The sequence below is a fragment of the Ochlerotatus camptorhynchus genome, unplaced genomic scaffold, assembly GCF_037179485.1.
Source record: "Ochlerotatus camptorhynchus isolate MF236.1 unplaced genomic scaffold, CSIRO-AGI_Acam_v1.1 ptg000062l, whole genome shotgun sequence".
Taxonomy (NCBI): Eukaryota; Metazoa; Arthropoda; class Insecta; order Diptera; family Culicidae; genus Ochlerotatus; species Ochlerotatus camptorhynchus.
Window position 1 is genome coordinate 4,728,131 of NW_027040552.1, and position 259,841 is coordinate 4,987,971.

At 40.6% G+C, this 259,841-nt stretch overlaps 8 protein-coding genes and 1 pseudogene across 9 annotated transcripts; 3 read left to right on the forward strand and 6 right to left on the reverse strand.

Annotated features, from left to right (window-relative positions):
* Window positions 1-7,563: 7,563 nt before the first annotated feature.
* On the forward strand, window positions 7,564-23,257 carry LOC135696828 (sodium-coupled monocarboxylate transporter 1-like). The gene is made up of 8 exons (XM_065216344.1): window positions 7,564-8,051; window positions 21,300-21,577; window positions 21,651-21,729; window positions 21,804-21,947; window positions 22,001-22,141; window positions 22,199-22,682; window positions 22,739-22,881; window positions 22,955-23,257. Exons 1-8 carry the CDS (start codon window positions 7,837-7,839, stop codon window positions 23,247-23,249), a joined length of 1,779 nt encoding a protein of 592 aa, XP_065072416.1. The 5' UTR covers window positions 7,564-7,836; the 3' UTR covers window positions 23,250-23,257.
* A 58-nt stretch (window positions 23,258-23,315) lies between these two features.
* On the reverse strand, window positions 23,316-30,183 carry LOC135717604 (uncharacterized; annotated as a pseudogene).
* Window positions 30,184-63,401: 33,218 nt separating this feature from the next.
* EMC6 (ER membrane protein complex subunit 6) lies at window positions 63,402-64,045 on the reverse strand. The gene is made up of 2 exons (XM_065239676.1): window positions 63,818-64,045; window positions 63,402-63,728 (listed from the first exon to the last, which is right to left on the reverse strand). The coding sequence occupies exons 1-2, from the start codon at window positions 63,954-63,956 to the stop codon at window positions 63,520-63,522; spliced, it is 348 nt and encodes a 115-aa protein (XP_065095748.1). The 5' UTR covers window positions 63,957-64,045; the 3' UTR covers window positions 63,402-63,519.
* A 6,197-nt stretch (window positions 64,046-70,242) lies between these two features.
* On the forward strand, window positions 70,243-194,010 carry LOC135696860 (WD repeat-containing protein 91). Of its 2 annotated transcripts, XM_065216398.1 has the most exons (4): window positions 70,243-70,634; window positions 70,689-70,829; window positions 70,895-71,529; window positions 194,001-194,010. In XM_065216398.1, the coding sequence occupies exons 1-3, from the start codon at window positions 70,391-70,393 to the stop codon at window positions 71,509-71,511; spliced, it is 1,002 nt and encodes a 333-aa protein (XP_065072470.1). In that variant the 5' UTR covers window positions 70,243-70,390; the 3' UTR covers window positions 71,512-71,529; window positions 194,001-194,010. The 2 variants fall into 2 exon arrangements, with proteins under 2 accessions (XP_065072470.1, XP_065072469.1); XM_065216397.1 differs by lacking the exon at window positions 194,001-194,010 and having other exon boundaries at window positions 70,895-72,089.
* LOC135696862 (annexin B10-like) lies at window positions 71,643-102,101 on the reverse strand. The gene is made up of 4 exons (XM_065216401.1): window positions 101,862-102,101; window positions 101,514-101,690; window positions 85,552-86,265; window positions 71,643-72,223 (listed from the first exon to the last, which is right to left on the reverse strand). The coding sequence occupies exons 1-4, from the start codon at window positions 101,877-101,879 to the stop codon at window positions 72,167-72,169; spliced, it is 966 nt and encodes a 321-aa protein (XP_065072473.1). The 5' UTR covers window positions 101,880-102,101; the 3' UTR covers window positions 71,643-72,166.
* LOC135717544 (annexin B10-like) lies at window positions 118,966-120,658 on the reverse strand. Its single transcript, XM_065239677.1, has 4 exons — window positions 120,550-120,658; window positions 120,287-120,463; window positions 119,499-120,212; window positions 118,966-119,420 (listed from the first exon to the last, which is right to left on the reverse strand). The coding sequence occupies exons 1-4, from the start codon at window positions 120,565-120,567 to the stop codon at window positions 119,364-119,366; spliced, it is 966 nt and encodes a 321-aa protein (XP_065095749.1). The 5' UTR covers window positions 120,568-120,658; the 3' UTR covers window positions 118,966-119,363.
* On the reverse strand, window positions 138,202-139,181 carry LOC135696864 (annexin B10-like). Its single transcript, XM_065216403.1, has 2 exons — window positions 138,345-139,181; window positions 138,202-138,273 (listed from the first exon to the last, which is right to left on the reverse strand). Exons 1-2 carry the CDS (start codon window positions 139,164-139,166, stop codon window positions 138,217-138,219), a joined length of 879 nt encoding a protein of 292 aa, XP_065072475.1. The 5' UTR covers window positions 139,167-139,181; the 3' UTR covers window positions 138,202-138,216.
* Window positions 182,283-191,079, reverse strand: LOC135717545 (annexin B10-like). The gene is made up of 5 exons (XM_065239679.1): window positions 191,003-191,079; window positions 184,916-184,970; window positions 184,335-184,691; window positions 182,503-183,036; window positions 182,283-182,442 (listed from the first exon to the last, which is right to left on the reverse strand). Exons 2-5 carry the CDS (start codon window positions 184,931-184,933, stop codon window positions 182,359-182,361), a joined length of 993 nt encoding a protein of 330 aa, XP_065095751.1. The 5' UTR covers window positions 184,934-184,970; window positions 191,003-191,079; the 3' UTR covers window positions 182,283-182,358.
* Window positions 194,011-230,123: 36,113 nt separating the features above from the next.
* LOC135717630 (annexin B10-like) lies at window positions 230,124-250,337 on the forward strand. Its single transcript, XM_065239760.1, has 3 exons — window positions 230,124-230,368; window positions 248,998-249,888; window positions 249,960-250,337. The coding sequence occupies exons 1-3, from the start codon at window positions 230,351-230,353 to the stop codon at window positions 250,014-250,016; spliced, it is 966 nt and encodes a 321-aa protein (XP_065095832.1). The 5' UTR covers window positions 230,124-230,350; the 3' UTR covers window positions 250,017-250,337.
* Window positions 250,338-259,841: the final 9,504 nt, after the last annotated feature.

The following is a 259,841-nucleotide window of genomic DNA, read 5'->3' on the forward strand; positions in this document are numbered from 1 at the left end:
CACGCGGTTTGGGAAGTGTCCGGTATCAGTACGGCCGTCTAATCATCTCCGGGTACGGGTTATCGGACCGAAAGTTATTCAGCAACTGTGCTTGTCGGGTCGTCACCGAAGCGCCTAGCAAGAATTGGCCTCTCGTTGCCGTGAAAGCGCGGGCTGTTAGTTCCAGGAGCAATTCGACCAGTGTGGCCGCGTCGGCCTCTGCTGGCTCCGGGCGACCCCACAACCAAGGTCACATCGCCGTAGCCAGGCTTCCCGGCGGTTCAAGAACACGCCCTGCTGGTCCGCTATCCACCAGGCTATCATCACTCATGGTACAGCGTCGGCGGTCGACGACGCCGAATAGTGAACAGGCGCAGTTGAGCGCTGGGTCCATAGCCGCCACCATCGTCGCATCCATCACTGCCACCAACGCTGCAAGAATTGATTCTCTTCCTGGCGACCGCCCGATCACCGTCTAGAGCGACACTACCGCCCGTCATCCCGCCCGAGCTGCCAACCTCGGTATTCTTCAGCCACGTTGGGCCGAGATCTAACCATCACCCGATTTCTGCACCGCCCCCACTACCATCACTGGCCGAATAAAGCGTAAGGTAACCAAATTCGCATTTTTCTAGGTCCCCTCATATCCGAAAGGTCTCCCTCGCCCAAACGCCCTGAGACCCGGAACCTTTGTGGCTTTGTGTGCCCACCCTGGAAGCTACCGTCGGCTCTAGACCAGTAGCTTGGGGTCTTGGCTGTTCTCCTTCTGGGACACAGCGGTTCCGGGGCCGAAAAGTGGTCTTATAATACCATGATTTAGAGTTGTAGAATGCTATAAAACCTCAATAAAACTAACAATGTTACTTGGGCGGGGGACCATCGTGCACAGCACTGTGTAGAGTGCCATGCTGGCACCAGGACGTTGATCAGCCGCCCCTAACATGGAGAACAGACGCCGTTTTGAGCCGCACCTCCATGGTGAACAGATCCATAAGCCGATGGGCCCAATCTTAGAGCCGTTTCCCCTATGTGATTCCAAATTTTCTATTCGTTGTTCCCTAGTTTGAAGTGGTAAAGACTACTAGGTGTCATTGTTTAATTTTGTTGCTAAGGAATACAATTTTAACTGACAAAGAGGCGTACGGGAATCGATTCCTTGCGATGAAGGCAAGAATGACAACTGCATCAAAACCGAATGCTTCATCATTTCTCAATAGTGATGGAGTAATACGACATCAGCTAAACTTAAGACACGGGCTAAACTAAAATAGATCAAATTATTTGTCACAGTGGTTTTATGTCCCTAATAAAGGAGATAACAATTTTTGGTATAATTACGCATATTCAAAAGAAATAATTTAATTTTTAATCAATTGATTATTTTTTTCCCTTTGATTTGTTCATCGGTGACGGGGGCACGGTGACTATAGATCAACCGTTTTTTCATATTGAGTAAAAGATCATTTGTTAAATCCCCAGCCTCGTTACATTACTGAGTTGATCTATCCAGGCCTCTATTGTAGCAAATCATTAATAATAGAAAACGGTGGAACGATTCGAAAAAGAAAAACGTATATTTAGTCAATGTTGCAAATTTTCGCATCAATGAAAACTCAGTACCAGTATTTGAGAGATACAACTCACAATGTTCATTTTCCAACCAGGCTCTCACTATGAATAGGACAGAGGCAATAACAAAAATATTCCGACTCAACTCAGCGGGAGAACAGACAAATGCTGAGAATGTGTTCATCTAACCAGACTTTCTCTCTCTCTCAGTCATTGAGCTTAGTCGTTCTGATTCACCATGCATCTAACTCGAGGTCTGAGTCAGAGTCAGTGATGCCACATATACAGATTTATCTGTAATCATACAGATTTTTGTCAATATTTTGATACAGATATATGTATATACAGATTACAGATTTTTCAAAAATATACAGATTTTTCAGATTTTTCAAATAAAGGGAAAATATGTTTTACTATTTTTTATATTTTTTAATTCCGAATAATAATCTTTTCTTACTTTTGAACAGCTTGAATTCAATCCGAGCATCAAACCCAAATCGTCTTTTTCACTAAATAAATAATCATTGTTTTAGCTTCGAATGGACTTGGAATCTTTTGAGTGGACCTCTGATGTTTAGATGCTCTGATTTCTCGTTGGAAGAAATAGTAGTTTCCCTTTCTATTTGTCGAAGAGTCAACTGGGTATAGACGCATTTCGCGCCAAATCGAATCGAAGCTGGCAGCACCCTATCAGATTTCAATAAAATTTTCTGTATGTGTAGATTTTGACTAAATAAGCACTTTTGCATACTCAGTTTTTCCAAAATTTATCTAGACTAACATTTGAGAAGGGCCAAACTTTTTCTACCGATTTTTTTCAAAAAAATATTATGGAAAAATGACAACTCCTACAAAAATGTGTTGTATGGATGACTTTTAGGAAATTGTCCAAGTTATCGAAAAAAAAAATTTCTTTTGAGACCTACACTGGAAAAAAATCGATTTTTAAAATTAAAAGTCGATTTAAAAAATGGCCATGTTTGATTTGAATGAAACTTTGCCTCAAGATAGGTAATTATGTTTACTACCATCCGTTGATTCATCGCAAGATGGGCACTTTTAAGGAAAAAAAAGTTTTTCTTGCAAAAACTTTTTCATGTCTGAACTGATTTTTTTAACGTACCATTTTTACACAAAACTAAACCAGTGAAGCTCAAAATCATCTCAGAACCCAATGAAGCTCCATTTGTGATTCAATTTTGTCTAATCAGCAACTAATCACTTGGATTAATCGAGAATTCTATATGAAAAGGGCTTATATCATTAGAAAATAATATAATTGATTATATTGTCTACTACTGAGGCAAAATCCGATACTCCTATAGCAACTTAGAATTCTTAGCTCAAATTATCCATAAAGAATTAGGTATGAATAAAATTTAATTTGAGATCTTCTTTCGAATCAACATCGATTTGGGAAGTCAACGTATCGCATCATAATTCCTATATGCCCTTCTGTTATTTATACCTAAACCATTTAGATTATATACCTACCACTTCATTCTACCTATGAGCACTATAAAACTAAGGTTGATTTCGTACAAGCAGCAGTCAATCTGATAACGAAAGTTGTGAAGACAAGTTGTAGTAAAATTATTATCATGGACTGAAGTAGTAAATTAAGGCTCAAAGGATTGAAAAGTTGTGCAAATATAAATAATCCGAGATGCAACCAAAATAAGTTACGGGCCATATCGTCAACGATGGTAGAAAAAATACACTCTATGGGATATAATCACGAAATTGATAAAAAACGATGAGAATTTGTGAGTCATGCCGTAGCGTGATATCTCATAATAGAAGTCCAGTTATGAAAAAACGTCGGAAATGAAGTAAATATCCAACCGTCAACTAGTGGGCAGCAGCATAGAAATGATCCAGGTCCATCAATGAGTGGCCATCAATCCGTAGATGAGCTAGGTAAGAACAGTCATCCTGATGATTCTATCAACTTTTAACTGCAACCTCCTAATTGCACTTATTAATTATTTTTTCTTCTTCTTTCCTTCAGATACGGTACCATCGGTTCCATCATTGGAGTCAGTTCTATCAGCAGATGATCAACGCCCATACCATGTTGAGAAGTTTAATGGCTTTGTGGAAACGTTGAATTTATCTCCAATGTCATCGAGGAACATGACGAGCATGGATTATCGTTCAATAAAATCTCTAGAAATTACACAAGCAGTGCGAAAAAATATATTTGGCCTAGATACAGCAGACATTAGCAAAGTAGAGGCATACGAAGAAATGATTGTGCAGCTAAAGGAGAAGTTCAATTCAAGACAGAAAAGATCAGATAACAGTATTATCAGTATTTCCAAAGTCTTGGTCCGTGGTTAAAGTTGTAGCAGAATTCAATGCACCAACGTGCATGGTGAGGCAGGTGAAGAGCCTTGTTAATGAGCAGGGTATTCTAAGCACACCCAACAAAAGAAGTGGGCATGGGATCAACGATGATACAAAAAAACTAGTTAGGGATTTTTTTGATGACAATGATATTAGTACACCTATGCCCGGATGAAATGATTTTGTTTCCGAGTTTAGAAATGGACGAAAAGAACACGTTCAAAAGCGCCTGTTAATGATGTCCCTCAAAGAAGCGTACATGATTTTTGTTGATAAATATAAAGATATTAATACTGGTTTCACTGTATTTACACAATTGCGACCAAAACATTGCACTTTGCTTGATTCTACTGGTATACATAATGTATGTATTTGTACAATTCATGAAAATGTAAAATTAATGATCAACAGTTTAAGAATTATGTCACAAGATGAAATAATAGAAAAAATGCTTTGTAATTTTTCTATTAGAACAACTGATTGCTTTTTCCGTGCTTGCCAAAAGTGTGCTTCCAATGAACATATTGAAGAGGAACTTATTTTGCTATTAGAATCAAATCCTGATGAATGTGGGCGTCTTAGTGAAATACCTGTATAATGAGAGAGAGAGAGAGAAGGATTAGTATTTTCCATTTAATTCCACTAGTTTATTTGCTTATCCTTGACACATAAGCGTATTTCGTCTACAATGTGCAGACTTCTTCAGTGTCTTGTACGCAGTCGAGTATTAGTACAAGACACTGAAGAAGTCTGCACATTGTAGACGAAATACGCGTATCTGTCAAGGATAAGCAAAAAAAAGTAGTGGAATTAAATGGAAAATACTAATCCTTCTCTCTCTCATTATAGAATCAAATGACAAACAAGATGTTGTGTTTCAACAGTGGCTGAATACTGATCGTTGTAATTTGGAAACGATTATCAAGCCTGTTGATGAATTTGTTCCGTATCTCATTGATAAAATTAACAAACTTATAACTCATGACTTTATTTTCAAACAACAGTCATCTTTTCTAAGAAATAAAAAAGAATCATTAAAAGAAGGCGAAATTCTAGCAATTTGTGATTTTTCTGAAAATTATTCATTCATTATCCAAAACGCTGCTCAAGGATATCACTGGAACAATTCTCAAACAACAATACATCCATTTGAAGTTTATTATAAGAAAGACAATAAACTTGAAAATGTTAGCTTCATTATCATATCAGAAGTAATGACTCACGATACAGTTGCAGTTCAGTTGTTCATCTAAAAAATGATAGATTTTATTAACAATCGATAGATTTTTCTAAAATTACTTTTATGTCAGATGGGGCAGCACCACAATACAAAAATAAAAAAAAATAAAACTTTGCTAGTCTGTGTAGATTTTAGTCAAAGCATGGATTTGAAGCAGAATGGCATTTTTTTGCAACGTCTCATGGAAAAGGTCCCTGTGATGCCATTGGTGGCACTCTCAAGCGAATGGCAAAGAGAGCTAGTCTTGTTCGAGATTATGGAAACACCATAACAACTCCACGAGAATTTTATAACTGGGCAGTTGAACAAACAGATAAAAATATCACAAAACTACGTTTCGAGTACATATCCACTGAACAGTACATCGAAATGTCAGAAGATCTCGAAGAACTATATAACAGCACAAAGACAATATCTGCCACACAGAAATTCCACAGTTTTGTACCTATAACTGGTGACAAAGTAGCGGCAAAAAGGTATTCTAATTCAGAAGTTGAACCAAAAATATTTAACTTGATTAGAAAAAGGAAAAAATAGCATGTATGAGAATAGGTTTAAAACATTGAAAATATATAAATATATGATATATGAAAAATCTTGTCTTTTTTCTCTCACATATTATCAAATTTTGCATCAGTTGTAGACAACAGAATAAGGGAATAATATGTTTTATGACAAGGTCTACATGTCCAAATAGTTTTATTGAACTGTGAGAGGGTGCTGCCAATTCCAAATACGATTTGGCGAGAAATGCATCATGAGCCCTATGTGAACTTAAGTGCTGATTAGACAAAATTGAATCGCAAATTGAGCTTCATTGGATTCTGAGATGATTTTGAGCTTCACTGGTTTAGTTTTGTGTGAAAATGGCAAATAAAAAAAAATCAGTTCAGACATGAAAAAGTTTTTGTAAGAAAAGTGGCATATTTAGTCAAGGTCCACACATTCAGAAAGTTTCATTGAAATTTGAGAGGGTGCTGCCAGCTCCGAATACGATTTGGCGCGAAATGCGAAATTCGGATTGCAAGAGCAACGTTCCATTTAGGACGTGAATATCAATGATGAAGAACATACTTGCACACAACCTTGCTCAACTGGATACAAGTTATCTTTCATCAAATATAAGTTTCTTCTCAAAATGGTCTACGTCAAGAAAACCACGTACACTCCCTAACAATCCAAGTAGACTAACATGATATACCCTACACCCAAATCAAATGGCATGAACATCAAACGTAATGGTCGAATTCTAGCTTGCATCCGCGGATTTTTTTTCTTTAAAAAAAATATAATGGTAGTTTTTACAATGGGCTATAGCAAGTTTTTCTAGAATAAATATTTTCGTATAAAACATTTACGATGTGATTGTCTACCCGTGGTGCATTTGGGAAAACAAACTTTGATCGAAAATTAAGCTAACATAAAATTTTTCAAAATTATTTTAAAAAAATCTTCTGCAACCATATACAGAATATGTTTCATGTGGTGAAACATTACAAGTTCTGTATACCTTTTTTTGCAAATCTGTAATAGAATCTTACATTTCCCGGTTGCGTGTATCATTTATCATTCACAACTCAGCCGGCTAGCACAACCATTGCACCTAATGTAAATAGATCCTCGGCATTGTTAAAAATATCTACCCTGCACACTAACTTGACAGTACCCACTATTGAGTAAAATTCCACCCATTTTTAAGAAGAAATGCTTAACCCATTAATGGGTTAATTTTTACCCATTAGATTGTATTCATTAATGGATACTTTCAAGTTAGCGTGTATTGAATCTTTCATTGCAGTAAAGTACTCCAATTAAAGGACAGGTTCTACTGCTGATATCAAATAATCGTGATTTCTTTTAATTTTTGACCGAATTTCTCGTGGCAACAACCAAACCAGGAGAACAATGATCTCTTCAGCACATAAAACCTGGTACCTCCCGATAGTCGAATAAGTAAAGGCACAACCTAATAGGCTAGAGATGGCGAGCTCAATTCACGAACGATAGGTCTATACAATTTTGAGGATGAAAATTTTCTCAACTTCTCTGTTATGTTTGTGATGCATTCATTACTAAGAAAACTCTCAAATGCATAAAGTTCCCGATGGGTTGTATTAACCGGAAGAAGAATAAGAGGTGAACAAAGCTCCAAAATTCATATCAAGCCTCAGCAATCACCCAGAAAGCAGATGATACCACGGATCATCTTGGTCATCACCGATGTTTGTTTTGCACTGATGAACAAAGAGTGCTTAAGGAATGGGCTTCCTTTTCCCAACATCTGCCATCTCGGTGGCACCTAATCTCACGGTTTATTACCTATTATAAATGATATCTCGTTAAAGTGGCTGGTCATCCGCAGCTTCTATATCAGTCGTTGAAGGACTTCTCTCCCACATACGTGGGCATCAAATCGCATTCTGAGTCGTTTGAGACTCGTGGTGTAGGCGCCATTGTCCAGTCTAAAAATAATCACGATCAAATCATATCACTTAAGCCGTAGTTGCGTGCGAAGATTCGTCAGCTGAGAAGATGTTCTAAGATAGTCGCAACGGGCATAGTCGGTGAATGTTTCCGGTCGAGTGACGTGTGAGCTACTGCTAATTCTGCGATTGCGGTGCAGTAAGTAGGTTATATGTGCAGTATTTCCGAGAGGTGTTGAGTTCCGTGTTAGGAGAAGTAGTGTTTTTCGAGTAAAGATGACCATGGAAAGTCCACCGGAGGAAGTGGCACATGCCAGACTATGGTTCAACACGATCGACTATGTGATATTCTTTTCGATGCTGGGAATATCGGCGCTGATCGGATTGTACTATGGATTTTTCGCCAAGCAAAAGCAGAACAACACGGCCGAATATCTGCTCGGCAGTAAACAGATGAAGGTGTTTCCGGTAGCGATGTCGCTTACTGCAACGTGAGTGTTATCTTTCTCAATCAGTTTTCTAAAATGGTTCAATGCGAATGGAATGGTGATGTAGTACTGGTAGGAAGTTAAGTAAACAAGAAATAATCCGGTTTCGCCAAGATGAAATCCAGAAATGTACTTATACTAATATATAGTCCCCTCCCCTACAATGATGGATCTATATCAGTGAAATTTTGAATACCCGTTCTTCATAATAGTTCATATTAAAACAACTGCTCATGTTCAAAAGAAGTAAACATTTGCTAAACTTAAAGAATGTGCATGCGATAAATTTTAAAGAAAAACGAGTAGCATTCCCCGTTCTCAATTTTTTTATATGTATAGTAATTCTTGACGTTGTACGTTACGAGATCTACCACTTATTCCTAGTCCTGTCTAGTTCAAACTAGTCAAAGGAACACATCTTATACAATGTTGCTTTTTATGCATTGTTCCAAGATGGATAAGTTAGTGTCCATATAGGGGAAATGGATGTAATGTCGGCCTACTTACTTACTTATCCTGGTCCGACATCCCTCAGGATTGCACCTGCATCACAAAGTTACGCCAATTCACTCGGTCCGTGGCTGCTTGTCTCCATTTTTTTAACCGTCCCACACTTCCAAGATCCTGCTCCACTTGTTCTAACCACCTTGCTCGCTGTGCTCCTTTTCGTCTTGTACCGGCCGGATTCGAGGCACCAACACTAACACCATTTTTGCGGGATTGTTGTCCGGCATTCTTAAAACGTGTTCCGCCCATCGTACCCGTCCAGCTTTCGCAACTTTCTGGATACAGGGTTCGCCATAGAGTTGCGTCGATTGTCATGCTTCTGCCTATGCGAGCTCTATCCCGCTCGGTTCCTCCAGCTAACAGATACTTTGTCTTCGACGTATTCACCTTTAATCCAACCTTCTCTGCTTCATGTTTCAGCCTGGTGTACTGCTCCGTCACGGCCTGAAACGTTCTTCCGATAATGCCCACGTCGTCAGCGAAGCAGATGAGCTGGCTGGACTTATTGAAGATCGTGCCCCGCATGTTAAAGCCCGCTCGTTTCATAACGCAATGTTGAACAGGAGGCAGGAAAGACCCTCGCCTTGTCGAAGACCTTTGCGAGTTTCAAACGAGGCCAATAACGCACCCGATATCTTCACGCAGCATTGTGCACCATCCATCGTAGCCCTGATCAATCTGGTCAGCTTCCCGGGAAAACTGTTCTTGTCCATAATCTTCCATAGCTCTTCACGGTCAATAGTATTATAGGGAGCCTTGAAATCGATGAATAGGTGGTGCGTAGGGACTTGATATTCACAACACTTTTGGAGGATCTGCCGCAACGTAAAGATTTGGTCCGTTGTCGATCGCCCGTCCACAAAACCGGCTTGATAACTTCCCACAAATCTGCTTGCTAGCGGCAATAAACGGCGAAAGATGATCTGGGAAAGCACTTTGTAAGCCGCATTAAGAATAGCGATCGCTCGATAGTTCTCAAATTCTAGTTTGTCGCCTTTTTTATATACTGGGCATATTACTCCCTCTTTCCACTCCTCCGGTAGCTGTTCTGTATCCCAGATCCTAACTATCAGTCGGTGCAGACAAGTGGCCAACTTATCGGGGCCCATTTTGATAAGTTCCGCTCCGATACCATCTTTCCCAGCTGCTTTGTTGTTCTTAAGCTGTCGGATAGCATCCTTAACTTCACCTATCGTGGGAGCTGGCATGTCCCCCTAATCCGCTGTACCGACGAAGCCATTCTTCCTGCCGCCTTGGTCCTTCGCCTCTGCGCCGTTCAGATGTTCATCGTAGTGCTGCTTCCACCTTTCAATCACCTCACGTTCGTCCGTTAAGATACCCCCTTCCTTATCCCGACACATTTCGGCTCGCGCCACAAAGCCTTGTCGGGATGCGTTGAGTTTCTTGTAGAACTTGTGTGTTTCTTGAGAACGATACAGCTGCTCCATTTCTTCGCACTCCAGCTCTTCCAGGCGGCGCTTCTGATCCCAGAAAAGATGGGTTTGCTGTCTTCGCTTCTGTTTATATCGCTCCACATTATGACGGGTTCCTTGCTGCAGTATCGCCGCCCACGCTGCATTCTTCTCGTCCAAAACCGTCTGACACTCTTCGTCGAACCAATCGTTCCGTTGATTCCGCTCCACGAACCCAACGGTGCCTTAAGCAGCGCTGCTCGTTGCTCCAGCAGTCCTCAAGAGGGGCTTCGGTGAGCTCTCCCTCATCAGGCAACGCTGCGTCGAGGCATTGCACGTACTCAGTTGCGACTTCGGACAGCTTCAGTCGCTCCAGATTGTACCGTGGCGGGCGTCGGTACCGAATGTTGTTGGCAGCGGAAAGTTTTTGGCGCACCTTGACCATTAGAAGGTAGTGGTTCGAATCGATATTTGCGCCGCGATAGGTCCTGACGTCGATAATGTCCGAGAAGTGCCTTCCGTCGATCAAAACGTGGTCGATTTGCGATTCTTTCTGCTGCGGTGATCTCCAGGTGTACCGATATGGGAGACTATGCTGGAAGTAGGTACTACGTATGGCCATGTTCTTAGAGGCGGCAAAATCGATGAGTCTAAGACCGTTGGCGTTCGTTAGCTGGTGAGCGCTGAACTTTTCTATAACCGGTCTGAATTCCTCCTCCTGGGCGACTATCACGATGAAAGCTGTACCCAGCTCATGTCAATACAGCTCTGGTAGATGGTATAACCATCCCTATACGTATGTACCGACGATCCCTTCCAGCAAACCTCCTGCAGCGCTACGATGTCGAACTTGCGGACCCTCAATAAATCGGAAAGAATGCGGGTACTTCCCGAGAAATTGAGATACTTGCAGTTCCATGTCCCGAGTTGCCAATCGTTAGTCCGTTTCCGTTGCTTGGGTCTATGTCGATTGTTCCGGTTCGTATTTACATTGCTTGCTTCCTGTACTTTTGTTTTTTTACGGCTGGCTTGTAGGGCCTGCACCAACCCCCATTGTCTCGCCGCCCAAGTAACATTTTGGGTTTTATGAGGGTTCTGTATACCATGATTTAGACTTGTAGAATGCTATAAAACCTCAATAAAACTAACAATGTTACTTGGGCGGGGGACTATCGTGCACAGCACTGTGTAGAGTCCCATGCTGGCACCAGGACGTTGATCAGCCGCTCCTAACATGGAGAACAGACGCCGTTTTGAGCCGCACCTCCATGATGAACAGACCAGACGCTCGAAGACTGCACTATCCGGAGAGAGGAGTCCCCCCCTTCCCTGTCAGTATACGACCAAGGTCCCACCGGGGTTGGTTACCCGATCTTCCCTATGGTTACTCGTACCCCAACCGGCACCGCCGGGAGATAGGGATAGGAGTTACTGGACAAGAGGCTAAAGACCGCTAGTGGGGTCTATTTTATACCTGCAGATACGCGAAGTATCAATGGTACGCATTGTCCAGCCGTTTACCAGCCCAATGTCGGCCTAAATGCTCCTAATTTGGGCCCAAACATAAATTCAGCAATCAAATAAATTTTCAATAGCGACCGAAAATATCCATTAGTACCGTCCCAATGACGCGTTCATCTAGATAAAATTGATAAATAGCAGATTTTTAGAGATGGGCCCAATCTTAGATCCATAAGCCGATGGGCCCAATCTTAGAGCCGTTTCCCCTATGTGATTCCAAATTTTCTGTTCGTTGTTCCCTAGTTTGAAGTGGTAAAGACTACTAGGTGTCATTGCTTAATTTTGTTGCTAAGGAATACAAAGGAAAAGGAAGACAAAGGGGCGTACGGGCGGCGATTCCTTGCGATGAAGGCAAGAATGACAACTGCATCAAAACCGAATGCTTCATCATTTCTCAATAGTGATGGAGTAATACCAACAATCAATACGAAACTAACGATTTTAAATTGGCTCACCACTTCAGTAGCCTATTGGTCCCAAGCAAACGATTAACGTACCCTATTCTAGTTGAAATTCTATTACTACACTATGTTTGTTTTGATTCGCTATGAAAGTTTGACAGATAACATCAGGGGTGTGTGGATTCATGCAGAACATGCAGGGGTGAGTGAAATAGCTTGGGACTGCTTGGGACCGTTGTTCTGGTACTGAGTGAGCCAAAAATAATAATGATTTTCTTCGGGACCCAGTGGTCTTAGAGTTACCTCTATGGTAATACGACATCAGCTAAACTAAAGACACGGGCTAAACTAAAATAGATCAAATTATTTGTCACAGTGGTTTTATGTCCCTAATAAAGGAGATAACAATTTTTGGTATAATTACGCATGTTCAAAAGAAATAATTTAATTTTTAATCAATTGATTATTTTTTTCCTTTGATTTGTTCATCGGTGACGGGGGCACGGTGACTTTAGATCAACCGTTTTTGCATATTGAGTAAAAGATCATTTGTTAAATCCCCAGCCTCGTTACATTACTGAGTTGACCTATCCAGGCCTCTATTGTAGCAAATCATTAATAATAGAAAACGGTGGAACGATTCGAAAAAGTAAAACGTATTGAAGCGCCCATACCATAGAGGTAACTCTAAGACCACTGGGTCCCGAAGAAAATCATTATTATTTTTGGCTCACTCAGTACCAGAACAACGGTCCCAAGCAGTCCCAAGCTATTTCACTCACCCCTGCATGAATCCACACACCCCTGATGTTATCTGTCAAACTTTCATAGCGAATCAAAACAAACATAGTGTAGTAATAGAATTTCAACTAGAATAGGGTACGTTAATCGTTTGCTTGGGACCAATAGGCTACTAAAGTGGTGAGCCAATTTAAAATCGTTAGTTTCGTATTGATTGTTGCCCATACTCCGTTGCGCATCCATGTTTCACTCCCGTGGTGAAGCGCCCAACGTAGAGCAACAACTCGCGTGGTCTTTCTTTCTCCGTGAAATGAAAGACAGTGCAATTCCATTTCTACTGTATGGAAAAAGCTCTTTGATGAATCAGTTATCCTGAGGTTGGAACTGTGCTCGTCCGCACCTAGCAAACCTCGGATAATAAACTCATCAGAACAACTGCCCCGATTCTTTATTCTTCGAAACCTTTTATACATGAATTTGTTACTTAAACTCTACACAATAGTTTTTCTCCAGTATGTACATATAAAGCGAGACAGATAGTTTTTCTCTTGGAAAGTCGGTGTCTGTTTTTTTAACAAGAATTAATGCTCCTCGCGGTAGGAACGGCTATGTAGGATGCTTACTCACCAATGTTTACTTTGACCTTTCTCGAAGCACCTAGTTAAGCCAGCGCGCATCGCTGACGACGCGGTAGCAACTGTTTATAAACAACTGACCCTGGAAATGTGCAACATTGTCACTGCTGCTGTTAAGTTGTGTATTTTCTACTACCGTATGGGGGTCTATTACTGGTTAATTTCTTACTCAGATTGATATTGGATTTTGAGGCCTTTGCACGTATATTTAGACATTTAGTAAGCCTGATCCGATTTAGAAGACATTGTTAACTACTTTCGAGGATTTCATTTCATTGTAATAGCTTTTTATAGCCGATAATGAACGATGATCGGTCGTAGCTTGTTCTGATGTAAGGGGCACGGTGGCTTTAGAGCGACCGTTTTTGTTTACTGAGCAGAAGATCGTGGGTTAGTACCCAAGCACCTTTCAGTATTGACCGTAATGAAATTGAGCTAAAATGACGGGTACGTAAAAGAAGTAATATTTGAGTTTTCGGAACGACGTGTTCATTGGATCAAATTCTTCTCAAGAGCAATTTGTGTCGTCTCCGGAGAGGTTGTCGCCGGGATCGAAACATAGTAACAACAAATTGAGCGAAAACTTGATCGTAATTGTTTTGTGATATAAGAAGCTCGGTAACCTAGTGGCGACCGATTTTGCTTGCTGAGCAGAAGACCATGGGTTTATACCCAAGCTCTTTCGCACTATTGAATCGTTAGGACATCAATTCAGCATATCGTTTATCAAAACGAATCCTGCTGCAATCCCAACCCTTTTATCCAACATCGTGGAAGTGAAGTGGCGTTCTCGGCTTTCATTAAAGCGAGTATTACGTAAACATATTCCTACCCAAGCAACGCCTATTGGTTATCTGTGTAATTACAGCTAATCTGGCAATAACGAAGTTGCATCTACGGGCGGTCAATCAATTTCAACACTGAAGAAAATATTTTGAAAGGTCATGAAAAATCCTTTCAGGCAGTATGCAATTGGGTGCACAAAAGGAATAATCCATGAAAATTTGAACTGTATGTTATAGGACAAAGATTCAGCTTTCCAATGACGTGCTTATTTTCAAAATCGGAGGAAGGTGAGCTCATAAAGAACACATTTTAAGGAATACATCCAAATTCTTTATGGCCGCTAAAATTTTTGAACATGTCAAAGGAAAGGTCTAACTTTTTCCATTATGGGGTTTCTTGAGAATTTTCAAAGATACATTTATTTGAGAGCTCCTAGCTACCAAGGGTTCCATCAATTTGGCCTTTGTCGATCGATTTATTTAGTTTCATAACTAAAACTTCGGAATGAGTACAAAAAAATGGTTTTTAAGAGCCTCGTGCAAAAAAATTGACTGGTTTCAGCGAGAATTACTCGTCTGGGAGACGATATTAGTGTGTTTGATCAGTTGAAGATCTTCAGAGTAATACTTGATCAACCCAAATTCTTGAAAAATTCGTGAATATCTACGAAGATCTGTAAAAGTCTGCGAAGTTTCCTGCACTTCTACAAAGATTTATGTACGTTTTGTGAACTTTAAAATCGGTTCCTGAACTAAGTTTTAATCCTTTTTAAATTTTTTGAGCTAATCTGATAAAACATCAAAAAAAGGTTATCTTCTATTTAATTCCACTTAATTAATTTTGGTATCAATGACAGATACGTATTTCGACTACAATGTGCAGTCTTCATCAGTGTCATTCCCACTAAAGAACTTTTCAAAATCTAACCCCTTTAAGTAGGGTTAACTACCCCATTTCCGGCCTATTAAGCACAACCCGCACTTAGTCTTTCTTAATCTAGCGCAGTTTAGCACCAAACGGAATGCTATTATTACTGATGGCTTCCAAATTTATTTACCTTTCTGTACGTACCGTAAGATTTGATATAGAGAAACAAATTGTTTAGATATTGTTATAAGTCTAACACTGCTTCTTGACGCCAAACTCGGCCTACGGATTTTAAACTCGGCCTAACGCATTGAAACCGCCAATGAGTTCACTTCGGCCTATCGGATAAAGAAAAAAATTGATTCGGTCGGAGAACTTCTTTTGTTTGTGGGAATTATGGGTGCAAACCTTCATATCACGCGTTCTCATTGACTTTATTCGGTAACTTATTAACTAAATTATCGTACCAAACGCCGAATTGACTTGTTAATTCTGATATCGTGGATTTATTTGAAGTTTTCTGCTCGATAGGCCCAAAATCGGCGATTAGACCGAAGTAGTTCTCTACCCTACTCATCCCCTAGGTATAAAAGTCAAGATCACAGATATAAAAATGAAACTACAATGTGTTGAATCGGAACCTACCTAACTAATTAAAACCAAAGATTTAAGTATACTAAAGGAGAAAAATCTATTCAACTCTCTAATAAGGAAAATCCCAAAGGCTTGGTACAGATACCTATTTCGACTACAATGTGTAGTCTTCATCAGTCACTGAGCTTCCACGAAATTCCCTAAACTTGCATATGAATGAAAGTCTCTTCAACAAAGAAACCTAACCTAATTCCCTGCACTTCTATGAAATTCCCTGAACTTCTACGATGCTACCTGTTCTTCTATGAAGTTTTACGAAGTTTCTCGAATTGCTACGTTATTCACTAAACTCACACAAAGCTTGCTGAACTACTATGTAGTTCACTATACTCTTACGAAGTTACCTGAACTATTGAAAATTTCGTTGATTCTCTGCAATGTTCCCTTAAGGTCTACCCGCATAGAAAAATACCATTTCTAGAACAGTTCAAACTTCACTGATACCTTACTAGCTATGTTAACTTTACACAAAATAGTTTTGTTATGGTTTATGGAATGTAATAAACATTAAAGAAACACTACTTTCAACTGTTACAGTTTCTGGTATGTTTCAGCTAAATTTTGTTACGGTTGATCAACTATACTGAACTGTTACAAAACATTACGAATAAAAGTTGTAAACAACTTGTACAACGCTTACGTGTTTCGATTATGGTTGCTTTATGTTTTTACAATTTGTACAAACAGAAGAAAACGCTTTTGATTGAAACGGTGCTCGTGAGTTCATTGTGTTGTTTTGTTCGTTATTTTATTTTTAAAACCCTTGGTAATATTAGCTTAAAGCATAAAATATTTCTTAAAAGCGCATGCATTTTCTACACAAATATTCAGGGCTAACAGCGGTTTACATGTGAAGGAGATTTCGATGTTGGTGGCTCACATCATCCAAAAAGGAAATCGAAGCAGGTACGTTATGCCGGGGCCTTTTTATCTTCCAGAAATGGAATGGAGTTTGTTTTGCAGGGCAAATTCATTTATCTATTCATTTTATATTAGATCAATAAACATGTTACCAAGAGCAAGGGAGGTGTCCACAAAAAGAAATCTTGTAAATCACATTAAAATTAAAGAACAACCCATGATGGCTGTATTCCGGATAAGCTACGACAGTATTTATTATAACGTCAATAAGTATAGTAATTTATACCATTTCATAGTATATCATGAAGTTAACAACAATGGTTGGTTCTAAACCGTACTACCTTATTCGAAAGTTAATGGAAATAGTTTCACATATCCAACTAGAACCTTTTCTGATGTGGTAAGGCTATAGTTGTTTTGCTAAAAATGTATGAGAAAAAGCGAGATTTCGTATGGTGAACGTTCTTAACCACCCATTGTTCATATGGTTGGGTCTTCGAAAACCTTAATCAATATGGTCAAAACTTTATCTAGGTATGGTTTGATTAAAGTTGACTGAACCTTTCTCATTATGGTTTTCAGAGGAAGATAAACCATTTTTAATGTGGTAATCGTATGGTTGTGATTTATGCGGGTAGTAAATTTTCTGAAATTCTACGGAATTCCCTAAATTTTTCCATGTACATTAAACTACTTTAACAAAGACATCTGAAGTAGAAAAAAGGTCCTGGAACTTTTACGAAATTTTCGGTAACTAAACAAAGTTAAGTTAAGTTTTCGGTAACTAAACAAAGTAGTGCAATGTTCCCACTTCAACGAAGTTTTCCGGAATTAAAACGACCTCTATGAAACTCACTGAATTTCAAATAAATCTCCTGAATTTGTGCGATATTCCTAAACATCTAAAAAGTCCCTGAAGTTTTAAGATGTTCAAAGAAGTAAAATTAAAACCCTTATCGTCAACGAAGTTCCCCGAAGTTCTGTAAAGTTTGATGAAATTCTACACAAGTTCTCTGAACTACTACATTTACCGAAGCTCTACAACATTCTCAGCACTTTTATGAAGTTCACTGAAATTCTACGAAAATTGCTAAGCTACTGCAATGTTTGCGGAGCTGTTTCTAAATTATCTGAACTTCTGTTTACTGCACTTCTAGAAAGTTGCCAATATTTATGCTACTAGTAAGATTTCGAAAGTTCTACGAAATTTGTTGAAGATCTCTGAAGGTCCTTGAAATTCTACATCTTTGAAATTTGATCGGCATCTTAACGGTTTGCTTCACTGTTATTTTTCACGAGTTCTTCTCATTACAACGATCTTAAGCAAAAAGTTCTGTATGTGAGCAATACTTTCAATGAATCACAATAAAAGCAATACGAAGGGGGGAGATAATATTCATTAAACACTACACTGACAGTACTGTCATACATTTTTAGAGTACGCTATCATCTTCCAAAATACTTTGAGTGCTTTGATTTGTATATCAAATTAAAGGGCTAAAATTGTCTTAGAAATCAATGGTATTTCACAAAGTACTCTCTCTACAATGCAGCATTTATGGTCATTGTAGACAGCTTTAGTCCGGGAGTTAGAAGGTGATAGCTCTATTGCAGATCCAGTAACCCATTTCAGAATGTCTGGAGAGTCACGCCCATTCCGAGGTTACTTTCACTCACAATAAGCCCCGCATGTATGCATTACCGTTATCAAATGGATATTGGTTATATATACACACTTCCAGGTTCGAAAACATTGTTTTCAAACCTGGCATGTAGGTATTTAGTTTAATTTTGATATTTAATTTTTTTAAAATAAATGGAAAGCTCTCACCATATTCTGCTCTTCCACCGTCGATAATTGCTTCTTTTGGAATCCCTTGGAGTTTTTCTCTCACACTTCGTATTTCATTCCGTGCTTCACCGGCAGTTTCCTTCCGTAGATCGTCCTTGGTTGGTTGGTTCTAATATGATTCCGCCTTTTTTGGTCGGTTTCATGTCCACTATATGTTATTGAATTGCCATGGTGATCTGGGACGAGGCTCACGTCCAAAGTGCGCTCCGTGTGCGAAAGGAGAATGAAAGAAATACGAAAGGGATCAGTTTCAAGAAGTGACAGTTTCATCAGATTCCCCGACTAACCATACTCAAGCAAAGTAAAGTAAGAAAATACAAGCTATATTGCGACTATATGGTTACTTGGGTACTCATATGGCCGTCAGAATGGTTCATCGGTTGCGAAGTGAAGTATTTCTGAAAGTGATTCGTTATATTTCTCAATGTTTTGATTTTATCCTAACGTTACCTCAATGTTATATCACTGACAAGCAGACACAACACATTGAACATTTATCATTGTAAACCCTATCGCCATCTGTCGTATATACTTTGATGGGCAATACACTCAAAAGTTGGTTGTAGTGTGTAAACGTCAAATGCTGCTGAATTGATCTTGTGCACCACAAGTGGCGGTACTACCAACTAAGAAACATTTAAATTGACCGTTAAAAACGATTTCGATGAACGTTTTAAGAGTGTTATGTCTGCTTGTATGTGAACATACCTTCACTATCGCAACTTCGGGTAATCTGCGAAAGTACTTGCATTTTTCTCAGGCAATCTAACTGCAATTACTCTCTCATACTCGAAGTGTGCCACGACCAAATTGGCTCAACGACGTCCTATACGCTCTCTGACCGAAGCGCAGGGACACACAAAGTAGTGATTATTGCTGAATATTCCTAAATTGTTAAACTGGAAACATCTTCAGCTGACTAAAACACCTCAGACTCCGTAGGAGATTTGTTAACCATATGCTCCAACAGTGTGCGCAGATAAGAATTTTAAATTCAAATCTAAACAACTTCAAAATTCGTAGTATTCAATATAATTTCCCACTAACGAAGTCCTAGTCTCACAGGATCAGTAAAACACGGTTCGTTTCCAAAATACCAACTATACTGTGTTAACGCATGTGGCGCAAACTGCATTAATCTTTTTATTATAAAGGGTGATACGGTCAAAATTTGGTCAAGAGAAAACGCGTGTAAATCGGTGAAATCGTTTATTTAAAAAATCAAATTAAATTGCTTTTTCAAGTTCAATTAGTATAAAATTCAGGAAAAATATTCAGTTAGGCTTCCGCTTTTCCAAATCCGAATTGCCGGGCCTTACGCTTGACCCCTGCCATCAGATTTTGTACAGCCACCTTGTCCACCTTCTTCGCCGCAGAAAGCCAGTTTGCCTTGAACTGCTGCTCGCCCTTAGCAGTTTTTTTGGTCTTCTTTAGGTTCCGCTTGACAATAGCCCAGTATTTCTCAATTGGGCGGAGCTCTGGCGTGTTGGGAGGGTTCTTGTCCTTGGGAACCACCTGCACGTTGTTGGCGGCGTACCACTCCATGGCCTTTTTACTGTAATGGCAAGATGCCAAATCCGGCCAAAACAGTACGGAACAACCGTGTTTCTTCAGGAAAGGCAGCAGACGTTTATTCAAACACTCTTTCACGTAAATTTCTTGGTTGACAGTCCCGGAAGCTATGAAAATGCTGCTTTTCAAGCCACAGGTACAGATGGCTTGCCAAACCAGATATTTCTTTGCGAACTTTGACAGTTTCATGTGCTTGAAAACATCTGCTACCTTTCCCCTTCCTTTTGCCGTATAAAACTCCTGTCCCGGAAGCTGCTTGTAGTCGGCTTTGACGTAGGTTTCGTCGTCCATTACCACGCAGTCATACTTCGTCAGCATCGTCGTGTACAGCCTCCGGGATCGCGCTTTGGCCGTCGTATTTTGTTTATCATCGCGATTTGGAGTCACTACCTTCTTGTAAGTCGATAGTCCGGCTCGTTTTTTGGCTCGATGCACGATTGTAGACGATACACCCAGCTTATTTGCGGCATCTCGGAGAGAGAGGTTAGGGTTTCGCTTGAAACTACCGGCAACTCTCTTTGTCGTCTCAGCGGCTTCCGGTTTTCGATTTCCCCCCGATCCAGACTTCCTGGCTGTCGACAAACGTTCCCCAAACACTTTAATTACATTTGTAACGGTTGATTTGGCAACTTTTAGTGATTTTGCCAACTTTGCGTGCGAGTAGCTCGGATTTTCGCGATGCGCGAGCAAAATCTTGATACGCTGCTCTTTTTTCTTGGACGGCATTTTGACAACTGAAGAGTATTCCAAAATCAAAGTAGGAGCAACATTCTACACACACACACCTTCAAAATGAGGGGTGTTCAGGTTTTTTAAATGCAAAATTGAAAGAAATACGTCAAGTTGATATTGACCAAATTTTGACCGTATCACCCTTTAACGTGCATAATATTGAGCATTTACTGTGTGACCGAATATATTTCTCATGGTGCACTTGCAATCAAATCCTACTGGTTCAAGTTCTTAAAGAAATAAAATCGAGTCGAAATAAAAATCCCGGTATCCACGGGATTACGGAATTTATAAGCGTTTATACCTGGATCCGGGAATCCCGGGATTTTTCCTCCCGGGACAACTATCTAGTAAGAACTGACATAACATTTACTGTCCAAAAACATGCATTGGATGTAAGAAATCCATCCTTACATTTGATGTTCATGCCATTTTTTTTTTCATATAATTATCGATTTTCGTTCAGATCCATCAGCAATTAGGCTGACGTAAATACACAAAATAGAAGTTTGCGAACCAGCCATTCAACCTTCAATCTCTTTAATAAAATAACCTAACCTAAGCTTACCTGTGTTACATCGCATGTGTTTCGATTGTTGTCCCAATATGAAATGGAGCGGCAGTATAGATATCACCCATAGTACACATCATTATCCTGTGGATTATAATGAATTAAGGGAAAACTAACAATCACCCGCTTCCATTTTCAGTCACATCTCCGCCGTCACGATGCTGGGCGTCCCGGCGGAAATGTACCGCTACGGCAGCCAGTACTGGGCCTGTTCCATCTCCGGAATAATCGTCACCATATTCATGGTGTACGTTTTCCTCCCGGTGTTCTTCGAACTGCAAACAACCTCCTGCTATGCATACCTGGAGCTACGTTTCAGCAAACGGGTCCGCTCGTTGGCCAGCCTCCTATACATGCTATACTGTCTGCTAAACGTTCCGGTGCTAATCTACACACCGGCGATAGCATTCAGTCATGGTAAGTAACACACGGCAATGCCTTCAATCACAGTTCGTTATCCGTTGTTCAAACATGCTGCCTTTGTTTTCAGTCAGTGGGATCAATTTGCACATCATCACGCCAATCATATGCTGTATTTGCATTTTCTACACCACTTTTGGAGGAATACGGTTTGAGCAAATTCAACAGTTATTTCGGACTGAACAGTGAGGTTTGATTAATCGATTCTTTTTGATGGTTTTAGCGCTGTGATATGGACGGATACATTGCAATTTGGAGCAATGCTGGTGGCGCTCTGCGTGATAATGACGCTCGGAACTCTGCAGCTGGGTGGCTTTATTAACATTTTCAAAATTGCTGATGCAGGAAATCGACTGATTTGGTTCAAGTACGTATTGATTTATCATGTGTATAACAGTTAATGAATTGCGATTTTTTCAGCGTGGATCCTGATCCCACCCTGCGGTCATCGTTTTGGCTAGTATCGGTAGGGCTCACTTCGATGTGGATTTCTATTATTGGAGTATCCCCGGAATGCGTACAACGATTCCTAACTGTTCCAGATCTATCGAGTGCCAAAAAGTGACCACAAACGCATATTTTAAAGTTACAAAATAGCTCAATTTAACCCACTTCTAGGGCAGTTTGGATATTCGGTGCCGGACATATTATCGTAAAGCTGTGCTCCGTCTACAATGGCCTGCTGATATTCAGTAAATACCACGACTGTGACCCAGTTCACTCCGGTTTGGTGAAGAAAAACGATCAGATTTTCGCCTACTACGTTCTGGACGTTGCTCAGAAAATTCCCGGCCTGCCCGGATTGTTTGTCGTGGGAATCTTTTCCGCTGCTCTATCAACGATGTCGACCACCATGAATACCCTATCCGGAACGATGTACGATGACTTCGTGAAGCCTCACTTCAATTTAAACGAGTCGACGGCAAGCACGGTCATCAAATCTATGGTCGTCTTCATTGGAGTACTCTGTTTCCTGTTGGTGTTTGTGGTCGAGAAGCTGGGCAGTGTGTTCAGTTTGGGAATCTCGGTGGCCGGAGTGACGTCCGGTACGCTGTTGGGGATCTTCTTCCTTGGAATGTTCTCCCCGAAAATCAATGCTAAGGTAAGAAGGGATACTTTTTGGCTCTAGGATTGAAGTTAATCAAGCCTCTCATGCAGGGTGCATTCTGGGGAGCGATTATTTCACTGGGAGCGTTAGGCGTGATAGCAGCAGGAGCTCAGTTGGAGATCCTTAATGGGAATCTTAAGTATCAGAGTCTGCCGCTACGGTATGATGGCTGCTCGGGATTCAATTCAACTGGGTAAGTTTTCGATTGATATTTTCATTCGTCCGTCTCTAATCATCATCAATTTCGATCCATTCCCCATCTTCAGCACGGAAACCTCTACCTTCTATGTCGACGCTGAGGGACACGACAATTCCGAGGTGCCTTGGGTTTTCCGATTGGGATTCATGTACTACTCGCTTCTGGGCACGGTCATAGCCGTTGTAGCGGGAACCATCATTAGTTTCATCACGGGAGGTCAAAAGGAACCCGTTCCAGAGCAGCTACTAACGCCCTGGGTTCGCCCTCTGTACAGACCGATTCGCACCGTCGACGACTACGAGTGCAAACTTACCAAGAATCAGCTGTACGCGATTAAGGAGGTGCAAAAAATTTGTAAATAGATTTACTCTAAGATCAGATCTTTATTGTAAATAGTTCTAAAAAATATTTCAAATATAAAATCAATGCTACCGTTTATTTGGCTTTCCCAGAGCAGGCCCTACGTAAGTTTTGGAACCCATTCGTTGGTTGATGTACTGCTTACGAATTTCTCTCAATTGCTTGGCAATTGAAATCACTTCCTGATCGGCATCGTTCAAGTCCTTTTTCAATGTATTGTTGTAAGTGCTGTAGATCCACTCAACAGACTTCTACACGTTAGCTCGAAATCCCTCCAGAACATGCTTGGTATGGCGAAAACGTGCTGGATTTACTATATCGGCCAACATGTAGATCAATCCATGCTTCACAGCGGACTGTTGTCGAAGAGTAACGAAAGGAATTTCAACCTGAGGCAACGCTGCCTGAGCTGCCTCCAAGGCGATCAAAGCACCGTGACATGCCGTTCGGCAATCCAGCACCAAAGAAATCCTCTCCGCCGCTGTAGATGATTGTTCAACAAGATTCCAGTATTCGACGGCTTGCAGTAAAGGGTGATACGGTCAAAATTTGGTCAAGGGAAAACGCGTGTAAATCGGTGAAATCGTTTATTTAAAAAATCAAATTAAATTTCTTTTTCAAGTTCAATTAGTATAAAATTCAGGAAAAATATTCAGTTAGGCTTCCGCTTTTCCAAATCCGAATTGCCGGGCCTTAGACTTGACCCCTGCCATCAGATTTTGTACAGCCACCTTGTCCACCTTCTTCGCCGCAGAAAGCCAGTTTGCCTTGTACTGCTGCTCGCCCTTAGCAGTTTTTTTGGTCTTCTTTAGGTTCCGCTTGACAATAGCCCAGTATTTCTCAATTGGGCGGAGCTCTGGCGTGTTGGGAGGGTTCTTGTCCTTGGGAACCACCTGCACGTTGTTGGCGGCGTACCACTCCATGGCCTTTTTACCGTAATGGCAAGATGCCAAATCCGGCCAAAACAGTACGGAACAACCGTGTTTCTTCAGGAAAGGCAGCAGATGTTTATTCAAACACTCTTTCACGTAAATTTCTTGGTTGACAGTCCCGGAAGCTATGAAAATGCTGCTTTTCAAGCCACAGGTACAGATGGCTTGCCAAACCAGATATTTCTTTGCGAACTTTGACAGTTTCATGTGCTTGAAAACATCTGCTACCTTTCCCCTTCCTCTTGCCGTATAAAACTCCTGTCCCGGAAGCTGCTTGTAGTCGGCTTTGACGTAGGTTTCGTCGTCCATTACCACGCAGTCAAACTTCGTCAGCATCGTCGTGTACAGCCTCCGGGATCGCGCTTTGGCCGTCGTATTTTGTTTATCATCGCGATTTGGAGTCACTACCTTCTTGTAAGTCGATAGTCCGGCTCGTTTTTTGGCTCGATGCACGGTTGTAGACGATACACCCAGCTTATTTGCGGCATCTCGGAGAGAGAGGTTAGGATTTCGCTTGAAACTACCGGCAACTCTCTTTGTCGTCTCAGCGGCTTCCGGTTTTCGATTTCCCCCCGATCCAGACTTCCTGGCTGTCGACAAACGTTCCCCAAACACTTTAATTACATTTGTAACGGTTGATTTGGCAACTTTTAGCGATTTTGCCAACTTTGCGTGCGAGTAGCTCGGATTTTCGCGATGCGCGAGCAAAATTTTGATACGCTGCTCTTCTTGCTTGGACGGCATTTTGACAACTGAAGAGTGAATTCCAAAATCAAAATAGGAGCAACATTCTACACACACACACCTTCAAAATGAGGGGTGTTCAGGTTTTTTAAATGCAAAATTGAAAGAAATACGTCAAGTTGATATTGACCAAATTTTGACCGTATCACCCTTTAGCCCTTTAAGTGAAGCTCTCATCAATAAACCAGCCGTCCTCCATTGCTTGGAGACTCCCCCTAAACGGTCACGGATTTCACGCGCCGAATCAAGTTCTTCATCCAGACGTTGCTCAAGTACGGAACTGTAGCTGCCTGTAGGACCTTTGATTATAGTATAGGATCTAGTCATCATTGGAATAAATAAAAATTCATTCTGTTTCCAACAGTTTTCTTAGTCACTACATTTTGGCGACGACAGGAGAAAAAACTGTTCAAGAAAATCTAGCAATTTTTGCAGCGGAAAAGTTTGGAACCGAGCGGAGTTTTTCCAGATTATTAACAAAATAATGGCGTTCTCCATGGTACGTATAAAATAAAGTATAAAAAGAAATTTGATTGAAGCAATTTTCTCGAGGAAATTTTGGAGTATACGGAACCAACCATCATAAATTTTACAATATTTGAGGCCCGAAACAGTCGGCATGGCCCTCAATTTAATAAGCAAGACCCTAAGTGTCCGGGATGAGCATTGCAAGATTCTGTATTGAGGCCCGATGCACACCGTTCGAAAAATTCATGTAAATTTCTGCGAGATATAGTGCACATAAAATTAACGGTAGATTTGGCATAAATTTACGCGATATTTCGTGTAAATTTAAGCGCAATATCGCATAAATTAGCAATATTGTATGCAAGCTTGTAAGCAATTTCGCTGTTTATGTCAAGTATAGTTCAAAGTTAAACGAAGGGAGATTTTACGCGGTAGTTAAAATTCAGATTTTTTTTCTGTGCAGATTCGGGATGGCCCTTAATGAATTACGAGAGACCCGCAGAAATCGAGATGAATCTCACAAGGTTCAGAAGAATCCGAATTGAGGCCCGACATTATCGGGATGGCCCTCAGAGAGTTGGTGAGACCTGGAGAAATCGGGATGGATCTCACAAGATATATCGTAAATTTATGAGTCGTAGGATGAAGTACGTAAAAGTAGAAGCCCGATAAATGGGTTGATCTAAAAAAAAAAAAAAAAAGAATTGTAACTTCATACATGAAAATTGTTTCTGTCAAATTTATCATTTGTCTGCCTACTGTGATTTACAGGTTAATCAAATCGTTCCACCGTTCATTGAAAACGATGAAGGACCCGCAGCTGTACGGTGGGAAAAGTGGCGAGAGCACTTCGAGGCCTATCTTGAGTGGACAAATGTAGTTGATCATGATGAAAAATTCAAAACGCTTATGCTCTTCGGTGGGTCCGATGTACGGAGGGTTGTGTCCAAGATAAATGTTGACGATTCACAGCCGTTGGACAACCGTTACCGAGCTGCTCTCCAACTACTTGATGAGTATTTCATTCCACGTATGTCGAAGACCTATGAAAGACAAAAATGTCGATAAATGGCACCTGAAGCAAACGAAAAGCTAGATAGGTTTGCAATCCGTCTGAAGAAACAAGCAACAAACTGTTCATTCGAGGACCAAACGGACAGTATGATCGTCGATCAGATCGTATCAACCACCAAGGATGAAAAACTGAAACGAAAATGCCTGGAAAAAGATCATACACTGGAAGAGGTTTTGGCAATGAATCGAGCTCATGAATCTGTTCAGCTCCAACTGAATGTCTGGGAAAGTGGAATCAATGAAAAGAACATAGTCAACACGGTGCAATCAGGTGCAGCTCCAGATGTGAAGGAACACCGTGTAGATAAAACCTGGGATAAAACCAAAACGAAGCACGCAAACAGATGTTTCCGGTGTGATGGACGGCACAACTCGAATGATTCCATCTGCCCAGCATTGTCTCGGAAATGTAAGATTTGCAACAAGACATTTTGCTCGGTGTTGTTCGAGAGGTAAGAAGTTCCCAAAATATGATCGTCAGGAAAATCGTACTTAGAAGAAGAGGTTTGTTCGAGAAGTTAGTGGAGATGATACCAGTCAGAGAGAGGAGAGCGAAGTGTTCGACTTATTTCACCTTGGATCAAGAAAGCGGTGGGTGGAGTTTCACTGAGGATGATTATCGATACAGGTGCTGATGAAGATATTCTCAGCGAAAATGACTGGAAGATGTTGAAGTCTACTGGATTCGAGGCATACAGTATCAAGAAAGGAAGTAGCAAGGTATTCAATGTCTATGGATCCAAAACTCCGTTGAAGGTTCTCGGCGAGGTAAATACGGACGTAGCCTTTGAAGGAAGAAGCGTAGAAACAACGTTGTACGTCATCCAAGGCGGGAAATGTTCGTTACTTTCTGGAGACACTGCTATCAAGTTGGGTGTCATCAAGTTTCTGAACGTAGTTGAATCTGATCCTTTCCCTTGCATCACCGGTAAGAAGTGATTGATTAATATGTAAAATAATAGATGTAATTTAATAAATTTCTAATCGTTAATGCTGGTTAATGTATAGGAATAGAAGCCAATATTAAAATCGATAAAAGCATTCCACCAGTTCGACAAAGTCTACGACGCATTCCATTTCCTCTAGAAGAACTCACACTGATGAAATTTAAAGAGTTAGAAAAACAAGATATTATCGAACGCGTTACTGAAGCGTCCGAGTGGGTGAGAGTTAGTGAAACGTAAAAGTACCAACGAAGTGAGGATTGTTATCGATCTGCGTGAAGCAAATAAAGCCGTCGTTCGAGAGGTTCGTCCGCTCCCAACTTTGGAGCAAATGATGAAAAAAGTTGGGGGGAGTAAAATATTTACCAAGCTCGATATCAAGCAAGCATTTCACCAAGGAAGAATGTCGCTACATTACTGCATTTATTAGTCCAGTTGGGCTGATGCGTTACAAACGATTAATGTTCGGATTATCGGCTGCCCCTGAATTATTTCAAAAGGTCATGGAAATGGTTTTCGCCGATTTTCCATGGCTGATCATTTTCATCGATGATATACTCATCCCAGCCAAAGATGAAAATGAACTTGCACTTAGAACCAGTTTAATACGAGAACGTCTGCGGAAACACAATATTTTGATCAATACTACCAAAGTGGAAGAAGCTGTAAGGGAGACCGATTTTCTCGGTTACCACATTTCGAGACAAGGGATATCTGTCGCTGAAGAAAAATTGGACGCTATTAAAAAGTTAAATCCACCCAAATCTACGGAAGAAGTGAGGAGTTTTCTAGGTCTGGTTAATTTCGTTCACCGTTATATCCCAGACATGGCAACTATAACCTATCCATTAAATTTATTGACAAGAAAGGGGACAAAGTTTAGCTGGGACACAAACCACCAACAAGCGTTCGAAAAAATTAGAAGTATTTTACTTAAGAAGGAAACTTTAGGATACTACGATGTAAATGAAGATACCTTCGTGATTGCTGATGGAAGTCCTGTTGGCCTCGGAGCAGTTCTTGTTCAAAGAAATACAAAAGGACAATATCGTATAATTTGCTATGCTTCAAAGACACTCTCGTTAACTGAACAAAGATATGCGCAGACGGAGCGAGAAGCCTTAGCGTTAGTGTGGGCCTGTGGAAAGTTTTACTACTATTTATATGGTAGATAGTCGGCGCCGGTGGTGTAGTGGTAAGCGTGACTGCTTTCTAACACCCCGATGGGTCTGGGTTCAATCCCAGCCGAGGTCGGTGGGATTTTTCTGAGGCATAAAAATCTCTGGTCACGTCTTCCTTCGGAAGGGAAGTAAAGCCGTTGGTCGCCCATGTGTGTTGAATGGGTGCGATATCCTACGCAGGTGTGGAAGCTGCCTTCCTGCACATTCGATTGCCGTCAATGAATGGCAATCGATGTCCGTCGGTGATTGGCACTAGATTGCGGAACAGAAACCGACGTTAAATAAAAGAAAGAAGATTTATATGGTAAATTCTTCTTCCTGATCACCGACCATAAACCGTTAGTGGTTAAATTTGGAGATCGAGTTAAACCATCACCACGCATTGAACGCTGGAAATTGCGGTTGATGTCCTACGAATTCAAAATTATGTACCGTCCAGGAAAAAACAATATTGCTGATCCACTCTCAAGGTTATGCCAGCCAAGCCAAGATTTCAGTTCAAGTTTTGATGAAGAATGCGAAAGGATAATAAGAATGGTTGCGATTGACACCTGCCCTGTAGCCATATCAATTGATGAAATTACTGCTGCAACCAATGAAGATACAGAGCTTCAAGAACTGATTAAATGGCTACCATATCATTCAAGACGTTGGCCCAAAACTCTGATGAGGTACAAAAAGTTGGCCAACTATCTTTCAAGTGATGGAGTTTTGGTATATCAACGTTAATACACCAACAGTTGTCTTAGTCACTACACTATCATTTTTGCCGAGGCTACCAAATGATCCAACTCCAAGTAAAGTGTCTGCAGTCGTGTGAAACTCTGACGAAGATTTGCTACACGAGCTCGCGAGTGTTCAACCATATCTGCGTGAAAACTTTGCGCCTCGAGTGTCACGGCAGAACGGGTGATGCGGGCAATGAACTCCTCCTGCCGAGCGGCTTTCACCGGATCCAGTGCGATGTCCAATTTCAGGGCTATCTGTTGAAACACAAAATCAAAGTTTATATCTTCATCATTCGAATCGTACAATTAATGAGTGAAGTGAAACAACAATACAACATCTAGTGAAAAGAAAATACATACTCGACGAACCTTAGCCGTATCGTCTCTACTACGATCGAAAGCCACTTCAGCAGTTTCCGGCTTGGAAGATCCATACGCCCCATTCGGAACATCATCCAGTCTAACATCCATCACCAATCTGTTGTCGTGTTCTTCATACAGCTCGTTGGTGGCACCAGCTTTTTCAAACACTGCATTCAGATGTTCAATACAGGATTCAGCAGTCAGTAGCCGAGGTCCCGGACAACTGCTCTCAAGAACACATATCTCCTCGTCTAGTCGCCAGTACGCTTGGGGAACAGTTTCCGAAGGCTTGATTTGATGCAGAATGTTTATGATAAGTTCAATCAAATAAATACACTTTCTCACCTTCGGTGCAGCGTTTTCCATCTGAACGGAATCCCCTGGCAATCCAGTGAAAGTTTTGGCAACTCTCCGCACAGGTGTGCTCGGATAGGTATCTCCTTCCGCTGTGCTTTTTTTTAACTCTTTATTTGCTTCAAATTCAAAATAAATTACATTTCATTTTAACTTAGGTGCTCCAGTTACTACAGTAACTTACCAGCCTTAATTGTTATGATATATATCTAAGTATTTTTACATTGTTCCTGTCTTGGCAATTCAGTATTTTAAACAGGTTTTATGAACCTGCATGTCAGTATAACAATTGAAATCTTAAAACTAAAAACTAAAACTAAATCTTTTCGAAGTATAAAGAGAATTAATCGTTGCAATTGAGGATTGCAACGATTTTTGCCTGAAATTATTAATTATTTTGTTGGACATTTGTTCTAAAGTCTCAACATTCGAAATTCTATGTACCTCAGTAGTACTGTACCAGGGAGGCAACTTCAAAATCATCTTCAGAACTTTGTTCTGAATCCTTTGAAGTGCTTTTTTCCTGGTAGTGCAACAACTAGACCATATTGGCACAGCGTAAAGCATGGCCGGTCTAAAAACTTGTTTAAATATTAGAAGTTTATTCGTTAGGCAAAGTTTGGATTTCCTGTTTATAGAGGATACAAACATTTTATATATTTGTTACATTTGGCTTGAATGCCCTCAATGTGATCTTTAAAAGTTAATTTTTGGTCAAGTATTAATCCAAGATATTTCACTTGGTTTGACCAGGAAATTGGAACTCCGTTCATAGTGACTATGTGACTACTACTAAGTTTTAAAAACAAAGCTCTAGGCTTATGTGGAAATATTATAAGTTGAGTTTTGGAAGCGTTGGGAGAAATCTTCCATTTTTGTAAATAAGAAGAGAAAATATCTAAACTTTTCTGAAGTCTGCTGCAAATAACACGAAGACTTCTTCCTTTAGCGGAAATGCCTGTGTCATCAGCGAACAAAGATTTGTGGCAGCCCTGAGGCAAATCATGGAGGTCCGAAGTGAAAATGTTATACAATAACGGCCCAAGAATGCTACTCTTAGGAACTCCTGCTCTAACAGGTAGTCGATTGGATTTGGAATTATGGTAATTTACCTGTAGAGTTCTGTCAGTTAAATAATTCTGAACTAATTTCATAATGTAAAGTGGAAAATTAAACTTTTTCAATTTAGCAATCAAACCTTCATGCCAAACACTGTCGAATGCTTTTTCTATGTCTAGAAGAGCAACTCCAGTTGAGTGGCCTTCAGATTTGTTTGAACGAATTAAATTGGTAACTCTTAAGAGTTGATGAGTAGTTGAATGCCCATGGCGAAATCCAAACTGCTCATCTGCAAAAATTGAGTTCGTATTGATGTGAAGCATCATTCTACTTAAAATTATATTTTAAAAAATTTTACTTATTGAAGAAAGCAAACTTATTGGACGGTAGCTAGAAGCTTCAGCTGGATTTTTATCCGGCTGCAAAATTGGAACAACGTTTGCATTTTTCCATTTATCAGGAAAGTATGCCAAATGGAAACATCTGTTAAATAATTTTACCAAGAAAGACAAGGTACTCTCTGGGAGTTTTTTGATGAGGATATAGAAAATTCCATCATCACCTGGAGCTTTCATATTATGAAACTTTCTAGTTATAGACCTTACTTCGTCCAAATCAGTCCCCCAGGAATCATCAAAAACATTTTCCCGAGAGAAAATATTCAGATAATCCCGAGCAACCTGATTCTCAATAGGACTAGTAAGACCCAAACTGAAATTATGGGAACTCTCGAATTGCTTAGCAAGTTTCTGAGATTTTTCCAAATTTGTGATCAAAATTTTACCACCTTCTTTAAGCGCTGGAATAGGCTTTTGAGGTTTTTTCAAATTTTTTTGTGAGTTTCTAAAAGGGTTTGGAACTCGGGTCTAATTTAGAAACATTATTTTCGAAAGTTTTGTTCCTCAGGGCAGAGAATCGCTTTTTAATTTGTTTTTGCAAATCCCGCCAGATAACTTTCATGGCAGGATCGCGTGTTCTTTGAAATTGTCTCCTACGGACATTTTTAAGACGGATCAATAGCTGAAGATCGTCGTCTATTATAATTGAATCGAATTTAACCTCGCATTTTGGTACTGAGGCAGCGTAAACTATAGAAGTAGTCAGAGATTCAAGAGCATAATTAATTTTATCTTTGGTTTGCAAAGGAATGTTTGGATCGAAGTTATATTCCATAAATGTTCGATATTGCTCCCAATCAGCTCTATGGTATTTGAAAGTAGAGCTGTTGGGATTACAAATTATTTCTTGGGATATTTCAAAAGTTACTGGAAGGTGATCAGAACCGAAGTCAGCATGGGTAAAACCAAATCAATAGTTGATGGATTTCGTGCTGAAGAAAAGCATGTTCTGCTGTTTGGATATTGAATAGTGTAATACCCTGCAGAACAATCATCAAACAGAATATTACCATTGGAATTGCTTTGAGCATTATTCCATGAGCGGTGTTTTGCATTAAAATCATCAATAATGTATAATCTAGACCTATGACGGGTAAGTTTCTAAAGGTCACCCTTGAGAAAATTCTTTTGCTGGCCTACGCATTGGAGTGGCAAATAGGCAGCTATAAACGTAAGTTGTCCAAATTTTGTTTCAACAGAAACTCCCAAAGTTTCAAAAACTTTGGTTTCAAATGAAGAAAGAATGTTGTGTTTGATACGTCTATGAACAATGATGGCAACGCCACCACAGGGTCCATCAAGACGATCATTTCTATAAATCAAATAATTTGCGTCCTTCTTAACCTTATGGTCAGGTTTAAGGAACGTTTAAGTTATAACGGCAATATGCACGTTATGAACTCTCAAAAAGTTAAATAGCTCGTCTTCATTATCTTTAAGAGATCGAGCATCCCAATTTAAAATATTTAAAGCTTTAAAATCCATTACTGAATTTTAAAGTCATGACAATATTATTAGCAAATTTTACTCCAGTTTGAATAGCATCAAACATGGAGTTAGATTTAAGCATATCAGAAATCATGTCAATTAATGATTTCTGTAAAAATTCCATTTTAGGGGCAGTAATGCTTCCTAAGTCAAAATTGTCAAAATTTCCGTTAGAACTACGTTGGTTAGTATTTTGATTTCTACCCGCTGCAATAGCAGCATAGGTAGCTCCATTAACTCGCTGAACATTGTTAGCAGCGAGGGGAGTAGGTAAAGATGAAAAATTTGAAGCAGGGGTGATATTTGTACCTACGGGTACGAATGTAGAATTTGTTCCTCGCTGACCGCTGACAGCAGAGGAATTTGTACCTGGTCGGAAACGTGGAGCGTTTCCTACCTGACGGTTAGAACGAGATTGTAGGATTACTGTGCGAGTCTAACATTCCCAAAAATTGGATTTGTGGTTTTCACCACAATTTGAACATTTAAATTTCTTAGGATCTTCCTTCACAGGACAGTCGTCCTTTGCGTGAGAGGAATCACCACAATTCATGCATTTAGCTGGCATGTAGCAATTTTTAGTTCCGTGACCCCATCCCTGGCACTTACGGCACTGAGTGAGGTTTTGGAAATTTCCTCCAGACTTCCTGAAGTGTTCCCACTTCACTCGGACATGGAGCATGAGGCTAGCTTTTTCTAAGGCCTTAAGGTTGTTTAGTTCACTAGACTTGAAGTGAACTAAATAAAAATCATTAGAAATCCCGTTGCGCGAATCGCCAGGACGATTGGAGTGGCACAACTCCAAGTAATTTTGCCAGTTCATCTTTGATCTGATCTAGGGATTCACCACTGGGCAGTCCTTTCATGACAACCTTGAACACACGTTCAGTTTTGGTGTCGTAAGTAAAAAAAATGTGCTTCTTCTCAATAAGATACTTGAGAAGACATTTAAATCCGTCCAAGGTTTCAGCCAATACACGGCATTCACCCCGACGTCCAATTTGTAGTGAAAACTTAACTTTCATGAAATTCAAAAGTTCCATGCGAAGAGCATGGAAATCGGAAGTGGTTATCACAATAGGGGGAATCTTTTCCTTCTTGGCATTAAGCCGGGAAAGTTTACTAGAATTTTTCTTGGATAATGGATCATTCTCATCCTCCGTGAGCAAATCAAATTGATTATTCAAATTAATTTCATCATAAGGGGGATCAAGAGTTTGCCCCTTTCTTTTGCGTTTAGGCGCCATGGTGGCAGTATTTTTTTTATCCAAATCGACTTCCAAGCAGATTACTATAAGAATCTGAAGGATCGAAGAGGAATTTTCCAAATCGATATCCAAGAAGGATTACCTCGGGTAGGGTCCAAACAAGGATCGAAGAAGAATAATAGTTGAACAAGGTAGAAAATTTTTAAGTTGAGCACTGGAAAGTGCTGTTTAAATATGTTGTAGCTTTAGGTAGTAATAACACTTTCTTAAGCAAAAAGCAAATAGATCCGCACGGTAAGAGAGCACGATGCGGACTGATTGCGTTCCTGCGTGGTTTTTGTGATAGAACCACACTCAGCATATTATCCTGTAGTACGACTTGAGCATGCACCATGCAAGTAACTCGTCTCTCGTCAAAATGATGGGATATGGGGTCATGGTGAAGGGATATAGAAAACGAATAAAAGAACAGAGAGAAAGGTATTAGTATATTATAGGTAATAGTATTAGTAAACCCCCTCCCCCCCTCCCCACACACACACACACACACACACACACACACACAACGAAAAAGAAACATAGATGCACAGACAAACAGAAATAACACATTTAATATTTCTCTCCACAAAACATAGTCATTAAAACACTACCGCCATCTGTTGAGTATCATGTGATGGATAGTACGCTGAACAGATGGCGCTAGTGTGCAGACGTCAAACGCAAGGGAACCGACCGACACCAACCAAAAACACTCAAATTGATGATGATGATTGAATCAAATCGATGAACAACCTGCGAGTGTTATGTCTGTTTGTCTGTGATAGATGGGTTATTAGGAAAGTACAACTACATTATAACTATTAGTGAAATGGATGAACGTTAGTTTCGGGGTCATGTTAGTGTTAGAGTTTTGTTAGTATTGACCCGTATTCAGCCCTGTCGGCCCCTCGAACACTAGTCGCACACACTTAAATTTTTTCGCCGAGATTCCAACAGCCGAATAATTCTGCAATTTGTTTTGCTGAGATTCAGTGAAACATTTGCGGAGACTCAGATAACAAATTACATTTTGCTGAGATATCAGCTAACAAACAGATATTTTGCAGAGATATTAGCAAAAGTAAATGCTGAGGTAATCGGCTGTTGGAGATTTTACTGAGCTAGATTAAGTGTGCAGGCAGTTGTTGTTAGGACATGCGACACTGTCACTGCTACTATGTTAGAGGTATAACCCGTCAAGTTTCGAAGTGCAAAAAAACTGTTAGAACTTTCTTATAAATTAACTTTACACTCAAAGCAAACTATTTACCTTAGCATTACAAAAGCGAATTTTAAATTACTATTTTATTTTATCTTCTTCTTCTTCTTCGCATTTCAAGCTTATTGCTTATGGCATATTAGCTTATTGCGTACTCACAACTTAGTGTTCTAGATGCACTTCCACAGTTATTAATTGAGAGCTTTCGATGCCTGCTACCATTTTTGCATTAGTATAATTGTGTGGCAAAGTACAATCATACTCTATTGCCCAGGGAGTCGAGAAATTTTCCAACCCGAAAAATTCCTAGACCGGACCGGGAATCGAACCCAGTCACCTCCAGCATGGTCTTGCTTTGTAGCTGCGCCTTTACCGACTGATCTAAGGGAGGCCCCTATTTTATTTTATGCTAATATTAAAATTATGATAAAACTACATACGGCTACAATTTAACTCGCATGAACCTTTCAAATCAATGAACTGGAGAAAAACTACAATTTAAAAAAAATTAAAAAAAAATCATCATCAAGCCCCTCATCCTTGGACAGGGATCTGATAAGCTTCATTATGGTCCTAAAGTTGGCCAGCGCCGGTGGTGTAGTGGTAAGCGTGACTGCTTTCTCACCCCAAATGGGTCTGGGTTCAATCCCAGTCGAGGTCGGTGGGATTTTTCTGAGGCATAAAAATCTCTGGTCACGTCTTCCTTCGGAAGGGAAGTAAAGCCGTTGGTCCCGGCCCATGTGTATTGAATGGGCGCGATATCCTACGCAGGTGTGGAAGCTGCCTTCCTGTACATTCGATTGCCGTTAATGGATGGCAATCGATGTCCGTCGGTGATTGGCACTAGATTGCGGAACAGAGACCGACGTTAAATAAAGGAAAAAAAAAAAGAATTATGGTCCTAAAGCTTGAGTCATTTAATATCTGGACGCAAAAAAACGGATGTTTCTCGGAACTATTTTAATGAAATAATGTATAGTACTCAAAATAAAGGTTATTTATTGCACCTTAAAGGAAAAATAGCGAAAAAAAATATTCTGATTGGCTTTTGATGAAATCTCGAACTTTTCTTGGAATACCACTCATCATATTTTGGACTCTGTTGGCTAACCTAAGCGGCCGTTTTGTTGCACCATCTTTTCATCTATGTCGTATCCCGAGTCACCTTTCCACTCTTCTTCAACTTCTGTTTGACAATTGCCCAATATTTCTCAATTGGGCGGAATTGAGGGCAGTTGGGTGGAATGATGTCCCTTTCGAAGAAATCTACCCCGTTTTCTCGATACCACTGTAGAACTTCTCCGCTTTAGTAGCAGCTTGCCAAATCAGGCCAAAACTTTACAGGTCCATTATGAGCCTTAAGAATACGGAAGAATACCTTTTTTCAGGCACTCCTGCTTGTACATTTTGGAATCCATAGTCTTGTTTGTCACGAAAACCTAGGTTTTTTGTCCGCAGCTACAAATTCCTGCAAAATTTAATTTGAAGAGAAATAGATCAGCAAAGCTGAAAAAGCTATAAATGAAAATAATATTACTTTATCAGCATAAAAAAAATTAAAATAAAATAGGAAGTGGACCCTTCGATCATTTCCTTTTCAAGCAAATGCCTACAAAAGTCAATCAAAAATCTGTTTTTTTTTCTTTCTTTCTAGAAATGCATCCGCCTTTCTTTCTTTCGCTTTCAACATTTCACACCCAATTGACCCTGGCCGTGGACATTCGATACTTTAACGAACCAACCTATCAACCGATCCGCCAAGCAAGCGCGAACGAACGGCAGATACCGACTGGATAAACCAATACATATTTGTGTATTGAAATCCAGCTGACGTGCGTTATTGATACTTTTTTTTCTCTAATGTTTGTATCCTTCTTTTGTTCCTGGGTTATTTCAGTTGTCATGAACCGTGACCACTGCTCGTATGAGTTGAGTACATATTATCATGTTAGCGTAAGTTAAAATTAGAACAGTAACTCAGAAATGCAATGCCTTCTGGTAGAATATTTGTGATGTTTAAGCTAACCAAGGCCATCGGTGCACTGATGCCATTCGATCCCATCCATGTTGATAAAGCGGATTCCAGACCATAGCAGCATATTCCAATATGAAACGTAGCAGGTACTGAAAATCAATCAAAGCTTAAATAAATCTATACAATTAAAATCATACAAGTTTTGCACCATTTTGAAATAATTTTAAGTTGTTCCCTTCAAATTCGGGTTTTATATCGAGATAAAATACAGTCAACTCTCCATATTTCGATGATCTATATCTTGATATGAGACCACTTTTTTTCTATATGTCGATGCTTATCTCGGTCCCTTCAAACGGTCTAGTAGGGTATTGTTGATCTACATATATATCATATATATCAAGGTATGGAGAGTTGACTGTATAATAGAAAATATCGGTCGGTTTAATACCGTAAAGTATGATAATTGTATGATAATGTATGATGATTGTCTAATAATCACTTGAGAATAGAATTGCAATAAATAAATAAATAGAAAATTGTCTACCACTCATTGTAGCACGGAAACTAAGTCCGATAGCAGTGGGCGCTCCTCACTGTTTGATTTTATCAAGCTTAAGGTGAATCGCTGTATAATCCTTATTCTCAGAACCACTTCGAAACTTATGGGGTCAAATTTCAGCTTCTACGACACGTGCAACATTCAAATTGCTACTCCACGTTTGCTGCACTGTAGCATACTTGAAGGAGCAATTTCAGGTTAAATTGGGCACCGATTTCCGAGATTTGTGTAATTCAAAATTCGAAGTGGAAGTACATGTATAGCCTACGTGGGGGCCATTTGTGGACTCTACAAGATATCACCTTAATAACCTCTGATTGTGCTCAACACGTCACTATATGAATGGCCAAAAACCGGTTTTGGTGGATCGATAGGTAATTCCCCAATACGCCTCTACGGGATGATAGAGAATCTCCTTCCAGCCACATGATCATACAATTGGACAAAAAACGAGCCGTCCGACAGAAGGATACCCCAATGAGTGTGGAGAAGAGCCCGCCCTTTTCCACGAGATGTTAACAACAGGGAGTTGACAGTTTCACTCTCCCCGCTTCAATCGGGTGCCTTGATGGTCCCTCCCAATCACAGCATTGTTTTGTAAATATGAGCGATAGGTAATAAAAATGTGAATCCAGGTTTCATCAACAGTAACCAATCGACGCTAAAAATCCACCCGATTCCGCATCAGCAAGTCCAAACACACTCCTCCTGGATTCCGCAGAACTGACTATACCCGGGATTTTCCACCTCTTCCGGGGACATCCAAAACCCCTGATGCCCCAATTTTAAGAACAGAAACCCCTTCTTCATCTGGGTTGTTCTCATTTGACGGTACCTCAACATTTCTGATCCTCTGAAAAGCATTTTCCTCACATTGCTTCCCACTTTGAAATCCTTCTTGAAGCAATTGACTTCAAAATGGCCCCTTCTTGCAGCTATCATCTCCTTCGATGAATAATTTTCCAAACTAGGTCGGGGATTTGATCACTGTTCTTCAGTGGAATTGTCAAAGCCTTATTCCGAAATTAGATTCGTTCAAGTATTTAGTCCATAACAATAATTGCGATGCATTTGCCTTTGTGAAACATGGCTCTCTTCAGAAATTGATCTCCTTTTTTATGATTTTAACATTATTCGATTGGATCGTGAGGATTCACGTGGAGGAGGGGTACTTTTGGGGATCAAAAAGTGCCATTCCTTCTATAGAGTGAATCTTCCCGAATTCCCCGGTATTGAAGTTGTCGCATGTCAGGCTACCATTAAAGGTAAGAGCCTTTGTATTGCTTCTGTATATATTGCTCCTAGAGTCTCTGTTAATCGCAAACAACTTTTCGACATATGTGCGGTACTTCCCGCTCCATGGTTGATCATAGGAGATTTTAACTCTTTAACTTTTGCTCCAATTCACTATAGTTGGATTGCACTTGGCATGTAATCCAGGATCCGCACGGTAGTGATCATCTGCCGAACAAAATTTCGATTGCCCGTGGGTTCAACTCGTCAGAATCCGTTAACGTCGCGTATAATCTAACCCGTTTCGATTGGACTAAGTTCCAATCCACGATAGGCGAAACAGTATCGTCAGTGGAAGAGCTTCCGCCGTTGAAGGAATATAATTTCCTCTCTAATCTCATCGTCGACAGCGCACTTCAAGCTCAAACACGACCGGTGCCGCGATCGTCAGTTCGTAAGAAAACACCATCGCTCTGTGGGATCAACAATGCACGGAGGTTTACCGTAAAAAGTCCGACGCGTTTAAACTTTTTCGGAAACGCGGAACACGCGAGCATTTCGACGCATACACATCATTGAACGCGAACTCAAGAGCCTCTGGCGTTAGTTTGTAGACGGATTGTCGCGCGAAACGTCTATGAATACGCTTTAGAGTACGGCGCGAAGAATGCGTAACCGGTTTACTAACAACGAAAGCGAGGAATGCTCGGATCGATGGATTCTTAAATTCGCACGAAAAGAGTGTCCGGATTCCGTGCCGTCGCAGTTGATTCCTCGCGAAACCGCGAATTCGGTAGACGAAATCAGTCAGCCTTTTACAATGGTCGAACTTTCACTCGCTCTCCTTTCGTGTGGCAATTCTGCCCTGGGATCAGATAGAATCAAGTTCAACTTGCTGAAAAACCTCCCAGACGTCGCTAAGAGGCGCATGTTGAACTTGTACAATCAGTTCTTGGAGCTCAATATTGTTCCCGACGATTGGAGACAAGTGAGGGTGATAGCCATTAAAAAGCCTGATAAACCCGCGTCGGATCACAATTCGTATCGGCCCATCGCGATGCTGTCGTGCATTCGGAAATTGATGGAGAAAATGATCCTTTTTCGCCTCGACAAATGGGTTGAGACGAACCACCTTCTTTCAGATACTCAATTTGGTTTCCGTAGGGGTAAGGGAACGAACGACTGTCTCGCGTTGCTTTCCTCGGAAATTCAGTTAGGTTTTGCTAAGAAAGAGCAAATGGCTTCTGTGTTCTTGGATATCAAGGGGGCTTTTGATTCAGTATCCGTTGAAGTTCATTCAGAAAAACTCCACGTTGTGGATTGTCTCCATTAATGAATAATTTTTTGTACAATTTGGTGTCAGAAAAACATATGAGATTTTCTCATGGAAACTCTACAGCTTTTCGATTTAACTACATGGGTCTCCCCCAAGGCTCATGTTTAAGCCCCCTTTTGTACAATTTCTACGTTAGAGAAATTGATGACTGTCTTAGTGACAATTGCACGTTGAGACAACTTGCAGATGACGGCGTAGTGTCTATCACAGGGCCAAAAGAGGTTGACCTGCAAGGACCCTTACAGGACACCTTGGACAATTTGTCTACTTGGGCTATTCAGCTAGGTATCGAATTCTCCACGGAGAAAACTGAGTTGGTCGTTTTTTCTAGGAAGCATAGCCAGCACAACCGAAGCTTCAACTTTTGGGTAAACCGATCACTCATTCTATGTCTTTCAAATATCTCGGGGTCTGATTCGATTCCAAATGCACCTGGAGATCCCACATTGAGTATCTGAGACGAAAATGCCAACAAAGGATCAATTTCCTTCGATCAATAACCGGAATGTGGTGGGGAGCCCATCCACAAGATCTTCTGACGTTGTACCGGACAGCGATTTTATCGGTTCTAGAATATGGTAGTTTTTGTTTCCAGTCGGCAGCTAAAACGCATATCATCAAGCTGGAACGGATCCAGTGTCGTTGTCTTCGTATCGCGTAAGGATGCATGCACTCGACTCATACTATGAGTCTCGTAGTGCTGGTGGGCATGTTGCCACTATCCGTTCGTTTTTCAGAGTTATCTCTGAGGCTCCTCACCCGTTGCGAAGTAATGAGCCCACTGGTGATAGAAAACTTTGAGAAGCTTCTGGAGCTAAATCCTCAAACATGTTTTATTACTTTGTACTACCTATATTTAACACAGGATGTCAGCCCTTCAAGAAATATTCCCAATCGTGTAGTCTTCTCCGATTTCGGCAATTCAGTGAATTTTGATTTATCTATGACGCAGGAAATCCGCGAAATTCCAGAGCATCATCGTTCTATGATTGCTCCGTCATTATACTCTGCAAAGTTTGGCCATGTTGATTCTGCAAGAACGTTTTTCACAGATGGATCTCTAATAGAGGAGTCCGCTGGTTTTGGTGTATTTAATGAATTTCATAGCGCCTCTCGAAAACTTGAAGCTCCTTGTTCTGTATATGTGGCTGAACTGGCAGCAATTCACTACACTTTGGAAACTATTGCTTTACTTCTTCCAGACCACTACTTTATTTTTACGGATAGTCTCCGTTCTGTCGAGGCTATTCGCTCTATGGGACCGGTAAAGCACTCCTCGTATTTTCTCATGAAAATACGAGAGCTTCTAAGTGCTTTATCTTTAAGATCTTTTGTCATGTATCCGTAAGCCACATTTCAAACCTCCTTCTTCCCTTTTCCCACCCAAAAAATTGTAAATCTCCACTAACCTCGAGACAACCGCGAGTACTCGGTCCAGTTCCTTTAACTTTAAATATAAGATAGTAATAATGTATAACGGAAAGGATAACTAGGCTCTGTAAAGTTTATTCGATTGAGCCTGTACAAACAAAGTAATTATAAAAAAAGTCCAAAAACTCTTTCGAAGTGCTCTCGCGTTCGTATTTTTCGCCAGGAGCGAGCTTGCACGGCACCCAGCGGCAGGATAACTTTTTCATATGCAGAATCTCGTCCAAAATATGGCGTGTGCACTCAGTACTAATATTTGTGTTATCTTCTAGCTCGCGCACCTTCACCTTCACCAGCCAACACCATTTCATGCATTTTTTTTGACATTGTCCTCTGTAACCGCATCGGAGGGCCTGCCGCTGCGGACTTGATCGGTAGTGGAGTTGCAGCCAGCACGAAACTCTGGAAACCAATATTTGACGGTGTAATCTGACATAGCATTAGCCCCATAATATTTATCTAACTTTTCTTTTGTTTCCTTCACCGTTTGCCTCTAAAAAATAATGTTTTATCGAGAGAACGAAAATCGTTTTTATCCATACTCAACATGATGCCAAGCACGTCAACAACAATCAGCTGTCAAAACAAAACCAAATACAGTATCGCACAGAAATTTGGCATGTCTGCCTAAATATGAATGGATTACAAGGCACCATAACCTTTTTTGCAGTAGCAGCGCATTCTGGGGGTCAAGGAGGTTACTTTTCACCCCACCTAGTACATTTCAACTTGCTTCAACTTTGAAAGGGTAGCTTAAAATGGGAAACAATGGTCCGCTGAGCCTCAAGTTTTGAGCAAAGCCAGGATTGCATAGATCCCTGCCCTCGTCTCTGCCCTTTGGTTTAGTGAGGGTTATGGCGCGTTCTGTCAGGTTGGTCGAGGTAGTTTTCATGTGTGAGTACCGTATGCGTGATAATGTTTGCACCATTGAGCAATGTCAAAATTTAAAAAAAAAAATCTCAAAAATTTCGTTTTCGAGTTTTTTTTTTTAATTTATTCAAAGGGAGATGTTTCTCAGAGTCTTAAACTATGTTAATCATCGATCGAGTTTCCACTTGCTGCAATTAAGGCCTCTACACGCTTCCGGAATGCACGGCAGGTTCTAATAATGTAGTCTGGAGCCATTTCTTTCCAGGTACGGGTCAATGTTTGTCTGAGGCTTGCTGTACTCGGGTGGCGTTTAATACAGGCCTTGGCCTTCATGACGCGCCATATTGAGTAATCCAGCGGATTAAGATCGGGGCTGGATGGCGGCCACATATCCTTCGCCCAGAACGGAAGATGTTCCTGCAACCACTTCTGAGTGCGGTTCGAGGTGTGGCACGGAGCCCCATCTTGTTTAAATACAACATTTAACTTCGGACCGTACTGTTCTCTGACCACGGAAGAACATACTTACTTAAAATCCCGATGTAGACCTCCGTGTTGACCTTGTCGCCTTCTGGAATGAACACCGGGTCCATTTTTTTTGCCATCGGAAGCCACCAATACACCAGATACACGTTCTTGTGCTCGTCGACCATGTCTTTTACCGGAAGTGAACTAATATACCGGTCGATTCTGGAATTTGATACGGGATCGACAGTAAACATGCTCTCGTCGTTGAACAGGATTACCGGATTTTTTTGCTTAAGGAATTTCAGGATAGGGGAAATGTTTGTAATGTCGGCCTGAGTGTCCCTAATTTGGGCCCATACATAAATTCAGCAATCGACTAAATTTTCAATAGCTACCAAAAATATCCATTCGTACCGTCCCAATGACGCATTCATCTAGATACAATTGATAAATAGCAGATTTTTAGCGATGGGCCCAATCTTAGATCCATAGGCCAACATTAGAGCCATTTCCCCTATTTATTATTAGTGAAAAATTTGAATATTGAATTGAAACATTTTAAATCGTGTTAAATTTAAATTTTCCCTCATTTTACATCCGTTGAATCATCCTTTTGTGGTTATATCACAGCATTGCTGTTTTTCTCATATAGGGGAAATGGCTCTAATGGTGACCTATGGATCTAAGATTGGGCCCATCGCTAAAAATCTGCTATTTATCAATTGTATCTAGGTGATCGCGTCAGTAGGACGGTACTAATGGATATTTTTGGTTGCTATTGAAAATTTAGTCGATTGCTGAATTTATGTATGGGCCCAAATTAGGGACACTTAGGCCGACATCTATATCTTTTCCGGTACCATGTAGTCAACAAAGTAAAAGTGAAAGGAGAGCAGCAAAATGGAGCACATGCGATACGAAAATGGAGTGATGCTCGTTAAGAAAATACCCGCAGATGGGCACTGTTTATTTTCCGCGCTGGTGTTACAGTTTTATAAGACGCCACTAGGAACTCAAGATCATCATAAATAATGGACTTAAGTCGAAACGTCGTGGAACACATCATAAATAACATGGCAGACTTTCGGGAGACTATGTAGTAGCATCAATGTTTCGAGGGGTGCATCGGTTAGCTTGGGACCGAAGGGAGTACCAGAGCTGAGCCAAAAAGTTGAGCACGTTTCTACGAGACCGTATGGTCTTAGAGTTACCTCTATGCTAATACCATGAAACGTGCTCAACTTTTTGAATCAGCTCTGGTACCCTCTGCGGTCCCAAGCTAATCGATGCACCCCTTGAAACATAGAAAAATTCACGAATATCTCATTTTATCTGTCAAACTTTCATAGCGAATCAAAACAAACATAGTTTAGAACTAGAATTTCGACTAAAATGGGGTACGTTCATCGATGTACTTGGGACCGTTAGGCTAGTCCAGTGTGAGCCAATTTAAAATCGTCAGTCTCCACCTGTTGCCAATACTTGGTCATTCAGATAAGTCTATGGATATGAAAATAAAGTTCTATAGAAACAAGGTCGACAAGAGCATGATAAAACCAAAACCACAGACAAACAGACATAACTCTCGCAAGTTGTTCATCGAACATGCATTTAACGGTAAATTTAAAAGTATCGCAGTTGGTAGTACTATCTACCATAGTGTACTCAACAGATGGCGGTAATGTTTTAGCAATTCATTTTGAAAAGTCTTACGATGTAATCCGATTTAATTTGTGATACAGTACGACGGAAAAATTAGTCATCGCATATAAGGCCGCGGCCAGGGTAGACGCGACTCACGCAAGGAATAATACGTACCCTAAGTCAGAAATTTGCATTCTATACGATTTAACTTAAACATGATGCGAGGTGTGCCATTCTTATACGCGATTTTTACTTAAACTTTTTCAATTTACGATACTGTCTGTACATTGTTATGCGATTTCTGGTTGCCTGGGTAAATTGCATGCAATCATGAGCGTAGAGGAAATATGCCATCTTCATATCGATTCTGCTCAGGTTTGGACCCTGTATATATCCGGAGTCACCGGGGAAATGGTCAATTCCTGAAAGTAGACCTAACAATTGATTTTTCATTTACAGCTATCTGTTTAAGTAATAAAATTTTGTTATTTTGATGCATAAATTTTCATTGATTTTATCTTGATTATATTTATTGAAATTGGCTATGCATCCTTTTCTTTTCCCAATTTTTCCCAGTCACAAAATTAGGATAAACCATGAATTATGGCAAACGTCCATGAGTCAAACAGACAGTGGCGTAGCTAGACAATTTTATTGGGGGCCTAGGAGGGCTCAGCACGGAAAACAAGATCGACGGAAAACAAACCAAAGGAAAAAAGGGGGGGGGGGCGACATATCTAAGTCTTAATTTCAGATGCTCAGCAAATCTCACACTAGCGAATTAATACTCGGAAAATCTTCTTTAATTTCTCGCATCTACTTGCATAGTGCATCATCTTTTTGCAGGAAATCTTCAGAATCCTCATCAATCTTCTTTCTATCTACAAAGCGTGCGTGCAGCTAACTACAGCAAAAAACATTTTTTCCTGCATCGTAGATAGAGTCGCCCCCTCGATTTACTCGTACTTTATACGGATAAGAGCTTTTTCGATGTTTTATGTTATCAACGATGTTCTAAACCATAGCTAAATCAAGTCCATAACATCTAGATTCATCATTCAAGATTCCACCAGTTTCTATTAGCTAGAGTACTTTTGAATACTTTCTGATAAACCTGCAGTCTTGAAAAAATATCCAAAGACCTTTACTTTACGTCTATCTGAAGATCGTTTGAAAATTACCTGCTGTTTAGGATGTCTGAAAGAAAATACTGCAACCTATGAAACGTTCCCTCAACATCTACAAGACTCCCTTTAGTTTTACAAAATTTCCTCAACTTCTACGAAGTTCCCTGAATGTATTACAAATTCTATACTTTTTCCATCTCTCTTCTACAATTTTTACTGGAAAAATCTCCATCATCTACAAATATTTTTGAACACCTGGAAAGTTCCTTGAAATTTCACGAAGTTCCCAAAACTTCCAAGAAGTTCATTGAGCTTTTTAGAAGTAAGATCTCTGACAAACTGCAATGAAGTTCCCTAAACTGAAGCGAGGATCTCAGAAGAAGTATGCTAAACTATTTTTAGATCTTCTACAAAAATCTCTGAAAAATCTCAAAATGCTACGAAATTCCCAAAACTGCTACATTGCTGCACCTCTACGTTTATCGTTGTTTTTCCAGATTGATTTCGTTGATTTCGCAGTTTTCTGAACTTTTACAAAACTACTCAGGGCTACATTTTTTTCTGAAGCTCCATGAAGTTCCCAGAATTTCTACTAAGTTTAGTTAATTTCTACGATGTTCCCTGAACTTCTTAGAAGTCCTTGAAGTTTCACGAAGTTCCCTGAGATTATAGACAAAAATACCCTGAACTCTTGGCCAATTTGTAGAGCCTGAAGACTACACTGAGGCAAATAGACTTAAAAATTTAATAAGGCTCGACCTATGAACGACACATATGAATTTCATAAGCGTGACTTATGAATGATTTTCGTCTAATATAAGGTAGATCTTCTACGCCATTAGCCGTTCCATTTTCCCAAGCGTTGACAGACGAGTGGTCCAGATGCAGGACCCTTAATCCCAAAGTCCATGGTTCGGTTCCAGTTTGCTCAGTTTTATTTGTTTTTGTCGACATTATTTTTCATAAGGCAAATCTATGAAATTCATACCGATTTCTTGTGACTAAAAACCATAAGTGATTCTTATGGAATTCTTACGTTCTTTTGCCTTAGTGCATGCTACCGATTAACTATAAATTCTCGACATTGTTTCTTTTAGTATATTACATTATGAAAAGTAAATTTCTGTTATTATTCTTACTTTGTTTCATCAATATAAGGTGTGCGTTATCACTTTTCAACATTTTCACGACCAACTTTTGAAAAGGGCCTAACTTTTGATTAATTAAAATTTAATTTTTACGATTTTATAACAGTTAGTGTTACGGTGTTTTTAGAGAATAAAATCTATTTTAAAAAGACAACCTACCATGGTTTTATTGGGGGAAACACCGTAAAAAATAAAAAAAAAACCTTTTTTTTTGGAAACATGTTTATTTTTTTCAACAAATCTTCTGTAAAAAATAAAGTGTTGTGTCCTAGACACGACCGCAGTATGACGTAGAACCTATCGATCTATGTCTATCTATGATGCATACACAGTCCGAAAAAGTAGTGTAATTTTCTGTTCAATATGATGCACATAAATGGAGCGTCACATATCATATACGTTTACATTATGTATCATGTAAAGTTCTGACACATTTCATGCAATGTAGCAAATATTGTATACATACATTGTTTGCAAGTTGCTCGGTTGCGTGAAATGAAATACAAGTCTACGCGAATGAATGTTTACATCACAATTAAAATTCAGAATTTTTATCTGTGTAATATATGCATTTAGGTTAACATCCGACGTCCCTCCTTTTTTACATATTTTTCAGAAAAATACAACGGAAGTCCCTCCTTTTTTTACATATTCTGCACAAAACATACTTTCTAAACCCCGAAACTGACAAAATTTCCCGCCATTTGATTATGAATGGGGGCGAGGCAGAACGTTTCTTTTGTGCAGAATATCGAAAAAAGGATGGACTTTGGATGTTAATATAATTTCATGAATAGAGGTACCAGATATGTTTTACAGTCAGTTGTGTGTAATTCACCAACATAATATCATCAAATATGTCTTTCAAGCAATTTTCTTTCTCAAATTTGAAAATTTTGGTGCGGAAAGAAACTAAGGGAAAAACTTCTGTTTTTACTAATAATTGTGGTTGGTTTACTAATTTATTTCCCGGAAAAAAAAGTGATCGTCAAAGTCCATGTCTTTTTCGGGTTATTGTTAGGGAGGGGAGGTTGTTGTTGCTTTTCCTCATTGCTCATTGCGTCGCATTCTTCATTGTGGTCACGCCGTGATCCACCTTTAGCCACTGACTTGGCTTGGCTTGCTGCAGGACCTAGTGCCACGCCGTCCGAAGCGGTAATGACCAGACGCAGGAGAGCAGCGCTGATTTATATCTTTTCAGGTTCAAGCAGAATGATGTGCAACCAAGTGGTATTCGTTTATGATGACTGGGTTTGGGAAAAAGGCTTATTTCATGAAAACAGTGATAAAATTATCATTTGTACATTTTCAAAAGTTTAATTACTGAAAAATTGGAAAAATATTTATTTCAGCCGGTTCGTAATGTAATATCCTATCGATTGGCGTATTTGGATTTAAATTTCATCTATAAATGACAAAGTTACAAGCGTTCAAAACCTAACACTCCTTCACCACACATATTTTTTGATTTGCACCCCAGTATATTCGACAAAGACGTAGTTCTACGTCAAAAAAAATACAAAAAGCCATGATACAATCATCAAAATCAAATATGTTTCAACGAATTTCTTTTTATTCCTCTGTTACAATATCATCATGAACAAATTCTTCTTCAATCTCATCGACTGCTTTCATAAGTTCCTCCAAGGCATTGAAGTTATTAGTATCGACTACTGAATCACTTACAGAATTTTCAAATATCATGAAACTTTTCACGATGTCGGGATAATCCAGGGATACTTTTTTCTGTCGTCTTTTTGCCATCCAAATGGAAGTGATCAGTGGGTCCGATTCATTAATGGCACGAATAAAGACATCATGTAAATTTTCTACTCTTGATCGTTTTCTTGCATGATGGGTTCGATATTTTTTCAATTGTTTATGTTTACTTTCTGCTGCCTCTTCCGCTAATGAACCAAGTGGTGCTGGTGAATGTATGATTATTTCTCCGGTATGAGCGAGAACTTTATGCACGGTTGCAGGAATTTTGTACCAATCATACAATTTAAGATAGAGCCTATATGTTTCCTTGCAATATGCATCAAATTTTTCCGGGTTTATTGGCTCTTGGCAGTTAATAGCAATTAATATATTCCGGAATCTGAAAATTAACTCTTCATCAATGTTCAGCACGGACCTTAAAAGCTTGGGATTTCCAAATGCTCTTCGACAAACGTTTCTTGTAGTACTGGTACCTGCTCCAACCGATCGTGGTTGATCTACTCTTACTCCAAATTTTTCGTAAAGCTGTGTCGTCACATGTTTTTTTCTTTGCTCATATAGTTCTTTGGACGGTTTCGTTACCTTCCATTTTTTGATATCCATTCTGTATGCAATATGCAAAAGGCATTCGAAAAATCTTATCCAAGCATGAAGTGGAGATATGCCGTAATGCAAGGCTTCTTCGTTTGATATAAATCCTTCCTCGAATTTCTCTGCATCATTCATTACATTTGGTGTTGCCCCACATATTGGACAATTCTGCATCGACGAATTTCCAGTGATATAAGTTAAGACTTTTCCGTCTATCATACTGAGGATAAAATCAAAATCAACAAGTATAAACATGTCGTTTGAGAGTTCACGTTAGTTCACTCATTTCTTTTTCTACATCCTGTTTTGTAGCCAGAATAACTTCTTTACTCTCTTTAATGAATTCAAGGATGAATGGCCTACAAAATCGAATACTTTGAGGCATGGGATTAAACCACATAATTTCCTTTCGATCATTGTACATGAACAACTGAATTGGTGTTAAAGTGGACGAAAATACATCTGAATCGTCCTGACATCCTTCTGGTAGCACTTGATGATATTGCGAATATCCAGTTTATCCGTCCATACCCCAGCTACATAGAAGAACCAGTTCCGTAGCAACTAGATCGTTGCTATCCATATACTCGTTGAGCTCTGCATCAATTATTTGGACGATTCGTTTCACTGTGTTTTCCATCAGCGCCTGGAGTTTCACTCTTATTTTCAATGCACTTTCTTCGATGAATTCACTAGGAGGGGCGCATATTTTTTTCACTGCTCCGATCACATAGTAAGGTGGAAATCTTGAAGGTGATTCACTATGTATTACTTCGTATTGAAATCTACTCAATCCAGCCTCGATAGGTACACTAAAAGCCTCGTCTGGTGACATCATTCCTCGTTGATCAGTTAGTTGAGCCAGCATGGTTTTAGAGCTTTTTTGATTTTTTAAAATATGCCCAATAACTTTAACTAAATTGAAATCCTTTCGATTATAAGCGGTCCGTCTTGCAAATTCTCCATCAAGCCAATTCCGAAAATACGACTCAAATTGCTAATCTTTCGTGCGATTAGCTTCATGCCATTTGTTGATGTATTTAGTAACGATTTTATGGATCTTTTCATCGAGACGTTTACGTTTTTCCACCGAGATGTTAGAATTTTCACAAATGAATTCAATGGCTCTGTTAACATTGTCACTATGGCTTAATTTTGCGTCTAATAGATTAATAATGGTTCTATTATCCATGCTCACACTTGGTCTCAACCGTAAATTTGAATTACACTGTAGTAGTTTAAATAAAAGCTACACAAAATACACTATTGGCTTCAAATTGACACTACAGTAGGTTAAGTACAGACTTTGGTATAAATTAAACTCATCCGCGCATATGCGTAGGTACATACTTACGCATATGCTTCTATAATCGTCATAACCCAGGTACTTACTTTAGAATCAAGCATAAACGAATGTAGTTTTACGTTCATCCAACAGTGAACTTTATGATAATGATGATTTATTTTTGTACAAAAGCTTAAGCCCTTTTTAAAAGTTGGTCATGAAATATCAGAAAATGTTCTTTAACAATATATTTCGACTATACCAACCGAATATAACTCCAAAAGTTGCAAAATAATTGTTGAAAAAGTTTGTTTCCAAGCCGGCTCTTGGACAATTTGAAATCTCCCATAATAACTGAAAATTTTCAAATCGCTTATATTTCCAATGGGGCAGGTTGGGGCAGGCAAACTCTTCAGTACTTGTTAGAGTACACTCAAAACTTCATCCAGAGCTGAGAATTAGCCTGGAAATGTGCGAGACTCGAAAGTTTGTTATCAATAAAGTTAAATTTTCATTAATTTTCAATATTTTTATTTTTAAATTTTTTTGTCTCCATCAAATGTCCAAATGGATTTCATTTTCGGAAAGCTTATTAAATTACCTTTCCAACGATGTGCAATGATGTGGTAGTTATATGATAAATAGTGGATGAAATTTTATTTGAGTGGTAGTGTATTTTTGCGGCAAAATTTGTACTTTTCTTACTCTTTTTTGACTTCGACATCCGATATCTTGGAAACTAAAACTGCTAGAAGCTTGAAACTTTCAGATTCTCTTAGTTGAAATGTTTACTATCGACCAAAAATAACGAAATAAGGATTAGTGAAAGTCGATTTTTTGATTTTTGACCGCCTGATATCTGATAGTGGACCGCAGTATGACGTAGAACCAGCTTCTCTATCTATTTTGCACCATATATGCATTTAGGTTAACATCCGAAGTCCCTCCTTTTTTACATATTCTGCACAATACATACTTTCTACTTTGCTTTGCTGCAGGACCAAGTGCCACACCGTCCGAAGTGGTAATGAGCAGAGACACGACAGCAGCGCTGTTTTATATCATTTCAGGTTCAAGCAGAATGATGTGCAACCAATTGGTATTCGTTTGTGATGACTGGGTTTGGGGAAAACGTTTAGTTCATGAAAACAGTGATAAAATTAGCATTTGTGCATTTTTCAAAAAAATTTTGATTAAAATTTGGAAAAGTATTTATTTTAGATTCGTTAAGTAATATCCTATCGATTGACGTATTTGGATTTTAATTTCATCTATAAATGACAAAGTGAATGTGAAAGTGAATGATCATACAAATTACAAAGAAATTTGTGATCAACGCTCAAAACTGACATCTGTCGCCGTGTTCGCGGAAATTATTTATCCTAGCCACGAACACACCTAAAAATTTATGAGTTGGTTCGTGTCTAATCTATTTAGGACAAATTATTTTTTTCTAGATAATACATTTCTATGGTTTTGACTGATGGGATCGCTGTACATTTGAATCGGCCGTTATGGATTCTCGATCAAGAGTTAAGTTTCAGCTTCATGTCGGTTTGTCGGTGTTCAAAACCCAACACTACTTCACCACACATATTTTTTGATTTGCACCCCACTATAGTCGACAAAGACGTAGTTCTACGTCAAAAACCTCGAAACTGCTTGATGATGATGATGATGTTGGTCCCACCTCTTACCCCTATAAAGGTTTGAGCTGGACGATTTATCTTTAAGATAATTAAATATGACATTTTAACCAGGTTGGCAAACAAAATCGAACTGGTTTCAGTTACAGATATAAATTCCCTCTAGAGTTAACAGTTGCTTCACAGCGATATAAATGTGGAAAAGCTCAGGCGTCCACCTCTTAGTTCGCCTTTTTGTCCACCTAAAATATTCATAAGCATTACAAGCAATCAAGATTTAATGAACAATCAACAAAGCATCCTATTACACTAGTAACCCCGCAATCTGATGCTATCATAATTTTCAGCAATGTCAGGAATGCTCACGAACCCCCAACATTTGCCAGAAAACTTACTACTAACTCAAGGTATCTTCCAAATAAGCTTCAAAATTGCATTTTTTTTTTTTATCAAATGTTAAATTCAGTCCTCTATATCCGTAATACGCGCGCGAGGCTCAAACCTTTGTAGACTACTATTTTTTTTACTACTACTATTAAATCATATATCAAAAATCCATCATCACCATCGTGGCGAACAAAAAAGTTTTTGCAGTGCTACAATAATTATTAAAAAGTCGTTATAACAGCTATCCATACAAAATAATCCGTTAAAAATAACTTCGTCAAGATACATAATTTGTCAATTCATAAAAAAAAATCACAAAAATCAAATTGACAAAATACCGGTGTATAAAAAAAAAACACCCAAAATTCCTGGGGGAGGGCTAGATAATTCTGGATGGGGCCTGGTCCCCTTGGCACCATTAGCTACGCCAATGCAAACAGACAATTCATATATGAATTTACAGACTCATGACTAACATCCATATTGGAAATTAACTTTATGGCTAATGTCCCTTATGGTAACCATCTGTACGAAAAACGTCCGTATGGCTATAGAGTGTCATCATTTCTAGGGTGATGGTTTCCTGACAAATTTAATTGCAGCAAATTTATTCTCAATAATTTTCGGGTAAATGTTATACAATCAAGCCTACCCAATTGTTTCCAAGTCAGGCCTATTGAGACATTATGAGCAATTATGAAAGGGGATGAAGGTGATCAAAACACAAAGTCAAAGCCTTAGGCTGGTCTCTTTCAAAAGCGTTGTTTTTTAGCTTTTGAATGAAACCAGCTCTTAAATTTGTTAATTATAAATCTGGAATACACACAATTCCTGAGCTGTTGATCTATTTATAACTGAACTATGCTTTACGAACTACACTGTGAAATCTTCTATACTATGAGGCTCACTAGAAAATACCTGCAATTTTGTAAAACTCATCCAGTGAAACGGGATCAATCGTAAATCACCCTTTAGTGTTACGACGACCTGCCTGTCGAAAATTGTTATCTTTGTCCATCTTTTGTTTACACAGTCGCCGTTCCGCTGTACGCAGTTCGAAAGGTATAAATTTACACACAATTAATAGCTAGCATATTTCGGTTTCCTTTCACTCCCTCCCTGTCCTTCCCACATTGGCCACATATAAAACGCATGATTGCGGTAGCTAATCTCCTTTCAACATCATCGCATCTCATCCCATCCCCTTCCATCGCATCGTCGTCACGCTGACTGGGATTTTAATCATCCCTCTCCTCGTAGAGTCTATATTATTTGCGGTTTCGCTGCGTAACTTGTGTTGTATTCAGCTATCTATTCGTACAGGGATATATGCTACAATTTAATCAATCATCACACATCACACAGCTTGAATTGGTGGATGTTTTGTTATTGTTGCGTATTTTGCTGGTTCCTAGGTGGGGTGGGACGGGCAATCGACAATCTTATCGCCTTCTTTAATAGCTTTATGAAAGTTAAGCACGTGTTGTCGACCCGGGAAAATTACACTGATTATCGCCGAGAAACAGGAAGGATGCGTTCGTCAGGTTGTAATGATGATAGGTACCCACTTGGAATATGGAAGAAGCAGCTATCCTTTTCCGATGGGAAATGTAAATAATATCCATGAATCCGGCAGCGCGGACGACGGTCGAACGGAGACGATTAGGATGACAAGATAATTTGATTGAAATCATTGTAATTTAATACAGATCGTCAACGATATGAAACGTGTGAGGCTTTCGGAAGGATATTGGAAACATATTAATTTTTTACTAACCAGAACTGACAAAGTGATGTGTTTACCATCTTTCTTATTAATTTTCAATTAATTTATTTCATTTTAAAGTTCGAGTTTACGTTGTAATAAAATCAATAGCTAAATATATCAACATGACTAAGTTGAAGAACGACAGTGATTAAGACCTGGGTGATGCTAAGACGGACTTCTTAATCTACCAATTTTGAGCTGTCAAATCGAAGCAATTTTTTACAATCCCGGTATGATGAAATGAATACAAGTCCTTTAATATTAAAAACAACCAAGCTTATTTAGGCCTCATTATTTCAAAAACGTGCTTACGTGCTTATTTGTTTAACGTAGAAACAACCTCGAAAGAGGCCAATACAAGCTGAACATTGCATTAGGTCCTAAGTAACATTGACATATTCTTTTCGTCGACTTTCTCTTTGCAACCTCACGGCTTCTAAAGATATACTGGGAAATCAGGGTATGGAAAATTCGAGCATCTGAACACCCCTCTTTTCGCGATTAAAGTCATATTTACGGAGATAAATCGATTTAAAGGTTTGGCAGGCCCACCAGCTGACAAATAAAAGATTTTGTAATATTATATACTGAGAAATCCTAGTATGAAAATTTCGAGCGTCTGAACACCCCTCTTTTTGCGATTAGAGTCATATTTACGGAGATAAATCGATTTAAAGGTTTGGCAGGCCCACCAGCCGACAAATAAAAGATTTTGTAATATTATCGAATGGGAAATCCGGTTATCAAAATTTCGAGCATCTGAACACCCCTCTTTTCGCGATTAGAGCCATATTTACGGAGATAAATCGATTTAAAGGTTTGACAGGCCCACCAGCCGACAAATAAAAGATTCTGTATCTTTATATACTGGCAAATCCGGGTATGAAAATTTCGAGCATCTGAACACCCCTCTTTTCGCGATTAGAGCCATATTTACGGAGATAAATCGATTTAAAGGTTTGACAGGCCCACCAGCCGACAAATAAAAGATTCTTTATCTTTATATACTGGAAAATCCGGGTATGAAAATTACGAGCATCTGAACACCCCTCTTTTCGCGATTAGAGCCATATTTACGGAGATAAATCGATTTAAAGGTTTGACAGGCCCCCCAACCAACAAATAAAAGATTTTTTAATGTGTTATACTGAGCAATCCGGGTATAAAAATTTCGAGCATCTGAACACCCCTCTTTTCGCGATAAGAGCCATATTTACGGAGATAAATCGATTTAAAGGTTTGACAGGCCCACCAGCCGACAAATAAAAGATTTTTTAATGTGTTATACTGAGCAATCCGGGTATGAAAATTTCGAGCATCTGAACACCCCTCTTGTCGCGATTAGAGCCATATTTACAGAGATAAATCGATTTTAAGGTTTGACAGGCCCACCAGCCGCCAAATAAAAGATTCTGTATTTTTATATACTGGGAAATCCGGGTATGAAAATTTCGAGCATATGAACACCCCATAGAGCCATATTTACGGAGATAAATCGATTTAAACGTTTGACAGGCCCACCAGCCGACAAATAATAGCTTTTGTAATATTATAAAATAGGAAATCCGAGTATGAAAATTTCGAGCATCTGAACACCCCTCTTGTCGCGATTAGAGCCATATTTACAGAGATAAATCGATTTTAAGGTTTGACAGGCCCACCAGCCGACAAATAAAAGATTTTGTAATACTATATACTGGTAAATCCGGGTATGAAAATTTCGAGCATCTGAACACCCCTTTTTTCGCGATTAGACCCATATTTTCGGAGATAAATCGATTTAAAGGTTTGACAGGCCCACCAGCCGACAAATAAAAGATTTTCCTATATTATGTACTGAGAAATCCGAGTATGAAAATTTCGAGCATCTGAACACCCCTCTTTTCGCGATTAGAGCCATATTTATGGAGATAAATCGATTTAGAGGTTTGACAGGTCCACCAGCCGACAAATAAAAGATTTTCCTATATTATATACTGAGAAATCCGAGTGTGTGTGTGTGTGTCATCCTCTATCCCTCACCCAGCCGGGGGCGTTGGACAAGTAGAACTGCGAATAATTTGATCAAATCTCATGCTCCGTAATGGTGCCCTTTATGTTGTGAAGACTAGTACTTCAAAAAGGGTAACTTTTGAGGCAAGACAGGGTGTCCTCAACAAGTTAAGGGAACAGGATGCACTAGATGTCCACAACAGGTACAGCAAAACATCACATAGACGCCCTTATTCACACTAACTACTCAGGGGGTAGAAGGTCAAGAAGAGCCACCGCCGCCAACTAAAGCTTGAACCGGGTACCTGGGACTCCCACGATATACCCGCGGCAATGGTCAGCAGACGATGCCCTGTGCGTATTTAGTATGTAATATGTTTTATTTGGATACACAAAATGTTTGAAGCCATGCGTCATCTAAACCATAATTTGCATCACCACAAATACACTTGTCAACAATCTTCAACTGGAACGTACTCACCAAATCACTTCACCCGGGAGCGCATTCCCGATGCTTCCACGCATATTTTTTTTCCCTCCACTCCAACCACACAACAACCAAATATCACTTTTCTTCACTTTTCTTTTTCAAGTCACTCCGTGCACAAAAGCAATGCACATCTCAAAACCCTTCCAATAGATCAGCGCACTTCTCATCACCGCGTAAATAAACAGAAATTAAAATTTTCACTCGCGATGCCACAAATTTCTGGTCCGGGAGAAACAATCAAACCACGCCAATTTTGCAAACATGATGAATCATGTTTTCTTTCTCGATTCTAAAACTTCTCCATATTATATACTGAGAAATCCGAGTATGAAAATTTCGAGCATCTGAACACCCCTCTTTTCGCGATTAGAGCCATATTTACTGAGATAAATCGATTTAAAGGTTTGACAGGCCCACCAGCCGACAAACCAAAGATTTTGTAATAATCCGGGTATGAAAATTTCGAGCATCTGAACACCCCTCTTTTCGCGATTAGAGCCATATTTACGGAGATAGATTGATTTAAAGGTTTGACAGGCCCACCAGCCGACAAATAAAAGATTTTGTAATATTATAAAATGAGAAATCCGAGAATGAAAATTTCGAGCATCTGAACACTCCTCTTTTCGCGATTAGAGCCAAATTTACTGAGATAAATCGATTTAAAGGTTTTACAGGCCCACCAGCCGACAAATAAAAGATTTTGTAATACTATATACTGGTAAATCCGGGTATGAAAATTTCGAGCATCTGAACACCCCTTTTTTCGCGATTAGACCCATATTTTCGGAGATAAATCGATTTAAAGGTTTTACAGGCCCACCAGCCGACAAATAAAAGATTTTCCTATATTATGTACTGAGAAATCCGAGTATGAAAATTTCGAGCATCTGAACACCCCTCTTTTCGCGATTAGAGCCATATTTACTGAGATAAATCGATTTAAAAGTTTGACAGGCCCACCAGCCGACAAACCAAAGATTTTGTAATAATCCGGGTATGAAAATTTCGAGCATCTGAACACCCAATTAAAATTAAAACCATATGATCGATCTACCAAATATCGATTCTTTGGTACCGATTTAATCAGTGGATCGATTGCAATGAGGTACAGAGAGAGGTGAAGCAGATCGTGAAATATGGTGGTATTAGTAAACCAAAAAATCAACGTTCAGCTCATTGGATCGACTCTGAAGATCGCCCAATCCTAAACCAAACTTGGAAGCAGGGGTGCAACTGATTTTGATCGATTCTTTTCATCTTTCGTTAATAACTCGCTAATTGCCTTTTGTTTTGAAGGTTTTGGCAAACTACGCAAAGGGAGAGTGTCGCTATTTGAAAGCAAACTACTCATGATGGGAGGAGTCTGTGTAGCTTACCGGCGTGTGCAAAAAGAAAGGCAATCAAAATTTCATTGTGTGCTAGTTTCCCAAACACAGACATCATATTGAAACACCATCGTGATTATGCATTGTAGCATTCTCTGTATATTCCAATTGGTACAGTAAGTGCTTGGGCTACAAATGGTGAGTCGACAAACTGGAAGGAGTGTTGTCCCAACAGCTCTGGTCCTCACAAGTTCCTACCTCACGCTTCCACGGGTCAGCCGATGACAAAGACCGCCAGCAAAAGATGCTGGTAGCGTAGCCTGGGCAATGTCACCACGATAAAAACATGGATCCGGATCGTGGTGATAGCAAAGTGAGGAGGTGCGACCCTCGAGCGTCTGTTCACCATGGAGGTGCGGCTCAAACAGCGTCTGTCTCGGAGCGAGCGGCTGAATAAGAAATACTGTATCACGTCAGCTACACCTAAGGTGGCAGCCCCACCAACATAATGTAGGTATCGCGACCCCGGTAAGGTAGCATACTGAAACCCCCAACATTACTCAGAAAAACGAAGAAAGAGAAAACAACGAACGGAATTTTCGGCAACCGACCCGGCAACGAAATAAGGACAATGAATGGAAACTCGGTACTTGGAATGTCAGAACCTTAAATGAACCTGGACGAGCGGGCCTTTTGGCTCGTGAACTGCAAAAAGTGAATGTGAGCGTAGCTGCTATTCAGGAAGTACGGTGGCCTAGATCCGGAGAACGTGAATTCCGGGCGGTGGATCCCATCGCCAACACTTCCTTCAAGTATCATATCTATCACAGCGGTGGCGATAGGGCAGAACATGGAGTAGGGTTCATAGTGATCGGGAAGCAGATGAAGCGTGTTATGCGGTGGAGACCGGTAAGCGACCGCATCTGTGTATTAAGGATTCGGGGCAAATTCTTCAACTACAACCTGATCAACATCTATGCGCCAACCAACGATAAATCCGATGACGTGAAGGACGCGTTTTATGACAGTCTCGATAAAACTTATGATGAGTGCCCAAAACACGACGTGAAGATTGTAATCGGAGATGCAAATGCGCAGGTCGGGAGGGAAGATTTCTTTCGTCCAATCATTGGTACAGAGAGCCTACATACAGTAACCAATGATAATGGCCTGAAACTGATAAACTTCGCCGCTGCTAGAGGTATGGCCATCAGTAGCACCTACTTTGCACGCAAGAATATCCGAAAGCACACCTGGAGACACCCAAATGGCGAAACTTGCACCCAGATCGATCACATGTTGGTGGATGGCCGGCACTTCTCAGATGTCATTGATGTAAGGACTTTTAGGGGGCCTAACATTGACTCAGATCATTATCTTGTTGTCTGCACAATTCGGGCGCGTCTATCGACCGTTACGAATTCAACGAACCGGAGATCGATGCGTTTCAATATCCATCGCTTGTCAGTAGAAGGTGTTGCTGCAGAGTACCGCCAGAAGCTTGATGAGCGGATTAGCGAAATCAACGTGAACGAGGACCTCAACAATCTGTGGAACACAATCCACGGAGCGGTGAACACAACAGCACAAGAAGTGATAGGTACAGCTTAAAGACGACCACGTAATGGCTGGTTTGGAGAGGAGTGCCAGAGGTTGACGGATGAGAAGAACGTTGCCAGAAGCCGGATGTTAGTGTCTGGTACCCGGCTGAACAGAGAGCGGTACAAGGTAGCAAGGGCAGCTGAGAAACGAACCCACCGCAGAAAGAAAAGGCAATACGAAGAACGCGTGATTGCTGAGGCGCAAGAAAGTATGGAACAGAACGATATGCGAAGGTTCTACGCGACTGTCAATGGTGTGCGGAGTAAAACAGCGCCATCTCCCGCCGAATTTGCTGACAGATAAAACAATGGTGGCTGCCAGGTGGAAAGAACATTTTGAGACATTGTTGAATGGAGAGAGTGAGGGAGTATCGAGGAACAGAGTAAACATCGCAGACGACGATCAAGCTGTGGAGCCTCCAACGCTAGACGAGGTTAAAAAGGCAATACGTGAGCTGAAAAACAATAAGGCTGCTGGGAAGGACGAGCTCCCGGCCGAACTTTTCAAACACGGAAGTGAGCAGCTGCATAAAGCAATCCACCAAGATATGGGAGGACGAAGAACTGCCTGCTAGCTGGTTGGATGGCCTCATTTGCCCATTATTCAAAAAAGGGCACAGACTCGAGTGCGCCAATTATCGAGGAATAACTCTTCTGAATTCGGCGTACAAAATACTGTCACGCGTTCTGTTTAACAGATTGAGACCGCTTGAGGAGTCCTTCGTCGGTGAATACCAGGCTGGTTTTCGTGAGGGCCGATCAACGACGGATCAAATGTTTACCCTGCGTCAAATCCTTGATAAATTCCGGGAGTACAACTTGCAGACTCACCATCTGTTTATTGATTTCAAAGCAGCATACGATTCAGTGAAGAGAAATGAGCTTTGGCAGATTATGCTAGAACATGGTTTTCCGGCGAAACTAATTAGACTGATTCGCGCAACGCTAGATGGATCGAAATCAAGTGTAAGGGTTGCAGATGAGATTTCGACCTCGTTCGTGACCTTAGATGGATTGAAGCAGGGTGATGCACTTTCAAACTTACTGTTCAACATTGCTCTTGAAGGAGCGATTAGGAGAGGTGGTGTGCAGAGGAACGGTACCATCATCACACGATCGTACATGCTCCTTGCCTTTGCGGACGACATCGATATCATCGGAATTGACCGTAGAGCAGTGGAAGAGGCGTTTGTGCCTTTTAAGAGGGAGACGGCGAGGATTGGGCTCACGATAAGTTCTACCAAAACGAAGTACATGGTAGCCGGTAGACAGCGTGGGAGCAATAGTGGTGTTGGTAGTGTAGTGTTGTTAGATGGTGAACAATTTGAGGTAGTGGAAGAATTTGTGTATCTTGGAACACTAGTGACATGCGATAATGATGTTACCCACGAGGTGAAGAGACGTATTGCAGCTGCAAACAGGGCCTTTTACGGATTACGTAGCCAGCTGAAGTCCCGTAGCCTGCAAACGAAAACGAAATTCGCTCTGTATAAGACGCTGATACTTCCGGTAGCCCTCTACGGCCACGAATCGTGGACGTTAAAAGAGTCTGACCGGAGAGCATTTGGTGTCTTCGAGCGTAAGGTGCTGCGAACAATACTCGGCGGTAAACAGGAGAATGGCATCTGGCGGCGTCGCATGAATCACGAGTTGTACCAAGTGTATAACGGTACGGATATAGTGAAGCTTATAAAACACGGCAGACTACGGTGGGCTGGGCATGTAGTGCGGATGCCGGAAGAACGACAAGCAAATATTATATTCAGCAGAGAACGCGGTAGAGGTCGTCGACTCCGGGGTAGACCTCGGACACGTTGGCTATTTGCAGTTGAGGAAGACATCAGGTCGCTAAACGTTCATGGCGACTGGAAGCGATTGGCTCAGGACCGAGTCCAATGGAGAAGAGTACTTCGTTCGGCGTTGAATCAACCTGGCGATTCGTAGCCCATCAAGTATCAAGTAAGTACAGTAAGTGCTTCAGTGTTTACACTCCGCATTGGATAGAGTCCATATTCGAAGTGAAACAAGTGTTCATTGAGAAATTCTGTAAAAATCTTCAAAATGTCTCAACACATGGCTGTTAAATATCTTCGCGATTATCGGAAGCGCGTGAAAGACCAGGAGGCAGGGAAACCTGCGAAATAGACGCGGGCCGTTGCTGAACGCGTTTGATTGTGTGTCGAGCCAACAATAAAGCAGCCAAAGGTAATCCGAATTTAAGGATTTATTCAATAACCGCCCAATTTCAAAAATTTGAATAATGATTTGTTCATTTTGGAGTTCATTTTCTAAACCATTTATTTTGTTATTAATATATTAGTGAATGGAACATCAACAACAATCTCGTAGTTTTACGTCAACAATACGGTCGTGCTTTGGACACAACCCTTAACTTTTTTAGATTTTATTTAACAACCAAATTATTGTCAGTTGCTTATGGTAATTAAATGGCTTCTAGGAACTGTGTGTTTCTTCTTACTTACACTAATTTGCTACTACTAGGGTTTTAAGATCTAATGTCTGTCGTACTAAGCACAACCCGCAATTTTACCTCTCTTGTTCGAACTTACATTTTTTTTTTATCAAAGCTGACTTCTAAATTTATTTATCTTTTATTACGTATCGTTGTATTTGATAGAGATTCACCAATTTTTGAGATACTGTTATATTGAAATTTTTCCAAATAATGCCCTTGGATTGTTTTTTTTTTCCATGATCTCTTGTATTGTATTTAAAAATTCCCTCAAATATCCTTTGGAGTTCTTCGAACTTCAACTTCAATGAGCTAAATTTTTTTTAAATTTAGGTCATTTATGTATTAAATTTGTATTCATTGTTAATTCCACAAAAATCCATCCACTACGAAAGAAGTTTAAAATTGAGATTTTAAATTAAATTGCTCAAACTTTGTACGGGCTCTACCAATTAAGTTCAAAACTATACCGATAAATCAATAAATCGTTTATCACCAAAAAGAAAATTTCAGTAATCCAGCTAGCTAATAGTGTTTCAAAAAGTTGTCTATCCTGCAGGAGTACGGGCATTTGATTGGTACACTGTAAATTTACTTCTTGTGAAAAAGTAAGGATGACGAAAATTTAATAATCTACCCTCAGCCGCCTGAACTGACTTGACTGACTTACGTACAATTGTATTTCCCCCTCACCAGAGAAATCAAAAGGGATTACCAACGACCAAAAACAAACACAGGTGCAAAACGTATTGCCCTTCATCATATAAGAAGTGCCTGTTCAGGATTATGCAAGGATATTTTTGTTCTTTCCAATCTATAGCACAATTACCAAACACCTGCACCGGTAGATTCCAGTTTACTTTATTATGAAACAAATTACGCCAATGCGGCGTTGGTTTTTGGATTTTCCTCGTTCCCCACGAATCAGGAACGACAATGCTTTTACAACACCCATTTTAAACCCTCCCCTTCGATTATAAATAGCCACGATTCTTTTCCCTAATACACATGAACCATACCGTAGAGGAATGTCCAAAATAGTACGTACGTGCAAAGTCCACCGAGGAACCCGTTGGTCAGGAGGCTTTTCCGAGTGATGAAATATTTTTGCCAGTTGGAACCGGATTTCAGCAGCAGCATACACCAGAGACCGAGAACGGCTAGCACGTAGAACAGGAAACCCAGTATTCCGGTAAGACCGAGAACGCCTAGTTGATAAATGAGAACATCAAAGCGAAATTTGTAGTGATGATTGCCACTTTACGAAAAAGCCAAATTAATCCTAATTTACACTCACCGGCCGTGCTTCCGGACAGAGCAGCCATCGATGTTCGACAGTATTCCACGGCGGATGCATTGTTTCGGATTGCTGTCTCACTGTAAGCGATAAGTTCACCCGTTTTCGATTCACGTGTCTTTACCCGGGAGGTGGCCATTTTTTGGTACGATTTGCTATATGATTTTCAATTAAAATAATGGAACTTTAACACGAAATATCGGAAATGTTTTGATTTCGCAGAAACTTTTCACATTTTCTGTTCACAAGACAGTCAATAAAAATTAAAACGTCAAACTTATCGCCACCCTTTGCTAGGTATTGAATGGTTCACCCTTGAGGAAATGGACACGCTCGTTCAAAGTCCATCAAAAGTGAGTGATGCTATGTTCACTAGACTGATGCAAAATTTGAAATTTTCGCTCCACAGTGCTCAAACGGTTCCAAATTGGGTCCTGATTAGCCTCCCAAAATTCGAACTCATTTAGTGAGGAACTGACTTGGCACAAACCATTTGAAGTTTGTAAGGAAATTACTATGATAAAACCAAACTTTTTGTTCATTAGCTTCTAGCCTTTTAACATATTGTACTGTTGACAAATTCTATTGCTATTTCAAAGTCACGAGTTCAAATCTCACCCCCGGACAAGTCACGAATGACCCAAGAGTGTTAAAGTGACTATAATAAAAAAAAGTTGCTTGAAGCAGAGTGGAAAAAGCAAATCATTAAGTACACAAGTTTTGATTTTGTTTTCTTCTAGAATTTTAAATGAAACTCAAATGTTTCGAGCAAATACCAAACGTTAACATTCATTACATATGATTCGCAGTCCTAACCGCATATGCTTATCCAAAAAGAATTTATGATCGATTGTCAAATCCAATTTGACATGAGATTTTGACATCCAGTTGCTTTTTAATTGGGTCATGGCCCAACCAACGGAAGCCCAACTAAAAAGCAGCCCAAGTATTAAAAGCCCAACCAGCGAATTTGGACTGTAACTCCAAGAGGGATCTCAGCAGCACTCAAAATATTCCACACATTTTTATTGAAGAATTTCCATGTGAAATTTCACATGATTTTCATGTGACCACACATAAAAAGAATCTACTCAGAAGTACACATGAAATTTATGTGTCAAATGAATAGTATGTGTGGTCACACATGGATTTTATGCATACACATATTCAGTATGTGTCCGACACATAAATATCATATGTTGATCACATTGCAAAAATTTATTTGTGGGACACATAAATACAATCTATGAAATTATTAAAGAGCCTGAATTTATAAAGAGACGACATCTTATCCATTTGACAGGTCTTCTGCTCGATTGGAATGACTTTTCCTATGACTTTGACAGGCAATCGATTGTTCCAATTTTGACATGTCGCCTCTTTATAAATTTAGGCTCTTTAGAAATTATCATAGCGAGGGAAAAAAAGGACTATATCTCGGTGAACATTTCAAAAAGTACTATCTACTTTGATCGATGGACTTTCTCTTTTGATAACCACTGCTCTCGTCGCTGCTATGCAAACAGATTTTGTGCTATGTTTACCGCATAGTTGGACAACCCGCATAAACGCGAACCATAACTTGACCTTACCAAAAATGGATAGAAATTGTTTATAATTCTTGCTAAACTTTAACTGAAACTGAACTTTACATTAACATTTGTGTGATAAAGTTTTAACCTTATATATTATGGTTATTTGTAAGTAAACCTTATAAATAATGGGTTGTTAAGAACCATTACCATTCCAAATTCTTGTTTTCTTCATACAATTTTGGTGAAAGAATTATATTGGAACAATTTGATTTATGGTTTGAGAACTTTAATTCTAATGATTATGGTAGCCAGTAAGGTCCATAAATGGTTTTGTATTATCGGTAAACTTTACGTGGAATATATCGCAAATTGGTAGTCAGTAAATTACAGGCAGCCAATTCGCGATATATTCCACATAAAGTTGATCGATGTTACAAAACGATCTATGAACCTTACCGACTATCATAACCATTACAATTTAAGTTCTCAAATCATAAATAAAATGGTTTCAAAATAATTCTTTCATTAAAATTGTATTGAGAAAACCGAGGAGAAAACAAGAATTTGGAATGGTAATGGTTCTTAACAACCCATTATTTGTAAGGTTAACTTCCAAAAAACCATAATACATAAGTTTAAAACTTTGTCACACAAACGTTCATGTAAAGTTCCATAACCACTTCAGCTAAAGTTTAGCAGGGATTATAAACAATTTTTAACCATTTTCGGTAAGGTTAAGTAATGGTTCGCATAGATCAAATAACTGGTCGCAGTGGAAAAATGTACCCAACATAGGAAAAGAAAAAAAATTGTTCGCATTTATGCGGGAAAGGAGGTTCCTATCTAGCTTCCAAATCTTCAAATACAACAGGGAATGGTTTTGCAACTGAGTTATTAACAAAAGAGACAGTCGCTAAAGAGAATTGATCAACACAGATTGGTCAGTTGATGATGGTCAGTTATTGCCTGATGTATCTGTGATTTCCAGGGAGAGCAGTCGTTCGATTCCTTGCCGCAAGCAGGACGTCGTGATCTTCTACCAAAACGCCGGTGGAATGAATTCTGATGTTTAAGAGTACCGCCTAGCTGTATCGGATCGTTGCTACGATATTATTGTCCTGTGCGAAACGTGGCTCGATTATCGAACGCTTTCTAGTCAAGTCTTCGGTCCTGACTACAAGGTCTTTCGTTGCGATCGGAATCCTAACAACAGCCGTAAATCTACTGGTGGAGGTGTCCTTGTAGCTGTCCGTAGCGGGTTGGAGGCAAAGGCCATCGAGAACGATTCATGGAACAATGTGGAGCAGGTTTGGACAGCCATCAATCTGGGTGATAGCACACTATTTCTATGCGCTCTGTACATTCCACCTGATCGAGTCCACGACAATGAACTCATCGATACTCACTGTCGGTCAGTTTTCACAGTTGTCGAAAGTTCCACTCCAGTTGATGAGATATTCATTTTTGGTGACTTCAATCTGCCAGGCGTTTCGTGGAGTCCATCTCATAGCGGATTCCTGTATCCAGATCCTGATAGCTCTACATTTCACGCAGGAGCTATTAGCCTTCTCGACAACTACAGCGCAGCGACGCTTTCTCAAATTAACCATGTAGTTAATGAAAATGGTCGTAGTTTGGACCTCTGCTTCGTGAGCACACAGGACAGGGCTCCATCAATTTCCTCGGCTACTTGTGCACTAACTAAGCTAGTTCCACATCACCCTCCTCTAATTGTCACTGTTGAGGACAAACTCGTGCGTGATTTCGGCGACTATACTGCTAGGGTTTTTTATGACTTCCGTAAAGCTGACCACCGTAGCATCATTGTCTAGCATGGTATGGGAGAACATCCTTGATCCAGATGACGTTGAGGCTGCAGCGCAAACCTTTTCACATGCCTTTGCATATGTCATTGACAGACACGTCCCGAAAAGAACTCACCACAAAGTGTCTCACCCTCCCTGGCAGACGAGAGAGCTACGTAGGTTGAAGTCAATCAAGAGAGCAGCATTGAGAAGATTTACGAAGTATCGCACGCTTCCTCTGAAACTACATTATGTGAGGCTGAATCACATGTACCAGCGAGTCAGTTGTGAATGCTTTGCGAGGGGGGCGACACATCTAAATCTCAATTCTAGATGCTCAAAAAATCTCACACTAGCTAATAAATCATCGAAAAATCTCCTTTCATTTCTCGCATCTACTTGCATCGCGCATCATCTTTTTGCAGGAAATCTTCAAAATCGTGAAAAATCTTCTTTCTATCTACTTAGTGTACGCGCAGCTAGCCACAGCAAAACACAATATTTCCTGCATCGTAGATAGAGTCGTCCCCCTCGATGCTTTGCAAGTTTCCAACGAGGCATCCAGCGCAAACTTAAGCTACACCCGAAATCCTTTTGGAACTACGTGAACGAGCAACGCAGGGAATCCGGCCTCCCATCGTCTATGGATTTCAACGGAGAAGTTGCTGCCACTGTTCAGGATATATGCCACCTTTTTTCCGAAAAGTTTTCCAGTGTATTCACTAATGAGACACTAACTGACGACCATATTAACCTGGCTGCCAGGAACGTTCCAGTAAACGATCAAACGCTGGGTGCAATTGATGTTAATGCAGAAATGATTTCTAAGGCCGCGACTCTGCTCAAGTCATCCTTCAATCCTGGACCTGATGGAGTTCCATCTGTATTTTTGAAGATACATATTGCTAGCTTGTTAATTCCGCTTCTTCGCCTGTTCCGAATGTCTCTCTCAGGTGGCATATTTCCATCTTGCTGGAAATTTGCGCACATGTTTCCCGTCCACAAAAAAGGAAGGAAACGAGCTGTGGATAACTATCGAGGAATTACATCGTTAAGTGCCGTTTCGAAGCTATTCGAGCTAGTGATTATGGAACCGTTGCTGTCCCATTGCAAGCAGTATTTGAGTGCTGATCAACATGGGTTTACTGCCGGCCGCTCTACAACTACCAATCTGCTGTGTCTCACATCGTATATAACCGAAAGCATGTCGGATCGGGTTCAAACGGACGTTATTTATTCAGACCTATCCGCAGCATTCGACAAGTTGAACCATGCTTTTGCGATTGCTAAACTCGGCAGGCTCGGTGTATGCGGTAATCTTCTGAGTTGGTTTCGATCATAGCTTACCGGTCGGCAACTAAAAGTTGCCATAGGAGATTGCAGATCAGCTAGCTTCTTCGCCACATCAGGTATACCTCAGGGAAGCCACATGGGACCGTTCATTTTTATACTGTACTTCAACGACGTGCATCTGGTCATCGAAGCTCCTCGGTTATCATATGCAGATGACCTCAAAACCTTCCTACGAATCTGCTTCATTGCTGACTGTCACTTTCTTCAACGTCAACTGAATGTATTCGCTAGTTGGTGCAGGTTAAACAGAATGGTAGTGAACCCAGTCAAATGCTCCGCTATTACGTTCTCACGAAAACATCAACCGATAATATTTAGCTATGATCTGCTTGGCTCGACAATCGAACGCGTGAATCAAGTGAAAGACTTGGGTGTGATCTTGGATTCGCAGCTTTCATTCAAGCAACACATTGCATATGTTGTTGATAAGGCGTCAAGAACTTTAGGGTTCATTTTCAGGATAGCTAAAAACTTCACTGACATCTACTGTCTAAAATCTCTCTATTGTTCGCTTGTTCGATCGACGCTTGAGTATTGTTCAGCGGTTTGGAACCCAAACTACAACAACGGTGCCGAGAGAATTGAATCTGTTCAACGTCGCTTTCTTCGTTTTGCGTTGCGTAGATAGCCTTGGAATGATCCGTTTCGATTACCAAGTTACGAAAGCCGTTGTCATCTTATCGACCTAGAACTTCTCCGGACTAGAAGAGACACAAGCAGAGCCCTAACCGTGGCCGATATCCTACAAGGAAGGACAGATTGTGAGGCTATCCTGAGGCAAATTGACCTGAATGTTCAACCCCGACCGCTTCGTAATAACCTTATGCTAAGACCATAGAGGTAACTCTAAGACCACTGGGTCCCGAAGAAAATCATTATTATTTTTGGCTCACTCAGTACCAGAACAACGGTCCCAAGCAGTCCCAAGCTATTTCACTCACCCCTGCATGTTCTGCATGAATCCACACACCCCTGATGTTATCTGTCAAACTTTCATAGCAAATCAAAACAAACATAGTGTAGTAATAGAATTTCAACTAGAATAGGGTACGTTAATCGTTTGCTTGGGACCAATAGGCTACTAAAGTGGTGAGCCAATTTAAAATCGTTAGTTTCGTATTGATTGTTGCTAAGACTGCCTCTACGTCGCACAAATTATGGAGCGTACGGTACGATTTGCGGACTGCAGAGAACATTCAACAGAGTTGCATCTGTTTTCGACTTTCATCTCTTCCGTGATGCGCTTCGTCGAAAGTTTTCTTCTGTTTTTCGCCGGCAGGAGTTAAGATTTTGACTATAAGATATACGTTTTTTAATGTTTTTTTATGTTATGACCATGCTTGAATGTATTTTTTTTACCATAGTTGATAAGGTTTAAATCATTGGGGCTTCATCCAGCCTGTTGATGTAAAATAACAATAAAAAATAAACAGATAGGACCTTTTGAAATGTTTATCTAGATATTAATTTTATGGCTCGGACAATGGTGAACAGGTCGACATCTAATATTAACGCCCACCCTCCTATCAGCTGAGAGCTGTCACGTATTTTTGTAAAATTGAAAACAATAACAAATACAACACTACCGGAATCGGACCTATTTTGGCCAAGTTTTGACGATATTATTAAATTTTCACGTTTTTTGCAAGTTGTGTTTAGATTGTTTATTCAACTCTTCGGGGTACATATAAAGTTTGTGATTCAATCTTTTTTCTGGGGTGGCCAAAACTGGTGCACTTACCCTAAACGAAACAAAACTTACAGCAGCTACTGCAGTCTTCAGGTACGTATCCGTGTTCCAGTTAATAGTAGAAAATCGTGCTAAAAAGTTGGGTTTTGTGGAAAATTTCCTTCTGCAGTGATTCTTTTATCGTTACTCGATGGCGCACATTCAGTACACCGACGGTCTAGTGCGAGAATATGTGCTGTTCCGTGGATTTTCCAATACGCTCAAGTCGTTCGACGCTGAGCTGAAGAACGACAAAGACAAGAGCTTTCGGGTGGATAAAATCATCGACCATCTGATGCAACTGATTCAGGCACACGATCTGCAGGGATTGCGCGATCTGTGGGCTCACTTAAACAGCCATTTGTTTCGAAATTTGGAACATAGCTACACTGCGGGTGAGTGAAAGGAAGCAATATGCTGAATCAAATTGACTTGAATTGCTTTTGCAGCTGTAAATAAGTTGGAACAATCGATCTTGAAGTTCTACTTGATCATTGCGTACATGTCAAACAAGCCTGATAAAATCAACGAATTCTTCTCGAAGCTAGCTCCAGAGCTGGTATCGCAGAGTGAGTGGAAAGAGTGGTTCTGTAAGTAGCATGAGTACCTTTTGATTGATTTTTGAATAAATACCTAATAATATGTCTTATTGTAGTCTTTCCATTCTGCAAAACTCCCGAGGATCATTCCGCGTTCGCCGTCTGCTTCACCAAGCAATGGCAGGACACGTTGCTGATTTCCTTACACAATTTTCTTTCCACCATTTACCAATGTATGCCTCAGCCAACTATTTCCAAGGTGGAAACGGAAAGTAGTCTGCTCCGAAAGCTGCAGGAGGAAAATACCCAACTTCGTACTAAACTGCAGAGCATCCAACAGCAGACAGCATCCGCAGCGGCGGCGGCAGCAGCAGCAGCAGCGGCTGGCACCTCCCATCAGTCCCGTTTAACTTCATTCAATGATCAAAAGTACACCCTGGATGGCAAAACGCGCTACTCTACGCGATCAGCCGGAAATGCCCAGTCCCTGAACGATATCATTCCGTTTGACATTCCGCCTCCGGCACATATTGTAGACGATTTCTACATCATCGCGCAGGAATCGAACAACATAGGTAATGCGGCCGAATCGCAAGCTCGTGGACTCAAATCGCTGATTAGGAACATCAGTTCCGGTGGTAGTCCCGTGCTGGGTAGGAAGGACACTGCATCCGATCGGAACAAGCGCCGGTCGGGAAGTGTGGGAAGCCGGAGCAACTGGATCCATGGCTAGGCGTAAAGAGGGAGGTATGTGAAAAAGTCTTGATTTTTTTTTTTATGTTACCATATGCTACTCAAATATAGGATCTCAGCTTAAAACTTAGCGATGGGAGTTTTTGTTTCGAATGGGACAAAAGAAAGAAATCCACTCAAAGCGAAAGCGTCGCTTTTTCAATGAATAATTTATTCAACGTCACGTTACATTGACGAATAGTGAAGCAGCTAGGTAAATAATTTATAGGTTTGACCGATGCGATAAGCTTTTGTTTTTTTCTTTTCTTTGCTAAGGCCGCCTAATATTTCCGTTTTGGGCACCATTTTTGCCATTGCACACTGAGAATAATTTCCACTGCTACAACTGAGATTCGTTTCAATACGATGTTCAAATCAATTCGAACTGTTTATCGGGATTATTGTAACTAAAATGCTGTTTCCTTCTAATATCCTGATGTCTGATTAGTCAAAAGAAAATAACACATTAATAATAAAAGGTGCGCGTTACTGCGTTGTTTGTGCAACATGGATACAATGTTGTTTTCACATCATTAGTAGAGTATATCAATAAAACTATGTATCGATCCTAATTTAAAACGGGTAAAACGTTCGTATTCGACACCATCATGCATGATTACATATCCGGTAAAGGGTAGATTACTTCATTCGTCCGTTTAGGCTTCTCCGAGTAGAGCACAGAGAGCGTGCTTGTAGTCGCCGGAGCACTCACCCTAGAAGAAAAAAATGAATTTAGTATTATTTACTGTAAAACGCTATTACTGGATAGGGCAAATATTAAAAATATTAATGGTGTTAGTGTGCATTGAACTGACATTGTTTGGTGTATTATAGCAGTCATTCCACTGCAGTTTCAATGGTGTACATCGATCTAACGTCCAGCAACAGTAGGGAAAGGAAGCTAATAAAACCAGCAGAACAGATCGAACTTCTAACAGTGGTGTTGGTTGTTTTCGCAAAATTGAAGTGGTTCTTTTTCTTCATCGCGATTCGTAATGTGCTGGTACCATAGAAACAAGACAAGACATCTTCATCAAGTTCGCCAACTGCAAGGTATTCAGCATCATCGACATGCAAGCTCCTCGCGATCAATACCCACCGGGCATCTACAAAGTCAGTGAAAGCCGTTGACACCATATTGGCTGATCTCAAGCACACTTGCGGTTACATCGATTACATCGTAGTCGGCGGAGAAGATGAGGAACAGCATTGGCGGAATCTGAACGCACTTTTCCAGCGTCTGCAAGAGTTCGGGTTCACAGTCCGATTCGAGAAGTGCTCCTTCGGATGTCAGCAGATTAAATATCTTGGACACTTACTCGACCACCATGGAATTCGTCCCAATCCAGCCAAGATCAAAGCCATCCGGCACCCACGGACGAGTCAGGAGTTCGGTCCAAGGTTGCAAAGACTCATTTCAGCTAAAATAATGTTTTTCGGAATAATAAAACCAAAAGATGGTATGATGGCATGTTTTACTTGTAACTTACAAGAAGAGGTTACAAAGTATGCGTTGGAAACATAAAACCTGTAAATTTTGCTTTCTATGAGTCACAATCAGCGATTTGCTGATCGCTGAGTGAGTGAGTGAGTGAGTGAGTGAGTATGTGAAAAATCGCTGATTGTTACTCTCATGAAGTGAAATAAACAGGTTTAATATGTCAAACACATTCTTTGCAACCTCTTCTTGTATCCTACCAATTCAAAATTTGATCATGGCATCTAAGTATTTCATAATTTAGAAAAACATTGTTTTAGCTGAAATGAGTCTTTGCAACCTTGGTTCGGTCGTTTCCCGGACCCGTAAACCTCTACGGGAAATTCGTACCGAATATGCGAGCTTTGCGCTACCCACTGGACGAAGTGCTGCAGACGGGAGTCAAATTCGCTTGGACAGCGGAGTATCAGAGGGCGTTCGACAAGTTCAAAACCATTTTGTCGTCGGACTTGCTCCTAACCCATTACAATCCCAAGCAAGAGATCATCGTTTCGGCCGATGTGTCAATCGGTCTGGGAGCGACCATGAGTCACCGTTTTCCCGATGGTACAATCAAAGTCGTCCAGCATGCTGCGAAAGCCTTGGCCCCCGCCGAGCGTAACTACAGCCAATCGTGAAGGATTGGCTATCATCTAAGCGGGAACGAAGTTCCACCATAGAGGTAACTCTAAGACCAGAAGGTTCCGAAGAAATCTGCTCAACCTCTGCTCGGTCCCAAGTTAATCAACATAGAAAAATCCACGAGCCCTCCATTTTATCTGTCAAATATTCATAGCGAATCAAAACAAACATAGTGTAGTACTAGATTTTCGACTGGAATTGGGTACGTTAATCGATTTGCTTGGGATCAATAGGCTAGTCAAGTAGTGAGCCAATTTAAAACCGTTAGTTTCCACCGGTTTGTTACACTGCATGATATTCGGACGCAAGTTCCTCCTCCAAACCGACCATCAACCACTACTTCGAATGTTCGGGAGCAAGAAGGGCATTCCAGTGTATACTGCCAATCGTCTGCAACGCTCGGCCCTGACGCTGTTGATGTACGACTTCGTCAAGGAGTACGTGGCCACGGTCAAATTTGGTCACGCTTATATCCTTTCTCGTCTCATTAACCACCATGCGAAACCGCTTCCGTCACCTTGGAGAGTGACATGCGGTCAGTAGTGTATGATTCTTTTATTGTGTTTCCTTTGAGTTTTGACACAGTACAACAAAGCACCAAGACGGATCCGGTGCTCAAGAAGGTCTATCGGTACGTCCAGGAAGGCTAGCCAAATTCCCTGGTCAGCGACGCAGATCGAGAACTTCTTTGTTTCCACCATCGCCGTGAATCACCAACAGTGCAAGGCTGCATTCTCTTCGGCGAAAGGCTTGTCATTCTTTCTCTTCTACGCAAGCGATGCCTCAATGAACTACACCGGGGGCACCCCGGTATTCAGCGGATAAAGGCACTCTCCCGCAGCTACGTTTATTGGCCATCGCTCGTCAGCGAGATTGCCGAGTACGTGAAAGCGTGCTCACCATGCGCCTTGACAGCAAAGTCACCAGCAGCAGCGATATGCTGCTCCAATCGACCAGCACTTGAACTACGCTGGTCCCATCGACGACGACTACTATCTGCTCACCGTGGAAGTCATCCGCACACGTCGCAACGATCAGCATCCTCCGCAGTGTTTTCAAATGCCTGGGGATGCCGGAAATGTTGGTGTCAGACAACGCTACCCAATTCACAAGCTTGGAATACGCTCAGTTCTGCAAGACGAATGAAATCGACCACGTAATAACTGCACCGTTTCAACCACAATCAAACGGCCAAGCAGAGCGATTTATCGACACGTTCAAGCAAGGAGCTTAAAGACGGGATAAGTTGAACCGTTGAAGCCTTGGATACGTTCTTGGTGGCCTACAGAAGCACACCTAATCGGTCAGCGCCAGAAGGTCTATCACCGTCGGAGATCATGTTTGGACGACGCTTGCGCCTGTCTCGAACTGCTATGTGCATCACCAGAACTTCCACCGCCGTCACCGGTTGACCAGAAGAAGTCCAGTATGAGGTCCTTCAGTCCAAGTGATCTCGTCTACACCAAGAACGCCGAGAACGCTAATTTTACCACATAGTTTCATGAAGGAGGTTCTTATATAGCATTCAAAACGTCAAATACAAAAGGGAAAGGTTTTGCAGCTGAATTATTAACGAAAGAGAAAGTCGATGAAGAGAATCGATCAATGCAGATAGGACCTTTTGAAATGTTTATCCATCCACTAGCGGTCCTACGTCAAGCTTCCGTTCGTGCCCCTAGGCACAGACCCTTCTACTTTTTTTTATAAATTGCAGTTGCGCCTAAATGTAGGCATTTTTTTTATATCACTGATAATTTCACAGAAAATCATAAATTTCTAACATTTAAACAAAAAATAGATTGATTGACACTTAGTTCAATGACAAATGTTGCTTTCAAGTTAAGAACAACAATTTTTCCAACCCCAGGGTATGTTGTGGTATGTTTGAAAACTGATATTGAATACTATTGAACGTCAATTAAATAAAATTGAAATTATATTTTTTTTGTAAAGAGAAACTCGTCAAAGCTGCCATTGGTGTTTCATAGTAAAATGCTATCAACAACATGTTTCTTGATCAGCGAATCCAAACACATAAAGCAACTTACGATACAGACAAAACGGTTGCTAAAGCTCGATTCAAAGTAAATCTGGACGCACGGTTTAATACACCACCGCGCCCCTGGTGGTTGGAACAAAAAAACGTTTGACAGGCATTTTTTGATGTTTCATTGACGAAGAAATTGGTGAAAAGTTTTTCTCGATTGATCGACGCATCCCGAAATTACGGATCATGGAAATGTGATGACGAAACATATGTCAAAATGGATTATAAACAAATCCCCGGACGAAAATTTTACCTGGCAACTGGTCGTGGGGATGTCCCTTCCAGGTATAAATTTGTTTTTGCTGATAAGTTTGCTCGGAAACTAATGATTTGGCAAGGAATCTGCAGTTGTGGCCTTAAAACCAAGGTTTTCATCACATCTCACACAATGACGTCGAAGGTTTACATTAAAGAGTGTCTGAAAAAGTGGATTTTACCCTTCATTCGGTAACACAAGACCAACGTTATGTTTTGGCCGGATCTAGCCAGTTACCACTACTCTAAGGAGGTACTAGAATGGTATGCTACAAACAATGATAATTTCGTCGCCAAAGAGATTAATCCTCCGAGTTGCCCTGAGTTCAGACCGATCGAAAAATATTGGCCAATTGTCAAGCGAAAACTTTGAGGATGCGGTAAAGAAGTGACAAATGCACAACAAATGAGTTTAAAGTGGAATAAGTTCGCCGGTACAGTGTCACCATAGAGGTAACTCTAAGACCACTGGGTCCCGAAGAAAATCATTATTATTTTTGCTCATTCAGTACCAGAACAACGGTCCCAAGCAGTCCCAAGCTATTTCACTCACCCCTGCATGTTCTGCATGAATCCACACACCCCTGATGTTATCTGTCAAACTTTCATAGCGAATCAAAACAAACATAGTGTAGTAATAGAATTTCAACTAGAATAGGGTACGTTAATCGTTTGCTTGGGACCAATAGGCTACTAAAGTGGTGAGCCAATTTAAAATCGTTAGTTTCGTATTGATTGTTGGTGTCACCAGCGACTGTGCAGATCATGATGGCATCGATCACAAGTAAAGTGCGACAGTTCGTTCGAAACGGTGAAATGTAATAACTTGTTATGTATGTATGTTATGAAGGCTGAATAAATACCCTTTCGTTTGACGTTTTTAACAACCGTGTATGTTGTTCAATTCTTGAGTTATGATCACTTGAATGCGTCCAAATTTACTTTGAATCGGGCTTTATTCGATATGTTAGGTTACCCGAAAAAAGGTACTGCAATCTTCCGAAGAGCGCGGTAGGCAACAAGCTCTACCCACCGCTTTTGTTCGGCTATTTTCTAATCAATCGATCTGAGTTGTACACGGTAAGAAAAAAGTACCCAAAAGTAAGTTCTTTTCACTCATCTCGCCTATAGTGGACCCAAAAGTAGGTAAAACGGGTCAAACCCGACCAACCATTCGTGAAACTTCTTCAAAGTTCTTTATACAAACATAAAAATTATGTGTCGGTAATTCTTTACTTTCAGGTTTCTTTGATTTCGATGAATATATTTAAAAACCTTTATTGATTGATACTTACATTTAAGGTAATTTCTTTGTCGGTCGCATGATAGTAATTTAGAAAGATGCCATACTAAATTTCTTCTAATTTCGATGTGTCACATGGGCTATAGTTTTCTTTATAAATATTCAACTAAAAATATTTGAATACTGATACCATCGTAACGTTGAACTTTGGCAACGAACAATATAGATTGCCATCGATGCACATTTATAATCTCCTTTTTATCGATTTGCATCGCTGGGTAAAGAGAGTTTGATACACACTAGATGACAGATGGCAATGTTTATATTAGTTATCGACAAATTTGGTTCTTCACCGAGAGAATCATGATCTGCCGGAAAATTAATGGGAAGACTGATCGATAGCCACGATGATACAAATGTTTGCCATTATAGTTCTTTAGGTTTACGTCGATATGCTCTCGGCCATTTCTTAAGAATCAGCGATAGCAAACGTGGTAGAATTCTCGGCTTTTTGAAACGAATGAGGGAACTTAATGGTTTGGTTATGGATATGACAAATAATTTTTGAATTCATTTTTGAAAAGATGTACATAAATTTCAAAACATCATATACTAGAGTGTGATTGCCAGTGGTTAAGAAGCTCATCAACAGCAGCTGTAGACCCGACGATTAGCTACCAACAAAGAAATCAGTACACCCTAGAAGACACGGGATCGAAACCTAGCAATTACGCAGATAAAAAAAAAATCCCAAAAATATCAGTACCGTGTATTGTTATTTTGATCTGACAAGAGAAATCGATATTTTGATCTGGCAACACGAATCGGTATTTTTACATAGGTAACGAATAGTAGCAACATTTTGATATAGATGTTTATAAATGATTCACGATCAGGCTTTTAGTATCTTTACATTTATTCATTAAATGGTGACGATCGCTATCGATTTTTCATATGAATGTCTTTGAAGATCGATATATCGAAAATTAAAGAAATTTAACGAAATGGTTGATAGGGAAGTAGTTTTCATTTACTTGTGTGCAATTCGCATGGAATTTTCCCCTCGCTTTCTACCCAAAAGAAAAACTTTTCACCGATTGTACGACTTTTCCCCGAAAACCAGTCCCCCGAAAACACTTTCCCCGAATGTTATTGCCCCGAATGTAACTTTTCCCCGAAATACAATTCCCCGAAATACAATTCCCCGAATGGCACAGTTCCCAGAAAATAATTTCCCCGAATGTACCATTTCCCCGAATCTGCGCATCTTCGCTGGTTAACTACTTGTATCGAACAATACCACAATAAACATATTAATGTGCGTCGAATAAAGACAATAGTTTGACTTTCGTTAAAACAAAATGTAAAGGTCAAGCTCCTGAAATCGGTGTAATCCTATTTCAGCAGCTTTTGACCTTTCCATGTAGTTTTAACGAAAGTCAAACTTTTGTCTTTATTCAACACATATTGATTTCTTCGTGCTCCATACAATTTTAGATTCACCCTATAAGGAGTCGCCATGTGACTAATATGTATGGCATGGGGACGCATGATATCTTTTCTTTGTTTGTATGGAGTTTTTTTTAACGGTCGTACCTATCAAACAAATACACACATTGTATGCAATTAGCTCCATGGATCATACCATATTATACGTCAAAGAATGAACTATGATTCAAAGAAGGAAAATTTCTTGCGAGAAGCAAAATTTTCCCTTCTTTGTATCACAGCTCGTTCTTTAACGTTTTGAAGAAAATATCTTACTAATTTATCAAAGCGATATCTCATTGTAATAAAATTGAAGAAAGGAAAATGATATCTCTTTGATAAAACCAATTAGATACCCTAATAAAAAATTACCATAAACGAACGATAACCCAAATGTGTGAACTATTCCACAAATGGTTTGGATGATACCCAGAACACGTCGTTAAGCAAATTAACCATAACATTTTTATTAGGGTAGATATTATGCGATACGTTTAGAAACGAGCTGTGCTACAAAGAAGGAACATTTCTTGAAACAAACAACGATTTTTCTTCTTTGTATAAGGGGTGATGTACAAATTATGTCACGCCCTAAGGAGGGACGTGTAGAAATCTGTGATTGATTAATTTTGCCTCAATTTCGCGTGACATAATTAATGTATGGCCCCGAACGGCTCGTTTTTTTAATTTGATTACGATTAGATATCAGTTTTATAAATTAGTAAGATATTTATTCTTCAAAACGTTAAAGAACGAGCTGTGATACAAAGAAGGGAAAATTTTGTTTGGGAACCTGTAAAAAATTTCTACCTTGTTCAACTCTTATTCCTTTTCGATCCTTGTTTGGACCCTACCCGAGGTAATCCTTCTTGGATATCGATTTGGAAAATTCCTCTTCGATCCTTCAGATTCTTATAGTAATCTGCTTGGAAGTCGATTTGGATAAAAATTTACTGCCGCCATGGCGCCTAAACGCAAAAGAAAGGGGCAAACTCTTGACCCCCCTTCTGAAGAAATTAATTTGAGTAATCAATTTGATTTGCTCACGGATGATGAGAATGATCCATCATCCAAGAAAAATTCTAGTAAACTTTCCCGGCTTAATGCCAAGAAGGAAAAGATTCCCCCTATTGTGATAACCACTACCGATTTCCATGCTCTTCGCATGGAACTTTTGAATTTCGTGAAAGTTAAGTTTTCACTACAAATTGGACGTCGGGGTGAATGCCGTGTATTGGCTGAAACCTTGGACGGATTTAAATGTCTTCTCAAGTATCTTACTGAGAAGAAGCACAAATTTTTTACTTACGACACCAAAACTGAACGTGTGTTCAAGGTTGTCATGAAAGGACTGCCCAGTGGTGAATCCCTGGATCAGATCAAAGATGAACTGGCAAAATTACTTGGAGTTGTGCCACTCCAAGTAATCAAAATGAAAATGAAATCCCGTCCTGGCGATTCGCGCAACGGGATTTCTAATGATTTTTATTTAGTTCACTTCAAGTCTAGTGAACTAAACAACCTTAAGGCCTTAGAAAAAGCTAGCCTTATGCTCCATGTCCGAGTGAAGTGGGAACACTTCAGGAAGACTGGAGGAAATTTCCAAAACCTCACTCAGTGCCGTAAGTGCCAGGGATGGGGTCACGGAACTAAAAATTGCTACATGCCAGCTAAATGCATGAATTGTGGTGATTCCTCTCACGCAAAGGACGACTGTCCTGTGAAGGAAGATCCTAAGAAATTTAAATGTTCAAATTGTGGTGAAAACCACAAATCCAATTTTTGGGAATGTAAGACTCGCAAAGCGATCCTACAATCTCGTTCTAACCGACAGGTAGGAAACGCTCCACGTTTCCGACCAGGTACAAATTCCTCTGCTGTTAACAACGGTCAGCGAGGAACAAATTCTACATTCGTACCCGTAGGTACAAATATCACCCCTGCTTCAAATGTTTCATCTGTACCTACTCCCCTCGCTGCTAACAATGTTCAGCGAGTTAATGGAGCTACCTATGCTGCTATTGCAGCGGGTAGAAATCAAAATACTAACCAACGTTCTAACGGAAATTTTGACAATTTTGACTTAGGGAGCATTACTGCCCCCAAAATGGAATTTTTACAGAATTCATTAATTGACATGATTTCTGATATGCTTAAATCTAACTCCATGTTTGATGCTATTCAAACTGGAGTAAAATTTGCAAATAATATTGTCATGACTTTAAAATTCAGTAATGGATTTTAAAGCATTAAATATTGTAAATTGGAATGCTCGATCTCTTAAAGATAATGAAGACGAGCTTTTTAATTTTTTGAGAGTTCATAACGTGCATATTGCCGTTATAACTGAAACGTTCCTTAAACCTGCCCATAAGGTTAAGAAGGACGCAAATTACTTGATTTATAGAAATGATCGTCTTGATGGACCCTGTGGTGGCGTTGCCATCATTATTCATAGACGAATCAAACATAAAATTCTTTCTTCATTTGAAACCAAAGTTTTTGAAACTTTGGGAGTTTCTGTTGAAACAAAATTTGGACAACTTACGTTTATAGCTGCCTATTTGCCATTCCAATGCGTAGGCCAGCAAAAGAATTTTCTCAAGGGTGACCTCCAGAAACTTACCCGTCATAGGTCTAAATTCTTCATTATTGGTGATTTTAATGCAAAACACCGCTCATGGAATAATGCTCAAAGCAATTCCAATGGTAATATTCTGTTTGATGATTGTTCTGCAGGTTATTACACTATTCAATATCCAAACAGTCCAACATGCTTTTCTTCTATAAGAAATCCCTCCACTATTGATTTGGTCTTAACTGATTCATGTCAACTTTGTAGCCAATTGGTTACCCATGCTGACTTCGGTTCTGATCACCTTCCAGTAACTTTTGAAATATCCCAAGAAATAATTTGTAATCCCAACAGCTCTACTTTCAATTACCATAGAGCTGATTGGGAGCAGTATCGAACATTTATGGAATATAACTTCGATCCAAACATTCCTTTGCAAACCAAAGATGAAATTAATTATGCTCTTGAATCTCTGACTACTTCTATAGTTGAAGCAAGAGCTGCCTCAGTACCAAAATGCGAGGTTAAATTCGATTCAATTATAATAGACGATGATCTTCAGCTCTTGATCCGTCTTAAAAATGTCCGTAGGAGACAATATCAAAGAACACGCGATCCTGCCATGAAAGTTATCTGGCGGGATTTGCAAAAACAAATTAAAAAGCGATTCTCTGCCCTGAGGAACAAAACTTTTGAAAATACTATTTCTAAATTAGACCCGAGTTCCAAACCCTTTTGGAAACTCACAAAAATTTTGAAAAAAACTCAAAAGCCTATTCCAGCGCTTAAAGAAGGTGGTAAAATTTTGATCACAAATTTGGAAAAAGCTCAGAAACTTGCTAAGCAATTCGAGAGTTCCCATAATTTCAGTTTGGGTCTTACTAGTCCTATTGAGAATCAGGTTGCTCGGGATTTTCTGAATATTTTCTCTCGGGAAAATATTTTTGATGATACCTGGGGGACTGATTTGGACGAAGTAAGGTCTATAACTAAAAAGTTTCAAAATATGAAAGCTCCAGGTGATGATGGAATTTTCTATATCCTCATCAAAAAACTCCCAGAGAGTACCTTGTCTTTCTTGGTAAAATTATTTAACAGATGTTTCCATTTGGCATACTTTCCTGATAAATGGAAAAATGCAAAAGTTGTTCCAATTTTGAAGCCGGATAAAAATCCAGCTGAAGCTTCTAGCTACCGTCCAATAAGTTTGCTTTCTTCAATAAGTAAACTTTTTGAAAAGATAATTTTGAATAGAATGATGCTTCACATCAATACGAACTCAATTTTTGCAGATGAGCAGTTTGGATTTCGCCATGGGCATTCAACTACTCATCAACTCTTAAGAGTTACCAATTTAATTCGTTCAAACAAATCTGAAGGCCACTCAACTGGAGTTGCTCTTCTAGACATAGAAAAAGCATTCGACAGTGTTTGGCATGAAGGTTTGATTGCTAAATTGAAAAAGTTTAATTTTCCACTTTATATTATGAAATTAGTTCAAAATTATTTAACTGACAGAACTCTTCAAGTAAATTATCAAAATTCCAAATCTAATCGGCTACCTGTTAGGGCAGGAGTTCCTCAGGGTAGCATTCTTGGGCCTATATTGTATAACATTTTCACTTCGGACCTCCCTGATTTGCCTCAGGGTTGCCACAAATCTTTGTTCGCTGATGACACAGGCATTTCCGCTAAAGGAAGAAGTCTTCGTGTTATTTGCAGCAGACTGCAGAAAAGTTTAGATATTTTCTCTTCTTATTTACAAAAATGGAAGATTTCTCCCAACGCTTCCAAAACTCAACTTATAATATTTCCACACAAGCCTAGAGCTTCGTTTTTGAAACCTAGTAGTAGTCAGATAGTCACTATGAACGGAGTTCCAATTTCCTGGTCAAACCAAGTGAAATATCTTGGATTAATACTTGACCAAAAATTAACTTTTAAAGATCACATTGAGGGCATTCAAGCCAAATGTAACAAATATATAAAATGTTTGTATCCTCTTATAAACAGGAAATCCAAACTTTGCCTGACGAATAAACTTCTAATATTTAAACAAGTTTTTAGACCGGCCATGCTTTACGCTGTGCCAATATGGTCTAGTTGCTGCACTACCAGGAAAAAAGCACTTCAAAGGATTCAGAACAAAATTCTGAAAATGATTTTGAAGTTGCCTCCCTGGTACAGTACTACCGAAGTACATAGAATTTCGAATGTTGAGACTTTAGCACAAATGTCCAACAAAATAATTAATAATTTCAGGCAAAAATCGTTGCAATCCTCAATTGCAACGATTAATTCCCTTTATACTTAGATAAGATTTAGTTTTAGTTTTTAGTTTTAAGATATCAATTGTTATACTGACATGCAGGTTAAAAAACCTGTTTAAAATACTAAATTGCCAAGGCATGAACAATGTAAAAACACTTAGATATATATCATAACAATTAAGGCTGGTACGTTACTGCAGTAACTGGAGCACCTAGGTTAAAATGAAATGTAATTTATTTTGAATTTGGAACAAATAAAGAGTTAAAAAAAAAAAAGGGAAAATTTTGTTTGTTGCAAGAATTTTTCCTTCTTTTTATCTTAGTTGATTATTTGACGTATAACTTGGTATGTTCCATGGAGCTAATTGCATACAATGTATGTGTGTGTGTGTGTGTTGGATAGGTACGAACGTTAAAAAACTCCATACTAATAAATAAAAGATACCATGCGTCCCCATGCAATACATGCTATAGTCACTTTGCGACTCCTTATAGGCCGAATCCAAAATTGTATGGAGCAAGAAGAAAACACCATACACCGATTTCAGAATATTCGGTAAAAAATTACAGGAAATCTGTGAAAAATCACCGAACTGTTTACCGAACGTTCAGCTGTTGAGATTTCGGTAAAATTTCGCAATACTTAAAAGTATTGACAATAATATTGATGATGTGAATACAGATATATTGTCAATACCGATGTATTGACGTCAATATAAAATGCATTGACAATACGATTATTGTCAATACAAACAGTCGTGTAGAGTCCACTTTAATTCGACACACATTGATATGTGTATTTTGGTATTGTTCGATACAAGTAGTCAACCAGCGAAAGATTTGATGAAACTGACACAATTTTCCCTTCTTTATATCAAAGCTCAGTCTTTATGCTCATTACAATCAGATATCAATTTGATAAACCGCCAAATGTCATAACAAGTCATAACCACAAACTTTATCTAGGGTGTTGAACGACTTTGTTCTGTTTATCAATATTCAGCAAAGATATTTTTCTCAATTTCATATAGATAAGTTGTAACAAACTCAAGGATCATATTTAAATAGATCGCACAGTGTAAATTGTATCTGTCGGGGAACTAGTTCTTTCGGGGAAATAGTTTTCGGGAAAACGTTCCTTTCGGGGAACTGGTTCATTCGGGGAATCGTATTTCGGGGATAAAACTTTCGAGGAAAGTGTTTTCGGGGAACTGGTTTTCGGGGAAAAGTCGTACAATCATTTTCACCAATTTCTTCGTCAATGAAACATCAACAAATGCCTGTCAAACGTTTTTTGTTCCAACCACCAGGGGCGCGGTGATGTATTAAACCGTGCGTCCAGATTTACTTTGAATCGAGCTTTAGCATTGGCAACTTACGTTTGTCGGCAAATTTCAACTGCCTTCATTACATCATCAATCAACAAAACGAAATACCATAGCATACAATACACCACCACAATATAAGCAAATATGCAAATGTTAGAAAGTTAGCCAGGCAACACACAAATCATAAACTAATTAAAATATTACCTCCTGTTATCGAACGAGAGGCATCAATCCACAAATGCAACGCAATGTGGCGGAGCGGGGCGAAAAAAGTGGCACATCACAACGTCCAATGTGTTAGCGCAGGGGAGGCAAGAACCAACGGGTCACGTTTCATTGTGGTTATGCGATTGAATGAAGTGCGAATCAAGAGACAAGAACAAATACGAAATAATTAAATGGTTAATCATCATCGCTTGCTACTCGTTTTATATATACTAGCGTTTAGAATCATAAGGGCCTAACCGCGGCGACAGATTATCTCTTCGCATTACCACAGTTCAGAAGGCAATTTTTCGAAATTATTACAATACACTGTAGTGAAAGGTTGTATTAGCTAGCAAAAGCAACATAAAAGGCACCGAGAAATGTTAATTCATTCTAATTATTAAGCAGTTAATTCTTTATGATTCTGAACGCTAGATATATATTTAACTACGCAATCTAATTGAATAATGGGATGTGCCAATTTGACAAACATAGTGACCAACACTTACCCGTACGGCACTCAGCAGCGTCTTGTTGTACATTTGCTCGTATTCGTCCTTGACGTTCTGAAGATCCAGCTCCGAGCGTGAAACAATGATGCGAATCATACTTGCGTCATCCGTTCCAACGCCGTCCATTGCCTTGTGCAAACGTTTCGCGAAGTAATGCGGTGCCATCTGGACGCATTCCACAATGGCACTGAGCGCATCGTACAACTCTCCGCTCAGTTCATCCTTCAAGGACTGCTCGATGGTTCGACCGGATAATTTCTTGTATTCTTCGAAAACTATTTCCAGTTGATCGAAGCTGGCGTGAGCCAGGATTTTGTAGAAAACCTCCTCGTCGGTACCAAATTTGCCTTCACCGGCGTTGTACAGCTGATTAGCCTGTTCTATGGCCAAATCCGCATCAACCGTTCCTTGGGGATCTCTTGCTCCGACAATGATCATCGTTAGCAGCCGTCGGAAGCTACCGTCCGTTTCGCTGCACAAATGTTCAGCCAAGGGACGATCGTACATCTCTTCGTAGCAATCGACGATTTTCTTGATCTCTTCATTCGTTTGTGGAGCAAGAATCTCGATCAGAGCACCCTCGTTGGTACCGATTCCGTCCATGGCCTTGTGCAGCTGTTTGCAAAGATATTTCTCCGGTGGCATCATCAGGGCAACGATGACATCCTCGAATTTGCCACCGAGCTCGGATTTGAGATCTTCGATAAGATCCTGCGGAGGGAGATTTAAAAAAAATAAAAATAAAAGTTTTGTTGTAGGGCATGTAGGGGAAACTGGATACTGGGAAGATTTTTTTTTTAAATCTTTATTAACGAGATTTTTAGCCATAGCCTAGTTCATCTCAGTAACACACAATGGGAAGAGACACTGTTTCAAACATGTATGATAATGTAATGTAATGTATGATAATTTTCTACCACTCATTGTAAATTGAGATGCCTTCTTCGTCCTGAAATACTCAGCTGTAGCATTTTTAACCATAGCAACCCTGGAAGTTGCTTGAAATTCTACAGGACATAAGTTTCATCGTCCATAACAACGCATGAATACTTCGTCAAATATTCGCAGTACAAACGTCGAGCCCGTGATTTTGCTGTCGAATTCTGTTTGTCGTTGCGATTTGGAATTGTTTTTACTTTATACGACTTCAGCCCCAAACGCTGTTTGGATTTTTGGACAAAACCAGGTGACATTCCTATTTTACGAGCCACCGCTCGAACAGAGAGGTTCGGGGTTTCCTTCAATATCCTCTTCACCTCTTCGGCTGATCCTGCACGTCAAATGTTTTTATCCCTTCCAAACCAATCCAAGTAAATCCAATTTTTTTGCAAGTTCCCGTATTAACAAGTCAGTATTTGCATTACGTCCGCACAATATCCGCTCGCGAACGTGTTTTCATTCGTCGATTTTCAAAAATCAACTGTTTTGTAGAAATTTTTGGTGGCCTTGAAAAGGGCCGATGGTTTGGGTGGTTTTGTAAATCCAATTCATATATGATGAAGTATCTACCGTGATGAATGTTGATTTCAGAATGTTTGGCCTTGAGCAAGATGGACCAACCGGTGAACACTCGTGTTTATTTCAGTTACCATGGAGACGTAATTTGTGATTAGCCCCGGTCCCTTTCAAATTGTATCATTATTCATGAACGGCCTTATATTTGAAATGACGTTTCACATTCATCTAGTGATGTCCGATTTTCATTCGAATAATCGTTTAATCGATTAACGAACCGAAAAGTAAACTATTTATAATCGGTTAGATCATGCCGATATAAGCATTAACATCTCCATAGGATCATCACCGATCGTTTCAAACATGTGCTGCACTCTCATTCGGGGAAAAATGGCAGCACAGTGAATAAAAAATAATCGATTAGTTGTTAATCGAGTAATTAAAAAATGGGACATCTCTGATTTTGGTGTGATTGTTTTGATAAAAATGAGCGCAAAATTTCATCTATTCCGAGGGGGCAGCAAAACCACAAAATTACCTTGAATACGGGGGGTTCTCATTGGATGAAAGGGACCGTGAAAGAAGACACTAAAATAGAAAGTTTTTCTTCCGACCGTTTCATCTTAGTATTCATCTTTGGATGGACCCCCTGGAATTCGTCACTTTCGAGATTTTTGATCTAAAGCAAGATCGATGCCTTCGTAGATGGCATGCAAGAAATCTGGCATTCTGGAAGGAATAATAAGCGGACATATGCAAGATGGTCGTTAAAGTGAATCGCTCAATGTTATTTAGGAACAAATTGTCAGGTTGTTATATGCAACATTTTGGCACCGACTGCTGGCGCGCAAAAAGGGCTGGTGCCCACTGGTGTGGCTGCGATGTGGCATCATAAACATGTTAAAACATCACGTCAATGTCGTATGGCGAATGATGTTTTGATGTGCTATCAGATGCCACACCTCCATAATAGCAGTAGGCGCTGGATCTCCCTGTATTGAGGTTCCTGTATTGAGATGTTCAGGCATTTGAGTTGAGTTGCTGTGTGGTGCACGACGTAAATATATCCATTGTCCGGATACTGAAATGAGGCATCGGCTTGTTTCGTTTAGCACCAACGATATGATTGATGTCTGTGTTAGGTAAGACCAGTGTTCAGAAAATCATTCTCAAATCTCATTTTTCATTGAGCCTCCTTGCGAGAATAAACTCGCTTGCGAGCTTCCTATTGTGTGGCTGATATCAAGCTTTGAAGTCTCAAAATTTCACTCCTTGTCCCCTTGTCAGCCACTTGTTAGGTGGGAAATGGCCGAATATCAGTAAACGCCGAATACCCGGCCGAATAGCTCTATTTTGTGAATCACTAATACGTACCTCGATAAGTAAGATTTAAATCAACAATCTTAACACGTTTAAAGATGAAAGTGGATCAGTTCAAAATGACTCACTTCGTTGATTTTTTACAAAATAACGCAACGATCGAAAAAACTCTTCCGAAATATTTTTTAAACCAAATTAATCCTCAATTTTCATAAGTTGTTTCACAAGTATGTGAGGATATTCTGCGAAAATTTCAGCCTTTTTGATGAAGATATTCTGATATATCTTGGTATTTTTCAAGATAATTATATTAGTTCTTGGATCCATCATTATTTTTATTAACTGTCATTTTGAAATTCATCCTCTATCTTGAAATTGTAATTGTTATATTAAAATTGGAATAATTACAACTATACTATAATATTAGTACATCGACTATTGTCTTGAAAACCCACCGTCGTTAATCCAAAATTTTGAAAATCTTCCAACACAACAGATATTTAGAAAGACCGAACATTTTATCAAAGACTCACCATTTTAAATCCACCATTTTGAAAATCATTTTCCATCTTGGATCCACCATTGTGGAAATAAACCAACATCTAAAAATGGAAATGGCAGGACTTCCTTTAAGGTTCGGCAGGCCTTCCCTAAACTTCGGAAGGAGTTCCCTGAACTTCAACAGGATTTCCCTGAAATTTGGCAGAACTTTCGACTTCCCTGAGGTTCAGCAGGAGTACCCTGAACTTCATTAGGTCTTTCAAGAAGATTTCCAAGAATTGAAATGGCAGGACTTCCCTGAGCTTCAGCAGGCCTTCATTGAACTTGGGCAGGACTTCCCTGAAGTTCGGTAAAACTTTCTTTAACTTCGACAGAACTTCTCTAAACTTCAGCATGACTTCCATGTTCTTCAGCAGGACTTCCCTGAACTTAAGCAATATTTCCCTGGACTTCGGCAGGACTTCTCTGAACTTCAGCAAGACTTCCCTGCACTTCGTCAGGACTTCCCTGAAGTTCATCAGAACTTCTCTGAACTTCAGCAGGACTTCCCGAAACTTCGGCAGGCTTTCCCTGAACTTCGGCAGGACTTTCTCGAAGTTCCGCAGGCCTTCCCTGAACTTTGGCAGGACTTCCCTGAATATCGGCAAAACTTTTCTGAACTTTGGCAGAACTTCTCTGAACTTCAACAGGACTTCCCTGAACTTCAGTAGGACTTCCCTGTCCTTCTACAGGCCTTCCCTGAACTTAGAATCTTGGAATAGTAGTTGTCATCTCAGTAGTAGAATTTGTTCGAAGAAAAGTTGCGGCCGTGGAAGCAAATCCTGTGGAGGAATCGGGATTTACGTGTTGAAAGGTCTGACGGCAACCCCAGTACTCAAATCTACATACGATCCAGACGTGTTTCTAGCGCAAAGGTTCGAGTATCTCGTCGTTAAGGTAAAAATCAACGATCTCAACATTGGAATCGTCACCATCTATAATCCCTCCGTTTCGAACCCGCATTTTGCACGAGAGTACGAGAAGCTCCTTTTCGATGTCCAGGATTTCGCCTTCGACCGAATCTTCGTTGCCGGAGACTTTAACATCAACGTCACTGCTCAACAGTCATCAGGAAATCTGAGATCGCTCATCCGTATTCACAATGCCTTCCACCTTACCATCCTACCAACACCACCCACAAGAATAGCAGAAAGAAGTTCAACGACAATCGATCTACTCATCACAGACAGTCCTGAATCTTCCATCTACGTACAGCTAAGACAAAATCCTCGAGCCTCTCAGATCATGAGATCATCTTCTTGATCTCCGACGTTAAAGTTAGAAAAGCAGCACCTCAGCGTATTATGGTCAGAAATTTCCGTAATGTTGATGTTGTTGCACTTCAGGCAGACTTCCAAACAATGGACTTCAGAGAGGCACTCAACACCGACGACGTTAACACTAAAGCACAGACAATAACAACCAAACTGCAAAACCTAATGGACAGACATGCTCCTGAACGTGAAATTGTTGTAAAAGATGCACGTACGCCATGGATTACAACAGAAATTGAAAGGGCGATTGCCGTGAGAGACCTAGCACACGCACTCTACACGCGAAATCCCAACAGGAGAAGGAACGACAATCAGTGGAACGACTTCGTACGAAAACGCAGTAAGGCAGCATCGTTGATCTCAGCAGCAAAGAAGCGATACGGGGAAACGCATTTTGCACACAACCTCCCTGCAAAAAAGCTTTGGAGCAACCGCCGGCGTGAGGGTGTGCATAACAACGCCAAGAAGAACGTTGCCGCTGAACATGCTGATCCTGATGAGATGAACCGTTTCTTCTGCGAGGGACATCGACTGCTTGTGACTGACAATAGAGCAGAAGTTGAACCGGCGCACCGTATCGCTAATGGGATGCAGTTCGAATTCCGAAGGACTACAGCCAACGAAGTGTCACGCAAGATTATGGAAGTTCAAACCAATGCTGCAGGTTCAGATGGAATCCCTAACTCATTCGTTAAGATGTTGGTCCCGTTTGTACTGCCTGTACTGGTTCACCTGTACAATGCGGTGATTGATGCCAGATCGTTCCCTGCCGTCTGGAAAAAAGGTCTCATCATGCCCATACCAAAGGTAACAAATCCGACTGAACCTAAACACTTTCGGCCAATTAGTGTTCTCCCTGCCATCTCCAAGATTCTCGAGAAGATCCTGCTCGACCAAATTGTTGGGCACGTGGAAGCGGACGATCGCAGGTTGCTTGCATCGAACCAATCAGGATACAGAAAGGGCCATAGCACAACAACAGCTTTGGCAAAAGTGACGCACGATATTTATGACCATTTCGACAACGAGCAGTGTACAGTTATGGTCCTGGTTGACTTCTCGTTGGCCTTCAACTGTGTTGATCATCGCAAATTACAGAGAAAACTTCGAGAGGAATTTACTTTCACCGACAATGCATGCGACCTTATCTCTTCTTTCCTCGATCATCGCACCCAGGCGGTACGGATAGGAAATGTGATGTCCTCCCAGAGATCAGTGATAGATGGTACACCCCAGGGCTCGTGCCGTTAGCCTCTACATCAATAGCCTTCCCCGTGGACTGAGATGCAGTTACCAGCTCTACGCTGATGACCTACAGATCTACATTTCTGGTGCCATTCAAAACGTAGACCAACTCTTCGAAGCCATAAACAACGATCTGGAAAGCATAGAGCGATGGGCCAGGCAGAACTCTCTTTTCCCCAACCCGAAGAAGACGCAAGCAATTATTTTTTGCAAAGAAGGAGCGGTAGCACCAACCACTAACATCGTTTTCTGCGGAGAACACATTATTTTGTCTGACAACGTAGTGAATCTTTGTCTAAGGATGGATCGCAACCTGAAGTGGAATGGACATGTGAACGACATAACGGCCAAAGTTTTTGGAACGTTGCGGACACTCCGAAGATTCGCTCCAGTTTTGTCAGTTCAAACCCGAATAAAGCTGGTGCAAGCAGTGGTCATGCCGTTTTTCACCTACTGTGACGTCACTTACTATCCTGGACTGTCATCAGCGCTCCGTGATCAACTAAACCGTTGTTTCAAGGCAGCAGTTCGCTTTGTCTATGGCCTCAGACGCAGAGAATCCACTGCTGCTGTAAGGAACTCTATTTTGGGACACGACCTGGACACAAATTACCGGAATAGAATCAGCTGTTTTATTCGCCAAGGGTACGCAGGAACTTTCCCACCTTATCTGCAGCAACACCTGAGAAGAGGACAGCTTGAGCGGGCCCGCTGCTTTGCGATTCCCCATCACACCACATCGAAGAAGAAGAGTGTGATGATAGCAGGTGCAATCATCTGGAACCAGCTCCCCCTAGCAACACGACGACAGACAACGATCAGCGCATTCAAGACAGCGCTCTCAACAGGATCTCAAACCTAGTTTAAGAATTACATACCTACTAAGAAAGCTACTTCCACTAATGACTTATTGTTCTCCTTTAGTTAAAAATCAAATGTTGTGTTTTCCTTGACCTGAGCAATGGTGCAACCGACAGGCTAACGTTACGATAATAAATTACAATTACAATTTACGTCGCCAGAATTTACCGAATGGATCACATCATTCGAGCAGTTTAAAATGACGTTTCCTACCAATCGAACTTTAACGTGGAACAATATTTTGATATTTTTTCTTCTACAACTTCGAGAAAATAGGGTCTTATTTGAAATATGCTTGAAAAATCTGGAATTTATTGTTTCATTTTCGTAAAATCGCTGGTAGAAGGTCGTCCCAAAACTGCTCGACAATATAATTAATTCATGAACATTTATTCCGAGAGTAAACGATGTTATAAATTCCTAAAGGGATGTCAGTATGTTAAATTTTGCATAAATTACCGGGTATCAACTACGACATACTTTTGCTAATTCAACACCTCTTCAAGCATAAATCCGATTGCGTCGTAGGCATCCCTAGCTTCCGCAGTTTCAGCTGTTGCATATTAAATGTTGATTAGCAAACGGGTGCTTATAATCTTCAAATTTATTATTTTCCCTTACCTTTTAGTTCGGTAATATAGACTTAATTGTAGTTTTGAGAATAAAGGGTGTCCACGATGAAATTGCCACACACAAAATTGATTCGCAAAATTCGAGTTTTCATCTGATTGCCATAAAATTTTCAGGGATTGAGAAATAACTATTAAACTTCATTTTACCATTTTACTCGTATTTTATTTACAGTCCATACGCAAATGCCCGCACCTTGGCCTTAACCCCGGCCATAAGATTCTGCACAACCTGTGAATAAACCGTTTTTTGCATGTAAACCCATACTTTCTTCAGTTCCTCGACTGTCTTCACTACCTTAGGTCGTTTAAGAAGGTGCTGCTTCATAATCGCCCAGTACTTCTCGATGGGGCGGAGCTCCGGAGTGTTGGGAGGGTTGAACATTTTCGGCACGAAATTGACCTTATTGTCCGCATACCACTTCAGCACGTCCTTGGAGTAGTGGCATGAGGCCAAATCCGGCCAGAAGATTGTTGGGACGTTGTGGGCCTTCAGGAGAGGAAGCAGCCGCTTCTGGAGGCACTCTTTTATGTACACCTGCCCGTTCATCGTGTCCTGGGTCACGAAAGGTGCACTCCGCTTCCCGCACGTGCAGATGGCTTGCCAAACCAGGAATTTCTTCGCAAATTTGGACATCTTCTGAGTGCGGACATGCTCCGGAACGCTGAACTTATCCTTGGCCGTGAAAAACAGGTTGCCGGGGATCTGTTTGAAGTCGGCCTTCACATATGTTTCGTCGTCCATGATGCAGCATTCAACTTTCGTCAGCATGTTGAGGTACAACTTCCTGGCACGGGTTTTGGCGGACTTGTTCTGCTTCTCGTCTCGATTAGGGGCCTTTTGCACCTTGAACGTTCGAAGCCCAGCCTTAGTTTTGGCCTTCTGGACAAAACTTCGGCTTAGGTGCAGCTTCTTAGCCACATCCCTAACGGAGGCGTTCGGATTTCGGTTGAAGGCCCCAACTACGCGGTTGTGATTTTTGGTGATGTACGGAATACTTTTTCCTTCACTTCTGGGCTTCCGATCGGTGGTCAACCGTTCCTCGAACCGCTTAATCACTCGCGACACCGTGGAATTCGTGATTCCCAACGTTTTAGCGATGGAACGATGCGAGAGATCCTTGTTCTCGTGATGAATGCGCAAGATTTTATCACGCACGAGCTGTTCTTTCGACTCCATTTCCGCGAGTTTTGATCACAGGACTTTAAAACTTGCAGGATGTAAATAATGCACTATGAACTAAATCCACCCAAATTTTCATTAAATTCTACCCAACGGTTAAAAAGTTAGAGCAATTTAATAGTGTGGCAATTTCATCGTGGACACCCTTTAGTTCATTAGTTACAATATAAATCCTGTTAGAGCGCATTGTATGAATATTTACGCTCATTGTTCTCAAAACAAAAGAAGCGCTCCCTTTTTCTACGTTTATCCGTAGGACGAAGAAAATCTAATGGCGTTTCAATGCGTTAGGACGGAATTGAAACTCGTAAGACCAGGGTTCTGCATTTTCGAAACAAAGACAAGAAAATGAACTTTCCGCAGAATCGCTTCATTTCGAGCAATATCATTTTCGTGAAGTCATTGTGTTTCTTGTTGTCGAGTCACTATGGACATTCTTCCTGTCAAACATGACTTGACTATGGCTTGTTTCGTTCGTCAAGTGCATCAGCTCATTTCATTTGAAGCAAAGACTTGTTTCAATTGACGCAATGAATGACTATAAAACTGCTTCCTTCGTTGTTTTTTCAACTTTCACTTCAATTCGGGGCTCATTCGATTTGTCACGCGTCGCGTCTTCAGGCATCAAAATATAGTATCCGCACAATATCGGGTGCCGATAGGGATGGCATCCGGATTATATGTAGTCCGAATTTTCTGGAGTCCAAGATGGCTGCCATCGGGCTCAGGAAAAGTCTCAAATACACTACAATATCGGTATTTTCGGAACGGGGACGACGCGAAGGTGCGAAAATCGATGTCCGGTTCAGAAAAAGTGTCGAATACCCTAAGATACGGGTATTTTCGGAACGGGGATGACAGTAAATGCCGAAAATCGATATTCGATGCCATTTTGGAATCCAAAATGGCGGCCATCGGGTTTCAGAAGAGTATCGAATACCGTAAGATCTGGGTATTTTTAGAACGGAGACGACGCGTAGATGCTGAAATCAATATTTAACGCCATTTTTAGGGTTTCTTTTGAAATCGGAAGCCACCATCACCCTGATTCCAAAAATAATCACATTGATCGGTATTTGACAGTATTTCACACTTTTTCTGACTCAAACCCTCCATGTAAGATTTTGAAATTGCGTCAAACGTTGGTTTCTGGCCTCTAGACGGCACTGGGATATCAAAAATACCCACATTGATGGGTATTTGACAGTGTTTCCCACTTTTTCTTAAACTGGAAGCCGCCATATTGGATTTCAAAATGACGTCGAATATCAATTTTCAGCATCTAGACGTCAGTACCTATATTGATGGGTCGGCATCAGAATTAGCTGAACATTAGCCGGAAGCCGTCAGCTTGGATTTCAAAATGACGTAAGATATCGATTTTCAGCCTCCAGACGAAATTCTGATTAAAAAAATACCCATATTGATGGGTATTTGACAGTATTTCCCACTTTTGGAATTGGAAACCGCCATCTTGGGTTTCAAAATGCCGACGGATATCGATTTTTATTCTCTAGACGTCATCCCGAATCCAAAAATACCCATATAGATGGGTATTTGACAGTATTTTCCGCATTTTCTCGAACCGGAAGCCCCCATCTTGGATTTGTCGCATATCTATTTCCAATCCCTAGATGACATGCCGATTCCAAAAGTACCTATATTGATAGGTATTTGACACTATTTCCCACTTTTTCTGAAATAGGAAGCCACCATCTTGGATTTCAAAATGGCGTCGGAATTAAATTTTCATGCTCTAGACAGCATCCTAGTTCCAAAAATACCAATATTGATGGGTATTTGACAGTATTTCCCACTTTTTCTTAAACTGGAAGCCTCCATCATGAATTTCAAAATGGCATCGCAAATCAATTTTGGTCCTCTAGACTTCACCCCGATTCCACAAATACTCATATTGATGGGTCGGCATCAGTATTTCCCATTTTTTTAAAACTGGAAGCCATATTGAATTTTAAAATGGCGTCACATATCGTTTTCTGGACTCTAGACGTCACCCCGATTCCAAAAATACCCATATTGATGGGTAAACAAACCACCCGACAGTGATAAATTCGGCATCCACATGCACAGATCTTTTGTGCATGCGCTTAAATGAACCGAGTGAACAATCAACAGGAAAACAGCGCGAATTTGGATCGAATAGCTTCGCTTCAATGCGAAAGTAAGCTCATTTGACAATGGAAGACGAAATGAACAAGAGTCAAGCCAAAACAAACAGCATGAAAACTGATCTAAAGTGGTTCTGTTGATGTTGAAGGGGATATGCTCGAAGAGAAGACAGAATGAATTTCAATTGAAAGTGGTGGTTGGCAGCTTCGTCGTCGCTTGACGATTTCCAATTGAAAGTTGGGGGAGGTAGCTCATCGATTCTTCCGGTTCGTCTCCTAGCATCGTGCTATAAGGTACCAGGCGATAACCAGAGCAGTTGATCGATAGCTCGATGACGTCATTTCGTTGGCGTCTGCAATGGGAAATTCTCATAGCAGGCGTTGACGATGGGACGCTGTCGAGTTGTTGAATAGCAACTATCGTGGTATCTCACCGATTACCTGTCGTTCTGCCAAATTTGGAAAGACGTCTGCATTGAATTGTCTCATATAATAATATTCCGCCCACTATATCACAAGAAATTGCGAGTAGCTGAGTGGAATGGAGATAAGTTAAGCATTGGGTACAGGACCAAGTCTCCCCTGGGTGGTGCCAGAAGATGAGCGCAATAGAATCATCAAGTTGCCATAAGGCACGGAATGAGACTATTGCATGGCTGGGTAGTCAAAGTCTTCCATTCGTTAGTCATTTCAGGTGGATTAGAACAGGTTTAGGTTTAGGGTGGGCGTTGGCCAGATTTGGATTTATCAGATATAATCCTAAATAGGACCATATAACCTCAACTTCTGTCACAATGTTTCATTGTGACTAATCAACACTCAATGGGTAAAATATCAAATTTGCAGTAAATTTGAAAAAAAAAGGTAACTTGGAGTGTAGAGCGCACTGCCCACTAGACGATTCTGAAGCCTGACCAAGTGAGTGGATTAAGGGGGTTTATTTGATTGTACGTCATTTCCAAGTTATATACTGCCCATAATCGCAAGTCAGTCCCATCTGTAAAAAACTGGAAATGAGAAAACGGCGTTCAAAGATTTTTCAAGTTTTCTGATTTGACACTTATGTTGGAGGGATAAATTTAAAAATAAACGTACAATGTGATAGAATGCATCTATGTTTACCCAAAAATATTGGAAAAATATCGTAAAATTTTTATTTTATGGCCAAAATCTGAGTGGGACTGACTTGCGATTACATTTACCGTGAATGAGAAAAATAACCGCAAGTCAGTCACAATTCCATGACGATGCTGCATTAGTTTAGCTCAGTATTGAACAGTAGAAAGATACCATGGTCCCATAGAACGTTATTGAATGTTTCTGGATTTGCTCCGCTGGTTCCAAAGCAATGGCCGAAACATACTCCGGTAAGTATGGGTCTTCATCAGACCAGAGCTTTTTATAAACGAGCCAAACCCCCCATGCGATAAATCAATTCACATGAGAAATCAAAAATAAGATCGATAAGAGTCATGATGAGTGACCAGCACCATGTTGGCCACACTCGGACATGTTCCGGGTATCCCCGGGGGAGTGGTAAATCCGTTTTTTTTCCATCAAGCGATACATGATAATTCAAAGCCATATCGATTGGCGGTCAAACTGAGTATCGTAACAACTATATTGGCCACATCCGGACATGTTCCAGATACCATAGGGAAAGTGGGCAAAATCTGTCTTGACACAAATCTCATGATGCGATGTGTTGTCTAACATTTCTAACATATTTTTTCTAATGGGACTGACTTGCGGTTACTTTTCGCTGTGGGACAATTTGACTTGGTATTGTTTTTCATTTTCCTTGAACAAACCACCTTTTTTCAATAGCATATCTCAAAAAACATAGAAAGAAAATCTGAATAATGATGCTAACTCAAAATTGATGAAAATGCAGATGGGACTGACTTGCTATTACCGGCAGTATATAGATACATTCATACCATTGGCATTTTGTATTTGATATGAGACAGAGACAGGATGCGGAGGGCCCGCTTAGGGGGAGCGTAACACATGTTATGGCTTCCATTTATTAAATAGTCCAGATAGGCTGGAAATGATAGGTTCATCGTGAGAAAATGTACCATATGGTGCCCGTTCACTGATCAAAATTAGATTCAAATCGTCAGGCCCTGCCCTGGAATAAGGGGATTGACGATGATTGTAAGTTTAGGTTTACTTTTGTAATTGTAAGATAGATAGTTTGCCTCAATTGAAACATTGAGTTGTATAAACTTGACGAATCATACCTCTAAAATAGTAGTAGTTACAGTGTCGCATTATCTAACAACCACTGCCTGCAACTAATGTTGGAGGGGCCGGCAGGGCTGATTACGGATCAAAACTAACATAACTCTAACACTGAAATGATCCCGAAACTAACGTTCATTCATTGCGCTTTGAGTCATAAAGTAGTTTTATTTATTTTCCTACTAATCTATCTACACACTTAGTTTTTTCTACCGAGCTCGGCTGTGCGGGTCTCGGCGGGGAGGGTTTCGCTGAGATCTCGGCGGGAGTGACATTTGATTGATTTCTCGGATAATGCCTTTTCTAATAATCTGCATACGTTTCTTTTCTTTGTTAACTACTTTATCCCCTTTTTATTTTTCTGCTCTTCTTTCCTCATCTCTTCTTTTGTTTTGTTTGTTTACATATAACTAATACTAATACCTCCTTGTTTTCTCTCTAATTTATCTACTATGTCCCACCATCACGATGAGAGATGAGCTACCGTACATGGTACACGCTCATATACACTCCCAAAATAGTATGCCGCCAGTAAGTATATCACAGAGGCTACTAAAGATGCAGAAACAAAAAGCGATAACGCTGAAGATAATGAGCTGTGGTGATTTATATGACTATATAGTATTATTTATTTAAACTAACCTAAACACAACGTGGGGTGACCCAAATCCAAACGATCACTAACCAAAATAATAGACTTATCTTTTTTTCAGCAGGTGTAATTTCGTATAGTTCTGTTTCTCTATTTTCAGCAAAACAACAACAAAAAACCTCTATAACTCTTCTGCATTCTTTTAATCTCCTACTATCCCCTATAAATGTATCGGAAACTAGTGGGACTGTCTAGCATAGGCCTACGGCCAGGTTTCAGTAGGTGCTTATGCCTTTGTTGTCGTTTGGAACCAGTTTTGCGAGGTAAGCGACGATTGTGCGTATTTCTCGCGTAACTTTTGAAAAGGGCCTATTTATAGCCTGAACAATACGTAAAGAGAAAATTGAAACATTGAACGTCGCGTGAAAGTGGAACTTAATGAAGGCCTAAGTACTTTTTCGTAGTTTTTAGTTTTCGGATTTGAAAGATCGTCGGTTACAGTGGCCTGCTTACTGAGCAGAAAAACGCGGTTCCAGGTTTTTACATATCAAAGAGATTTATGGTAAAATCGCTCGTGTATCGTGTATTTTGCGAAACTCGTTGTTGTCGTTGATTCCGGGTTTGAATGGATACAAAAATTTGAGCAACGGTAATATGTGATATGAGGGGCTCGGTGGCCTTAGAGCAACCGTTTTTGCTTACTAAGTAGAACATCATGAGTCTAATCTCAGGCCCATCCACATTCAAGATTCGTCAATCGTTTTATTTGTTAATATGACTACATGGTAATAACAGAAACTCGGTGATTAAAAAGGTGCTCGTCTGCCTAGTGGCAAACGTTTTTGCTTACTGAGCAGAAGACCGTGGGTTTAGTCCCAAGCTCCTTCGCGTTATATGATCGTTAGGACATCAAATCAGCTTATCGTTTACCAAAACGAACCCTGCTGCAAACCCAACCCTCTTATCCAACATCCCAGTGATTCCTCGTGGAAGTGCAGAGGTGTTCTCGGCTTCCATCAAAGCGAGTGTCATGTCAACACAATCCTTCCCATTCCTTTCTTGACCTGTGTTCGGGCGCGGCCGGCGCTGGTATTGCCTAATTTAAGATCACCAGTTTTTACACATTGAGGATGATTGCTAGTCCCAAGCATCGTCTATTGGTTCTCTGTGTAATTACAGCTGATCTGGCAATAACAGAGTAGCAACCGTGGGCGGTCAATCAAGCTCAAGCTCAAGCTCAAGCTTGACGATTTCCAATAGAAAGTGACTTTGTTAGGCCCTACGTAAGACGACTTTAGAATCAAGAAGCAGTATTAGATTTTGGACAATATCTCAACCATTTGTGACTCTTTTTAAAATCCAATTGTTTGTATAGCGAATAAATTTAGAAGATATCTTTGACAGAAATATTCCATTTTTAGTTCAAACCCGTCCAAAAAAGAGAGGTAAAGCGGGGGTTGTGCTTAGTAGGACTGAAATTAGATCAAAAACCCTATGGTCAAAATTTTTGATGCTTCCCATTTTGCTAATTTGCAATGCTTGTTGATATTGATGCATTTTGAATTTGGGTGTGGAGTCAGTATCAACGGAAAAGCATTAACTTTCACCGTAAGAGCTCAAACATGTGAAAAACGTGAAATATCATAAAAACATGGCCAAAATTGATGCGTTCCCCTACCAATGAAAAAGATTCTGAGGCAGCCATTCGACTTACTTATACTAGAAAAAAAAATAAAGACATTCAGAAGCATTAGGATCATTATGATTATGATAAATTTTCACACTGGGATATTGATGTTTTTTTTAGATAAATCAGAATTTGAATGAAAAGTGATATCTCAGGCGTATTTAGAATTCTACACGTGAACAAATATTGGAAATCCATAAAAATAGGCCTATTGATAAACCTGGTGCTTGATTTAGGCAATTAGGGAAAGGCACGTCATTTACATGGTTTGCCAAGGACGTAACAAACCGTCACTGCCACACTATTGAGTATATTAATGGCGTTCGCTAACTGAAAGGGACTTTTTGAATGTTTTCAAAATACCAGCTAATCGTAGACAAATTTTGCACTCGTGTCAAAAATTGTTCAACCAGCAACTTACCTTAGCAGAGCAGAAGAAATATGCGATTTTCATAAACATCAAAAAGTCCCTTTAGTTAGCATACGCTTAGTGTATTTCAAAAATATTGTTGAAGCAATATCTATCTTGTCTGAGTCTTTATTGAATCAGTGAATAACATTCATATTTAATCTCATGAGATTTCATGTCATCAAATATACGATGCTAATGCGCTACTGTTTTTGCTCTTGTAATAAACACTCTGATGGAGATCCATTGCTATGACTCATCCATTCCACATTACAGACACACAAATCAAGGCCACCACAACGTTTGCTACATCAACATCGCAATCTCTATACGTCATAAACCAAGCACAACCCCAGTCACTATTTACATACATATCGTTGGTACTCACCCGTCCCAGTTCGTTGTTGTACGTCTCGAGAATTTGCAACCGCTGGCCATTGCTTCGGGCACACAGAATGTCGATGATGGCTTGATCATCGGTTCCGAAGCCCTTCATGGCGGCCCTCAGAGCATTGGCGTCGGCCGACGCATCGAAGTTCACCGCTGGGACCACGGTTGGCTTGGGCTGAAAATGGAAGACATTAACAGTTACTTAACCGTATTGCATTAGCGCTATTTTCCGTTTTTCTTTTCGGAAGTTATCGATCGACCGGATTTCGTCATCGACAAGGCACTCCTTTTCGGAGGGAAATTATCCAAATTGACCGGTGCCATTATGCCACTACGCTATGCTTACCGTATAATACCAGGACATTGTTCTCGAACAATACTGATTCAGTTAACAAAACTCGGAATTATGCGCCACTGGTTGTGGAATTCGGATGACTAAATGCTTGACGTATCACCTAATTGGCCTCTGCTGGTTGCTTGTTAGGCTGGGCTGTAGCAGTTTAAAATCGAATCAAATCCGTGACGAGCTGACGACGTAGACGACGATCCAACCTGTGAAGCGTAAAACTCTAAACTAAATAAAACCGGGTCTCTGAGCTGGCTGGCATCTGTGAGAGAGAAACGTTTCCAGCAAGTTGTGAGCTGGTGTATTTCTTTCATACATGTATTGATTGTTGTAGGAATCCTACTACTACTGCTGCTGCCTATTTCTGAATCAGTAGAGAAAGCCGGTATAAACAGTTGTTAATATAGGTTAGCTTTTCTCGCAACACACAGAGAAGATCCCAAAACAGGTTCTGTAACAGTGACGACGCATGAAACAGGCCATGTGGAGATCTTCGTAGCGTACGATGACGCGTGTGTCGTGTCGTAGGTCGGTTTGTACTAAAAACGTTTTGGTATGCAGGAAGGTGGGGCCCAGGCGTCTATAAGGCGAAGCGCGTTGCATGTTATTACAAAGCTTTAAGACTCAATATTAGGTATTTGTTTCGATATTCACCGTACAAATATGTATGTAAGGTACACTGGGTAAGTTGCAATGCGGGGTAAGTTGAAACGAAAGCCGTTAATATAAGCGGAAGTGATTTATCACTGTGATTATTTTTAACAGTCTATATAAAATAAAGCGCATCGTGCTTAGCGTAATACCTTTGTTGATTTTAATTTTATATGAAATTTACAACACACATTTTTTACGCATTGCTTAAATCTGCTCAAAAAGTTTAATTTTTCCGCCACTATTCAGGTAGGGCAAGAGTGCCACCCCTAATAATTTTAAAATTAACATATTTTCAATACTATTTCTTTTTCTTCGCATTTGAAGCTTATTGCATATCGCATATTAGCTTATTGTGTGCTCTCGACTTAGTGTTCTAGATGCAGTTCCACAGTTATTAATTGAGAGCTTTCCATGCCTGCTATCATTTTTGCATTAGTATAATTATGTGGCAAGTACAATCCTACTCTATGCGCAGAGAAGTCGAGAAACTTTCCAACCCGAAAAATTCCTAGACCGGACCGGGAATGGAACCCAGCCACCTCCAGCATGGTCTTGCTTTGTAGCTGCGCCTTTACCGACTGAGCTAAGGGAGGCCCAATAGGAGATTATTTACAACCCTCACCGCAGCACCTGAACCATTGCACAGTGGGCAAAAAATGACAAAACCGCGACTAAATTGTATATCTCGGCTGCCAAACGGTTTCAGTCAACATGTTATACATATTCTCAAAGGAAAAACTCTCCTGAATCGATTGGTGGTAATCTCATTGGCCGGAGACTTTTGCGTACCGAGATAGAGGGCCGGGATCAACCCGAGTTCCCGGTAATGTAGGAACATAAATCGACATAATTTTAGACTTTACATAACGTATATTACTGGAAATTGATAGTACTAAGTATATATGGTGTAAAGACACCATATACGCCTCCAGGAAAACTCTACTGGCCTAAAGGAGGATCCGGAACGACCGATAAAGTGATAAAATGTCCTAGAACCTTGCAATTTTTTCAATGTTGTTCAGAATCAAGAGATCAAAGCGAATTTAATAAAGAATTGAAATGTTGGGGTAAAGTGTCCATATAATGGTTCTCCGGATAATCTGTATTGACCGATAAAGTGACCACGTTATAAAACATGTCCTACATGCTTGCGGTTTATTCTATATTGTTCAGAATCAAGATATCAAAGCGTATTTAACATGAAATACATATTTTGGAATATAGTGGCCATATTCTGGTTCTTCGGATAATCTGGATTGACCGATAAAGTAGTCACATTATATACATTGTTCTAGAACTGTTGTTTGTTCAGAATCACGAGATGATTTTCCGGAGGATATGGCCACTTTACCCCAAATTTTAAATTCTTTATTAAATTCGCTTTGATCTCATTCAAACATAGAAAAAATCGCAAGGTTCTAGCACAATTTTTATAATGTGGCCACTTTATCGGTCAATCCAGATTATCCGGTGAACCATAATATAAATATAAATCCGAAAGTTGTCTTACAGTTGAAACATAATAGTTTGGCGACGAGAAAAAGTGATCATAGAAATTAAAGTTAGGTTTCCTCTAGAGCAATTAGTACCTGCTGATTATGATGTTGAAGTTGTTAGGAACATTAACTTTGGAAAAGAAGTTCCAATTGATTATAGAAGGATTGCTGATTTGACAAAGGTTGATTCATTCCTACAAGATATAATATCATACTTGAAAGAAGGATGGCCGAAACGGGTGGATAAACATTTTATTGATGTTTTTTTCAAATCAACAGGATCTGGAAATAGTAGATGAGTGCCTGCTTTACCAGGAAAGAGTTATTATACCAAAACAAATGCAAGGCGAGATTTTGAAATTATTACATGCAAACCATTCAGGAATAGTAAGGATGAAGCAACTCGCTAGACGTACGGTTTATTGGTATGGACTTAATAAAGACATTGAAAGTTTTGTCTCCCCATTAACGCTTGCAATAGTATGGCAGTAGTGCCAAAACCAAAAGTTACGTCTCAATGGACACCAACGTTAAGACCATTTAGTAGAATCCACATTGATTTCTTTTTTTTTTGAACATCGGACTTTCTTATTGATCATCGATAGTCACTCCAAATGGCTAGAAGTTGAATGGATGAAGAATGGAACGGATTCGAGAAGAGTTCTTAAAGTATTGGTAGAATTGTTTGCAAGGTATGGTCTGCCGGACGTTTTGGTTTCGGACAATGGCCCACCATTTAATTCTCATGTATTCATACAATTTTTAGAAAGGCAAGGAATAGTGGTGCTGAAAAGTCCACCCTATAATCCTTCCAGCAATGGACAAGCCGAAAGGCTTGTAAGGACAGTCAAGGACGTGCTTAAAAAGTTCTTATTGGACCAGGAATACATGAAGTTAGAGTTGGAAGATCATATTAACTTGTTTTTGTTTAATTATCGAAACAATTGTTTGACGAATGATGGGCGTTTTTCATCAGAGAATATTTTCTCATTTGTGCCATATATATTTTCTCATTTGTAGAGTTGTTGGCCCAAAACAACTGATTGATTTAATAAACCCCAAAAAGCACTATAAACGACAAATGCTTCAACCACAAGAAAAAACAGATGATGAAGGTCTAGGGATTAATACTGATGCTAACTTGGCAACAGATCCTATTTACAACCTGATGGAAGGAGAGATTTTATGGTTCAGGAACCATAATACTAATCTTCCGGCAAAATGGATTAAAGCTCATTTTTTAAAACGACTTTCTAAAAATACTTTTCAGATCATGATTGGAAGCGTGCCAACTATGGCGCACCGCAGTCAGCTTAGAATACCAAAATCATCGGAATCTCCTCCAAGACCAATAGTGACGACCACGGTTCAAAGACCGGTTAGTGGAACAGGGGAACACGTCGTCGATCCTTGCGAAAACAGGAGAAGTCCTGAACCTTCCGTACGATTGGCGAGGAAGCGAAAAAATGCTGTTACGGTGGAAGCATCGATTGAAGAACCTAGACGGTCCAAAAGAGTTCGTAAGGAGAAGATAGATAAAGATTTCGTTTATAGCTAAACGTTCGGAATTATAGTGGACAAATGTTCATTGCTCTGAATTGTAATTTTGATTATCATTGACTAGTGAAATTATATTGACTAATGTTAGTTCGAGAATTTCGAGTATTTCAATTTTATTTGACTACTTTATGTAGATTCTTAAGGAGGAAGGACTGAAGTGTATTTGTCAAATGACAAATGTAACTAAATGAAACGTTGGCTCTGAGATTTGTTATATTACCCACTGAGGTAAACTTGTAATACACGTAACGCATGCAAATGATAAAAGCAAAATAAACCAGTAGATAAGATCATTCTATTCTCGACTTGCAAGCGGAATACAAGTATTTTAAACCTTTATAAATCCGAAAGTTGTCTTACAGTTGAAACATAATAATCTCTTGATTCTGCACAACATTGAAAAAATCGCAAGGTTCTAGGACATTTTTTTTTATAATGTGGCCACTTTATCGGTCGTTCCGGATCCTCCTTTAGGCCAGTAGAGTTTTTCTGGGGGCGTATATGGTGTCTTTACATCATATCAAGAGCAAATTTTCATTACGTCGAATGTAACAAAGGTAAACAAAGTCGAGCTATCAGTGTCAATCGATGCTCCTGCTATTACACTATATACTGTCCGAATATAGGATCACATCCCATTTTTAAATTTATTTACCAGTCGAATTGCTTTTTGACGTAATCAAAATAGTTATCGATGTTAACTGTGGTCTTAGCTTACAAGTAATATCTTGATCAAATGGAACGGACACTCGTCTCAATGCACAGTGGGCAAAAAATGACAAAACCGCGACTAAATTGAATATCTCGGCTGCCAAACGCTTTCAGTCAACATGTTATACATATTCTCAAAGGAAAAACTCTCCTGAATCGATTGGCCGGAGACTTTTGCGTACCGAGATAGAGGGCAGGGATCAACCCGAGTTCCCGGTAATGTAGGAAATGCCACTATGTATCGCCATAATTTTAGACTTTACTTAACGTATATTACTGGAAATTGATAGTACTAAGTATATATCAAGAGCAAATTTTCATTATGTCGTAAGTAACATTCGCACCGATCCGAGAAAAATAAAGTTTTGTTTTGATGACCGAAAAGTTATTCCTATTTCCAATTAAACACATATAATCTCATAGTGATAGCAATGTTTAACATATTTAGCCGAGTTTTAATCATACAAAGGCAAATCGCTAGCTTTCATGCTAAGAAATACTGGTTTTTGAGTCAAAAGTTATTATACGTCGTTTGGTGGCCCCTATTGTTACTTAAGTCAAAGTGTATTTACCAGGATATTCGGGAGAATTATCAATTACGTCTCCTTACGTGCAGCCCATTCATCATTTTAGGACCACCGAAATCATCTTAGCAACAAACAGTTCGATTTATTCACTTTAATAATGAGAAAGCGAAACGACGAAAGTACACTTTTCACGGGTTTCTCAGTGCTGTTACTTAAGGCAAACGGCATCTCCATAGAAATCGGGTGACTTAAGTAACATCGAAAACTATTTTGATCGGAAGGTGATTACGTCAAAAAGCAATTCGACTGGTAAATAAATTTAAAAATGGGATGTGATCCGCTCACTTGCCGCTGGCTTCTTGGAAGCCCCTGATCCCCTCATCACAGTCGAGCACCTCCAGCCAGCGACCTTCAGCCGTCCCGGTCCTGTGTATGAGTCCGGAAAAGGGGTCTTCCAAAATCCAACTGCAGGCGAGTATTCTAGTTTTCCGAACAATTCTGTCCCTGAAACGCTTATCACTTCTAGTCGTAATTCGTCAATAAACTCGTTCGTGGTTTACCCTAGTCGGACACCGGGACGCACACTTGCCGCATGCTTTTTGGAAGCCCCTAATTCACCCATCGCAGTCGAGTTGGATGTGAAGATGGGGTCTTCCGAAACCCTATTTCAGGCAAGTACGATGATAATTCGAGCAATTCTCTTCCTAAAATGTATGATGCTTACAGCCGCTTATTGCAAAACAAATCACATCCTGTTGTCTTCAACATGCCACTGGGACGCACACTTGCCGCCAGCCTTGTGGAAGCCCCTAGTCCTCTCATCGCAGTCGAGCCTAAGCTGCCAGCGTTCAACAGTCGTCCCAGCTCTGCGCATGAGTTGAGAGAGGGGGTCTTCCAAAATCAAACCGTAGGCAAGTACAGTCAGCAAACAACAACTTCTCTGCCTGTAAATATCTTGGTTTCCAGAGTACCATCTTACGTCTCTGCTCCACGACAATTGTGGTCTAATATTGACAATAACAGCACACCAGCCTCACCATGTTCAATCCAGTTGCCGCTGCACGTCGTAGGTAATTCTCCAGAAGCATCGAGGCCCTCTGACCTTGTCCTGCAAGATGCTGTTTTTGTTCATCGCAACCGACTCGTTCCTGAGATTGAAAGTGGTAGTCCTGTGATCCACCCAGTCTGCGCTCAGACTCAACAGATTACTGGCATGCCTCCCTCAAATTCTTCTTCTCAACTTCGAATCTTCTATCAAAATGTCCGTGGACTCCGAACGAAGATCGATGCCTTCTATCTCGCTGCGGCAGATTCGGAGTATGATGTGATAGTTCTAACCGAGACGTGGCTCGACACTTGCATCCTATCAACTCAGCTATTTGGTGGATCATTCACTGTTTTTCGGACTGATCGCAATCCACTGAACAGTAGAAAGCTGCGCGGCGGTGGAGTTTTGATTGCAGTGTCTACTAGATTGTGCTGCTGTGTCGACCCAGCTCTAGTTAGTGATGCTTTGGAACAGCTGTGGGTAAAAATCAAATTGCAAACGTGTTCAGTCAGTATTGGAGTATTATATCTACCACCTGATCGTTGAGATGATCTGTCCTTCATTCAGCTTCATAGCGATTCTGTTAGTTCAGTAATATCATGCTTGAAACCTCATGATTTTGCGCTTCAGTTCGGTGACTACAATCACCCCAACATGCATTGGACTGCTTCAGAGGATGGCGGACTTCATATAGATTCCAGTATATCCCGTTTTTCAACTTCGGATGGTGCTCTATATGATGCCTTTTGTTTCAATGGTCTGACGCAAATCAACTCTGTGAAAAATGCCAGTTCTCGTACTCTTGACTTAGTACTGGTGAACGATACAGCACTACCTAACTGCAGCATTTCTGAAGCGGTTGAATCTCTTGTAGAACTCGACACTGCACATCCCGCTATTGAGGTTGCCGTTTCTTTGCCGTCACCAGTGAGATTTGATCAGCCACACGAGAACCCGCAATTTGATTTCCGCCGTGTCAACTATGACTTGATGAGTGAAGCATTTTCTGTGATTGATTGGCAATTTTTGGATGACGAACGAGATCTGGATGACATCGTTGAGTCGTTCAACTCTGAGATACGTCGTGTTATCGAAGCTCACGTGCCACTTCAGCGTCCTACTCTGAAACCTCCATGGACAAACAATCGGCTTCGTAGATTGAAGCGCCGTCGACGTACTGCTCTTCGGAAATTCAAACGTAATCGATCACAACACCTGAAACGTCGTTTTGTTCTGGCCAGCAATAAATACACTAGCTTTAACCGCGAAATGTATGCTCGTTATATAGACAGTACGCAGAGAAATCTACGCCTGCATCCCAAACGTTTCTGGTCATTTGTTCGGTCGAAGCGTAAGGAAAATGGGTTACCTTCGTCTATGTATCTCGGTGCCCGCTCTGCTAGCACAGATGCCCACAAGTGTGAGCTGTTTGCTGATCACTTCAAGAGTGCCTTCTCGGACATGTCGATTTCGTCCTCGCATCTAAATGCAGCCATCCATGACACACCATCAGATAGGCTCGACTTTGGAATTTTCCAAATCACTGAGGAGCACGTACAAAAAGCGATACGTAAACTTAAACATTCTGCGTCATACGGTTCGGATGGTATTCCTGCATGCATTCTTAAGAATTGCTCAAGTGTCTTATTGATGCCGCTAGTGAAATTGTTTAATATTTCATTACAGCGAATGACATTCCCATCCGCGTGGAAGACTTCGGTCATGATTCCTATTCACAAAAAGGGGGACAAGTGTGATATTTCCAATTACCGCGGGATAACGTCGTTGAATGCTTGCTCCAAACTCTTTGAGATAATCGTGAACGATGCCTTGTTCGAAGCTAGCAAGAATTACATCTCTAGTGCCCAGCATGGATTTTTTCCAATAAGATCTGTGACAACGAACCTCACTCAATTCACTTCATTGTGCATTCGATCGATGGACGCTGGCATGCAAGTAGATGCTATATACACTGATTTCAAAGCTGCATTCGACCGAGTGAACCATGCTATTCTGCTTCGAAAACTCGAGAAATTTGGTGTATCCGTCGCCTTTGTTCGTTGGTTCGAATCATACCTGTCAGGACGGTCTATGAAAGTTAAATTAGGCTCCTCACATTCAACCGCCTTCCCGATTGTATCCGGAGTTCCACAAGGGAGCAACCTAGGCCCCCTATTGTTTTCGCTTTTCATTAATGATGCATCGTTTGTTTTACCATCTGGAAATCGTGTTTTCTACGCTGATGATGTTAAGATTTACATGGTAATCACATGCATCGAGGACTGTGCCTACCTGCAGAGTTTGTTGGAGTCATTTGAGGATTGGAGCAAACGGAACTTACTGGAACTGTGTGTAACGAAATGCAACACTATTTCGTTTTCCAGAAAACGTCATCCGATCATCTTCCACTATCGTCTTGCTGGTCATGATCTAGAACGGCTGAATCAGGTTAGAGACCTTGGTGTGATATTGGACTCTGAACTTAACCTCCGGACACATTATGCTGATGTGATTTCAAAAGCGAATAGGCAGCTTGGATTTATCTTTAAACTTGCCGATGGATTCCGTGACCCTCTGTGTCTGAAATCACTGTACTGCGCCTTGGTTCGCTCGATCCTTGAATCTGCTGTAATAGTTTGGTGTCCGTACAGCAGTATATGGGTTGACCGTATAGAATCGGTTCAAAGAAAATTTGTGCGCCTAGCTCTTCGTTATCTACCTTGGCGTGAACATCTAAATCTTCCTCCCTACGAACATCGATGCATGCTGTTAGGAATTGAAACACTGGAGAAACGAAGGTCTGACATGCAAGCGGTTTTTGTCGCCAAAGTATTAACTAGTGAGGTTGATGCACCTGCCATTCTTGCCGATATCAACGTTTATGTACCTGAACGCCCCCTTCGTCGGCGTAACTTCCTGCATTTGGCATCCCGCAACAGTCGATACGGGCAACACGACCCAATACGGTTCATGGCCTCTCGCTTCAATGATGTATCTGAGCTTTTCGACTTTGAAGCTTCTGCAGCTACTTTTCAACGCCGCCTAAGTAATCGATTGTAAAGCTGTTATGTGCATGGATTGATTATGAGCAGGTGAGTGACTGTCCATCCCCTGATGACTGTATGAATTGTGCTACCTGTTTTCATTTTTGTTTCCGGTTGCTTTCGACCCTTCCACGAGGACTTGACAATCAATGACGATGCTGCACTGTTGCTGACACACTTTTATGACACTGACCGCATTTTAACGTTTTTAATTTACACTGTAGTAATTATTGTATTTTGCATTGTTTTTGCTGTGAACTGTGTAATTGTTAATGTTTAGTTTCTGTTTTCTATGTACTTAATTTAAGAAAAGAAACAGGGTTTTTATGCCAATTTGAGTTCACCATGACTCAATTTGGCTTTTCCCTGTCCAACTTCATTAAGACAACCTTGTCAGATGGAGGAATACAAATAAACAAATATTCGGACAGTATATAGTGTAATAGCAGGAGCATCGATTGACACTGATAGCTCGACTTTGTTTACCTTTGTTACATTCGACGTAATGAAAATTTGCTCTTGATATATTCGGTAAATGCGATGTTTTTCTTCAGTCGAGTATTAGTACAAGACACTGAAGAAGTCTGCACATTGTAGACGAAATACGCGTATCTGTCAAGGATAAGCAAATAATGTAGTGGAATTTAATGGATAGGGTAGAGCACTACTTCGGCCTAATCGCCCATTTTGGGCCTATCGAGCAGAAAACTTCAAATAAGTTCATGATTTCAGAGTTAACAAGTCAATTATGCGTTTGGTACGATACTTTAGTTAATAAGCTACCGAACGAAGTCAATGAGAACGCGTGGTATGAAAGTTTTCACCCACTATTCCCAAAAACAAAAGAAGCGCTCTGACCGAATCAATTTTTATCTTCATACGATAGGCCGAAGTGAATTCATTGGCGTTTCAATGCGTTAGGCCGAGTTTAAAATCCGTAGGCCGAGTTTGGCGTCAAGAAACAGTGTTGGACTTTTGACAATATCTCAACGATTGGTTTCTCGTTTTCAAATCTTATGGTACTTACGGAAAGGCAAATAAATTTGGAAGCCATCAGTAATAATAACATTCCGTTTGGTGCTAAACTGATCTAGAAGAAATACTAAGTGCGTGTTATGCTTAATAGGCCGGAAATGGGGTAATTAACCCTATTACTAATCCTTCTCTCTCTCATTGTAAAAGTTGCTTACATAAGACCGCGTATAACTCAAGAATGGATCGTCCGATTTGAGCAATATTTTTTTTTGTGTTCGTCTCCGCCCAAGGAACATTCTTACATTGAAAAAACAAACAAACATTTCACAACAACGAAAAGGAACTCATTACGAATGTGTTTCCAAACATCGTTCAAAATTAAGGGAATCACGATTGGTTGAGTGCACGTGCGATTTCGGCACGTCGGATGTCGATGATTTGAATTTCGAAATTCAAAATGCAATTGCTGGACAATTAATTTCGTTCAAATCATTCGATACTGTGACTAATCCGGACAAAGTAACCAATTATCCAATGGAGTTCCTGAATTCATTGCATTAATAATTTACGACTAAAGGTTGGATCTGTTATCATCATGCTGCGGAAACTCAATCAACCGAAATTGTACAATGGAACAAGATTGGCCGTGAAACAACTCAAGGATTATGTGATCCAAGCAACGATACTCAAAGGTAAATTCAAGGGCGAGGAAGTGCTCATACCGAGAATTAACCACTTCATTCGAGCAGTTAAAACGACGTTTACTACCACTCGAACTTTGAAATAAAACATTATTTTGAGAGTTGGTTGGAAATGCTAACATGAAGCTTTAGTATGATAATTTATTAGCTAGAGAATGATCTTTTTTAGAAGAGAGTAGGTGGATAGTTCCGTTAGAGTACGGCAGTATGAAGATTGAATAGAAGTTGAAAATGAGCGAAGGGCCAATAATGCGACAGTTTTTAAAGATAGACGCACATCTTTTGTGTAACCCGTACGATTATTTTGAGATTTTTTCTTCTAGAACATCGAGAAAAGTAGCCAACATTTGTGCGTTTCATAGAAATTAGTTGGTCCAGTTTTGTGAAATCGCTGGTAGAAAGTCACGCCAAAACTGCTTGAAAATGTGGTCAATTCCACTGATATCAACAAATTTACCTTTCTAGTTCAAACGCATTCAATTTCCGGTTCGCCTTGCATTCGCCATGACAATTAATAAATCACAAGGCCAATCTTTGGACGTGTGTGGAATCAACCTCGAATACCCTTGCTTTTCACATGGCCAATTCTAGAGTAAGATTTGAAATAGGCCTATGTCCAAAACGTAAACAAACCAAAAAATGAATTTTAAATTTTTACGCCACTATTCAATTCATATTTAAGAAAATTGAAATATTTTAGGCATTTATATTGTTCACACTAACAAAAGTAACTGTATCTCAGTATACAACATCCAAAATATGCGAAAAGCTTTCAAAAATATATGAAAATCGATAACAATATAATTTCATAAATTAATAAGCCTTTTTTGTGAAACTTTCAATGGATAGGCCCTTTTTGTTAAGCCGTTGTGCTTGTCATCAGAAAGGGTACGCCCTTTGCTAAGCCTTTTCGCAACGTCAAAAAAAATTCAAAACAAATCATCGGCCCTGCCTCAAGCAGTAGGGCCTAGTTTCGGTTAGAAATTTTTCAATGATCGGTTCTTCTACGCCACTAGGCTTATCAATGAAATTAAATAAAGGAACGACCAACCACGTTTTAGCGTGCGGGCCTATTAATGAATCGAAAAATTTCGTTGATTGGTCGTTTCGGAAATCGAGTTATTTTTAATGATTTTTCTCGGAACTTTCCTACACGATTAGTAGCTATCAAGCGGTGCTAAAGAATGGTATCAAAACCCGATTTGTTTACGTTTTGGACATAGGCCCATTTCAAATGTTACTCGAGAATTGTAAGTGGCATGTTCACGTGTTAGAAAGCCTTCTTCTTTGTTTATTTATGAGCCGGATAACAAAACGAAGAATGTACCCGAGCAAAGTTAGAGATCAAATTGAAATCAGAATTTGCTGTTATGATGTAACTTATTTTGAATACACCAATTGATCTCATTTTGGTTGACTTAACGTGTAACACAGCAAAAATGAGAGCAATATTTTACACTGTTGAATCAAACGAAAAGCTAATCTTACTTTCAATTAAATCAATTTGATTGCTGATTTTGCATTCATATTATTTAACTGAATACGGGCGTGGCGTAAATGGTTAGTATCCATGCTTCTGACGCTGAAAGAGTTAAGTTCAAAGCTCACTCTGGGAAAGTCATGAATAACCTAAAATGTTTTAAACAAAACAAATAAACAATATTTTTTAGTTCAACCAGTGGCGTCGCCCTAACCTCAATCTACCTGTGCAATTGCTCTCAAAACTTAAATAAATTTAAAAAAACGGCTTCCAATGGATACAAATCAGTGAAACTAGAAGACCCTGTTCCGTTTAAAACTGGTTTGAATGTAAGCATGACCCTAAATAACGTTTTCAAAGTTGTTGAACAGGTAAAAAGTGAGGTTACGCGACGCCACTGAGTTCAACAACAGATGAACTTAAATTAAATTTTTAACGAGACGCTAACAGCAAAACTTCAAGTTAAGTTGCTTTCATTTAAAAAGTTTTGACTGCATATTTGAAAGCACAGTATGATATCAGACTTATGTCGCAACAATTGAAATCAAAATGAGTTTTCATTATGATAGGAACTGCAAACTTTAATATCGATTTCGATCGAAAAATGATTCCATAAGCCACTTAAAATTCCGTGTAAATAAATGTTATTGAATGCAAACCAATTCAAAAAGTGTTCCATTTAATTAATGATTGAAGTAAGAGTAGTTTAATCTAAATCAATCGCAAATAAAGACTGAAACGCGCAAAAAAATCGTTTCTTTCAGTCAAAATTCTTATCACAAAAATCTTCTTATTTTTCTTTTGGTAGTTCAATTCATATATTTAAAGGAAAAATGTTCGTTTATTGTTTTGGTTTGCCAAATCCGAACTGCCGTGCCTTCCCCTTAACCCCTTCCATTAAATTTTGCACAGTGGTCTCATCAACCTTATTCGTCGCCGAACGCCAGTTAGATTTAAACTGCTACTCGTTTTCCATCGATTTATTAGTTTTTTTTTGATGCCGCTAAATGACCACACGTGCATATGGCCTGCCAGACGAGATATTTTTTTTTCCGGAACTTCGATAGTTTGATGGTTTTGAACATTTCAGTCACCTTCCCTTTTCCTGATACGGTATAAAACTCCTGTCCCGGAAGCTGCTTGAAATCCGCCTTCACATAAGTTTCGTCGTCCATAACGACACAGTCGAACTTTGTGAGCAGATTCGTATACAGCTTTCGGGACCGCCGCTTTGCCGACGTGTTTTGTTTGTAATCTCGGTTCGCCACCTTCACCTTCTTAAACGTCGATAACCCGGCTCGTTTCTTGGCCCGCTGCACAGTAGTATGGGAGCCATTGAGCTTGCCAGCGACGTCCCGGATGGAGAGGTTAGGATTCCGCTTGTATTTCACCACCACCTTCTTCGTCGTCGCTGCCTCGTCCGGATTACGATTGCCGCCGCTTCCAGGCTTCCTGGCGGTCGACAGACGCTCCCCGAACACTTTTCAATCGTTTGTCACGGTCGTTTTGCCCACATCTAGCATTTTTTCCAACTTGGCGTGTGAGAACGTCGGATTCTCTTGCTGCGCGAGCAAAATTTTGACACGCTCCTCTTGCTTGGACGTCATTTTGAAAACTGGAGAGCAAACGATGAAAACTCATCATAGCAACCATTGTATATACACTCAATTTCCAAATGCAGCATTTCAGGTTTTTTAAATGCATTTTTAACAGAAATACATCAATTTGAAGTTGACCAATTTTTGCGCGTTCCAGACTTTATTCCATTCAAAGAGATTAATTTATATACCGACTTCCCTCGCTGCTAACAATGTTCAGCGAGTAAATGCAGCTACCTATGCTGCTATTGCAGCGGGCAGAAATCAAAATACTAGCCAATGTAATTCTAACGGAAATTTTGAAAATTTTGATTTAGGAAGCTGCTTCTAAAATTGATTTTTTACAGAAATCATTAATTGACATGATTACTGATATGCTTAAATCTAACTCCATGTTTAATGTTATTCAAACTGGAGTTAAATTTGCGAACAATATCGTCATGACATTGAAATTTAGCAATGGATTTTAAATTGGAATGCTCGATCTATTAAAGATAATGAAGACGAGCTATTTAACTTTTTGGGAGTTCATAACGTGCATATTGCCGTTATAACTGAAACGTTCCTTAAACCTGGCCATAAGGTTAAGAAGGACTCAAATTACTTGATTTATAGAAATGATCGTCTTGATGGACCCTGTGGTGGCGTTGCCATCATTATTCATAGACGAATCAAACATAAAATTCTTTCTTCATTTGAAACCAAATTTTTTGAAACTTTGTGAGTTTATGTTGAAACAAAATTTGGACAACTTACGTTTATAGCTGCCTATTTGCAATTTCAATGCGTAGGCCAGCAAAAGAATTTTCTCAAGGGTGACCTTCAGAAACTTCCCGTCATAGGCCTAAAATTATTGGCGATTTTAATGCAAAACACCGCTCATGGAATAATGCTCAAAGCAACTCCAATGGTGATATTCTGTTTGATGATTGTTCTGCAGGTTATTACACTATTCAATATCCAAACAGCCCAACATGATTTTCTTCAGCAAAAAATCCCTCTACTATTGATTTGGTCTTAACTGATTCATGTCAACTTTGTAGCCAATTGGTTACCCATGCTGACTTCGGTTCTGATCACCTTCCAGTAACTTTTGAAATATCCCAAGAAATAATTTCTGATCCCAACAGCTCTACTTTCAATTCCCATAGAGCTTATTGGGAGCAATATCGATCATTTATGGAATATAACTTCGATTCAAACATTCCTTTGCAAACCAAAAATGATGTTAATTAAGCTCTTGAATCTCTGACTACTTCTATAGTTGAAGCAAGAGCTGCCTCAGTACCAAAATGCGAGGATAAATTAGATTGAATTATAATAGGCGACGATCTTCAGCTCTTGATCCGTCTTAAAAATGTCCGTAGGAGACACTATCAAAGAACACGCGATCCTGCCATGAAAGTTATCTGGCGGGATTTACAAAAACAAATTAAAAAGCGATTCGACAGTGTTTGGGCATGCTGAATTGAAAAAGTTTAATTTGCCACTTTATACTATGTCAAAATTATTTAACTGACAGAACTCGGCAGGTAAACTAACAAAATTCCAAATCCGTACGACTACATTGTTAGAGCAGGAGTTCCTCAGGGTAGCATTCTTGGGCCTTTATTGTATAACATTTTCACTTCGGACCTCCCTGATTTGCCTCAGGGCTGCCACAAATCTTTGTTCGCTGATGACACAGGCATTTCCGCTAAAGGAAGAAGTCTTCGTGTTATTTGCAGCAGACTGCAGAAAAGTTTAGATATTTTCTCTTCTTATTTACAGAAATGGAAGATTTCACCCAACGCTTCCAAAACTTAACTTACAATATTTCCACATAAGCCTAGAGCTTCTTTTTTGAAACCTAGTGGTAGTCACATAGTCACTATGAACGGAGTTCCAATTTCCTGATCAAACCAAATGAAATACCTTGGATTAGTACTTGACCAAAAATTAACTTTTAAAGATCACATTGAGGGCATTCAAGCCAAATGTAACAAATATATAAAATGTTTGTATCCTCTTATAAATAGGAAATCCAAACTTTGCCTGACGAATAAACTTCTAATATTTAAACAAGGTTTTAGACCGGCCATGCTTTACGCTGTGCCAATATGGTCTAGTTGTTGCACTACCAGGAAAAAAGCACTTCAAAGGATTCAGAACAAAGTTCTGAAGATGATTTTGAAGTTGCCTCCCTGGTGCAGTACTACCATCTACAACCAAGATTCCATCGGACTGCATATGGATACCATGAGCCAATGTCTGCGATGATTCGGGCATTCTCCGCTGTGGAAGAAGCATTTGAATTCGGAGAAACATCGAACCAATTTCGAAACCGATTGAGAAGATTGTTATTATTTTTGTAATCTGTTTATCTGTTGCTTTTTTGTGTATTATCTAAGTTTTATTCATTAAGACAACTACTATAAATAAATAAATAACTATGAGTGCTCACTCATCGCGATTGCTCATTACAGCTAAAATCGCTAATTGTGACCCTCTAAAAGAAAAATTGACAGGTTTTATGTGTCATACACAAGCTTTTCCTCCTTTGCCTGTATCTAAAAATTGTTATTATAATATCCCACAGTTTCATAATTGCGGAAAGTAGCATTTTAGCTGGAATGAGCATTTGCAAGCCTTCATATAAGAGAGAGAAAGCGAAGCAAATAAAATAACTGGCATGATGATATTTTCTCACGCATACACTGGCAACCCTAAGCATTGTTTACATCGAGGTTCACACCATGCATACTCGTTGCTTTCGTCGAGTATTTTTGTTTAAATTAGAGATTTGAGGTCAAACGTTATTAAAGATATGTTTTATAATGATCCGAATACTTCAATCTAATATGAATTACTTTCTACCCACTGACAGGTCTTCTGGTCGATTGACTGCACTTTTATGACAGTTCAATTTGGCTGCAGATCTGGCTTCTCGTTTCTCTCTCCCTCTTACAGAGCTGTAATTAATTTGATTGAAAATGCTTGCAGTTTTAAAATATTTGAGTTTTCCAACTAAAGTAGATTTTTTCCACATCCATCTCTATTGATGGTTGAATTGATGATTGGAACAAATGGTTTTGTGGTATGAACATTATTTGAATTTTAATACAATAAAACAACTTATGATGTTGTACTAAAAGATGATACATTAAACACCTGACATTCGACAAAGATAGGAGAGGATAGGAGGAGATTCTAGTGGTTCGGTTTGAAACATACCGATGAATGTACATGTACTTGTGTGCTGCAATGATGTATAGCCATCTGCAGCTGCATTAGTGACACGTGTCATATACCTTACTAGTCGTAGCAAAACAGAAGGCAATAATTATTCCACACAGGAAACCATTACGAACATGGCGGTTTTATTTGTTATTCTGCAGTGACTGACACGTTTAGTTTAGTATTCCGCGCAAGTTACAGCAAGTATACACAAACACACGTATATGGATGCATGCATAAGATATTTTCAGCAGCGAATGATTATTTTTTCAACCAATACAAAGATGAACCATTTACGCTTTATTCTGTATCATAGAGATTCGAGGCCTCCTCTAATGTTCCGATGTTTAGTTTGGCAATTTGCGATTATTCATCACATTAGAAGAGCTTGGAGATGTGAGTGGGTTTAATGGATAAATCGGTTTGTAATATGTTGACACATTTTGAAGCGATAGGCGTACATAGCTTCTGCTTTGCATGGTAGGAATTTGTTCAAGCATCGCCGATAAGTGCAAGTAAGGCACGCTTGTAATCACCAGACGTTTCTCCCTGTAATGAGCAGAATAAATCAATTAGTCATATGTACCAGTTCACACAGGGTTACTGTATCGATTTGCGATTGCTAACCTTGACAACGCTATACAGCGATTTGTTGTACATTTGCTCAAACTCATCCTTGATGTTCTGTAAATCGATCTCCGAACGGCAGATTATAATACGAATCAGAGCTGCGTCGTCAGTTCCGACGCCATCCATGGCTTTGTGTAGCCTTTTGGCGAAGAAATGTGGGGTCATTTGCACGCATTCAACGATCGAACTTAGCGCATCGTATAATTCTCCGCTGAGTTCGGCTTTCAAAGCTTGTTCGATCGTCCGGCCAGTGAGACTTTTGTATTCGTCGAATACGATTTCCAGCTGGTCAAAGCTAGCGTGAGCCAGGATTTTGTAAAATACCTCCTCATCCGTACCTAACTTGCCTTCACCTGCATTGTACAACTGGTTAGCTTGTTCGACGGCTAGATCCGGATCAACGGTTCCTTGAGGATCGCGTGATCCTATACAGATCATTGTCAGTAGCCGCCTGAAGCTACCGGAAGTTTCACTGCAAAGATGTTCTGCCAATGGACGGTCGTACATCTCTTCGTAGTTGGCCACTACGTCGTGGATTTGTTCGTTGTTCAACGAGCACAGAATCTCGATCAGTGTTTTTTCGTTAGTTCCGATGCCATCCATGGCCTTGTGCAATTGCTTGCAGAGATACTTGGCAGGAGGCAGCATGAGTCCGATAATTACATCTTCGAACTTTCCGCCCAACTCAGATTTCAGATCTTCAATCAAGTCCTACAATGATCGTAATTGTAGGATAATATCATATTAGGTGGTGGTAACCACTTTTGTTAATTCTATTCACATACCCGACCTAGTTCGCGGGTGAAAGCTTCCGAAATTTCTTGACGCTGTTGGTTGGTCCTGGCGCATAGGACGTCGATGATGGCTTGCTCATCGGTGCCGAAGCCCTTCATGGCTTTCCGTAGGGCAGCTGCATCGCCAGCAGCGTCAAATTCCTCCGCTGGATAAACGGTGGGGTGAGGCTAATGATTGGAAATGTCCGCATCAGACGAGTATAAATAGATCTAGGTGTGTTTTACGAGTTGGAAAAAATGACGTTTCTACTTACAGTATAGTACCAGGACATTTTAAAACTTGTGGATAGTTTTGATTAGTACGATAAAAGTGTAGAGTAGAGTTCAAATATCAACTACAATAAATTGACTGACGTTCAGTGGCGATGTTAAAAATATAAAGTATTCTCTCTGAATGTAAACGCTGGACTGAAAGAAGAGAAGAACAAATCCGGCACTTGTTGTGAGTGTGGTGTGCATCTGTAGTATGTACAGGTTTCAATTGGTGTGGTATATATGTTTCATACATCTATAAATACAACAATACAGCCACCAAAATGTTGCTTCACATCGAGTCGCGTAAACTGTTGCATCGCACAGCAGTATTTCTTAACGGTTAATTTTCAGTGTGGAAAATGGGTTAAGAAATTTTAATTTTAATCACTGAAAAATAAAATTACAGATTTTGAATTTTGTGCGGAATTTGCATTTGCCGCGGATGTTGCGCGTTTTTAAAGCTCTGTGGCACGGATTTTTGAAAAGTTAATGCCCCTATTATTGGGTTCATACATAAATTGCGAACGAAAGCATTGTTTGACAATGTTTAACTAGTAAACAAAAATATCCATTTGTATTGTCCAGCATTGTTCTACGAAAAATTAAAGAACGGGAGAATTTTATCGATGGGCCCAAATTTGTTAAAACTCTGTATTTGTTCCAAATTCAAAATAAATTACATTCCATTTTAACCTAGGTGCTCCAGTTACTACAGTAACTTACCAGCCTTAATTGTTATGATATAGATCTAAGTGTTTTTACATTGTTCCTGCCTTGGCAATTCAGTATTTTACACCTGCATGTCATTATAACAATTGAAATCTTAAAACTAAAAACTAAATCTTATCTAAGTATAAAGGGAATTTATCGTTGTAATTGAGGATTGCAACGATTTTTGCCTGAAATTATTAATTATTTTGTTGTACATTTGTTCTGAAGTCTAAACCTTCGAAATTATATGTACCTCGGTAGTACTGTACCAGGGAGGCAACTTCAAAATCATCTTCAGATCTTTGTTCTAAATCCTTTGAAGTGCTTTTTTTCCTGGTAGTGCAACAACTAGACCATATTGGCACAGCATAAAGCATGGCCTGTGTAAAAACTTGTTGAAATATTAGAAGTTTATCCGTCAGGCAAAGTTTGGTTTTCCTGTTTATAAGAAGATACAAACATTTTATATATTTCTTACATTTGACTTGAATGGATGGGCCCAATCTTTAGATCCATAGGTCAACATAAGTGTCATTTCCCTCCTACTTGTATTTTTCGTGTTTACGATTGAGGTGAGGTGGATAGGGGGAGTGTGTGGGCAGGACTGGCCAACACAGAGTTCAATTTAAGCACAGGGAATTCGTCACCGCGTAAGAAATAACGTGAAATATACTTTTACTGATTACAATGAACAACGTGTTATTTATTGCGACGTTAGAAAAAACTAGAAAAGTTAATGCAAAAGGTGGTACACTTTCTCTTCGCTGTTTTGACAGCTTCAGTTCAGTGGCTCAGTACCCCTGTGGTAACTTTATACGCTCAACACTCCTCCTCGCTGATCCACTGACCCCTCCTTCTTCTCTAGTCAGCTTCACAAGTCCGAGTTCGGCTGCAAACTGCTGCATCTTCAATGGTCCCAACGGCTTGGTGAAAACATCAGCAACCATTCTTTCCGTAGGACAATATCCCAACTGAATCAGTCCCTTAGCGCACAGATCCTTCGCATGATGGTGCCTACTCAAGTAACCAAAAGTTCCGCATTCAACACTTCCAAGTTCCATAAAGTTCAAATAAAGTTCCGACAGAACTTTCAAGTTCCATAAAGTTCAAATAAAGTTCCGACAGAACTTTCAAGCCACATGATGCAATCCGCACAAATCTTTTTTTGTAACAAAATTTAATGTACGTAAATATGAAATAATCGGTGGCCCGAATAAATCGTAATTCTTATATTTATGCAACATTCTATCCAAAAATAAAAAAAATATTAAAAAGTTATTTCCTGGATTCGAACCCGTGTATTCGGCATGTGATCTACGATTGCTAACCACTGCGCCACAAGTGGGATGGAATACCATGTGGGCAAACACCAATTTAAATTCATCAAGGTGTTGTGTTTCGTACTCAAGTCAGTCAGCTGGCTCAGAAAACTTCAACAATAGGCGGGACAACAGCTCACTTTAATATATTTCAGATGACGTGGTGGTTTGTGCTGAGACTCTCACGCAGAAGAACTGGGTTTAATTCTTCAAACAGCTCCATTACTAATACTAATGCTGATAAATCAATACACATTAATACCTGCATTTAGAAATAACTTTCATAAAAGTGCGAACTAAATATAGAATTGGTGTAGAGGACAAAAACCTTTTTTAATTTATTTTCTAAAAGTTCCGTTCAAGTTCCGCCAGAGGCTGCATAGAATGCTCTTCAATTATGGTACCGGAACTTTCAAGTTCTTATAACGACTTAAAAATGAGGCTGCTTAGAATTCTATAGACCACCTTCAACCAAGGTGCTTAAGCCATAAATAGCCTTTATCAGAACTTTTGGTTACTTGGGTAGTATCGATATGCTTGCTACGCTTATTTTTCCAACAATACGAAGTCAATGCAGCTACGGTTATCCTCATTGATCAACGTTGGCTGCTTCTGATCCTCTTCTAGCTCACGAAGTAGTCGGCGTAGCCATACAGCCTCTTGTGCCGCCTCCGAGAGTGCGACATATTCAGCCTTCATAGTAGATGTTGAAACATAGTTCTGCTTCCTGCTTGCCCAGTTAACCGTTGCTCCACTCAGCATAAAAGCAAATCCGCTGGTAGATTTCCGGTCCGAAACATCTCAGGCCCAGTCTGCATCAGTGTATCCAACCAGTTTCGCGCCATCTTCATGTTCAACTCCAAGCCGCAATACCATATCTTCAGTACCGATCAGGTATCGGACAACTCGCTTCAGCTCGATCCAATCCCGCTGCATCGGACGGCTGCAACTCCGACTGAGAATCGACACGGCTGCTGCAATGTCAGGTCTTGTGTTCGTGGCCACGTACAACAGCGCACCATCTGGCTGTTTCATATATCCAGTGTCCATTGGATATTTCGATCCTTTGGCTTTGTCAAGCCCGTAACGGTCGGCGATTTCCCAAATGAACGACTTCTGGCTGAGCGAATAGAATCCATCACTGTGATTTTGAACCTTTATACCCAGGAATAAGCTTTTCTCTCCCAACGACGAGATTTCGAAATGTTTCCACAGCTCTAGCTCCAGCAAATCCATCTGACGCCGATGTCGGCAGATCACAACCATGTCGTCGACGTAGATGAGCAAGTACATCCACTCACCGTTAGCCAACCGCTTTGAGAACAGACAAGCATCCGATTCTGACTGATGGAATCCTAAATTCAGAAGCACTTTCTTAACCGTCCACACACGGGCTGCTTGTTTTAGCCCGTACAGGCTTCGATTCAGCTTGCATACCAACTCCTCCTTTCCCAGCTCCGTGTATCCCGGGGGTTGACGCATATAAATGTTCTCACTTAATGCTCCATTCAGGTACGCATTCTTCACGTCGATGTGACGAACTTGCAGCTTCCAATGATCCGCCACTGTCAGCAGTACTCTGAATGTTGATTGCATAGCGACTGGCGCGAACACCTCGCTGAAGTCCATGCCGTATCGCTGCGCAAATCCTTGGGCAACAAGCCTTGCCTTATATCGCACCACTTTTCCAGCGGAGTCCTTCTTCTTTTTGAAGACCCACTTCGAGCCTATCGCCTGTCGACCAACTGGTAACGGCACTGTAGAGAAGTAATGACCACGTATTGTTGGATAACAGTAGGTCGTGTGAATAAAAGCGTTTACTTTACTTTTCCCGTAAGAAATGCACGGGAAAGTAAAGTAAACTCTTTTTATTCATACGGCCCAGTGACTCGAATTCTTCGTTCATCGCCTTGATCCATTTATCACTGTTTACACTGCTCACCGCTTCGTGGTGGTTCTTCGGTTCCCGATCATCTACGTTGGCGATCCTGACGACGAAATCTTCAAACCTTGTTGGTAACACTCCTGCAGTTTCTCACAGGGGTCTACTCGGACCGACTTGATCATCGCTTTCTTCCTCCGCATCGGAATAGTCGGGAAAACCACTGCATTCTTCTTCTTCTTCCTCAGGAAAACCTTCGAAATCCGATTCATCATCAATGCTCTCGTTAGCCACAGACTGCAATTCAACCAGCATCGGACGTGCCGTCCGTTCCTCTGGAACTGCTTCTTCCTTCCGCTTCAACAGTCTCTTGCGGCGACTGGTCCTTCAGTGCTTCACTTGGCGGCTCCTCCTGAATCTCTGAACCGAGTTTCAGGAACCTGGCATCCCGACTGATGACAATTTTGTTCGTCTTCTTATCCAAGAACCGATAGACCTTTGATCCACAAGCATAACCGACGAAGATGAGCTTTTCCGCCCGGTTTTCCAGCTTGCCTCGCTTCGCGTCCGGAATGTGAACAAACGTTCCACATCCGAACACTTTCAGGTGGCTAAGATCGGGTTTTTATCCACACCATAGTTCCATAGGCGTCTTGTGCACCGACCGTTAGGGTAAACGATTCTTGATATACGCAGCTGCTGCTATTGCCTCTCCCCAATACCGCTTGTCTAGTCCGGCATCGAGAAGCATGCATACCACCATCTCCTGCAGGAAGCGGTTTCGCCGCTCCACCACACCATTCTGCTGTGGAGCATACCCCGCTGTCAGCTGCATCTGAATACCCTCTTCTCGGTCAAACTTGTCAAGCTCCTTATTGACAAACTCACCGCCTCGGTCAGAACGAATTATCTGTGGCTTTCTACCGAACTGGTTCTCACGAAACTCATAATGTGCTGTTTCGCTTCGGATTTATCTTTTAGCAAATAAATGACTACGTACCTGCTATAATCATCAGCTGCAACGGCTGCGTCGTCTTCCTCTCTGCCTGTTCCGGGTACGGCAAACAAGTCATCTTGCCCTCCATACACTCTTCACATACAATCTTCGCACCGCAGTTCACTAGCTTCATTCCTGTTGCCAGATCCTCGTTCTGAATCCTCTCGAACACCGCAGGATCCCGGTGTCCGAATCTTCGGTGCCACTTATGTTGACAGTTCACGGTATGGTACTGGGCTGCTGCAACCGCTACACATTCCGACTCACTCAGAACGTACCGTCCTCCACACCGTTCGCCCAAAGCCACAATTTACTCCGATCCATTCCGAATTTCGAAACCGTCCTTCGTGAAGAGCACGCTGAAACCTTTGTCAGCAATTTTGCTCACTAAGAGCAATCCTCCTCCGAGATTCGGCACAAAAAGAACTTTTTCCAGCTTGACTTCCACCGGTTCGACACCTCCAGACTTCGAGCTATTTCCATCCGCCATCATCACTGTAACACACGGCGACTTTTCCAGCTCGTCGAAAAAACATTCACTGCTGATCATATGGCAAGATGCCCCACTAGACTGTTGCAAAATTTGAAATTTTCGCGCTACAGTGCTCAAACGTTTTTAAATCAGGTCCTGATTAGCCTCCCAAAATTTAAACTCATTTGGTAAGAAACTGATTTGGCACAAACTATTCAAAGTTTATATGGAAATAACAATGGGAAAACCAAACTATTTGTTCATTGTATTCTACCCATTTTCCATATTGCTTTTTCGAAAACTTATATAACTATTCTTACGGGAAATTTTCTAAGCTACAACTTTGCGGAATATCGTTTTTCAGTCAAATGTCAAATAAAATTGTTATTAATTGTTTAAGAGATTGATAATCTTATGGCATGATCAAGCAACTGTTTTGTGGGCAACACTGTATTCTATAGAAGCCATGATATTTGTGCTCTATTCTTCGCACCAGAAACACCAATGTTGCCTGCTGGACAGTTGATTGATCATAATCATAAGATATTAGTGGCTTGAATCATTAATAACTTTTGTTCCTTACATTTGATTGAAAAGTAGTTTTCAACAAAGTTGTAGCAATTACTGTTATCAATTTTAAAAGCATTGTAATGTGGTGAATTGTTAGATAGATATGAACAAAAACATAAAACAATTCCCATATAAACTTGAAATGGTTTGTGCCAAGTCAGGTTCTTACTAAATGAGTTCAAATTTTGCGAGGATATTCAGGACCCAATTTGGAACCGTTTGAGCACTGTGGAGCGAAAATTTCAAATTTTGCATCAGTCTAATGCCCCACTGTCGACCGTCCACAAGCGATTCAACATCCCCGCTGCACAGATGGCTTCATCCCTGACATGCGCCGTAAAACAAACACCTCCTTCATCCGGATTCTTCGCTTGCTTCCCCAACAAACAATTGAGAGCTCTTATAAAACACCTGAGTTGATCAAACGTTGAATAATAGCTTCCAGAGTTGAACAAGAATGTAGTTGTATTGCCATTTGATTAAAAGTTTTAAAAGCTGTTGCAGCACTCTTAAATGATTGTTTACGTTCGGTTTAACTATATGCTTTATAAGATCTACGATAACTTTTATAGCACCTTAGTTAAACTGATTCACAAGAGCTATACAGAACGTGGAATAAACGCATCAAAACAGTCCGCATCGTGCTCTCTTGCCGTGCGGATCTATTTGCTTTTTGCTGAAGGAAGTGTTACTACTACCTAAAGCTACAACAAATTTAAACAGCACTTTTCAGTGCTCAACCTGTAAAAATTTTCTACCTTGTTCAACTCTTATTCCTCTTCGATCCTTGTTTGGACCCTACCCGAGGTAATCCTTCTTGGATATCGATTTGGAAAATTCCTCTTCGATCCTTCAGATTCTTATAGTAATCTGCTTGGAAGTCGATTTGGATAAAAATTTACTGCCGCCATGGCGCCTAAACGCAAAAGAAAGGGGCAAACTCTTGACCCCCCTTCTGAAGAAATTAATTTGAGTAATCAATTTGATTTGCTCACGGATGATGAGAATGATCCATCATCCAAGAAAAATTCTAGTAAACTTTCCCGGCTTAATGCCAAGAAGGAAAAGATTCCCCCTATTGTGATAACCACTACCGATTTCCATGCTCTTCGCATGGAACTTTTGAATTTCGTGAAAGTTAAGTTTTCACTACAAATTGGACGTCGGGGTGAATGCCGTGTATTGGCTGAAACCTTGGACGGATTTAAATGTCTTCTCAAGTATCTTACTGAGAAGAAACACAAATTTTTTACTTACGACACCAAAACTGAACGTGTGTTCAAGGTTGTCATGAAAGGACTGCCCAGTGGTGAATCCCTGGATCAGATCAAAGATGAACTGGCAAAATTACTTGGAGTTGTGCCACTCCAAGTAATCAAAATGAAAATGAAATCCCGTCCTGGCGATTCGCGCAACGGGATTTCTAATGATTTTTATTTAGTTCACTTCAAGTCTAGTGAACTAAACAACCTTAAGGCCTTAGAAAAAGCTAGCCTTATGCTCCATGTCCGAGTGAAGTGGGAACACTTCAGGAAGACTGGAGGAAATTTCCAAAACCTCACCCAGTGCCGTAAGTGCCAGGGATGGGGTCACGGAACTAAAAATTGCTACATGCCAGCTAAATGCATGAATTGTGGTGATTCCTCTCACGCAAAGGACGACTGTCCTGTGAAGGAAGATCCTAAGAAATTTAAATGTTCAAATTGTGGTGAAAACCACAAATCCAATTTTTGGGAATGTAAGACTCGCAAAGCGATCCTACAATCTCGTTCTAACCGTCAGGTAGGAAACGCTCCACGTTTCCGACCAGGTACAAATTCCTCTGCTGTTAACAACGGTCAGCGAGGAACAAATTCTACATTCGTACCCGTAGGTACAAATATCTCCCCTGCTTCAAATGTTTCATCTGTACCTACTCCCCTCGCTGCTAACAATGTTCAGCGAGTTAATGGAGCTACCTATGCTGCTATTGCAGCGGGTAGAAATCAAAATACTAACCAACGTTCTAACGGAAATTTTGACAATTTTGACTTAGGAAGCATTACTGCCCCCAAAATGGAATTTTTACAGAATTCATTAATTGACATGATTTCTGATATGCTTAAATCTAACTCCATGTTTGATGCTATTCAAACTGGAGTAAAATTTGCAAATAATATTGTCATGACTTTAAAATTCAGTAATGGATTTTAAAGCATTAAATATTGTAAATTGGAATGCTCGATCTCTTAAGGATAATGAAGACGAGCTATTTAACTTTTTGAGAGTTCATAACGTGCATATTGCCGTTATAACTGAAACGTTCTTTAAACCTGACCATAAGGTTAAGAAGGACGCAAATTACTTGATTTATAGAAATGATCGTCTTGATGGACCCTGTGGTGGCGTTGCCATCATTATTCATAGACGAATCAAACATAAAATTATTTCTTCATTTGAAACCAAAGTTTTTGAAACTTTGGGAGTTTCTGTTGAAACAAAATTTGGACAACTTACGTTTATAGCTGCCTATTTGCCATTCCAATGCGTAGGCCAGAAAAAGAATTTTCTCAAGGGTGACCTCCAGAAACTTACCCGTCATAGGTCTAAATTCTTCATTATTGGTGATTTTAATGCAAAACACCGCTCATGGAATAATGCTCAAAGTAATTCCAATGGTAATATTCTGTTTGATGATTGTTCTGCAGGTTATTACACTATTCAATATCCAAACAGCCCAACATGCTTTTCTTCTGCAAGAAATCCCTCCACTATTGATTTGGTCTTAACTGATTCATGTCAACTTTGTAGCCAATTGGTTACCCATGCTGACTTCGGTTCTGATCACCTTCCAGTAGCTTTTGAAATATCCCAAGAAATAATTTGTAATCCCAACAGCTCTACTTTCAATTACCATAGAGCTGATTGGGAGCAGTATCGAACATTTATGGAATATAACTTCGATCCAAACATTCCTTTGCAAACCAAAGATGAAATTAATTATGCTCTTGAATCTCTGACTACTTCTATAGTTGAAGCAAGAGCTGCCTCAGTACCAAAATGCGAGGTTAAATTCGATTCAATTATAATAGACGACGATCTTCAGCTCTTGATCCGTCTTAAAAATGTCCGTAGGAGACAATATCAAAGAACACGCGATCCTGCCATGAAAGTTATCTGGCGGGATTTGCAAAAACAAATTAAAAAGCGATTCTCTGCCCTGAGGAACAAAACTTTTGAAAATAATATTTCTAAATTAGACCCGAGTTCCAAACCCTTTTGGAAACTCACAAAAATTTTGAAAAAACCTCAAAAGCCTATTCCAGCGCTTAAAGAAGGTGGTAAAATTTTGATCACAAATTTGGAAAAAGCTCAGAAACTTGCTAAGCAATTCGAGAGTTCCCATAATTTCAGTTTGGGTCTTACTAGTCCTATTGAGAATCAGGTTGCTCGGGATTTTCTGAATATTTTCTCTCGGGAAAATATTTTTGATGATTCCTGGGGGACTGATTTGGACGAAGTAAGGTCTATAACTAAAAATTTTCAAAATATGAAAGCTCCAGGTGATGATGGAATTTTCTATATCCTCATCAAAAAACTCCCAGAGAGTACCTTGTCTTTCTTGGTAAAATTATTTAACAGATGTTTCCATTTGGCATACTTTCCTGATAAATGGAAAAATGCAAAAGTTGTTCCAATTTTGAAGCCGGATAAAAATCCAGCTGAAGCTTCTAGCTACCGTCCAATAAGTTTGCTTTCTTCAATAAGTAAACTTTTTGAAAAGATAATTTTGAATAGAATGATGCTTCACATCAATACGAACTCAATTTTTGCAGATGAGCAGTTTGGATTTCGCCATGGGCATTCAACTACTCATCAACTCTTAAGAGTTAACAATTTAATTCGTTCAAACAAATCTGAAGGCCACTCAACTGGAGTTGCTCTTCTAGACATAGAAAAAGCATTCGACAGTGTTTGGCATGAAGGTTTGATTGCTAAATTGAAAAAGTTTAATTTTTCACTTTATATTATGAAATTAGTTCAAAATTATTTAACTGACAGAACTCTTCAAGTAAATTATCAAAATTCCAAATCTAATCGACTACCTGTTAGAGCAGGAGTTCCTCAGGGTAGCATTCTTGGGCCTATATTGTATAACATTTTCACTTCGGACCTCCCTGATTTGCCTCAGGGTTGCCACAAATCTTTGTTCGCTGATGACACAGGCATTTCCGCTAAAGGAAGAAGTCTTCGTGTTATTTGCAGCAGACTGCAGAAAAGTTTAGATATTTTCTCTTCTTATTTACAAAAATGGAAGATTTCTCCCAACGCTTCCAAAACTCAACTTATAATATTTCCACATAAGCCTAGAGCTTCGTTTTTGAAACCTAGTAGTAGTCACATAGTCACTATGAACGGAGTTCCAATTGCCTGGTCACACCAAGTGAAATATCTTGGATTAATACTTGACCAAAAATTAACTTTTAAAGATCACATTGAGGGCATTCAAGCCAAATGTATCAAATATATAAAATGTTTGTATCCTCTTATAAACAGGAAATCCAAACTTTGCCTGACGAATAAACTTCTAATATTTAAACAAGTTTTTAGACCGGCCATGCTTTACGCTGTGCCAATATGGTCTAGTTGCTGCACTACCAGGAAAAAAGCACTTCAAAGGATTCAGAACAAAATTCTGAAAATGATTTTGAAGTTGCCTCCCTGGTACAGTACAACCGAAGTACATAGAATTTCGAATGTTGAGACTTTAGCACAAATGTCCAACAAAATAATTAATAATTTCAGGCAAAAGTCGTTGCAATCCTCAATTGCAACGATTAATTCCCTTTATACTTAGATAAGATTAGTTTTAGTTTTTAGTTTTAAGATATCAATTGTTATACTGACATGCAGGTTAAAAAACCTGTACGTTACTGCAGTAACTGGAGCACCTAGGTTAAAATGAAATGTAATTTATTTTGAATTTGGAACAAATAAAGAGTTAAAAAAAAAAAAAAAAAAAAAAAAACGCATCAAAACAAACCATTTGGAGCTCTTATAAAACACCTGAGTTGATCAAACGTTGAATAATAGCTTCCAGAGTTTTACAAGAATGTAGTTGTATTTCCATTTGGTTAAAAGCTTCAAACACTGCTTGGAGCACTCTTAAATGATTGTTTACGTTCGACCAACCACCAACCACAATTTTGTTGCTAAAAATAGCACAAGTGATAGGCACGTTTATATGACCATAATGCAATGATTATTTGACTGCAAGACAAGTCACTCAAGATGAGGTTCATATACTTCTCTCATATGATCAAAATATGTATTCAAGAATAGAGCAGATGGAAACAGAAGCGGCTGGCAATCCGGGATCATGAGTTCGAATCTTGCTTCGAAAAACCCTCGGTGGAGTAGAGGTAAATTATATATAGGTGTTATTAATAAATGCAAACATTAATTTAAGACATATATCATATAATCAACGATAACATTTCTAGATAAATTATCTCAATTAATGATTAGAGAGATTAATTGAAAGAATATCAATCAAAGATTAAACAGATGCTTGTTACTACTTCCTCCATGATCACAGAATGTGAATTATGGCATAATTACATATTTTTTCAATGTGCACAAATAAATTAAATTAATAAAAACTGTACAGGCAATTATTTTGGCGTAACACGACAATTGTTAAACTAATTTTAATCTGTGAATATTGTGAGTACTTACACAACGGTTATTAAGGAGTCATTAAAAAGTGCTATAAACGCTTTTCACCGCTTGCTGTATAGTGATTATTTAGGAGTCATAAAAGAGTGTAACAAACGCCTCTCAGGTTCAATCTCTACTAAATTTCAAAGCAGCTGTCAGGAAGTGTCTACAAACGTTGTATAAGAGCTTTCACCAAAACAATAAAGCTTGAGTTTAAATATGTATCTATAAACGTTGTATAAAAGTTGCTTCTATCCGGTTGTTAAGGAGTCATTGAAAAGTGCTATAAACGCTTTTCACCGCTTGCTGTACAATGATTATTTAGGAGTCATAAAAGAGTGCAACAAACGCCTCTCAGGTTTACTCTCTACTAAATTTCAAAGCAGCTGTCAAGAAGTGTCTACAAACGTTGTATAAGAGCTTTCACCAAAATAATAAAGCTTGAGTTTAATATGTATCTATAAACGTTGTATAAAAGTTGCTTCTACTCCTATACCGCGTATACATATAATGCTGTAGTTGAACAGGTTCTCCAAACCAGTGTAAACAAGAGTTTTACAGAAGTTGTAATAAACAAATTGTACAGTTATTATTCAGCATGCAGTTGAATAAAATCACAATGGAAGCGTTTCTTCAACAAGAAATTGATTTTGGGTAAACGTTTTACTGAATACGTTAGACAACACCTTTGTGTTGCAGTTGTATAGGTTCTCCAAACCAGTGTAAACAAGGGTTTTATAAAAGTTGTGGTGAACACACTGTGCAATTATTATTCAACATGCAGCTGAACAAAATCAAAACGAAAGCGTTTCTTCAACTGGAAATTGTTACTTGGGTCGCCTTAGCTTGATGCTGATGACTGCTACCTGGTTTGCCGCCGGAAGGTTTTCCTCCATCGCCGTACTTTTCCTTCACGCTCTGCCACTTTCGACAATCCTTCTTGAAATGCCCCGGTTTCTTACAGAAAAAAAACTCTTTCTTTGTTTACTTTCTCCGTCCTCAAAACTTGCTCACTGGATTCCAATTTTCCGCTCCATTCCAAGCGCTTCTGATACTCATCCATGAGCTTCGACCGAACCAACTGCAGCGTTATATCCTTATCCGGGTGCGCCTCTAGAGCAGATGCCAAGATATGATACGATTCTGGCATGCTCCTCAACACCATGGCAATCTTCAGCTTCTCCACTAGTTCCAATCCGGTATTCGTCAAGCGCTCGAACAACTTGTCCAGCTCCAGCAGATGTTTCTCAACGTCTCCAGACTCACCTACCTTTGCATCACAGAGCCGATTCAGAAGAGACAGCTGGGACGTTGTTGTTGACTTCTCGTGGTATGCTTTCAAAGCATCCCACACCGCCTTCGCACTATCGCAATCCTTGATTAGCACATATTGGCTCTCCTCGATGCAGAGTCCCAGAGTGGCACGGGCTTTTCTGTCCGCTTTCCGCCAAGCATCAGTTACAGGCTCCGGTTTGGCATCCGCCACGCAGTGCTGAGATTTGTCATTGTCATTGACAGACTTTCGCGCGATATTGACTAAATTGTTCGTCACATAGTCACTGACAGACTTGATCCTCAAAAAAAACCTTCGTCAAAATCTCATTCATTTTTTCGTCAATGACAAAGATTCACCTGGTAACAAAAAGTGCAATTTAGTACATTCTGTGTCACATTATTGTTATCCAAGTAGCTCAGGACGTAGATACTTGTTCACTAAAATGGATTCATGTAATTGTTTTGCTCAAGTCATTTAATTTTGTTACAAATTTAGCTAATAAACAAATCTGCACATGTTCGTCACTGACACCATTGTCATTGACAATTGACATGGTTTGCCTTGAATATGACTGTTAGCTAAAATGAGTGACCAAAGCAGAATTGTCAATATCATCGTGTGCTGTCGAGATTTTGCAGCACTGCCGCCACGACTTGCCAAAGCTCCTCCCGGATCATAAACATCTCCGTTTGGAACTTCCAACTACACGGTAAGAAAAAATACTCAAAATTAAGTTAAAAAAAACTCAACGTTGGGTTCTATCATTTGAGGTCCGCCGTTGAGTGAATCAGAAAAGCGGCGTTGGTTAAAATTTACTCAACTATTGAGTAATAATAAATGAACTCAAATTTAAGTTTATTTTCATTGAGGTTGCTTTTATGCGCCTTTAACCATTTCATTTTCACAAGCGTTGATAGACGAGTGGTCAACACCAGGCCCCGTAATCTCAACGTCCATAGTTCGGTTCAAGTCTGCTCCGTATTATTATTTTTTTGTCAACTTAGTCAACGCCAGGATTACTCAAAATTGAGTTTTCTTCTTTAACTTAATTTTACCTAGCCCCACGGAAGCCACGTGATGAGTGAAAGGAACTCAATTTTGGGTACTTTTTTCTTACCGTGTAGCGTAGTTGTTGTTCCCGTGCTTGGCAATCGCAAATTTGTCCGGATCTGACATCTTGCTCACGACCGGCAATGTTTTCATTGGCACCTTGCACGAACAAAACAATCAGCCGAATCGCTGACCGCAAAAAACACCGCGAACGAAACTAACCAAATTTCAGCTAATTTCACCGCTAATCGACCGAATTCCGCGATTCTCGACTGGGCCCATAACCTGTGGGCAGGATTAGCCCACACAGAGTTCAATTTAAGCACAGGGAATTCGTCACCGCGTAAGAAATAACGTGAAATATATTTTTACTGATTACGATGAACAACGTGTTATTTATTGCGACGTTAGAAAAACAAGACAAGTTAATGCAAAAGGTAGTACACTTTCTCTTCGCTGTTTTGACAGCTTCAGTTCAGTGGCTCAGCGCCCCTGTGGTAACTTTATACGCTCAACAGAGTGGAGGTGCCGACTCCCTGTTTTTGGCGTTTCGTGAGGGGAGGGCAGTCACTTCTCCCCACTCACGTCCCGCTGTTGGGTGACCTGTTTTCTGGCCGGTTGTGTGATCCTGTTGTTGGAGGGAGAATCTCGTTTGTCTCAGAGATGCGCGTGGGTGATGTTGCCTTCGGATTCACCCAAATCGTTTTTGGCCTTTCATGCAGTGGCTGGTGGAGTGCAATTGGAGGTTGTCGGACTTGAGGTCAAGCGGTGAGGATGGTCCACAGTCTGTGGTCGGTGGTCTTGCTACAGTGAGTGTTAATTCCATGTCATTTAATTCCAAAACAACAGAGTTAATCATCAGATAAAAAAAATAACATTTAGTTTTACTGTGGGCTTGAAGTTCGCATAAAATTTACCACCTGTTTGTCTTATTTGATGCATTGTGTTACTATATTGCGACACCTTATTTTATGTTTATATATATAGTAGTTGTTATCATTTATTACATTTGTTTTAGACATGCTTGCACATTTCAGGTAATTTATTCTCATTAATGATACGATAATTATTTGTTTGGCTCAATTGCTACGTATTTTAATTGTTTTATAACAGTACTGGTTTTTAGAAGAAGTAGTCAATATTTTTTATATATTATCACAATCTCAAACGCTAGTAATTTTCAACGCCAAAGCTGATGATCGACGAAAGCATTGGCCATTTAGAAGCTAGTTGCTTCAAAAGAGTATTCAACATTGGAATCATCAAAGCAATAATATTCCACATGGAGTCAGACACATTCAATATTTCGAGCATGCCATCTACAATTCCAGAAAACGTGAATATGGCTGCATATTGTCCTGGCTGTGGAACTGCATGGAATATCCGCAGCCTTGGAAGTAGCTGGAAGCCACGGAATGTCACTATCAACATCAAATGGTTTGAAACCCGGTGGAGTGGCTTTCAGAACATTACCGCTACTTCCTGGTATCTTCAAGATAACTCGAGGTTCAATACGAGAGGCCTCCTGAGGCTGATGCGTGATAATTTTGGATCGCTTCCTAGGTGGGGCTTTGTAAACGAAATGACTTCCCTCGCCAACATTAGGGTCAGAGCCCTGATCATCAACCAAGAGAAGGTCGAAGGGGTTACTACACGAAGGAACTCGGGAAGATGGAGTAACTGATCTGCGCGCGAGCATTCAAAGACCGCTGGAGTTTTTCTCCCTGCTATTTGTATCTTGGACAATCAGTGAGAGCATGCGGAATTTCCAAACAATAAGGACATTTTGAGGAGGCACAAAAATAACTCTCCGTATGTTTCGCCCCACATTGATCACAGCGTGGCTTGTTACCACAGAAAGCCGCAGTGTGCCCTAGTCGCTTTCATTTTGTGTAGTTTTTTGGTGCAAACAAGCGCACAGGTAACGAGTCCGAAAGCGAGTAAGTTTTCTTCGTTCCAGCGAGGGACTAGCATTTTAATTTTCGGGAGGTGAGGGTTCTTGAAGACACCAACCCCGCCTTTCTGGAAATCATCGCGAGTTATACTCGCTTCGGTAACAACTCCCTCGATTTCAACTTCTTTACTTGGCATATACACTCGATATTCTAACAAAAAAGCACAAATAAAACAATTTTGTTTGCCTGCACACGATCGCTAACGGTAACACGTAGTTTATTTGGTCTTACTTTCAAAATCTCGGTCACGGCCGAAAAATGTTTAATCAAATCCTTTGAAATCTGATGAACATTCAAAGCTTTTTGTTTGCGTTAGAAGAAGACAACCCACGGGCCTTTCGAGTCTTCTGGATAAGCCTTAGAGCGGGGTACACGTGATGTTCTCGGAAGAACGGGTGGAGCAGGGGGAAATGGAGGAGCTGGTGGAGAAGGTGGCTGTGGAGATCGTTTAACCTTTGGATACGCTCCGGTGTACTTAGTGGTGGCTGACCCATCACCACCAGAGGTATTCATCGCCTCAGAAGATGGCCAATCCAGCAGAGAATCATCGTTGGAGAGTGAGATCTCCCCCCCCCCCCCATCATCCAAAACATCCATTGCGGGTACTCACGTCCCACCGCAACAACAGCACCGACAAATCTTCACCTCACCCCACCCTCACAAAGTGACATGAAATCCATTTTGTTTTCGTTCGACTCCAGCCGCACAATCACATAATATGATAAACTTCATATCACTTTATTTCTCGCGGTTGGCATGCTTATCACCGATCAGCCAAAGACCAAGCTCAAACTAGGGCATTTTTTTCCATTTCCCCTTTAAAACACTCCGTGCACAAAAGCGATGCTCATCGCAAAAACCCAACAATAGATCAGCGCGGTCGAGTCACACCGGCAACAAAGGGAAGCGAGAGCACACCAAGCACCCAAACAACGCTGCACAAATCAAATCATTGCGCCCGGGACACAAAACCAATCAAATGCGAGCACCGGAAAGCTCGACCTCAGCACAAAGACAGGCCGGACTCAAAAAAATAAAACAAAATAAAGGCACGCAGCGGAACAAAAACACAACCGTTCTCGAATGATACTCAAAGTGCACTCTCCTCCCACTAAGTGGTTTTAATCGATTACACGGAAAAATGGTATATTATGAGTTGTGAAACCGACAAGCTAATTTGCCAACGACCACAATCTTCTATCTAATTGAGATGTTAATTTAAATCAAACAATAGGTAGCCAAATGGCACTCTTGGCCGCTTCACTGAACTGTCCTCCATTTAATAATCTTTGTCCATCTGAACATCTTTGCTGGTATCCTTCCAATTGTTGGTAATTTCGATATTGGAACAAGTCATCAAAATCGACCTTCAATAGCGTCTGACGGTGTGTCGAGTGTTCTCCGTAACATCCGCAGACGAGCTGACACAAAACATACTGTTACGCTACGAGCGAGCACGTGATTGGTTGATTACTGCTAAAAAGTTTGATCAATATTCAATAGTTAACGATTATCTTTATACTAAACCAATCTTACATTCAATCTGAATTAAATGGTGTATTTAAATTTGAAATACTTCAATAAATGACCCTGTTATAAGCGTTGAAAACCTGACACTATTTCGTCGCACATTTTTTTTTATTTGATCCCCTCCATAGTCCACAAAGACGTAGTCCTGCACCATCCAAAGTATGAATGCCTTTTTTGGGGTTTAAGAAATTGCATTCATCGACTTTAAGCACTTCCAATCAATGCACATAGCGCTTTCTTGTAATCGCCAGAAGTTTCGCTCTGAAAAGATAAATATGCAAACATATGGTTAGTATTGATCTGCTAATTGATCCCCGTGAAATTGTTATTACCGTAACTGCACTCAAAAGTGTTTTATTATACATTTTTTCGTACTCGACCTTGATGTCCTGCAAGTCAATTTCCGATCGCGACACGATAATCCGAATCAGCGTGGTATCGTCCGTACCCAATCCGTCCATGGCTTTGAACAATCGCGTCGCGAAGAAATGTGTTGGCATCTGGACGCATTCGACTATCGCACTGAGAGCATTATACAGGTCACCGCTCAACTCGGCCTTTAAGGCCTGTTCGATGGTGCGTCCGGTCATCTTCTTGTACTCATCGAACACACATTTCAGCTGGTCGAAACTCGAGTGGGCCATAATCTTGGGGAAAACGGACTCATCAGTGCCCCATTTTCCCTCACCGGCTTCGTACAGCTGTTTGGCTTGCTGTACGGCAAGATCTGGATCTACGGTTCCTGGAGGGTTGCGTGTACCGGTAATAATTAGTGTGAGCAGCCGACGGAAATCACCGGATGTTTCCGTACAAACATGCTCCGCCAGTGGACGATTGAACATATCCTCATAGACTCGTGCAATGTGATGCATTTGTTCGTTGTTTTGCGAGCAGAGAATCTCGATAAGGGCACGCTCGTTGGTACCGATGCCATCCATGGCTTTGAACAGCTGCTTGCAGAGATAGTTCACCGGCGGTAACATCAGACCGAGGATTACATCCTCGAACTTACCGCCCAGTTCCGATTTCAGATCCTTGATCAGATCTCGACCCAGTTCGTTTTTGAACGTTTCGGCGATGACCTGACGTTGCTTGTTGCATCGCGAGCAGAGGATGTCGATAATGACTTGCTCGTCCGTTCCAAAGCCCTTCATGGCCTTGCGAAGTGCGGCCGCATCTGCCGATGGATTGAAATTTTCGGCTGGGGAAACGGTGGGTTTCGCCTGGAGGGATTTGGAGAAAAATTGTTGATTAGTTTTAAGTTTTTCAGCATGAAAATAATCAGTTTCTGATACAAATAACTAGAATAGACTTGTTCGAAATGTTTTTTTTTTTACTTAGGACTACGTCTTTAATTTCTATCCCAAACACAGACGCACGATAAAGCGCAAATCGAACAAACGACATATTGTGCATGCTCACATGAGCGAACTCAATGCTCGGTTGATCGCTCACCATTTCACCAATGAAAAGAAGGGAGGAGCAAAGCAACGATAATAAAAACGCTTGCCAAATCATTTTCTTCGTCATTTGCTTTCGAGCAACGGACGGATAAGTGTCAGACACGACCACAAACGAAGTGACAGACGACTAACTGGCGAAGAAATCCATTAAAATAATGTGGTTCACTGTAATAGAATTTTCTTGGAAGCTTGTGCCATCATCCACCAGATGGGTTAGTTTTTTTGTTTTGATTTGAACAAAGTTGATTTTGTGTACAATGATTCTTTGACAGTGTGCAGGAAAACGCTCCCCGCCATCGTGGAGAGTTGTTGTTATTCACATCGTCGTGATTGTGCGCTGCTAAAATTGTCGATTTTTTATCACACGGGCTATCGTTATTCGTTTTTTCCGTTCGGTACACCTGTAATATTGTACTGGTTGTTAGTGGAAAGTGCAGTTCGTTGCGATAATCATCTAATTAGAGCATATTTTGTGTTGTGAAAACAGTGAAAAAATATCCAATCAGACATATTGTCTAGCATTGGGCGATCTTGAGAATCCAATTCCTCCTTGCGTATTAGAGCATCTCCACCGCTGTTTCTAAATCACTTTTGGAAACTGAGTCAGCATGACTTTCGCCTGTGACCAATGCGCTAAACCAGTAAAAGTCGATGAAGAATCCGTCTCCTGCATGGCTTTTTTGCGACAGGATGATTCACCTAAAGTGCGGGTGCAGTTTCGAACGCCTTTGGATACGGTTGTGTTTTAAGTTTGTTCTCTGTTTTGTGCGTGCGTTCGCTCTCATAGTTTTCGGCTGCAATTGCCGGATTATCGCTGGCGCTCTACCTCCCGGACGTTTATACGTGTGTGATTGGTAGTTTTCTCGCTTTCTATCTGCGTTGTTTGATTTTCTCCCGGACCAGAAATTAGTGGCATCGCGAGTGATAATTTTTAATTTCAGTTTATTTACGCACTGCAAGGTGCGTGAAAGAGCTCGGCATATTCGGTGTTGATGTTGGCTCGCTTGTAACTTTTTTGGTTGTGTTTTCGAAAGAAATTGATCGAAAGTGTACCAAAAGTGCTTCTGAACGTGTTTCGCGGTTGGGAGTGAAATTCGTAAATTCGCGGTTTATGTTCAGTGAAAATTCCGTACCACAAAATTGCTCACCTTGCACTCTTTTTTTTTTGCCGTTCGACGACGACGGACATGCGAGAGAAAAATAAACATCGGGAATGTGCTCCCGGATGTATTGATTTGGTGAGTACGTTCCAGTTGAAGATTGTTCTTATACATATCTCGATTGCATTTTCGAGGGGACGTCCGGAGAGCTTTGAGATTTAGGCGTTGTTGCTTTTGCGGGCAGACGAGTTGGTCGCCGGTAAGGGCCAGTAAGTGCTGCCAGCAGATGAATCAAGAGGTATTCGAAACAAAATTGGTAAGAAATGTCCATTCAAATCGATTTAATACAGTTGAACAAATTTCAAAACTATATACGTGCCAGATTTGGAAATAATATTTTTTGAATCTGGAAGTGTGTTTATGATACCATTATCCATTTGATAAAGGTAGAGTGAACATGCGGGGCTTATTGTAAGTAAAAGTGACCTCGGAGTGGTCGTGAATTACCAGGCATTCTGAAATGGGTCACTGGAGCTGCAATAGAGCTAACACCTTCTAACTCCCGGACTAAACCTGCTTTAATTTAAGGGTAATAAAAAGCAGTTTTCTTCCATAATAACACTGCCGGACAGTGGGGGTTAGATTGTACACACACACACACACACACAATCATTCTTTGACAGTGTGCAAAGAGTGCGTATCATTTTGTCATTTTTTATGCATTTCAGTTTTGAGTAGAGTGAAAGAGATAGAACCAAAACATTCTAGTACATTTGGTGAAAATGCTAGTTCAATCTAGTAGTAGTGTTGCCATGTGGTACAATCCAGTAGTAGTGGTGTTGCCATGTGGTACACTGAAAAATTGCAATAGCAGGTTAGTCACCAAAGTTTTCATGCCGCTCCGTCTGTCACTTCGTTTGTGGACACGACGTATGAGTGGAACAGCACGCATCGCACCAATACGAAGACGACGCCACATTATTTCCATTTTCAATCTGTATTTTCATCGTAAAAATCTTTTTAATATGTTTCTGGCTGACAAAAATCTGTATAAATTCTATAGTATGATCTTATTGCGGATCGTCGTAAATATACTTTGAGTTTATTTGAAGTTCAGAAATAGTTTGTCTTGAATAGTCTTGAAAAATGACTTAAGGTGAAAGTGGATCGGTTAAGATTTAAAAAAAAAATAACGCAACTCTCAATCAAAAAAACTCTTCCGTGCAAAATTAAAGAACTAACATTTCTATCTCTAGCCATTTTTACAAGATTGATTTATTATTTAAATTTTCAGAAAACCATTTTCTTAGTTCAATTTTAGGTCCACAATCATAGTGGTCGCTAACTTTGCTCATCAATTACACAAGTATTTCGTATGAAAGGTAATGTTTCACTCCCGTAGATCGTTTCAAAATATTGTTAGTAAAATTTTCTCCGAAGACAACATACCTGTAAAATGCACTTTTCAATGTAAACCATTTTTTGAAACGGAATTCCAAGCATTAGATTTCGTTTTCCTGCTGGCTTTTGCATGTATCTGTGCGTAAGCATGCTCCAGGTTGAAGAACAATGTGATTTGAAACGCTCGCACAAAACAGAGAAGCAATAAAAAAGCCACACGACGGGGCGATCCATGAATGAATTAGCAAGACAAACCATCAGCACCGTCAGCAGGATCAAGCCCGCGCGTGACGTTTTTTATTCGCAATAATTGATGAATATTGTAAAATATCTTTTTGTATATCAATTCGAAATATTTTGCGAAAATGATCGATAATTAGATAATTCCATGAACTTCGGCAGAACTTCGCTGAACTTAGGCAGGACTTCGCTGAACTTCAGCAGGAGTTCCCTGCACTTTGACAGGCCTTCCCTGTACTACGGCAGGACTTTCCTGAGGTTCAGCAGGCCAGCCCATTCCCTGAACTTCATCAGGACTTCTCTTATTTCCAAGATTTGAAATTCCCTGCACTTCAGCAGTCTTTCCCTGAACTTCAGCAGAACTTCCCTGAATTTCGGCAGAACTGCTCTGAGCTTCGACAGGACTTCGTTGAACTTCAGTAGGAGTTCCCTGAACTTTGGCAAGACTTCCCTGAACTGGTAGAACTTCTCTGAACTTCAGCAGGAGTTCTCTGAACTTCGGCAAGATATTTTTTTATATAGCTTTCTCAATCTAGGGTAGTCCAATAGTCCGTTTTGCATTTCCCTGTTTGGATTACCCTAGACTGAGAAAGCCATATAAAAGAAATCTCCATACGTAACAGTCAAAAAATCTAATACATCACTTCGGCAGGATTTCTCTGAACATTGGTAGGACATCCCTGAAGTTCGGCAAAACTTCCCTGAACTTCGACACAACTTCTCTAAAATTTCGCAGGACTTCCCTGAACTTCGGACTTGACATCAGGACTTGACTGAAGTTCGGCAGGCCTTCCCTGAACTACGGCAAGACTTCCCCGAGCATTAGCAGGACTTCCCTGAACTTGGAATCTTTGAATTGAAGTTATCATTTCAGCAGTAGAATTATTATAATTATACAATAATATTGTGTTTACAAATTCGGTCAAAATTTCGATACTTCTCATTTTCCTAATTTGCGGTGCAAACCGAGTATTGTGGCGTACTATTTTTGATTATGTCTTATCTTAAATGTGATGTTGTACAAATAAATGTATGTATGTACATACCGAGATCTTTCTTTGATTGTTCATGAATTTTGCTAGTCATTGAAATGCTCGGATTAATAAACCGTTTCGACTGCCTAGCAATGAGAGTGTTGTTCCAATTGGTCTCCACTTTCATTTTTCCCATTTCTTGAACTCCATTCTAAGTGAGCAACCAGAAACTCCACAGAATGGTTCTGGTCCTATAAATTGTTGAGATCATCCAAGCCTAGCTGTGTCGGCTTTCTCATTCCCATGAATTCCGCAGTGACCAGGAACCCAAAATAGATTCACTTGGTTTTGGCAACCCAATTTTTGGAGGCAACATATTGGGGGTGCAATTTCAAAAAAACCAAAACCGAACGCATGAAGAAAATAGGTCAGGTTTTGACCACATATAACTCTGTCAATAGCAAATGAATTTTAATTCTAAACAAGCCAAAGAATTGGGAATTTATCTACCAATCTGCTAAATTCAACACTTTATTAATTTTCAATCAGTGGCGTCGCGTCCACATGTGCAATTTGTGTAAATAATTAAAAAAAAATGCGTTTAGATTTTTCATAGATGTTATGGTAACATTATAGCTGTACTTCTTTATTCCAGACCACAAGTGACCATGAATACACTATTTTATAGTGTGGTTCAATTAAATCTTCGACCTTGGTTTGCTTCAAAAAGGAATAAATTTCGTTCGTCTGCCTCATCCCTACATGACAAAACTCCTTAAATACCGCACCTAAAAGCGAGTTTTTTTGGGTCGCGGGTGGTAAATTTGTGAATGGTCAGTTATCGCTCAGCTTCTGAGTCGTGCAGACGTTTTTTTTTTTTCGATTGCGCTTATCACAAGTGAAGCATTTACGGTTGGATATTTGTCTACTTCGGTGTGCCGCGTCGCGTGGTAAAGTGTTGCGCGATGAGGCGAGAAAACACTTTTAAAATCGATTATTCGAACTTCACCATCAAGCCATCGGTCGAAAAACTTTATGGATTTTGTCGGTCGGTTCTCGGTTTGAAAAGGGAAGATATCAAACGACTACAGTGCCACAGAGGTGGAGCATGTGCGTTTATCAAAGTTAGTGACTTGGCGCTTGCACAAAAAGTTGTTGACGAACATGATGGAAAACATGAAGTGGAGTGTGAGGGGAAGAAACACAAGCTTCGGATTACGTTGGAAGACGGTAGTGTTGAGGTGAAGGTTTACGACCTCCCCGAAGGTGTGTCTGAAGCAAAGGTCGTACAATTCCTAAGCGCGTTCGGCGAAGTAATCTCGATTCGCGAGGTATCATGGAGTGAAAACAACGAATGCGAAGGCATACCGCTCGGTATATGGTCTGTCCGTATGTTAGTGCAGCGGAACATCGACTCGTGGGTCATCATCGACGGAGAGCAAGCGTTCGTGGTGTACAAGGGGCAGCTGCAATCCTGCCGGCACTGCAAAGAGCACGCACACACTGGCATATCATGTGTCCAGAACAAGAAACTACTGTTTCAGAAAAGCTACGCAAACGTGACGAAGCAAACTGGACAGAGTTATAGGTCAACAACCGGTGATCAGCCGAAAAAACCAGCTGGTGCGAAACCACCAAGCACGAAACCGTTCGGTCAAAAATCCACCGCTCCACCAGCGGTATCGTTGGACGTTTTTCCCGAACTACCGAAACGCACGAGCCAGGGTGAATCCTCAGGCTCGAAAACGAACGCAAACAGCCTGCCTACAGTGGGTGCTGTGTCACACAAACACAACGAACATCCAATTCGTTGCCATCATTCCTAAATCCACCGCAAGCTGTCGTTGGTCGATGTATTTAAAAAAACAGAAAATACACCGCGATCGCAGAGCAAAAGCGGCAACGGGAACGAAACCGATGAATCCTCCACATCCACGAGCAGCAGACAAAGCAGAGGACGTCCAGTGGGCAAAAAACCTCGTCGGGACGACGATGATATGGAGAAGGATGAGGATTCCCACCCATAAATGGCTCTCACGTCGTATAATATCTCGTCGATCAACATCGGCACCATCACGAGTCCAACAAAACTAAACGCGCTACGGAACTTCATCAATAGCCAAAGACTCGATATTGTGTGTCTGCAAGAAGTAGAAAACGAACAGCTCTCCTTGCCTGGCTTCGTCGTTTTCTCAAATGTGGACCACACGAGAAGAGGAACGGTGATTGCACTGAAGGAACATATCCAGGTCTCTCACGTTGAGAAAAGTCTGGATCAGGGATGCCAGGCTTATATTGAAAAAATCTGGCAAAACCCGAAAAAAATGTCTGGCAAAAATCTGGCACAGCAAATTAACATAGGAAGCTGCCAGATTTCTCAAAAAATCTGTCTGGCAGAGCTTAACTTTCTCTGGCTGTGCCAGATAAATCTGGCAACCTGGCAACGCTGGCTGGATGGTCGACTGCTTGCTCTGAGAGTACAAGACACGACGATTTGTAATATCTACGCTCCCTCCGGCTCCTCACAACGTGCAACTCGGGAGGATTTCATTAATGGAACGCTTGCTTACTACCTCCGTCATCGCACTAGGCATGTCATCCTGGCCCACGATGCTAAATGACAGGTGGGCAGGAACTCACAGTCTCCCAGTGTTGGTGAGTTCTTTGCCGTTAATGTTCACGAAAAGTTCACTATTTTGCTATACAGAAATTCAAAACAAAAATTATTATCTGCGGATTTGAACAGTTTTTGACCTGTTTCATACTACCAGAAGGTGTATGCTGGTCACAAATGCCGTACCAAACTGATTTCCTACTCAATTAATCAATCTTTGATGTGAAATTCGCTAATAAACACGAGGCGCATTTCTTATAGCAAACATGCCATAACAAAATGGGCATGGTTCATTTAAGTAAACAAACTAACACTTCTTCCGACTGTGGCACCTATGTATTAGCCGTCTCGATCCTGGCCGGCGATTTCAATTGCGTACTTCGTGCATGCGATTCGAGTAGCCCGAACACGAGCCCTGCCCTTAGATCAGCTGTGCAACAATTGCAGCTTCACGACGTTTTGGAAAAAAAAACTGTGTCCACGCGAGACAGGATTCACGTACGTCAATCGGAACGCACAATCACGTCTCGATCGCATCTACGTGAGCGGTGAACTGCGACAACACCTTCGAGCAGCACACTGTGCACGTGTGCTCATTCACCGACCACAAAGCGTTGACACTCCGAATTTGCCTTCCCCATCTTGGACAGGAGTCTGGCCGTGGGTTCTGGTCTCTTCGGCCTCACCTTCTGACCGACGAAAACGTTGCGGAGTTCCAAAACCAGTGGCAATTTTGGACCCGGCAACGCAGAAATTATGGTTCGTGGATTCAATGGTGGCTTACATACGCTAAGCCTAAAATAAAAAGCTTCTTCAAGTGGAAATCTCGTTTGGTGTTCGAAGAATTCCATAACGAACATCAACATCTCTATACGGAACTACGGCAAGCGTATGACGGCTATTACCAGCACCCAGAAATGTTGACCACCATCAACAGGCTGAAGGGCGAGATGTTGGCGCTTCAACGAAATTTCTCCCAAACATTCATGCGAATCAACGAAACTCATGTGGCGGGGAACCCATGTCTATATTTCAACTGGGAGAAAGGCGAAGGAGGAAAACCATCATCACGCAGCTGAAGACAGAGCAGCACAAAACTATTGCCGACCCACAAGCGATCGAAACGCACATGGTCAATTACTTCTCGACCCTCTACTCGGAAGAAATAAGGGAGACTGTCGAAAACAGCTTCGTTTGCGAGAGAGTCGTTCCATCCCGAGACCGAGACGGCTAATACATAGGTGCCACAGACGGAAGAAGTGTTAGTTTGTTTACTTAAATGAACCATGCCCATTTTGTTATGGCATGTTTGCTATAACTACAGCTTGTCCGGAGTGTCTCTAGCACGAGAATCCTTGGTTAAAGACCTGGGAGTGCTTTTGGACTCGAAGCTAACGTTTAACGCTCATCTGACATACATCATCTCGAAAGCATCTTCCCAGCTAGGCTTCATATTTCGCTTTGCCAAGCACTTCAAAGATGTATACTGCTTAAAGGCCTTGTACTGCAGCTTGGTGCGACCCATACTTGAATACTCCTCCGTTGTTTGGAGTCCATACTACCAAAATGGAATTCAACGCGTTGAGAAGATTCAACGGAAATTCATCCGTTATGCTCTACGACACCTTCCCTGGACTGACCGTCTGGATCCACGATGGAAAATGAACAGGTGGGCAGGAACTCACAGTCTCCCAGTGTTGGTGAGTTCTTTGCCGTTAATGTTCACGAAAAGTTCACTATTTTGCTATACAGAAATTCAAAACAAAAATTTTATCTGCGGATTTGAACAGTTTTTGACCTGTTTCATACTACCGGAAGGTGTATGCTGGTCACAAATGCCGTGCCAAACTGATTTCCTACTCAATTAATCAATCTTTGATGTGAAATTCGCTAATAAACACGAGGCGCATTTCGTATAGCAAACATGCCATAACAAAATGGGCATGGTTCATTTAAGTAAACAAACTAACACTTCTTCCGACTGTTACACCTATGTATTAGCCGTCTCGGTCTGGATCTTCCTAGTTACGAGAGTCGTTGCAAACTGATTCATCTGGACCTACTCAGTGTTAGACGTGATGTTGCAAAAGCTTGCTTTGTCAGTGATCTGTTAACGTCTCTCATCGACTGCCCTTCGCTACTTACACAGCTAAACATAAACATTAGGAGACGTCAGCTACGTACACACGCCTTTTTGTTCATCGATACTTCCAGGACAAATTATGGTTTGAATGAGCCAGTTCGTAGCATGTGCCGTGTGTTCAATCATTGTCAACATGTATTTGACTTTAGTTTTTCACGTGCGTCCAATAGGCAGAATTTCTTGAGATTTATGTCACAGTAGCAATAGTGCGATAGTTCTAAGTTTTAATTGTCATTTGGGTATTTTAACCTGTTGACTGTAACAAACTACAAATAAATAAATAAATAAATAAATAAATAAATGCGCCTCGTGTTTATTAGCGAATTTCACATCAAAGATTGATTAATTGAGTAGGAAATCAGTTTGGTACGGCATTTGTGACCAGCATACACCTTCTGGTAGTATGAAACAGGTCATGTTCACCGAGAGCACGATGCTAAATGACAGGTGGGCAGGAACTCACAGTCTCCCAGTGTTGGTGAGTTCTTTGCCGTTAATGTTCACGAAAAGTTCACTATTTTGCTATACAGAAATTCAAAACAAAAATTATTATCTGCGGATTTGAACAGTTTTTGACCTGTTTCATACTACCAGAAGGTGTATGCTGGTCACAAATGCCGTACCAAACTGATTTCCTACTCAATTAATCAATCTTTGATGTGAAATTCGCTAATAAACACGAGGCGCATTTCTTATAGCAAACATGCCATAACAAAATGGGCATGGTTCATTTAAGTAAACAAACTAACACTTCTTCCGACTGTGGCACCTATGTATTAGCCGTCTCGGGGTTGGCTGCCCTTCGCTGCATTGAGAAGTTTCGATGCTATATAGAGGGTACTCGGTTCACTCTCGTAACGGATTCATCGGCACTCTCTTTTATAATGAGAGCCAAATGGAGATCCTCATCGCGTTTGAGCCGATGGAGCATTACTTTGCAACAATACGATATGGAGATCAAACATCGTAAAGGGAAGGAGAACATTGTCCCAGATGCGTTATCTCGGTCCATTGAAGCATTGGAGGTGATAGAAGCGGACACATGGTACCACAATCTGTATGAATCAGTTGAAAACGAACCCGAAAAATACATCGACTTCCGGATCGAGGATGGTCGATTGTTCAAGTTTGTAGCTGCCAAATCGGATGTATTAGACTACAGATTTGAATGGAAGGAGTGTGTACCTGAGTCCGAACGTCCACGAATCATGCACCAGGAACACGATGGCATGATGCACATCGGATTCGAGAAGTGCATCGAGAGTGTCAAACAAAAGTACTATTGGCCTAGGATGAGTGCTGACGTTAAGAAGTACGTAGGAAAATGCGAGGCTTGCAAGGAGAACAAGCATTCAACGACATCAACTGCTGCGGAAATGGGAAATCAACGAATCGCGACCAGGCCTTTCCAGATTGTGTGCATGGACTACATACAGTCTTTGCCTAGAAGCAAGCAGGGCAATGCCCACTTATTAGTCGTCTTAGACGTTTTCTCTAAGTACTGCCTGCTTGTTCCGGTAAAGAAAATCTCTTCAGGGAGTCTGTGCACAATCTTGGAGGAAAGATGGTTCCGAAGACTGTCCGTTCCGCAGTACGTTATAACGGATAATGCGACTACCTTTTTATCAAAGGAATTTCAAGAGCTGCTGAGGAAATATGAAATCCAGCACTGGGCCAATTCACGACACCGAAGTCAAGCAAACCCAGCAGAACGGCTTAACAGGACGATAAACTCGATGATCTGCACGTACGTCCGTCACGATCAGAAGCTCTGGGATCACGATGGTAAATGACAGGTGGGCATGAACTCACAGTCTCCCAGTGTTGGTGAGTTCTTTGCCGTTAATGTTCACGAAAAGTTCACTATTTTGCTATACAGAAATTCAAAACAAAAATTTTTATCTGCGGATTTGAACAGTTTTTGACCTGTTTCATACTACCGGAAGGTGTATGCTGGTCACAAATGCCGTACCAAACTGATTTCCTACTCAATTAATCAATATTTGATGTGAAATTCGCTAATAAACACGAGGCGCATTTCTTATAGCAAACATGCCATAACAAAATGGGCATGGTTCATTTAAGTAAACAAACTAACACTTCTTCCGACTGTGGCACCTATGTATTAGCCGTCTCGACCCCGTACCGAGTGATCTTCGGGCATGAGATGGTAACGCTCGAGACGGCTAATACATAGGTGTAACAGTCGGAAGAAGTGTTAGTTTGTTTACTTAAATGAACCATGCCCATTTTGTTATGGCATGTTTGCTATACGAAATGCGCCTCGTGTTTATTAGCGAATTTCACATCAAAGATTGATTAATTGAGTAGGAAATCAGTTTGGCACGGCATTTGTGACCAGCATACACCTTCCGGTAGTATGAAACAGGTCAAAAACTGTTCAAATCCGCAGATAAAATTTTTGTTTTGAATTTCTGTATAGCAAAATAGTGAACTTTTCGTGAACATTAACGGCAAAGAACTCACCAACACTGGGAGACTGTGAGTTCCTGCCCACCTGTTCATTTTCCATCGTGGGTAACGCTAGGATCAGATCACCGGAGGGAAGATGAGAGTGAGCTCTCGGAAGAAGAACGTGGGGTAAGGATGCAGGGAGTTAATAAAAAGAACTTCGAGCTCGTGAGGGAGAACTTGAAGAGAGCCTACGAGAGCACGAAACGGCAATATGACTTACGTCACAAACGCTACTCACCTACATTCACTGTCGGACAACGAGTCTTCAAACGGAGCTTTACTTTGTCATCTGCTGGAAAGGACTTTAACGCGAAGTTAGGTCCGCAGTATAAAGCGTGCGTCATCGTTGCAAAAAAAGGCAACAGCTCGTATGAGATCGCAGATTTAAATGGAAGATCTCTAGGTATCTTCTCGGCAGCGGATCTGAAGACCTAAAATAGAAGAATCTAAAAATAAAGCGTGGTACCACCAATTAATAACTGTTTGATTCTTGAGTTACAGAAGGTCAATGGTGAGGAGGGCTACTGAACCGAAAACGGTTTCATCTGGTCCAGTATTCCTAATCCTATTGCGTAATTCTATATCGAGGAGAGAATCACTAGTTAAGTAAAGAATCTGTCAAAGAAAGACATTGCCGAATGCATTCAACTAGGAAATCATTAATTTTAGTATTTTTGTAATGAATAATTTGTTAAATATTTTAATTTTCGTTTTGTTGTCAAATAGCTGTGTGTAGTTTCAAATAACCCCATTTATGCACTTTACGCAATCAACTGAATTGTTTACAATATCGTAAACAAAGTTTTGAAACTGGGTTGCAATCAGTTGGTAATAGCAGTGCATAATGTGAGAGAGAGTGAGCGTACAATAGGAGAATGGATAACTGTAGTAAGATGACATTGAATCAACCACATTTTTTTCGTCCATACTTACCTGATTGTATGTCCAGCATGCAATCCCCATACATGATGCACCTCTAGCTAAAATCGTTGGAGATGGAAATTTTCAATTTCTAGCAAAATGATCAATTGGCCAAAATAAGTTTCGACTAGTCATCAAATTGATAATAGCTCTTCTGAAAAAAGTACCTGTTTACCTAGATTTTAGCCACAACTTCATCAACAGCACACCACTTTTAACAATACGTTCTGAAATAATAGGCATTTGACAGTTTGGTAGTTCACAGTCTTCCGTACGCACACACTGATAAAACTGATAACGTTATCACAAAAAACCACAGTTGATTCACTGATAACGGCTTACTCCGACATAGCAAAACGTTTCTAAAGGTGATGAAATTTTTCACACCGTACTCTAGAGTAATTTTGTAAAAACTGTAAATATTATTCCGGAATTCTTTATTAATATGTTAAATTTTGAAAATCTGCATGTTCTGTTTTAGTAGATTTTAAATACTATTTTTAATTGTGAAATGTAGTATAGCTTATATATATATATATTTTATTTCGTTTTTCTTGAGTGTTGGTCCAACAATTTATACAGTTTAAAAGGGATCGCTGGAGACTGGAATCGAAAGATATTGATGGTCAGTAGGAGGTTTCGACCTTGAAACTGAGTTGAGTTGGTTTACCAACGATGATAACTTATGACCCCGACCCAAATATACACTGTTAATAAAACGCTACTCTTTCCTTAGCTAACATCTGTGATTCGATACTTTTGGATAAGTTTGAGGTTTTGATTCATTAGTTTGTGTTAAAAACAAAGTGTGTGAGTAAGTTTCGTTTTGTTTGTGAAAATTCTGGTTCAGAGGTACGCGTCACAATTTTGGAATTCTTGTGTATGAAAAAGAAAAGAAAAAAAATTCGGCTTCACTGACATTTTTTTTAACCCGAGCGGGGGGAGAGTGTAACCAGTGGTGTGTCTGTCTGTCTGAGATTAGTGAGATTGTCGCGATTAGTGTTTCGTATTTTATGTATAACAATATGCCAAGGAAAGGTTTGAATACAAGCTACCAACACCACCCATCGCCCACAAAATCACCCACTGGACAGTACACAGCCACACCACTAAACGACAGGAAGATCCGCTACCTACCACCAGATGGCACTGTTTACTGGATTTGGAGGCCATTAGGAGGTGGCATAATGGGGCCATGATGAGGCGGAAGGACGATGGCTCAGCGAGGAGGAGAGTGGATAGGTCAGCCGCCATCGTCGAGAATTATTTGATTGGCGATACTCAACAGCGATACTTCGTAAAGCTAGTTCAAACAAGTTCGAAAACCAGTAAAAAATCGTGAGGACGTGAAAAAAAAGTGAAGAAGGAGAGTGAGGTGCAGAACCATACAGGTAAAATTCCCTTCTTGAGAAACACCTTCTCGATCGCCAATAACCGCCATCGTGATTCCCCATTATGTCCACAGGACCCTGCAGTTTACCGCTGGCAATTCATCCACGGCGTGGTCAGACCCCATAGTGTCCGTCATTCGGCATACGGCGCGGTTAGACACGGAGCATCTTCCGATACGAAGGTATCCGGGAATACTAACCAACGGCCTATCGCCACGCCACGAGTATAGTGAAGAGAGAGAGAGAGATTGAAGAACCGTCGCGGAAAGTACCGAAGTACGCAACCGGTTTGCGAACCAAGTCGAGGAAAGGAACCGACTGGCCTGTGAAAAGTGCCCAGAAGGAAGCTGAGGAAGGTGAAGGAGTGGCTGTGGAAGGACCAACAGCGGGCCCGCACTGAAGAATTAGAAGAAACGAGGTAGGAGATAGCGAATAAGAAAGTGGGACGAACGTGGGAACAATAAAGGTGCCTATAGTTAAACAAGTGTTGTGTGTGTTAGATATTCGAGTGTTTCCTTGGCCGTGATATTCAAGCGCGCATGCCGACCCTGAGGTAGTGTAGAGGGGGGTCTCATTAGTGCTGGGCAGGGAGTACCCCATCTGTTACAAGTTATCATAAAAAACAAAGCGCGAACTGGTATTTCCCGGCGACTTTACAAATAAATAAAATCAAACAAAATCATCATGCAGAACTAGCTAGGATTTGTTTTACTTCATATTTCACAAAATTGCTTTCGAGTGTTAAAACATCGTCTCCCGCAAAGTTTACATTTTTCCCTCCACCAACACATACATCAGGGCTAGATAGATCTCCATAGGATCTATAGAATCCAAGCAATTAAAAAAAACCAAAATGCACAGCATTACGAACAGAGGTGAGGTTTCGACCAATAGCAGATAGATTTTAATTCTAAACAAGCCAAACGATTGGACATTTATCTACCAATCTGCTAAAATGAATACTTTGTTAATTTTTAATAGGTCACTATTGAAAAAAAAAACAAATTTCCAACTGTTGCAATGGTGATCAAAATTATCACCGAATGTCTGAAAACAGCGCATTCCCTAACACAGACTTAAAAATCGAATTCGATGCGGTCCCACTGAACGGTGCTCATTCAATCATCGTAAGTGCTAGTGTCCAGTCCAGCAGCAACAGCAGCAGCAGGAGTGCTTTCAACAACAACAACAACAACAAGAACAAAGAAAGGCTGCCTGAAAGCAGCGAGCTGCAGAGCTCATATGAGCAACCATTGAGAAGGAGGAAGAAGTCCCACCGCTAGGCTAGGATCGGAATCAGTAGCTCAGCTCAGCTCAGCATTACTCAACCATCACTACAAAACGGTCCTTTTCAGGACCACCATTAATTTGTTAAGAGTATTATTTGGACATTTGTCAAGGTCATCAGTTCCAGCCAGCAGCTAGCTATCAAGGCTCAACCTGGTCCTTATATAAGGTGTGGAATTGTAGGCCCGAATGTATTGGTGAGATTAATCATCGTCCGACCATTTTCCAGAACACGCTGGTAGGAAGTGTTAAAAATCCATATAGAATTTGAGAGAAGTGGGAATAATTAGCTTTGGGTGTATATTCAGTCCCCAGAAAGCCAATAAAATTAAATTTGTGAGAAAATTAGCTCTCACGAGTTCAATCTCATTTTTTACATATTCTGCACAAACGATACTTTCCGCCCCGCCCCATTCATATAATTCGGAAGGAAATCCTGTGAGGGGTGAATTGAATACACTTTAATACCAAAATGCACAAAACTTAAAAAATCATAAATAACAAAAAAAAATCAAAATACACCTTTTAAAGTCGGGTAGATGAATCGAAAATACTCAAGTTGACAGTCCCTTGGATTCTCCTTATCAACTTTCTCTTTGAAATAAATATTACAAATTTGATACGTTTACAAATAAAAAACGGAAAGAGTTAAGATTATTGATTATTGTTCAATTAAAAGAACTAAATGTTCACATTTGTTCCGTCCACTAGCGGTCCTACGTCAAGCTTCCGTCCGTGCCCCTAGGCACAGACCCTTCTACTTTTTTTCTAACCAAAACGAACATTTTAAAAGGTTGAATTTACAAAATGGTCGAATTTCAGAAAATAAGGGACGGCCTAGCGCCCACCTTTGCGAGAGAGTTTGCCTTCTCATTTCCTGTGATTGAGCAATGTGAGGGGATCCACACAAACCCATTTAAGAATGCCTGGTAATTCACGTCCATTCCGATGTTACTTTCACATACAATAAGCTCCGCATGTAAACACTACCGTTATCATATGAATAATGGTACTTCAAACACACTTCCAGATTTCGAAATGTGATGTTTCGAAATCTGGCGCGTATTTAGTAATATATGGAAATATGCATTTATGATTGATTTATAATCAGATGGATCTCACCAAATTCTGCCTCCGAAAAAGCACCGGTTTGTTCACTCGTGGTAATCGAAAAAATCATCCGCGTTGCTTTTACAACCGAACACAACATTTTGAATCACATGCGAAGTTCCAAGTGATTTTCATTAACTGTTTTGCAAGGCGTCTGCTTATTAGTTGACTTTTACATTTTATTAATAATCAGCAATCAAAATTTGCAAAAAGGTATCCGTGTAGTTAATCTGCTTCCTATTCGGTTTATAATTTAAAATGAAGACAAAATTACCTTGATGCTTTTTTTTTTGGATGCCATCACTGAAAGTTACTTCGCCTGACAGTTTCACTCTGAATTCAAGTGTTAACAACTCTTCAAGCTCCGAAACACAACTGAATTCCTACCTTTAGCTTTGCCAAACTTAAATATCCAGCCTAGTTTGATTTTTGTTTTGGCCAAGGGCACGTTTTGGGAATCACCTATTCAAATGATGGGAAATAACGTGCGTATCTTATATCGGATTCGTTTATTATCCGGTTGGAACCAGTTTCGGAGACGAACTTTTTTCAGTGCCAATCTCAACCTGAGGTAGGTTTTAAAAATAGCGTTCGAATTTAGTAACACTAAATTTACGGGCTTGTTGCCAATGCTGAACGGGTACTGTACTGTTAGGTACCCAAGCAAAGTCGGTAAACAAAATGGAAGCAAATTGATATTAAAGTTGGAAGTTCCTATCATAATGAAAATTCAATTTATTTCAATTGTCGCGACATAAGTCTGATATCATATTGTGCTTTCAAGATCTTTTTAAATGAAAACAGCTTAACTTTTAGTTCTACTGTTAACGTCTTGTTGAACATTTAATTTAAGTTCATCTGTCTTTGAACTAACGATTATTGCTTATTTGTTTCGTTTGAAACATTTTAGGTAATTTGTGACTTGTACGGGTGAGATTTTAACTCAAGTCAAGTCAAGCGTGAAAAGAATGGATGCATTTACACCAGGTCCGTATTCAATTAAATACTATGAATGCAAAATCAGTAATCAAATTGATTTAATTGAAAGCAGGATTTTTTCCGTGTTGGGTATTTTGATCACTGCGACCAGTACTTAGATCTATTGTGATATATTCCCCGTTTTAATATTGCTTTATCAGCATGTCGTATCACCATTTCAATTCACTGGCAACACTGGACTCAGCCAAGCCGGCTCGTACATAGCCTTATCAAAAAAGTGGAAGGGTCTGTGCCTAGGGGCACGAACGGAAGCTTGACGTCCCAACTAACAATTTTCACAATGTAAACGCTTTACTCATTTCACTTATACAGTCTCAAGCTATATTTAAACGTTATACGATATGAGGAAACCTTTACTCAACCTCTATACAAGCAAATCTGGCGAACTTAGTCAGCTACTTATGGCTGTTGGAACGGTCGGGAGAAGCTCTTATTGCATATTCATTAACGCTTTTATACAGCTGTTATCCTGCTGTTTAGTTGTGTGTGAACTTGAAAGGCGCTTATTCAACCTTTTCCCGGTTATCCAATAATCACTACACAGCTTTCTCTTGAAGCCGAGTTAAATACGGTTTACGCTTTTTATGAAGGAATTTATTGAGTTTATTTTGCTGTGAATCAAATTAATCGAAATTAGTTACAAATCATCACCAAATTATTTACCCTGCACCGGAACCTAGAATCGAACTCGGAACGACCTCATTGGCAAACCTTGACACTACCAACTGTGCTACGCCAACACTTTGAACTTATGTAAACAAATCAACATTCCCTTCTACAACAAAATCGCTGAGTAGAGGTTTTATAATGGTGCACATGAATCACTTTTCTCGACTAGTTATAAAAGAGCAGAGTAAAAGCTCTAAAACTACACACGTCTAAAAATAAACCTAGTTGACTGTGAAAATGCTTCCGAAGTTCCTCTAACAGTACAGCTTAGTACAGGTTGTTTAATTGTTGAAAAGGCACTTTTTAATTTTATGTTATTCAGCAAGAGTTGTTGGTTGTGTAGAAGCCATCAAATGAGTAATATATTCACTTTGTCAGCTTTGTTTTGCAGCTACAAGTGGAAAGTTGATTAGTGTGTGTATAGAAGTGACATTAGCGTTTATTGGCTGATGTTATTCAGTGCGACTGACAAATTGAATAAAGGTTGTGAGAAAGTTGAGTAAACGCTTTTCAAAACTATTTTGCTAGCTTTTGCTTGTAGCTGTATCTGCAGCTTCTTTTCAGGTATTTTACAGCACAACGCTGGAAAAGTTGGCTTACAAAGCTGAAAATGTTAGTTGGGGTAGGACCGCTAGTGGACGGAACAAATTTGAACATTTAGTTCTTTTAATTGACCAATCATCAATTATCTTAACTCTTTCCGTTTTTTATTTGTAAGCTTATCGAATTTGTAGTATTTATTTCAAAGAGAAAGTTGATGAAGAGAATCCAAGCGACTATCAACTTGAGTATTTTCGATTCATCTACCCGGCTTTAAAAGGTGTATTTTGAATTTTTTGTTATATATGAATTTTTAAGTTTTGTGCATTTTGGTATTAAAGTGTATTCAATTCACCCCTAACAGGATTTCCTTCCGAATTATATGAAAGGGGCGGGGCGAAAGTATCGTTTGTGCAGAATATGTAAAAAAGGAGGGACTTCAAGAGATTGAACTCGTGAGAGCTAATTTTCTCACAAATTTGATTTTATTGGCTTTCTGGGGACTGAATATACACCCAAAGCGAATTATTCCCACTGCTCTCAAATTCTATATGGATTTTTAACACTTCCTATCAGCGTGTTCTGGAAAATGGTCGGATGATGATTAATCTCACCAATACATTCGGGCCTACAATTCCATACCTTCTATAGAGACCAAGTTGAGCCTTGATAGCTAGCTGCTGGCTGGAACTGATGACCTTGACAAATGTCCAAATAATAATCTTAACAAATTTATGGTGGTCCTGAAAAGGACCGTTTTGCAGTGATGGTTGAGTAATGCTGAGCGGAGCACGACAAGCTACTGATTCCGAACCTAGCCTAGCGGTGGGACTTCTTCCTCCTTCTCTATGGTTGCTCATATGAGCTCTGCGCTCGCTGCTTGCAGGCAGCCTTTCGTTGTTGTTGTTGTTGTTGTTGAAAGCACTCTTGCTGCTGCTGCTGCTGCTGCTGCTGCTACTACTGCTGCTGGACTGGACACCACCACTTACGGTGATTGAATAAGCACCGTTCAGTGGGACCGCATCGAATTCGATTTTTAAGTCTGTGTTAGGGAATGCGCTGTTTTCAGACATTCGGTGATAATTTTGATCACCATTGCAACAGTTGGGCATTTGGTATTTTTCAATAGTGACCTATTGATAACTAACCAAATGATCACTTTAGCAGATTGGCAGATAAATTTCCAATCGTTTGGCTTGTTTCGAATTAAAATCTATCTGCTATTGGTTGAAACCTGACCTCTTTTCGTAATGTGCATTCTGGTTTTTTGAAATTGCGTTGATTCTATAGATCCTGTGGAGATCTATGTAGCCCTGATATATGTGTTGGTAGAGGGAAAAATATAAAGTTTGCGGGAGACGATGTCTTAACACTCGAAAGCAATTTTGTGAAATATGAAGTAAAACAAATCCTAGCTAGTTCTGCATGATGATTTTGTTTGATTTTATTTATTAGTAAAGTCGCCGGGAAATACCAGTTGGCGCTTTGTTTTTTATGATAACTCTTTACTTGAAAACAGGCAAAAACTCACAAACAGGCTGCTTTTTCATGGTATAGTGTGATAATTCAATAATCAATAAATTATCTCAACATTTAGTTGCAAACCATAATTTTGGTAGCATACAAAATATTCTATAATCCACATTAAATTTCACATGTAAGCGCTGATTGAAACAATCTTTTCGACGTCACTATAAGGATGATTGATTAAACGAAAGAAACGAATCGTGCGGAATGAAAGCCGAGGAAAAACTAATTGCACCAATATATTCAGGCCTACAATTCCACACCTTCTATAGACAGGTTGCGCCTTGATAGCTAGCTGCTTGCGGGAACTGATGACCTTAACCAATGTCCAAATAATACTCTTTAACAAATTTTTGGTGGCCCTGAAAAGGAACGTTTTGTAGTGATGGTTGAGTAATGCTGAGCTGGGTGTTCAACACGGATGAGGCTGTCGAGCTGTATGTCGTTTGGAGCGAGGGTGACACGCTTGGCATAGATGACCGATCCGCAGTGACTCACGAAGAGCTACTGATTCCGATCCATAGCATAGCGGTGCAGCTTCTTCCTCCTTTGATGGTTGCTTATGTGGGCTCTGCAGCTCGCTGCTTGCAGACAGCCTTTCGTTGTTACTGGAGAACAATTTTCAATGCCACACGCCGAAAGCACTGCTACTGCTGCTACTAATTTCGACGACCGAACACCACCACACAGTGCAAAAATATTACGCAATTCCATCCTCCCTATTTGCACGTGCCCGAGGATCGGAGGTGAATGCTACTTCGACTTGTTTCGTCTACTTACTACTCTCTGACGACTGTGCTGGGGAAGCAGCATATGCATGTAGGTAATAGGTGGATTTGTTAGTTAATTCGACGGTTTTGGACAATGCTGGACATTTACCAGTTTTTCAATAGTTTCTTGTTAAAAATCAACATTTTGAAGCATTTTTATCGATGCGTAGCCATATTTCTGATCGATTGGTGATAAAAATATTAAAATTGGACCAGGGGCAGCTGAGTTATTACTGTTCAAAATCATTCTTAATTTGTTACATGTTCCATTTTCGGTTTTCACAAAGTGTACCCCCATATAGAAATCAAAGACGTAGTCCTACGTCAAAAATAGTTTATTCGCGGAATTTTGCATCTTTAAATTCAACCGCTGGTTGCAAAGGATTGTTTCGGACAGGCAGCTGGGGTCGCAACGTTATCTCCGAAGATCGAGGTTTGTCAGGAGCCACCATGTCAGGTACTTGTATCGAAATCGTACTGTGGTCATCGGCATCTATTCATACAACGAACAACAAAAGCCATCGCAACGTTTCAACATCAACCAGTTGGTCTCTGCACATACGTCTGTCAAACGGATCGTGTCAAACTACAGTGAGATCAGATTTAAAGTTGGTGCTATCGTTCCCAGAAGCTCCTTGTGTTGGTAGATTATATGTTGTGGTCTGTCGATGGTATCGATTGCCCAGGCACTTATTTACGAAATGTCCAATCTAGATGAAGAATATGTCTGCTCTATTTGTGAAAAAAGTGAGAATGACCTGTCACGGATGATCGAGTGCCTTTATTGCAATAAAAGCTGCCACATTCGCTGCAAGAAGATTTACGGAAACGCGATTTCTAAGGCTAGGAAAAAACCCTTTTTCTGCTCTGTTGAATGCATTGATATACACAGCCGCTCATGTCAGCCAAAACAATCCAATGATCTCGATGTTATTACCGAGTTGCGGTCGCTCAACCAGTCGATTCAGGAAATCAAGCAGGAGTCGTTGCAGTCTCGAGCTGCTTTTGAAGAAACTAGGGTTCAAATGGCTGCGTCGATGGCTACTCTGGTGGAAACAAACAAGCATGTTGAGGAGTCTCAGGCTTTTCTGGCAAATCAGTTTGACACCTTACAGGCTGGTTTCAACATGTTCAAAGAGGAGCTATGTGGCTTGAAGAGAGATAACTCTAAGTTGTCTAAAGAAGTACAGGAGTGTCAAAACAGAAATCAACAACTTGTCTCCACTGTGTACGACCTAGAGCTCAACCTCGATAGAGTGGATCGTTTGCTGTTGGCGAAAAATGCAGTTATGTTGGGGGTTCCTGCGTTGGAAAATGAAAACACCAAGGAAGTGGTACGTTGTGTGATGAACGCCGTTGGAGCTTCGTATAGTGCTGCTTGTATCGTGGATGCTAGACGTATTCATAGCAGGAATGATCGCGGTAATACAGCGCCAATCATCATACGGTTTGTCGACGAAAACACCAAGGAGGCTTTTTTCGAGAAGAAGCGAGCTCATGGAGTCCTGCTGGCGTCTGCTGTTTGTGAAGCTTTCATCGGGTCAACGAATCGGATCACTGTACGTGACGAAATAACATCCTTCGGGAAAGATCTTCTTCAAAAAACAAAAGATTTGCAGAACTCGTTAGACCTCAAATACGTGTGGATGGGAAGAGATGGCAAAATACTGGTGAAACGTCATGACGGCGCAAAAGTGGAGAAAATTTCATTGCAGAAGGATCTCGAATCACTATCGAAAGCATCTCAGAAGCGGGCACTCAACTCATCCGGAAACAATTCAACCCCGTCACCACAAGGACCATCACCAAATGTTGTATTGTGGTTGGTGATGTTAATCTACCCGTTAATCAGCCCAACAACAGAGCAGTTGAGGAATATCTAAGTGCACTGCGTTGTTATAACTTCAAAGTAACGAATACATTTCCAACAAGACCGATCAGTAGCAATATTCTAGATCATGTGGTTTGTTCTGAATCTCTGCTGAACAACGTAGTCAATGAAACACTTTTTTCCGATATTAGTGACCATTGTTTCGTGCTTTCCACGTTCCAGAATCCCAAAATTGTGAACAAGCGTGTTTTGGAGAAAACTATAGTAAACCACGCAAAGTTACACGAAGATTTTGTTGACGCCACCAGATCTCTTCCAACTGGATCCGCAGAAGCAAAACTGCAGTATATCATTAACCTGTATCAGGAATTTAAAGAAAATTGCTCAAGGAAAATAACGGTGCAAGCAAAGATAAAAGGGTCGTGTCCATGGATGACCTTCGATCTGTGGAAAATGATTCAAATAAAAGATAAAATTCTATCCAGAAGCAGGAGACACCCTCTCGATACTTCCCTCCAGGAACAACTTGCCCATGTATCGAAAATGCTTCAGCGAACAAAAGAACAAGCCAAGAGATCATACTACAGTAACCTACTCCGTGATCCACATCCAAAAAACATGTGGAAAATCCTGGATCAAGTGCTAGGTCGCACATTTGATGAGCAGCAACAAATTGAACTCGAGCATTGCGGTCGTAGCGTTAAGGATCCCAAAGATGTAGCTGAAATATTCAACGAGTTCTTCAGTGGAATCGGACCCCAGCTCGCCTCCAGCATCACAAGTCGTCGAGATATCACCAAGTTTGGAAGTTTGAGACCCACCAGGAACTCCTTTTTCATGAGACCCACAACGAAACAGGAAGTAATTGTGGAAATTAAAGCACTTGACAGCTCCAAGAGTAGTGGACCGGATGGTATTCCAGCAACATTCTTGAAAACCCACTACGATTTTTTTGCCGAATTATTAACGGATGTCTTCAACGAAATCATTGACACCGGACTTTATCCGGACTTCCTGAAAATTGCCCGAGTGATACCAATCCACAAATCTGGCTCAAAAAAGGATCCAAACAACTACAGGCCAATATCTGTTCTTTCGGTTTTCAACAAAGTACTAGAACGGCTCATCGTTCGTAGACTGACCAAATTTCTTGAGGTCACCGATGCTCTTTATCATTACCAGTATGGATTCCGCGTTGGTTCAAATACTCTAACTGCAACTAGTGAGCTAGTCGACGACATTTACGACGCGATGGATAAGCGTAAAGTAGTAGGAGTTCTATTTCTTGACCTAAAAAAAGCGTTTGAAACAATTGACCACGCTGTAATGCTGCAAAAACTCGATAATTACGGCATCAGGGGAACTGCAAACAGATTGATACAAAGTTATTTATCTGGGAGAAAACAGTCTGTTTCTGTACAGAAAACTACCAGTGCATATAGACATATGTCAGTCGGAGTACCGCAGGGTAGCAATCTTGGCCCGCTTTTATTTCTGCTCTACATAAATGATTTGCCGAACCTACGTTTGTACGGAAAACCACGTCTTTCTGCCGATGACACCTCAATATCGTACATCGGAACCGATGCCAATCAAATTGTGGATCTTTTTTTTTTCCTTTATTTAACGTCGGTCTCTGTTCCGCAATCTAGTGCCAATCACCGACGGACATCGTTTGCCATCCATTTACGGCAATCGAATGTGCAGGAAGGCAGCTTCCACACCTGCGTAAGATATCGCACCCATTCAACACACATGCGCCGGGACCAACGGCTTTACTTCCCTTCCGAAGGAAGACGTGACCAGAGATTTTTATGCCTTAAAAAAAATCCCACCGACCTCGGCTATGATTGAACCCAGACCCATCGGGGTGTTAGAAAGCAGTCACGCTTACCACTACACCACCGGCGCCGGCGGTAAAATTGTGGATCTCATGAAACAGGATTTGGAGAAACTTGAGGACTTCTTCTCCGAAAACTTGCTATCGCTGAACCTCGCCAAGACCAAATACATAATATTCCATTCGCCTCGCCTAACTGTTTCAAGAAGTCACGAACTTGTCGTGAACTCGACGAAGATCGACGAAGTGGATAGTTTCAAGTACCTGGAACTAACACTTGACTCTACACTATCTTGGAGTCACTATATCAACACGCTGCAGAAGGCCATCACTACTACATGTGGAGTGCTGTGGAAAGTGTCCAAGTTTCTGCCTTGAAATCAACTTCTACTGCTTTACCACGCCTTCGTGCAATCGAGAACTTGCTACCTAGTGTCAATATGGGGTGCTGCGAGTAAAACCAAACTTAAAACAATCCAGAAGACTCAAAATAGATGTCTGAAAATTATCTACAAGAAACCGTGGCTGTATCCAACAGTAGACTTGTACACTGAAGCAGCTTTCTCAATATTACCTGGTGCGGCCTTGCGTGACTTACAAACCTTGGTACAAATCCAGAATCTCCTACACAAACCGTCAGCTCTTCACAACCAGTCTTTTCCACGTACGTCCCACCGCTATGAAACAAGAAATCCCCCAGCACTTATCGTTAGTCGTCCAAACACCGGGTACGGAAAGATGTCTTACAGTTACTATGGTAGAACAAAATACAACACGCTACCTATTTCTCTACGATCGGAACGAAATCCACAGCGATACAAACATCATGTGACTTTATGGATTAAAAATAATATTGCAAACTACATAATTTAGACCGATGTGTACCAGTGTAATATCGTTCACTGCTGCTTTATGCTCCCTTCAAAGAGATCACTCTCACTGGGAGCTTCTACTCCAAACTACCGTTACGCTGTTTACTAATGCCATGAAAATCATTTTCTTTTCTTCCGCCTCCCTCCGCCTAGCAACACCGCCACCCACCATACCGCCACCCACCGCACCACCAACCATCAACGACCACCGCTGCCTCAACTAAAACAAAAACTGAAAATGTTGTGAAACAAAGCTTTTGTAATGTTAATTTTGAAAAGAAGAGTAGGTTTTGTGCCTGTTGGAGGAATTATCTCGAAAGGAGAAAACCTCCAGTGGGCTTTTCTACTTCAGACAAAAAAAGAATAAAGAATAAAGAATAAAAAAAAAAGAAAGCATTTTCCCAGTCAGGTATTACATTTCGAATGAATTGCACTACTTGGCTGGGAACTGAATTCCAAATATCAAAGGGTTATGTCAGCCCCTTATCCAGAAAAATACAGGTGTTCAGAGTCTTCTTTTTCTATGCCACATAATCGACACATGTCCCCTTGAGGTTTTCCTATTAGCTTCAAGTGATATTTACATGGACAGTGTCCTGTTATTGAACCAGTGCACATACTGAGTGTTGGTCGATCAATGCTGGGTAATGCGCAACACAGATCCCATTGAGATCACTAGCCTCTTCCCAGCAACTCCTATCCCTACCTCGCCGTGGTACCGGCTGGGAACTGTGAGCAACCTTAGGGAAGATTGGGTAATAAACCCCGGTAGGAACTTTGGTCATAGGCTGACAGGGAAGGGGGGGTTTGCTTCGGCAAGCCTGAGCGTCTGTTCTCCAGGATGAGCGGCTCACAACAGCATCTGTTCCCCATGTTAGGGGCGGCTGATCTACGTCCGAACGCCAGTGAAGGACTCTAAGCACAACTGTGCACCCTGGTCCTCGGGAAAGTTAGGGGATTGGTGTCAGGCCCTGCGAGCCAGCCGTAAAAAAAGCATTGCAACGGAAAATCAGCAACAGAGGAATACGAACCGAGACCAACGGCAACGACCCCAGCGACGAAATAGGACTTGCGATTGGAATCGGCACGTGGAACTGTCGATCTCTCAATTTCATCGGGAGCACCCGAATACTCGCCAATCTACTGAAGGACCGCGGATTCGGCATCGTAGTGCTGCAGGAGATGTGTTGGACAGGATCCATGGTGCGAAAGTTTAGAGGTAATCATACCATCCACCAGAGTTGCGGCAACACACGCGAGCTGGGCACAGCTTTCATCGTGATGAGCGAAATGCAGAAGCGCGTGATCGGTTGGTGGCCGATCGACGAAAGAATGTGCAGGTTGAGGATCAAGGGCCGATTCTTCAACTTTAGCATAATCAACGTGCACAGTCCTCACTCCGGAAGCACTGATGATGACAAGGACGCATTTTACGCGCAGCTCGACCGCGAGTAGGATCGCTGCCCAAGCCACGACGTCACGATCATCATAGGAGACCTAAACGCTCAGGTAGGCCAGGAGGAGGAATTCAGACCGACGATTGGAAAGTTCAGCGCCCTCCAGCAGACGAACGGGAACGGCCTACGACTCATCGATTTCGCCGCCTCCACGAACATTGCCATACATAGCACCTTTTTCCAACACAGCCTCCCCTAGCGTTACACCTGGAGATCACCACAGCAGACGGAATCGCAAATCGACCACGTTCTGATTGATGGACGGCACTTCTCCGACATTATCGACGTCAGGACCTATCGTGGCGCTAACATCGACTCTGACCACTACCTGGTGATGGTCAAACTGCGCCCAAAACTTTCCGTCATCAACAATGTATGGTACCGACGCCCGCCACGGTACAACCTAGAGCGACTGAAGCAACCGGATGTCGCCTTAGCATACGCGCAGAATCTCGAGGCAGCGTTGCCAGAGGAGGGCGAGCTTGATGTGCCCCCTCTAGAGGACTGCTGGAGTACAGTAAAAGCAGCCAGTCTAATCTCAGTCGGCGCCGCCGGGATGTTCTGAGGCATAACATCTCTCCTTCGGAAGGGAAGTAAAGCCGTTGGTCCCCGGTTGAGTTGATGGGTCGATATGTAGGATCCAGGTGTGGGAGCTGCCTCCCTGGCGTCGGTAGCATTGGAGCGCGTCACTTTTCAATAGGTCCTATCTACATTGATCGATTCTCTTCATCGACACTCTCTTTCGTAAATAACTCGGCTTCACAAATGTTTCCTGCCGTCTTCGTCGAATTAGATGCTAGATTGTTGCTTCTTCCATCGAAAATATCGGGCCGTGGCGATTCAAAGTTGATCAAGGTTGATCAAAATAATTTGTACCCCTGCTTCCAGTTTGATTACATGAGCATTTTGTGTGGTCGTTGGTTCTGAATATGGACAAACAGGGAGATGAATTCTATTCCTACTCTTTACTGTAATAAGCTTGGTGGCCCTGAAAAGAGCCGTTTTGTTGCCAAAGTTGGTGATGATTTAACCTCCGAAACCAAACAGAGTGCGTCTCTGTCACTTCAAAACGTAGATGACATCCATGGCCGCTTACGCTTGGCATGTTTAGTGTAGGTGACAGCATCACGGATCTCATTTTTCAAGAACACCTTCCGTACACCTCGTAAATCAGACCGGAGATACGTCAGACACCGCCACGGCGAGCCAGAGGACGGATGGTGGTTATCTCGAAGAATTTGCGTTTGGTTCTGAATATGGCGATGAGTGTGCAAAATATTACGCAATTCCATCCTCCCTATTCGCACGCGCCCGGATCGGAGGCGAATGCCACTTCGACTTGTTTCGTCTACTTACTACTCTCTGACGACTGTGCTGGGGAAGCAACATATACATGTAGGTAATTGGTGGATTTGTTAGTTAATTCGACGCTTTTGGACTATGCTGTACATTTACCAGTTTTTCAATAGTTTCTTGTTGAAAATCAACATTCAAAAGCATTGTTATCGATGCGTAGCCATATTTCTGATCGATTGGTGATAAAATTATTGAAATTGGACCAGGGGCAGCTGAGTTATTAACGTTCAAAATCTTTCTTAATTTGTTACATGTTCCATTTTCGGTTTTCACAAAGTGTACCCCTATATAGAAATCAAAGACGTAGTCCTACGTCAAAAACTAACAATGACACCAACGCAAACCATCAACATTAGCGGGTAGGAGAAGCATTCCCCTTCCCGATGATATTGTTGGTTTGCGTGGACGACCCTCGGTTGGCGAGAAAAGGGCATAAGAAGGTTTGTTTACAAAAAGCTTGTATGCCCTTTTCACATGTGGCTCTTGATATGTGGTGGTAAACTATAACGAACAAAGTTTGGTGCACCGGTAAACAAATGAGGCACGCGACACCTCTGTGAAAAATACACAAATGTCCAACTGTTGCAATGGCGATCAAAATTATCACCGATTACCTGCAAACAGCGCATTCCCTAACACAGATTTAAAAATTGAATTCGATCCTGTCCCACCGAATGGTGCTCATTCAATCACCGTGTGTGGTGGTGTCCGTTCAACGGTGTCCGCATCAGCAGCATCAGTAGTAGCAGTAGTAGCAGCAGCAGCAATGCTTTCGGCATGTCGTAGAACATTGTTCTCCAGTACGCTACGAAAGGTTGCCTGCACGCAGCGAGCTGCAGGGCCCACATAAGCAACCATAGGAGGAAGAAGCCCCACCGCTAGGAATCAGAACAGCCTCATCCGTGTTAAAAACCCAGCTCAGCATTACTCAACCATCACGACAAAACGGTCCTTCTCAGGACCACCATAAATTTGTTAAAGAGTATTATTTGAACATTTGTCAAGGTCATCTAGCCTAGTTTCCTACAATCAATTTTCGCATATTTTTCATTTATGGAAAAAGCCAAAAATTCCGTGCGTTTTGTGCACGAAAATGTGTAATTACGTCATCATAAAACGAGGCTTTTCCATGATACCGTGCTAGCATGCTAGACGGTACCTATCTTTATGTCTTTTGATGCAAATTTTAAGCCCCTCCTATTAAGGGAATTATGCCAAAAACAAATCTTGCCGAATTCTCTTAATAGGAGGGGCTTAAAATTTGCATCTAAAAGCATCAAGGTAAGTACCGTCCGGTATGCAGATTTAATTTCCGAATACCAAAATTGATGGGCAGTCTGTTCAAATTTCTACAATTGTACGAAGTAATTGATAATTGAGAAATAGTTTGCGAGTTTATCGATAAAGCCATGTCGCAGTATTTGGCTACACAATACAAGCGCCGATCACGTAAGCGCGTAAAGGAAGAGCAAGCGGACAAACCTCCAAAGAACCAACCAAAACTGATGCTGAAAGAAATCGGTGTTACCGAGACAGGATCAGAACGGCTAGAGACAACATTGCTTTATCTACTGGTTGGGATGCTGGAGAAGGGTCTTCAAGACAAGGTAGGACATTTGACTATTTTCCTTTGAAATAAAGATGTTAATTGTTTATAACGCATCTGAGGTAAGTGATAATTCACGATTATTTATTTATTTCTTTTATTAGAAAATTATTTCTTTTTTTATTAGAAAAATACTTTTCAAAAGAATAAATTGGTAAACAACATGAGTTGTTTGCATTGCGATAATATTGTTTTTTAATTATATTTAATTACAACAATTTAATATTTACTATACTTTTGCAGTGACATCATAACTACCTTTCGTAATCCTACGTCAAATCCGAGGGGAGCGACACATCTAAATCTCAAGTTTAGGTGGTCAACAAATCTCACACTAGCGAATCAATCTTCGAACAATCTTCTTTCATTTGTCGCATCTACTTGCATCGCTCATCATTTTTTTGCAGGAAATCTTCAGAATCGTCATCAATCTTCTTTCTATCTACTCAGCGTGCGTGCAGCTAGCCACAGTAAAACACAATCTTTTTTGCATCGTAGATAGAGTCGTCCCCCTCGGTCAAATCTACGGTCGTGTTTTGGATACCTCTTACTTTTTTGAAATTGCACCCCCAATATGTTGCCGAAAGACGTAATCCTACGTCAAAAGTGGTTCAGTTTTTCAGCTCAACAAGCGATACGTGTGGTAGCGTTCCACACGGGCTTTCTATGCTCACTCACACTATCATAGTATGCTGCCAATCTTAACTCCCTTCTACCACTAGGTGCGTAATTGTTCGTCAATGAAAAGCGGAGCTTCTTTCTGATCCGAAGTTCCACTTCTGTTCAGTGTCTTAACTCAAGAGAACACCAGAAATTCAAATAGGTATATGGATAGATTTTTCAGTCTTAGAATTAAAAATTTCAGTTTCTAGTACACTGTATTCAATTACAGTCGATCGGTTGACTACCGCCATATGGATTTGGCAAACTTTAGTCTTCTGCCACGAGTTGATGTGTTCCAGCGCTCAGTATCAAACGGATTACACAAGGGGATTTTTTGTTTAGTTCAAGGTTATGAGTCATGGAAGCATATTGTGGGAATCACGTGTGTTTAAATACTGTTGCTGATCTATCATCCAGCCAAAAGGGTGTGTTGGATAGACAAAGTTAATACATATCTAGGGTTAATATCACTAAAGTCGGCCTACATAAATTTCTTCTTTGGGCATGATATCGGCTTTCCTCCATGCGGAGTGAACCCCCACGTGACTGTTTCGTGCAGACAGCAGCAGGCGGCAGCTGGCAGTGGTGCTAGGAAAAAAGAATAATAAAAGCAGTTCGTTTGGTTAGCAATCGGTAATGGCATAATAACTTTTTCCACAAGCGTCGGATCGTTTTGCGGTGCTGGAAGAAAAGTTTTCTTGTAAAATTTACTAGAGAGAAGTTGGATTGACTTATTTTTAGAGGACAATTGGTGACCTTGCCAGATTTTTATTTGAAACAGTAAGTCTTTCCGTAGAAAATGTCGTGCAATGATATCATAGGTATGACTTTTCATTTCAGGATAGCTTATATTACGTCATATCAGCTGCACAGCATAAACATAATTTTGATATCACATCAAAGTGCATGCACTTCAATCGTGTCGAAAATATGGTGTAATATCACTTGCCAAAAAAGACAAAAATATCATTAATACAGTGCATGAACTGATATTACGGTGCTTTTATTATTTGATTATTTTTGTGGCTATAACAATTAAATGAGGCTTTCGACATGATTGAAGTGCATCCATTACATGTTATATTTTAAAAAATTTTTTTTTTGCTTTTCGCACATTCGGTGGTGACGTGATTTTGGCACATTTTCCACAACGCGGGTTTGATGTGGCAGTTACGGGTCCCGTGTCCGAAATTCAGACAGCGCTGGCACTGGGTCACATCGCGATGGCCGCCACGATATGGCTTCCATCGAATGATGATCGAGTTGATTGAGCAGATAGGGAAATACACCAAGAATAGACAATCCGGATAAGCCTTCGCGGTCTCGTCGTTCCTCGTGATTCTGAAAACCGCGATGGGAGCCAGCTTGTACCGGTCTCTAATCCTGGCCTCGATCAGCTTCGGGTCGCAATTTGGGATAACTCAGACAACCACTTTTAATGGCCTCTCATCAGGGATGTCATGTGTGAACAATTCCGTACTGGCGTTCTTCAGGTGGCCCACGACGAAATTGTACTCCGCTTTTGTTCGAAGCACCACTTTGGTACCGACTCGTCCCAACTTGTATTCTGCTTTCACACCCAGAGCCGCCAGTTCAGCAATGAGTTCGTTGTGTACCGCCATATGGATTTGGCAAACTTTAGTCTTCTGCCACGAGTTGATGTGTCCGAGCGCTCAGTATCCAACCGGATTTCATCAGGGGATTTTTTTAGCTTAATAAGTTGAAGGTTATGAGCCATGGAAGCATGTTTTTCAGCTCAAAACGCGATGCGTTGTATAGTGTTCTCCACGGGCTTTCTATGCGCACTCACACTATCATAGCATGCTGCCTATCTTAACTCCCTTCTACCGCCAGGCGGTACCGCTACCGCGCGTTCCGATCAGGAACAGCCGTAAAAGTGATAGGGGCCTGAGTGTCCCTAATTTGGGCCCATACATAAATTCAGCAATGGACTAAATTTACAATAGCAACCAAAAATATCCATAAGTAACGTCCCAATAACGCGTTCATCTAGATAAAATTGATAAATAGCAGATTTTTAGCGATGGGCCCAACCTTAGATCCATAGGCCAACATTAGAGACATTTCCCTTTTATTCATAAAATTGGTCCTAGAAAGCACTTCTAGAAGACTCATTTGAACGACTTCGGACTTGTGACCGGAAAATGGACACTGGAATCTACTGGGTGAGCTAGGTACGTTAGTGTTCGCCAATGAAAAGCGGAGCCACTTTCTGATCCGAAGTTCCACTTCTGTTCAGTGTCCTAACTCAAGAGAACACCAGTAATTCAATTAGGGTTTTTGATCTTATTTCCTTCCTACTAAGTACAACACGCCCTTTACCTCTCTTTTCTGAACAAGTTTAAATAAAACAAGGAATATTTCTGTCAAAGATAACTTCTAAACTTATTCATCTTTCCATACGTACCGTTGGATTTGATAAAGAGTCACAAATTTATTGTATACGGACTAGGAGGATCGTTCTGTACAAATTAAATATACTGTGGCTTCGAACAATTACAAATGTATATAACAGTCGGAGCTGTACTGAAGCGAAATACGCTGCCAGACTGTTGAGCAGTTCAGTCGATTTTTATTCTCTCTCGTTTCATTCGTTCGTTCGTTCGCAAATCGAATTGCTCCGCGTTGTGTAGTGGCGCTCTCGCTGACCCAGCCATGGGTAAGAAATCGCGCGGTAACGCGAGTGCCGGTTTACCGGGAAAACAGCCTCTCCCAGGAGAACGCGCGACCACCGAGCCTGCCCAGATGAAGCAGAAGAAAACCCCATTGCCCGTCCCGATGGGCGTTGCGGACCCGCAGCCGGGGCCTCCCGGAACTAAACGACCCAGAACTGAAGACAGCAGTGCCACCGCATCGGTAGCAAAAAAACTGCTGAGCAACAATCCGTTCTCCGCCCTGCAAAACGGAGGCCAGCCGCAGTCGGACCCTGAGACGGTGCCGAAAAAAGTGAAGTTGCCACCCTTCTATGTGAAGGGCTCCCCTCCCGGGCTATGGGAACAGCTGGATTACTACATTCAGGAGGGCCTTCGTTGCACCATTCAACGGTGCACGGAAGGCTACAAACTGATGGTCTCGGCCGAAAATCACTACAACGCCGTCCAGGCCCTCTTGGACAAGATGAAGCTGGAGTACTTCTCCCACGACGTCGAGGCCACCAAGCCGCTGAAAGTGGTGCTGCGCGGGCTCCACGACATGGACACCACCACCTTAATGGACGAGATTAAGGCGAACGGCCTCAAGCCGGTCGAAATCCACAAGATGACCCGCAGCAAGGCCATCAAGTATCGTGACCAGCTCTACCTGGTCCATCTGCAGAAGAACTCCACAACCGTGAAGGATCTCCAGACGACACACTGTTCCACATCGTAGTGAAGTGGGAGCGGTATAAGCCGACCCACCGTGGCGTCACTCAGTGCTCGAACTGCCTATTGTTCGGGCACGGCACCAGGAACTGCCGCATGGCCAGTCGCTGCATCAAATGCGGCAAAAACCACAAGATCGACGACTGCGACGGCATCGAGGAAGCCGCTCCCACATGCGCCAACTGCGGTGCCACCCACAAGGCCACAAGTAAGGCCTGTCCTAAGCGGGCCGAATACGCCGAGATCCGGAAGAAGGCCTCGTCCAACAACCAGCCCGGTCGCAAGAAGGTTCCGGAAAACAACGCGCAGAACTTTCCTCCGTTATCACCGGTCCAACCACGGCCAATTCCAGTGTTGGCGCCGCTCCCGCTCAACCAACAGTTGGCTGCTGCCCAGTCGGCTGCCGCTGCAGTACCCGGTCAAGCCTCCGGCCCATCGACGGATGCCCCTGCTCCGGGATTGGCCAGTACAACCGGCGAAGCTTCCGACGATTCTCCGCTGTCAACGGATGAGATCGTCACACTGCTGGCCCAGGCCATCATCATCAAGCGCACCTGCGCAACAAGAACACAACAGCTCCAAGCTATCATCTCTTCGTCGCTAATTATGGACCGTGAAGCCATAAAGATCGCCAACTGGAACGCTCGCTCCGTAGGGGCGAAAAACATTGAGCTTGCAGACTTCCTCCGCAAGCACGACATCGACGTGGGCCTTCTCACCGAGACCCACCTCAAGACCGGTGACAGCCTCTGACTGCCCGACCACAGCATTGTCTGGCTTGATCACACCAGCTCCAGGGTGTCGCGGTCATCATAAAGAAAGGCATCAAGTACTGCACCCTACCCCACTACCGCACTTCCATCATCGAGGCCGTCGGCGTAGAGGTGGAAACATCGACCGGAAACGTCCGGTTCATCGCCGCCTACTGCCCCCGGCAATGTACCGTTAGCAATGGTTCAGCACATCAGTTCAAGAACGACCTTGCCATCATAACCCGCACCAATGCCCGCTTCGTAATCGGAGGGGACCTGAACGCCCGGCACGAGGCCTGGCGAAACTACCAGCAGAACCAGAACATCCGCCTATTATTCGACCATTCCCAGCATGGTCTCAATTCCGCCTGGTTTCCGGACGAACCAACCTTCACATCACCGGCGGGCAACCCATCGACGCTGGACCTGTTCTTGGCAAACACTGGATTTGCCAAGCCGGTTGCCGTCAACAACCTGAGTTCGGACCACCAACCAGTGCTGACCGAGCTGGGCTGCAACGTGGACCCTGCACCGTGCCAGCGGAAGGACTACCATCGAGTCAACTGGGTCCAGTTTCGGCGCGTGGTCGACCGCCACATCGTCGACAACCCACCGCTCGACACAGTGGAGGACATCGACCGGGCCCTGGAGGGTCTCCATCAAGCCATATCCGTGGCTGACGAAGAGTGCGTTCGACGAGTTCCTGTGAGCGTAAATACGAAATGGTCGATCTGAATCGGCAGATCGCTTCCAGAATGGTCTCAATCCGGAACGAGAGTTTCGGGCGGCTCGTTCAGAACCTGGACGACCGTTCCAGACCATTCTGGAAGGTTGCCAAGGTGCTGAAGTCTCACCCCAAGCCCATTCCACCACTTAGAGTCAATGACGAACGGCTTATCACCAACGAAGAGAAAGCCAATGCGATTGGGGAGCACATTGCCCAGTCGCATTTGCTTGGCTCCAAAATCCCAAGTCCACTCGAGAACCAGGTTGCGCAGTGCGTCCAGACGTTAGATGCCTCCCCTTGTGCCGTCCCTCCAGAAGAACGGATACAGAGGAACAAATTTGCTCAGCGCTGAAACACAGTAAGAACATGAAGGCTCCCGGGTTTGACGGAATATTCAACCTAGAGTTGAAAAATCTCAGCGCGAGGGTGCACTCGCTGCTGGCTGCCATCCTCAATAGGTGCCTGGAGCTGCACTACTTTCCAAACATCTGGAAGGTGGCAAAAATCATCCCGATCCGCAAACCTGGGAAAGACCCTTCACTACCGTCAAGCTACAGACCGATTAGCCTGCTCTCAGCGCTGAGCAAGCTGTTCGAAAAATTGATACTCAGCCGACTAAACAAGTTTGTGTACGAACATGACATTCTTCTTCCGGAACAGTTCGGGTTCCGCAAGGGGCATTCCACCAATCATCAGCTAGTGCGGGTGATGAATAACATCCGAAGTAACAAAGCTGTATCCAAGTCCACAGCCATGGCTTTGTTAGACGTCGAAAAGGCGTTTGACAATGTCTGGCACGACGGACTTATATACAAGCTTTGTAACTCTAACTTTCGTTCAGGGTGTCGTTAAATAGTTCCATTTCGGGACAATTTCGGATCCCAGCAGGTGTTCCGCAAGGGAGTCTGCTGGGACCACTGCTTTACAGCATCTACACGTCGGACATCCCTCCTCTAGAAGACGGTTGCGTGTTCTTCCTGTTCGCAGATGACACCGCGATAGCCGTCAAGGGTAGGATGCCTCGTGAAATTACGAACAAGCTCCAACGATGCCTTTGACACTTTTACTGATTATGCCACCACGTGGAAAATCAAAATCAACGCCTTGAAAACCCAAGCGATCATGTTCCTACACAGACAATCGCCAACACTTAAACCGTCTCCCTCCTGTACCGTAATAATGGATGGTACAAGGGTCGAGTGGTCCGCTGATGTTACTTATCTCGGGATGTTGTTCGATGAGAAGCTCCTGTTCCGCTCGCACATAGAGAAAACCCTAGTTAAGTGCTCCGCCTTGGTTAGGTGTTTGTATCCGCTCATTTGCCGCAGATCCCGCCTCTCAAGGCAAAACAAACTGGCTGTCTACAAACAGATCATAGCCCCCGCGATCTTCTATGCCGCCCCGGTGTGGGAATCGTGCGCTCAGACCCACAGGAACAAAATCCAGGTTGCACAGAATAGAGTGATGAGGATGATCCTAGATCGTCCATTAGACACAAGAATAGCAGACCTCCATCAAGAGGCAGAAATTCCCAAAGTAGATTCCAAAATTGAGGATATGACAACAAAATTTATCCAAAAATGCAATCTTTCTGAACATGCTTTAATAAGCAATTTGTGCATAGTAGGTTAAGTGTATTTAGTAGAGTAGGTTAGTTTTAAGCTGTAAATAGTAGTATTAAGTAGTTTCTCTTCAAATTCTAAAAACAAAACGAACCAATCCCACCAAGGTGGTCTACCGTGTACTAAGTCTAGGACTAATTCTGTAAAACAAATTTTGAATTTTGCCCATACCTAAAGATGAAGAAAGCAATTAAATCACTTAGACAAATGTATATGGTAATCATCCAAGTTGAACTGAAATAAAGATCATTTAAACTAACTAAACTAAAAAAAACTGAAGCGAAATACAGAGACGTCGGATCACTTTCGTTCTGACGTTGAACTCGTTAACAGTCTTTTTAATTATCTCCAGCATCCAAAAACTGTATCACGGTAACTAGGGGAAAAGTACAAAACAGTAAGTATTCCTGACTCGATTCAGGAACACAAAAGTGGCGACGAGGAAAAAGAATTGCAGTGCGTTTTAGTTTGGTGAAAATCTCTTGAAAGCAATTTCAAGACGTGTGGTAGAGCTACGCGAGTGCAAGTGTCGGAAATTCGGCTACCGGAGCTAGGTGTAGTTTTATCGGAGGTTTTACCTCATCACCTCACGAACCACACCGTCAGCATTGCGATAGCATATGAACAATTGATTTATCGGCTATTCATTTGTAAAGCTGGCAGTTGCAGTGGTGTAAGCTTTGTGCCCTGAGAAGCCATTTTAGTTTGGTCCAAGGACGCCATTTTTTTTGCGGCGTACATCTCTGCTTCTATTGAGGACCAAGAAAGGCGATTGTTCTGGAGTGGTGGCAGACAATAACCATTGTTCTTCTGATAAAGCGATTGTGGCTTGAAGGCAATTGAATTTTGTTTTCATATTAAATTCTAAGAGTGTGCTTTTTTTTCTCTTTAAAAACAGCATTCGGGTACTAGTGGTAAACGACCCTTACAGTCCACTTGATTTGCTTCTAGTCACCGTGGTAGCACGCGATCAGTGCCAGTGGAAGACAGAATTTCAGTTGACTCGACCGCTCGCGTGGATCTCGCTACAAGCAGGTGCCAAGGGAGATTCCTCTTTGTCCAAGGAGTAGCAGAAACGACGTAATCAGTCGAGTGCACCAGAAATAAGCAAATAGAGGACCAAAGAAACTGGTGAGGATTATCAAGGTCGGCAACGGTCAGACACCACCTGCGATACATTTGGAAAGTTCGGGTGAGTCCTCATTTTTTATCTATTTAAAGAACGCGAGGTTACAGTTTTTTTGTGGTTGTTATTTGCATACCTGTGGAATTCAACATGGCTGCGATAGGCATGGCTACGACTATTGAGCCTTACCGTAGAGGAATTTCCTTTGTGGAGTGGATTGAACGACTCGATTTTTTTTTTCGAAGCTAATAACATCCAAGATAATTTGCGAAAACCCCATTTTATAACTCTTGGGGGGCCAGTAGTTTATAAAGAGCTAAAATTACTGTACCCAAATACCAATATTGCTGAAGTTGATTATAAGGAAATGATTGCCAAGCTTAAGACAAGATTAGACAAAACTGAGTCGGATTTGATTCAGCGTTTCAAATTTAATAACCGTGTTCAACAGCCGGACGAGTCTCTAGAAGACTACGTTTTGTCGGTTAAATTGCAAGCTGAATTTTGTTCATTTGGTGATTTTAAGGAGTTGGCAATCAGGGACCGTATAATTGCAGGGGTTAAAGAGGTTGCATTACAGCAGATACTGCTGAATGAAGAAAACTTGACCCTGAAAGTAGCTGAGAAAATTATCACTACTTGGGAAATGGCTGGGGCAAATGCCAGAACATTGGGTGTACCCATTGCTGGTGGTCAGGCTTTGAAAAGATTGTTGACCACATATGCGGTTGAAAACCGTGAATTTGGACAAGTGGCCTCAATGAGAGGTCCTGTTAAAAGTAGGTTAGGTGGGAAGCCATACAACAAAAGTCACTCAACTGATAATTTTGCTGGAAATGATAGAAGATTGGTAGAGAGTTTTCGGCCTGGTAACTGGAGAAAAGGGCAAGATAAAAAACGACCTGACTATTCGGGTTACACGTGTGATTTTTGCGGTGTCAAAGGGCATATAAAGCGAAAATGCTTTAGGCTAAACAATTTGAGACGTGATGCCGTCAACCTGGTGAAGTCACACAAACCTGGATTCAGTGCAGATAGGCATTTAAATGAGCTGCTGAGCCGGATGACGACGCATGAATCCGATAGTGATGACGATGACGACAATAATGACACAGGTGAATTTTCTTGTATGTTAGTTTCGTCTATAAATAGAATTAGTGAACCATGTTTGGTTGATTTGACTATTGATGATAAATCAGTTACGATGGAGGTGGATTGTGGTTCGGCTGTTTCGGTAATGAGCAAAAGTCAATATTTTGCTACCTTTGGGAAACCCTTGCAAAAATGCACTAAACAATTGATTGTAGTAAACGGCTCAAATTTGAAGATCGAGGGAGAAACTACGATGGTAGTTAAATATAAAGGGATTGAGATGGAATTGAACTTATTGGTTTTAAATTGTGCTAATGACTTCATTCCCCTATTGGGAAGAACTTGGTTGGACAAATTTTTCCCAAGCTGGAGGCAATATTTTTCTAATTTATCTGTGATCAATAATATGACTGAGCATAAAAATGCAGTAAATCTCACATATCTTTCGATCATCTATTTACTGCAAGGGGTGGTCACTCTACACACTTGTTTTGCGCCAACTTTTTTCTCAGTGTACCTCAGTGTGCCGCAGCTGTACCGGCAGTGTCAAGAAGCCATTGAACTGACTTTTGATTGCTTGTGAATAATGCCTTGTTTGGCAACCCGGTATTTTAACAGCTCTTATTTTTGTTTTTTTTTTTCAATGTTTTCAAAAACGAGACGGACTACAGTTGGGACTACACACTGGATGCATCCGTCTCCAAGGATGTCTGCAACGGACGACGGACGAGCACCGTTGCTACACGATCTTTTCATCTTCGGTGGAAGGCTGACCCCGCACAACGAACGTCAATCATTAGTCAACCAACCCTTCTGGGAGCCGGCGGAGGAAATGGATTTGCACCGAATTTTTCACCGCCCGAGTATCATCCGTCGGAAAACTGGAAACCAACACCGGCCGGAACACACGTCGGACTGATGAAGGACGCACCGCTGACCCGAAACGGACCAGCCAATTTTCCAAGCTAAACTACTTGTCAGAGTCCACCAACCCGTACCAACAATCAATACGAAACTAACGATTTTAAATTGGCTCACCACTTTAGTAGCCTATTGGTCCCAAGCAAACGATTAACGTACCCTATTCTAGTTGAAATTCTATTACTACACTATGTTTGTTTTGATTCGCTATGAAAGTTTGACAGATAACATCAGGGGTGTATGGATTCATGCAGAACATGCAGGGGTGAGTGAAATAGCTTGGGACTGCTTGGGACCGTTGTTCTGGTACTGAGTGAGCCAAAAATAATAATGATTTTCTTCGGGACCTACTAGTCTTAGAGTTACCTCTATGCCCGTACACCCTACAGGACAATTCGATCAGCTTCAAGGTCTACAGCGCCTCCAAGAACAATCGCTTTCCAGGCCAGCAAAAATCGCATTCTCCACTTCTTCAATAACCCACCCGTATGCCGTCCGAAGATCTGCTGCTGACTGCATTCACCACCAAGGACTGCCACCCGTCGCAAGTGCGAATGTTCCCGCTGAAATCGGGAAGTTCCTCCTCCGGATTGGTCGAGTTCCCGAGCGTAGCCCTGGCGGTTAACGTCATCATGAAATGCAACCACAGCGCGATGATCACAAATGCTCAAAACTCCCGTTCATTATGAAGCTGTGCTTCTCCTCCTCCAAGAAGATGAACGGTGCGTGGAGTAACGAGAACACCGAAAACACGTTAGCTTTGAAAGAGCGGAAGCTTTTTTTCTGAGAAAGGAAAGGATTTTCCTTTTTCTGTGTAGTTAATGTTATGATTAGTAATTATAATTTCTTATTGTGTTAGTTGGAAGTGCAAAACGGAACGAGAGTAAAAATTTGTTGAACTATTTGAGATTTAGCCAAGACGGTCCTCCAACAGTATATGTTGGACGATGGAATGGTTGATGTAGTAGCCACCGCCATGGATGTATTCAAGCAGTTCGAATGGTCGGATGGTATAGTTTTTGTTTGGTTGTTGACTTCCCGATTAAAACTCAAGCACCGCTTGTCGTGACCGGCCCAAGATTTCCAGCGTCGACCACGGCTACACAAATTAGCGATGCACTACGAACTAGCGATGCAGCTCCCACGGCTGCGGCTGATTCCAATGCTGCTGCTGCTGTTCCTTCTGCTGGTCCGTCTCCTCTAAAATTCGTCAAAAAAGACGGACCAGCAGCAGCATTGGAAGCAGCTGCAGCCGTGGGAGCTGCATCGCTAGTTCGTGTAACCATGGCCGGAAACCTCGGTCAGGTCAAGATACCGCTGTCAGCTGTTCTTCGTATGGGAGGAAATGTGGATGCGACTGCCGTCACGGGTGTAACGATTTTGAGAATCCATGGCGAGACTTGGTGGAGATTCACGGTTGTTTTGAAAATAATTTGACTAGGAGTGGCAACGTCAATAACAAATTTTGACACATGCACACTGCACAGGCGCTGAAAAAGTTCAGTGTTGCCAGTAACTTAGAAGATCATAAAAATTGTAACCATGGGTGCCAAACAACGTCAATGACTGCACCCGGGTGTGCCCCAGTTTGATTTTGGCACACTGTGTAGAGTGACCAACCCCTTGCTTGGGACCGAAGATAGTACCAGAGCTGAGCCAAAAAGTTGAGCACGTTATTTCGGGACCTTCTGGTCTTAGAGTTACCTCTATGGGAACACTGCGGTGTCTGCCGGGGTTCCCTACGGCGAGTAGGCAATCCGGTGATTCGTCACCAACGTCGTCGGGGGGTGTGGGGGGGGGGGTACCAAAAGACGAGCCCCGCTCATAACCCCTGCTAAATGTCAAGGACCGCTGCTAGGCAGCCAAAGGTGAAGTAGGTGTAAGCGCTCAGCACAATCCGTGCTTTGTAGCAGAACCACTATAGGCTGGCAGGTAAGCCGCCACTTACAAACGTTGACAAATATTTCGACGCCGCTTGTCGTGCGGCCAACTGTTCCTTAGTTGGACCTCTGGCCTGAATTCGCGGATCTCGTGGTGACCCCGACCTGTTTTGCTTTCGACGGTTCAAAATATCACGGATGGTAGTGTAGTGGCAAGATCCACTCGGTAAAATGGATAATCCCGCTGGTAGGGCTCTCAAAGCCGAACTGAACCTGAGTGTCGCATGAGTAGAGCAGGGCATGAGCTATGTATCGAATAGAGAAAATATATTGTCTTTTTTATTGACTGTGAACCAATGAAGTCGTGTTTATTACTCACTGAAGTAAATGTCTGAAACCCATATTAGGATTATAATAGGCAGCAAGTTCTTTTTCCTGCAGGCAATCGGCGCAACAAGTACCACTATTGGTACTACCCGGCTTTCAATTACAATCTAGATTTTAGAATTGTATGTTCATATTGGGTGTACGAATAAGTGTTCTTCTTGGATTGTAATTCTGTAAATTAGAAACGCTCATGCTAATGGATGCTAACCAAAAAGCTTTCAAATGTCGATGCTTACCTAGATTAGTGTTTGTTTTTAAATTGTTGTTGTTCATGTACTGATTATAAGGTGTTCAGTTAATTTTAAGTTAATTTCAGGATTTTTCAATTCAAGCTGTGATTAAACTGTAATTTAACTGTGATTAATTTAACTTTATCTAGGATATCTACTAACAAAATTAACCAATTCGTGACTTGCTTCTGTCCTACTATTTTATCTGACGTTGTCAACTTGATAGACGTCACGACTGAAGTTAAATTGCCAGCGATACCTCCTGGAAATTTGTTTCGTTGCAGTTGCCCAAACGTGAAGCAGAAACGCAAAAACTAAGTCAAGAGTCATGCTTACTAAGGATTTCACAAGACCTTGAGGTCTGGTTAACTTCTCCTCCGTACTAAGTGTACCAGTTACTACGTACAAGACGCAAATAAGACCGATAATTCTCTACGAGCACGAAACGTGGACAATGCTGGAGGAGGACCTGCAAGCACTGGGAGTTTTCGGAAGACATGTGCTTAGGGCCGCTTTTGGTGTGGTGGCTGTCGCAACTCTATGGTGAACCCAGTATCCAGAAAGTCGCTAAAGCTGGAAGGGTACAACGTTGTAAGAATGCCGGACAACAATCCCAACAAAATGGTGTTTGCGTCAAATTCGGGACAAGACGCAAAGGAGTGCAGCAAACTAGCTCTGGTTAGACTAAGTGGAGCAGGAAGTTTGGGATCTAGGAAGTTTGGGACGCTCAAGAAACTGGAGACAAGCAGCCATGAACCGAGTTTGTTGGCGCAACATTGTAACGCAAGTGAAATCCTGAAGGACGTCGAACCATTAAAAGTAAATTTTTTTAGTGATTATTGTGTGTCGAAACTATTTGAACCACTATTAAAAAAACGACGGATCCAGAATAACGAAAGTTATAATATTTTGGACAGCAACCTTATTTCATCCTGTGCACATAATCATTTTGTGTAGGGCCACCTAGCACGTGACATTTATTTTGACAGTATTGATTTTAAATTATTTTTTTTTTCGATGAGCTCACAAAGCGTCCTTTCATAATCTCCTGATGTTTCACTCTGAAATAATAAGGAAAGAATCCATTTGAATAATGTTACAATTGCCATTCACAGTCTTACCTTTACGGCATTTGCCAAAGTTTTACCATACATCCGTTCAAATTCCTCCTTAATATTCTCCAAATCGATTTCCGCTCGCGAAACTATGATCCGGATTAGGGCAGCATCATCTGTGCCCAAGCCACGCATCGCTTCATACAATCGCCTCGCAAAGAATCGTGCCGGACTGCGAACGTATTCGACAATGGCACTGAGTGCTTCGTAGTACTTTCCACTTAGCTCGGCCTTCAATGCTTGTTCGATGGCTCGATCCGTCAGTTTCTTGTATTCCTCAAACAATAGCTCCAAATGCTCAAAACCTGACTTTGTAAGTATCTTACTGAACGTAGATTCCTCTGTGCCCCATTTACCTTCACCGGCTTCGTATAGCAGTTTGGCTTGTTGCTCTACCAAATGTCGATCAACCGAACGCGGTGGATCACGCGTCGTAGTAAGCAACAAAGTGAGTAATCGCCTGAAATCTCCGGATGTTTCCGAGCACACGTGCTCCACCAGAGGTCTATTAAACATCTCTTCGTACAGTTTTGCAATTAAAGGGCGTCCACGATGAAATTGCCACACTATGAAATTGCTCTAACTTTTTAACCGTTGGGTAGAATTTAATGAAAATTTGGGTGGATTTAGTTCATAGTGCATTATTTACATCCTGCAAGTTTTAAAGTCCTGTGATCAAAACTCGCGGAAATGGAGTCGAAAGAACAGCTCGTGCGTGATAAAATCTTGCGCATTCATCACGAGAACAAGGATCTCTCGCATTGTTCCATCGCTAAAACGTTGGGAATCGCGAATTCCACGATGTCGCGAGTGATTAAGCGGTTCTAGGAACGGTTGACCACCGATCGGAAGCCCAGAAGTGAAGGAAAAAGTATTCCGTACAACACCAAAAATCACAACCGCGTAGTTGGGGCCTTCAACCGAAATCCGAACGCCTCCGTTAGGGATGTGGCTAAGAAGCTGCACCTAAGCCGAAGTTTTGTCCAGAAGGCCAAAACTAAGGCTGGGCTTCGAACGTTGAAGGTACAAAAGGCCCCTAATCGCGACGAGAAGCAGAACAAGTCCGCCAAAACCCGTGCCAGGAAGTTGTACTTCAACATGCTGACGAAAGTTGAATGCTGCATCATGGACGACGAAACATATGTGAAGGCCGACTTCAAACAGATATCCGGCAACCTGTTTTTCACGGCCAAGGATAAGTTCAGCGTTCCAGAGCATGTCCGCACTCAGAAGATGTCCAAATTTGCGAAGAAATTCCTGGTTTGGCAAGCCATCTGCACGTGCGGGAAGCGGAGTGCACCTTTCGTGACCCAGGACACGATGAACGGACAGGTGTACATAAAAGAGTGCCTCCAGAAGCGGCTGCTTCCTCTCCTGAAGGCCCACAACGTCCCAACAATCTTCTGGCCGGATTTGGCCTCATGCCACTACTCCAAGGACGTGCTGAAGTGGTATGCGGACAATAAGGTCAATTTCGTGCCGAAAATGTTCAACCCTCCCAACACTCCGGAGCTCCGCCCCATCGAGAAGTACTGGGCGATTATGAAGCAGCACCTTCTTAAACGACCTAAGGTAGTGAAGACAGTCGAGGAACTGAAGAAAGTATGGGTTTACATGCAAAAAACGGTTGATTCACAGGTTGTGCAGAATCTTATGGCCGGGGTTAAGGCCAAGGTGCGGGCATTTGCGTATGGACTGTAAATAAAATACGAGTAAAATGGTAAAATGAAGTTTAATAGTTATTTCTCAATCCCTGAAAATTTGATGGCAATCGGATGAAAACTCGAATTTTGCGAATCAATTTTGTGTGTGGCAATTTCATCGTGGACACCCTTTAGTTGCAATTGCTGACTCTCTTGCGAGCACAGTATTTCAATGAGCGTGCATTCGTTTGTACCAAATCCGTCCATCGCTTTGAACAGTTGGTCACACAGGTAGTTCATCGGTGGCAACATCAGTCCGCGGATTAGATTTCCCAAATTACCGGAAAGCTCTGATTTCAGATCATTTAGAAGATCACGGCCAAGTTCTTCGTTAAACTTGGTAGCAATTGTTTGACGCTGCGAGTTAGAACGAGCACAAAGAATGCTTATGATAGTCTGTTCGTCCGTTCCGAATCCCTTCATGGCTGCACGCAAGGCGGTGGCATCCGCTGAGGCATCGAAATCAACGGCAGGAAGAATGGTTGGTCTGGGCTGCGATGGAAGAGATAGGATTAAATTAAAATGTTAAGTTATCTGTACACACACACACACACACACACGTGTTGCACTAGATTCAGCGCATTACGATTTCGTAAACCATGAATGAATGATTATGTTCACACATTGTATTTTGGCTATGCCTAAATTTAGAACAATGATTCAAACTGTTTTAAGCTAATGCGTTTTGAGTGGTTGAAATTGACCTGTTTACTTACTGTGTATTTAAGCGGCATTTTCAAACACTTGTTCCCGATGGTCTTTCTGCAATACCTATTCGAGAAATAAGTTTTTTTTTTTTTTATATAATTACTTTATTTGTACAGGCTCAATCGAATAAACTTTACAGAGCCGAGTTATCCTTTGCGTTATACATTATTACTGTCTTAAATTTAAAGTTAAAGGAACTGGACCGAGTACTCGCGGTTGTCTCGAGGTTAGTGGAGATTTACAATTTTTTGGATGGGAAAAGGGAAGAAGGAGGTTTGAAATGTGGTTTACGATACAACTATTTAATTAATCCTAAAGCATGAAATTATTTCTATTCATCTTGAAAACAAACATTGAAAAAAAAAACCCACACGTACAAAATACAAACTAAACACAAGGTTAATCAAACTTACAATCTAAGGTTAATATCCTTAAAGTAAACATATATGAGTTTCATAAACTCCAGATCGCGTCTAGCCAAAATATCCCGAACTGGAACATTAGGTTGTCTACCTCGAGCCCGAAGGGAATCATAAAAATGTGATCTGACTCCACGATACTCCACACAAGACCAAAGGATGTGATCAGCGTCCTGGTAACCTTGTCCACATTCACAGAGATTGCTGTCTCCCAACCCCACACGGAACAAGTGAGCGTTTAGACAATAGTGATTGGACATGAGACGAGACATCACGCGTATGAAGTCTCGACTCAAGTCCAACCCTTTGAACCATGCAAACTTCGACACCTTAGGGATAATTGAATGTAGCCATCGTCCCAAGCTCCCTTCACTCCATTGATGTTGCCAGCTAACGAGCGACTGCTGACGATAAACAGAGAAAAATTCACTATAGGCGATCTGTCGATCATAAATGTCGCCTTCCATAGCGCCCACCTTCGCAAGTGAATCCGCCTTCTCATTGCCCAAAATTGAGCAATGCGAAGGGACCCACGCGAAGGTGATGATGAAAGAGCGCACGGATAAAGCACTAAGCAGTTCTCGTATTTTCAAGAGAAAATACGAGAAGTGCTTTACCGGCCTAATGGAACGGATAGCCTCGACAGAACTGAGACTATCCGTAAAAATAAAGTAGTGGGCTGGAAGAAGTGAAGCAATAGTTTCCAAAGTGTAGTGAATTGCTGCCAGTTCAGCCACATACACAGAACAAGGAGCTTCAAGTTTTCGAGAGGCGCTATGAAATTCATTAAATACACCAAAACCAGCGGACTCCTCTATTAGAGATCCATCTGTGAAAAACGTTCTTGCAGAATCAATATGGCCAAACTTTGCAGCGTATAATGACGGAGCAATCATAGGACGATGATGCTCTGGAATTCCGCGGATTTCCTGTGTCATAGATAAATCAAAATTCACTGGATTGCCGAAATCGGAGAAGATTACACGATTGGGAATATTTCTTGAAGGGCTGACATCCTGTGTTAAATATAGGTAGTATAAAGTCATAAAACATGTTTGAGGATTTAGCTCCAGAAGCTTCTCAAAATTTTCGATCACCAGTGGGTTCATTACTTCGCAACGGGTGAGGAGCCTCAGAGATAACTCTGAAAAACGGACGGATAGTGGCAACATGCCCGCCAGCACTTCGAGACTCATAGTATGAGTCGAGTGCATGCATCCTAACGCGATACGAAGACAACGATACTGGATCCGTTCCAGCTTGATGATGTGCGTTTTAGCTGCCGACTGGAAGCAAAAACTACCGTACTCTAAAACCGATAAAATCGTTGTCCGGTACAACGTCAGAAGATCTTGTGGATGGGCTCCCCACCACGTTCCGGTAATTGATCGAAGGAAATTGATCCTTAGTTGGCATTTTCTTCTCAGATACTCAATGTGGGATCTCCAGGTGCATTTGGAATCGAACCAGACCCCGAGATATTTAAAAGACATGGAATGAGTGATCGGTTTACCCAAAAGTTGAAGCTTCGGTTGTGCTGGGCTATGCTTCCTAGAAAAAACGACCAACTCAGTTTTCTCCGTGGAGAATTCGATACCTAGCTGAATTGCCCAAGTAGACAAATTGTCCAAGGTATCCTGTAAGGGTCCTTGCAGGTCAACCTCTTTTGGCCCTGTGATAGACACTACGCCGTCATCTGCAAGTTGTCTCAACGTGCAATTGTCACTAAGACAGACATCAATTTCTCTAACGTAGAAATTGTACAAAAGGGGGCTTAAACATGAGCCTTGGGGGAGACCCATGTAGCTAAATCGAAAAGCTGTAGAGTTTCCATGAGAAAAGCTCATATGTTTTTCTGACAGCAAATTGTACAAAAAATTATTCATTAATGGAGACAATCCACTAGCGTGGAGTTTCTCTGAAAGAACTTCAACGGATACTGAATCAAAAGCCCCCTTGATATCCAAGAACACAGAAGCCATTTGCTCTTTCTTAGCAAAAGCCAACTGAATTTCCGAGGAAAGCAACGCGAGACAGTCGTTCGTTCCCTTACCCCTACGGAAACCAAATTGAGTATCTGAAAGAAGGTGGTTCGTCTCAACCCATTTGTCGAGGCGAAAAAGGATCATTTTCTCCATCAATTTCCGAATACACGACAGCATCGCGATGGGCCGATACGAATTGTGATCCGACGCGGGTTTATCAGGCTTTTTAATGGCTATCACCCTCACTCGTCTCCAATCGTCGGGAACAATATTGAGCTCCAAGAACTGATTGTACAAGTTCAACATGCGTCTCTTAGCGACGTCTGGGAGGTTTTTCAGCAAGTTGAACTTGATTCTATCAGATCCCGGGGCAGAATTGCCACACGAAAGGAGAGCGAGGGAAAGTTCCACCATTGAAAAAGGGTGACTGATTTCGTCTACCGAATTCGCGGTTTCGCGAGGAATCAACTGCGACGGCGCGGAATCCGGACACACTTTTCGCGCGAATTTAAGAATCCATTGATCCGAGCATTCCTCGCTTTCGTTGTTAGTAGACCGGTTACGCATTCTTCGCGCCGTACTCCAAAGCGTATTCATAGACGTTTCGCGCGACAATCCGTCTACAAACTGCCGCCAGTAACCCCGTTTTTTGGCCTTGATGAGGCTCTTGAGTTCGCGTTCAAGAGATGTGTATGCGTCGAAATGCTCGCGTGTTCCGCGTTTCCGAAAAAGTTTAAACGCGTCGGACTTTTTACGGTAAACCTCCGTGCATTGTTGATCCCACCAGAGCGATGGTGTTTTCTTATGAATAGACGATCGCGGCACCGGTCGTGTTTGAGCTTGAAGTGCGCTGTCGACGATGAGATTAGAGAGGAAATTATATTCCTCCAACGGCGGAAGCTCTTCCACTGACGATACTGTATCGTCTATCGCGGATTGGAACTTAGTCCAATCAATGTTACGGGTTAGATCATACGCGACGTTAACGGATTCTGACGAGTTGAACCCACTGGCAATCGAAATTTTGATCGGCAGATGATCACTACCGTGCGGATCCTGGATTACATGCCAAGTGCAATCCAACGATAGTGAATTAGAGCAAAAGGTGAGGTCTAATCTGCTACCATTCGAGGATGGACCAGCCAAACGTGTTACTTCTCCATTGTTAAGTATTGTCATGTTGAAGTTGTCGCAGAGATCATAAATCAAAGTAGAACGGTTATCATCGTACAGCTCCCCCCAGCCTGTACCGTGGGAGTTAAAATCTCCCATGATCAACCATGGAGCGGGAAGTACCGCACATATGTCGAAAAGTTGTTTGCGATTAACAGAGACTCTAGGAGCAATATATACAGAAGCAATACAAAGGCTCTTACCTTTAATGGTAGCCTGACATGCGACAACTTCAATACCGGGGAATTCGGGAAGATTCACTCTATAGAAGGAATGGCACTTTTTGATCCCCAAAAGTACCCCTCCTCCACGTGAATCCTCACGATCCAATCGAATAATGTTAAAATCAAAAAAAGGGAGATCAATTTCTGAAGAGAGCCATGTTTCACAGAGGGCAAATGCATCGCAATTATTGTTATGGACTAAATACTTGAACGAATCTAATTTCGGAATAAGACTTCGACAATTCCACTGTAGAACAGTGATCAAATCCCCGACCTCGTTTGGAAAATTATCCATCGAAGGAGATGATAGCTGCAAGAAGGGGCCATTTTGAAGTCAATTGCTTCAAGAAGGATTTCACAGTCGGAAGCAATGTGAGGACAATGCTTTTCAGAGGATCAGAAATGTTGAGGTATTTGAGAATACCGTCCACAATGTCATCAGATGAAGAAGGGGTTTCTGTTCTTAAAATTGGGGCATCAGGGGTTTTGGATGTCCCCGGAAGAGGTGGAAAATCCTGGGTATAATCAGTTCTGCGGAATCCAGGAGGAGTAGAAGTCTCCTTTTTTCCACCACTCCTTGATTTGGGCAAGCTGATTTGGGGTTCTTGATCTGCAACTTTCCGCGAACGGATGCGTTTTCGTTTCCGGGCAGAACCTTCCGGAAAACTGAAAGAAACTCCCTCCTCAGCCAAGTCAGAGCCAGACTCGTCATCTGACAAAAGAGCGAAGGGATTTGTTTCGTTGGTCGATGGCTTGGCTGTCTTAAGCATTTCTGCAAAAGACCGCCTGGAACGTTCCTTAAGGGAGCGTTTCATTTTGTCCCCGAGCTGTTTGTACGCCGGGCACGACGAGAGAGCATGAGGAGGAGTTCCGTTGCAGTACACGCATTTTGGTGCAGTAGCTGCGCAGGCGCCATCCTCATGTTTCTCCCCGCATGTGGAGCAGCGTGCCTTGTTGCCGCAGTGGGAGGCCGTATGTCCCAACCGCTTACAATGCTGGCAGTTCATGACCCGAGGTACAAACAACCGCACAGGAAGACGAAGTTTTCCCAGCTCGATGTATTGAGGAAGGGCAGATCCAGAAAAGGTCACCCGAAACGAGTCTGTGGGGGTAAAACTCTTTTTACCCTCGCTGAGCGATACTGACTTCATTCTATGAACGGCCAGTATCTTTACCGGAGGAAGCAAGGGGTTCTTGAATCGGCCAACCGCTTGCTTCTCCAGTATCTCGGGGTTCAGGCTCGCCTCAGTGACCACGCCTTCGATCTCCACATCAGAGGCTGGAATGTACACCCTATATTCCAGTGTGAAAAACTGGGAAACAGCAATTTCATTAGCCTGTTTCAGGTTAGCGACGGTCACACGAAGTTTGTTGTGCCTAACCTTCGTTATTTCGGTCACGGCAGAGAATCGCTTTGTCAGATCATCAGATATCTGAACAACATTCAAGGGTTTGTTTTTGGGCTGAAAATAGACAACCCATGGGCCAGTCGAGTCATTCAGGTAGGCCCGCAATCTGGAGTTTTTCTCAGCCTGCCCATTGACAGACTGAGACGACGAACCAGGGATGACATCATCATTTTTCTTAGATGAATGGTCATCCATGTCGTCTTCTGACAAAACATCCATTTTGTTCAACTAGTGGGAGCGCAAAACGCTCTCCCACTGAACGCACAGACACAATACACAGAAAACACTACAAACACAGAAATACAAAATGAAAATTTAACTAATGGGGGAGGAAAAGAAACAAAAAAAAAACAAAAACTTATCTGATAATCCTATACTACTACCACTGAGCGTTATATGTGTAGGCGTTTACACAGATGGCTGGAAGAGACGCGCTGCGTGGATGACCTTCGTTGTGGTGCACTTGATCGAGGCTCGGTACTCAGCGCACACAGGCGCACGATGATTGATGAACGATGTAGATGTAGAAACGGGTGCTCACACTCGATGATGATGATACGTGAGCGGCTATGCGTGAGCGCGTATGCGTGACCACGCAACGATGATGCCCAAATTGGTTTGCGAATTACCAATAGCACGGATTAATCGTTCCGAAAATGACACTTTCTACTTAAAAAAAAACTCACTTTTCGATCAATTTACCGGGAACTATGCCAGGAGTCACTTAGTGAGAAAAAACTGATAATTTATATCAAGCGAATACCGAGAAAACTTCCAAAACAACGGAGCGCGAAACAAGTCGACCGTACTTCTTGCTAGGACGCAGTGGTATGGGGGAAATAAGTTGGTCACTACTTTTTCATTACACCTTATGGATTAGGTTACAGTTTACTGTTCTGTAGAGCTTTATGTATTGTCCCAAAATACAGCTTTGCTCATATTTCGCTACCGCTGAATTTCTCTTCCCGCAGACAGAGTCGAAAATGTTTACGTTTCACACTAATTAATGCGTTCGACTGTAAGTGTGAGATTTTGACGGGTTTGCGCAGTGTGAGCCATGTGCAGAGAACGTCTACCGTTGACAAAAACTGCTACGCGACACCAAAAGTGCAGGGCTGTGCAGTATGAGTCGAAGTCTCATACGCATTTGTTAGCATAAGGAGTCGGAGTTGCAGAAAAAATAGCGACCCCGAATCCGAGTCCGACTGCAACTGTTATAAAAAAAATCAAATGTGTTCTCAGGAGAGTTTCAATTATGACGATAACTTAACGGGGATGCATGATTTCAAAAAGCAAAGTATGTTCAATGTGTCATCTGACATGCTGTAGTGCATTTTAGGCTGTGAACCATTTGCCGAGGTAAAATTAACTCGTGGTTAAAAGTGACATTTCGAAAGTTATTTTCTATGTTCGAAAATCCCTGTGCTGTCGATCGACCGGTTTTCGAGCCACGGTTGTCAAAATTTAACTTCTTGTTTGTCAGAAATAACCATGCTCAGATAGCAGGGTTAATCGATAACTTTCCATCTGTCAAATTTTAACCAAAAGTTAAAATGATCCACCAAATGGTTCAGAGCCTTAGTAGCGAAGTTTCCAGACACAGAGAACGCTCTCTCTGAGTCTACCGATGTGGGGCGAATTGTTGCAAGTGCATCGTAGAGTGTCGACAAATATTTTCCTTTTAACTTCTCAGATTCGCAATTTTACCCTTGCACTGAACTGGCCGGCTTGACGTGCCGCAAAGCCTCAGTAAAGCTGAGTTTAGACTAGGCAAGTCAAATGATCAACCCAGTTGAATTCAATTGGCTAGAAAAGTTGAGCCTAGTTCAACTTTTTTTCAATTCAAGTGAGTTGATCAAGTCAGTTGAATGGCATGGTTTACACGTTCAATTCGCGTTCAAGGCAGTTGAATTCAACTGACTTGATCAATTGAATTGTCTAAACCCAGCTTAAGGGTTCTTACTTGTAGAGACCTGAAGCTAAGTGCTAATTCCATAGCGGCAATATCATATCATTAAGTTTTCCCAAATCGTTGTACTTATTTATTTATTTCTTATTTATTTGTCTGCATCAACAGGCTGTGTAAAGCCCCAATGATGATTTAAGTAACTTATATAGGTAAAAATCAAATCAAAAAATAAAAACTAAGAATAAAATACATAAATAAAACACACAATCATTCACGGTTAACTGTGCCAGAAAAGAACGATGAGAAGTATCTTCGTAGCAGCTGTCGAGGCATATGGAAATCGAAGATGCCCGAGACTCGATTGAACACTCGTTGCAGCCCACCTATTGCACCGTTTATGCCATAGTTTGTGCGCTGAAGTGGCAATCTCAGCATAACGTTGTTACGTAGCGCACGGGGTTGGACGTTAATGTTGACTTGCCCCAAGATTGCACTGCAATCAATTCTACCTTGTAAAGTGTCCGCAATGAACAGGGCCCTAGAGGTGTCTCTTCTAGTTCGGAGAGGCTCCAGATCAATCAGCTGGCAACGACTTTCATAGCTGGGCAGATGAAATGGGTCTCTCCAAGGCAGCTTCCGCAGAGCGAATCGAAGAAAACGGCGTTGAACGGACTCAACTCTCTCAGCACCATTGTTGTAGTTTGGACTCCAGACCACAGAACAATATTCCAGAATGGATCGCACTAAGGAACAGTACAGTGACTTCAAACAGTAGATATCGGAGAAATTCTTTGCTATCCTGAAGATAAATCCCAACGTCCTAGACGCCTTGTCGACAACGTACGAGATGTGCTGCTTGTACGTAAGTTGAGAATCTAGAATAACACCCAGATCTTTCACATGGTTCACACGGTCGATTACAGTGCCGATAAGTTTGTATTCAAATGTGATTGGTTCTTTCTTCCGAGTAAAAGTGATCACTGAACACTTAGTGGGGTTAACCACCATTCGGTTCAAATTACACCAGCTGGCAAAGGCTTCGAACTGACGTTGAAGGAAGTGACAGTCATCAATCGAGTGGATTCGTAGGTAGATTTTAAGATCGTCTGCATACGATAGTCGTGGGCCTTCGATGACCAAGTTCACGTCATTGAAGTAGAGTAAGAAAATCAAAGGTCCCAGGTGACTTCCTTGAGGTATTCCTGACGTAGCTAGATATATATTGGACCGGTTGTCACCAATGGCAACCATCAGTTGCCGATCAGTGAGATATGAACGAAACCATCGCAAGAGGTTGCCGCTGACCCCAAGTCTATGCAACTTGGCAATCGCGATGGCATGGTTTAGCTTATCGAAGGCAGCTGACAAGTCGGTGTATATGACGTCTGTTTGAGTCCTCTCTGCCATGCTTTCCGTAAGATACGATGTCAAACACAGTAGATTTGTGGAAGTTTGTACGACCGGAAGTGAAGCCGTGTTGATCACCACTTAGATACTGCTTACAATGAGAGAGTAGAGGCTCCATGATGACTAACTCGAATAACTTCGAAACTGCGCTCAACGACGTAATTCCACGATAATTGTCCACATCCCGTTTGCTGCCCTTTTTGTGGATAGGAAACATATGTGCGAATTTCCAACAAGATGGAAATGTACCACTCGAGATGGACAATCGAAATAGGTGAAGCATGCGCATCAGCAAGCTGGCGATATGCTTTTTCAGGAATACGGATGGAACGCCATCGGGTCCTGGATTGAAGGACGACTTGAGTTGTGATGCGGCAGTGGAAATCATCTCGACGTTGACATCCATCGCACCCAGTGTTTGACCGTACAGTGGAACATTACTAGCTGCTAGGGTAACGTGTTCGTCAGTTAATCCCTCATTCGTGAAAACACTGGCGAACTTCTCAGAAAACAAGCGACAGATCTGCTGAGAAGTGGATGCAACTGCTCCATTCAACACCATTGAAGAAGGTAGGCCGGATTCCTTGCGCTGCTCATTTACGTAATTCCAGAATGACTTCGGGTGCGACTTGAGTTTCCTCTGAATCCCTCGTTGATATCGCGAATAGCATCGACGGCTAACTCGCTTGAACTCATAATTGAGCCTAACGTAGTGACGTTTCAGCGAAAGCGTACGATACTTAGTGAATTTTCTTAATGCGGCTCTCTTGGTCGACTTCAACCTACGCAGTTCACTCGTCTGCCAGGGAGGATGAGAAATTTTACGGTGAACTCTTTTCGGAACGTGCCTGTCAATGACATAAGCCAAGACATGTGAAAATGTTTGCGCAGCGGTTTCAACATTATCAGGATCTAGGATGCTCTCCCAATCTAAACTAGATAGCACGTTGACGATACTACGGTGATCGGCTTTCCGGAAATCGTATGACACGGTCGTGGAAATGTCGTCAAAGACCCGATCGTGATTGTCAGCAACAGTGACAACCAAGGGAGGGTGATGATGTACTTGCTTTACTAGTGGAGAAGGTGCCGTGGAGATGAAAGGAGCGGTGTCCTGAACGCTAACGAAGCAGAGGTCCAGGCTACGGTTGTTTTCATTGACTACGTGGTTTATTTGAGATAGTGTTGCTGTACTATAGCAGTCGAGAAGGCTAACTGATCCTGTATGAAATACAGAGTGTACAGGGTCTGGGTAGAGAAAGCCGCTGTAAGATGGTTTCCAGAAAACACCGGGTAGATTGAAGTCGCCCAGAACGATTATCTCATCAGTTGGTGTCGCACTCTCCATTATGGTGAAAACGGACCGGCAATGGGTATCGATAAGTTCGTTGTCACGAACCCGGTCAGGTGCAATATACACCGCACATAGGTACAGTGTGCGATCGCTCAGTTCTACGGCCACCCAAACTTGTTCCACACAGTTCCACAAGACGTTTTCAATAGCTCTCGCCTTTAACCCGGAACGAACTGCCACGAGAACACCACCTCCAGTAGATTTCCGACTGTTTTTCGGATTTCTGTCACAGCGGAAAACCTCGTATTCGGATCCGAACACCTGGATGGAAAGCGTTCGAGAATCGAGCCAAGTCTCGACAAAAACGATGACATCGTAGCACCGGTCCCATACAGCTAGGTGGTAGTCAAGAACACCAGAAAACATTCCGCCTACGTTTTGGTAGTAGAAAATGACGTCGTGTTTACTACGGTCGGTGGTCGCACGAGGTAAGGCGTTTTCCCTGGAAGTCATGGAAATATCAGGTGGCGAATGGACATGAACAAGTGGATACTCGCCGTAGTGAGTAGGTTGGAAGACCCCCTCTCCACATCCAACCACAGGCCCGGAACGACTATGAAGATCGGAGGCGGCAGATGGCAGAACTGGGTCAGAGGGATTGGGGGCTTCCACAATGCTTTCTACAGCGCGTCCCAGGTTCCAATTAACAGGAGTAGAAGCATTTCCTCGGTGACATCCAGAGTGCTGAAATTCGACTCGGCATCAGGCAGTGAATGTTCAGAATAATATTTGTACTTGCCTGACATAGCAAGTTGGAAGACCCTCGATCCACATCTAAGCTCAGGGCCGGGACGACATTGATGTACGCTGGCAGGAATCGGCACGACTGAGTTAGAGGAACCGAGGACTTCCCAAGTGCTTTCTACGGTGCGTCCCGGTTGAAAATACTCATCGTTCGTTCCTGCGATGCGTCTACTTGTCCGAAGTGCAGCAGCAACAGGATTCACTTCATCATGGTCCGGACAGCTAATGATAACCTGGGTGCGGGAAAACTCGTCACGCAACGAAAAGCTCGAATCAAAACAGTACTTGCCTGTGCAAGCATGGTGGAAGACTCCCTTTCCACCACCAACCACAGCACCGAGACGGCTGTGATGAACGGAGGCTGCGATATGCCGGACTGGGTTGGGGCGATTGGGAGCTTCCATCAGACTTTCTACGGTGCGTCTCGGTTGAATTTCTGGAAGTATAAGCTGTCACTCCATAGGGGCAGCATTCGTCAATTGGGTGATTTTCAAGCTTCGTGAATCTTCGAACTCACGGAACTGGATACTCTCAGGCCAAGAGTCGCAAGAAAGTGCCAGGTCACGCAGTTCTTTCTTGACGCCAATTTTGAACGATACGAAGTTCAGCGTTGTTGGATCTCTACCTTTGGGTACCAGTTTGGCCACCATTGGTGTTTCACTAGGGTCCAGTACCAGACAGTCACGAACGAGTGACGCAATATCTTCGTTCGTGGTACTGGGGTGAAACGCCGATAAATATACCCACACCTTATCCGCATTTTGGTTAACTGTTTTAATCGACTCACTGGGTGGTTTCGTGCCGCTGAGAATCGGTTTATCGTTCGAGTTAATCGAGGTCCGACGACGCTTTGGGGTGTTACGATTAGAGTTGAGACGATCCGATCTAGGCCAATACAATGTCGATGTCGAAGCGGATGGGCGGCCACTGCCGAATTCAATTTATCAATGTCCGCCTTCATCGAATCGACAGCTTCCGGTTTTAAAGAGCTCTGCGCGCTGTCCCGGCTGACGATGTTGCGGAAATGACCGTTAGTGAAAAGCTCGGAACAGTGATCGCACATCCAGAACACGTTTTTCTCGTACAGTCCCAGCTGGTCAAGAAGCTCCAGTTCAACCTTGGCGCAAATGATGTGAAAAGTATCACCGCAGAATCCACGACAAAAAATGCGTTCCTTTTCGGAAACGGTCTTCTGGCACTTTTTACAAGCCATGGTCGAAAATTTCTGGCCGATGGTGTAAGTACTACAGCTATGCAAATGCGCCGAAGGGTAGGCAAAGGAAAGCTCGAAGTACACTGGGTTCAGCTATTGCCAGAATTATTTCAAATTGGCGCGTCGCAAAGCACTTGAAGATTGCGCTATTCACCAGCAGATGGCGCTTCAGACGAAAAACGTGACGGTAGTATAGCAGTTTAATTAAAACAAAACACCACGAATGACCAAAACACTTTTCAAAAATAATACCACTCAAGCACAAAAAAACTAGTTTCACACGCACGATTTCCCAGCACAGGGTACTAATAAAGGACGGGATCACTAAACTGTGAATTTACGAATATATTTCGAACGAAAACAAGCCAAATGTTTACAAACAGTGAACAAAGCATTCGCGGAGCTGTGTACACGGAGAGATTTTCACTTATACTCTCTAAGGGTACTAACCCTTTATTTCGATGACTGTATGATTGCCGAAATGATACGGAAATGGGTGATATTGTTTATGCAAGCTGAGCAATGCGTGGGGTCCTAGGTGACATTGATCGAGTATCTTTATCGATTTACTCCTTTGTTAATAACTTTGCTACAAGGCCGTTTCTTTTCGTGTTCTCCGTTTACTGCGCTAGACGATAGCTGCATAGGTGTCCTAATCGCTGTTTCATCTCGTTGGAACAGTTATATCGATCCGACACCTGTTTCCGATGCTCTAGAATAGCTGAGGGTTAGAATCACTACGCCAAGTCGAGTTATTAGTGTAAACGTGATCTATTTACCTCCTGACCGCCACAACGATATCATTAGTATTCAGGACCATGTGAACTTCATCGGTGCTATTGTTTCCAATTTGGAATCCAATGACTATGCTCTGCAGCTCGGAGATTATAACCAGCCTTTACTCCGGTGGAGTAAGTCGTACGATGGGTCTTTCCAGGTTGAGCCTCAATCGGTTCTAACGGCTGCTAGTTCAACGCATCGACGGTTACATGGCCTCACGCAGATCAATCATAGAGGTAACTCTAAGACTAGTAGGTCCCGAAGAAACGTGCTCAACTTTTTGGCTCAGCTCTGGTACTATCTTCGGTCCCAAGCTAATCGATTCACCCCTCGAAACATAGGATTATCCACTAACCCCTCATTTTATCTGTCAAACTTTCATAGCGAATCGAAACAAACATAGGGTAGTATTGGAATTTATACTAGAATGGGGTACATTAATCGATTTGCTTGGGACCAATAGGCTAGTCAAGTAGTGAGCCAATTTAAAATCGTTAGTTTCGAATTGATTGTGTATTGAATAGGAACGCTCGCTTTCCAGACCTTGTTCTGTCTAACGAAGCTGCAACTCTGACATGCACCGTTTCGGAAGCCATAGAACCTCTGATCTTTCTTGATACAGACCACACCCTGATGAACCTCCCAGCGCCAATCGTTTTTGAGGATTGTTCCGAAAATAATCGTACACTGCATTTCCGTCGAGCCGACTATGTTGCGATTAGTGCTGCTATTTCCGGTATCAACAAGTGACCATTAGAATTAGCTGGATGTGTTGACGATGCCGTTGAATAGTTCAATCAAAAGATTTGGGATATCATGGCTATATTTGTACCTATTGCCCGCCCCGCTCCAAAGCCACCGTAGTCTAACGGTCACTTGCGTCGACTGAAACGGTATAGGGCTAAATCGTTACGAAGATACTGCCAAAATCGTTCGTACATTACGAAGCAGGAGTTCAACCGCACAAGTAACAACTATAGGAAATACAACAGATTCCTTTATCAACGATATGTCTTCCGTACGCAATCATCTCTTCTCAGAAATCCAAAGCGTTTTTGGTCGTTTGTAAACCCTAAAAAGAACGAAGTCGTTTTGCCATTGTCAGTTCATCTCGGTGAGCAAACCGCTGAATCTGAACCGGAGAAATGCCACCTTTTTGCTCAACATTTCATGAGTTCGTTCAATAAATCTTCAGCCTCACCAAATCAAGTCACGATTGCTATAAGCGATTCTCCAACAGCTGCATTTGAGCTCCGTCCGTTCCACATCAGTGAACATACCGTCAATCTAGCTCTTCGAAGGTTGAAACTCTCGTTTGCTGCCGGGCCAAACGGCATTCCTGGTGAAGTTATTTAATCTGTCACTACAGGAGAGTAAATTTCCTGAGGCGTGGAAATTTTCGTATATGGTCCCCGTCCCAAGAAAGGTGATAAAAGGAAATCCAGAATTACAGAAGAATCAAATCACTATCAATCATCATCAATGAGGCGCTTTTCAGCTCTTGTAAAAATTACAGCTCAGCATGGATTCTACCCAAAACGGTCAGTTATAACCAATTTGACCGAATTCGTGTCGCTCTGCGTTCGGACAATGGACTCTGGCGGATAAATCGACGTGGTTTACACTGATCTCAAGGCTGCATTTGACCGAGTAGATTTCAACATTCTTCTCAGCATCAAAAAGTCCAATGTGATATCATTTCATCGCAAACAAAACCCGATAATATTTGATTATTCCATTTCTGGGCAAACATTAGAGAGGATTAACCAGGTCAAAGATTTGGGAGTAACACTCGACTGTGAATTGACCTTCAAACGTTGAAGAGAATAAGGAGGAGCGCCATTGCTCATAAAGTTGCAAGCGTTCGTGTGCACAAGAGCCATATTATAAAGTGTCCTTCACATTGCTGAGTGAGTTGTATCCAGCGAAAAAGGGAGAAGACGGCGGATTCGTCAGGACCTTTTTGTATTGTCTTAATTCGACTGAAAGTCGCCATTTTGTCTGGTGAGAAGCTCGACCAGGTGCACACGATTCGGCGTAGTAGACCTCGGTTTGCTACGTCTAACCGCAAAGGACCAATCCAACATCTGGGTCAGCCGCCCGTAAGGAGGCTTTTCAAGCCCTAAACGTAAAGGAGCCTTCCCACTCTTGACACGGTCACTCTGGTATCGTCCTGGGCCGTGTCAATCTCCGTCAACGAGGGAGGACGCCATCGACAAACCCCGCCAAACCATCGTGCGGTTAAACAGTAATTACCCACTTGGAATCAGCTTGCCTCAGCAGCAGTAGCAGCAGCAGCAGCAGCGAGCGCTCGCAGGACGTCGCCATATCGCCAGAATAAGCAGTGGTACGTACCGAAGAACACAGTTAATTTTATCCACACCCACAAACAGAAAAATAAACTACAGAAATCCAACCCAATCCCACCAACACACCAATTTGTTAAATAAAAACCCTCAAAGTCAAAGTAAATCTTTAAATCAATAAATTCACACTACACAGTATATCTTGTCAGGTAACCGTACGCTGCACATTTTGTCCGCAAAGTTTCTTGTGATTACCAAGTAGTAAGCCGATCCTGAGACCCAGCTCGAGGGGTCTCTTGCTACTGAACTTGCCGGGAAAAACGAACAGTTACATGTGCACGATGAGCGCTCCTAAGCCCCAGTTTTGAAGACATTCCGGAACGAGGGTCCATCATTCTTATGTCAGATGGCATTCCCAAAAACACAATACAAGGAAGTAGGATTGACGGTAAACAAGGAGTACATGGGAACGTCGAAAACTGTAAGTATGCTCCAATCTTTTGTAGTATTCTTGTATAAATCCTATTATAAAACGGCTAGATCGTGGACGTCGTCGCCGGGACGCATATTCATGTGAGGATTACCAGATCCGTGATCACTCGTGATAAAGTACACAAATTTCTCAACATTCAATACATTGCACGGGTTGGGTCGCATAGAGAGTTCATTAGATGTAAATTGCTTTGAAACACCCGCATGAATGGTAACCATTAAAAGTACCTAACAACCTATTCGGGTTATCCTAAAAATATGTGGTACGGTGGCACGATTTGTTGTATAGCTCATGTATGATGCTCGTTTATTAGGACAGCTATAGAGTTCTCTACCACCGTTAGTATTAGCAACAATCAATACGAAACTAACGATTTCAAATTGGCTCACTTCTTGACTAGCCTATTGGTCCCAAGCTAATCGATTAACGTACCCCATTCTAGTCTAAATTCTAGTACTATACAATGTTTGTTTTGATTCGCTATGAAATTTTGACAGATAAAATGAGGGGTTATTGGATTTTCCTATGTTTCGAGGGGTGAATCGATTAGCTTAGGACCGAAGATAGTACCAGAGCTGAGCCAAAAACTTGAGCACGTTTCTTCGGGACCTACTAGTCTTAGAGTTACCTCTATGGTATTAGTGAGCAGTTTCACTAATACATGCGCTTTACTGGTTTATTTGCTGGAAGAGCAAATTTTTCGACGGTGCCGTCAACGCCAATTCGTCATAAAGGTCGCTGACGCTCATTGCACGCATACACTCATACATTAAAACTACTTTCAGTGTACCACACCGGTTGGTCGTTAAAGAAAACAGGTTATTTGCGAAAACAGGGGAGGTAAGAAGACACAAACAAAACAAAACAAGCAAGGCATTGCAAAGCATAACCTACATCGTAAATGGTCACGCGTCAAGTTCAACTTCAACAAAATGGAAGTAATGCAATACGAAGGAGGTGCTGTTCTAGTGAAAATTACAAGGCAACACGATGCCTGGTAGTGAAGTACATAACAAACAACATGGAGTCATTACGCGATATTTTGATGGCCCATATAACGGATCCCGACATAACCGTTCCAGGAAACACGCAAGAGGAAAGGAAACACGCAAGGTTTTCCTACATAATCTAGCGACGACAGCAGAATAGAGAGGTGTTGAAACAATTTTTGCAGCATCTCAAATGTGGCACAAACGGATCGATGTCTACACCTATAGTCTCTCGGTACCCACAAGGATGAATCATGGCCGGAATCATAACGACAGTGTGGTACAAAGGTTGAATGTTAATAACATTCATCCCACCAGCACGCATAGCACTACAACAAACCGAACCTTCAACGTCCCTCTCAGCTAGGGTTACCATATCGTATCCTAAAGGAGGACATGTCCTCCTTTTTCAATATTTTGTCTACATCCTCCTTCTGCCCGAAAATATCCTCCTTTTTAGTCCTTGTTTTTTTTTACCAGTAACATAAAATTGTTTTCAAAGAGCGTTGTTGTAGGGCATGTTTGTTTAATTATGTCACAACCTCGTCATATCTAACAAATGCCATTCGATAGTGGGACCAGCAGTATACTACAGCCAACAATCAATTCGAAACTAACGATTTTAAATTGACTCACTACTTGACCAGCCTATTGGTCCCAAGCAAATCGATTAACGTACCCCATTCTAGTATAAATTCCAGTACTACACTATGTTTGTTTTGATTCGCTATGTTTGACAGATAAAATGAGGGGTTCGTGGATTTTTCTATATTTCGAGGAGCGCATCGATTAGCTTGGGACCGAAGATAGTACCAGAGCTGAGCCAAAAAGTTGAGCTCGTTATTTCGGGACCTTCGGGTCTTAGAGTTACCTCTATGCTATTAGACTGTAATCCATTTGGGAAATTTTCACTTAATTTTGACATTTCGAGAATATCTTACACTAATTGATTGGTCAATTTTCGAGAAGGTGTTTGTCCAAATCGATTAATTGTCTGTCAGAAATAACTCTGGTGCAAGACCAGGGTTATTTGAAAATTTCCTATCTTTAAAATGTAGGTGAAAATTAACCAAATGGAACACAGCCTTAGATTGAATCCAGCATGTGTTTCGATTTTGACATTCTGGTTCTATGGGATTTTAGGTTTTGGTTTAAAGTCCTATGCTGAATGAATGATAAATTAATAAGTAGCTTAGAAGTTTCTTTTCCATGTTGGTTTGAATTAGCAATGGTGTGTATCCTGATTTCTGTACATGATACAAGTTGGGATGGTTTTGAGGCTGTAATGCTGTAGTTTATATGCATAACAGATAGGCTGGATCATTTCCAAGTATCAACAATGATGTTTGTTTGATGCATATTTCAAAAGTATAACGAGAAGATGAATTGAATTGATAACGACTACTACATATTAACAATCTCAATAGAACCTTTGAAAATCATGAATTTTGTGATAGCGCACATATTATTAACCCGTTTGATAAAAACTCATTGTCATCCTTTAATGTTAAGAAATGGAAATATTCTCCTGCTTTATCTTTAAACCTTAAATGAAATGTCCTCCTTTTCAAGTTTTTGATATGGTAACCCTACTCTCAGCACTATAGAAGCATGGCAAAGGAATCCTAATGTAGATGCCTCTCAAATAAGCTATCGCAGCGGAGCGTTTGAAGGACCAGACAATGGCCCATCCGAACAGTTAGAAAATAATATGTTCAAATTTGCGACCTGAAACATTAGAGGATGTTTAACGAGTGAAAAAGGGAATCAAGTTGATGAAATACTCAAACAACAGAAGGACAAACAGGCAGCAATCCAAGAATTGTAACTCTACTGTCTGTATCCCGGTAAAAAAGCTCAGTAGCAAGAAACCTCTCGAGCTGTGTCTCAAGGTCGGCTTACTACTGGGTAATCTGGAGGGGCTTCGCGATCTTAACGTGCAGCACTGTCACCTGACTAAAAGCTATTGAAAGTTTAAATGACACAGTAATCAAAGGGTGTATACTATTATTTATTAATAAAAACTATAGCAGGTGTGGATTGGATTTCTAATAGTTCTATTGAATTTTATGGATGTACAGTGGGTTTTTGGGGGTTTGACGTACCGGTACTGAACTGCTGCCGTTGATTCTGCTCTGCCGAAGACTACTCTGCCGATGTGCGAGCGCTCGCCGATGATCCTGCGTACGACGAGCTTGACGTCGGGCGAATCAAGCCTGACAGGGTGGTGATGTTGGAACAACAGATCGACTTAACTCGATGGCGATCTGCGGTCTCCTGGCGTCTACCCTCGTTGACGAGAATCACCAGAGTCCAGGCAAGGCCGGAGTGACTCTGCTGAGAGGGGTCCTCTTTAGCGTTTAGAGCCGCCTTGGCCCGAGGAATGCGACGATTTTGACCTTGCAATGCCAAATCGAAATGATGTCCTTTACTGTTAGGATTAATAGCCACTAAGGACCAATAATCCGACTCGTGTGCTTCCTGACCGACTTAGTCGGTTGGTTCACAAAATGGCGCTGTACCGAATGGTACCACAAAAAGGTCCTGATTGAACAGATAGGTACTCCCGCGATTCACCACTCACTTTTATTACTTTGCGGACACTTGGTTTTAACGGTCCGAAGCACACGAACGCCAGATACTGATTAAGGAATGGCGGTTTTCCTTCGCGCTTTTCCCATCCCATTGCTCTTCTCGTGAGACGTTATTTTCCACCCATTTTGAATTCGTAGTTTCGCCCGAATGTTGTTGTACCCACTGGTGGAATACTCATACCCACTGTACTGTTGTACGGTTTTATATAATTTTCAAATTTAAAAAACAATTAATCCTACTAAAAAATTAACATTTTTTCACAACGACTACTAACCCTACTAATCCAACACCAAATAACTTTAAGAGACGTGACGGTACATTTAACAACTATGCACAAATTAAAAATCTAACGTATTTTGTAACAAACGGTTACAGAATCGAGATTGCCTAGTTGCTCGATGACAACAGAAAATTATATATGGTACAATGTCATCAACGACGATACCACGCGTCAGCGAGAAGGAGGAGGAACAGTCATAGTGATCGATAAAACAATCCATCGGGAGAATATGCTCCGAAAGATCATCAGCAATACCGCTTCATACCTATGCCAAGTGATGGGACAACACATACCTTTCATTTCAACCTATATAAGACCGGTGACAAATGAAGAGAATGGAGAATTCGCTGCCTTAATTCGTTACGTACTTAACTTACCCAAGGAATTGCAGAACAAAATAGTAATGTTTTCAACTTTTCAAACCTAACCTAAATAGAACCTCGTAACATGACTTGCCCTTTTACATATCACATTTCTAGGCGATTATCGGAGACTTCAATGCTCATCTAGGTATACAGAGCATCACGGATGACAATCGAAATTACATTAGTCTGAACCTACTACACCAAGAATGCAACACAAACGGTTTGGAATTGAAGAATCTTCTGCACTGTTTGAAGTTGAAGGATTATCTAACGTATTCCAAATCACGCTCAGTACGAGTCACGTGGTTTAACAGAAAAAGCGAGTCACAAATCGATCACGTGTTAATGAGCATTATGAAATGCTACAAACATCCAGAGGTTAAGGCATTTTTTCATCCAAGCAAGCTGAGTGACTACAAAGGTGATCATCTTCTTCTTCTTCTTCGCATTTCAAGCTTATTGCATATCGCATATTAGCTTATTGCGTGCTCTCAACTTAGTGTTCTAGATGCACTTCCACAGTTATTAATTGAGCGCTTCCGATGCCTGTACCATTTTTGCATTAGTATAATTGTGTGGCAAGTACAATCTTACTCTATGCCCAGGGAAGTCGAGAAATTTTCCAACCTGTAAAATTCCTAGACCGGACCGGGAATCGAACCCAGCCATCTCCAGCATGGTCTTGCTTTGTAGCTGCGCCTTTACCGACTGAGCTAAGGGAGGCCCCAACACACAAAGGTGATCATAGGAATTCTAAAAGCAAAAAAATCCGAATTTAAGTTCAACTCCCGTCAGTTTAACATCTACTCGTGCTGAAGCGAAGCGTCCAAGTTCGATGTGGATGCGCTCAATAACGATGAGGAAATTAGAGAAAATTATCAACGAGCTCTGAATGTCAACATAGGTAGACAAAACCTAGCAAATCGGATGAGCACCAATGAAAAATGGAAAGCATTATCGGACGCCATTCCAAAGGCCGCCATGTCAACGTTGCAAAAACCGCCGTCACCAATCAATGAGCTGGATTACCGAGGTAGAGCAATCGGTTAAGTTGTGTGAGTAAAACCCCTGTACGATACAAGCAATTAGTGACGTCACTACTTGCGTTTACGTTGATTTTTTGGTTCTGCTTCACCTCTCTCTACCACATTGGTCACCAATGACCCCAAGAGAAGAGTCAAAGCATCGAAAAACTACGTTGAGATCCATCAACAACTCCTGATGGATAGATCAAACAGCACTCTAAGGAGAGAGTGCGAAAAAGCATGAAAGGAAAAGCGGGAGGCATTCGAGCAACATTTCGACGAAAAAGTTCAACAATGTTTGGTTGAAACAACCAACGATAATGGACTAAACAAGATGACAAAAACCTTCCGATTTCTGAAGGCACATCGACGGCAACTGAACAGAAAACAACGGAAATTCATCCACGTTAGAGAATGGGAGCTGAAAATCCGAGAACAATCAACAGAACAGGATATTGAGCTAATTGAGGAAACAGACAATCGCTCCTCTCTGAAACACAATGTATCCACATGCCAAAATTGAGCTCTCAAGGACGTTGTTTACCCCCCCTGACGACAATAGGTTAAGGTATTGCCGAAGCCAACATTTCCGCTATTTCAATTTAATCGACGGTATACTATAAGCAACCTTGCTGATAGAATAGAAACTATATCATCAACCATCTCCGGAATCGGTTCCGGAACCTCATCAGAAGTACTCGTTGGGTTACCATCGATGTTTATTCAAACTGATGACAATTGACCTGCTTGTTGACATAGGACTACTTTGATCACTTTTGAGTAATTATGAGTAGCTCAAATTTACTCGATTTAAAAATATAAGCTCGGAGTACAGCTGGCTTGCCCCTAGATTATAACAATCCTCACGAGTATGCGGAGTAACTCAGCTCCAGGCCTGGACGGAATTGTAGATGAACTACTGAAGCACGGATGCGAGGAACTGATCGACATCCTGGTGACTTTAATCAAATCCATATTCAGAACTAATTATGTTCCTAAAGAGTGGATGAATACTCTTCAAATTCGATTCCCAAAATCCAAATCGCTCAATCACCCAGTGATAACACTAGTTTACAAAACAACATAAAAATTGTGAACTTTTGTGGTTGATCAACGTTTCTTATGCAAAATCCTACGCTGAATTCAATACCGTGGTCAGAAAAAATTAAAGTAGAGCCATTTTTGAGATATACAAAATTTTTGATTTTGGACAAAAGTACGATTACTAAAATGTCAATATCTTTGAAACTAGTGCACCAATTTTAAATCTTTTTTAATGAAAGTGAAGCTTAATAAATTTGCTATCTAGAATACTATGTCTTAATTAAAAATTTAATTTTGATGTCATTTAAAAATTTACAGCATTTTTTTTTTATTTTTCCTGCGAATTTTCCATAAAAATCTTGTTTTATTCAACATTTTTAATGGGATAAAAAGCCTTTAATGGATGAAATCGGTTGGAAATTGTCGAAGTTATGAATTTTTTTGTAAAATCATGGAAATTGAATGTTCCAAGATTGGCCGTTGTCCCGCTCTTAGGTTCATGCACCACTTCCAGTAAGCCTTTCTGCGGACGTGTACGCATACGGTGCATTTCACTAACACTACCAGCTGTCACGCAAAATTAAATGGGATATTTTCAACAATATAATTTACGCTAGTGTTTGTGAGACCGCTCGGCGAGAACCTAACGCAACCAACTCAATTTGACAGCTTTCTTTCTTTAACATTGCTTAACGATGCATACGACAAAACGTGAATTCAAGTGTAAAAATGATCCTCAAAAGTTTTGTTACGCGTGTGGCAACTATATATTTACAAAATCGGTCAATTTCACTGCTTCGTTGCAAACTGCATACAGGCTTTATTTTAAAATTGATCCTGGAGACTTTGACGAACCGTGGATTCCAAAAGTATTATGTAGTTCGTGCAAAACGTGCTTGGCTAGGTGGATGGCAAGGTAAATTGATTTTTTGAATAACTTTCATATAAACAATTTATGTACAGCATGATAGTGCTTTGTTCTTTCCTGATCGACATAATCTTACTTCATCTATTTTTGATAAGTGTTAATGTCTTACTTACTAACTCACTTATTTGTTATCTGTCAGTCGCTATTTGTCCTTTGACATGCCCACCATATGGCGTCGACCGTTTTGTTATGCAACGGATTGTTATTTCTGCTTGACAAAAGTTAAGCAACAAGGACGTCACAAAACAGTTGAGTATCCACAAGTGGCTTCTATGACAAAACCTGTTCCACATTCAAGTTCGCTCCCGGAGCTGGAAGCTGGAAATTTCAGAAGCCCAGATTATGAGGAAGCCGTCGATGAATTGCTGAAAAATTATGAGAAAATATGTATAAATAAAAAATATTGTGTTTGTTACATATAATTAATTTCAAATCCTTTTATTTCACTGAACACAGGTGTGAATATGTCTTTGAAAATACATTTCCTACATTCTCACATGGATTTTTTCCCGGAAAATCTTGGTGACGAGAGTGATGAGCACGGCGAACGTTTTCACCAACAAATGAAGATGATGGAACGTCGTTACCAAGGGTTTTGGGATGAAGCAATGATGGGTGACTATTGTTGGTTTCTGATTCGAGAAACAAGTTCAAAACATCGAAGACAAAGTCATTCGACTCTCAATCATTTTTAATAAAACCTAAATAAATTTCTTTTGTATCAACTCGGTTTTAAATCCTGATATGCCTTAATCAAATTGATATGTAATGAAAAGAATATCCCATGAAAACTTTACATGCGATTTGGATGCTTACAACGACACCTAGAAAAGGAACTCTAAAGCTGTTGTATTTCAGCAACATTTTTAAGTGTTTTACAAAAATGTTCATAACTTCGACAATTTCCAACCGATTTCATCCATTAAAGGCTCATTTTCTCCGGTTTTGAATGGACTTTAAGAATAAATTATGGAATGATTTTTTGAATCTTTTTATCCCATTAAAAATGTTGATTAAAACAAGATTTTTATGGAAAATTTGCAGGAAAAATAAAAAAAAATGCTGTAAATTTTTAAATGACTTTTTTTTAATTAAGGCATAATATTCTAGTGAACGATAGCAAATTTATTTAGCTTCATTTTCATAAAAAAAAAGATTCAAAATTGGTGCACTAGTAGATATTGACATTTTAGTAATCGTACTTTTGTCCAAAATTCAAAAAATCAAAATTTTTGTATATCTCAAAAATGGCTCTACTTTAATTTTTTCTGACCACGGCATTGAATTCAGCGTAAGATTTTGCATTGGAAATGATCATCACCTTACCGAGTTCAAAAATGCTGTAAACTAGTGTTGTCGATGCATTACACTTTGCTCGTTGGAATATAAGTTAAACGCGAGAATTTTACGTAGAAGACTGGAACAGCAGCTCCCGCCATTGCCACAATACCAGATGGCATTCCATCAGAAATGCTGCGCAGGATTCACTTCCCACGATTCTGAAATCCATGAATGTATCGGATGCGCTGATAAATCGAATCATAAAAGCCTGCATCAATGAGCTTACTTCCATTCAATGGTTTCGAAACCGTACTCCTTCAATTAGGAAAAAAAAACGAGGAATAAAACAAGGATGCCCAATCAGCCCAGTGTTATTCATTATTATGCTGCATCATGTTCTATCCACGTTGAAAGAATTCCTACCGGACCTGAACGTGAACGAGATAGTACGAATTACGTTCTCGTTTATACTGGCGAACGCGGATGACCTACTGTTTATTTGCGAATCAACTGAAGACACTGAGAAGATTATCGAACTGCTGGAACCTCTCCTAGCATCTATAGGACTGGAAATAAATCAGGCCAAGTCAAAGGTACTTTTCAGATTCCCTCAAGATAGTGATAATCGGGTCCCAGATTTTTTGCATCAGTTCGGAAAATACACATTAACGGTGGCATCCAAGATGCGATACCTAGGGGCATATCTAACCAGGAGCCCTACGAGGAAAGAAACCACATCGGAGCGCATCAAGAAGGGGTACAAGGCATTCCACTGTCTAAGCAGCTTTCTTAGGGATCATCCGTTAAGATGGAGCACTACGAAGAAACTATACCACGCACTGATTATTCCAGTGGTGAGTTATAGCATGGAGGTAGCAGTTTGTGGCAACTTAAAAGTGCACTTTTATCAGCGATTCCACACTTCTGAGGAGTCCAGCTAGAAATGCTAATACAATACATAAATTTTATTCAGTGAAATGCGGGGTGGAGTCACATTTAAATCTCAATTCTATAGTTGCTCGAAAAATACAATCTACTACAAATCTTCTTATTTCTCGTATCTTAATGCATTTGCATCGTGTTCCATCATTTTGCAGTAAATCTAAACCATCTTCTTTTCTTTTTTAACTTCATTAAGTGATTTTCAATAAAATCTTCATCAATCTTCTTTCTATTTGCTAAAGTCGTCTACCTAGGGAAAATATGCCATTAGTGTTAATTTACGAAACGTGTAAACGGTTATTGATTTGAATATAATTAGGCGAGACAGTTAAGAGGCATGCGAATAACAGGGTGTACTAATTCGAATGGCTGAATGTGGCTGAAATGAAAGCATAAGCAAAACATCATAAGCATTACGTGTTTGTCTACTTTGGACTTGTTTACTTACAGGCGGGTTTACAAATGTATCAACAACCTATAGAGTGTTTCACAGTCTCGCGTACATATTTCGTCATATACGAAACGCCACGTTAAGAACCACGTTAGTCATTTGAGTTTGTCGCACGATTCCGTGTGACGTATTTTCTGCATCATGAGGCATTAGAGTGGCCCAAATGTATATGGGAAAAAAATTATATCAATTTTTTTAACGGGCCAACCCCCCGATTTATTCCATTAGGTGTACCCAGGCATGGAAAATCATTTGCATTCATTTCATACATTCATTTGCCTCTAACTTTTTTCATCAACAGCAGTCCGCAAAATTATGTATAGAGCTTTTGTAGGTTTTGTTATTAGCTACAAGTTTAGCTCATAACTTAAATCTGTATCTCTTATGCATCACGAACTAGAGTGGGCAGAACTAGTTACTGTTTTTCAGTGAATGTAAAATACATTCACTGAAAAACAGTAGTGGCTTCTGTTTGCTCTGCTTCGTCATGCATAAGAGATGCGTATTTGACTTGTTAATAAAAGTTGTAGCTAATATCAAAACCTACAAAAGCTCTTAACATCATTTTGCGGAATGCTGTTGAAAAAAAGTTAGAGGCAAATGAATGTAAATGAATGTATCAAATGAATGCAAATGATTTTCCATGCCTGGGTGTACCACTACCGAATAGTGGTGTACCTATAGTTGCGGTAAGGGGGTTGTGCCGGAATAATGAGGGAAAACTGGATAAGGTTATTTTCCATCGGTAGCTCTCGTAAAATAAAGCAAATTTTCATATTTCAAACTTTAAATTAGCCCAAAAATGCCGGAAAACAATTGATTTTCCTTAAGATTTTGACTCCTTTGCACCTATAGTTGCGGTAGTATTCATATAATAGTGGAACCTATTAGAAACCAAAGCGTTCCACTATTATATGGACCAACTACTACTACTACTGGAACAGTGCAATGTTCCTATTAATTGAGGACAAGTTTATACTATAAAAATTGTGTGTACATAGTTTGTTTATTTTATAGTTAATAAATTGTCTTAGTTCCTCCACTACTGGCTCACCATATATAGCAAATACATGGGGATTTGTGATGAACTGTATGTAAAACACTCCTTCACTCTTTCGTGCATATCCCAACAAACAATTCAGAGTCACAAATATATTGAATAATTGCTTTACAATGCTGAATAAAAGAGGATGTCGAATTATGTGCTGAAAAAAACTCATTGAGATCGATAGATGCGCCTTTGTTCCGCTATTTGCTTTCAACCCTTTTTTATTTATTGTCTACGCCTAATTAATTTAAATCGTAATCATAGATCGTATCACTCACGACAACCAATCCATCGATCTATCAAAAAGAATAGCATCCTTTCCATCGAAATTAGAGAGATGGAGAGGTAACATTGGTCTCATGTAAAACAACTATGAATGAAATAATCATTATCACATCTCCTTGAATTAGCTAGAGTTACGGCTGGTAGTGCTGATAGGTATTCAGATTCTTATTTAGCTGCCCATTTGATGTATTCTAGGATAGCTCAGATGTCAAGGCAAACGGCTGGTCATCGGAAGGTAGTTGAATAATCGTTCAATAAATGTATAATAGTGTTTAATTAAACATTATTTCACATGATAATCAAGCGTCTATATACACCTTTATACCATCGCTGTTTAAGGAAGTAATGATGTCTAATAAACGCTGAATAATCAAAAATTTGAGCGAATAAGCTCTGTTACAACTCTTGTAAGTCGAATAAAGGCATCTTGACATACCTATTTCAACACCAAATATTTCGATGTCGTGGTTGAATAAATTCTTCAGATTTGTGTGAACAAAGCCTGAACAGAAGTTGTTATTTAAAATAGTACAAGTATTATTAAGCATGCAGTTGAATAAAATGTCGTTTCTTCAATAGGCAATTGTTTGTTGGGATATCTGGTTCAGTAGGCTCTATTAAGCTCGAATTGTAAAATACATGGCAAACTGGCGATGAACGAAGAATGGCCCGGGTCACTGGCCGAAAGCATGGGGCTGTGACCCAATGACTCACTCAACTTTCAAATTAAAAATCGCTGATAGTAAGACCTCCAGCGAAAGCAGTTGATCATAGTAAGCTAGCTAAATTTAATTTGAAAAGTAGACCAACCTGAACACGGAAATTAGTAGTGGAAACCAGTGAATAGTGTGAGGATCCCAAGTAACAATCTAAATGCTTGGAAGATTTGGAAGATCATTGTTTTATCATAGCATTCCTTGCAGCCTGTGGTTGTATTGTGGTTTTGTGTGCTTGTCATAAAAACATTCCGTTAAGTCGTCTATAAAACTGTTTTATTACTACTAAATTAAAACTCAGACTTCATAGTTTTAACGGTAGCTGTAAGGTGGTTATGTATCACTACTTATAACTGCAGAATAAAAACAAAACAAAACATGCAATTATGTTTTATGGCATATTTTTCATGACCGATATAAAACTTGAAGCAGTCTTAGACCTTCATTAAAGCCTCATTACAACTTCAGAGTGGCAAGTGAACCAGGAAAACCAGGAAAACCGGGAAAAAGTCGGGAATAATCTTGTTTGTATAATTTAAATAGGTTTTAAATTGTATGTATGTCAAAGTTTCTTTTTATAATCAGGTCAAAACTAACAATTTTGTTCAAGCTAAACCTTTCACACAACTTAACAAAATTTACCCTGAGAATTTAGTAAATATATTTTGTATTTATTTTTAATTTAATTTTTTTTCTCGAATCAATTGCATGTATGATTTGTGCTTAATTGATAGCAGACTTACGCAGTGTCGACGCGTAACTACTTTTAAGTACCGTAAGAAGGGGTAAAATTGATAGTTTTTTAAAGTATATTCTAAATATTTTTTACAGCAATGAATGTTTTTCAAATTTTATATTTTTAAAACATGTACTGAGGATCCAAGAGTTAATTCGTTAGTAATATGTTTAATGGAAATTAAAGCATTGACACTATTTTTTTTAGTTTTGTGACTGAACTCCAGCATTTTGATTTGGGGTTACTTTGATAGTTTTCGATGAATGTAGAAAAAAAATGGGTTCAACTCAAACAATTTAGTTCTTTAAATATGAAACTTTGAATGAGTATATAATAAGAAAACATAATAAACAATAAGAATACAACATTGAATTTGTTATGGTTATATCGGAAATGCATTTCATAAGTGATGGTTTTAGTGCTTTTTCAAACAGGTGAAAAAAACACAAATATTGATTTTAATATGTTTGTAAAATATGTTAAACATACTATATAAAAACTATATACGATATCAACGGAAATACCCTAAGACACAATATGGAACCAATGTTTCTAATTTGGAAAAATATTTATATCATACTATCAAAGTTACCCGCATTATCAAAGATACCCCGTTTTACGGTACTTGTTCAACATGTTCAATAATAAAGTTCTATTTCTAAAAACTTCAGATAAGGCCTTCGAACTTCATGCAAGTTCTACAAAATTCGGGAAAGTCTTACAAGTTTCAGGAAAATCCTGTGAACTACTGTGATGACCTACGACGGTCAGGAATTCTCTCCGAACCTTCAGAGAAGTTCTACAAATTTCAGAGAAGTCTTACGAACTTCAGGGAAGTCCTTTAATCTTTGAGGAATAACTTCGAATTTTACAGAATTTTCTATAGATTTAATGTAACTTCTACGACATTTAGGCATCGCTCAAAACTTAAGGTTAAGTTCTCCAAGCTCAAAAAAATTGCTAGAACTTCCGAGAAGTCGATAAACTACAGGTAGTCCTACGAGATTCATGGGAGCTCTCCAAACTTCAGGGAATTTCCAAGAAATTAAGACCCACAAACTTTTGGAAAACCCTTCGATATTTAAAGCCTTATGAACTTCAGTGATGCTCTTCTAAATTTAGGGTCCTCATATATTCAGTTAAGTCCTTCAAACTTCAGGGAAGTACTCAGATCTTCGAGAAAGTTCTTCGAACTTGAAGGAAGTCTTTCGAACTTCGTGGTACTTCCTATGAATTTCAAAAAACTCCGAACTGCAGGGAAGTCCTAAGTTCTACGAACTTTAGGGAGTTTCGATGAACTTCAGCAGTCAGTCATTTTAATAATAAGAGTTATTAAACCAGCGTTGTTTATGAAATCTTGTAATCATATGATTTTGAAATCAAGTTGTAATCAAAGTTCCGCTAAATAAGATCCTTAATCGTTGACAATTTGCGAAAAATTTAAACAAACTGGAAATCTGTAAAATTGTTAGAAGCAAAGGTTTATTTAAAGAGTCCTCATTCATATCACTTTTCGCAATTTTACCTTGAGATAAAATCTCAATAATAAAGTTAAAAAAATCGCAGTTTCAAAAACAGAAATCTCAAGATTTAGGGGCTTATAGATTTATAAATTTCAGACATTAGACAGGGCTCCGTGCTAGTCCGTCGTATCTCAACTTTTCTTCGTCTAACACCCCTGAAATCGCTCATTTTACGGATTATCGCAAATGTTTCAGTGTCAATCGTAATTAATCTTGTAAGCAAAGATGTTTTTGCAAAAACATGAGTGAAAACGCTTTGCTATTATACACACTTAAACAGAGACCCTGAGTTCGGTAAAAAAAAATTACCGTCTTAGATCGGTAATGCTACAAATTACAGATGTTTCGGTATTTTCTCGCTTTATTGCTGAAAACTGTAAGTGAAATGACCGAATTTCGGTAATTTTATTTTTATTTACCGAAAACGGTAAACATTTTTACCGGCAGGTCTGTAAATAAGCTTCATCACTGACTTCGGTGAAATATTTTACTGAAGTTTCGGTAATCAAAGCGTTCCATTACTGAGTTCGGTAACGGTCTAGGTAAACGTCAAATCCACCATATTGTTATTTTCGATCGACATTAAAGGCGTTAATCTTCTTCCAATGCTTCCTTGTTTTCAGTGTAGCGCCGAATCTTTCCGACAAAAACTTAAGTTTTCAGATCGTCGCCAACGGTTTTGTTCATTGGTGGTGCAATTTGCAACACTAACTTATTGATCACGACTGCAGTTAAATTTTTGCATGGGTTGCAGTGACCACCACCCTGAAACAATACTAAAGCAAATAGCAGTTGAGTCGGTGACCTTTTTAAAAAATTACAGATCTCTCGGTAATTTCCGATTTGCATATCGTACTCAAAATTACAGTTCTCCGGTAAAGTCGACTACAAATCAAGCAATGCACATCGGTAAACGTTACCGATCTTTCGGTAAATTTGACAGTTAATTTTGCTGATCCAGTTTACAGATTTTTCGGTAATGTTCTCGATTACCGAAAACATTACCGACCGTTCAGCTGTTGAGAATTCGGTAAATGAATTACCGAAGTCGGTGATTTTTTCTAAGTGTGCATAGAACGGAAATAGGCGCCATGATACGACGAAGTAGCGCGGCTTTACAGCAAACAATAAGATAAAGATTTCACGGGCATTCACAAGAACCTTAATACAAATTTTGGTTTGTGAAATTCCGCATTGCGTGAAAATTTTTTTTTTTTAAACTTGTTTTTTAAATACATGGTTTTTAAAAGCAGGAAATTTTTGAATCATTGACCAGGAAAACCAGGAAAAAACCAGGAATTTCAAAATGGAAATTCACTTGCCACCCTGCAACTATCATCTTTATCAGAGGCCTAAGATCACAGATAAGAAATATACCTGCTATAACAATAAAAAAAATACTTTGAAAATTGTTACCAATATAAAAGAAAACAAATCTATTCAGATATATGAAATGAAAACCCCTTCAGTGCTTTTGAACACGATGAAGATGAGACGATCGCCAATATGAAAATCCTGGAGAATCTACAGTTATGGGCTCCCTCATATAACATAAGGCACAGTGTGGTGAAGGAGCTCTTAAAAATATTGTACAAGCGGCTTTCCGATACACTTTCGAAAGATCCACGAACCCTTCTTAAAACAACGCTGCCAGTTTCACTAAATCCGGTTGGAGATGGCCAGTATTGGCATCACGGCTTTAAACCTTGTATTGAAAAAGCTTTTAGTGGATCCAATAAGCATTTCTTACATCTTGATTACAAGCGAAAATAGGAGGATCGCTTGGAATGTTGACTTTTTGACAGGTGGTCATGGTTTTTGTTTTGTTTTGATTCGCTGTACCGAATAAAACCAGCAAGCTAGTTATATAGCTTAAATATAACTTAACGCTCTCAATTTGGACTACGAAATGCTAAGATACAACCATTAGGTTTATGTTATGCTATAGAATTCCAACACGCAGAAAAAACTATCGTCGAAACAAAAATATTTGAGGTAAATTTAAACGTAAACTCAGTTTGTTCTGGCCACAAATTAGGTTGATTTCAAACGTATTCAATGTTTGAAGTCATGTGAAATCAATGTTTAAAATAAAAATAATGTTACGTTTATTTCAAAAATATTCGTGTTGAAAATAAACGTATTTGTTTTTGTTTGATTTGACAGCTATGCGAACAATAATAAATATGTTTATTTTAAACATGCTTCTCATGTTTAAAATAAACATATGTATTTTGAAATTATTTTAGTATTTGAGTGCAGGGTAAAGCAAAATAAAACGGTTTGCAAAGAAATAATAAAATAAGATCTTCGGGCAGGGCATCTAAATTCCTGCTCTTATTTTGGGTGCGATTAAGGGTGACCTGTGGGAATTGGGGTCCTGGTCCAGGATGCGAGGACCCGTCGGGGTGGGTGTCCGGGGCTTCCAGGTCAGTGGAACTGGTGCAAATTTGTGTTATTGGCGTCGTTTTGCCTTTTCTGCCTCGGTTTCTGACACTGGTCCTCATACCGGTTTCTTTCTATGTTCGGTGTCGGAGGAGGATCCGGAATGGACTCGGAATGGATAATCGTTTTCTGTTGAGGTAGAGCAAAGCTTGGGCAACTTTTTTCTGAATGTAACAAGAAGGAAATAAAAAGGCATGACACGCTAAAAACCGTTTACCCAAATCCTATATTGTTGAAAAAACATGCTTTTGAATTTAATTCAAGCATACATATTTTAGTTTTAAACATGCTTTCAATTTATTTTGAATAATTCATATGTTTAGAGTATAAACATTTATATTTTTGTTTTAAATGAACAAAATTCGTATCCGTGAATCTAGGAGAATATTTTATATTGAGGTATTTTTAAGGAGTAGCAAGTTATAACGAAAAAATGTCACCGTATGAACAAACTTCACACCGTATGAATAATTACGCTTTAATTGATAGGCGATAAAACACTTTCATACATCTATGTATAATTAAATAATATATGACTGGTTATTGCTCAACAGTAGTAACAGTTTTGTACTAAATAGATAATTTTTTAATGACTCTTTAATGCATGGTGCTAATGCAAATAAATTAAATATATGCTCCTATTTGGTATAATAATCACCATAAATATTGCACGGCATGCTGTGAAGCATATACAGATTGGTTAAAAATTGTAATAAAGTCTTATTTTCAATATACAATAATATCAGCTATTATAACCAGAGTTAATGTACACGTGCATCCATCCCGCGTGATTGAGACACGCTTTCAATCAGATCGTAGGTGCCTGGTACATTTCGAGACGAATTATTTCGCGTCTCTTTTTTATTCCTACGTGCCTCATTCGTGTCACATGTGCTGTGTCTCATGAGCTAAGCTCGGCGAGCTCCAGGGAGATCGGCAGCGTACCTTTGTCCTGCGTGCATGCTAAAAGTGGCTGGTTGGTGATGAAGAAAACAACGGAGAATTGTTGATCGAGTAGTCCTGTCACACTCTAGTGTTGCTGGTACAGCTGATTGATTTGAACCAGATGGTATTCAGTTTTTGAGGGTTGAGAGATTGTGGTTTTATAGAAGTATTTCAAACGGAAGTTGAGTTAAACGATTACAAATCATTTACCGGTGGGGTTATTTGCTACCGAACCATGCGCTTGGAATTTTCATGGTTCATGATTTTGCTCGACCAAGTTCAAACGATTTAAAATCAGCTCCTGATCATTCTCACAAAATTTGATCTCATTAGGATGTGAGCTCATACTGCACTAGGCCCTTTGAAGTTTATGTGGGAATTGAAAAATTGAACGATAGGATAATTAGTACTAATTGATTAGGAAGATGATGTTCTTCTGACATGCTCTATTTACTACTCAGCAGACAACATTGGAATAATAGGAAAAACAATCCAGGCTATTATGTCATAAGGGCAAGATGCAGTGTTGCCCTGAAAGCAGCCGATTAATCATACCAGAAAGTTATCAACTTAGAAATAAATTAATAACTAATTTTCTAGACATTCAATTAAAGAGTGGTTTTCAACAAAGTTGTTGCTGGAAAAATTTCACGTAGGGGGGGGGGGGGGTGGTTGGTTTGCTGTTGAAATTGATTCGTGTGACTTCATCCAGCTGTAATTTCAGCCTTTCAAGCTGTAGCCGATAACATCACTAGTTAATTCAAAAATTTACTTAAATTTGAGAACTGTTCAAATATATTTCTAATCAAATATTTATCTTATATATATATATGATAATATTTCTAATATATTTAGAAAAAAAGCATGGTGTGTTCATCCCAAGTAGTAGTCAACCTGAAAATATGATGAGAAATAAGAAAACTGGATTGTAAATTTTAGGATGAATCCAAAATATTTGTCACACTCTGAATTTAAAACCATGTTTTCGAAAATGTTTTTTAGTAGGCTCAATATCTTTGAAAGCTCTGCGGAGCCGAAGGACTTAACAAATTTTAAAATGGAAATCTAAATCAATTTCCTTCTTTTTTTGTTTGCAACGCATCGAATCTCGACAGATCCGGAAACCGTTTCTGCCGAGGATGCTGGGTTTCGTTTTTGCATGCTTTATCGGCCTCCTGAGTGCACGTCCATTATCACCACCTCTTCATGCTGGACCTCTACCACTTTCTCTATTGATTTACTGGTGCTGTCTGACAATGCATCAACAACCACTACACCACACAGCAAAAAATAAAATCCAAGAGGATGCACTTCAATCTTGTCGAAAATCTCATGTAATTTTTATGGTCACAAAAATAAACAAATCCAGTAAAAGCAGTGTACTGTTAGTTCATACACTGTATGAATGATTTTGTTTTTGTTTTGGCAAGTAATATTACACCATACTTTTAACACGATTGAAGTACATCCACTTTGATGTGATACGAAAATTATTTTTTTGTTGTGCAGGGTACGAACTGCTATCCTAGTTGCAAGGAATTTTGTAGTTCTTCAAGAAACTTCGCGGAACTTAAGGGAACTTTTTTAAAATTCAGGAAGCTTTCTTGAAGTGCAGATTTTTTTTAAAGTTCACCAAACTTTGTAGAAGCTCACCGAACTTCAGTGAACTTCGTACATGGGAACAAATCAAAAATCCGAAATGAAAAAAAAAAACACTCATGATTTCATGAACATAGCGTATTTTCATGTTATGAAAATACACCATGAATAATAGGTAAAAAAAAGTTATACCTATGATCAGTGTTGGGAAAATATCAAAAAATCAAATCTCACCAACGCCCAAGATCACGCCTGATTTTCGTAGACAAAAATCAACAAGCAAACAACTGCGGTTGATTTTGCAAGCCGTGATATCGCAGCTCGGAATATCAAGCTAAAAAAAATCACCAACTGCAAATCTCACCAAACTGTGATGAGATTGAGTTTAATGATTTTTGCTTTACACCCGAATGCAAGCGAACTTCCATAACGGCTTGCAGCAGTCAGTGATGCAAAATATCATGACATTCACGTGACACTCGTCTTCGCATCAACTAACTATCGCTGACAGATCGTTTTGTCACGCAGTGAGAGTTAGAGCCATGGCAAACAACAATCACCAGTAATGGTCGCTGCTCACAAGCAAAACGTTAAACTCGCTGCTGATAATGAAAAGCACAACGAAAACAGTGAAGACTTCTGTAGTACGATCATGAGAAAAAGCGAAACGACAGAAGAAAATGAAAACAATGCCTTCACATTCCAAGTTTGTCTCGGCAGGCGCGAGTGTGTGAGTTACAAACAAAGCAGGCAACATTAAACGGAAGCTGTTGGGCTCACTCACCAACACACTCACATAAGCAAGCAAAGCAGCAAATGCTTCAAAACGAGCACAGATGAGTGTCGTGATTGTCAGGAATGACCAGATCGGTGATGGATCACAACAGAAGACGACATTCACCAGTTGCTTTTTACTTCTTTCGTCAACTTGATGGATGGTCATGGAGAGAGCTTCAACGAGCACATTGATAGGAATGTACAAAGCGTTACTACCATCAGCTGTTTGATGACGGTGATTGTGATAGGTCGCAACTCTGGCAGCAGTCCCATCGCCTCTGCCATTGGTGAAGATTAAAAAGAGATAGCAAACTATGCTTTCTCTTTCTAAGAAAACGGTGTGCAATGGAATCATTTTAGTGTCGAGTCAACTCTCAGCTTGATTTTTGCACGTTGTGAATAGTCTCGCAATATCAAAGGAGCTTGTAAAATCAATATAAAGCATGATATTTTGTTCAAATATCACGCGTGATATTGCGAGCGCATGAGAGCGGAAAAATATCAATTGATTTCTGATTTTGCCAACACTGCCTATGATCTTGAATTTTTTACTTATGGGATGAATACTTAAGGGGTTAGATTTTGATAAGTTCTTTAGTGGGAATGACACTAATGAAGACTGCACATTGTAGTCGAAATACGTATCTGTCATGGATACCAAAATTAATAAAGTGGAATTAAATGGAAGATAACCTTTTTTGGAGTTTTATTAATACATAAGTAACAAGATATTCTTTCAGATATGCTCCCTAGACAGCCAGGAAGTATAAACAGACCAGCATTGGCTGATGTTTTTCTGATCTGAATTAGAGAGTTGCTAAAAAAAGGGTGACTTAAGAATGTGCTTAAGTTTTTGAATATCATATTGTTTCAAATGGATAGATCAACTTTCAACACGGTATTTTCCAAATTTAAACCATACAATCTGGAAATCCAGCGAGCGGATGCGACGAGATTTTTAATCATATTCCGGTGCTGCGCCGATGCTGGTGGAAACATGGTGATTTGATCTGGGGGGAGACGTGCTGTCAAATCAACTTACTGATCATTCTTGTATGAAATTGGTTCCAAACGTAAATAAACCCTGTAGGTTTCTTATCGCTTGTTTACGTTTGGAATCAGCTATGCGAGCTAGGCGACGATTGTTCGTATTTGACAGACACCTACCCCCCCCCCCACCCCCGTGGATTTGATTGGTTTATCTGGTGTAGGTTGTAGCGATGGCTGCACGACTTTCGGGTCAACCGTTTGTTGTAGATGGTGGCGCTTGGTGGTCGCTTTGTGGAATTGGTACCGATACTCACTGTTGGTATGCAAAGGCAATATAATTATCTGAATACTCGATCACATGAGGCAAGTTAAAAAAAATCTGAACATTTTTAACGTAATGGCAACAAAGTAAAAGTGAAAGCGTAAATGTAATACGCCAAGAAAAAAATGTTCTGCATAAAATTCTTCGACCCATTGACTTATCATAACATTGCTGCATTCGTAGCATTCCGATATAATCTTTTCAAAATACGTAACAACCCTTCTAACAATGCATACCAGTTGTGTTGCCGATGAATTTTTTTCCATTACATATTTAGAAAATAACGTGTCAAAAGATGTTAGTCATGTAAGTGCATTTAAGTGTTGAATCGGAAAAAATAAACAAGGAATATTCTAATTGACCGGCAAATTAATGGTTTTGGCTATTAGAGGATTTCAAGAATTCAAGCATTGCAAATATATGCTACCTTTCTTCTAAAATAGGAATGGTTTGTGGTAACGCATATGAAATGTCGGTCAAAGCAACCACGTTTCAACAGCCTGTATTTTGTTTACCTACACCTTCCAGAACTTAGAGCTCTGCTGTTCTAGCATTAATCGTAGCACATGAGATGAGGCACATGAGATCAGCGCGAGCCTCACGCACGCCAGGATTTTTGGGTGTCGCATTTGTTTCTCGCTCGTATCTTATGTCGTTTTCGTTTTTACTACACTACACCGGTGTAGTGTAAGCAGCAATAAGCACGAGTCATTGACAGTTAATCATCATTTGTTTGTAAACAAAGGTGCAACCGATAGCTACACCCTAAAATTTTTCGGTGTTCGGCGGTGTAGCACCGGTGTAGCTACACCGCAAAAACGAAAACGACATTATTCTCGCGTGTCTCTTTCTCTCTCGTCACATGTTGTTTTCGTTGCGACGGGAGACGGTTTGTTGAGAGTCTCGGCAGCACATTTTAAAAACGCACGAGGAAAATGTTACTCTGATTATAACCAACTGACAAGGATCATGATTTCACATCAAACATTGAAAGAATAAAAACCACAATAAAATATTTCTCAATATTAACTATCATCCAAAAACCCCAACTTAAAACCTTCAAGGTTGTCAAAATGTTTTGCGTATCATGTTTTATCAACTTCTTCAGGGGCGATTTATGCGGTTGTAATATAGTTTTATGGTAGCCATCAAAAGGTTTTTAAAACTTTCTCACCTGGAAGAGGTTTTATGTTTTCATTTTTAACAACCACGTATAGAGTGTAATAAAACTTACATGCTCTTAAGGTAGCTCGTATATCAAGTTTTAATGATTACATTAAAACTGAGCCGATTGGCCATGACATGCGGTTTCGTTACTTTCGTTCTCCGCATTTCCACCGGTGTCCGTTCGCCGATACTGTACCGGATCGCCTGATGGTCACTATGGGTGTACTCCTCGCACACTCTCAAGTTCAAATTTGCCATTAGCGACGTACTGCAGAAAGTGACGTCGATAATGGATTCCCTACCATGTTTGCGGAAGGTGCTTATGGTTCCTAAGTTGGCCAGACTGACGTTCAACTTTGCCAGAGCTTCCAGCAGGCTATACCCTCTTGCGTTGGTACACCTGCTCCCCCAATCCACTACCCAAGCATTGAAATCTCCTGCAATGACGACTGGTCTCCGTCCAATGAGCTCTCCGGTGAGCCCATCTAGCATCTAATGGAACTGCTCAATTGTCCATCTCGGAGGTGCGTGGCAACTACATACATAGATTCCATTGATTTTGGCGATCACGAAACCTTCGTATACGAGCCCGCCAATACTTGTTGAATGGGATACCTGCCCATGACTTGTATGGCCGCCATTCCTGCTCTATCCGCCACCCAGTTACCATTATCGAAAAGGACTCGATATGGCTCTGCAATGATAGCAACGTCGCACTTTGCTTACGTTGATGACTGCCACAACAGTTGCTGTGCTGTGTTGCAATGATTGAGATTTATTTGGGTTACCTCCATTATTGCTGGCCCTCCATCGGCTTCTTGAACTCTGGGCACCTGAACACACTATCGGGCCGACACTATCCGGCCAGTGCCGCTGTCCGCCGGCTGCCGCCATCTGGCACCTATAATTCATGTACCTTACTGACTACCATAACCATTACCATTAAAATTCTCAAACCATAAGTAAAAAGATTCTAACAATAGATACTATAGATTCCATAGATAAGCGGAGGCAAAATATATGTAGCCGAACTGTCAGTTAGTCTAGCCAAACGAGCATGACGTCATCATTGTGTTGTTTGAGGGAGAAGTATTGTAATATTATGAGAATAAAACGCTTTCCACACTCCGCATTCCGATTTATTTCGCGGACATCAGAAGAAGAAAAGATAAAGCAAACTATTCCTCGAAACACTTCATTTTGAACATTAACGCACGAAACAAAGCAAAACTGCCCAACGAAGAGCTTTATGATGGCATGAACTTTTTTCACGGTTGCCAGTAAAATCATTTATTTTTCATGGTTGCCAAAACAACTTTTTGTGTCTCCGCTTATCTATGGAATCTATAGTATCTATAGTTCTAACTATCATTTTAGTAAACACTGATCGAATTCCACTCCGTTATTCGGACTTAGTATAATTTCGACGAAAATTTTATTCGGACCAGTGTATAAATTTTGAAAAACCATAAATGCATAAAATTTAATCTATATTCGTTTTGTAATATTCTTGAGTGTACAAGAATGGCATGAATTATTTGGATAAATGGACTGGACACTTCTCAGAGTTGAACGTTTTTCGTTGGATGGCTGTTTCTAAGGAACCATACTGGAATGATGTTGAGGAGTGCGTCGAGTTTTTAAATGAAAAAAGGAGCAAATATTCATCGGTGGGCGTTGGCCAGATTTGGATTTTTCAGATATAATCCTCAATAAGACCTAGGTTATTTAATACTCTAGTAACCTCAATTCCGTGCTCTGTCACAATGTTTCATTGTGATTAATCAAAGGGGTAAAATATCAAATTTGAGGTGAATTTGAAAGAAAGAGAACTTGGAGTGTAGCATGTTTGGCATACACAGTTTTGCTCGCGAACTGCTCATTTGCTAATAACTTTGCACAGAGTTGACGAATCATAGTTCTGTTTGAAGCAGTCGTGTTACCGTTTGTAACATTTGTTGATGTATTTCTGTATGTTTATCGTATTCTGCATGTCCATTTGAATTTAAATAATAATTGCCAATTTGATACCCCTAGTTTTAGTACACTATACAGTACCACAGTTTACTACCAACTGCTGGAATAGGTGATGAGCCAAAAATTTGAGTTCAGTGGAACATAAGAGAATGGGTACGAGAAGTACAGAGAAAGGGAACGGCGAGTAGCACGGAAACTTCTTCCGCCACTTGCCAAGTAACCTTAAACGAGAGCAGTTGAACAATATAAAAAAACCGTTAAAATTATAGAGATTAAAAGTAAGAGTGTCATAGTAGCAGGAGTGGAGCGAGAGAGTCAGGTATGGTACAGGGATTGAAAAGGTCACATGTCACAATCGGGCCTAAGACCGTTTCTTTTGTGCACTATAGGACCCGTTAAGTTTTTCTATTAAGAACGCTCGATCGAGGGGTTCGGCCAGATCACGCCGACAGGCCTTCCGTGAGCGATTGACCGCTGGAGAGCCAGTTCCGTTCGACGGCCCGGAGGATAGGACCACTTTGGACCTTTCCGTTCCGAACGAGTTCCAACCGAATTCATACCCCGATCGTTCCCGCAGAGCCACAGAATCATTAGAGGGACCCACCAGTACCCCGTGTAAGGTGCCGGGACATAACCTCCCACCGAAGAAGACACCTCTCCACAGTCCACCATTGTGACTTGGCATACCTACTGGCGCCACCAAACGCCCTTAAGCAACCACCGTCACCATCACCAACACCGTAGTCTCCGGTGTAACCACGGCCAGCGTCACCGCCATAATCGCCGCCACTACGGACGTTAACAACGCCGAATCCACCACCAGCCTGTACAGCATCACCACCGCCGTATCAACCACCACCACGTGCAGCATCACCGCACAAAAGACCCAGCAGTCGCCGGCCGGCCAGGTATCTGAAGAAAACCTACACTATACACGCCACACACACACACACCCATAGAATGTAATTGGTAGGGAAATAAACCTCTAAAGTGTAATTCATTAGCTTTTTCCCTTCAATCACACTATATCCGAGTTCTGATTAGCCCGGTAAATCACTCCAGCCGACCTTGAGGCTAAGAATTGCCCTCCAGATCGAGCTAGCCATCAAAAGAGGTCGTTGAATGACCCACCCTCATTGGTAGGCCGTTGCTTAGCCAAGCCCGCCGAGGTGTTTGTCCTGGTAGCCCCCTAGGTACCCCACCCTAGCAGCAACAGTCGATAGAATTGAGTTTAAGCTTCTTACAAATACGTAAAACAAGTAGATTTTAATTCTAGTAATAAACTGTATTTGATTTTGCGTTGCAAAAATGAAGTGAGAAATGCTCGCTGCACATCTCGGACTTTAAGTGTAAAAATTCATTGGTGTTGATTCAAATGATAAGATTTAGCTACTTTTTGCATGTCTTTAGTAAACTATGATCCTAATCTATCAATTACTTTAAAGAAAACTAAATTTCAACAACTGAATGAAAAGTTATTAACAAATGAGTAGTTGGTGTGTACATGCCAAGCATAGAGTGTAGAGCGCACTGCCCACTGGACGATTCTGAAGCCTGATGGTCAAGTGAGTGGGGTATGCACGGAGAACACATTATAGCGGACGCAATTATTTTTCCGGTCAAAATAACTATATTGTTCAATTGTTTTAGAGGTAACCCGAAACTATAGTTGATTTGACTATATATAGAGGGCAACAACTATAGTCCATATTTGGCTTCTCGGTTGGCTCAACTATATTTTTCAGTAGATGAACAAACGTCAAGCTTCAAAATACAACTATGCTTTAGTTGATTCAAGAAAACTATTGTTAGGGAAGCAAAATTTTACAATGTATATTAAACGAACTGCTCTTCATTATCGACATATTAAGGAAGTTTGTTTTGCTTCTTTATCGATCTCAAAAACACAACTGCCAAATCATGAATCGGTTTTTAGGAGGTTGTTAAAGCAATGTAGTCGTCAGTGAAGGTTTTATAATTTGGTTATATCAACTGCTATAAAACTTCAATAAAACAAAAATTGTTGCTTGGGTCAAGCTCGCCATCGCCACCCCGTACAACTACAGCAAGCGCGCGAAAGGACACGTGGTGGCAGGGTGGCCAGACCTACCGATTTATCGGTAGTCCTACCGATTTTCGGGATGCCTACCGATTCACAGACAAAAGGTTAAAAACTACCGATTTTTCACTTTTCCTACCGAGAATCACAGATTTTTAGTAATCTTGAAAAATATTCAATACCTATGTGTTCTATTCCTTGTAGTCAGAATTACCATTAGAATTAGAAATATTGATTTCGACATGTTTAAAGTAGAAGAACTGAAGGACAGTCCCCCCCCCCCCCCCCCCGCCCCTCGCTCACAAAGGTTTCAAGTATCGGGAAAGCCTTCCTCAGACAGCCTACTGATAACTACTGATAAAAGTTTTGAGAAGCTACCGATAATGAAAAAAATAATCTGGCCACCCTGCGTGATGGAATTGCTGCGAGGGGCTCTGACGAAGAAAACAGGTCAGATAGATTATAGGAAAGTGAGAGAAGAAAGGAGTAATTAAAGAAACAAAAGAGGAAAGTGTCGGGAAAGTTAAATAAATCTTAGAACTTTAGTAGAGAAGTGCTTGTAGAGTTTTTTTTCTGTGTGACACGTGCGAGCATTCCCTGCCCTTTGTAATTGCAATCGGTAAGCGTGTCGACCCTGAGGCCATTGGAGTCAGGGAGTCTCAGAAGTGCTCCTGACTGAGGCGGCTGAGACTTACAAAACTTCAAATCATCTTACAACCACATAAGATGAAACTGGCAAAGAATGGTATTTCACCTAAAGGAACACATCTTACACGGACAGAAAATTGTTTGCATTGAACCAAAAAAAAACTTTATTTGTATTTACACAAACAATTCCGGTTGAAATTATATTGCATTTTATTGTTTCGATAATATTTATTCAAATAAATTCAAAATAAGATTCTTTTTGTTTTCATATGCCACTCTTCAACTGCAACTAAAGGGTGTCCACGATGAAATTGCCACACTATGAAATTGCTCTAACTTTTTAACCGTTGGGTAGAATTTAATGAAAATTTGGGTGGATTTAGTTCATAGTGCATTATTTACATCCTGCAAGTTTTAAAGTCCTGTGATCAAAACTCGCGGAAATGGAGTCGAAAGAACAGCTCGTGCGTGATAAAATCTTGCGCATTCATCACGAGAACAAGGATCTCTCGCATCGTTCCATCGCTAAAACGTTGGGAATCGCAAATTCCACGGTGTCGCGAGTGATTAAGCGGTTCGAGGAACGGTTGACCACCGATCGGAAGCCCAGAAGTGAAGGAAAAAGTATTCCGTACAACACCAAAAATCACAACCGCGTAGTTGGGGCCTTCAACCGAAATCCGAACGCCTCCGTTAGGGATGTGGCTAAGAAGCTGCACCTAAGCCGAAGTTTTGTCCAGAAGGCCAAAACTAAGGCTGGGCTTCGAACGTTCAAGGTACAAAAGGCCCCTAATCGCGATGAGAAGCAGAGCAAGTCCGCCAAAACCCGTGCCAGGAAGTTGTACCTCAACATGCTGACGAACGTTGAATGCTGCATCATGGACGACGAAACATATGTGAAGGCCGACTTCAAACAGATCCCCGGCAACCTGTTTTTCACGGCCAAGTATAAGTTCAGCGTTCCGGAGCATGTCCGCACTCAGAAGATGTCCAAATTTGCGAAGAAATTCCTGGTTTGGCAAGCCATCTGCACGTGCGGGAAGCGGAGTGCACCTTTCGTGACCCAGGACACGATGAACGGACAGGTGTACATAAAAGAGTGCCTCCAGAAGCGGCTGCTTCCTCTCCTGAAGGCCCACAACGTCCCAACAATCTTCTGGCCGGATTTGGCCTCATGCCACTACTCCAAGGACGTGCTGAAGTGGTATGCGGACAATAAGGTCAATTTCGTGCCGAAAATGTTCAACCCTCCCAACACTCCGGAGCTCCGCCCCATCGAGAAGTACTGGGCGATTATGAAGCAGCACCTTCTTAAACGACCTAAGGTAGTGAAGACAGTCGAGGAACTGAAGAAAGTATGGGTTTACATGCAAAAAACGGTTGATTCACAGGTTGTGCAGAATCTTATGGCCGGGGTTAAGGCCAAGGTGCGGGCATTTGCGTATGGACTGCAAATAAAATACGAGTAAAATGGTAAAATGAAGTTTAATAGTTATTTCTCAATCCCTGAAAATTTGATGGCAATCGGATGAAAACTCGAATTTTGCGAATCAATTTTGTGTGTGGCAATTTCATCGTGGACACCCTTTATTGTAAAAATAACAATATTCTTTTATCAAGCCAACAATAGTTAATTTTAATTTAACATTTATTTGTTGTGTCAATTCCCCGGGCCATGAATGCAAAAATAACTACCAACCATTCCCTCGTAAAAACCCGGACAAAAATGTACACAATAACAAAAAAATTCTCATTTGATTCAGCTCTAGAGGTAAGTAAGTATGCTGCTGTTGCAAAATATAAACAGTTTTTCTTTTTTTCCTTGATTTTTTCCGTCGATCTTATTTTCAGTACTGAGTACCAACGCCAGGAAGGCCGCTCCCACACCTGGACCCTACCTATCGACCCATTAACTCATGAACCGGAGAGATTTTATGCATCAGAAAGTTTTTTTTTTTTTTAATTTAATTGTAATTCTGTGGGTAACAAACAGAAAACAAAACATAAAAATAATCGCAAATTATTAAAAATTGAATCAATAAACATATTTTTATTTCTACTGCGTATATTTTTAGGCTTAATAAAATAAATATGATTGAATCAACAAGAAATCTCTTTTAAAAACAAACATATTTTTTGTTGACCCAGCTGCCAAATTTGACAGCTTACGTCAAAACCATAAAAGCTCTTGTAAATTCATAAAGATTTTCTTTTTGATTTAACAATCCATGGGTTTTTAAAAACAAAGATACTGGATTGTTGAAATAATAATGATTTCATTTTGCAGCCAAAACAAAATGAAATTCTTATTAAATTTACGTCAAATATTATTACGTTTAAAATATTTTTTTCTGCGTGTAAGGTTGGCCCGTGGAAACATAGAACTTTTATTTTTATGGGCTAGTCTAGTCGGCATCATGTTTCTTGAAAGTATCCCACAACAAAAATAATGTATCGGTTCATATAGTGGTTACTACAGTGACGCACAAGATGTATTGTTAAAGAGAGCATCTTCATCGCTTACAAACACTATCGTATAGTAGAAAGAGATAATGAGAAGTATAGCAATATTATAGCAGTCTATTTACTCTCTGAGCATAGTAATAACAGTTACTACAACACAACTGCACTGAACAGTATTTCGTGAGATCAGTCTCATCGAATAGTTCAAAGTGAAAAGATCGTATAAGGCACGAAGTGCGGGAAAAAAGGCATACAATCATATATAATTTTGCTACCAAAGTGTTCAGACAAACAGATAGAGCTGCTGTATATAATCAGTTTGTGATTCATCGTCCAGTGGGGATTCAGTTTTACGTCAAAACTATTCATCAAATTTAAATAACCACCTTTGGCCAAGTGCAGCTGAAAAGTATCCGGTGTTTTAACAATGTCTTGGTATTACACGGTAAGTTGGCAATTCTTCGGAAATTTTATCACTCTTGCTATTTTTGTGCACGGTCGGTGATGTGAAAAAGAAATGATTCATGATGTTGGGTGGGTTTTTTTCTTTTTCAAAACTCTGCGCATCATGCGAATTGATAGCAGTTAGTAGTAATGTAATGCCTACATTGAGTTTATTCCAACGGTGAAAATTTCCAAAGCATGGAAGGGAGGTGGACAGACAAGTGACCTTCATCGACGTGGATAGTTCGTGTGACCGCAATTTGTTTCGTTGTCGTTACTTCATTAGCAATATGGCCATTTGAGCCTGTGTACTTATTAACCGGTATGGTTGTGCCACGCAATCGTTCAAGTGCCTAAACCTGATCTGGTTTTACAATGAGTTGAAATCATGATATCATCCAAAGGTTCAGGCGAGATTGATTTTGCACCAGACTGTTTATAATATGAAAAGTGATGTGTAAACAGATATTTGTTTCCATGATTTGATCAGTCTGTGAAGAAAATCTGTTTTTCTTTAGTAAAGAAATATGCGCTTTGAAGTTCATAAAAACTTGATGACAGACTGTTTTCTCCACTCCACATCGAACGCTCGACTGTTTCGGTCAAGTATTGCTTGCACTCCGTAATCGGTACTAGTTTTTTTTCCCCTATTGAGGTTTTTTTTTTCAATCCGCTTTCATACTGAGTGGTGTTGTAGTATACAACAGTGCAGTGAGCATCGCGGAATTGTAATTGCCGCTCAATCGTTCGAGAAAGGAAGCAGTCATTTCCGGCCGAGTCCGGCAGATGAGCTGTACATCTCTAACCAACAAGTTTCATCGCATCACGAAACGGCAAACTCAAGGTCATCGAGTTCACCAGCCGGCGAGCCAGCCGGTGCTTTGTTGCAAACACTCGAGGGCAACAATAGAACGATCATCACCATCATTCTCACATCAGGATAGATCATCGTCATCAGCCACACTCCGTGCGCTTGTGTGGAGAGTTAAGTAACAAACGGTTATCTTCCGTTCTCCGCAACCTGATTAATCTCCATACAGTGTTGATTAACTTTTCTGACACCTTTTTGTTTTTCCTGAAAAAATTTTCATTTTTTTTTCTCTTTTTTTTTCATTTACTGTTTTTTTTTTTGCAAACTGATTAATCTCCCTATAGTGTTGATTAACTTTCCTGGCATTATTTTTTTCCATTTTAAAGTTTTTTTTTTTTTTTGCTTTGTTGGATTAAGTATTATTTTTACCGTTATATTTTTTGGATAAGTTTATTTTTTTTCTTATTTTTTTTTTTTTATTTATTATTTTTTTTTCTCAACGCATATATATATATATATATATATATATATATATATATATATATATATATAAATATATATATATATATTTCCTTTTTATGTCGAAATCTGTTGCGGAGGTACTTAAGACCCCGCAATGGATGAAACCAATGATGGCGGGGGTATTTCGCTAGCAGATATCTCCGATGATGAGTCTGTTAAATCTCCATCATTCGAAAATCTGCTTCTCACTGAAGAGGAAATGGATACCTCAGGGGATTCTACTTCGGACCCCAAAACGAGCACTGGAGCTTACCCAAAGGTGACGTCTAAACAACAACCTCCTTCACCCCCTGCCCCCCCTTCTCCACCATCGCCCCCTCGTCCACCTGTTCCCCCTACTCCAACCGTTCCCTTAAAAATTTCTGCGACCCCCCGCCATAAAGCATACCCAAGCGACTCAAAAGGTCCGTGGGTTGTTTTTTTCCGGCCCAAACAAAAACCTTTGAATATTTCTCGGATTTCGAAGGATCTGACAAAACATTTTTCGGCCGTAACCGATATCTTTAAGGTAACGTCAAACAAACTGCGCGTTACCGTTGATGACCTGAAACAGGCAAACCGGATTGTTGCCTGTGAGCTTTTTTCGATCGAATATCGAGTCTACGTCCCCAGTTGTGACGTAGAAATTGAAGGAGTGGTCACCGAATCGAGTCTGACTTGTGACGATTTCCTGCAAGTCGAATCTTTCGGCATTTTCAAAAACCGTGCCCTCCCGAAAGTCAAGATACTGGACTGCATTCAACTGCAGTCAGTGTCGCACATAGGCACAAAAAAAAAGTATACCCTCTCAGATTCGTTTCGTGTGACCTTTTCAGGATCGGCATTACCTGATTACGTCACAATTGGGAAGGTTCGACTACCTGTACGCTTGTTTGTACCGAGGGTAATGAATTGCTTGAAATGCAAACAACTAGGTCACACCGCGGACTTTTGTTCCAACAAACCGCGGTGCGATCAATGTGGGGAGGAGCATATGGAGGGTCCTTGTCATGCTACCCCAAAATGCGTTTACTGTAAGGATGCTCCGCATGCTCTGAGTGATTGCCCGAAGTACAAACAGCATTGAGAAAAACTAAAGCGGTCTTTGCAAGCTCGCTCTAAGCGCTCGTTAGCAGAAATTTTAAAAACGACCGCTTCATCTTCCCAAACCACCCCAAAAAGCAACAACACATTCCACCTCCTGCCAGATGATGATCAGGGCTCTGACTCAGAGGTGGGTGAGAGTAGTCCTTTTGTCTTTAGTGGCAACACGAGGAAGCGGTCCAAAATAAACGTCACCCAAAAACCTCGTAAGGCCTCTCGTATGGACTACCAACCTACCTTGACAAATTTAAGAGGTAGCGGAAATGTACCGAAACCCCCACCACCGGGATTTAAATCTTGTAATTTTAACAAGGACTTTCCGCCACTTCCGGGATCATCTAAAACCCCAGATATCCCAGTTTTTCAGCCAGAAAAACAGCTGAATAATCAGCAAGAACATGATGCCATGTTCACGTTTTCTGAAATTGTGGAGAGCATCTTCAATATATTCAACGTCTCTGACTCAACTCGGAACATTATTAATTTAGTGCTTCCATTCGTGAAAACTCTTTTGAAGCAACTAGCTTCTAGGTGGTCCTTCCTTGCATCGATCATATCCTTTGATGGATAATTTTCCGAATGAGGTCGGGGATATGATCTCTGTTCTTCAGTGGAACTGTAGAAGTCTTATACCGAAACTTGACACATTCAAATTTTTAGTTCACAACTCACTTTGTGATGCATTTGCTCTTTGTGAAACATGGCTTTCTTCAGACACCGATCTCCCTTTCCACGATTTTAACATTATTCGCCTTGATCGAGCAGATTCGTATGGAGGGGTGCTTCTCGGGATTCATAAGCTCCATTCCTTTCATAGAATCGATCTGCCTTCCGTGACAGGCATTGAAGTTGTCGCATGTCAGGTAAATATTCGAGGTAAAAGCCTCAGTATTGCCTCAGTATATCTTCCTCCAAGAACTGCGATTTCTCGCCAAGGTCTCTCAGATATCTGCTCAGCTTTATCTGAGCCTCGGTTGATATTAGGAGATTTTAACTCCCACGGTACAGGCTGGGGGGAACTGTACGATGACAACCGCTCAACCCTGATATACGACCTTTGCGATAACTTCAATATGACAATTCTAAACACTGGGGAAGTAACACGAGTGGCCAAACCTCCAGCAAGAGAAAGTAGATTAGACCTCTCCCTCAGTTCGAGTTCACTATCGTTGGATTGCTCGTGGAAAGTAATTCAAGATCCCTACGGTAGTGACCACTTGCCAATCAAAATTTCTATTACCAATGGTTCATCTTCCACTCGCTCGGTTGACATCGCGTACGACCTCACGAAAAACATCGACTGGCAAAAATTTGCGTCCGCGGTTCTCGGTGGTACTGATTCGGTTGACATACTCCCTCCGCTGGATGAGTACTCCTTTTTATCGCGACTTATCGTTGACTGCGCTCTTCAAGCACAGACGAAACGCGTTCCGGGTGTTTTCGTTCGCAAACGACCTCTCACTCCGTGGTGGGATAAGGATTGCACCGACGCGAACAGCGAGAAGTCCGCCGCGTTTAAACGCTTCCGCAAACACGGTAAGGTCGAGGATTTCGAGCGGTACACCGACCTCGAGAAAACTTTTAAGAGCTTGATTAAAGCCAAAAAACGCGGTTACTGGCGTCGGTTCGTCGATGGTTTGTCGAGAGAGACTTCGATGAGAACACTCTGGAATGTCGGCAGGAGAATGCGCAACGCGTCATCACCGGTCAACGAAGACAAGGAGTACTCAGACAGTTGGATATTCAGCTTCGCGCAGAAAGTTTGCCCGGATTCGGTGTCGGTTCAAACCAACGTTCGTGATAGTCCGTCGGGTAGTAACGAAATAGATTCTCCGTTTTCGATGGTGGAATTCTCACTTGCTCTCCTCTCATGTAACAACTCAGCTCCAGGAATGGATAGAATCAAGTTCAACTTGCTCAAAAATCTCCCAGACGTCGCGAAGAGACGCTTGTTGAACTTATTCAATCAATTTCTGGAGCACAACATTGTTCCGGATGATTGGAGGCAAGTAAGAGTTATCGCAATTCGAAAACCCGGTAAACCCGCGTCGGATTATAACTCGTACCGTCCCATCGCGATGCTGTCCTGTATACGGAAATTGTTGGAGAAAATGATTCTTTTTCGTCTAGACAAATGGGTCGAGTCGAATGGTTTACTTTCAGATACGCAATTTGGATTTCGGAGAGGCAAAGGAACGAGCGACTGTCTTGCGTTGCTTTCAACTGAAATTCAACTGGCCTATGCGCAAAAACAGCAAATGGGTTCAGTTTTCTTGGATATTAAGGGGGCTTTTGATTCTGTTTGTATCGATGTCCTTTCGGATAAACTCCACGATAGTGGGCTTTCACCAATTATGAACAACTATTTGAGCAACTTGTTGTCTGAGAAATATATGAGCTTTTCTCATGGAAACTCGACAACTTCACGAATTAGTTACATGGGTCTCCCCCAGGGCTCATGTTTAAGCCCCCTTCTTTATAATTTTTACGTTAAAGACATTGATGGTTGTCTTGATGAAAATTGCTCGCTAAGGCAGCTTGCAGATGACGGCGTTGTGTCCGTTATAGGGCCAAGTGCACCGGACCTGCAAGGACCATTGCAAGATACCTTAGACAATTTGTCTACTTGGGCTATGAAGCTGGGTATCGAATTCTCTCCGGAGAAAACTGAGTTGGTTGTTTTTTCTAGGAAGCATCATCCTGCACAGTTACAGCTTCAACTAAAGGGTAGAACAATCACTCAAAGTATATCTTTCAAGTATTTAGGTGTCTGGTTCGATTCCAAATGCACATGGGGAAAACATATTGCGTATCTAAAACAAAAATGCCAACAAAGAATCAATTTTCTTCGTACAATTACCGGAACTTGGTGGGGAGCACACCCGGAAGATCTTATCAGGTTGTATCGAACAACCATCTTGTCGGTTCTAGAGTACGGTAGCTTCTGCTTTCAATCTGCGGCGAAAACACATATCTTGAAGCTGCAACGAGTTCAATACCGTTGCCTCCGAATCGCGCTTGGCTGTATGCACTCGACGCATACGATGAGCCTCGAAGTACTCGCGGGTGTTCTCCCACTGACAGATCGTTTCGCTGAGCTGTCTTTCCGGTTCCTCATCCGTTGTGAAGTATTGAATCCTTTGGTAATAGAACACTTTGAGAAGCTGCTCGACCAAAATCCTCAAACAAGATTCATGAGTTTGTACTATGAGTACATGACGCTGGAGGTTGGTCCTTCTTCATTAATCTCCAATCGTGATTGCTTCCAAGCCTTCTATAGTTCCTCTGTAAATTTTGATCTGACCATGATGCAAGAAATCCATGGAATACCAGATCACCATCGGTCGATGGTTGTTCCCTCAATTTTTGCAATCAAGTACCACCATGTAAGTAACGATAAAAGATTTTTCACAGATGGGTCAACCATAAATGCTTCCACTGGATTTGGTGTATTTAATCAATTTCATAGCGCCTCCTATAAACTGCAGAAACCATGCTCCGTATACGTTGCGGAACTCGCAGCTATATTTTACGCAGTAGAGCGAATTGCCTCACTACCTTCTGACCATTATTTCATTTTTACGGATAGTCTTAGCTCATTGGAGGCTATTCGTTCAATGAGGCCGATGAAGCACTCCTCGTATTTCCTGCCTGAAATACGATCTAAACTGAGTGCTTTATCTAACTGCTCCTATACTATCACCTTAGCTTGGGTCCCATCTCATTGCTCAATTCCGGGTAATGAGAAAGCGGACTCATTGGCTAAGGTGGGCGCTATGGAAGGCGATATTTTTGAGCGACAAATCGCCTTCAACGAATTTTTCTCCATTGCTCGCCAGCAAGTCCTCATCAGTTGGCAACAAAAATGGAATGATGGTGAATTGGGAAGATGGTTACATTCTATTCTCCCACAGGTGTCGAACAAACCATGGTTCAAAGGGTTGGACATGAGCCGCGACTTTATACGCGTTATTTCAAGGCTTATGTCCAATCACTGCTCGTTAGACTCGCACTTCTATCGAATTGGGCTCTCAGGCAGCAATTTATGTGCGTGTGGCAGTGGTTATCACGATATCGAGCATGTTGTTTGGTCGTGTACCTTACACCGTGTTGCCAGATCTGAGTTATCCACATCCCTCAGGGCCCGAGGAAAACAACCCGCGATACCCGTTAGAGATGTCTTGGCGAGCCGAGACCTTGACTATTTGAATTTAATTTATGTGTTTTTAAAACGGATAGATTTGAGGATTTAGAAGTTAGTGTCATCTTGTGTTCTCCCAAGTTGTTAGCTACCCATCGGTGTACCCCCATGTTTGTCTTTTTCATCAGAGTGTCGCCTAGTTCGAGATCAAGAGCACATTGCTCTCCAAACCTTGTGTTCACAATCCCTACCCTGCCATCCATTTGTTACAATTTGTTACCCCTAACCTCGAGATAGCCGCGAGTAATCGGCCCCCGCTTTACTAACGTTAGTTTTAAGTAATTTTGTTATCTAAACAATGAATATCGGCTCCGCAAAGCTACAGCAAATGAGCCTGGAAAAATAAACGAATTATTAAAAAAAAAAAAAAGACTGTTTTCTAAATAATCTTTACAAAGCAGTCTGTCATCAAGTGTTTATGAACTTCAAACTGCATATCGCTAAACGATTTAGAGGCTGCGGAAAATCACATGATTTGTAATCATATTCATACAGCATCGCAAATCAATGTGGGTTCAATTGTAGTGGGTAATACGTTCCAAGGTTGACCGAGAGATTGCAGGAGCAATGCTGCGATAAGTTGGTTCAATACACTCAACAATGCGCCTAAGGCGAACATACACGTTTCAAGTAAGTTGATTCAATTCACCCCCGATCTGGTATTTGATATTCAAGTGACTTAAAAGCGAATAGCAAATGTTGGAAATCGACCAGCTTTTTGATCGATCAATCCGCAGTTCAACTGATTTGAATGTCTAGTTGAATCGTCTAACACGGGCTTAATGCTCGCACTGATCAATGTGCGTTTGTTACACGACACTTTATAATCGAAATGAGAGCAAAATACAAGCTTGAATTTCTCTATACACAGATGTAACCTGAAAGCATTTTCCTTCTGACCTGTCGTTGTTCAGCTAGAACACGTGTTCGTTCCAACCTAGTTCACATGTACCTGTATGGCATCTCATAATTGTCTATTCAGGTACCTCCTTTTACTGAACCTATTATTGAACTATGTAATTAAAACTTTTGCTAGGTGAACGTTATCGTTGGTTATACATAGGAAATACTCATACTAACAATTTCTGAGTGATGAAAATTTGATTAGTAATTTGAAAAGATTGCACTTTTTTTTTTTTTTAACTCTTTATTTGTTCCAAATTCAAAATAAATTACATTTCATTTTTAACCTAGGTGCTCCAGTTACTACAGTAACTTACCAGCCTTAATTGTTATGATATATATCTAAGTGTTTTTACATTGTTCCTGTCTTGGCAATTCAGTATTTTAAACAGGTTTTTTAAACCTGCATGTCAGTATAACAATTGATACATAGCTTAAAACTAAATAACTAAAACTAAATCTTATCTAAGTATAAAGGGAATTAATCGTTGCAATTGAGGATTGTAACGATTTTTGCCGGAAATTATTAATTATTTTGTTGGACATTTGTGCTAAAGTCTCAACATTCGAAATTCTATGTACTTCGGTTGTACTGTACCAGGGAGGCAACTTCAAAATCATCTTCAGAATTTTGTTCTGAATCCTTTGAAGTGCTTTTTTCCTGGTAGTGCAACAACTAGACCATATTGGCACAGCGTAAAGCATGGCCGGTCTAAAAACTTGTTTAAATATTAGAAGTTTATTCGTCAGGCAAAGTTTGGATTTCCTGTTAATAAGAGGATACAAACATTTTATATATTTGTTACATTTGGCTTGAATGCCCTCAATGTGATCTTTAAAAGTTAATTTATGGTCAAGTATTAATCCAAGATATTTCACTTGGTTTGACCAGGAAATTGGAACTCCGTTCATAGTGACTATGTGACTACTACTAGGTTTCAAAAAGGAAGCCCTGGGCTTATGTGGAAATATTATAAGTTGAGTTTTGGAAGCGTTGAGAGAAATCTTCCATTTTTGTAAATAAGAAGAGAAAATATCTAAACTTTTCTGCAGTCTGCTGCAAATAACACGAAGACTTCTTCCTTTAGCGGAAATGCCTGTGTCATCAGCGAACAAAGATTTGTGGCAACCCTGAGGTAAATCAGGGAGGTCCGAAGTGAAAATGTTATACAATATAGGCCCAAGAATGCTACCCTTAGGAACTCCTGCTCTAACAGGTAGTCGATTAGATTTGGAATTTTGATAATTTACCTGCAGAGTTCTGTCAGTTAAATAATTTTGAACTAATTTCATAATGTAAAGTGGAAAATTAAACTTTTTCAATTTAGCAATCAAACCTTCATGCCAAACACTGTCGAATGCTTTTTCTATGTCTAGAAGAGCAACTCCAGTTGAATGGCCTTCAGATTTGTTTGAACGAATTAAATTGGCAACTCTCTATGGTAATTGATGAGTGGTTGAATGCCCATGGCGAAATCCAAACTGCTCACCTGCAAAAATTGAGTTCGTATTGATGTGAAGCATCATTCTATTCAAAATTATTTTTTTCAAAAAGTTTACTTATTGAAGAAAGCAAACTTATTGGACGGTAGCTAGAAGCTTCAGCTGGATTTTTATCCGGCTTCAAAATTGGAACAACTTTTGCATTTTTCCATTTATCAGGAAAGTATGCCAAATGGAAACATCTGTTAAATAATTTTACCAGGAAAGACAAGGTACTCTCTGGGAGTTTTTTGATGAGGATATAGAAAATTCCATCATCACCTGGAGCTTTCATATTTTGAAATTTTTTAGTTATAGACCTTACTTCGTCCAAATCAGTCCCCCAGGAATCATCAAAAATATTTTCCCGAGAGAAAATATTCCGAAAATCCCGAGCAACCTGATTCTCAATAGGACTAGTAAGACCCAAACTGAAATTATGGGAACTCTCGAATTGCTTAGCAAGTTTCTGAGCTTTTTCCAAATTTGTGATCAAAATTTTACCACCTTCTTTAAGCGCTGGAATTGGCTTTTGAGGTTTTTTCAAAATTTTTGTGAGTTTCCAAAAGGGTTTGGAACTCGGGTCTAATTTAGAAACATTATTTTCAAAAGTTTTGTTCCTCAGGGCAGAGAATCGCTTTTTAATTTGTTTTTGCAAATCCCGCCAGATAACTTTCATGGCAGGATCGCGTGTTCTTTGAAATTGTCTCCTACGGACATTTTTAAGACGGATCAAGAGCTGAAGATCATCGTCTATTATAATTGAATCGAATTTAACCTCGCATTTTGGTACTGAGGCAGCTATAGAAGTAGTCAGAGATTCAAGAGCATAATTAATTTCATCTTTGGTTTGCAAAGGAATGTTTGGATCGAAGTTATATTCCATAAATGTTCGATATTGCTCCCAATCAGCCCTATGGTAATTGAAAGTAAAGCTGTTGGGATTAGAAATTATTTCTTGGGATATTTCAAAAGTTACTGGAAGGTGATCAGAACCGAAGTCAGCATGGGTAACCAATTGGCTACAAAGATGACATGAATCAGTTAAGACCAAATCAATAGTTGAGGGATTTCTTGCAGAAGAAAAGCATGTTGGGCTGTTTGGATATTGAATAGTGTAATAACCTGCAGAACAATCATCAAACAGAATATTACCATTGGAATTGCTTTGAGCATTATTCCATGAGCGGTGTTTTGCATTAAAATCACCAATAATGAAGAATTTAGACCTATGACGGGTAAGTTTCTGAAAGTCACCCTTGAGAAAATTCTTTTGCTGGCCTACGCATTGGAATGGCAAATAGGCAGCTATAAACGTAAGTTGTCCAAATTTTGTTTCAACAGAAACTCCCAAAGTTTCAAAAACTTTGGTTTCAAATGAAGAAAGAATTTTATGCTTGATTCGTCTATGAATAATGATGGCAACGCCACCACAGGGTCCATCAAGACGATCATTTCTATAAATCAAGTAATTTGCGTCCTTCTTAACCTTATGGTCAGGTTTAAGGAACGTTTCAGTTATAACGGCAATATGCACGTTATGAACTCTCAAAAAATTAAATAGCTCGTCTTCATTATCTTTAAGAGATCGAGCATTCCAATTTAAAATGTTTAATGCTTTAAAATCCATTACTGAATTTTAAAGTCATGACAATATTATTAGCAAATTTTACTCCAGTTTGAATAGCATCAAACATGGAGTTAGATTTAAGCATATCAGAAATCATGTCAATTAATGAATTCTGTAAAAATTCCATTTTAGGGGCAGTAATGCTTCCTAAGTCAAAATTGTCAAAATTTCCGTTAGAACGTTGGTTAGTATTTTGATTTCTACCCGCTGCAATAGCAGCATAGGTAGCTCCATTAACTCGCTGAACATTGTTAGAAGCGAGGGGAGTAGGTACAGATGAAACATTTGAAGCAGGGGTGATATTTGTACCTACGGGTACGAATGTAGAATTTGTTCCTCGCTGACCGTTGTTAACAGCAGAGGAATTTGTACCTGGTCGGAAACGTGGAGCGTTTCCTACCTGTCGGTTAGAACGAGATTGTAGGATCGCTTTGCGAGTCTTACATTCCCAAAAATTGGATTTGTGGTTTTCACCACAATTTGAACATTTAAATTTCTTAGGATCTTCCTTCACAGGACAGTCGTCCTTTGCGTGAGAGGAATCACCACAATTCATGCATTTAGCTGGCATGTAGCAATTTTTAGTTCCGTGACCCCATCCCTGGCACTTACGGCACTGAGTGAGGTTTTGGAAATTTCCTCCAGTCTTCCTGAAGTGTTCCCACTTCACTCGGACATGGAGCATAAGGCTAGCTTTTTCTAAGGCCTTAAGGTTGTTTAGTTCACTAGACTTGAAGTGAACTAAATAAAAATCATTAGAAATCCCGTTGCGCGAATCGCCAGGACGGGATTTCATTTTCATTTTGATTACTTGGAGTGGCACAACTCCAAGTAATTTTGCCAGTTCATCTTTGATCTGATCCAGGGATTCACCACTGGGCAGTCCTTTCATGACAACCTTGAACACACGTTCAGTTTTGGTGTCGTAAGTAAAAAATTTGTGCTTCTTCTCAGTAAGATACTTGAGAAGACATTTAAATCCGTCCAAGGTTTCAGCCAATACACGGCATTCACCCCGACGTCCAATTTGTAGTGAAAACTTAACTTTCACGAAATTCAAAAGTTCCATGCGAAGAGCATGGAAATCGGTAGTGGTTATCACAATAGGGGGAATCTTTTCCTTCTTGGCATTAAGCCGGGAAAGTTTACTAGAATTTTTCTTGGATGATGGATCATTCTCATCATCCGTGAGCAAATCAAATTGATTACTCAAATTAATTTCTTCAGAAGGGGGGTCAAGAGTTTGCCCCTTTCTTTTGCGTTTAGGCGCCATGGCGGCAGAAAACTTTTTATCCAAATCGACTTCCAAGCAGATTACTATAAGAATCTGAAGGATCGAAGGGGAATTTTCCAAATCGATATCCAAGAAGGATTACCTCGGGTAGGGTCCAAACAAGGATCGAAGAGGAATAAGAGTTGAACAAGGTAGACATTTTTTACAGGTTGAGCACTGAAAAGTGCTGTTTAAATTTGTTGTAGCTTTAGGTAGTAGTAACACTTCCTTAAGCAAAAAGCAAATAGATCCGCACGGCAAGAGAGCACGATGCGGACTGAAAAGATTGCACTCATTTTCATTCTTGAATAGCGAGGAACCGGCCAGATTCTTCAATACTCATTATTTAAATTTTTATTTAATAGTTAATCTTGAATAACTGACCAGTTCCAGACCAAATAAGAAAAAACAAATTAATTTGTTGACTCGACCTTCTCCGATTTGCATGAAACTTTACATAGTTGTATGTTATGAGGAATCATTCACATTTTTGCAAAAATTCGACCATTTTGTATTTTTTTTTGTAAATGGCGTTTTTGACATTTTAATAAATTGTAGTTCGCAATCTTCACTGAAATGACGTCTAAGACAAAGCTGTCTAGAAAAGTAAATTCGTTCTGGGAAAAATATAGAATTTTTTAAAGTAATTTTGAATAATTAATTACCAATCTCTAAAGAGCAAATATGTACAAGTGAAACACATGAATAAAATAATTAATTTTCGTTTCGTGTAGCCTGTAGCGAAACGAACTGTCAGTTAGTGTAGCAAATTATATTGATTTACATGGAAAGTTTTAATTCATTTAGGACACAGTATTGATTACCAATCTGTAAATAACCATTGACTAATATTTCGCGGAAAACGGTTGAAGGAAATATTACCCAAACTACTCCTCGATTCGCGCTCGAAGAGCTCTTTGATGGCATAAACATTTTTCACAGATGCCAATAATAGCATTTATTTTTCACGGCGGCCAAAAAAAAATCTTTTTTGTGCCTCCGCTTATCTATGAAATCTATAATATGCATAGTACAGCTACCGTACGCGTGATAATGTTTGCACCATTGAGCAATGTCAAAATTAAAAAAAATTCTCAAAAATTTCGTTTTTGAGTTTTTTTTATTTATTCAAAGGGAGGATGTTTCTCAGAGTCTTAAACTATGTTAATCATCGATCGAGTTTCCACTTGCTGCAATTACGGTTTCCACACGCTTCCGGAATGCACGGCAGGTTCTAATAATGTAGTCTGGATCCATGCCACTCCAGGTACGGGTCAATGTTTGTCTGAGGCTTGCTGTACTAGGGTGGCGTTTAGAACAGGCCTTGGCCTTCATGATGCGCCATATTGAGTAATCCAGCGGATTAAGATCGGGGCTGGATGGCGGCCACATATCCTTCACCCAGAACGGAAGATGTTCCTGCAACCACTTCTGAGTGCGGTTTGAGGTGTGGCACGGAGCCCTATCTTGTTTAAATACAACATTTGACTTCGGACCGTACTGTTCTTTGATCCACGGAAGAACATACTTAAAATCCCGATGTAGACCTCCGTGTTGACCTTGTCGCATTCTGGAATGAACACCGGGTCCATTTTTTTTTTGCCATCGGAAGCCACCAATCCAAACACCAGATACACGTTCTTGTGCTCGTCGGCCACGTCTTTTACCGGAAGAGAACTAATATACCGGTCGGGATCGACGGTAAACATGCTCTCGTCGGTGAACAGGATTACCGGATTTTTTCGCTTAAGGAAGTTCAAGATTTTCTTGCATCGTTCGACTCGAAGCTCCCGGATGCGGTTGGTAATCATGTGAGTTTTTTTTTTTCGTGCCCTCGACTTCGCCCCGAAATCATCCTTTACAATCTCCCGTTCCATGACTTCACTGATCCCGTGTTCCTTTGCCATTTTCCTTACTGAACGCACTGGATTCACCCGAATCTTCCTTTTGATAGCAGTGATAACCCTCGGAACCCGAGCTGACCTCGGACGACGTTTGGCCACCTTCCCGGATAGTTGTCCTTTCTTTTCTCGGTCTAAAAGCTTATTGACGGTCCACCGGGACACTCCCACGGCGATTGAAATGTCTTTTTGCGACATTTGTGCGTGGGACAAATCACGAATACGCTGCCACTTCGTCATGGTGCAACTGTCAAACTAAGTAAATCATTTTCTTTTATACACAGCCTACTACGGTATGAGCTATAGGTTACGTGCATGCAAAGAAAACCAAGGCATTGTAGGATACCCAACAAACAATTTGAGCTGAATATTGGCTGAATAAGCAAGTTTTTAGCTTAAGTAGCATATTTTTGTCTGAATAAGCCCTTATTATGCATGCAATGTTTGTTGGGTATGTACAGGTGAAACGGTAACCTTATTTGTACGATGGTACAAACATTATCACGCATACGGTACTACGGGGGTTGTGAGAAATATAGGGTACTAGCAAAATTTTGTCCAACTTTGGACTGTTGAAACTTCGTTAAATATTGTTCGATTTTTAATCTTCAAGAAACATTCTACTAGAAAACTAATCAAATTTTATGGTGAGGCAATAGAAGTGACCATGGTTACCGGACACCGGAGATATTCCGGGTTTCCTGAGAGCATGTCTAAATTGCTAAATTTGTGATGAGTTTTTCTCAGAGTGTCCGTTACTAATCTGTGTTTTTTGTTCATACGCCAAAAATAGAACCATTTCCAAATCAAATGACGTACCAAGAGCTAAAATCGACTCAGAATCAACCGAGATATGGCCATTTCTCTGGAATCGGTCCTGAGGGAGGGTTCTGAGTGCGGTCAGTTCTTTCATTCACTCAAAACATGCCGTGTGACACCTCTTTCTTCATTGTTTTTTACCAATAGGCTTTCTATAGACTTTGAATGGATCATTGACTACATTGGCCACTTCCGGAATCACCGGAGTGCCCTCGGGGGAACCTGTAGTAGGGGACAAATTCATTTTTACAAAAATCATGCCGTGTGACACCTCTTTCTTCATGGTTTTTCATCAGTAGGATTTCTTAAGACTTTAAATGGATTATTGACCACATTAGCCACTTACGGAACCACCGAAGTACCCCCGGGGAACCTGAAGTAGGGTACAATTTCATTTTTACACCAAAACATGCCATGCGACACCTCTTTTTTCATGGCTTTTCATCAGTAGGCTTTCTATAGACTTTGAATGGGTCATTGACCACATTGGCCACTTCCGGAACCACCGAACTACCCCCGGGGGAACCTGTAGTAGAGGACAATTGCATTATTACACCAAAACATGCCGTAAAACACCTCTTTCTTCGTGATTTTTTATCCGTAGGCTTTCTATGGACTTTAAATGGATCATTGACTACATTGACCACTTCCGAAACCACTGGAGTACCCCCGGGGGAACCTGTAGTAGGGAAAAATTGTATTTTTACACCTAAACATGCCGTGCGCCCGCTCTTTCTTCATGGTTTTGCATCAGTAGGCTTTCTATAAAGTTGAATTGGATCATTAATTACATTGGCCGCCTCGGAACCACCGAAATACCCTCCGGGAAACCTGCAGTAGGTGACAATTGCATGTTTACGCTAAACTGTGACATACGATAGCTCTTTCTCATGGTTTTTCATCAGTAGGCTTTCTATAAACTTTAATTGATCATTGATCACATTTCCCGCTCACTGAACCACCAAGAGGCCCCACGGACAATTGCATTTTTACACCAAAGCATTCCGTATGGCAGCTCTATCTTCACGGTTTTTCATCAAAAGACTTTTTAAAGACTTTAATTGGATCATTGAATAGAATGGCTGCTCTCCGCACATCCGGGATGTCTCTGGGGGAGGGATCCCTTTAGCAGGGGAAAATTATATGTTTGAACCAAAATGTGCCATGCAACAGCTCTTTCTTCATGATTTTTCATCAAAAAGGTTTCTGTAGAAGTGGATTATTGACCATAATGGCCAGTTTCGAAACCATCAAGATACCCCCGGAGAACCTATAGCAGAGGTCAATTATATTTTTACACCAATACATGCCGTATGACAGCTCTTTTTTCATTACTTTTCGTCAACATGTAAGATGTGACGATATGAAATGTTTCGTATACACCGATGAAAATTCAATAATAACATTGAGAATTTTTTTTCGGAAGCAAGGATTAGCCTTGGATTCGTCTGGGAATTGAATCGTACGGTTTATGAATTTTTTCAATAGGTATTTAATACCAATCGTCAATAAAAAGTTTTTCCAACTTTTTTACAGACGTCGATGGTGGGAACACGCTCCTCACTCAAATGGGAAAGCATCGAAAAACAACGCATTTTACTCCAGGGGTGCATTTTAGTTCATCCTTACATAATATTCAAATTTTGCTTTTGTCTGTGTTCATGTGACTATACTCACACGCTGCGAGTATGTAGTGAGATCAGATTGAAAAAGAGAAAAAAACAAAGATGCATATTCATTCTTTGCGATTCGTTATGAAAAATGTAAACAATGAACATTGCGACCAAGATAATCATAGCATAGCCTTGATGTTGACTTGCATCTGTATTAGTATTTCGAAAATCAGCTGATAACCTGTTTTCCAGTGCTGCAATGCTATAGAAAGCCTACTGATGCAAAACCATGAAAAAAGAGGTGTCGCATGGCATGTTTTGGTGTAAAAATGAAATTGTACCCTACTGCAGGTTCCCCGGGGGTACTTCGGTGGTTACGGAAGTGACCAATGTGGTCAATAATCCATTTAAAGTATTTAGGAATCCTACTGATGAAAAACAATGAAGAAAGAGGTGTCACACGGCATGATTATTGAAAAAAATGAATTTGTTCCCTACTTCAGGTTCCCCCGAGGGCACTCCGATGGTTCCGAAAGGGGCCAATGTAGTCAATGATCCATTAAAGTGTATAGAAAGCCTATTGGTAAAAAAAACATGAAGAAAGAGGTGTCGCATGGCATATTTTGGCATAAAAATGAAATTGTACCCTACTTCAGGTTCCCCGGGGGTGCTTAGGTGGTTCCGGAAGTGGCCAATGTGGTCAATGCTCCATTTAAAGTCTATATAAAGCCTATTGGTTGAAAACCATGAAGAAAGAGGTGTCACATGGCATGTTTTGAGTGAATGAAAGAACTGACCGCACTCAGAACCCTCCCTCAGGACCGATTCCAGGGAAATGGCCATGTCTCGGTTGATTCTGAGTCGATTTTAGCTCTTGGTACGTCATTTGATTTGGAAATAGTTCTATTTTTGGCGTATGAACAAAAAACACAGATTAGTAACGGACACTCTGAGAAAAACTCATCACAAATTTAGCAATTTAGACATGCCCTCAGGAAACCCAGAATATCTCCGGTATCCGGTGGCCATGGTCACTTCCATTGCCTCGCCATAAAACTTGATTAGTTTTACAGTAAAATGTTTCTTGAAGATTAAAAATCGAACAATATTCAACGTAGTTTCAACAGTCCAAAGTTGGACAAAATTTTGCTAGTACCCTATATTTCTCCCAACCCCTGTATATTTAAAGTCTGGTGAATAGAACACCCTGTGAAAAGTACGATTATTCATTGAAATAAACACAAAATTGAAAGTGATCGACTTCGCACCACTCATGTCCATACAGCTCTTTACTGATAGGAGAAATTTTCCATTCAACGGATATTGCAAGGAAGTACGCATCCAAATCTAAAACTCTTAAAAATGTGTAACAGCAAATCTCAAAAATTAAGTTAAAAAAATGTTACTATAAATTATTTAATTTAAGCGTAGGATAAGTAGCTAGACGAATTCATGTTCTTCCCTTATCCCAAGAACAATCGCACCAAATCATTGAAAAATGAGCGGTAGGTATCTGTTATTTGGCAGAAAGCCATGTGGGCAGAACTCAGTGGGTAAAGCGTTCTTCATAAAGGCTGGCGCACAATGCATAAGTTTCCGGGTTTTTTGACAGATAATGTATGGGCTAACTGAAGCAAGAAGAACCAAACGAACCGTCAAACGCTAAACCAAACTAGCAAAGTAAATAAACTTTACTGTTCGCTCAATTCACCAGAAAGGAGTATTGTTCTCAATGATGATAAAAGTGTTTAATTATTTTCACGAAATATTTGATATCTGTTATTCATTTATTTATTGTTGATGCAATGAAATACAAAATGTATTAGTGATAAAAAAGGTTCGAATCGGAAAGTTTATTTAGTTTTATGATAATAAAAATGATTGCGCCGCAAGCAAAACAGTAAAATATGACAAAAGTTATACTGTCATGGAGCGACTGTCATGTCTCGTCTTCGCTTTATTTTTGCAAAATGTTGCCGCGAAATTCATTTTTATTCAGTTCCGGTCGAACGTTCAAATTTTCTTAACAGCATTACGGCACTGTATGAAAGTCATTTGAAGCCCTCGTTGAAGCCACTCGAAGAAACATGATTGCCAGTGACATTGTTAAAAGATCCCTCAAAAACCATGCTGCTGTTTCGACAGAAATTTTCACCTTATCATGTACATTTTTACTAACAAGGGCAATGCAAAGCACGAACGTTAATTGAACTGTGTTGACTAAACTGCTTGAAGATGAGATGACTAATGAGCATTCAGCTCTGAATATGTTTTTTGATTATAAAAAAAAAAACAATTCAAAAAAGTCAATCCTGTTATTTGTATCAGAAACTCATAAGTTAATACTGACAACCTTACAACTAATTAACAATTTCTCTCCAAATTCCTCCAGGCGAAACCCACCGTTTCCCCAGCCGAAAATTTCAACCCATCGGCAGATGCGGCCGCACTTCGGAAGGCCATGAAGGGCTTCGGAACGGACGAGCAAGCCATTATCGACATCCTCTGCTCGCGATGCAACTGGCAACGTCAGGTCATCGCCGAAACGTTCAAAAACGAACTGGGTCGAGATCTGATCAAGGATCTGAAATCGGAACTGGGCGGTAAGTTCGAGGATGTAATCCTCGGTCTAATGTTACCGCCGGTGAACTATCTCTGCAAGCAGCTGTTCAAAGCCATGGATGGCATCGGTACCAACGAGCGTGCCCTTATCGAGATTCTCTGCTCGCAAAACAACGAACAAATGCATCACATTGCAGGAGTATATGAGGATATGTTCAATCGTCCACTGGCGGAGCATGTTTGTACGGAAACATCCGGCGATTTTCGTCGGCTGCTCACACTAATTATTACCGGTACCCGCAACCCTCCAGGAACCGTAGATCCAGATCTTGCCGTACAGCAAGCCAAACAGCTGTACGAAGCCGGTGAGGGAAAATGGGGCACTGATGAGTCCGTTTTCACCAAGATTATGGCCCACTCGAGTTTCGACCAGCTGGAATATGTGTTCGAAGAGTACAAGAAGATGACCGGACGCACCATCGAGCAGGCCTTAAAGGCCGAGTTGAGCGGTGACCTGTATAATGCTCTCAGTGCGATAGTCGAATGCGTCCAGATGGCACCACATTTCTTCGCGAAGCGATTGTTCGAAGCCATGGACGGATTGGGTACGGACGATACCACGCTGATTCGGATTATCGTGTCGCGATCGGAAATTGACTTGCAGAACATCAAGGACGAGTACGAACAAATGTATAATAAAACGCTTATGAGTGCAGTTAAGGTACTAAAAATTTCTCAGGGATCAATTAGCTGATCGATACTAACCGTATGTTTACATATTTATCTTTTCAGAGCGAAACTTCTGGCGATTACAAGAAAGCGCTATGTGCCTTGATTGGAAGTGCTTAAAGCCTGATGAATGCAATTTCTCAAACCTCAAAGAAATAATTCATATTTTTGATGAATGTATTTGTTTAATGTTAGTTATCGTTAAGTTAAGCTTGTGACATTCACGTTAAATTAATGTACCATCGAGAAACAAGTGCCAAGACAACAGATCAATTCGATCGTTTGCTATCGAATCCAGGTTGGCATTGACAAGTGCTATTTTATTACAATTTGACGATGTTCAACTTACCATCTACTTAACGTAGGAGACCTCAGAATTTTATAAGGCTTATAATATTCAATATGAACAAAATAAGTGTAAACGATAAAATAAATAAACGTAAACATTATACTTTTTTTTGATAGTTAATATGTAATTAATTTGTACTGGTAAACTTTACAGAATCAAGATATAATTTGCGTTACACATAATTAATGTCTTCAATCTAGAGTTAAATAAATTGAATCGAATACTCGCGGTCGTCTCGAGGTTAGTGGAGATTTACAATTAAATGAATAGGGATAGGGAGAAGGAGATTTCAAATCAAGAACCACATGTGAAAAGGGCATATAAGCTTTTTGTAAACAAACCTTTGTAGGCCCTTTTCTTGCCAACCGAGGGTCGCCAAAACCAATAACATTATCGAAAAGAGGAAAGCTTCCCCTATCCGGGGATGTTAAGGGTTTGCGATGGTGTCATATGGGTGGCGAGAAAAGAGCATAGGAAGGTTTGTTTACAAAAAGCTTGTATGCCCTTTTCACATGTTGTTCTTGAAATATGATTTACGATACAATATTTCACTATTCCTATAACATGAACTTACTCCTATTCAACTTTATATCAGCACTGTAATTATACAATTATTACAAAAACAATCAGCCGACCACACATACACAGAGAAAATACAAACTAAACACAAAGTAATCAAACTTACAATCTAAGGTTAAGGTTTTACAAGAAAACATATATGAGTTTCAAAAAACCCCAGTTTTAGCTCAGCACAAGACCAAATAATGTGACCTTGTCCACATTCACAGAGATTGCTGTCCCCCAGTCCCATACGGAACAAGTGAGCGTTTAACGAGTTTGAACCAAGGACTCTTTGACAGCTTGGGAATGATCAGATGCTTTTCCTGTGAGTGCAAAATTGTTGTGAATTATTGCTGATTGCATCTGAAACTGGACTGTCCCAAAAATGCAAAAAGTGTGATAAAAGTGCATGTTTCCGTCAAATCGTTTTGCTGTCTTGGGAGCACTTATTGCTTGCATCATAAGGAATAAATGCACCGAAGACACCAAGACGATTAGACGTAATCTTGCAGTTTTATCACACTATTTAATAAGTGAAAACGCGCTTATTAGTCCAATTTGGTGTGAAACGCGCAATATTTACCGTGAAAACATCACAGAATCTCACCGGAAGATGAACAATTAGTTACCAAAAACGTATTCCTACGCGATTCAAGCAACAGTTTCTCCGGGAAAAGATTAGTTTTGCTTTATGGAGCGATTTTCTCAAAAAAAAAGGCGGCGAAAGCTCGCAAAAGTTTTACTTCAAGACGCCAATAAAAAACACAACATCCAATTTCGGTTAATCTCTGGTACAACTTACATGTGATAAAATCACTATCCCGGAAGTGATTGTTACAAAGTTTCTCCTTCTGTTCTCCGCTTATGACGATGAAACTGCACCACTTATTGGACACTTTATTATGTTTTGCTGGAACTGTAAAGAACAGCGTCGAAGATCCGGGTCCACTTCGGTTTTTGCATCCCGGAACAACACAATAATTACACTAGTTTACAAAACAACATAAAAAGTGTGAACTTTAGTGGTTGACCAACGTTTCTAATGCAAAATCCTACGCTGAATTCAATGCCGTGGTCAGAAAAAAATTAAAGTAGAGCCATTTTTGAGATATACAAAAATTTTGATTTTTTGAATTTTGGACAAAAGTACGATTACTAAAATGTCAATATCTTTGGAACTAGTGCACCAATTTTAAATCTTTTTTTTTTGAAAGTGAAGCTAAATAAATTTGCTATCGTTCATTAGAATATTATGTCTTAATTAAAAATTTAATTTTGAAGTCATTTAAAAATTTACAGCATTTTTTTTTTCCTGCGAATTTTCCATAAAAATCTTGTTTTAATCAACATTTTTAATGGGATAAAAAGATTCAAAAAATCATTCCATAATTTATTCTTAAAGTCCATTAAAAACTGGAGAAAATGAGCCTTTAATGGATGAAATCGGTTGGAAATTGTCGAAGTTATGAATTTTTTTGTAAAATCATGGAAATTGAATGTTCCAAGATTGGCCGTTGTCCCGCTCCTAGGTTCATGCACCACTTCCAGTAAGCCTTTCTGCGGACGTGTACGCATACGGTGCATTTCACTAACACTACCAGCTGTCACGCAAAATTAAATGGGATATTTTCAACAATATAATTTACGCTACAGTTTGTGAGACCGCTCGGCGAGAACCTAACGCAACCAACTCAATTTGACAGCTTTCTTTCTTTAACATTGCTTAACGATGTATACGACAAAACGTGAATTCAAGTGTAAAAATGATCCTCAAAAGTTTTGTTACGCGTGTGGCAACTATATATTTACAAAATCGGTCAATTTCACTGCTTCGTTGCAAACTGCATACAGGCTTTATTTTAAAATTGATCCTGGAGACTTTGACGAACCGTGGATTCCAAAAGTATTATGTAGTTCGTGCAAAACGTGCTTGGCTAGGTGGATGTCAGGCGCAAGGTAAATTGATGTTTTGAATAACTTTCATATAAACAATTTATGTACAGCATGATAGCAACCGGTGAACACTCGTGTTAATTTCAGTTACCGTGCGGAAGTAATTTGTGATGAGTCCCGGTCCCTTTCAAATTGTATCATTATTTATGTACGGTCCATATATTTGAAATGACGTTTCACATTCATCTAGTGATGGCCGATTTTCATTCGAATTATCGATTAATCGATTAACGAACCGAAAACTAAAATATTTGTAATCGTTTATATCATGACGATATAAGCATTAACTTCTCCAGAGGATCATCACCGATCGTTTCAAACATGTGCTGCACTCTCATTGGTGGAAAAATGGCAGCACAGCGAACAAAAAATAATCCAGTAATTAAAAAATGGGACATCTCTGATTTTGGTGTGATTGTTTTGATAAAAATGAGCGCAAAATTTCATCTCTGTCGAGGGGGCAGCAAAACCACAAAATTACCTTGAATACGGGGGTATTCATTGGATGAAAGGGACCGTGAAAGAGGACACTAAAACAGAAAGTTTTTCTTCCGACAGTTTCATCTTAGTATTCATCTTTGATGATAGTGCTTTGTTCTTTCCTGATCGACATTATCTTACTTCATCTATTTTTGATAAGTGTTAATGTCTTACTTACTAACTCACTTATTTGATATCTGTCAGTCGCTATTTGTCCTTTGACATGCCCACCATATGGCGTCGACCGTTTTGTCATGCAACGGATTGTTATTTCTGCTTGACAAAAGTTAAGCAACAAGGACGTCACAAAACAGTTGAGTATCCACAAGTGGCTTCTATGACAAAACCTGTTCCACATTCAAGTTCGGTCCCGTATCCTGTTTATCCAAAGCGGACCCGAATAGAAATTGTAATGTAGAAAACATCAGCAGACATCTTCAATACATTAAATTTTAACGTATATTGCTGTACCCTTAATGTATTCAGACTTCAGTGTGACGTCCAAGTACATAAAAATACATTAGCCTCTAACGTTACATCAGAATCAAACGTCTTGACGATGTAAAATTTGACATCAGAATACATCCAATGAAAACAGAACATAACGTTACATTAGAATCAAACTTCATCACGATGTAATTTGTTGCACGCATAAAACATCAGAATACATCCAATGACAACAGAACCTAACGTTACATTAGAATCAAACTTCATAACGATGTAATTTGTTGCACGCATAAAACATCAGAATACATCCAATGACAACAGAACCTAACGTTACATTAGAATCAAACTTCATAACGATGTAATTTGTTGCACGCATAAAACATCAGAATACATCCAATGACAACAGAACCTAACGTTACATTAGAATCAAACTTCATCACGATGTAATTTGTTGCACGCATAAAACATCAGAATACATCCAATGACAACAGAACCTAACGTTACATTAGAATCAAACTTCATCACGATGTAATTTGTTGCACGCATAAAACATTAGAATACATCCTATGACACAACAATAAAAAGTGGCTTGCAGTGCAGTGATGCCTCCTATGCATAGTTTTGTGACATTATCAATTGCAAATAAAATTGAACTCTTTAGAAGAGTGGAAACGCTAATAAAAGTGCACTTAGACGTTGTATCGTCTTGAAGCCTTCAGCGCACTTATTCTTCATTCACCAAGGAATAAGTGCGATGAAGACACAACAACAATTTAACGTAAAACCGCACTTTTATTAGTGTTTCCGCATTCATAATCTCATAAATGTGCCCAAATCGCAATCCTCGACGCAATCATATAAAATAGCACATTGCGATTACAAGGTAGAGCTTACCACCATTAACTCTTGCACGACTGACATAGCCTCAAATCACTGAAAGAAATTTTGGCATGTCCTGTGGGCAATGTTTATTTGTAAGTAAAACAAATGCCCTGGTGACGTTGCAGTGCAAGAGTTAATTAGTGTTTTAATTGATTATTATCGTTTCAATTGAAAACCGATTTTACTTTTGTTCTGTACGTTAAACATAACGTTGGCCATAGTGTGCTGTATACCGCATCCGTGTACGAATACAGCACACTATGTCCGACGTTATGTTTAACGTATATACAGAACGTTTTCAACGAGGTTTTCATTTGAAACGATAATATTAATTCCAAGGCAAACGAAGAAAATCATCTGGCCACCCTGCATGCATCTGGTTATAGTCCATTCCTCGGTCCATTCTATGCGCTCGAGTATTGATGGTCCGAATGTGAGGATAACAATAACAAACCAGCATATCTGGCTGAAGCGAAAGTGAGGACAACAAACTTCGCACTTGAAAATGGGATTGCGCAAGTGTGCGTGTTTTGAACGACAGAAAGGGCAATGTCGTTCTCATTTTGAAGTAAAGCTCTATATATCGCTGCTGCATTAGCGTATACCAAAATTATTCAGGATGTAGGTGTCAGATGGACGTTCCATTACAAACCACTGATGTTGACCTGTCAATGACTCGCGTTATTTGGCGTTTATTAACTGAATGGCTATTCTTTATGCATTTAAGAGATAGTCTACCAGAATGGATGACTTTTTTTTGTACAATTTTATGTTTTCTGATGGTTTTGGTTGCAAAACATGAGTTTTAACTTTTCCAATGCTTTCAATTGTACAAAGCATTAGAGCTAGAAACATGATCTTGTAAACACTACACACCTTAACTGGTAGTTTGCTAAAAAAAATGCTGCAACAATCGTCAAGCTCGCTGTAATGTCACCAAGTGCCTCGTCACCTACAAATTGGCGCCTATGTCAGTGGTCTAATAACTCTTAGCGCGCTAATGGCATAGTTCCCCTGCCGCATAGAGAGTTGCCGCAATGATATTAGGTTAGCTAAGGTCAGTTAACTGACTGGTGGGAAACGGGAGCTTCAGCATTGACAGTTATGTACGCATTTTTATTATGTTATCTAACAACAATGGTGTGTAGTGTTTACACGATCATGTTTCTTATTCTAATGTGTTGTAAATATAATTGAAAGCATTTGAAAAGTAAGATTCTAGTGTTTTGTATATCTAAAAACATTAGTAAACATCTACATTTGAAAACATTCAAACAACGTTTACTTTAAACGTTTTGTACATCTGAAAACATCAGAGAACAACAAACACGAAGTACAATTAAAAACATCCGAACAACGTTTAGTTCTAACGTTGTGTACATCCGAAAACATCCAAAAAAAAGTTTGGTTCCAGCATCGGGAGGCATCTACGTTAGAAAACATCAGAATACATTTACATATAAAAACATTCGAACAACGTTTAGTTCTAACGTTTTTTACATCCGAAAACAACCGAAAAACGTTTGATTCTAACATCAGGAAACCTCTACATTAGAAAACATCAGAAAACGTTTACATATAAAAACATCCGAAAAACGTTTAGTTCTAACGTTTTTTACATCTGAAAACATCCAAAAACGTTTGTTTCTAACATCAGGAAACATCTACATTAGAAAACATCAGAAAACGTTTACATTTAAAAACATCCGAACAACGTTTAGTTCTAACGTTTTGTACATCCGAAAACATCCTTAAAACGTTTGGTTCTAATGTCAATAGATTGAAATTTTTGACGTCAGACCGACATTAGAATGGCAAAATTTTGTTCCAAAATTTCTGATGTATACACCATGTTACGTTGCTTAAATACAACTAAATCATAATGTTTTCTAATGTTTGACATCAGGCATACATTTGATTTCGATGCTGATGTAGACATCAGAATCAAACGTTGGGCTAATGTAAATTTCTATTCGGGGAAACGAGCGCCCTCTGTTGAATCGACCGTTACAAAAAGTGAGGAGGAATTCAAGGAGGAATGCGAGGAAGACTTCGAGGTGGAATTGGAAAGAAACCCAAAACTGTTTACACAATCCGAATTTAATGATTTGGTGCGAGATCTCGACTTATCGAAGGAGAAATCCGAATTGCTGGCATCACGCTTGAAAGAACACAACATGCTGAGCAAGGAGGTCAAAAATTCTTGTCACAGGAATCGTCACAAGAAATTTGACAAATATTATTCTACAAAGGACAAGGCATGTTTTTGCCATGACGTAAACGGCTTGTTTGAAGAGTTTGGTGAGCCGTTTATTCATCGATAGCAGCAAGTTGAGCTTGAAAGCCGTTTTACTGCATCAAGGGAATGAGAAACCTTCTATTCCATTAGCGCATGCCGTTAATATGAAGGAAACGTATGAATCAATGGCTCTATTGCTCAATTTGATAAATTACAATCAACACAATTGGAAAATTTGTTCCGATCTTAAAGTGGTTGCCATGTTGACTGGATTGCAACAGGGATACACAAAATATATGTGTTTTTTGTGTGAATGGGACAGTCGAGCTCGTAAGGAACACTACGTCCGAAACCTGGTCCGAAAAGATTGGCCAAAACGGGATAATTTCACAATTGGTAAAGACAACGTTAAAAATGATCCTCTTGTGGTAAAAGAACGCATAATACTTCCACCACTACATATAAAACTTGGGCTATTCAAAAATTTCGTCAAAGCGTTGCAAAAAGAAGGGCCGGCATTCCAGTACTTGAAATCAGTATTTCCAAATTTATCTGACGCAAAGATAAAGGAAGGTGTATTTGTTGGCCCACAGATCAAAAAACTGCTCAATGATTCCGCATTCAATACAGTTTTGACACCAGATGAGGAAGAAGCGTGGAAATCGTTCCAGCGTGTTGTCACAACCTTTTTAGGAAATTTCAGAAGCCCAGATTATGAGGAAGCCGTCGATGAAATGAGAAAATAGGTATAAATCAAAAATATTGTGTTTGTTACAAATAATTAATTTCAAATCCTTTTATTTCACTGAACACAGGTGTGAATATGTCTTTGAAGATACATTTCCTACATTCTCACTTGGATTTTTTCCCGGAAAATCTTGGTGACGAGAGTGATGAGCACGGCGAACGTTTTCACCAACAAATGAAGATGATGGAACGTCGTTACCAAGGGTTTTGGGATGAAGCAATGATGGGTGACTATTGTTGGTTTCTGATTCGAGAAACAAGTTCAAAACATCGAAGACAAAGTCATTCGATTCTCAATCATTTTTAATAAAACCTAAATAAATTTCTTTTGTATCAACTCGGTTTTAAATTCTGATATGCCTTAATCAAATTGATATGTAGAGAAAAGAATCTCCCATGAAAACTTTACATGTGATTTGGATGCTTACAACGACACCTAGAAAAGGAACTCTAAAGCTGTTGTATTTCAGCAACATTTTTAACTGTTTTACAAAAAAGCTCATAACTTCGACAATTTCCAACGGATTTCATCCATTATAGGCTCATTTTTTCCGGTTTTGAATGGAATAAATTATGGAATGATTTTTTGAATCTTTTTATCCCATTAAAAATGTTGATTAGAACCAGATTTTTATGGAAAATTCGCAGGAAAAATAAAAAAAAAATGCTGTAAATTTTTAAATGACTTCAAAACTAATTTTTTTATTAAGACATAATATTCTAGTGAACGATAGCAAATTTATTTAGCTTCATTTTCATAAAAAAATTGGTGCACTAGTTCTAAAGATATTTACATTTCAGTAATCGTACTTTTGTCCAAAATTCAAAAAATCAAAATTTTTGTATATCTCAAAAATGGCTCTATTTTAATTTTTTCTGACCACGGCATTGAATTCAGCGTAGGATTTTGCATTGGAAATGATCATCACCTTACCGAGTTCAAAAATGCTGTAAACTAGTGTTATTATGCGGATCATCCATATGAGACGATTTGAGCTGAAATAAAAACAATATTTTCACCTCGATTTTCAGCACCAAACACATATATGTATAAACGGGGGAAAATGCATACCTTCAACGTATACATACCTAAATACATACCTACACTACATTTCCTACGCGAATTAAGTAGTTTACCAAGTTGATGTATTTAAATTTAACAGAAAATCGTGAAACTTTTGTGTTTGTTAACCGATTTCTTTCCGGTCTGACAGCTTTTGGCGAACGATCATCTTCTTCTTCTTCTTCTTCTTTCCTTTATTTAACGTCGGTCTCTGTTCCGCAATCTAGTGCCAATCATAGAGATTTTCACGTCCGGTTGTATTGGTGCGATATGTGAGAGCGTGTTAGTGAATATCCGAGGAAAATACATAACAAATCGATGTCAAACTCATTTTGACAGATCTACTTCCATACAATTGTTAGGTTAGCCAGAGGAAAATAATAAACAACTTTACACGGTGTTGCTTCCGCTAGTGTGCGAGCGTTAAACGTCACTAATCTCTATGGTGGGCGAGATGGTGGGTATCTAAATGGTGATACAGCTTTGTCACTATATAGGCGAGGAGGTCGCGGGGGGGGGGGGGAAGTGCGGTTTTCGAGCAAATTGTAAACAAACTCGGTCGCTGTCCCATACAAAAATCCAACATGGCTGAATCATGAATTTGACACATTAGAACACCTATATGTAGTCACCTTGGTGTCAATCACCGACGGACATCGATTGCCATCCATTGACGATAATCGAATGTGCAGGAAGGCAGCTTCCACACCTGCGTAGGATATCGCACCCATTCAACACACATGGGCCGGGACCAACGGCTTTACTCGAGACTTTACTTCCCTTCCGAAGGAAGACGTGACCAAAGATTTCTATGCCTCAGAAAAATCCCACCGACCTCGGCTGGGATTGAACCCAGACCCATTGGGGTGAAAAAGCAGTCACGCTTACTATTACACCACCGGCGCCGGCCGAACGATCATTACAAACACCTCAGCGCCTCCTGTACGTCGTTTTGACGTAAATGTCTCAATGTTACCAGGTGATTCTTTGTCATTGACGAAAAAATGAATGAGATTTTGACGAAGGTTTTTTCGAGGATCAAGGCTGTCAGTGACTATGTGACGAACAATTTGGTCAATATCGCGCGAAAATCTGTCAATGACAATGACAATTCTCAGCACTGGTCTCAATAGGATAAATGGGATAATCCTGAAGTGTCGTTACCCCTGTCTACCAGAATGGACGATTTTGTTTGTACAATTTTATGTTTTCTGATGGTTTCGG

Bases quoted from the DNA above. Each gene is read 5' to 3' on its own strand.
- LOC135696864 (XM_065216403.1), bottom strand. From the start codon at position 139,166: ATGAAGGGCTTTGGAACGGACGAGCAAGTCATTATCGACATCCTCTGC. The intron at 138,274-138,344 runs GTAATAACAATT...TTATCTTTTCAG, and splicing joins CACTTTTGAGTGCAGTTACG to AGCGAAACTTCTGGCGATTA.
- LOC135696860 (XM_065216398.1), top strand. From the start codon at position 70,391: ATGGCGCACATTCAGTACACCGACGGTCTAGTGCGAGAATATGTGCTG. The intron at 70,635-70,688 runs GTGAGTGAAAGG...TTGCTTTTGCAG, and splicing joins GGAACATAGCTACACTGCGG to CTGTAAATAAGTTGGAACAA. The intron at 70,830-70,894 runs GTAAGTAGCATG...GTCTTATTGTAG, and splicing joins TGAGTGGAAAGAGTGGTTCT to TCTTTCCATTCTGCAAAACT.
- LOC135696862 (XM_065216401.1), bottom strand. The intron at 86,266-101,513 runs GTGAGTACCAAC...CTCCCTCCGCAG, and splicing joins ACAACAACGAACTGGGACGG to GATCTTATCGAAGATCTCAA. The intron at 72,224-85,551 runs GTAAGTGTTGGT...TTTTTCTTCTAG, and splicing joins CGCTGCTGAGTGCCGTACGG to GGTGAGTGCTCCGGCGACTA.
- LOC135717545 (XM_065239679.1), bottom strand. The intron at 183,037-184,334 runs CTAAAGGGTGTC...CGTGGACGCCCT, and splicing joins AAGAGAGTCAGCAATTGCAA to TTAATTGCAAAACTGTACGA. The intron at 182,443-182,502 runs GTAAGACTGTGA...TTATTATTTCAG, and splicing joins CTTTGGCAAATGCCGTAAAG to AGTGAAACATCAGGAGATTA.
- LOC135717630 (XM_065239760.1), top strand. The intron at 249,889-249,959 runs GTACTAAAAATT...TTATCTTTTCAG, and splicing joins CGCTTATGAGTGCAGTTAAG to AGCGAAACTTCTGGCGATTA.
- LOC135717544 (XM_065239677.1), bottom strand. The intron at 120,213-120,286 runs GTATGTGAATAG...CGATCATTGTAG, and splicing joins TCACCCGCGAACTAGGTCGG to GACTTGATTGAAGATCTGAA. The intron at 119,421-119,498 runs GTTAGCAATCGC...TGCTCATTACAG, and splicing joins CGCTGTATAGCGTTGTCAAG to GGAGAAACGTCTGGTGATTA.
- LOC135696828 (XM_065216344.1), top strand. From the start codon at position 7,837: ATGACCATGGAAAGTCCACCGGAGGAAGTGGCACATGCCAGACTATGG. The intron at 21,948-22,000 runs GTACGTATTGAT...CGATTTTTTCAG, and splicing joins AATCGACTGATTTGGTTCAA to CGTGGATCCTGATCCCACCC. The intron at 22,882-22,954 runs GTAAGTTTTCGA...CCCCATCTTCAG, and splicing joins TCGGGATTCAATTCAACTGG to CACGGAAACCTCTACCTTCT.
- EMC6 (XM_065239676.1), bottom strand. From the start codon at position 63,956: ATGGCCACCTCCCGGGTAAAGACACGTGAATCGAAAACGGGTGAACTT. The intron at 63,729-63,817 runs GTGAGTGTAAAT...TTTATCAACTAG, and splicing joins TCTGTCCGGAAGCACGGCCG to GCGTTCTCGGTCTTACCGGA.